The sequence below is a fragment of the Staurois parvus genome, unplaced genomic scaffold (assembly GCF_062004578.1).
Source record: "Staurois parvus isolate SC_StPar_1 unplaced genomic scaffold, SC_StPar_1.0 ptg000011l, whole genome shotgun sequence".
Lineage (NCBI taxonomy): Eukaryota > Metazoa > Chordata > Amphibia > Anura > Ranidae > Staurois > Staurois parvus.
The window spans coordinates 10,005,447-10,293,804 of record NW_028317807.1 but is presented as its reverse complement, the minus strand read 5'-3'; the positions used below and the strand labels follow the sequence as shown (position 1 = coordinate 10,293,804).

Below are 288,358 nucleotides of genomic sequence, written 5' to 3'. Positions count from 1 at the left end.
AGCCTCTACTCGGCCTGATGCCTCTACTCGGCCTGAAGCCTCTACTCGGCCTGAAGCCTCTACTCGGCCTGAAGCCTCTACTCGGCCTGAAGCCTCTACTCAGCCGGACGCCGGCATTCAGCCTGATGCCTCTACCCAGCATGATGAACTGATCCAGCCTGACGAGCCTATTAGGCCAGTTGACTCGGTGCCCGCTGTCGAGCCAAATGACCTGATGCCTGGTGACCCAGTGCCCGCTGTCATACCTGGTGACCCGATGCCCGCTGTCGAGCCAGACAATCCGGTACCTGATGACCCGGTGCTCACTGTCGTGCCTGTTGACTCGGAACCCACTGCCTTGCCAGATGACGCGGTGCCCGCTGTCGAGCCAAATGACCTGATGCCTGGTGACCCAGTGCCCGCTATCCAGCCAGACGATCCAATGTCTGACCCAGTGCCCGCGGTCATACCAGTTGACTCGGAGCCCACTGCCTTGCCAGATGACGCGGTGCCCGCTGTCGAGCCAAATGACCTGATGCCTGGTGACCCGATGCCCGCTGTCCAGCCAGACGATCCAATGTCTGACCCAGTGCCAGCGGTCATCCCAGTTGACTCGGAGCCCACGGTTGTGCCTGGTGACTCGGTGCCCACCGCCCCGCCTGGGGGCCTGAGACCTGTCGTTCCGCCTGGGGGTCCGGCGCCCGCCACTCCGCCTGAGGGTCTGAGACCTGTCGCTCCGCCTGGGGGTCCGGCGCCCGCCGCTCCGCTTGAGGGCCCGAGACCTGTCGCTCCTCCTGGGGGTCCGGCGCCCGCCGCTCCGCCTGAGGGCCCGAGACCTGTCGCTCCGCCTGGGGGTCCGGCGCCCGCCGCTCCGCCTGAGGCCCGAGACCTGTCGCTCCGCCTGGGGGTCCGGCGCCCGCCGCTCCGCCTGAGGGCCCGAGACCTGTCGCTCCACCTGGGGGTCCGGCGCCCGCCGCTCCGCCTGAGGGCCCGAGACCTGTCGCTCCATCTGGGGGTCCGGCGCCCGCTCCACCTGAGGGCCCGAGACCTGTCGCTCCTCCTGGGGGTCCGGCGCCCGCCGCTCCGCCTGAGGGCCCGAGACCTGTCGCTCCGCCTGGGGGTCCGGCGCCCGCCGCTCCGCCTGAGGGCCCGAGACCTGTCGCTCCGCCTGGGGGTCCGGCGCCCGCCGCTCCGCCTGAGGGCCCGAGACCTGTCGCTCCGCCTGGGGGTCCGGCGCCCGCCGCTCCGCCTGAGGGCCCGAGACCTGTCGCTCTGCCTGGGGGTCCGGCGCCCGCTGCTCCGCCTGGGGGCACGATGCCTGTCGCCCCGCCTGGGGGCCCGATGCCTGTCGCCCCGCCTGGGGGCCCGATGCCTGTCGCCCCGCCTGGGGGCCCGATGCCTGTCGCCCCTCCTGGGGGCCCGGCGCCGGTCGCCCCGCCCGGGGGCCCGGTGCCTGCTGCTCCGCCCGGGGGCCCGGTGCCTGCTGCTCCGCCCGGGGGCCCGGTGCCTGCTGCTCCGCCCGGGGGCCCGGTGCCTGCTGCTCCGCCCGGGGGCCCGGTGCCTGCTGCCCCGCCCGGGGGCCCGGTGCCTGCTGCTCCGCCCGGGGGCCCGGTGCCTGCTGCTCCGCCCGGGGCCTGCTGCTCCGCCCGGGGGCCCGGTGCCTGCTGCTCCGCCTGGTGGCCCGCTGCCTGCTGCTTCGCCTGGTAATCCGATGTGCCTCTGCCCGGAGTCCTGCCCGATGTGCCTCTGCCCGATGTGCCTCTGCCCGATGTGCCTCTGCTCGATGTGCCTCTGCCCGGAGTCCAGCCCGGTGTGCCTCTGCCCGGAGTCCAGCCCGGTGTGCCTCTGCCCGGAGTCCAGCCCGGTGTGCCTCTGCCCGGAGTCCAGCCCGGTGTGCCTCTGCCCGGAGTCCAGCCCGGTGTGCCGCTGCCCGGAGTCCTGCCCGGTGTGCCAGTCTTTGATATCCCGCCAGTTACCAGACCCGGGCGGTGGAACATTTTGCCCAGCTAGGACTGTTTGGAGCGTCCTGAGGCCGCTCCTTGGGGGGGGGTGTACTGTTAGGAATGGACTGGCCAGCAATGGTGGGACTCACCTGCCTTTTGATCTGCAGTACCAGGGCTGGCCAGCGGGTGCTCCCAGCAATCAGAGACTCAACCTTTCAGCCAGCTAACACCTGGAACTGATGATGCTGGGGTATTTAAGGGATGGCCAGACCCACAGACTCTGCCTTGGTGTTGTGTTTGTCCTGGGCCCTGTATCTGTCCTGCATCCTGTTTCTGTCCCTCTGCCTGACCCTCTGTACTACGCTGCTTGTTACCTGTTTTGATCTCTGGCTTGTGACCCTGACCATCCCTCTGCCTGATCCTCTGTACTACGCTGCTTGCTACCTGCTGAACCTGGCCTGTGACCCCGACCATTCTCTGCTTGCTCCCCCTGTACCTACCTGCCCAATTGAGATTGACCCGGCCTGCCTGACGACGCTTGCACTGTATGTACTGTTATCTGTGGGTGGTTGGTTTGGTTTGTTTGCACTGTATTATGTTTAGTATTGCACTGCGTTTATGTTTGTATTGTTAGTGTTAATAAATTACATTGTTAATCACATATCTGAAGTCTGCGTTTCCCTGCATCAGTCACACACCTCTGGTCATACCTGGGAGCCCTGACACAGTTGTGTCAGAAACTGGTGGTTTGAAATCCAGACTAATCCACGCCTGATTCATTTTCACAAACGTGAGTCTCTCCACACTTTGGGTGGACAGTCGTGTCCTCCGCGGAGTTACAATACCTCCTGCCGCACTAAACACTAAATTCTGTGTCCCTGAGTAACAATTCTGTGTCCCTGAGTAACGATTCTGTGTCCCTGAGTAACGATTCTGTGTCCCTGAGTAACGATTCTGTGTCCCTGAGTAACAATTCTGTGTCCCTCAGTAACGATTCTGTGTCCCTGAGTAACGATTCTGTGTCTGTCCCTGAGTAACGATTCTGTGTCCCTGAGTAACGATTCTGTGTCCCTAAGTAACGATTCTTTGGCCCTAAAGTCTCTTTGGCCCTAACTCTGTCCCTAATACACAGAGGTCTGTTTCTCTTGAATGACCGGAGGCTAATGGAGAATTCTAAGATGGCCGCGATTTATAGCTCCACCATTACACAGTGCTGGCTGGCTGGCTGCTGATTGGCTAATGCGATCACATGTCATGAATGAATGCATTATGGGTCAGCGCGCCTTGTCTGCGCGCCTTCCCAGAGATCCCCGCTCCGTCGCCACACATGTCGCCGCCATTTTTGGGAAAATTCGATTCGTGCATCCGAAGTTTGCTAATTTTCGGATTCGGCGCGAATCGAATATTTCCTAATCTTTGAAACGAATTCCACTTCGTCATGTTCGATTCGCTCATCTCTATGGGCAACAATGAGACGACCCTCAAAAGAGGAATGGTTTTACAGGTGGAGGCCACTGACATTTTTCCCCTACTCATCTTTTCTGACTGTTTTTTACTAGTTTTACATTTGGCTAGGGTCACTCTCACTACTGGTAGCATGAGGCGAAACCTGGACCCTACAGAGGTTGCACAAACAGTTCAACTACTCCAGGATCACACATCAATACATGCCATTGCAAGAAGGTTTGCTGTGTCTCCCAGCACAGTCTCAAGAGCATGGAGTTGATTCCAGAAGACACGCAGACTTTAGGAGAGCACAAAACAATCAGAAGCAGATTTCATGAGGATGGACTGAGGGCCTTACATCCTCTATTGGGCCCTGTGCTCACTGCCCGGCACCATAGAGCTCAATTGGCATTTGCCATTGCATACCAGAATTGGCAGGTCCACCACTGGTGCCCTGTGCTTTTCACAGGCGAGAGCAGGTCCACCCTGAGCACATGTGACAGATGTGAAAGGGTCTGGAGAAACCGTGGAGAACTTTATGCTGCCTGTAAAATCATTCAGCATGACCATTTTGGTGGTGGGCCAGAGATGGTCTGGGAAGGCATATCCATGGAGGGACACACAGACCTCTACAGGCTAGACAATGGCACCCTGACTGCCATTAGGTATCGGGATGAAATCCTTGGACTCATTGTCAGACCCTACGCAAAGGTGAACTGTAGGTGGGGGACACAGGGTTATGGATGGAGGCTGCAGAAGTGAGCTGTGGACATAAGAACGCAAAGGTTAGTGGTGGATAGAGGGCATAAGGTTGAGTTGTGGACAGGGGGCACAGGGGTAAACAGTGAAAGATGGATGCAGAAGTGGTTAATGAATGGTTACTTTGGGGTAGGGGGATTATTGCTTGTGGAAGAGGAGGCAAATTTACTGTTTGACAGCAAAGTATAAAGAATTCAGTGCTCAAGAGTATGTTATATATGACACTGTATACAGGGTACAGCAGTCAGAATTTTGTTACGTACCTACTGTCATATGTTACAATTTAATAGCCGTTGTATTAAACTGTACTCCTGAATACCTCTCTTACTATGGGTTGTACATTACATATTTGTACATTACATAATAATGAACCCTGCACTCTGTATGCTGGGCTGTATGTCACTCAATCCTGACCAAAGTACTCTGTATGGTAGGGGGGCTATAAATTACATAACCTTGACCACTTTGTATGGCGAAAGTGCAGCAACCAGGAGTGTGCAATGTACACCACAACATGCAGCAATCAGATATATGTAAAGTACAGCACAGTTGAAAGGGTGCTATGCAGGGGTAGTGTTCGGGGGTATGCAACATATGACACAGCATACAGATTGCAGCAGTGTACATTACATACTCCTGACTATAATCTGTAAGCTGTGCTGTGTGGAACCTACCTTTCACTGTTGTATGATACTGTAAGGGAATTCCTGTACGGCAACTGGCTAATAGAAATAAGCATAGGCTCAAGCATGTGTGCAAGAATGCGCACACACGGGTGCACAATTGCGGGAGCGTGCTCACTGTTTCTGGCGCCAGACGGGCTATTTGAAGGAAGCTCTTGCTCTCTGTCAGCGCTGACTGGTCTTCAGCTGACTTCCTGTTTCCTGCTGTATCCTGTGTGTATCAGTTACTGACCCGGCTTGCCATTGACCAGCTCTTGGATCCTGTTTATGCTTCTGCTCATCGGTTTCTGATCCTGGCTTCCTCCTGACCACGTCCCTGTCTGTTGTTTCAGTACTTCATCGCCTGCTCGTTGCAGACCCTGGCTATTACTCTGACTACGCTTCTGGCTCCAGTTTTGGCTCTACAGTCCTGCCGAGTGCCTGTCCTGTCTTTTTTTACATCAGCTCCGGTTGTCACGGTGTGTTCTGGCCTCACGCTTATCAGAAGTTCCAGCAAGCCACGTACACAGATCTTGCAGTTCCAGTGGAGTGCATCTTTAACCCCAGCTGGCCGTCCCGGCATCAACTCTATTCCTGACGGGATGCCCATCACCAGCCGCAAGTTCCACAATCAATATCCACAGGCACTCGTGTTCCTCCTGTCCCTCAGCACCATCTGTTTCACCTTCAGTGGGGCCTGGGTTGGAGATACAAGAGAGGCTGACCTCGTCAATTCAGACTTCTATCAGGTACGTGACAGATACATACTTATAGCCGCTGCACTCTGTACTCTGAACTGTATATTACATATCCATGACCACTCTGTTCCCTGGGCTGTACATGACATATTCCAGACCACTGCACTCTGTACATAATAAACTCCTGACTCCTGCACCCTATATACTATAGTGTAATTGCACACTCTTGACCATAGCGTTCATTGCCTGAACAGTTCCCAATTGCAAAGTAGTCTCCAATATTTCATTGACATGCTTCTTCAAGTCAGGCGCAAATAAATGTTAACTTTAAGATTTATATGTGTCTGTGGGACTCACTGGCACAGTAATTAAAGTATTTTAGTGGGTATAAGGATTATGGGCCATGTGTGCATGTAGGCTCAGGTTCTACTTATATATGACTCTATGACTGTCAGCACAGTAAGTCCACACCAACTATTCACTACATGTACTACATCATTCTTGTCTTCAGGCTGCCTAGAGGTGCCCCAGGTCTATCATAGTCCTGGCAATGCCACAGTTGTGTCCCAGTGAAAAATGTCTTCGGCCACTATGGTCCAATAAGTTGCTTTTGGAAATTCCCCTAAAAAAAGATACTTAGCAACCCATTCGGTCTATATTTTAGAATGCCAGCCAATAACATAAAAATCCAAGATTAACCACCAAAGTGATGGCTACAGTACCTCAGGGTTGACTGTGATTATAAATGCTATCTCTTTTATAATTTTCAGTCTTCAAGAATCAATAAATTACATCACTGGGATCGAAATCAGAATATTATCCCATTGTTCACCATTTTTCTGGAGCATCATTCCAATTTCTTATTCCATCAGACTTTAGGGAGGTGCACCTCAACAGTTGGAACTCTAGAAATCCAGACAACAGGAATTTTAAATCCTTGTTTGCAGTGAATACATACAGTAGATGACCATGTATTTCCAAGAAGATGGTATCCCTATTAATAATTTGCATAATCCAGCATAGATATGGTAATACTGCTAGTCACTGCCTACTGTTAGTAACAAATGTCATCTGATAAAGGCAGTTGCACTACTCACGTATCAGCCTACATTGGGGATCCAGCTAAGCACAATAATTGTTAGCTAGTCATTAGCAATTTTTATAAGCAGCTCAAATAGGCACATAAAAGCAGCATGTTAAGTACAAAAACGTGAGTCTTGCAGATGGTATAAAGGTAGTCCAGCTGGTCATCACAGTATCTGCCTGCACTGGGGAACCACGGGGCACAATAACCAGGATCCATACATTGGTAGCTCATGCAAACAGTCATTAGTAGTTCATGCAAGAAGTTCATGTAGGCAGCATATAGAATGAAAAACCACGTAAGTCTTGCAGATGGGGTACAAGCATAACAGCCTGGGTCACCGGCCACTTCTTACCACCCAGGTGTCAGCTTGCGCCTCATAGAAAGAATCCCCCATATGTGTTCCAACCAGCTCCTGTCATATGTTCTCCACTTTGCTGTATCTACATTCACAATTTACAAGCAGCAACCAATTACTGTGGTAAGCAGAAAGAGAGTGGGGTCGGACCTCCAGGTAGGCTATTGATATGTTTCATCTACATGACATGTGGACTTTGTGGACCTTGTCACTGCAAGGGAGAGCCTATAGCACATGGCTTAACACTACTTTGATTGATCAAAAACAATCCTCTCTGGGTGATCAATGTACGTATATTGCAGGGATTTTACTTAACTTTACTGCATAGACCTACCTGATTGTTCTTCTACAACGTATGTCTTTTAGAAACTGAATCTGAATGGGAGTAATTTTTTTTGTTAATGATCAGAGATTCACTTGCAGGACTCTAATGAGGTAAGTGACATGCTCAGCATTCCTTTAAAAGTGGGAGTGGCTCACAAAAACTGAAATTTTTGTTGCAGAGGATGCCTAAAATCTGATTTAGGGACTCTCATCCCCTCTGAAATTTAGAACAGATTGTTGTAAACTACATGCAGACGTATCTCCTCTCCCCTGTAGAACTGCTCCCAGCTCCACAGCCTGCAGACCATACCAGCCCTCCTGGCTGCTCTGAAGATCTCCCAGGACAAGGATAAAGGATTAAGCACAGCACTATCCTTTGAAAAGCTTGCTACATGAGGCATTCTCTCCCCTTGTAAACCCCTGGGTGTGCTGATGTAGCCACACTGCCCTTGCTCCCGCTGCTCCCAGGCAATGATCTTGTGTACACCGTGATGCTGAAGAGATCCTTCTGAGCTAGCCCGAGTCCAGACCTAAGAGACCCCTCCCAGGCCACCGACAGCCTCCTCAGCACTCCATCTTCCACCTGACTTCCCTGCTAGCATGGCTCTCTTATATTTATGGCTTAGCTTACCACACTACCAGGGCCTCCAAACCTGGGACTGGTCAGACTGCCAAAAACATGCAGATTTAGGTCTCCACCCCTTCTGCCCACTGGCTTCTGAAAGCGTTTATGGTCCTCCAGAACCAGCTGGGAACGACAGTCCCAACCCGCTGAATCACCCAGCCTGACCTGCAGTAACCCAACCAAATTACAGACTCACACTGTTACCATTTGTCATACCATAATACATTTGCCTACACTAACACCAGTAGCACACCAGAGGGTGTTACATTTATATATACTTTTTCCCATGAAAGTGAAGTTACAGTACCCTTTAAATGTTGGTCCACCTTCAATCTATTTGAAGTTACACAAGGGATATTACTTACCTTTAATGTGATGTGTCCCTTCTGCTGCTGCGTTCGGGTTTAATAGAAATCCTCCTCCTCTGATGTCCACTCTCTGCCAATGTGTTGGGGGTTATTAGAGCTAAGGCAGCCGTGACAGGCACTCATCAAGGACATCCAACTATACCTACCCTTTCCGCCAACCTCCTTCATTCATAGAAACCTAGACTACATTTTTCACAATCTGTGAATAGAGGACGGGTTGTTGATTGAAAGGTTTGCCCTCTCCATTCATAGAAAGGATAGTATAGCTTCTATGAATGAAGAAGGGGGGCAGAAAGGGTGAACATAGTCAGGCTCTCTTGATCTGTGCCTGTCACAGCCCCTTAGTTCTATTAACCCCCACCACACTGGAATTGTACAGAGGCAGGGGTGGGGGGGAAGCATCGAAGGAGGAAGATTTCTAAACCAGGACACAGCAGCACAAGTGACATATCACATTGAAGGCAAGTAATATTTTTATTAAGTTAAGGGGCTTTTTTTCTTGATTCTTAATGTCAGATAAATCCTGACCTGTAGTAGTGTTTTGTTTTTCCAATATAAATGTTTTTACATTACATACACTCCAGCCCTTTTCTATGCATCAAGGGGCAGATTTTACACAAACAACAGGGGCACTGTTACCAGGTATCTGGTAAATTCTGAATGACATAATGTACTTTCCAGCCAGGAGCTGTGAGTAAGGACCTACTATTTCTGCAATTTCAGACATACTTGTTAAACATGCCAATGTTTAGCCAGCATATTCTTCAACTTGCTCCAATTGAAGCTAGATTGAGTGATCATAGATACTAGTTCCTTCTCCTTTCAAACATTTTAATGCAGAGATATACTGTAAGCTCCATCCTCCATTTACTGCTGGTCTTGGTGTGACTTTTTTTTTTAATATATTTAATATATTTTTGGGAATGTATCCTTTTCCAAAATCTTGGGAAATGCATTTCCTATATGTAGTCCTCCTCATGTAAGGGCGTACACAATAGTGTATAGTGTCAGGGCTCCCAGGTATGACCAGAGGTGTGTGACTGAAGCAGGGAAACGCAGACCTCAGATATGTTATAAACAATATAATTTATTAACACTAACAGTACAAACATAAACGCAGTGCAATACTAAAACATAATACAGTGCAAACAAACCAAACCAAACCACCCACAGATAACAGTACATACAAGCAAGCGTCGTCAGGCAGGCCGGGTCAATATCAATTGGGCAGGTAGGTACAGGGGGAGCAAGCGGAGAATGGTCCGGGTCACAGGCCAGGTTCAGCAGGTAGCAAGCAGCATAGTACAGAGGGTCAGGCAGAGGGATGGTCCGGGTCACAAGCCAGGGATCAGAACAGGTAGCAAGCAGCGTAGTACAGAGGGTCAGACAGAGGGATGGTCAGGGTCACAAGCCAGGATCAGAGCAGGAGAAGTCAGCAAAGGAACAGAAACAGGATGCAGGACAGATACAGGGCCCAGGACAAACACAACACCAAGGCAGAGTCTGTGGGTCTGGCCATCCCTTAAATACCCCAGCATCATCAGTTACAGGTGTTAGCTGGCTGCAGAGTTGAGTCTCTGATTGCTGGGAGCACCCGCTGGCCAGCCCTGGTACTGCAGATCAAAAGGCAGGTGAGTCCCACCATTGCTGGCCAGTCCATTCCTAACAGTACCCCCCCCTCAAGGAGCGGCCTCAGGACGCTCCAAACAGTCCTAGCTGGGCAAAATGTTCCACCGCCCGGGTCTGGCAACTGGCGGGATATCAAAGACTGGCACACCGGGCAGGACTCCGGGCAGCGGCACACCGGGCTGGACTCCGGGCAGAGGCACATCGAGCAGAGGCACATCGAGCAGGACTCCGGGCAGAGGCACATCGGGCAGAGGCACATCGGGCAGGACTCCAGGCAGAGGCACATCGGGCAGGACTCCGGGCAGAGGCACACCGGGCAGAGGCACATCGGGCAGGACTCCGGGCAGAGGCACATCGGGCAGGACTCCGGGCAGAGGCACATCGGGCAGGACTCCGGGCAGAGGCACATCGGATTACCAGGCGAAGCAGCAGGCAGCGGGCCACCAGGCGGAGCAGCAGGCACCGGGCCCCCGGGCGGGGCTACAGGCACCGGGCCCCCGGGCGGAGCAGCAGGCACCGGGCCCCCGGGCGGGGCAGCAGGCACCGGGCCCCCGGGCGGGGCGACAGGCACCGGGCCCCCGGGCGGGGCGACAGGCACCGCGCCCCCGGGCGGGGCGACAGGCACCGGGCCCCCGGGCGGAGCAGCAGGCACCGGGCCCCCGGGCGGAGCAGCAGGCACCGGGCCCCCGGGCGGGGCGACAGGCATCGTGCCCCCAGGCGGGGCGACAGGCATCGTGCCCCCAGGCGGAGCGGCGGGCGCCGTGCCCCCAGGCGGGGCGACAGGCATCGTGCCCCCAGGCGGAGCGGCGGGCACCGGACCCCCAAATGGAGCGACAGGTCTCGGGCCCTCAGGCGGAGCGGCGGGCGCCGGACCCCCAGGTGGAGCGACAGGTCTCGGGCCCTCAGGCGGAGCGACAGGTCTCGGGCCCTCAGGCGGAGCGACAGGTCTCGGGCCCCCAGGCGGGGCGGCGGGCGCCGGATCCCCAGGCGGAGCGGCGGGCGCTGGACCCCCAAGCGGAGCAACAGGTCTCGGGCCCCCAGGCGGAGCGGCGGGCACCGAGTCACCAGGCACGACAGTGGGCTCCGAGTCAACTGGTATGACCGCAGGCACTGGGTCAGACATTGTATGGTCTGGCTGGACAGCGGGCATCGGGTCACCAGGCATCAGGTCATTTGGCTCGACAGCGGGCACCGCGTCATCTGGCAAGGCAGTGGGCTCCGAGTCAACTGGTATGACCGCGGGCACTGGGTCAGACATTGGATCGTCTGACCGGACAGCGGGCATCGGGTCACCAGGCATCAGGTCATTTGGCTCGACCGCGGGCACCGCGTCATCTGGCAAGGCAGTGGGCTCCGAGTCAACTGGTATGACCACGGGCACTGGGTCAGACATTGGATCGTCTGACTGGACAGCGGGCATCGGGTCACCAGGCTTCAAGTCATTTGGCTCGACAGCGAGCACCGCGTCATCTGGCAAGGCAGTGGGCTCCGAGTCAATTGGCACGACAGCGGGCACCGGATCAGGTACCGGATCATCTGGATCAACAGCGGGCATCGAGTCAACTGGCCTAATAGGATCGTCAGGCTGGATCAGTTCATCATGCTGGGTAGAGGCATTAGGCCGAGTAGAGGCTTCAGGCCGAGTAGAGGCATCAGGCCGAGTAGAGGCATCAGGCCGAGTACAGGCATCAGGCCGAGTACAGGCTTCAGGCCGAGTAGAGGCTTCAGGCCGAGTAGAGGCTTCAGGCCGAGTACAGGCATCAGGCCGAGTACAGGCATCAGGCCGAGTACAGGCATCAGGCCGAGTACAGGCAACAGGCCGAGTAGAGGCAACAGGCCGAGTAGAGGCTTCAGGCTGAGGAGAGGCTTCAGGCCGCGTAGAGGCTTCAGGCCGAGTAGAGGCTTCAGGCTGCGTACAGGCATCAGTCTGAACCACGGAAGGCAGGTTCACCGGTTTGGATACTGGCAGGATGGTACTGGTTGGAAAGAATTTTCGCTTTTTTCTGGTTTTAACTACTGGAGCACTGCAAGTAAACGCAGGTCTGCAAACGAATGGAGCAGCTGGAGACAGAGAAGAACTGGAGGATGGAACAGGAGAGGGAGCAGTTGCTACAGAGGGCTTTTTTACAGGGTTAAAGGCAGGATAGGTGCAGCGAGTGGGAACAGGGTACTGACATGCGGTAGATAGCCAAGTATACTGGGCTGTAACTGGAGGAGCTGGTGGGAATACAGGAGTAGAGTTAGAAGCAGGACTGGGTCTTTGTAAGCTGACTGAGGCTGGGTGCAACAAATCTGTCCATGTCTGCAGTAGGGGTTGAACAAAGCTGCGCTTACACAAAGCCTGTCTGGTCAATGACTGCACTGCGTTTATACAATCTCTTAGTGTCTGTGGTGAACATGTGGAATAACGCTCCAGAAAGTAACCCACATCATCCTCTAATAACCACACCAGGGACTCTACCTGGTCTGCACTAAATGGTGGCAAAAATTCATCCCTGCATTCGGGGGAACCAGATGAAACCAACTCTGCACAAACCTCAATCAATGGCTGCACCTCAGAGAACACTGTGCCCTGATCTACTAGAACATGAGCGAGCCGTATACATTCTAGCAATTCATCCCGGGTATACTCCTTCAGAGTTTGATAAGCATACTCCCTGTCATCAAACACTAGCAGATATAAATACTCAACCTCATCAAGATCCATCCTTCCCATCAACAAGCCAAGATGGCTTCCCTGTGCAGCCACTTCTGGTCAGGATTGGCCTTGGTGTAATGTCAGGGCTCCCAGGTATGACCAGAGGTGTGTGACTGAAGCAGGGAAACGCAGACCTCAGATATGTTATAAACAATATAATTTATTAACACTAACAGTACAAACATAAACGCAGTGCAATACTAAAACATAATACAGTGCAAACAAACCAAACCAAACCACCCACAGATAACAGTACATACAAGCAAGCGTCGTCAGGTAGGCCGGGTCAATATCAATTGGGCAGGTAGGTACAGGGGGAGCAAGCGGAGAATGGTCGGGGTCACAGGCCAGGTTCAGCAGGTAGCAAGCAGCATAGTACAGAGGGTCAGGCAGAGGGATGGTCCGGGTCACAAGCCAGGGATCAGAACAGGTAGCAAGCAGCGTAGTACAGAGGGTCAGACAGAGGGATGGTCAGGGTCACAAGTGAGGATCAGAGCAGGAGAAGTCAGCAAAGGACCAGAAACAGGATGCAGGACAGATACAGGGCCCAGGACAAACACAACACCAAGGCAGAGTCTGTGGGTCTGGCCATCCCTTAAATACCCCAGCATCATCAGTTACAGGTGTTAGCTGGCTGCAGAGTTGAGTCTCTGATTGCTGGGAACACCCGCTGGCCAGCCCTGGTACTGCAGATCAAAAGGCAGGTGAGTCCCACCATTGCTGGCCAGTCCATTCCTAACATATAGTGTGGATGAAGCCTCAAAAACCGTACAGTAGAAACCCCATTTATCAGATGCTGTATTTAGATGCTCCAGAACAAGGTACTGGCTCTTCAGTGGGAAGTATTGTAGAGCCTGATGGATCCATTTACTATTTCACGTCAATGTTGATGATCCATGATCTACCCTGCAAAGCTAATTGAAGGACCATATTTTGTAGATCACTGTTGGAGAGAACCTTTAAAGATGATCTAATCTCCACTTCTGGTTACATTTTAATAGTCATGCAGTAATGCACAGAAATTAATTAAACCTAAAAAAACATGTCCTGGAGTCAGGGTGTATTTACCACAGGGCAAACAAGACATTTGCCTAGGGTGGCATTTTTTAGGGGGGCAGCACTGCAAGGGACATATGCGATATGGGGACCGGGTGGGATCCGAGAGAGGCTGCGGGCTGCTTGATGGTGTATGCAGAGCCCGACTGTCGTTCCTGGGGATGTCCAGAGCTGTGAAGGTGAGTATCTTTGTCTTTGTTGCCCATGGGTATTAGTAGAATGCTCTCTCAGGTGGGGGTGGGTGTGGGGCAGGGGTGTAACTGGTCACTGTCAGGCTCTCTCCATGGGGAGGGGGTCTGGTGTTGGTCACTGTCAGGCTCTTTCCGCCGGAGAGAGGGGGGGGTATGATTTTTGTGTTGCCTAGGGCAGTACACAACCTAAATACACCACTGGCTGCAGTGACATCTACATCACTGACATCAGCAGAGACTTCATTGAAAGTGAAAACTCGGTAGACATTGTCAAACAGACACGGAAAACTGCCACAATTATCTGCTTTTACTAAGTGACAAGAAGGTTTTATGTTTTGAAACCACCACCATAATGCCTCCCTGATAAGTATTTTTCCTGAATTGATCTAAAATTTTATTTAATTTCACTTTAAGAACAAAATGAAGAAATGTATGACTCATCAGTAGTAATACATAACCATTTTTTAAGAATCAGATATGGAAATTTCCATTAGCATGCCTCTAACCTTTCAACATTGACTAAAAATATGAAAGCACACAGTAGAGAAGGCAGGTCTTTGTGAGCCCAGGCTGCACACTCTAGTATAGAGGAGCCTTGTAAAGGAAGGCAGGGTGTGTATTCCTACATAAACAGTGACCTCACCTATCACAGTGCCGCCTAGTGCAGATCTGTAGTTACCACGGAAAAGAAAACAAGCTCAACGTGGATATGGAACTTTATGACTCAGACTTGCAGAAATCAGTGTTACTGTAAATATGATTAACACAACTGTCTGCTCCTGAGCATATTTCTAAGCTTCATTTTATGTTTCCTATGTCAAGCTGGAGAATAAAATTATTTTCTAATTACCTGCAAGAGAGAGCTCTAAGGGCATCCATAAATGTTCTGATGTTTGCAAACAAATCAACAACTGTAATCATAACTTATACTATAACTCATTACATACACACAATATAACTGGATACTAACATTTATAGGTAAAGTTGATCCAGGGAATATCCGATTGCCTCTCGGGGGATCAGGAAGGAGATTTTTTTCCCTGCAGGAGCAAATTGGATCATGCTTTGCTAGGTTTTTTGCCTTCTTCTGGATCAACTATGGGCAGGACTGCTGTTAGAAACCACAGGGCCCCATACAGCCAACCTGACAGCCCCCCCCCCCAAACCACAGGGCCCCATAGAGCAAACCTGACAGCCCCCCCAAAAAAAGAACAGTTTACGGTGTTTCAGTTATGAATGAACACAGTGAGTGATCAGTACAATCACTCATTGTGCATTTAGAAAAGGAAGGGGCTGGTAAATGTAAAATATTCCCCCACTCTCCATCCTGCAGGATCCTATTGTGTGTTTGCAGATGCTGTTGGGAAGGAGAGGAGGAAAGCTGGCAACATTGCGAAGTTGGGGGCACACAGGGGGGTCTGGGTAGCAGAGGGAAATGTATGATGGGGGCAATTATTTGAACTGTTTCTCTGTATGGCTCTGTCTGCAGCAGCTGAAAGCCAGTGGGAGAGAGAGGAGAAGAAGCCAGGTTTCAGCTGCTGCAGAGAGAGCCGTACAGGGGATCAGTACCAGGAATTGCCAAATTGCCCTTCCTGCCCACATCCGATTCATCCTGGGCACCCCCTGCTGGCCTGGGCCCTGTACAGGAGTACTGGCGGTACCCCCTTATCCATGACCCTGACTGGGTATAGGATTATAACTTTTTTTTTAATGGTTGAACTGGATGGACTTTTGTCTTTTTTTCAGCCAGACTAACTATGTAACTATGTAATTTCCAAAAATTATGCTGGGGTTAAAGAGCAGGGTGTACAAGCCTTGACATTTCTTGTTCTTACTTACATTTCCCAGCATGTTAGGAAACCCTATACAACTAACAAAGGATCAGTTCCCTCTTTCTAAAGTTAAAAATTGGTTTCTTAGTACAGGCTTCAAACTAAAATGTCACTTGCATCAAATTAAAATGTAAGGTTGATTTGCTCAGCATTTTGGTACCTCTCTTGGACCATTAGAGGACTCCCCTTGAGCAGCTCCTTAGATGGGTCACCGCTGAAATATTCCCACAATGGGTTTTACCACAACCAGAAATGGATTGCGGCAAAATGAGGTAGCAGCTTTGTCCCAGACATTGATGCTCCCTCTTCTCCCCTGCAGCCAGGGCTAACTGACACAGGAAAGCTGGATCACATGATTGGTCTAGAACAGGCAAGCCAGCATAGAAGGAAAGGGACATTTGTAAGGACAGTAAGGCTTGGTTCACACTGCCGCGACTTGCGATCCGACTTGTGAGACCCCAAGTCACATGACATATGAAATCCCATGTTAGTCAATGAGAGCTGTCTTAATTAGCACTATTGAAGTCACTCCGACTTTAGAAAAGGTTCCTGTACTACTTCGAGTCAACTTGTGCTCATAGACTTTAATGGAAGTCACCTCCAAGTTGGATCCTCATCTATATTGATGTGATTTGGATCCAATATTACAGGAATATAACCCAGGCATTCCCTGAAAGTTGCTTCGGAGTTGCTTCAAAGTCGCTTCAACGTAGTACTCAAGTTGCCGTGTGACTTTCAGGTCACAGTAGTGTAAAACAAGATTTAAGGTTAGGCTGGAATTTTACTTAATTGAGACAATTTGTGTTCCTCTGAATAGTTAAAGCAGTATGTGCTATATCTTGTATGTGCACTGGACACAATGCTACAATGATACAAACTTTAACTTTGCTAGGTAAACATCCTCTAGTCAACAGCAAGTACTCTACTTACCAATGAGATCCGTTGCGCTGTGTTTGTAAATCCAACTTGTTTGTAAATCCAGCAAAGATCAGCGCTTGCAGACAAAGGCTGCGAGTGCTGATCAGTGTATTCTGGCGGGGGAGTCCCTCTGTCAAAACACAAAGGCATAGCTGAGGAGATCTCTGCACCAATATTGTTTGAGTGTGTATACCCATTGTTGAACGTGTGTACCCAGCTTTACAGGATTGGTCATGCGAACACATGTCCGCATCTTTGAATGTTCACAAGTTGAATGTACATATGTAGGGGACTTACTGTGTTCCTTTTGTAAATCAAAGTGTCCACAATGTGAGGCTTCAGTCAGTACACACTAAGGGGTTTATTTACTAAAACTGGAGAGTGCAAATTCTGGTGTAACTCTGCATAGAAACCAATAAGCTGCCAGGTTATATCGCCAAACCTTAACTGAGCAAGCTGAAGTTAGAAGCTGATTGGCTAAGATGCACAGCTACACCAGATTCTAAGTGCTCCAGTTTTTGTAAATCTCCTCCTAAGGCTCCATGCACACAGGCTTAAAAAATTCCACTTCTGCAAGAGTTTTGTGGTTTGCCTGTCGAAGCAGCTCAATATTATCCTATGTGTACATACACATTAGGACATTGAGCCTGGGTTCACATCAGTGCGGTTTGGTCAAACGCATGTGATTCGCACAGGAACCGCATTCCTGTACAAATCACGTGCGATTTGTATGCGGTGCGATTGGAGCCATACATTTTGTATGGCTCTATTCGCACCACACCCGCATCAAAAATGTGCAGGACCCTTTTTGTGTCCACACTAGAATCAGATTGCATAGGCATTCACACATGCAAATCGCACCACGTTTGCTGACCGGGTCACCCAGAAGAAGTCACGAGGTACGTGACGTAACGCGTAGGCAAAACGTAGACGCTACTTCCGGTATCCGGAGTGTCGCACTTCCGGTGTGGGACGCCATTTTCCTGGTTATCAGGAAGTTACTATCAGAGGTTGCAGTTTACCCAGAGAGGGACGCACTAAGACTGAACAACCGTATGTAAGTCACCTTTTGTTGCTATTTATGAATAAACCCTACTGATTGGAAATACTACACAATGGAGGATCTGTTTTTTCACTCACTATCTTTGTGAGAGAGAGCGTGCAGACAACCGTTGGTGAGGAACCTGGGAGGCATAGCAGTGAAGGAGTGGAGGAGGCCTGATAGGAGGAATATCAGGAAGGCGCCAAAACCAGGAATCTTGAGGATCCAGGGTGATCCTAAAGGCTTGTGGGCCCCTTGGGGTCGCAGGAAGGAGGTGAGCAGGCATTGCAGCCGAAGTGGATAGAAGTGTGTTGGTTCATGAGTGGCACTATCTACATACACTATGCATGGTTATAAAGAACACTTTGAATAGATGGATGTCAATAGGAATATTGGACATTGAATGAAGTTGAAGTGGCACCGTCACCCGTTATTTATTTATTTATTTATTGTTTGAAGTGACACTATCACCAAATATTTTTTGATTGATGATCTCATTTCTAATTGAGTGTCATTTAGTGGTATAAGAGAAGATCACAGCACTTGTCACAAATATTATTATTAGTATTATACTATTTAGGGTTTTTGTTTCATTTGTTTTAAGTGCTAATAGTGGTATAAGAGCACTGAGAAGATCACAGCACGAGTCACATTTATTATTATTATATATTTTATTATTAACGGTTTTGTTTTATTTATAATTAAGCGCTACACTAATTCATTTAGAATGTTAGATTTCTAGCATGTGATTATTTCCAGTGGCTACAGACGCTAGCAGTAATCGTGTTCTCCCATGGTTGCAAGAAAGGAAACTGCATCAGCTACGGCCACAATGAGGAATTATTATTAAATATACAATACTCAATCCCTGAAATCCCTGAAGAAGTCACGTGACTCATGGCGCAATGCATATAATGGAAGCATGTGATGTCATTTCTGGTGCGGGCAGACGCCACTATCTTTGTTCACCCAGTTTCCCTAAATGCTTGTATTGGGTTCTGTGAGCCCTGTAGTTATGTGAGTGGCATTTTATATATAATTTTATTATTATGGAATACAATTAATATCAAGCGCATGTTGACCAATATTCTTTATGTGTCAGCTGTTAAGGTGAGCATGCATGCCTGAAGGTAGAAAGTATGATTGATTTGCTTATCTTTTGAAGTCACTGGTGCACTACTTTAAACTTTGGAAGAAAGAGACTGATTTATCACTTTTGGACTGTATTTTGCACTTTACTAGTTTTATTGCTTATCATTCACTTTACATTCCGCTTGCTAGTTGGAATTAATTTATTCAGTATATCTATCCATTATTCCTCATTTGATTCATTAAGCACTTTTTGTTGACTATATAACCCAGTTGGGCATTTACTTTATCACGTATTCATTTTTTACTGAGGGCTGATTGCTCAGCTGGATGTTTACTGCACAACCATTTATCCTTGTTTTTTGTTGGGTTTTACACTTTATTTTTTTTAGCTCAGCCGGGTGTTTACTTTAGCTTGGACACGTGTTTTCTCATGATTATTTATATACACTGCTCAAAAAAATTAAAAGAACACTTTTTAATCAGAGTATAGCAGTAGGGGGTTAATGAGTTTCAGCTGCTTTGGTGTTAATGAAATTAGCAACAGGTGCTCAAGATGGGTAACAATGAGACAACCCCCAAAACAGGAATGGTTTTACAGGTGGAGGCCAATTAAATTTTTTTTCCTACTCATCTTTTCTGACTTTTTTTGCACTCGTTTTGCATTTGGCTAGGGTCATTGACACTACTGGTAACATGAGGCGAAACCTGGACCCTACAGAGGTTGCACAGGCAGTCCAACTCCTCCAGGATGGCACATCAATACGTGCCATTGCCAGATGGTTTGCTGTGTCTCCCAGCACAGTCTCAAGATCATGGAGGAGATTCCAGGAGACAAGCAGTTACTCTAGGAGAGCTGGACAGGGCCATAGAAGGTCCTTAACCCATCAGCAGGACCGGTAACTGCTCCTTTGTGCAAGGAGGAACAGGATGAGCACTGCCAGAGCCCTACACAATGACCTGCAGCAGGCCACTGGTGTGAATGTCTCTGACCAAACATTCAGAAACAAACTTCATGAGGGTGGCCTGAGGGCCCAACGTCCTCTAGTGGGCCCTGTGCTCACTGCTCGGCACCATAGAGCTCAATTGACATTTGCCATTGAACACCAGAATTGTCAGGTCTGCCACTGGCAATTATTTCTCAGTATTTTGTTTTTTGGTTTACTAGGAGGCAGCGCAGCACTACTTGATATAATGAAGAATTAATATGAAAAAAATGACTGGTTAAATTCAACAGTAAGTTTAGTACAGCACAACACTTTTAGTAGTTTACTATAACATTTTTATAGAAGACTATACAGCAGAATAAAAAGATGAACAGCTAAGGAGGAAAGAGGGGCAAAGGGATATGCTTCCAAAAGAGGAATAATTGGGAGCTATTGTTAGAAATTCTGGATATAGAACATATACAGTACAGAACATACAGTGCACAGTCCACCTAAAACCTAAAAGATATAGAGTTTACCATAGATGCAGCTACAAATTTATAAACACTGCCATCTACTGGTTGAAGAATATATCTGATTGAATACTAATGAAGTTGCTGCGCAAAATACATGAACACTGTATTTCCAACATCTATTCACATGTTTTATTAAAGTTAAGCAAAAAAGAAACAGGAAACTTTATTCAGAAAAAAAAAAAGAGTTAACCATAAAAACACTGATATCTACTGGTTAAACAATATATCACTACTGTATACTGATGTAGCTGTTGCACAAAATACACAACCATTGTATGCCAACACCCCCACTCAACAACTACTGCTTATATTAGTCCCATTTTGGATATCAGTTCTATAAATATGTTTTTTGCAAGCAGTTTTGTCAAAGCATCTGCAGTCATGTTATTAGTTTCACAATACATGAACATATTTACATTTTGTTCAACAAGTTCATGAATGTAATGATATCTAATGTCAATATGCTGTGTTCTTGCATTGATCTTCTCATTGGTGGCAAGTTTGATATATCCTTGATTGTCCTCATATAAGATTGTAGGCTGGGACATTGGCTCTCCAAGATCTTCAAACAACTGACATAACAACACGTTTTTTTTGACTGGCATAGGCAGCAGCACTGTATTCTGCCTCTGTAGAAGGCAAAGCTACTGAGATCTGCTTTTTGTTGGTCCAGGTTATAGGACTGTTTCTTAATTTGAACAAGTAACTACTTGTGGATTTGCGAGTGCTTAGGTCACCTGCCTAATCAGTCATGCCCAAAGGTGGACTGACAACTCATGGGGCCCCCTGGGCAATAGGGGATCATGGGGCCCCTGTATCCTCGCCCACACTCAAACCACACCCAAAAAAGCCTATGAAAGGTACCAGGGGCATCTCATGGGGCCCCCTACTGACCCTGGGCCCTTGGGCAGTACCCAAGTTCCCAAATGGTCAGTCTGCCCCTGGTCATGCCAAACTGCTGAAGAACTGTCTCAATTTTAGATTTCTGATTTAACAGGAATCTGCCATCTTCTTTGCATTGTATGTTAATTCCTGAATAATATGTCAAAACCCCAAGATTTTTAGTCTGAAATTACCTTTGCAACTTCTTCATCCTTTTTGTGAGCAACAATCAAGTCATCCACATAGAGTAAAATATACATATATTCAGAATCCATACATTTTGAGCATAGGCATGGGTCAGCTCTGCTTCATATCAATCCTTCCTCTAGCAAGACTTTATTTTTAAATTCCATGTTTGAGTTGATTGTGAGGAAACTAATAATAATGCTCATTTCTGCACAGCTAATGCTTGTGCACATGTACCAACCCACAGACGAGGTCGGGCTAATAACTAGCTTTCACTGACACATGGGCATTTGTCTGTGCTAGTGCGCATAGATGTGCACATCCTCGCACATTGGCGCCAAGCTGTCTATTTAGAGGAGATCCTGTTGTGTGCTAATCACTGGATGTTCCTTGGCTCCCCGTGATCTGTTTTCCTATTTTCCTGTTTTTGCTGACTGATCTTCCATTTCTGACCCGGCTTGTTCCTGACCTTGCTCTGTGGATTCTGACTTTGGCTTGCCTCTGACTATTCTCTGCCTGCTTTCCTGGTGCTGACCTTGGCCTGATACTGGACCTTGCTCTGCCTGATCTCCTGTTGCTGACCTCGGCCTACTACTGGACCTCCCTCTGCCTGATTTCCTGGTGCTGACCTCAGCTTGCTGCTGCACCTTGCTCTGCTCACTTCCCTGGTACTGACCCTGGCCTGCTTCCTGACCACGCTGCTGTCTTACTGTGTATGACCCTAGCTCACCTTGACTACATCACTGACCATGGCAGTCACCTGCTATCAAGCTACTGGCACCTGTGCTTCTTTGAGCCTTGTACCTCTGTCACCACATTCAGTGGTGCACAGACCAGAGCTGCAAGGGAAGCCCTCTCGTCAACTTGGCCTCCATCCAAGGTACGTGACACTGATTGTTTTAGTCCATAAAAACATTTCTGCATCTTTCACACAAGATGCTAATCTCCATTTTTTTTTTATCCTTCTGGCTGTGTCATATATATCTCCTCTTTGATATCACCATTAGGAAAGGCTGTTGTGATACCATGGTACTTCACAACCATTTTCCTTGAAGCCACTACTGTTAACAGTGTTCTGAAAGTACTTTGTTTTGCAACCAGAGAAAAAGTAGCATCATAATGCTCACCAAATTTTTGTGAGTATCCTTTTACCACTCACCATCCTTTGTACCTACAAACCTTGCTTTCAGAGTTATATTTGGCCTTTGGCCTTTACTCATTGATCAACACTTTTCATCCATCAATCAAACTAAAAATGAAATACTCGAACACACATGTCAACTTCCAAGACACCACAGTATACATCAGGGATGACAAGCTTCACACCTCAATATACAGAAAACCCACTGACAGATGCAACTACCTCCACAGTTCTAGCTTTCATCCCCAACACACAAACGGGCCATCATACAAAGTCAGGCCATCAGATACCCCCAAATATGTTCAGACCCAAAAGAAAGAGATAAACACCTCGGGACACTAGCAGACTCCTTCCATAAGAAAGATTACAATGACAAAACTATCAACACCAGCAAAAACACAGCCTTGAAAACCCGAAGAGAAAATCTGCTCCAATATACAGAGAAAAAAACAAACAACCATGTACCTCTAGTAACTATATACAACCCAGCACTAGAAGGAATAAGAAAAATAATCAAACATTTATAACATCATAACAGAGGATGGAACTCTGAAAGAAATATTTCTGCAACCCCCAATGCTGGCTTTTAGACAACCCCGGAACCTCAGAAATAAACTAATCAGTAGGAAACTTCCTTCTGATTATGACGCAGGGGCGGACTGACCATTTGGAAACTCGGGCACTGCTCGAGGGCCCGGGGTCAGTAGGGGGGCCACATGAGATGCCCCGGTACCTTTTTCATAGGCTTTTTTGAGTTTGGGCAAGGTCACAGGGGCCCCATGATCCCCTATTGCCCGAGTTGTCAGTCCGCCCCTGGTTATGACATCACAAATAATGGAAGCAAACCCTGCATTAGAAAACACTGCAAACTGCAACCAAATTAATCCTTCACACACTCAAAAGGGATCTTCAGTATCACCGGATCATACAGTAATGTTGTATTCCTTATCCAGTGCAGAAAATGTAGCAAAGGATCTTACGCTGGCAAAACAAGACAGAAGTTGCGAACAAGGATAAATTTGCACAAACATACCATAAGGGAACATAAAGAAGATGACTTCTGCACACCTGTGGGACACCATTTCGCACAACCGGACCACACTACGGAAGACCAAAATATTTTGGTACTTAAAGGAAATTTCAAAACTATCCAGGAAAGGAAAACTTTTGAACTAAGAATGATATTTCTATTTGATACAAAAGATAATGGCCTTAATTTGGACATGGGATTCCTCAATCATTATCCAACAGTTTTATGACCCTCTCTGTGAGTGTTATCCAAACCCCCCCCCCAGTCTTTGCTTTTGCTCTGTCTTATCTCTAGTATAATCCTAGTTTTATAACCATTGCTGTGTACACTTGTATGTGTGTGTTTTTTTTCTGTTTTTCTTTTTCTCCCCCTCAGAGATTGTTTCTTTAACATTCTGCTAAAACTTTGTGAAGTAGTACTGCTTGGACCTTAAAGAAGGGGACATACCCCGAAAGCTTGTCCTGAAAATTGTATGTTAGTGCAAATAAAAAAAAGTATCATGGCCAGTACAAAATTGTTTCATTTGGCCTTAAAATCCCATTTGCAGCTGATTCTATGCTTACCATGAGGTAGCTCTGAAAGTGTCCATGTCTGCAGTTCACTAAGAAATGTCATCTCTTCATCAGCAGCTCTGATCCACTTTTGTTTTCCTTGAGTTGGAAGCCTTTGCATCTCATCTCATGAATCTGGCTCTGATTTTAATGCTATGCGAGCAACATAGGACAGACCAGGGGCGGACTGACAACTCACGGGGCCCCAGGGCAATAGGGGATCATGGAGCCCCTGTGTCCTTGCCCAAACTCAAAAAAGCCTATGAAAAAGGTACCAGGGGAATCTCATGGGACCCCCTACTGACCCCCGGCCCTTGGGCAGTGCCCGAGTTTCCAAATGGTCAGTCCACCCCTGGGACAGACATTTGGCTTTACGGCTTCTGGTGGATTTCCTGATTGAAGACTCTTGTGATCTGGTTTCTTCTTTACAGAATTTGGATTGTCTGCATTAATTTCTATTTCTGTGTCACTTTGTTGCTTATCTTCATGTGACACTGATTTTCCCTCAGTTTAAAATTTCATGAACTAACACAAATGCTTCAAACACAATGAAGTTTCATCAAGAATTACACTTCTACTGATGGTCACCTTGTTTGTGCCTTGTGTAGAATTCTGTATCTCTTTTGAGATACTTTGTACCCCACAAGTATACCTTCCTTTGCACAATCATCTCATTATGTACCTTCTTCTTTTGGGATGTGCGCATACGCTTTGCTTCCAAAAATGTTTATATGGTTCAAATTTTGGGCCTTTCAATTCCACAGTTCATATGGAGTTTTCTCCATATGATTGGTTGATTTTCCTGGTAGTCGATTTTGGAGGTAGCATGTGGTCATAATTGCCTCTCCCCAGTATGAGTTTATCATATCTGCATCAAACTCCATGGTTCTTCCACTTTCACATAGAGTACGGTTCATTCTTTCTGCACCCCATTTGTTTCTGCGTTGTATGGTACAGTAGTTGGAAATAATATGCCATGCTTTCTGAGAATCGCCTTTGGGCTATCACCTGTATATTTAGTTCCACTGTCTGTGCGCAATACACTCAGCATTTTGCCAAATGTGTTGCTTACTTGAGCCAAATGCTGTTTATGTTTCCCCGGTACTTCACTTTTGTTTTTGTAACAGATTTAGAGTAGTATACCTAGAGTAATCATCTATAAAAATTAGAAAATACCTCTTCTTTCCTGGAGTCACTTTTTCCATTGTACTGCAAAGATCTGAATGAATTAGGTCCAGAGGGGTTTTTTTTAGCTCTGCTGTTACTCTTCCTCTAAAGGCTTTTCTTGTCAATTTTTCTTTAATACAGCTGGTGAATTTCATTGTTTGATCCCATGTACTAATTTTTATTCCATTTGCATAGTTATTCTCAGTTAATTTCTTTATTATGTTAGAACCTCTGTCCCCGAGTCGTCTGTGCCATGTGTGAATGCAGTTTGAACGTTTTTCCTCCTTGGCAGTATTAAACATCCCATTGCAGCTGATACAGTTCATCTGTAATGTTAGCGTTTACAATCAAGATATCCCCATTTGTGATAGCACAACTGTCACCTTGGAAGGTCACTACATTTTGTGAGCTTCTTCACTGAAAAAAGATTTGTTTCAAGAGCAGGGACATACAGGGCATTTTTCACAGGTATCTTTTTGGTGCAGCTTTTGGACTGAAAAGCATATTCATTATCTGAAGAAAAATCAGTTTCTTCCTTTACACTTTTGTAGTTTAGCTTGTTTTTGCATTCTAGCTTTCCAGATTCTGCAATCTGCTTTTAAATGGCCTTGTTTCTTGCATAGAAAGCATTAACATGTTTTTTGCTGCATGTTACTGTTTTTATTCCAATTTTTCATCTTTAAAGCAGGCTCTGTGACATAAGCACCATCACTATTAATGGTTTCTGTTTTATGCTTATATTTGTCCACAAGTTTTCCCTTATATTCCAATGTCATCTCATCATCTGGATGTGCATCAAATGCTGTGACAAGCGATTCATATCCTTTTGGTAAACTACTAAGCAATAGTGCTGCGACATTCTTTTCCCTTTCAATAAATTTTCATTGAGGAATTTTTGGTTTTAGAAGATACAATTACAACCACTATCATGTGTACAGAAAAAGGTACAACATCAAGAGTCAACAAATCAAAAGTAATAATGCACAAAATAACAGAACTGTAACAAGTGACAAAGTAGATGGTGTGTCAAGAAGTACATTGACCATACTGTATCAATGAATCAGTGTGAGGAACAGAGGAGGATCCATACACCTATTGCACAGGATCAGGCATTGGTGAGAGGAATATTAACCCCTTCACGCCTAATGGTAAAACAAATCTTAAAGCCTAAGTAAAATTTTACAACTTTGACATGTGTTAGTAAAACCGTACATATCATCACAACTACTTTGTACATCCAGGTGAATTTTACCTTGTTTTTTGCAGGACAAATTGAGCTTTCATTTGGTGGTAAATGGTAATGGATATTTCCTGATTTTTTTATATTATCAAAGGAAAACTGGTCAAAAATAGTAAAAAAATATATTTTTTAAATTTAGCTGTGTGTTTCTTGTTACTACTATAACCTACCACCAAAAAACAACCCAAAATAAATTTTGCAGCTCTTGACAATCGCAGCGATACCATATATGTGTATGTTATTTGTTGTTTGTACCTGTACTACACCACAGAAACAATAAAAAGGAAGAAGGAAGAACAAGGAGTCAAAGGGAGGACGTCAAAAGCACTCGAACATGGGCTATGGAGCCTCTATAATTATAGCAATGTACAACTTCCTTTTTGTATAGCAGGATGGGCATGTTGGATCCACGGAGTCCATGTTTTAAGAAATCTCTCATGGGTGTCTGAAAGAATGCTGGAAACCTTTTGATTAATAAGAAAAAAATCTACAGTAGGTGGCGGTGAACTTCTGTAAAATGTGTAAACTGTTGTTTCCAAGCCTTCGCTATGGTTTGTTTTGCTGCCAGTAGTACATAAGTAGCCAGCTTAAATTGGTATTTGGTGAGGCCCGGGGGTTTCAAGTGTAGAAGGACATGCCACGGGTCCCTTGGGAAGGGACAGGCTAATCATGAATGTAGGAGTTTAAGGACCTTTGTCCAGAACCAGGAGAGCATAGGGCCTGTCCACCATATATGTAGGATGACTGTTTGGAAGCAGGTACTGGGGCAGATGGGTGAAGGTGTGCTAGGCAACATGGGACTAGTTACCACCTTGTAACAGTTTTAAAGACCGATTGGATAGTAAGAATATTGATGGAGCAGGAAGTCAGGGTTGTCCATATTTATGACCAGCAACCCCTGTCTTTGGTGCTTTTGAGGTCCATTTCCCATCTGGAAACGTAAGTGTGATTGTTGGGATTTTGAAGGTTATTCAACTGTGAGTAAAGAATAGATATAAGTTTGGGGGAGAAGGACGTCCGATGACAAATATGTTCGAACAAGGACAGTTGGGTCGTCGGATCTTTATTGGTGAGCACCGAAGTCATCCAATGTTTGATTTGTAGGAATCAGAAAAGTTCAGTTTGAGGGGCTTGGTATTTGTCCCTTACTTTTGCCCAGGTGTAGATAGAACGACAAGTGAGGAATGAGAGAACACAATTAGACCACTGGAATATTTGGTGGTGTCCCATATTCGTAATGAGTGGGCCATTAAGGGGCTGATGGTTGTGGATCTAGATCTTGGAGGAAGCCATAAAAGTGATCGGGGGGAAACAGGAAAGCAAGAGAGCTCTTCCAAGGTGACCCATGTAGGGTCTTTCTGTGCAGCATATAGGGAGGTCATAGATGCGATTTGAGCTGCCACATAGTACTTGGAAAAGTTGAGAACTCCTAAGCCCCCTAATTTCCTATGTATGAGCATGGTGTGTTTGGTGACCCAAGGTCTCTTGTTAGCTCAGATAAATCTTAAAACATAATTTTGAAATGACTTTACGGCATAAAAAGGGATGGGGACAGGGAGGGTGTGTAATAGGTCTAAAAGCTTTGGAAGAATAGTCATCTTTACCGTGTTGATTCTGCCAATCCACAAGAGGGGTTGGCAAGACCAGGACTTGAGTAAGATTTCAAGGGAATGGAAGGTTGGGGTATAATTGGCTTCATAGAGGGTATGGTAGGAATTGGTAAGATAGATCCCAAGATAATCTGGCGGTGGACCAGGCGAAGTTATAGTTTCGTTTTAATAAGGTGATCTCCACCTCAGGAAGACTGACGTTAAGAGCCGATGATTTGTCCTCATTTACTACAAAACCGGAAATATTGGAGAAGCATGTGAGGACAGAAAAAAGGACAGGCAGTGTGGTGTCAGGTTGAATCAAGGTCAGGAGTAAATTGCGACATGAAAATCTTTTATTTCTTCTACTATACCTCTCAGGCATTCTACCATTTCAAATGTGTGCCTTATGTTATCCTGCATATCCTGGCCTTTCATCAGCTTGGTTTGGTATAGCTTTCTAATCAAACATAGATAATTGCTGAGATTAGCTCTTTCATGTCCCTTTTGCAATCCTTCTAATTATTCTTTAGCAGTTTCACACTTACATATATGTATGATTTGAATAACTATAAAGTGTAGCGCAACAGACTGATATCTCATATAAAAATAAATAATAAACAATAATTAAAGTCCCATGAAAAAGTCTCTTTTTGAGACTACTGTGGAAGCCTGAATCTGGGGCGTAACGAGTATAGGTGGAAGGAGTTGAGCCCTAGATGTTTTGAACTGATGACCATCTGGGAGAGTGGGGTGGTGAGCCTTGTAACAAAATTATACATTATATGCTGGCTTGTTTCTTACATTTTGTAAGTGTTTTTAGTCTGGGCGCTAATAAATTGTTTTATAAATAAAGAGCACTATGGTTCCACTTTTCTGTTTTCAATAATACGTATTATATGAGAGCATCAGCTGGAGGAGTGTATACTGTGGCGATGCCAGGAGAGGAGCTGGAGGAAGACCACAGAGGGGGTACACAAGTCTGTCCACATGTTGAGCGCATAATGACCTATTGATGAGGTCAAAAAGTAAGGTGAGTAGGTTTTTCACCTAATGGTGGTGGCACAGTTGGCACTGAAGAAGAGAGAAAATGTATCTTATATACATTGCACAGTGATGTTATAAGAGACTTTTTCATGGGACTTTAATTATTGCTTATTATTTATTTTTATATGAGATATTAGTCTGTTGCGCTACACTTTATTGTTATTCATTTTGGTACAGGTGTTGTGAAGTCACTAACAGTGTTTTAGCAGCAACTATTTAGAGCACTATCATATTAGGGTGTGTTGTGCTGATTGAATAGGGGTCTAAATATATGTATAATTTGATCATCTTCTACGCTAAGAGAGATTGTGCTCTGAGCTTTCTGATCTTTCTCTATCCACTCATCTGAAGGGTGTTCTGGCCTGACTTCATTTAAAGGCATTCCCCGAGTTATGAACATCCAAGTTATGAACGACTGCTACTTAAAAACAGAGGGAGTGAGGGGAAATTTACCCCTACGAATGAAAATTCACTCCTGTAAGAGTTATCATAGGAAAAAGGTGTCTCCACTGAAGGTTTATCACCAATCCTTGTTTCCACAAGGATTCCCAAAATTTTCAAAATCCAGTTGTCACAGGGACAGAAAGTGAGGTGAAATCTTCTTAACAGAGGCACAGACAGCAAAACAAACATAACCCTTTCCTAAGCTATCCAAAAAAAGGTAAAAATATTTTTTGGGCTGGAGCTACACTTAAAAAATATATCTGTTCCAACGTACATACAAATTCAACTTAAGAACAAACCTACAGACCCTATCGTGTCTGTAGGTTTGTTCTCTTATTAGCAGCATTTTTATCTTGAATTTCCAAGACTAATAGTTCTGGTTTTTCAGATTTGCAAATGAAAACTTTGTTGCAGCTTTGTTACTGACCATTTTCTTTAATTTTGTTGCAGTGTTCTTTCTGTTGCTGTATCATGCAATTATTTGCGGTAGCCAGCTATGACTGGGCCCCTAACCTGTTAGGAATTCTGTTTATAGTCCTACAGAACAGACAGTGCATAGTCCACATGTGTTTTTCTGGCTTCCTTACAACAAGGAAACAGGAAACGTTATTCATAGAAAAGACATAGAGTTTACCATAGATGCAGCTACAAACTTATAAACACTGTTATCTACTACTTGAAGAATATGTCTTTACTGAATATTGATGTAGTTGTTGCACAAAATATATAAACACTGTATTCCAACATCTATGCATGTTTTTGTTATTGTATTTTAAAGCTGAGTGGTGAAAACCTTTTAGTGTGTACTCCTTTCAGAGGTAGGCAGAAACTCAACCTTGATAGGAGTATGTGTTTTATCAATCTCATTAAACACCAAAAAGTGTTGAAAACTGGCAACTACAATTTTTCCATATTTCTCTTAGTAAGGTTTTCTTTTAAACTTAATGTGGAATTCCAGATAAACAGCTAAATACACAGAAAGCTTAGGTATTAAATTTTTTATTTACCAAAGAATTTTTAAAAAGCCATGTTTGTGATACACACAGTGGCGGACTGACCATTCGAGCATTCAGGCACTGCCTGAGGGCCCGGGGGCAGTAGGGGGCCCCATGAAAGGACCCTGGTACCTTTTATAGGCTTTTTTGGGTGTTATTTGAGTGTGAGCAAGGAAACAGGGACCCCATGATTCCCTATTGCCTTGTGGCCCCATGAGTTGTCAGTCCGCCCCTGGATACACATCTCTGCTAGGAAAATTATCACTTTTTATTTCCTGGCTTAGCATTACTGCTCCTTGATAAGCTTTGGGCTACATTTACATGGCCAAACAGCTACCACTGGTGGTGGCCGCTACTGAAAATGAGCAGATTCTCCCCAGCAATTCTGAATGCTGCCTACACATGGATTTCTACTTTGTACAAATCAATGGCTGGAACTGTGGCTGTTCACACGTGACCGCTTGTCTGAGTGGTTATATTTAAATAGAGCCTCTGACCAATGCTGGGCGCAGCCAGCATGCTTCCAGGGTCAGTACTTCTGCAGAGTTTTGGCTGCACACAAACTGGCCCCAGCTAATCAAAATGTGATTTCCTGCTTGTGGGATTGGCTCACTGATTTTCATAGAAGGCTACACTAAAATGCAAGTCCAAATATAGGCACCCCCTGTGATAAGAATTTTAGTTTTGGTGAGATAGTCCCTAAGAGTTAAATACTTCTGAAAGGAAGCAGAGCCTGCAACTTTTCTCAATAGAATACTGAAAGCGCACTAGCTGAAGCAAACATCAGAGCAACAAAAGGTAGATATCTGCTACAAAGTTTGTTAAAATCCCTGCAATGTACATTGATCACCCACAGGGGATTTTTTTTTAACCTCAACAAAGGTGGAGTTACTCTTTAAGATACATGACATGCACTCTCAACTACAGTACCTGTATAAGGAGCCTGAGATGATAACGTGGCCTCTTACACAATTCCAGGGTCTGCAAGGGTTATGGAAGGGCACACATGCCAGGGTTCAAAAATTAGACTGGAAATTGAGAACGGTGATATTAGGCAAGCAGGAGTACATCTAGTACTAGATCAAGGATACATAATTTTCAGTTATAAGCCAAGTTCAGTAACAGCCAAAGTAGTAGGCAGAATGAAGGTCAGGAACAAGCAGAGATTGGCAACACGTAGGCAGCGAAATAGCATGTTGATAAGTAGAGTTTTGTATAGAAAGAAAAGTCAAGGTCAGTAACGAAGACAAGCATAATCATAGGCGGAAAAGGATAATACAAGAGCAGGCCAGGTGAAATAAGTTAAAGGTGATATATTAATCACAGTTGTTTCCTTTCTTCTGACCACAAAGTAAATGTGTTGTATAAGGAATTGAGGCCTATGATTTGAATATCACCCAAGATGCAAAATTGTTTTAATCAGCCTATTCAAATAAGACAGAAATGTATTTATGCATAACATTTGTATCAGGATTTATTTTCAGAGTCAGTAATGCTGCCAGTGTGCATATGTTAAATAATGATTGAAAAGACTACATTCCCCTTAAGGCCTGGTTCACACTACATGCATTTCAGTTGCATTTTTTCTGCATCCAAAACACAAAGAAAGTAGGTTATATGGTTGTCAATGTTATAGTTCACATCAGTGCTTGCAGTTCCAGTGCGTTCCGGGTGCAGAATAAAAAGTAGAACAGACTGCATTTTTTCTGCACAGAACTGTACTGGAACACGGTAAAATGCATCAAAAACGCACCAGAACGCACTGGAACACACCAAAACATACCAAAAACACACTGGAATGCACATGTCCCTATTTAAATTGAAGAAAAAGAGAGAGTAAAAAATGAACTGGAATGCATAAAAAAATGCACTGGAACAAGTCAAAAAGGCATCAAAAATGCACCAAAAACGTGCATGCAAAAACGCATCCAGAACACATTTGGACTGTGTTTCTATAGTGTGAACTGGCCCTGAAGGTCAACTCTAAACTGATATAAAATACATAAACACAGATTTGTAACCATTAATACATCATTTAATGTACTTTCTTTAAATGCAAGCAATACAAGTGCTTGAATTTTACAAATTGATTTTTTAGTCAATTGTACAGCAGAGATGAGTGTGAAATGAAAAAACAGATCAAGGAACCAATCACTTCATGATATGACAATATACAGAGAAAGCAAAATACGCTCCACCCTGTGCTGTTTCCCATTTTGATGTCCAGCTGGGGGTGGGAGCAAGATGACCTGGGCTCACAGAAAGTCCATTGAATATCCACTTGACCTCTGGAAGATTTACCCCCCTTCCTGACCAGGCCATTTTTTGCGATACGGCACTGCATTACTTTAACTAACAATTGTGCGATTATGCAATGCTGCACCCAAATAAAGTTTATATAATTTTTTCCCCACAAATAGAGCTTTCTTTTGGTGGTATTTGATCACCACTGCATATTTTTTTTTCTGCTATAAAACATATCCAACAATATAATTAAAAAAATCAAATCGTCATAAATTTTGGCCAGTATGTATTCTGCTGCATACTTTTGGTAAAAAAAAAATCTCAAGAAGCATTTATTGATTGGTTTTGCAGAGCCAAACTATGGGATATATACTGGAATTTAAATTTTTTTTTTTTTAATACTAGTATCGGCGGCAATCAACGACTTATAGCAGGACTGCGATATTGCAGCGGACAATCTGTCACTAACTGACACTTTGTGGGAACCAGTGACACTAATACAGTGATCAGTGCTAACAATGTACATTGTCACTGTACTAATGACGCTGGCTGGGAAGGGGTTAACATCTAGGGCAATGAAAGAGTTAAATGGTTGCCTAGCCAGTGTTTATGTGTACTGTGTGAGGTGCTTTGCAGGGAAGAACATCCATCACATCCCTGCTACCAGTATGGAGCTCTACCTTGTTTACATAGGCAGAGGTCCATCCTGTGTGTTTCCTTGATTGGCGGGTGCCAGCGGACATACGTTCGGCAGCATCCGCTGATCAGCTTATATTGTGACAAATCACAGTAGAAGTGGTGCGCTGGCAGCACCTGCTCCCACAATGCAGACGTGTAAAATCACATGCAGTATATATACGTGACTTTGCACACAGCGGCTGCCCTGTAGTAGTAAAACGGCTATGGAGCCGTCAGCTAGTGGATATTGCTGGTTACTTTAGTGATGGCATCTAGAGGCAGAAAAAAGGTAGTGCATGTGAAATCTCTAAAGGTAAATATTGAAGCAAAAGCTGTTTTTACTATTTTACCTTTTAATAGGCTATTGATTTTTATCTTTATTTTGGCTAGAGTTCTGCTTTAAAGCTTGTTAGGGAGCTGAGAACTTTGTTATGATTTTCTACATTAACCACCTGCTGACTGCCCGCAGTAAAATTGGGTGGGCGGCTCATACAGGCAAAATCACATACCTGTATGTCGGCAGTGCCCCCCCCCCCTCATGGCAGAAACCTACTGATCTGCTGTTTCCAACCACAGCTCAGAGCCCTGTGTTGACAAACACACAGAGCTCTGTACAGAGGGAACAATCTGTTTCTTCTCCCTGTTCTTCCTGCAAAGGGAAAGGAACAAACAGATATTTAGTAAAAAGCAGCACATATTACACACATTAACACTTGTTAGGCACACACTTAACCCCTTCATTACCTCTAGATATTAACTCCTTCCCAGCCAATGTCATTAGTTCAGTGACAGTGTATAATATTATCACTGATCACAGTATTAGTGTCACTGGTGATGTCAGTGTCAGGTATTCAGTTAGTGTCAGATTGTCCCCGCACTATCACAGTCCCACTATAAGTCGTTGATCACCGCCATTACTAGTATAAAAAATAAATAAATACAAATTCCAGTACATATACTATCATTTGTAGGCACTATAATTTTCACACAAACCAATCAAAATACACTTATTTGATTTTTTTTTCAAATTATTATATATTATATAATATAGAATAAAAAACAGTGGTGATCAAATACCACCAAAAGCAAGCGCTATTTGTATGAAAAAAATGTAAATTTCATTTAGGTACAGAGTTACATGACCGTGTAATTACCAGTTAAAGTAGCGCAGTGCTAAATAGCAAAAAATGCCCTGGTCATGAAGGTGGCAAAACTTTCCAGTGGTCAATTGGTTTTAAATCTACTACAACAAATATTAGAATTATCACAAAAGCAAACATTGACTTTTTGCACTTTAACAGAAAACATTAGTGACATTCTGTATAATATTACAGCATGCTGCTAGTACATATGAACACCATAGATACACCATGTGAAAAAAATATATGGTCCACATAGCGAACTTGATGCAAAGGTGTTTACTGTAAAATGGTATTAAACCCCCCCCCCAAAAAAAATTTTTTTTATATTACAGCATACTATCTCTTAGATGTGATAGTTGCATTTATTTTGTTTTTTAAGCTGTCTTCTATTTTCATCTGGTGATCCAGTCAGTAAGTCTGTTGTTTTTCAAACGGACAATCTCTCTAGCACAATGTATTATATCAGTTACAGAGATGAGACAAACCATTTAACACTGAGAGGGGTGCTTACAATGATCATCTTTTATTTATTTATTTATGTAAACCTTTTATCCTAAAATGAACATAAATCTGCTAGTACATCTAACACTCCTCTTCTCCCAGATGTCCATGGGTGCCCCCCTGTGCTCATTCATGCAGGGTGGAGGGACTATAATACAGGAGGTGTGTTACTGGACAGATCACCAGGTAAAAACAGAGGGGGGAAAACTCTAACAAAAGAGAACTGATGTATCCACCACATCTAAGGATAGGTAAGCTGCAATGTAAAGTATTACATTTTTGGTTTTGGGTTTAATACCTCTTTAAGATCATTGCAAAGGACAAGGGGGATCTACTTATGTCTAGAATGTCTAGAGGAAAATAGGTTTAACCTCCACATGTGGAAAGGTTTCTTAACAGTTGGAACTGTAAAACTGTGGAACAGACTCCCTCAAATGTGGAATAGGCCTCCTTCCTATTTTCTTTGTTTTACTTGAAATGCATTATTGAGGGGAAAATAATAATAGTTAATATTATTATTGTCATTATTGTTGTTGTTTTCATTGTTACATCATTGACAGGATAAAGCCAGTACTAAAGGGTTGTACTGGCTGCAGAGACAAACCAGGCACGTGCCTAGATCAACTCCATTATTGGAAGCAGTAAAAATGAACCTATGACTGTATTATTCTGTCTGAGTTAGTGTCTTTAATTGTGACTGGCAGAAAGTGAATATATGCATTCTTACTGCTCTAATTCATGAAGGCAGTGATGTAGGAAAATGCTCTGTTAACTTGCAAGCTCCATGTAAACAGCTAAATATATAGTAGAAATGCATGGAGCTGTTTACATTCCAAAGCATTTGTTATCTTGTCCACCCAATCCAGAGATTTATACAACCTTGACAGATAGCACAGCCAGCCTGATGACCTCACTTTTTATCTACTGGAGATAACCAATACAGCTTGGTCACCTTCCCACCCTCGGCTACTTAAAGAGGAGCTACAGTGAAAGCTGCGTAAAAATTAAAAGTAAGCAGCTACAAAGACTGTAGCTGCTGACTTTTAATAAACAGCCACAAACCTGTACCACGATCCAGTGCTATGCCCATCCGTTTTCACCTCCCGTCTTCTGTCCCCAGTGCCGACTTCTTAACTATGGGCACCTGGCTGTGACAGCTTGCAGCTTAACAACTGGGTGCCCACTGCGCATGCGAGAGCCGCACTGCACATTGTGAATGGTCCCATAGACCTGTCACGTGTTCCAGAAGACTGTGGGAAGGGAGGGGGGAGAAGAATTTCTGATTCGATTGCCTAGGCGGTCGGACCGGAAGTGGCAATAGGTACCTGTCAAAATCAGGTACCTGCACACCCCCCTCCCAAAAAGTTCCATTTCAATAACACAAGCGGGGTAGGAGGCTTTAACCACTAGCCTACAGGGCACTTATAGCCCCTTCCTGCCCAGGCCAATTTCCAGCTTTCAGCGCTGTCACACTTTGAATGACAATTGCGCGGTCATGCAACACTGTACCCATATGAACTTTTTATCATTTTTTTTGTGACAGATAGAGTTTTATTTTGGTGGTATTTAATCGCCTCTGGGATTTTTATTTTTTTTAAACAAACCAAAAAACACTGAAAATTTTGAAAAAAAAATGTTTTTTTCTTAGTTTTTGTTATAAAATTTTGTAAATAAGTGATTTTTCTCCTTCACTGATGTGCGCTAATGAGGCTGCAGTGATGGACACTGATAGGTGGCACTGATGGGCACTGATGAGGAGGCACTGGTAGGTGGCACTGATGGGCATTGACAGGCATCACCGATGGGCACTGAAAGGCATCACTCATATATGGCACTGATAGGTGGCACTGATAGGTGGCATTGATAGGTGGCACTGACTGGCACTAATAGGCAGCACTGACTGGCACTGATAGGTGGCACTGACTGGCACTGATAGGCGGCACTGACTGGCACTGAGGCGGCACTGATGCGCACTGATAGGCAGCACTGACTGGCACTGATAGCTGGCACTGACTGGCACTGATAGGTGGCACTGACTGGCAGCACTGATAGGTGGCACTGATTGTCATTGATAGGTGGCACTGACTGGCACTGATGGGTGACACTGAAAGACAGCTCAGATGGGCACTGATATGTGGCATTGATGTGCACTGGTAGGCACTGATATGTGGCACTGATGGTCACTGGCACGAGGCACTAATGAGCACTGACATAAGGCACTGATGGACACTGACAGGTGGCACTGCTGAGGCTACACTGATCATCACGGCACACTGATCATCCGTGCCCTGATGATCAGTGTACATGTCCCCTCCACGGAAAGCCGATTACCGGCTGTCCTCTCCTCTCGAGCTGTCAGCGTGACAGCTCAAGAGGAGAGAAATGCCGATAATCGGCATTTCACTGTTTACATGTGATCAGCTGTGATTGGACACAGCTGATCACATGACCGAGCTGACATCTTCGGCTCTTTCCGTGATTGGTGATCCGCTGTGTCCGAGGGACACAGCGCATCACCGATAGCCGCGCTGCACGCTCCCTGAGCCGCGCATGCGCAGTGAGACTGGGAGGATGTCATATGACGTCCTCCCAGAACGAGAGAAACACCATGCGCCGTCATATTACTATATGGCGGGCGGGAGGTGGTTAAAGTATAAGTTCTCCTTTTGGGTGAATCTCCACTTTGAGCTAATTGTTTTTCTAATAAATGTAATGATTATATGATCCAACAAAAGAATCTTTTTTTTTTCGTGCCTTGCTTTTTAGACCTGTTGTTGGGGTTATTTGGGGTGCTAATTCAGAAAATTGTTTTGGCTAGACTGCATCAGCTCTAGTTTCTTAGATATTGTCGAATTTATATAATTGTTTAGTCAGTTTTTCAAAAGATTTTGCTGATCAACTTGTTCTTCTGTTACCTAGTTTGTGTTTTAATGTACAAGTTAGCAAATATAGTGAGAGTATTTACATACTTCCAACTGTGATGTTACATCGGAAACATTGGATTGTAAAGTGTACGTTATTAACTGTATTATAGTTACGATCGTACAGGAGGTGTGTATATTGCCACTCATATTGTATCATTTTTACAAATTGAGCAACTTAGAGGTGTAGGAGACTGGATATAGTAAATGCAGTGTACTGGGTTTAGTAACACTTTAAATAAAATACTACATTAAAATATTTTAATTTTTGACATGCGACCAGTGTGAAAAGTGGTATATGGCATTTATGCTGTATCTCAAACTAGATTTGATAGGAAAAAAATGGTGCCATTTTTGGAATTAGCAGGTCAAATATACCCAGGAGCAGTTCTAACATTCGAGGTACCAACATTTTTGTTGGCCTTTGTTATCAAAGAATTAACTGCATTAAATAATGTTTTTTTTATTTGCCAAGGGTTTCGCTTTAAGTAATTTCTATGAACGGGGAATGGAGGCAGAGGAGGAAATGAGAGATTGTATTGGCTAATTAGAGGGGGAGCAATGTCAAACATTCAACTCTGCATGATCAACTTTCCCTTCAACAGCATGAGGTTGGAACTTCTAGAGGTAAAGGATTGTTGCCTGATTAGCTGAAAACTAATATCTCATGTCATGTCTGAAGTCTCTCTAATGGGGTTCATGCATGGTGTATCAAAGGTACCCTTAGATTGCCTCACCCCAGTACCATAGGGCAGAGACTGTAGCTGGTGAGCAGGGGCGGACTGACAACTCATGGGGCCCCTGTGTCCTTGCCCAAACTCAAAAAAGCCTATGAAAAAGGTACCAGGGGCATCTCATGGGCAGTGCCCGAGTTTCCAAATGGTCAGTCCGCCCCTGCTGGTGAGTTTAGCTTTACTTTTAGCAGCCCCAGGTCCCTTTAGGGGAGTTGGCCTACAGGTTTTTGTTTGTCCCCAGGTCTTAATACACAATGCTATAGTTCTGGCCAGGTGGCATGAATGACTGAGCAAGGATCTAGTAAAGAGTACCTGTGGTCTTCAGGAGTGGACAGTAGAACAGCAGGTGAGTATCCCATAAGGAATTCCAAAGGCAGGTGGTGAGTGAGGCAGGCGATATATGAGAGAGCAGAGATTAGGGCAGACAACAAATGATAAAGTAATCCAGGAACAGGCTAGCTAGAGTCAAGGTAACAATAATCAGAGTGTTCAGTACAGGACCAATTTAGACAGAACTATCACAAGTCCAAAGCCCTGAGCTTGTGATGTTTAGTTAGAGCACCAGAGGCCTGGCAGCCAGTGAGGAGGGAGTGGGAACAGACAGTGCCAAGCTGCTATCTAGCAATAGGGATGCTGTACAATGGGATCACGGCCATCAGTCAATGGGAGCAGAGGTGTATTGTCCCCAGAGCAGAGTCTGTAACCCGACAATGGGCACTTCGACTGGGCAGAATACAGTAGTCGAACAGCAGTCTGAATAGTAGAGGTTTGTCTAGCGCTCTCACAGGGATGTGTAGGTACCATCCTTATAGCAACAAACAAATGCACATTTTAGGATTGAGTTTTAGATTTTTGTAGACAAAATGACTGTCATTTGAAAACAAGTTAGTGGGTGTGTTTGATAGAAACCTGTGTGGATTTAACTGGGTGTAGTGTCTGCAGCAGAGCTTGATAAGAGATAACATACAGTATTTCCAGAGTTTCTGTTTAACAGGATGTGAATAGAGCCATATTTACACATCTGATTGCTAAGCATTATTAACATTATAAAGGGAGCAGCTGCAGTGAAGCTCTACTTCTGATTAGATGTCCACAACTTTTGTTAACTTGTGAGGCACATAATCATGTTAATTGTAAATTATTTCATTGTGTGTTCTTGAAGATAGAGATTTCTCTCCAAACAATCCCCATAGCTGCATGTTCCTGATTTAATGGGACTTTTTTTTTGTCCTTGGATTTTTAGCCCTTGGAAGTGTCTGCTTTTAAGATCTGACCATTATGAATCTTTTATATATAAAGCAATACATTTGTTTGTTTTGGATATAGTAAAGAATTGCTAACACTCCAGGCTTGTTTGTTTTTTGCTGCCTGTGTCCTTTTGGAAAGATTTCCTTCACTTCCTGCCCTTTTCTTCTCACACTGCACTGGAAAAGTGTCCTGTACTTCTGAGTCATATTGAAGAGTGAAGCTGTCTGTGGATACTGCTGAGAGCAAGTATCCATAATGTTTGAATGAATTGAGTTCTAAGTAGGTACCTCATTTCATATAGTGGCAACTGAGAGAGAACACATTCAGTCAAGGTTCACGTGTACTTTAGGTGCAGAACAAAAATTAGAAGTATTATTGTGCCAAAAAATGGCTTCTTGTTAGATGGGAAGATGAGAAACATAGCAGAGTAGTCCAAGCCTAACCTTTTGTTTATGAACAAAGTCATGTGAGCTTTGTCAGCACTAAAATCGGAGATTAGGTTTAGGGTTTGCTTTGTTTGTCAGCAAAGCTATTGATCACCATATCAATGCTGTCATAGTAATCACAGGCCTTTGTTGGAAAACAAAGACATATTTATTTTTCACGCACATTTTGTTTAAGTAATCCATATTTCATAATATGAAGGTTATTTTCACAAAGTTTCTGGAAAGGTGAAATTGGTAAATTTGAAATCACTCCCTCTTCCCACAAAGCGGACCTTTATTCTCTCAATCAATATTACCTAATTCTAATCCTTATGCTACTAGCATTAGTATATAGATTTTAAAACAAGTAAATATAACGTGATTTCCACTTTTTTTTTTACATCTCTTCAGTTGCTTCCTGGTTTCTGACCTAGGCCCATATTATGTCATACGTCCCAGAAGTCACCATGTGCCTTTTTTTCTATCTTCTAGAGGAAGGGCTTTCTCAGCTAAGCACACCCTTTTGTCTGCATGTCTAACATGCTTAGGGCAGGTGCTTCCAAATAGTTATGCAAGAATGGTGCATCTGAGAAGGAAAAATGTATGGTATTGGATGAGTTTTACTGCTCTTTTTTCAAAGCCTATTGCCCCCTGCAGGTCATGCCACACAAAAGGGCCCTGAGAGGCTGGAGAATTCTCTCCTTCAAGATGTAGCCATTACTCTGTCAGACTGAGCCCCCATCTGGGGGGCCTAGTTGGGATTCCCTACGGGGTCTGGAACCTGAGGGCTTACATGGGCCTATAACTGCCAGTTATGGACTTATTGCCTTTTATGGATTATTACCAAATCATGGACTTTAAAGGATTACTTGCTACTTTTTATTTATTTTAAATAAATGGACTATTATATTACCTAAATACACTACTGCAAGGATTGCTTTTATGAACTTGCCATTTGCCTAATGCACAATCACTTTATGGGGCACCAAAGAAAGTGTATGGAAGATGTCACTGAGAACTGTTTGTGTGTTACCTGCAAGTACCTCAGTAAAGGATCTTTGTTTTTCATCTGAATTGCTGGGTCTGAAGTCTCTCTAATGGGGTGCATGCATGGTGTATCAAAGAACAGGGCTTAGATTAGGGGACTAGTTAGAGAAGATACAGTACAGAAAGTCCAGCATGTAGGGTGCCGTCTATAGTAGGTTATATTGTCATTGCTAGGAACTATCGTAATTGTGTCTCTTGCAAAGGCATCCAACCAACCAAGGAACTGGTGACATGGCAATAGTGACAGACAGTCTGGTAATAAAGGGGTGTTGTGTTTGGCACCTTCACTAGCGGTCATCTCTCTGTACACTGGGATTGGATCTGCAGCATAGAGTACCTAGAGACCTAACCTGGAACCATCAGGGAGAGATGTAGCGGGGCCCCAGGAGAGAAAACAATCATGGAGTTGGGAAGAAGCGCGTTTCCTGTATCCAGTAGCAACAGTGTGATATATCACTTCGGTTAGGTGACAAGATTTCTGAGTTGATGGAGACCGGTATCTGCTCCGCAGTACCGACTCAGAAATGCCACACACCTGGGGAAGTGGTGGTCTCTAACAGTAGCTGTGTCCAGAGTGCTTAATGTAAACAGTGTTTGGCCAGGTTACAAAAGAGGTTACTGTGCAAGTTGTTGCTCGCTTCTGAGTTGGGAGACCTGCCTTAATATTGATTGAACATGATCAAAGCTCTCTGCCTTTGGTTTAGTCATTAGCATGTGCAGTTCCACAGTGTCCCCACTAGGGTGCCATAAGCCCCGCCCACAAGCAGATCAAATCGAGAAAGTAAATGCTACATCTGACCTTACTTAAGATGATCATGGCTTGAAATGCTAGGGGGTGTTTTTTAAAGTGATTTCTTGACAAAATAAAAAAAAGCATGGAGACATGGGTGGATGGATGAGTTTACTTTGAATATTAAAAATGAATTAAATAGCATTTTCAGTTCTTGTTGCTCAGATACAGTAAAGTTCTGCTTTAATAGAAGCAGAAATTTCCCAACATGTTGGAAAATGTCCACATGACCAAACCATAACATTTTTATATGGTGGAAAGGAACTGTTCACTCTGTTGGTACCAACATCAGTACTGGAACACCTGTAAGATGGTCTGGCAGAAGCCTAGGGCCCTGCAGGCATTCAAGGGGCCCAATCACTGCTTTCATACATTTTCCAACTACTCCACAGTGTCAGTTGGTGCCATTGTGCAAACACAGGAAGACAGCTCCCCAGGCTAGCGGCGGCACAGTGGCTTAGTGGTTAGCACATCTGCTTTGCAGAAAATGGGTCATGGGTTCAATTCCCAACCATGGTGCCTCCTGCATGGAGTTTGCATGTTCTCCCTGTGCTTGTGTGGGTTTCCCCCAGGTACTCCGATTTCCTCACACACTCCAAAGACATGCTGGTAGGTTAATTGGATCCTTTCTAAATTGGCCCTAATATATGTATGAATATAAGTTAGGGACCTTAGATTGTACACCCCTTGAGGGTTAGGGACTGATGTGAATGTTCAATATATATGTGTAAAGTGCTGTGTTAATTGATGTGCTATATAAGTACCTGAAATAAATAAATAAATCTTGGGGAAAGAGGTTGCTGATGTCATTCATGCAGTGCATATTCCATCTGCTCCAGACTCTAATCAATAGATTGCTCCTTCTTAGGGTGCCTTCCCACATCTTATTGTCTTCCGCTGCATTTTTTTCTTCCAGACGTCTCCCAATAGTGTAGAATAGCAGCAGCCAGGATACTGACAGTACATGTGTGGCAAAGGTATGCACATTATTTCCCCAAAGCTTCCACAGGAACTGCACAAGCAATAAAAAGAAAAATAACATAGCCATGATTGGTAAATTGCTCTTCTTTTACTGATAGGGAGACATTAGACAAGATGGAGGCAGGGCTGTTTGTTTGCACTTGTAGTTGTGCTTTGTGAATGGACAGTCTCTTCTCCTTATCTCAATCACAATCAAATTAGTTACTGAATAGAACACGTAAACAGGCCATATATTTTGCAATTTTCCACCCATGGTGAAATTAAAGAAAATTGCTTGATTCCCTCAACACAGTTAGTACTGATGTGGGAATCTCTCCTGCAACGCTATTGTGTCGAATCGAATATCGAATCTTGGCAGGTTCCTGCTGAACCGGCCAAGATTTGATTCATCTATGGCTGGCTTTATAGCAACAGGATGTTTATTGTTGATCTGTGGTATCAGTGGAGTGTATAATATCAGTCTCTGGTATTGGGGGGAGTGTATTGTCAGTCTCTGGTGTCTTGTATTTTTTTATTTTTTTTACTGGACCCTGGTTTTTAGAGGATGCATATGGAAAGTCTCTAGCATCAGTGAGATGCATATTGTCAGTATCTGATATTGGTATATTGTATATGGTCAGTTTCTGATATTGGTGTATAAAATAAGTGAAGGTAGGCACTAGCCATATATGTGACAATTCCACCTAGTTATAGTGAATAAAAATTATATATATATATATATATATATATATATATATATATATATATATACACAACACATACATGTATAAATAGTAATATAGTGGTATATATTAAAATGTCCGGATAATAAATCAAGAGTCCCCAAACACCACATTTCTGTGAAAGTAGGGTGACCAAATCTTCTTACGAGCACAACCGTGTTCCACCAACGTGTATAGCTAAACCGTGCACTCACCAGATTACATCGGCCAGAGTAGCCAGCAAGCATATAGGACCAGGGCTTGTGTATTTCCAGTTCATTCTGCAGAGTCCATCCACTTAATCACCACTAATACATCTCCTCCATTGCCAAAAGAAGTCTCAGAAAAAGTCCAGAAATATATTCATAGTGTAGTAAATTTTATTTAAAAGGTGAAATTAAAAGGACCAAACTACATGCACTCACATACTGAAGGTGCCACAGGGGGCACCAACACAAACAACTCAATTGGGGGATCCTTCTCCTTACACCGCTGTTATTCCCATGGCTGGCTTGTGTTTCAGCAACCGGATGTGATGCCAGAGGAAGACCGGAAGTGACATGTGCGGCTCAAGTCACCATGCATTTCGAACTGTGCACGTCCTCAGAAAGCTTAATTGAACTGATATTGGTTTCATACATATTATGAGTCTCTGTTATAGGCATCATGTGTGTAGCCCTCTTTTTTTTTGGGGGGGGGGGGGTTATACCAAATGGCCTTCCCCAAACAGGATATTGTGCTAAACGTGTAGGTTCAAAAGAGCACTAGAACCTTCGCTGAGTGGAGGAGTGGGTTTGATAATAATGTTGGCTTTCATACCTGCAAATCATGTACTGTTTCCATTATTTTCCCTAATATATTTATATATACATATATATATATATATATATATATATATATATATATATATATATATATAGTGAGAACTAACATCAAAAGGTAGAGCTTTAAAGCACACAGCCACTCGCTTTCTTCTTTTTGTAAGGGCCTTTTTGTCCAATTGTATTTAAAAGAAAGCTCTATACAATTCCCTCATAGGGGTTTTTAGCATTTCACTCTTCAAAAAAACACAGATATTTAGCCTCCTGGCTTGTACACACAATTCTGCCACTCTGGCCTTCCACTTCAGGCTCACAGCTGTCTCCTGCAGACTCCTTCCTAAATGGCTTTATGCACACAGCTAGCAGCTCCTTGCTGCTCTGGCTTCCACCTCTCCTGACTATCCAGGGCAATGACCTCCTGTCTGCCAGGGTGGAGCCCAGAACCCTAGTCAGGTTATTATTTAAAGCCCTGCACACACCTATACAATTAGTGTGCTGGGGGTTCATAAAACATGGACCCAGGATTGGAGATTTCATCCCTCCCAGATCACTTTGAAATCTCCAGGCTCCAGATCCCAAAACGGACTTTATGAACATATGAGGAAACTGAAAAGCCAGTTTCCTCTGCATTGAGTAAACCCTCTAGTGCCCCTCAACCTGTTTAGTTGAGAATCCTGGGATATATCCTTGATTCTGACAGTGACAGTACCTAGACCTGCCACACTATATATATATATATATATATATATATATACACACAAACACACTATATTGCCAAAATTATTGGGACAACTGCCTTTACACACTCATGAACTTTAAGGGCATCCCAGTCTTAGTCCGTACAGTGCCTTGAAAAAGTATTCATACCCCTTGAAATTTTCTACATTTTGTCATGTTACAACCAAAAGCATAAATGTATTTTATGGAGATTTTATGTGATAGACCAACAAAAAGTGGCAAATAGTTGTGAAGTGGAAGTTTTCAAAATTTTTTTACAAATTAATATCTGAAAAGTGGTGTGTATTTGTAATCAGCCACCTTTACTCTGATACCCCTAACTAAAATCTAGTGGAACCAATTGCCTTCAGAAGTCACCTAATTAGTGAAAAGAATCCACCTGTGTGTAATTTAAACTCAGTGTAAATACAGCTGTTCTGTGAAGCCCTCAGAGGTTTGTTAGAGAACATTAGTGAACAAACATCATGAAGGCCAAGGAACACACCAGACAGTATGGCACAACTGCAAACCTACCAAGACATGGCTGTCCACCTAAACTGACAGGCCGAGCAAGGAGATCATTAATCACAGAAGCAGCCAAGAGGCCCAAGGTAACTCTGGAGGAGCTGCAGAGATCTGGAAGAATCTGTCCACAGAACAACTGTTAGTAGTGCACTCCACAAATCTGGGCTTTATGGAAGAATGGCAAGAAGAAAGCCATTGTTGAAAGAAAGCCATAAGAATTCTCGATTGTGGTTTGTGAGAAGCCATGTTGGAGACACAGCAAACATGTGGAAGAAGGTGTTCTGGTCAAATGAGACCAAAATTTAACTTTTCGGCCTAAAAGCAAAATGCTATAAGTGGCAGAAAACTAACACTGCACATCACCTGGGACACACTATCCCCACCGTAAAACATGGTGGTGGTAGCATCATGTTGTGGGGCTGCTTTTCTTCAGCAGGGAGAGGAAAGCTGGTCAGAGTTGATGGGAAGATGGATGGAGCCAAATACAGGGCAATCTTAAAAGAAACTTGTTAGAGTCTGCAAAAGACTTGAGACTGGGGTGGAGGTTCACCTTCCAGCCGGACAACAACCCTAAACATATAGCCAGAGCTACAATGGAAGGGTTTAGATCAAAGCATATTCATATGTTAGAATGGCCCGGTCAAAGTCCAGACCTAAATCCGATTGAGAATTGTGGCAAGACTTGAAAGTTGCTGTTCACATACGTTCTCCATTCAATCTGACAGAGCTTGAGCTATTATGCAAAGAAGAATGGGCAAACATTTCACTCTCTGGATGTGCAAAGCCGGTAGACATCCCCAAAAAGACTTGCAGCTGTAATTGCAGTGAAAGATGGTTCTACAAAGTATTGACTCAGGGGGGCTGTATACAAATGCACACCACACTTTTTAGATATTTATTTGTAAAAAATTTTGAAAAACATTTATCATTTTCTTTCCACTTCACAATTATGTACCACTTTGTGTTGGTCTATCACATAAAATACCAATTAACTGCATTTACGTTTTTGGTTGTAACATGACAAAATGTGGAAATTTTCCAGGGGTAGGAATACTTTTTTCAAGACACTGTAGGGTTTAATATTGAGTTGGCCCACCCTTTGCAGCTATAACAGCTTCAACTCTTCTGGGAAGGCTGTCCACAAGGTTTAGGAGTGTGTCTATGGGAATGTTTGACCATTCTTCCTGAAGCGTATTTGTGAGGTCAGGCACTGATGTCAGACGAGAAGGCCTGGCTTGCAGTCTCCGCTCTAATTCATCCCAAAGGTGTTCTATCGGGTTGAGGTCAGGACTCTGTGCAGGCCAGTCAAGTTCCTCCACCCCAAACTCGCTCATCTATGTCTTTATGGACCTTGCTTTGTGCACTGGTGTGCAATCATGTTGGGAAAGAAAGGGGCCATTCCCAAACTGTTCCCACAACGTTGGGAGCATGAAATTGTCCAAAATGTCTTGGTATGCTGATGCCTTAAGAGTTCCCTTCACTGGAATTAAGGGGCCAAGCCCAACCCCAGAAAAGCAACTCCACACCATAACCCCTCCTCCACCAAACTTTACACTTGGCACAATGTAGTCAGGCAAGTACCGTTCTCCTGGCAACTGTGAAATCCAGACACATCCATTGGATTGCCAGACAGAGAAGCGTGATTCATCACTCCAGAGAACACGTCTCCACTGCTCTAGAGTCCAGTGGTGGCATGCTTTACACCACTGCATCCAATCCTTTGCATTGCACTTGGTGATGTAAGGCTTGGATGCAGCTGCTCGGCCATGGAAACCCATTCCATGAAGCTCTCTATGCACTGTTGTTGTGCTAATCTGAAGAGTTTGGAGGTCTTTAGCTACTGACTCTGTGGACAGCGACTTCTGTGCACTTCAGCATGTGCTGAACCCTCTGTTATTTTTAGTTGTCTATCACTTCATGGCTGAGTTGCTGTTGTTCCCAGTTGCTTCCACTTTGTTATAATACCACTAACAGTTGACAGTGGAACAGGGGCGGACTGACAACTCATGGGGCCCCCAGGCAATAGGGGATCATGGGGCCCCTGTGTCCTTGCCCAAACTCAAAAAAGCCTATGAAAAAGGTACCAGGGGCATCTCATGGGGCCCCCTACTGACCCAGGCCAGTGCCCAAGTTTCCAAATGGTCAGTCCGCCCCTGCCGTGGAATATTTAGTAGCAAGGAAATGTCACGGATGGACTTATTGCACACGTGGCAACCTATCATGGTACCACGCTTGAATTGACTGAGCTCCTGAGAGCGACCCATTCTTTCACAAATGTATGTAGAAGCAGTCTGCATGCCTAGGTGCTTGATTTTATACACCTGTGGCCTTGGTGGTGATTGGAACACCTGAATCCAATGATTTGGAGGGCTGGCCCAATACTTTTGGCAATATAGTGTGTATATATATATATATATATATATATATATATATATATCTGTGATAAATAACTGCTAGTCTTCCATTGGCAGCCTGTAGATCCAGTGTAAGTGTGCCAGTGAGCAGTAGGGGGCAGTGAAGGGGACAGCACCACCTACTGGCCGGACAGGGAGACACCGGAGCACACGGAATGGATGGCTGGTCGGTCCGGTGATGAGGAGAGAGCTCCTCGCCGTCATATATGTGGAGGAGGAAGCGGACCGGTGTGTGCAGCCACGGAGAACGTACAGCGCTCGTTATTCTAGCCGGAGCTGAGATACACGCGTCCATTCCTGGCAGGAGAAGTGGGAATTGTGGAAGCAGCCGGGAGGCAGGAAGGGCCTCCCCCTCCACTCCTCCCATCCTCTTCCCTCCTCCTCCTCCCCTGACTGCCATCACTCTGAAGCCGGGAGCTGAGAGGAGGTGAGAGGCCGCCGGCTGTCCGTGGTGTGGCCGGGCCCAGCACTGACTGGGAATAGAGCGGAACCGGGAGCACCGACAGGACACCGCCGCTGAGGTGAGAGAGGGCTGTGTGTGGGGGAGGGGCGGACAATGCCGGCCTGACAGGGGGCCTGCGATGGTGAGGAGGATTGTTGTACAGGACAGGGTGTGGGATCAGCACATGGACATCGGAGGGAACAAGATCGGCCGATTAATGAGGGAGCTGTGTGCCGTCAGTGAGTTGTGTGCTCAATCCTGTCCATGGGGTGAGCAGAGGAGCCACCATCATCCTCCTCCTCATTGTAGGGTGTGGGTTGTCAGTGCTGACATCCTTCCCAGCATGTGCTACTGATAATACAGTGTATGGGTAGGTGAGGAGATCTGACAGGGCAGTGTGGACAGGAGGGGGTCCCCAGTGCAGCATTGTCTGTATATATTATATATATATGGAGATCTGTGCTGGCTCTGATCTCAATTATTACAATGTGTATTATTATGATCTATATGGAGATCTGTGCAGAGTCTGATCTTTGTTACAGTGTGTATTGTTATATGTAAGGGGTCTATGCAGAGTCTGATCTTTGTTATTACAATCTGTATTATTATATATGGGAAGATCTGTGCCAGGTCTGATCTCTGTTACAGTGTGTATTATCATGATTATATATGGGAAGATCTGTGCCAGGTCTGATCTCTGTTACAGTGTGTCTTATGATTATATATGGGAAGATCTGTGCCGGGTCTGATCTCTGTTACAATGTGTATTATCATGATTATATATGGGGAGATCTGTGTTGGGTCTGATCTTTGCTACAATGTGTATTATCATGATTATATATGGGGAGATCTGTGCCGGGCTGATCCCTGTTACATGGTGTCAGAGACTTCTTCCATATGCTTCCCACAAGTTCAGCCTCCAGCCTGGCCTGTTCACCACAATCCTGAGGAGGTGATCAGTGAGAGGACATGAACACTACATGACAACTTGGACTGGTTGAAGTAACCCCAGACATTGAACTCTCATACTCCTTCATGTCAGTGGGCATTTTACTTCTTTTTAAATCTGCAGATTTTATAAAAAGAATACCTGATGATTCCGCCACAAAGATGTTTCCTGTGATGAGCTCCCTCTCTATTGCAGTTCTGTGTTGTCACTAGAGATGATCTCAGGTGTGTTTTGAGTTCATGTCTAGCCAGACATGCACCCTTTTTTTTTTTTTTCCTATACTACTGGCCAGGCCATTCCCACCTCACCACTTACCTACACTGAAGGCTGGGAATGATCCGGCCTGCAGCTCATTGAAGTAAAAAATGAAATGGCTGAGATGAGCTCAGAGGATGCCCAAGCTCATCTCCAGATGTCACATGCACCCCTGATGATTAGGCTTGATCTCCGAACCTAATTGTCAAAGCAGTCAACCAATCATAGGCAGCAGAGGCATGTATACACACCCACTGCATACATACAGCTGTTTGGTCAGAAATGTCTCCGCTGCCTGTGATTGGCTCTCAGCTTTGACAGCATCTCAGTGGGATAGCCCAAGCAGGTTCCGATTCGTGTCCGAACACTCCTGGGCTCATTCCTACTGATGCATTGACCCACATTACTCAGACTCAGTCACCCATTGATGCAGGAATCTGATACAGATCATCTCCCTCTCTGGAGTGTATGCACGCAGGAAGTGGCTGAAAAATGCTTGAGGAGATCAGGTTCACTGATATACAAGAATGGATGTGGGAAGCGGTATGTGATAAAAAATGAAATTTGTGGTGATGATTTGCTTTAGTAACTCAATATCATCCAGTAAGGCCAATTTTATCTTGTGATCGTGTCACTGGCCAGCAAGGCGATTGCTCTGCAGGGCACACAGATACCTGTTTGCATAGGTCAATCCCTTTCTGGCTGCTGAGTGAGACATCGCTGGATAGTCACATTCAGGGACATCTATACCAGTGAGGGAGCAACACTTCACTCAATGAGTCAGTGATGGAGCTACCTGTGGAAACAGGTCAGTATTTGTACATCACTTTTTTAGCAGTCCCAACACTGGTGAGTTGTCCCTGGGGTCAGGATTGCAAGTGTAGTGTTGGATTTGAAGTTTCGATCAGTGGTGGTCAACCTACTTAATTTTGGAGGCCTCAAGGGTGGCCCCTGACATCACCCGAAGGTCGCTCTTAATATTCAGTGACTGTAATGCTGCAGAAAGCTGACAAAAGACAGCAGACAGGCATAAGATACCACAGGCATGCTACAAGAGATGGTCAGAGATTGCAGGCATGCTGCAGGTGATAGTCATGTATTTGTAAAGGTTGCTGGAGATCACCACTATCACTGACCCTTGAATAAGCACACAAATACAGGCTGCTGTCTGCAGGGGCCATCAGGGCCACACAATTAGCGCCAAAGGGCCCTAGGTCTGGCACCAGGGTTTAGATCTAATTTAAATGTATAAACTGTACTGTGTAGCTGATTCACAGAACATTTCATGATTGTTACAAATTCAGCCACCAGTTTTCCAGTTGATTTCCAGTCAGGCCCGCCTGTCAGCTTTTCAGTTGGAATTGACTGGAAATTCCATGCAAATCTATGGGCAGGGGGATGTGTAAAGACATGCATCCGCTTGCCTCTGAGTCTGTCCAGCCCCAGAAAAAACAATTGAAAAGAACTGCATCCTTTTCTGGTTTTCTGGACCCAATCATGATGGACCAGAAGTAGCCTAATGAAATGGACACAAATCACCTTACATCCAAACGCCAACATGTGCTGTCAAAGTTAGAACACAAAAAAAAGAACAGGTATGGGTGTGACAAAAGTGGCATCTATTGCATTCAGCTGCAATTCAGTAATCTGTTCACGGATACCCTGCTGAATGGATATGGCCAAGAACAGGTATGGGTGTGACAAAAGTGGCATCTATTGCATTCAGCTGCAATTCAGTAATCTGTTCACGGATACCCTGCTGAATGGATATGGCCATGTGAAAGGACTCTAAGGTGGATATTTGCTTAAATGAACATCAGCATTACATTGTGATTTGGTTTTGTTGAAAAGTGTTTCAGTTTTTTATTTTTATTTTTTTTTTGGGGGGGGGGCTTTAACCTGTGATGACATAGGGGTTAGAATATCTGAATTATATTCATTCCATTATGGCATTGCATGCTATCTCCCCAAGTTTAGCATTCTGGATTTTAAAGAGAACTTGAGAGGATAGAGTAACAAGAACTGACTTGATTTGCCTTCACTACCAAGCTAGTCACTGACCTAGAGCAAGTATGCAAAATGGGAGTTCAGACTTTCATTGGAAAAACCTCTATACTCTTCAAATTGTATATTTCAGGAAGGTAATTGTCAGAGTTTAAATCATTGTTCTAACAAAAAAGATAGTCTTTGCTATAGGTGACCACATATGGGTAGAGATCTTGGAACAAAATAGGTCTGCTTGTCCCACTGGGACTTGATGTCTAATGAAGTTGCTAAGGGACAATACAGCACACGTGCAGAGAAATAGCGATTCCCTTTTCTGCATAGAATAGGTAATACAAATCAGTGAATGTGCTAACTAGTATTATGATATGAAGCTGAGATGCTCTGGGCTAAATTAAACAGAAAGTTCTTGACAGGAAACCGCTTCCTCCTCCATGGAGAAATGTTCCTTTATTCCTATCACTGTCTGTTATATGATCTGTGAATGGGGGAGGTAATCCTGTGACTTGTCATACTCTCACCCATTCACAGATTGTGTTACAGGCAAGGAAATCAGTAAAAGAACATTTCTCAATGGAGGATGAGGGGGCGGGTCTCCATCTGACATTTTCCTATTGAATTCAATGCGGAGACCAGAAGCTATGGACCCCTGTGCACTGGAGGTTCAGGGACAGGAAAAGAACTGGCATCCCTGCATTGAAGATTTCCAAAAGATCCAGTTTGCTTGCATAATGTGTGGTGTGTTTGTGCTATGTGCCCCTGTGCTGCACTCCCTTGAACCTCTGGTATGGGAGTGCTCTCTGCCATTCAGAGCATAGCTTTCTCTAGGCAAATCCCCTTGTAGGAGGAGCTAGGACCTAACTTTGAATGGATTGCTTACGTGCTGCCTGTGTGGAGAGGCTGAGAGCGGGCACACAACAAAGTGGCTCCAGGGAACGCTGCAAACCGGCGTAGTCACTCTAGAGGAGGAAATGATATATCATGAACTTTTAAAGCCTATTTTGTTGTAAAGATATGTTTAACATTAAAATGGTACAAGAGACCAGTGATGATTTAAGGTATCTATTCCATTTATTTTGTATGACCGAAGGTTTAGTAATTCTTTACGAAGAACTTATCTCTGATGTTGGCACCTACTTGACCTGATATTCTCCAGTGAATGTGTCCTTGTTTACTTTTAGTGGAGTGTGTGTAGTCCCTCAAGTGTTACAATGACTACATCTTCTTTGAAGTATGTTTCTTTATAGGTGTGATGAATATATTACATAGGTGTACTGGGAACTATAAATATCCTTTCAATCTCTTGTTCTAGCTGGTATGAAGGTACATATTAAGAAAATGGAATTAGGACGTGTGCTATGTTGCTATGTGGTTTCTAAGCAGCTTTGTTATATTCTTTATGGTGGTGTGTTAAATGTTTTAATGTGTCATTGTTTTGGTGATCATCTTGGTCTTCAGCTTTCTTTCTACATTTTTAACTATTGACATTCCACACTATTATCCCTCCTGCTGGTCATGTGTTGGGTGTGGATGACTGATTAGATTAATAAATAGCTTTTCCCTTTGTAGGAGACTTGCTATTGAAAACTGGCATTGAATTGGAAACTGTTTGAGGGCTTATATAAATCACTTTTGGTAACCCCCAGTAGTAAAAAAGAAGGAATACTCCAGTCCTGCTGATTGATATTTATGTGTTGGCCCCCTTTTCTTTTTTTTTTTTTTTTTCTTCACGCCACTTGTGGCAACACGAAACAATCATTGCATATTTCCTTGATTTACAGTCAGGTCCATAAATTTTGGGACATCAACACAATTCTAACATTTTTGGCTCTATACACCACCACAATGGATTTAAAATGAAACAAACAAGATGTGCTTTAACTGCAGACTGTCAGCTTTAATTTGAGGGTATTTACATCCAAATTAGGTGAATGGTGTAGGAATTACAACAGTTTGTATATGTGCCTCCCACTTGTTAAGGGACCAAAAGTAATGGGACAATTGGCTTCTCAGCTGTTCCATGGCCAGGTGTGTTATGCCCTCATTATCCCAATTACAATGAGCAGATAAAAGGTCCAGAGTTCATTTCAAGTGTGCTATTTGCATTTGGATCTGTTGCTGTCAACTCTCAAGATGAGATCCAAAGAGCTGTCACTATCAGTGAAGTAAGCCATCATTAGGCTGAAAAAACAAAACAAACCCATCAGAGAGATAGCAAAAACATTAGGCGTGGCCAAAACAACTGTTTGGAACATTCTTAAAAAGAAGGAACGCACCGGTGAGCTCAGCAACACCAAAAGACCCAGAAGACCACGGAAAACAACTGTGGTGGATGACCAAAGAATTCTTTCCCTGGTAAAGAAAACACCCTTCACAACAGTTGGCCAGATCAAGAACACTCTCCAAGAGGTAGGTGTATGTGTGTCAAAGTCAACAATCAAGAGAAGACTTCACCAGAGTGAATACAGAGGGTTCACCACAAGATGTAAACCATTGGTGAGCCTCAAAAACAGATTAGAGTTTGCCAAACAACATCTAAAAAAGCCTTCACAGTTCTGGAACAACATCCTATGGACAGATGAGACCAAGATCAACTTGTACCAGAGTGATGGGAAGAGAAGAGTATGGAGAAGGAAAGAAACTGCTCATGATCCTAAGCATACCACCTCATCAGTGAAGCATGGTGGTGGTAGTGTCATGGCGTGGGCATGTATGGCTGCCAATGGAACTGGTTCTCTTGTATTTATTGATGTGACTGCTGACAAAAGCAGCAGGATGAATTCTGAAGTGTTTCGGGCAATATTATCTGCTCATTTTCAGCCAAATGCTTCAGAACTCATTGGACGCCGCTTCACAGTGCAGATGGACAGTGACCCAAAGCATACTGCAAAAGCAACCAAAGAGTTTTTTAAGGAAAAGAAGTGGGATGTTATGCAATGGCCAAGTCAATCACCTGACCTGAATCCGATTGAGCATGCATTTCACTTGCTGAAGACAAAACTGAAGGGAAAATGCCCCAAGAACAAGCAGGAACTGAAGACAGTTGCAGTAGAGGCCTGACAGAGCATCACCAGGGATGAAACCCAGCGTCTGGTGATGTCTATGCGTTCCAGACCTCAGGCTGTAATTGACTGCAAAGGATTTGCAACCAAGTATTAAAAAGTGAAAGTTTGATTTATGATTATTATTCTGTCCCATTACTTTTGGTCCCTTAACAAGTGGGAGGCAGATATGCAAACTGTTATAATTCCTACACCGTTCACCTAATTTGGATGTAATACCCTCAAATTAAAGCTGACAGTCTGCAGTTAAAGCACATCTTGTTTGTTTCATTTCAAATCCATTGTGGTGGTGTATAGAGCCAAAAATGTTAGAATTGTGCCGATGTCCCAATATTTATGGACCTGACTGTATGTCTCGCCTATCCAAATTAGGTCCATCCAGGGGCGGACTGACCATTTGGAAACTCGGGCACTGCCTGAGGGCCCGGGGTCATTAGGGGGCCCCATGAGATGCCCCTGGTGCCTTTTTCATAGGCTTTTTTTTTAGTTTGGGCAAGGGCGTAGGGGCCCCATGATCCCCTATTGCCCGGGGGCCCCATGAGTTGTCAGTCCGCCCCTGCTTACATACCTAAAGAATGTATTTTGAAGTGTGTGTGTATATATACATACATACACACACTGCATCATAAAGATGTAAGTTTTTGTATATTTTTACCATGGATTATAGTGTCCCTCCTAAGCACAGGTCAGTGGACAGCACTTTTCAGAAACAGGTCTCCACGGACATGTGTTTTAGGGTCAACTGAGATGTGCTGTTCAAAATGTGTCTGCTCTTGTTGTCCTGTTCTGGTGTCACTTCTGTATCTGTAAGTGTATCGTGGTGTTTTTTTTTTTTTTGCCAGTATACCAGGGGCCTATGTGGCACAAGATGACCGTGTTAGCTCAGTATACCATTTCTGTTCTGGTTGTCAAGGAATGCACTTTAATGTGAACCTGACCTCCTCATAAATATCTATATAGTATATTTAGGCACCAAAAAGTGCCTTGACATGTTTTTACCTGTAAACAAATGTGTGGATTGCAGCAACTCCTAACCATAGACCCGTAATGTATGAATTTCTTGGCTTGAATTGTAAGTTGCAGTTGTTGGATGCAGATTAAAGAAGGCAGGACCAATTCAAGGCCAACATACAGGGTAAACCTGAGTATGGGAGCTCTTTGGACTCGGAATGATGTATTTTACCTTTTAGGTGCCTGGTGTATGCAGCTGTAAAGTTGCACAATAACCTAGGGTATGCAAGGTCAGGTGTAATAGTCTTACACAAGGTCAGGTGTAATAGTTTTCCCCCATTTAGCTAAAGGTCGGTTGCACATTGGGTAGGTTATGCCTCGCAGTAGGTTCTCCCTACCTTGGACCTGATCCCTTCATTGAGTGAAGTGGAATCTTTCATTCTGCTTTCTACTGCATGTGCCTGAACAAAGCTTTGCATACTTGCTTTGGGACTGTAAAAGCCAAAAGAGGATTCCCAGAAGACTGCTTGCTCCCTATAAAGCATTTGTACTTATTAGCAGAGGGTTAAAACCCCCATTGAACATACTTGAAGGGAAATATTGCATCGTGTTCACACTATAAATGTATAAAACATGTTTTCAGAGCCACATTTTAGAACCGTGGTAAAATCAGCTTGCTGACTACAAGTGCCCTATCTTTCCTAGTCAGCAGGAGACCAGTTGTGGTATGCAGCTGAGCTATGAGTCAAATAAAAAGCAACTGGTAACAGAACCTTATCTCCTAGATTCTATCAATATGTCTCTGTTCCTCAGGTATTTGTGGTCTGTAGTCCAGACTCAGGCAATGCCAGGATGTACAGTTTAGGTATTTAGGCTCCATGCACATTGGGCATAATTTTTATTTTTTTTGGTCAAAAAAAGACCAAAAATGCTGATTTGCCGTGATTTACCGCATTTTTCAGTGTTAGAGCGTTTTTACAGCTAAAAAACTCCTCTAGAAACCCACTAGTTCTAGGTTTTTTTTTCCAGCCAAAAAACGCCTCTGCCAAAAAACATTGATTACAATCTATGTGTGCATGGACACATAGGAAAACATGCTGGGGAGTTTACTGGCTGTAGAAAAAAATGTCAAAAGCCAAAACTGTAAAAATGTCCAGTGTGCATGAGGACTAAGTTTGATCTTTGCTGCGTCATATTACCTTAGCCTCTCGTACAACTACATGGTTCACATTTGAAATATTGTATAGTGGACTTGGCAACATGTTTTGATTGTTTTTCAATCAGAGAATAAATAGCAGTTCATACAGTCAGTTACAACAGAATTACAAGTCCTCTGGTAAAATTTAAACATTATATGTAACTGTGTACTGTAACTAGAGAGAGAGACACCTCCCTCTGTCAAGGCACCTCTGATATATGTGGTCTCTAGCTCTGAACTATTTGAGTTTTCCAAACAAGGGAACATATGTACAGAGAGTGGCCTTACCTAGATATGGGTAAAGAAATTGGAAATTTAAAACGCACGCACGTCCAGTGAAATCCAGGACTGTGCTTTTTGATTCAACTCTTAAATTATTATAAATTACAGAAGAGACAATTGGACTTGGCATCTCTAGCAACCAACATGTCCCAACAGTGCCAAATGTAGAATACCAACCGAATTATTAATAATGAATGCAAACCCAGTGCTAGACATTGGACTGGCAGTGTTTGTCATATAAACTGTTTTACAGAGATAGTAGCGTAGAGGAAATACTAACATTTTTTCAGTTTTTTATCTAAAATTCTTCAGAATGAAAATATACCAGACCTGATGTGTGGTTCTCTAGTTAATCGGGGACAATTTGAAGCTTAGCTAGTCAACCTCGGCCAGTCATGCATGATACTGTATGGAGATCCAACAACTACTACATTCCCTATTACATAAGGTCTACTGAATTGATTTATGAAAATGATTTTCCTTTTAAATACTGGTGTTCAGTGAGTACTTGCAAAGCCACCAGAAAATGAAAGAATGGTAGGTTACAAACCCAACATACAGTAAGTTATGAATTTTTTATGATTGTTTGGAAACAAAGTACATCTCCAAGGACATTTCCGGGATAGTATTCATACACAAAGACTGTTCCTGGAAATCTGATTATTGAATTGATACCCATATAAATGGTGTAGATATTTTGGAGTAATATTTGAATAGATCCAAATGTTGTGAAATAGACAGGCCATGCATGGGTGTGATTGACAGTGATTATCCTTTTGTCCTTTCTTCAGGGCTGGTATACACCAGGAATCGCACAGAAACGCACAGTGCAATTCACATGTGGTATGGTGCACTGTGATTTGAACCTGTTCATTTTGATTGGGCTGAATCTCACTGCACCGCACCAAAGCAGTGCATGCACTACTTTAAAAAATGCACTGCCACCGGATTGCATGGTCCTTCTGTACCGTTTGATCTGGTGCAGGAAAACGCACTGTACTTGTGACCTGTGCTTGGGGTGTCGTTAACTTAACATTGACACCCACTGCAGAGCACAACTGCAGTGCTTTTTGAATGTGGAGCTTTAAATGCACATGGAATGCAGTTTCTTGCACCACGTTCTGATGTGAACGGGCACTTAATTAATTTTGTGAATTGTTCCCTGTGTTTGTAAATATCCAGTTATGATTTGCCACTTTGAAATGTTGTTATAACTGCCTGGGTCCCCTCACTTCTTCCCAGAATATCCCCAGTGGGGATGCAGACAAAGGTAAAAACCTGACAGAAGTTCTAACACTTTGCCCCCGATTTACTGTAAGAAGTGTCTGTAATGCTGTGGGTTTCCGTGTTAGAGAACTTTTTTTCCTCACTTTCTATATTGTAGACTACCATAACCTAGTAGAGAACTGAGAGAACAGCTCCCTAACCCACAGACAGGAAAATGTAAGAAAAAAAAAACACTTTGCAGAGGCTATAAGTCTGCTTTACTCAAAACAAAAACATCAATACTTTTCACACAAACCATTGCAGGTGTGTATTTTAAGTTAATGACACCCCGAAATCAGTTTGCAAAATGCGGTGCGATGTGCAGAATCGGATCGCATGGGTGTGAACACCCATGCGGTACGATTCTAATTTTTTTTTTAGGATACGTGAAGATAGGTTATGTCAAACGCTGCAGGTCTTTCCATTTATGTTGCTTCACCAAAGTGCCCAGTTTTTTGTACAGCCGAGAAAAAGGCATCCCAGACCCACAAAGGCTTTGTGTATCCAATTCCTGTGTGCATGAATCCTTATGGTTATCATACATGAGTGTTTTAGTAACACATTAAAGGAAATGAAACACCACAAGGGTACATGTATAAATGCCTGATTCCATTCATCAGTGTGCCCTGCTTTCTAAAATAGCCCAAGCTTCCCATCTTGTTGCAGTCTTCAACCTTCCCAAGACTGTAAAGTATAATGGATAAACAGCCTGAGCACACTAAAACATTTATGTTCTTCTCCATTTAGCTGAATAGAAAATGTCTCCATTGATTTTAAGGACTTCCTGTCTGTCTTTAAAGATCCAATAATGCAAGCTTAATATGCATATCTCCTAATATTTGTTATTTGAAGTAAAGTATACTGTGTGTGCAGATTGCTGACATTTCTGCAAAATACTTTGTGTGGTAAGTTAAATTAACAATAAAGAAGATTGTTCATATCAGTAATCAGTGTATAAAATTAAAAATGTGCATGATAATATGGACTAGCCACTTACACCACACTGTAAATATCCAGTTATAAAACATAATCTTTGCGCCCATTTTTATGTCTGAAGTTGACACCATCTGTGTAGGTAAAAAAATACTTTATAATGTAAGTTGCTGATGTGTGAATTTAAAATTACATGCCCAAACAATGCAACAAGCAGCATCTTAGATCTTCTGCAACAAGCTCCATGCTCCTGCTTAAGCAAAAGTAACCATTTATTCAGATGTGACAGTTCTATATTGACATTAAAGGGTAAGTTCACCTTTTCGTAACATGTTAATGTATCTCTGGCCCCTGATTGCCCGCTGTGACAGTGAGCGGGGGATCTTCTCTTTAAAAAAAAAAAAATGGCCGTGTGGGGCTCCCCCTACCCTGCTTTGTCATTCATTTAGATTTCTGTGAAACTAAAAGTACAGACTGTCAGCTTGTAGTTCTCAAGGAACTACGATGGCGCTGTTGACCGCTCTAGTAATTAATTGATTCTAATGTATGAGCATTCAGCTTAGACTGACAGTCTGTAGGAGTCCTGCATTGCACCAGCGATATCCTGATCGCAGGTGCAATGCTTTCCAGGCTCCTACAAAAGAAAAATAGTAAATGCGTTTTTTTTTTTTTTTTTTTTACCTGCAAAAATGTGCAATTGTTGTTTTTATTTATTTATTTTAAGTGAGCTTATCCTTTAATTTATGCTCATTGAAAGGCCAAAGGTGCTCCTTGCATTTTGGGCTCAGCTCCTCTATGCATCTAGACCAGCAATGGGCAAACTACGGCCCGGCGGACCTTTTAATCTGGCCCGCGGAGCTAGGCTCCCGCTAGGCTCCCGCTAGGCTCCTCTCACAGTCCGCCCTGAAGACCGGTGTAGCATGAAAATCTGTCTCCTATGAGGATCTGTCCCCCTCGACGTATCTGCGCATGTGCCGGAGATCGCCGATCGGCTGCTAATGCCTGAAACTGGCACATGCGCAGATACGTAGAGGGGGACAGATCCTCATAGGAGACAGATTTTCATGCTACACCAGAACGGCGCGCGAACACGGCGAGAGGAACGCGCGGAGCAAAGGTAAGTGAATTGACACAGGGGGGACTTGGGGACTTAATATGGGGGATGAATTAATATGGGGGATGAATTACTATATGGGGGATGAATTACTATATGGGGGATGAATTACTATGGGGAATGAATTACTATAAGGGGGACGAATTACTATAAGGGGGACGAATTACTATAAGGGGGATGAATTACTATATGGGGGATGAATTACTATGGGGGACAGTGAATTGACACAGGGGGGACTTTGGGACTTAATATTGGGGATGAATTACTATATGGGGGATGAATTACTATGGGGGATGAATTACTATATGGGGGATGAATTACTATGGGGGAGGAATTACTATATGGGGGATTAATTACTATGCTTACTATGGGGGAATATTACTATACTTACTATGGATGATACATACACCTCATTCATCTACTCTTGGTCCGGCCCCCGGGTCCAATATATGAACCCATTGTGGCACTCAAGTCAAAAAGTTTGCCCACCCCTGATCTAGACTGAAAATTTTCACACATGTGATATCCCCATACTCAGGAGACATAGCAGCATGTGTTTTGGGGTTTAACTATGTAAGTATGCTGTGTGTGAGAAATAACTTTAAATTGATAGTAAAGTCTGTTTTTTTTTTTTTTTTTTTTTTTTAAACTTTTACCTACAGGTAAGCCTATAATAAGACTTGCCTGTAAATACCTCCAAAATGTGCTCTGAATGAACAGCATGCTGGTCCTTTAGAGCTGTATAGTGTAAAAAGTGACTCCCCTGTGCATGCGCGTAAAATTACATCATGGTAGCTCGGCCATTCAAGCTGCCGGAGCTCGCGAACCTGGAAGAAGGACCGATTGAAGATGGAAGCTCTGTCAGCGATGATAGCACGCGGCTGGAGGACTTAGTTTTAAGGTAAGTTTCACATAATGTGCTACTATGCAATACTAGCACATTAAGCCTTTGTCTTGGAGGGGAAAACTTTTTTTTTTTCTTCCCTAGCATTTACTACAGCTTTAAGAGCCAGTTCACATATATACAGATTGGATGTGGGTTGAACTGCATCCAATTCGCATGACATGTGAAATAACATCTGATGAACTGACAGTGCGGATTCAGTGTGGATTGAAAGAGTCCTGTCGAATTTCTGAGCAGTGTGATCCAGTTCTGGTGTGGATTACAGACTCATTGATTTCTGTGGAAACTACTTCTGAATCGCACGTCATGAGTTTGTGAACACGATTTCAGGCCGGTTTTCTCTCTTGATCTTGATGTAAACCTGACCTGAACCAATGAACAACTACTGTGATAATGATCAATTAGCTGTGAAAATGGAGCTTCAATTCGCTCTGCACATGTGTTAATCCATTTTAAAGAGTTGACAGTTTTTGTTTTTTTGAGGTTTTTTTGTCATATGCATCACCTTTGCACCAGATCAGTCCCAACGAAATGATTGGGCACTTTTTTGTTTGCTTATGTTATGTAGCCATGGAGGTTACCACTGACATACTTGGTACAACAGTTCTTACAGCAATAATCAGGTAATGTATTAGTGTTATGCAACCTGCCAGCATGTATGTAGAATACAGCAGACATAACAAAGACCTCGGGTCATACAACTTAAAATGTTATCATATTTCCCCACCCTGGAGCTTTTACTTCTGCTATACAACCACGCATAGAAATCACTTGCTGTATGAAATTTAAGTACTTGTGGAAACATACACACGAATGAAAGCACAAACCTGGATGCAGAATGTTAATTTTATGATGTATGGCCCCAAATGCCCATGTGCATGAGGGTCGAGGAAAGAAAACACCCTATGTTTCCTTTCAAGTCTTGCATGGATTTAAATGTAACCATGTAATGTTGGCTTCAAGTTGGTAGATTTCCTTCTGATTTATCAGCATGTATGTAGTATGAGGGTGTACCTGATTTGATAAAATAGATTGTTTAGGCAGGCTTTTGAACTACATAGTCCTTGGTAAAATTTCCAGTATATGTCAAGCCAAATTGTTTAATTCTTAGTTTTGGATAGAGTTGGCAAAGACTGTAACCCCTGCTGGCTTTTTCTGCTATTCTGGGGCTCCTTTATACCTGGTACACACTATCAGATTTTTATTTTGGTTCAACCCAGCGAGATGAATGAACAATAACTGAAGAGCTCTATAGGAGCTTGCTTTACTGTCTGATGTTAGTACAGCGATCTCCCTGCTGAGCTATTGTGTTCTGAAAGGGGGACTGCCCCTTCCCTGCCAGAACACCAGTCAGTGCTCACAACCATTGGCTGCCAACACTGATCAGATGCCGATTGGATGATGGTCTTCCAGCATGGCCACTCAGCCAGCTTCTTTTGGACAGGCTGGTGTGCACATGGGCTGAATTTCTTCTGGTTGTTATTGAACAGGCTGATGTTCAGCTGGTGTGTACAGTGCTTTAGAGAGATTTACCCTCACTTTCTGTCCTGTTGACAACCAGAGGAGAAGTAAGGGAAGCTCTTAAGAGCTACACAGACAAATAAAAAAACACGTTTTAAATAGTGTTGTGTCCCTGTTGGAGGTTTTCCTCCTCCTTTCTGTCATGTAAAACTGTCATCATCAGAACTAGAAATGAGGGAAAATCTCTTCAAAGGAATCTTGGATAGTAGCTGTCCAATTAAGCACACTGACTTTTTTTTACTATGAAGCCATGCTGTCATAGATACAGTATGTGGTTTAGCATTGTCCTGAGATATGCAAGGCCTACCCTAAAAATAACGGATGGGACCATATGTTGCTCTAAGATTTGGACATATCTTTCAGCTTTGATGGTGTCTTTCCAGATGTGCAAGCTGCCTACTCCACATGCACTAAATGCACTCCCTTGTAATGAGAGATAAGTTTTGAACTGAGCTCTGATAACAAGGTGGAAGGTCCCTCTGGGGGATGCGGAGTCTATGGTTGCCACAGAGAATGTCAGCTTTCGATTTGTCTGACCACAGAAAAGTTTTCCAGATTTGTAACAGATCATTTAAAATCAGATTTGGCTCAAAGAAGATGGCGTTTCTGGATCACGTTTAGATATCTTTTTCTTTCCATGATAGATCTTTAACTTGCATCTTTGGATGGCACAGCAAATTGTATTCACAGACCGTTATTTTTGGAAGAATTTCTGAGCCCATGCAGTTATGTCCAACGCAGACTCATGCCTGTTTTTTATGCAGTGCCGTCTGAGGGCCAGAAGCTCACAGACATCTAATATTGCCTTTCCTCTTGAGATTTCTCTAGGTTTTCAGAATCTATTGATATGTACTGTAAATGATGATATATTTAAAGTCTTTTCAAATTTACGCAGAAGAACATTATTCTGAAATTATAATGCAGCTTTTCACAGATTGGTGAACCTCGGCCCATCTTTACTCTTGAGACACTGACTCTCTAGGATGCTCTTTTTTTTTTTTTTAAATACCTAATCATATTACTGACCTGTTACCAATTAACCTAATTGGTTACAAAATGTTCTTCCAGCTCTTCCTTGTTAATACCACTTATTTTGTCTCCTTTTTGTTGCCTGTCCCAACCTTTTTGAGATATGTTGCCATCAATTTTAGAATACCTTATATTGTTTTTAAAATTGTAAATGTTTTCAGATTTATACATTTGATATGTTTTCTACTGTGAATAAAATATGGGTTTATGAGGTTTGCAAATCATTACATTCTGTTTTTAAGTAAATTTAACACCGCATCCCAACTTTTTTTTGAATTGATGTATGATGTGTGGCCTGCTTTAGAGCAACAACAATGTGTGGATAGCGGTGGAGGTAGAGCTCATACACTGCAGGCTGTCGGTGGCTGCAACTGTTTCTGCAAACTGCATCTAGACTTGATCACGAATAGCTGCTATCCGCACACAGCTGTGACAAAATACCATAGAGATGGTGCCTTATAAGCATCACCATGCGACTGTCTTGTAGTTGCAAATTGCAAAATCTCACTAGAAAATGCTTCCACTGTGGCCTGATGTTATCAGAAGTAGATAGCGTGGGGGTTGAATGACCTCAAGAGTTGCTTGGCATTGCTTGTAAATGGTAGTCAGTTTCCAGTGCACGAATAGATGTCAAACATGGTCTTATACATTCATCAGGGTACATGTGTTGTATGGCTGCTTAATGTTCACAGAGTAATCTAGTGTGAACTCCCATTTTTATGCAATTTTTGCGCTCTTTTGGAGGTGCTGGATCCTGAGTGCACATTTCTGCCTGACTTGGAGCTAAACCCTGCATCATCTTAAGGCTAATCCCTGTTTTCTCCTTTTAATGGTCTAAACTAAAGTCTTGAATAAATGTGAATTGACATGGCACCCATGGATTCAACTAAAGTTTTATAGAATAGGGCCCTATCACAGAGATTTGATCTCATTTCCCTTTCCTTTTTTTCCTTTGCCTCTTTTGCCCTTGTCTATATAGTATTTCTCAGTTATTTAATTTTTGTTAAACTTCATGTATTAGGCTCCATGCATGCTAGCTTTTTTTTTTATATAAGTTTTATAAAAAAAAAGCTGCATGAGAAACGCTGATAATAGCGGTTTTTGTGCCGGCTTGTAGTGTTTAGAAACGCTCCCAAAAACTCTACAAAAACCATTTTTTTTCTGCTTCTAAACACTGAAGCTTGAAAAACACTGCTAGTATAAAATAGTGTGCATGGACACATGGGATAACCCTATTAATGCAGGCCATCCGCCAATATTCACGCCATTAGTGGGGCCAGCCCGTCGGCCGTTTTTGCGGATCTTCACATTTATTTTTATCGGTCATGCTGGAAAATCCACGAAAAACGGCCGTTTTTTGTGGACATCGGTGGCAGCATCAGCAACGGGGCCGACCGATTTTTCGTTTATTGGCCGAAAATTCGGCCGATAAACGGCCTGTCTATGGCCTGCCTTAGGTTCTAGGACCAGAAAAACATGCTGATAACAGCTTCTAGGAGCTTAAAAAAATACTAATGTGCATGGAGTTTTAAAGGCCAGTCTAGTTGTTGCATATTCCTGAATCCTTTGGGATGATTCTGATCCTGGTTGTGGGACAGGGTAAAGCCTAGTACACACGGGCCGAATGTCGGGCGGGATCAGTTCAGTAAAAACTGCCGACGCTCAGCTCGTGTGTACGGCTGCCAGTCCAGCTTCTGTCGAAGGGGCATGACCGAAAAAGGTCTCCCTATCGGCTCCCGAACTGCTTGCAGGGGTGTCAAACTACGGCTCTCCAGCTGTTGTGGAACTATAAATCCCATAAGGCATTGCAGGGCTGACAGTTTCTCAGCAGCTGGAGGGCTGCAGTTTGACACCTTTGTGCTAGTGTGTACCAGGCTTTTTTTTTTTTTTTTTTTTTTTTTTGCGAGTCTTCATGGTAAATGGGCTTTTGGGTTACTATGTGACCATTTAGGACAATATATGAATAGAACCACCTTTTTATCTTACCCATTATGGCTGCCCTTATTTCTTTATCAAAGATTTAGGTAAAATGCATGCTTTCTACTATTTTGTCTGTTCTTATTTTTGTATGATCTTGTCAGAGCTGTTTTGGGTAGCCCATATATGCTTTGCTATACCCATATGGCTATTTCATCCTGTTTAAAGTACTGATCCATATGTAACGCTGTGATTTACATTACCCAGTTTTCTTTATGTTGGAATATTGCATTCCTTATCTGAAAACAGAGAAATTGAAAAAAAACAAAACAAGAGTGGCTGTTAAATTCTTACTGGGCTGCCCAAATGTGCAGTGAGGCTTAGCTCTTAGTCAAGCAGAGGTCTGAGTGCAAAGTAGACCCTGCATATAGATTAGGGATTTATGGTTGCTAATTCCAGTCATCACAAGGTGTTCGTTTTGATACACTGATATAGATTACAGGCTCAATTGAAATTTGGCAAGCCATTCAGTTTTCTAGAAGTGCTATTAAGTGGGCTCAAGTCTATATGTTTACTGTTTATTCCTTCAGTAAACAAATTAAACCAATAGCGAGAGTATAAGACAGCTGTTTCCTATTTTTACCCATCTTCTATAAAAATCCAAGGTACTAGTGTTTGTCATGGAACATGATCTTACTGCTGCCTGTCTGTTCCTGAACCCTCTACACACTGTAATGAGACAGCAGTCTCTGAGATGCCTTAGGGAAAAGCATGAACACCATTATTTTTATTATTACACATTACCCACGTACAAGAGAGGAAAAACTGTTCTGTGATGCTGGTTTCAGCAAATGTAGCACCAGTGTCACCAAACCATTCCTGGGACAGTGTGTTTTATTTATTACATGCTTTTATATAGCACCAACAATTTTTGCAGTGCTTTACAAACTCTGCATTCGGATTGATCCCTACCCTTTAAGTAATTTACAATCTAGGTTCCCTATCTCGCATGCATGCATGCATATACATACATACACGTGATTTAGCCTACTAACATGTCTATGGCCAGTGTGGGAAAACCCACACAAACACAGGAAGAACATGCAAACTCCATGTAGATAGTGTCCGGACTAGGATTTGACTTGAGGACCCCAGTGCTGATAGGCAGAAGTGCTAATCACTAAGTTATACAGATGTTATAAATACATGTTAAGGGAAAAGTTGTATGCAGAAGCAATTGAGTAGGTTGTTAATACTGGTGTTTCTTGCTTTTGAATGGTTGAACCCTCAATGCAGTGTGCAGAATTAGATTATGTCTCTATGAAAGCTTCCTATTGTGGTATTTTTCTGTCACTTAACACGATTATTTTATTTTCGGCTCAGCCTTGGAAAGGAGGGGGTGTTTTGCCCAAATGGTTCTGGACCCTTGCTTGGGGCCTCTAGTTTGTGCTTTCTGTTTTCTACAAAGAATACTAATAAGTCCATCTATTGTATGACTGTGTTATAGTACTTCCTGGCTTTGCAGCCTTTGATGTGTTTCTGAGAGATCTTTGTCCTCTATCTGTTAAGAACTTTCACTACTAGTGCAGATAACCACAGACCATCTGTTAGAAATACTTTCTATAAGAGTGCAGGTCATAGACCCAACTGCAATTGACTTTTTTTTAAACAGATGCAAAAACAATGTTGTACACTAGTGATTGTAAATATATAATGTGTGTATGTATGTGTGTTCCTGTGCGATTCACATGCAGTTCTGTGCAGTGCGATTTCAGCCCCTTTAATTTTGAATGGGCTGAAATTGCACTGCATTGTACCAAAAGTAGTGCATGCACTACTTTTTGAAACGCACAGCAACTGGTTTGCATGGTATCTTTGTACCATGTGACCCGGTGCAGGAAAATTGCCTTTGCGATAGTATATGACTGGAAATATAAGCAATCATCGTGTACCAACTTTAAAAGCTCTTATTTTATTAATAAAAAAGCGCTTACATATGCAGAGTAAACATCCGTGTTTGTGTCTTTCCTTAAACCGAATCTCCTTCCAATGTGTATCCTTAGACCGGACCTCATCCAAAATGGGCACCGCAACACTTTCGGCAATGTCTGATGTCACTTCTGATGCGTTTTGTCCCCACAACTTTACCAAAGGATTCCTTTGATAAAGTCGTGATGATGAAACATGTCAGTAAAGGAAAGACACAAACGCTGATGTTTACTCTGCATATGTAAGCGCTTTTTTATTATTAAAGTAAAGCTTTTAAATTTGGTACTTGATGATTTCTTCTTTTTCCGGGCATATACTATCATTGTCCTTTGAGCATTGAAAGCCACAGTGTTTGACGCAAGAGTCTATTTGACCAAAGCCTCTGTTCCATCATCATGGTAAGGTGCATGGATTGACAGGTGTTGGATCACTTGGCTGTTTCACTGTTTTGTGATCACTGGTGTGGAGTGTTAAAGCACTGATTCACATGATATGATGATTATGTGTAGACAATATTATAGTATATTTGATTTACATCTCTTGGAGGGTTTGGTTTTATTGGGAAGAATCTTTGAAGAAGGATCTCACTAGTCAACAATTTATACAAAGCAACTTATTCATCTTATGAGGGTAAGAGTAGGAATTGCGGTTGCTGAATGGACACTTGATTATTTGGGGCACATTTTGAACACTATGATGTGAGCGCACTATTATAATTTTATTGCGTTATGTTTTGAGGATAATGCACTATGTGTAGTATATCTCCTTGAGGTAAAAAGAGGAAGAGAAGGAATTTTCTTTGAAGAATACTGAAAGTTGCTAAGAAGCATGAAGATGTCATTAGTTTACATGGGAATATATTGAGACTTTGTTGGACGTTATTGAACACGTTTTGACTCTTAGCAGATTGCAAGGGCAGTGCGACTGGAATGTGGTGCAGGAAGCCTCATGGGAAGGTGGCGTTCCCACACTGCATTCTAGTGTGAAAGGACCCTCTGCTGTTTGGCAGAGATTCTGAAAGTAGCTGGACTAAATTACAAATCCTTTGCTGTTTAAGGCAGTAGAATTCAGATTTGTAGAGCTGGAGTCAGTACCCTGAGACAGCCAGGCTCTGATGCATTTAGAAGTGCCCACAATAACCATGCTGAGAGAAGGAGTGAGGAGAAAGATGACCCTACCAATTTCCTGCTGCTCCTTCATTGTCTGATGACAGATTGGTGCAGGAAGGTGTTCAAATTGAATTGCTTAAAGGAGAAGTTGGGTTTTTTCCCAATTATACTTTCCTAGGTGGATTGATGCTGCATCTGTCCTCCGCCGGCTCTGAGTGTGAACTCCGCGATCACATGACTGCTGATCGCTGAGAGTTCTCACAGCTGCTCTGAGCGGAGCGGACCACTGTCTGCTCTACACCCCCCCCCCCCCCCCCTTACACTCACTGGTCCACTGGGCTGTGGTGTAGGGGGTGGGAATAGCTGGCCCAGGCTCTCAGCAGATCGCTGAGAGGCTCAGCCAGATGCTGCTTCACACTCTGGGGGGATCTTTCCCCAGCCTGGACCAGCTGAGTGACATCAGCTGACAGAGTGCTCTAGTCCACTCTCAATGGAAAATGGGTGACAGGAGTGCAGAATGAACTACGCTCCTGTGAGCCACAGGAGAACTACAGCTAAAAGAGCTTTGGCTGTACTTCTTTATGCTAACACTCCTGCTTTTGTTTGAACTTCTCAGTCTAACCTATTATTTTGACCTGAAGCAATGAATACATGTTTCTACTCATTTTGATGGCAACACCCTTGACCTTCTATTTCCCTACCTATGCACACTGTGCCACGTCTCCTTTAAATGCAGTGAAGAAAAGTGAGGACACAATTCATTCTGACTGAATTCAGATCCTTTGACTTTTAAAACCGCTCCCATATTCTTATTTCAGGAGATGTTTGAGATGATTGCCTGATGTTTAGCTTTAATCTATGGGGAAAAGTTTGCAACCTGTTTGTGCATGCTATTACATCATGTTGTTGTGTACTAAAAAAATAAAATAAAAAATTTTTCATTTCTTAACTATTATTTTAATTTATTACATGGGAATGATTGTTTATCAGATATTGATATCAGTTACAAAGCTCTCTCTTTCTGTAGTAATTTGGAGGCTGTTATAAGTTTCCTTTGTTGCTGGCTAAGATAGCGGTCTTCGCAGCTACAGATTGCTTGTGTGACAAGAGTATCAGCATCTCCGCCTGACATCAAATGCAGCTGCTGATGCTATAAACAGTGTAGTTAGTTCCAAATGCTGCAAAAGGGAACAGAGCTACAGAATCACTGGAATAGCTATGACCTAGATCTTCCATTGACTGTATCTCATATTTCACAGCAACAGAAATGCTCAGGAGAGATGCTTTGTAGTAGCAATTTGTAGGTGCTACAAACTTGCTCAGGTGGAGTCATTCTATCAAAGGGCATGTCCATTAAAAAGGATCTGTTATTTGTGTTCAGGTCATTTTGATTTTTGCATGAAAAAATCCTTGTAGGTTAGTAAATATTCTGAACTGTTAAGTACAATTTAACGAAAAGGAGGAAAAAAAAGTTTTGGCTAAAGTTAGGCTATAAGCTCCCATTCATAGCAATATAATGCATAAAGTATACAACTTGTCAATACACCTGCATGAAAATCGGTATCAACCATACTTGTTCCTATACTTGTGCTGCATTGGTTTGTGTATAAAAAAAAACAAAAAAAAAAACGGTTTTCACTTTTTTTCAACACATTACGTGCCCATTGCAATCAAACAATGAAATCCCATATATAATGCATAAAAACACAAAAGCACAAAGTGTGGAAGGGTTAGAATGTGTGTCAGGGTTTTACTGTTGGCTGTGCACTAGCAGGGCAGGAATTTATGGGAAATCTCTCCAATGGGGACACAGACATAATTACATTTTCAGCAGAGCAGGGAAACCGGGAAGGTTTGGAACTTCTGACTGTGATTTTTTTAATGCTGCACAGAGACAAGAAGTTTCACAAATTTCCTCAGTACTCACAGACATATATAAAATCCTGACAGAAAATTAAACTCTTCCCCACTCAATCCAAGACCTAAAATGTTTTTTTGTTTCGTTTTATTTTTAGCGTCTGTAAGCTTCTGACACTTTTTGGGTATGATACATTCATTTGCCAGACATTTCAGTTCATGCATCACAATTCATTTATGCCCCAAATTTCTTCTGTTGAAATTTCATTCACAGCACGAACTAAGCTAGTTTTCAGAAGCTCAAAATAAACGTAACATTTTTTTCTTGGTCTTATGTTTGGATGTTTAGAGATGACAGATCTGTCTGCATACATGGGTACAGTATATATGAATTTGGCTTTGAGATTTTTGTATAACATAAAGGGGAGCTGAGCTTTACTGCTACTTGAAGATTTATTTTGTAAAGTTGTCATCAAGCTTTCTCTTGCTATCTCTTACTTTGCTTTTGGGAACTGGTGCTGGAATTTCATTTAATGATTATTTGTGATCTTTCCAAGGGTGTGTACTCTAAAATATTAAAATGTACTATGCCATACCCTTATGTTATAAGACTGCATTCAGATTTCTTATTGTAAGTTAATTCCGTATGCATGTTGTCCTGTTTCTTACAGAGTAAGCCTGATACTGGCTTGAAATGTAAGGCAGTTGCTGCAGGTCTAATCTCTTAGGGCTCGTTCACACTTGGCTGTTTTACCAACGCTTGCCAAACGCCCCTATAGCGTTTGGCAAGCGTTGGTCCGGCGTTTGTGGAGCGTTTTTTAACGCTCCGCAAATGCCGCATGCGCGGTTTAGCAGAGGTTGCTAGGCATTTGCCAAGCGTTACAAACGCCCCACAAACGCCTATAATGAAGTTTGAATGGTGTTACCGCTCCGCAATCGCCCCGCAACCGCGTCGCAAACGCCGGCCAGTGGTTTGCGGAGTGGCACCATAGGCTAGAATAGGAGGCTTCAACGCCTCCTGACTCAACCAGAGGCATCCGTTTTGCCACGCCACACCGCTACCGCTCCCATTAGAACAGCACAATGTGCTGCACTGTGCAGAATTGGCAGAGGCATTTGGGAAGCGGTAAAAATGTTTCCCAAACGCCTTTCTGCCGCCTGCACACAACGCTAGTGTGAACGTAGCCTTACAGTGGGAGAGTTTGTTGGGCAGCTATAGGATACAGGAAGCTGTTGTGATGACATAGCTGCAGGCAGATTCTTAAATACATCTTATACATTTCAGAGATGGAGTGCAGCACTGGTTTAATGATGGCTTTTGAGATATGTGATAAATTACCTTTTTTTTTCCTACCTTTCAGCTCTGCTGTGGGCAAACAGCGGGCTCACCTGCCAGGTGGAAGCATTCGGGGGGCAGCGCTGCCACCCGATTGCTTTCACACAGTGCCAGCATCTCTCCTGGGCTTCGCTTGCCCATCTATGGGCCTGGGGCCTGCCCACTGCCGTTGGCTAGTGGGGAGGGAGGAGAGCGGAAATGTCTGCTCTCCTCCCCTTCTTGTCCTGACCCGGAAGTGATGTTATGGTGTCACTTCTGGGTCCCCGTTCAGAGATTCCCGGCCATGGAAGCTGGGAAAGTATGTAATGTGGTGCGATGTGCACCGCATTACGTTCAGTGGAGCACAGGGGAGACATGCAGGATCTTTTAGACCCTGGATGCTTCAATAAAGAGAACTTGTGACCAAAAAATCATCTCATAGGTCTCCTATGTGATGAAAAAAAAAAAGTAAAAAAAGTTTGTTTTTTTTTTAATTGTAAAAATGTAGTTACACCCAAGCACATACCATTCCCCCCCAAAAACAAATTGAGGCCTCCCCCACCCCCACATGCGCCTACGCATGAAAACGTTGATTGCAATACACATGTCACATATCGCCGCGCACACCAGAGTGAGAGCAATAATTCTAGCACCAGACCTCCTCCGTAACGCAAAACCGATGACCTCTAAGGAGCTTTAAAAGTGTCGACCTATAGAAAATATAGGGTACTGCAGTTTGTCGCCATTTCACAAGCATACACAAATTTAAGGTTTGACATGTTTGATATATATTTACTTGCTGCAACCTCATCTTTTATATTTTACAAAAAAATAGAATAATTTATTGCTTTTTTGTGCCGTAAAATTAACTTGTATTTTTTTCCGGGAATATCATGCGACGTAAAAAATTGGAACTGCCACTATTTGGATCTCTAGGGTCTCTGCTTTCAAAAAATATATAATGTTAGGGGGTTTTATGTAATCTTCAGGCCTAAAAGGATTTTTTAAACTTGTGCAAAAAATGCAAAAACGGCTCTGGTAGCAAAAGGGATAAAGGATAAGCCCTGACCCACCCTATCCTGAGAAGCAGCCAAGCGGTGCTCATTACACTGCAAGGTCTCTCCCTTCCCTGCTAGTCCCTGGGTGCAGAGCTGGAGAGAGAGGCAGGGAGATAAACAGTGCAATGTTAAAAATATTAAATGTTTAAGTCGCCATAAAGCACCTTTTTGTTTTAAAAGCCCCAGACATTCCTAAAAGCACCTCACATTTAAATACGGTTTTGGTACTTTTTTTTTCTTTTTATCCGGACAAGTAGATTGTCATGAGTGACAAGTAGATTGGGGCACCGATTTAGTCCCTGGGCAAGTAGTTTTATTAAAAATTTCTACACCCCTGATATTACCTCCCCACAAGTCCCTGCATATCATGACTTTGACTGAGAAAAGGACATCTAAAAGTATGCAAGCCAGTTGCAGTGCACATTATAAATGATCATTTTAATCTGGATATTTACAGATGAAGCTGAAACATGTTTAAAGAAAAAACATAGTTTCATGGCCTACCTGGACCATATTTTGGGCCTCGTGCACACAAACTCTTTTAGGCTTTATGCACACTAGCTTTTTTTTTTAAGCTACTAGAAGCTATTATCAGTGTATTTTTTTCTGCTTCTAGAAGCTAGTTATTGTTATCCTATGTGTCCATGTGTACTACTTTAGGCTGTTAACATGTTAGAGTTTTTTGGAGTATTTTTCCAGCAGAAAAAAAACATTTAACACTCCTAAATGCTGCTGAACACTACTAAAATGCATCTAACAGCTTTTTTTTCTAGCTTTTTTTTTTCCCTCTACATGTACTGTAAAAACACTAATATAATGCTAACACTCCAAAACGCTTCTGAACACTACCAAAATGCTACTATAAACTACTAACACCAGTGTTTTCTATACAGCGGTTTTCCCAGCGGTTTTTTTTTTTCTTTTAAGCATGGAGCCTTAGGCATCTGTTGTAAATTGCAGGTGTATTTCTAATGTCTGGGAGCCACAGTTACAGCGTACAACAGCCCATAGTATAAAATGGCTGTACATGGCTATATGCTGTGCTTGCATAAACATGTGCTTGGGAGTTAATTCCTGAACACAGATTTTCTGCATCCAGGGATTTACAGTGGATATAAAAAGTTTACACACCCCTGTTAAAATGTCAGGTTTCTGTGATGTAAAAAATGAGACAAAGATAAATTATTTCAGACCTTTTCCACCTTTTAATGTGACCTATGAACTGTACAACTGAAAAACAAACTGAAATCTTTTTGGGGGGGAGGTAAACCTCCCCCCCCCAAACACTAAAATAATGTGGTTACATAATTGTGCACACCCGCTTATAACTGGGGATGTAGCTGTGTTCAGAATTAAGCAATCACATTCAAAATCATGTTAAATAGGAGTCAGTACACACCTGCCATCATTTAAAGTGCCCGATTAACGCCAAATAAAGTTCAACTGTTCTTGTAGGTCTTTCTTGACATTTTATTAGTTGCATACTACAGCAAAAGCCATGGTCTGCAGAGAACTTCCAAAGCATCAAAGGGATCTCATTGTTAAAAGGTATCAGTCAGGAGAAGGGTACAAAATAATTTTCAAGGATATATATATATATATATATATATATATATATATATATATATATATACATACACACCATGGAACACAGTGACATTACCAAGATTTGGACATCCCTCCAAAATTGATGAAAAGAGTAAAACTGGTCTGGGAGGCTGCCAAGAAACCTACAGCAACATTAAAGGAACTGCAGAAATATCTGGAAAGTACTGGCTGTGTGGTACACGTGACAACAATATCCTGTTTTCTTCATTTGTCTGAGCTATGGGGAGGAGTGGCAAGATGGAAGCCTTTTCTTACAAAGCAACCCATCCAAGCCCAGCTAAATTTTGCAAAAACATATCTGAAGTCTCCCAAAAGCATGTGGGAAAATGTGTTATGGTCTGATGAAACCAAGGTTGAACTTTTTGGCCACAATTCCAAAAGATATGTTTGCCGCAAAAACAACACTGCACATCACCAAAAGAACACCATACCCACAGTGAAGCATGGTGGTGGCAGTGTCATGCTTTGGGGCTGTTTTTCTTCAGCTGGAACTGGGGTCTTAGTCAAGGTAGAGGGAATTATGAACAGTTCCAAATATCAGTCAATATTGACACAAAACCTTCAGGCTTCTGCTAGAAAGCTGAACTTGAAGAGGAACTTCATCTCCCAGCATGACGACCCAAAGCATACATCCAAATCAACAAGGGAATGGCTTCACCAGAAGAAGATTAAAGTTTTGGAATGGCCCAGGCAGAGCCCAGACCTGAATCCAATGGAAAATCTGCGGGGTGATCTGAAGAGGGCTGTGCACAGGATATGCCCTCGCAATCTGACAGATTTGGAGTGTTCTTGCAAGGCAGAGTGGACAAATATTGCCAAGTCAAGATGTGCCATGCTGATAGACTCATACCCAAAAAGACTGAGTGCTGGAGTCAAATCAAAAGGTGCTTCAACAAAGGATTACCGTATTTTCCGGCGTATAAGACGACATTTTAACCCCTGGAAATCTTCTACAAAGTTGGGGGTCGTCTTATACGCCGGGTGCTGTGCTGAAACCTTACCGTACTTCCGAGCTGACGCTACTGCGCATGTCTTCGGCAGCAGTAGACGATCACTGATCACCAAAGCTCGCAGAACTGCATGAGACGTCGGATGCAGCAGTGCTCGATTGAGCTTGACTGAAACTGTGATATGCAGAGAAGGGATACACATCGGGTAGCGGCAAGAAGACGCTTCTGCGCATGTCACAGTTTCAGTCACGATCAATCGAGCACTGAACGGCTGCATCCGACGTCTCATGCAGTTCTGCGAGGAATGGTGATCAGTGATCGTCTACTGCTGCCCTAGACATGTGCAGAAGTGTCAGCTCGGAAGTACCGGTATGGTACTGCTGCATCCGACCTTGTCCCCTTAACTTCTATGAGATACGGTAATTAATTATTAATATTATAATGTCTGTGGCAGTTCTGTGCAATTTATGGTATCTTGGAGACAGGCAGGGCTGGGCAGGCAGGGAGAGCTGACCCACCCAATCCAAGCAGGCTTTGTATGCAGTGTGCACAGTGTGCACAGAAAATACCGTACATCGTTGCCGTGATGTTTTTTCATTTTTATTTGGTGTGCGTTGGAAGAGGGGTAGTCTTATACGGCGAGTATAGCCCAAACCCTATATTTTAACAGGAAAAGTAGGGGGGTCGTCTTATACGCCCAGTCGTCTTATACGCCGGAAAATACGGTAGCTTAAGGGTGTGCACACTTATGCAACCATATTATTTTAATTTTTTATTTTTACTTTCCTCCACCTAAAAGATTTCAGATTGTTGTTCAACTGAGTTGTACAGTTTATAGGTTACATTAAAGGTGGAAATAGTTTTGAAACTATTTATCTTTGTTTCCTTTTTTTTTTTTCATCACAGAAACCTGGGGTGTGGAGACTTTTTACATCCACTGTATGCCTATGCATGTACACAGGCAGCAAACACTGACTCATGACCTAACGGCAAGTTAGCATCACAAAAACATCCTCCAGATATCTTCCAGATGCATTTCTGTGTGCGCTTTTTTGATGCATTCCAGTGCATTTTTGATAAGTTTCCAGATGCTTTTTTTTATCCTTTTTTTGGGTCATTTCAATTGGAAAATCTTTATTTTCATAAAGACAATTCTTTTCCTTTGCTCGTACTGGGGTCTGGTGCTCTTGATGCGTTGTGATGCTTTTTACTGTGTTCCCATACAATTTTGTGCATTGAAAAAGCATTGTTGTACTGTTTTTTTCGGGAACTGAAAAGTACTGGAATGCACTGCACTGGTGTGAACTATGTCTTTGGAACCCATATAACCTACTTTCCATGCTTGTTTGATGCAGAAAAAAAACACTGCATTGCATGTGGTGTGAACCAGTCCTAAATATCAGCTGAGAGAACTGAATTAAAGTAGACATGAACTTTTCAATTTTTTCACTTTTTTTTTTTCCCCTTTTCTCTGAAAAGAGAAGATTTACTATTTTATAGGTAACGGTTTAAAAATGTCAATTATACCCAAGTAGTACCCTAAAAATGTACTTTTTTTTTTTTGGAATTGCTTCTCAGAAATAGCAGTGTATTTCCTGCGATGCAGTGGTGCCTAGGCACTCCTGTGCCACCAGCCACACCGTTGTATAGCTTCTGTGTTCAATCTAAAGCACTGCAGTTCATTGATTCTTTATGCAACCCAGTAACTACCTGCCTGTATGAGGTATGGGCAGATAGCTACACTTGCAGCCTGCAGGAGGCACTTTTTTTTTTTTCACCAGAAAAAAAATCTGCATTTATTATTTTTTTAAATGGTGAACTTGGCCTTTAAAGCATGGGTGCCCAACCTGTGGCGCTCCAGTTGTTACAGAACTACAAATCCCACCAAGCCTCTGTTTTTGGGTGTCATGCTTGTAACTGCCAACTGCTTGCAGTGCCTTATGGGACTTGTAGTTCCACAACAGCTAGAGGGCCACAGGTTGAGCACCCATGCTTTTAAAGCCTAAGTCCACCTTTTGGGAAATAATAAATGCGCATTTTTCTGCAGGAAAAAAAAAATCTTTTTGCTTGTTGGAGCCTGGAAAGCATTGTACACATGATCAGTAGATCACGGATGCAAAGTAAGGCTGCTGCAGACTCCCTTGGTATAGTTGCCTGCTAGTACCTCCCATACATTATTGAACAGCAGGAAGATCAATGAACTAGGAGAGCGCTCACTAGCACCCTCACAGTTCATTGAGAACTACAAGCCATCTGCTGCAGTAGGAGGCAGGACTTGCAGTCCATTCATTCACAGATCACTGGAGCCTGTTACATGTTACACACTAAATATATGTAACATACTTCCAAAGCTGAACTTATCCTGTAAGCTAGCCAAACTTTACTAATAGAATTTTGTTCAAAATTTTCATTTTAAGAATTCGATTTTTTTTTTTTTTTAATCCCTAGTGGGATCAAATCGAGGAGGATGGAAAGTTTTGAATGTGGTTTTCCTTCAGGTTAGTCTGCACCTGCTTTTCGTTTTCTCCAATTTTTGTAGTGGGCCCCAGTATCCATGTGCCCGGCATACCGGTCCGATTTGGCTGTGTTCGTGAATCCACGCAGCCACTGCGTCTCTATTCACATAAATGGGTTGCATTGACGCAACTACGAACTACTTTAAAGAAAAAGAAAGTAAGCAAACAGCTGTTCATGCTGCATGGGACTGAGGAACCATGTGTATGAGTCCTTAGGGTTCATGTACTATTACATAATGCTTAAGACCACATACTTGGATATCTTTTTTCCTCCCTTTTTGTTTTATCGTTTTTGATTTCTCACAATCATTTCCTGTGCCTCTCCTGGTAATGGCTTTTTAAATGTGTTCAATTTCACATTAATTAGCAGTGCTCATAATGCAGCTTTGATACTGTGATGTGAATTCATGTAACAGCCGCTAATTTATGTTCATTTCCAAATGAACACCTTTTGAGTGAGCATTTGTGGAGAAGGACAGCCAGATAGGTGGTGCAGACAGTGGAAAGAGAAGGGCAATGATATGTTTATTGAAAATTAACAACTCATTACATTACCTTTTGGCCAGGCAGCCGTAGTGAAATTAAATTCTCAGTGGGAGAGTCGGCAGGTCTGAGACCAACTTGTATGCAAGCCAGATTGTGAAATCATTCTCTCTTGGATGAGATGCTCCCTTGTCTTTTCCCTTTTGGATACACTAGCATCATACAAGCTTTGCATTTGAAGCTATTATATATTTGTGTTTTTATATGTTAATATATAATGAGCAAAAATGTATGTGTGGTTAACAGAAACAGGTAAAAGTACAGGTACAACATAATAGTTGTGGGAAGCTTATTTACAAATATTAATAAGGGGAAAATGTTACCTGCTGCATCTTCATCATAGCTACCAGCTTTAGGCTGGGACAATCTTGATGTCAATTTTTATATTTTTAGATTGAAATGAAAACATACAAAAATGTTGAACTCCCCTGCATTCGCCGATATGGAAAACAATGAACATTCTTTTGTAAATTAATGCATTAGACTAATCTGGATTATAAACTCTACGCAGAGAGTATGTGGAGGACAATTGAAGTTTAAAGTGGTTGTAAAGGCTCAAGGTTTTTTACCTTCGTGCATTCTATGCATGAAGGTACAAAAACCTTCTGTGTGCAGCAACCGCCCCTAATACCTGAGCCCCATCGCTATCCAGCGATGTGCACGATGGTCTCAGCTCTCTGGGGACTCTCCCTCCTCATTGATCGAAACAGCAGCGGGAGCCATTGGCAAATACAGCCAGTAAACCAATGAGGAGAGAGGGGACAGCTCTGTGTGTGAATGGGCACGCAGTGCAGTGGCTTGGGAGCGAGCCTGTTTGGGTGCCCCCATAGCAAGCTGCTTGCTCTGGGGGCACTCAGCATGAGGGAGTGGTCAGGAGTGCTGGCGGGGAACCCGAGAAAAGGAGGATCGAGGCTGCTCTGTGCAAAACTGTTGCACAGAGCAGGTAATTACAACATGTTTGTTGTTTTTGTTTTTTTTTAATATCACTTTATTTTGTAAATGCAGTCTATACACACACACTATATTGCCAAAAGTATTGGGACACCCCTCCAAATCATTGGATTCAGGTGTTCCAATCACCTCCATGGCCACAGGTGTATAGAATCAAGCACCTAGGCATGCAGACTGCTTCTACAAACATTTGTGAAAGAATGGGTCGCTCTCAGGATCTCAGTGAATTCAAGCGTGGTACTGTGATAGGTTGTCACTTGTGCACTAACTCCATTTGTGAAATTTCCTTGCTACTAAATATTCCACGCTCAACTATTATTGGTACTATAACAAAGTGGAAGCAACTGGGAACAACAGTAACTCAGCCACAAAGTGGTAAGCCACATAAAATGACAAAGCGGGGTCAGCTCATGCTGAAGTGCATAGTGCACAGAAATCGCCAATTATTTGCAGAGTCAATAGCTAAAGACTTCCAAACTTCGTGTGGCCTTCAGATTAGTAAAACAACCGTGCATAGGGAGCTTCATGGAATGGGTTTTCATGGCCGAGCAGCTTCATCCAAACCTCACATCACCAAGTGCAATTCAAAGTGTCGGATGCAGTGGTGTAAAGCACGCTACCACTGGACTCTAGAGCAGTGGAAACATGTTCTCTGGAGTGACTAATCCCTCTTCTCTGTCTGGCAATCTGATGGAAGTGTCTGGGTTTGACGGTTGCCAGGAGAACGGTACTTGCCTGACTGCATTGAGCCATGTGTTTGTGAAGGGGGGATTATGTTGCGGGGTTGTTTTTCAGGAGTTGGGCCTGGCCCCTTCGCTCTTAACGTGTCAGCATACAAAGACATTTTGGACAATTTCATGCTCCCAACTGTAATAATGGTTTGGAGATGGCTTCTTCCTGTTCCAACATGACTACGCACCAGTGCACAAAGCAAGGTCCATAAAGATATGGATGAGTGAGTTTGGGGTGGAGGAACTTGACCTCAACCCAATAGAACACCTTTGGGATGAATTAGAGCAGAGACTGTGAGCCAGGCCTTCTCATCTGACATCAGTGCCTGACCTCACAAATGCTCTTCTAGAAGAATGGTCAACTCAATATTGAACCCTACAGACTAAGGTTTGGATGCCATTAAAGTTCATGTAAAGACAAACGTCCCAATACTTTTGGCGTGTGTGTGTGTGTATTTCTGTAGTGCTGTTATAATTTTGTGGAATCTTACGGTGTGAAAAACAGTAACAGGGCCCACTCTATAATTTGGAGGTTGCAGTCGTGAGGAAGTAGAGGAAATTATCTGTGAGGAGCAAATGCTTTTTTGTAAATTTTAGCATAGCACTGAAATTTTATTTTTCTACCACATAAACCATTCACTCAGCTTGATTCTAGTTAGAATTGGGATAGGACAGGCGGGTTAATGGATGAATATTGAAAAGCAAGAAAATGTGGTCACTTAATATGTTATAGTTTTCATATAATTTTTTTAAAAAATGATGGCCATCTTTAAAGTGAAGCCATGGTGTAGGGCCTGAGCTCCTTAAAGAATGACTTGGACAACCTCTGTGCTTCTGCTGAAAACTGTGAGGATGAATTTCTCAACAGTTAATGCAGCTACAGAGGTTGGTTATGTTTTAAATTTCGTTTTTTTGTTTTAAGAATATTTTTTATTCAGTCTTTATTCATAGACTGAATTCTTGTTCATAGTCTGGCTAAAGATGAACTTTAAAGTGTTACTAAACCCAGGACCCTGCATTCATTATATCCGGTCTCCCACTGTACACATAACATGGAAATGCAATTATTTTAGTAGCTATAAACTGTCAAATACCTTTTTTCTTTTTCTTCATTTTTTTTTTCTTTATCAGCAGCATATAGCAATCTTGTGACTTTGTGACTGTCCCATGAGGCTGCATGACCCCTGACCCTCTGTCTGGACAGCACTGATTGGCTCTAACCCGATCACATGCACTCTCCCAAAAAGAAAGAAAAACCCTCACCAACAATACATACCAAAGTGAACATGTGCAGAGGGCCTCCTAGGACTCTGTACTATCAGCAGATGGATTGAGAACAGTAGAAGAAGGGGAGAATTAGAGAAGACAGGGATCGAACCACTTTTTTTTACACTATTTAGGAATAACCACTTAGGTTCCACAGTGAGTATAACAAGCAATGCTTTACTGCATATACAGACTGGTTTTACTGTTGTGGGTTTAGTAACACTTTAAAACAGGCCTAAACTCAGAATATTGGTCTGCTTCAGAATAATACTTTGCTATAATGAAGGTAGGGCTGGAGGCCCCTAATTGGGGAGAAACTTGGTTGTCAATTGAAAAAGTTAGGTCTCACAGTGATTTGTTTTCAGGTCATGTCTCCTAAGAACACAGCAACAATGCACTGGGGACCTGACAGAATATTAAGTGGAAATGAATAAATACAGCTAACATGGCAGCCATGGTGCAGAGCCAGCTCTGGTCATATGCCCAAACTGGAGAACCATGGGCATAATTCCAAGTGACAGGTAAGTGTACAATGTGAGATCCCTCTCCCCCTGCATTTGGAAGGCCTAAGACTAGGACTACACATTCAATTTAATCTCTTTGCTACTGTGAGATGTGACAAAGCGGTATGGCCAAAACATTTTTGGCCATACCTCTCTTGTGGGTCTCAGGAGTATTATTACTTTTGTTCTCCTGTGAACCAGAGTCAGCTGATAGCAAGCTATTGCCCGTCGCAGGAAGCATCCTGACAATATTGGGATCCACCCCACTACCTGATTGACAGCTGTCTCCGCCTTTCATTGTGCAGCTGAGAGCCAGAACCAGCCGCCTCCACCCTCTCCCCAGCCTGGTGCTCTAGTGACCGCTGGAGGGGCAGAGCATAGTCCCTTCTCTTCTCTCAGAGCAGACTGAGTGATCAGTGGTCATGTGATCATTCAGCTCTCAGTCTTGGAGCTGACATGGGACCTGTTCCAACATCAATCAGATCCTGCAGTATAGAGGAGAGTTTGTGTTTTTATGTATTTTGAAATCCCATACGTCAACTGCTTGTTGGCAGTAACATCATTTGTAGACATTAAAGTCAATGTGGTGCTAATGATATAACTGTCAATAAGCTGGTAAATCTCTTGGTAGTGGAGAGGTTTAATGGCTGGTGTTGCCCAAGGCTTAGTATTTCTCAGAAACACACTTTAAAAAAAAAAAATCTCCTGATTGTATAATTATCATATACAAATGCGTGTATGTATGAACACACAAAGTGTTTATTCAATTTGAAATCCATGTGATCTAAATTGAGCTACTTTGCTTTTCCTTATGTCAATATAAAATCTGTAAACCAGTGTTACAGTCAGTGGTGTAATTAGGTTTTGTGTTGCCCTAGGCAACACAAAAATCTGCCGCCACCCACCACGGCCTCCGCGAACCCCCACACATATCCTCTGCCCCCCTTTCCGAGAGAGGAGAGACTCGCCATCACAACTCTCTGGAATCCCGACTCCCTTCTCAGAGTCTCATGTCTGCTCTGCCGCCCTGCCATGGTGCCCCTCAGAGCCTCCTCGATGCGACACAGAACAGTCCGTGGCCCTTCTTCCGGAATTATGCTGCTCAAGGCAAACGTCTTTTTTGCCTTGCGGCAGATATGCCCCTGGTTACAGTTAAGATTTTTGGGGCTATTGGTGGTAATATAAATTAAGCAGCTCAAGACAACCATTTATTCTGGCATCTGGTGGCATCTTTATCTTATGAATGTCTGCTGTCCTTTACCCAGACATGCAGCTGGCAGCCTCTGTACGATCAGACTTCCAGGGCATAGTACAAGATTGTTTTTCACTAGCAAAGATAAGGTGTGGCAGGAATGCTGTTTTTCATGTTCTTTGCCCTCATGCACACTGGACATTTTATACAGCTACTGTTTTTGGATTTTGGCATTTTTTTTTTTTCTACAGCCAAAAAACTCCCCAGCATGTTATCCTATGTGTCCATGCACACATAGACTGTAATCAGTGATTTTTGGCTGGAAAAAAACCCCCAGAACTAGTGTATTTCTAGAGCAGTTTTTTAGCTGTAAAATCGCTCTAACACTGTAAAACACAGCGTACGCTAATGCAAAAACATTAAAAACTGCTGAAAAATTCAAGTTTTTAACGTGACTTTACACAGCTAACGTTACCAGTATTATTAAACCGCCCCGTGTGCATGAAGCCTTAATCTTAACTCTGCTGGATGCTACTGTGTTTACAAGGTAGCATTACGGTTCTGTTGTTTTAATACATTTTCATGTTTAGTCCATACTCTACATTAGTGATCGGAGTTGCTGTGACTCATGCTTTCGTTGTGTGCTACCTACTGGTTATGGAAGCCTGTAAAGACTTAAAAGTGTTACTAAACCCACAAAAAGGCCATTTGATCCTTTCTTCTCTGCCCCTCCTCTTGTTCAAATGTTCCTCATTTCTCCTGATAAGACAGACTGAACCTATAGCCCTTTTGCACATGCTCAGTTTAGTATGTATTTCTAGAGAAGGTTTTTTTTTTCCTTTTGAGGGTGCATGTAATCAGCACAGGGCCAATCAGCACTGTCCAGGCAGAGATCAGGGGTTTTGCATCCTCCTAGAGCAAAAAGAAAACTCATACAAGCTTCAACCAGTGCTCAGCTGAAGTCACAAGACTGTTCTAACTGCTGATGAGAAAATGTATTTATCGGTTTATATTTACTAAAATAATTGCACTTCCATTTTCTGTGTACTGTGGGAGCCCAGATATAGTGAATGCAGGGTCCTGTGTTTATTGACACTTTAAATGGCTAGACTTGCTGACTTGGTTTAAAGGTACAGATTCAGGTTTTTTTTTTATCTTGTTCTTGGCTTTACTGACTTGTAACATGCATGCTGGGCCGCAAATTCAGTCTTCAGTTGTGTACTTGTTCCCAGTCAGTGACGTAGGCCCATTTTCATATGGGTGTCATTCTTCCAGTCACGTTTTTGCTATGAAAAACTGGATTCAGTTTACATCAGTTAACATTCATCTTCTGTTTTGTTCTGTTGCATTTACATCTGTTTATCATCAAATTATATCAGTTTTCATCTGTTTACATCAGTATTTTTTTCCACTTCCATTTTTTTTTAAACGACACAATAATGCAGTCTTGTTACATTTAAAAAAAATGACCTCAATGGAAGCAGACATAAAAACTCAAAGGGACAATGTGTGGTTACATCCATTGACCCATAGGGATGCATTGCTGTCCTGTTTTCATCCTTTAACAGGGGATGAAAAACAAATGGATGGGACACCTATGTGAAAGGGGCTTTACTCGGTAGTAAAGCCAGGATGAGATTTACAGATTTAGAATCTACACCTTTTCTTGACATCTTCTGTCGACTCTGTCCTCCATAACGGCCTGCACTGGAGAATATTTCTTGCCTATTTTTGAGGCAGAGAATCCAACATTTTAAAAGACCTTAGTCTACTATATCACTTCTTAGGGGGAGAAATAGTTGGTATCAGTGGTAGGAATAGTACTCCATTTTTGGTGTCTGTGGGAGAAAAAATGCCCTATTGTTGGTGTCTTTGTGAGAAAAAATGCCCTATTGTTGGTGTCTTTCGGAGAAAAAATGCCCTATTGTTGGTGTCAGTGGGAGAATAATGCCCCATTGTTGATGTGTGTGGAAGGAATTGTGTCCCATTGTTGGTGTCAAGGGCAGGAATAATGCCTCAAAGGCTGGATAAAGGCAAGGAAACTGCCGCAACTGGACCCTGGGCTGCAGTTTGGTGACCACTGCTCTAAAGGATTTGTTACAAGCAAAATAAGTTACTTCTTTATCCTACTGCACAGACTGCTGTGTCCGAAGAAAACACATTGGGCACTGCTCTCCCTCGAGGCTACCCCTCCTGCACTTTACTTTATGTTCAATTCACTTCACAGCCCATTTGTAAGGCCAGAACGTCCAGCCTTTTGCTGCACAGTAGACTGTTCCTGCACCTTCCATGGATCCAACCGCACACTTCTAGAACTCCTCTACACAACAAAGTGTTCTTGACCTCTGATGCACGTCCCACTGGCCTCCCACAATCTCTCCTGCTGGCTGTTCTCTTCAAATTCACATTCTTCTTCCACTGGCTGTTTTGTCCCCTCTCAAGTGTTGATATCCTCCTTTATGACTGGGTTTAAAACATATTTAACACCTGGACACAGTTTTGCAACTTTGGCATTTGTTAGTAAGACTTTACATCATCACACATCATTATACCTTGTTTGTTTTTTTCTCAACAAATTGGGCTTTCATTTCATGGTAAAAAGTAATGAATATCTCCCTGAAATGGAAGAATATCTATATTTGCTCCATTATGGCCCAAGGTAATCACCTCCCTAAAATGTTTAGTTGTCTTTACCTTATTTCTGGAATATACTCTGAAGGTGTGGTGGGGCAGGACCTTGCAAAAATGCTCCCAGTAGATAGGTGGGCAATCTTAGGATGGCAGGGAAGAGAAATGCACAGCCTAATGCCAAGTTCACATGTGTGGCTGTGCGGGCAGCGATTTGCGCGGGCACAAGAACCCATACATGTGAATGGACTCCCGTGCCCCGGGACACGCAGGAAATAGCTCTCTGCAGTTCTTCTGAAAACGCAGCCCACATGGGAACTCAGGTTCCCAGTACGGTTGCGATTTCCACTGTGGGTGGCGTGCCATTAGAATTAATGGTCCCGCATTGTTCTGTGTATTTGTACAGGTCCCACAGCGGTACCACCTGCACAGATGTCAACCAAGCCTTAAGGCTGGTGGAAATTGGTTGACATTCGACCCATGTGTACAGAAGTCGTTCTAACCACTGGCTTTTATTGAACAGACATGCTGGAGAACCAGCATCCGATCAGCGCTTGCAGCCAATGGCTGTGAGCGCTGATCAGTGTGTTCAGGTGAGGGAGATGGAGCTATCGTGTTCAAACACAATAGCTCAGTGGAGGATTTTGCCACACTAACATCGCTTAGTACAGCAACCTCTCAGGTTTTTTCCCCTACCGTCTTTCAGGCCAGCACTCTGAGAGACCTCGGCTCCTCCCCATCTGAGGAAACACCTCCACCTACAATAAAAAAAGCTCCACTCCCCTCTGACCTCAGTTCAGGTGTTTCCTCCGGTGGGGAGACACGAGGAGGCGCAGGAGGACGATAGGGGAGCCGAGGGCCGGATAGCCGGCTGTGAGGCCCGACGCAGCCGGGAGTGAAGGCCGGAGTGTCCGGCTGCATATCCTCCCAGGGCAGGCTGCCAGCAGTGAGAGTGCATCCCGGGGGACGGGACAGGGCACTTACCTGCTCTTCGCCCCCCGACCCCCTCCGGCGAGGGGGGGTGTCGGGGTGGCCGTGGTGAGGTCTGGGGAGGATCGGGGGGAGTTCCGCTCCTTCCCATGCTGGCGGTCTGAGGGCTTTGCCGGGCCGGACGTCGGGAGACGGCGGTTTCCGGCGGAAGGGGCGGGGCTTCGCCCAGGGCCGCGACTTCCGCTTCCGGTCGCGGCCTTCACACCACGGCGGCGCGAAATTCGAATGTGGCGGTGCGGTGCACAGCGGTCTGGGGGACAGACCTGCACCAGGCGACCACCCTCCGGTACGGGATGTCGGAGGCACCGGGACCAGGAGATGCCAGCACCAGCCAGTCACAGGTAAGGTGCCTCAGTGGAGGCCTCCCCTACCTGTGGGCCCCTAGCAGGAGGTAGGGCAAGGGGTCTGCGGTTTTTCAGGCCCTTGCTGCTCTGCCGGGAAGCAGGGGGGGGGGGGGGTGTTTAGTGTCGGACTGATTGGGTTTCCCTCCTCCCCCCTTTTTCTTTTGTGTCTTGCTAAACTTAGGAGCTAAACTTAGGCACCAGGAGCCCAAGCGGAGATGCCCTTCCTGTAAGGAAGTTTTAAAAGAATCTTGGCGAAAGGTTCTTTGTGGCCCATGTATACAGGGGTTGGTGAGGGAGGAGAAGCCGGAACAGGGGGACCTAGCTAGGTCAGTGAAGGAGTTGGCTACCACCTTCGACTCCTTCAAGTCCCTCATGGAGAGGTTTGCCCTCCCATTACCTACACTTCCCCCCCCCCCCCCAGGTGGCTTCGGTGAGTCGTCGGGAACCCCTTATGACTGGGGAGGAACCAGTGGGGGACTCCCAGTCTGAGGAGGAATCAGCGGGTGAGGGTCCCTCGGAGGAAGGGAGGGGCCCCTCACGGTATAAGTTGACCCTAGAGGAGGTTGATGAGCTCCTGGGGGCTATATACGAAACCCTGGACATTAAGGAGGAGGTTAAGGCCTTATCTCTCCACGACCAAATGTATCAGGGATTGGAGGAGCACCAGCACAGAATGTTTCCTGTGCATGACATTTTGGTAGGACCCGGAGGCGGTCTGGAACAAGAGCCCCAGGCTAGACGCGGCCTTTTCCCAAACAACCAGGAGAACTGACCTAGCGTTTGAGGACATGGGGGTCTTACCGGACTTATTGGACAGAAGGGCAGAGTCTCTCCTTAGGAAGGCCTGGGACTCGACCCTGTACAACCTGAAACCGGCCATGGCTACGACAGTGGTAGCCAGGAACTTAGAGTATTGGCTTACGCAATTACAGGCCCATATTGTGGCAGACTCTCCCAAGGAAAAAATCTTGGCCTCTTTTGAGACCCTTTTGCAAGGAGTGGGGTATATTGCGGATGCTTCCGCAGAGTCGGTGAGATTGGGGGCCAGGTCTGCTGCCCTGACCAATTCAGCCAGAAGGGCGCTGTGGCTAAAGACATGGCAGGGGGACATCACTTCAAAAGTTAGGTTATGCGGCATCCCCCTCACAGGAGACTGTCTGTTCGGCCCGGGGTTGGAGGAATTATTGGACCGGACGGCTGATAGGAAAAAGTCCTTCCCCCTCAAGAGGAAAATGCAGGAGGGGGGGACACGGAAGGCCCGCCCGGCAAAGAGGCTGAGCCTGCGACCGCCTGGTCAGGGTAGGTCGGCTGGACAGAGAGGTAGGGGAAGAGGGGGGGCGATTTTTCGCCCTCCTGAGCAGCCCCAAAAACCAAGGTGACTTGGTTCCTCCTGTGGGGGGAAGATTGGCGGCATTCCTCCCACAGTGGGAAGCCGTGGTCACCAGCCCCTTCATTTTGGATGTCATCCGAAGGGGTTACCGGTTAGAATTTCTGAGACCGCCACCCGAGACTTTTCTAGTGACGACCCGTCCAAGGGATCCGACGAAGGACGCGGCTCTGGTGGGCGCTTTGGAGATTCTGGAGTCCCAGGGGGTCATCTCCAGGGTTCCGGTAGCGGAGCGAGGGAAGGGAGTTTATTCCCATGTGTTTGTGGTTCAAAAGCCGTCTGGGGCGTTCAGACTGATTTTGAACCTGAAACCCTTGAACAAGTCAGTACGTTACCGGAGGTTCCGCATGGATTCCATTTTTACAATCAGGTCCCTAATCCCACCAGGTGCATTCATGGCATCCATAGACTTGAAGGACGCCTACCTACACGTGCCCGTGGCGGAAGCCTCTCAGAGGTTCCTCAGGTTGGCAGTGGGGGGGGAGGAAGGAATTCGACACTGGCAGTTCAGGGCTCTTCCATTCGGCCTTTCCTCCTCGCCAAGAGTATTCACCAAGGTTCTGTCGGAGGCACTGATTTCTATCCGCTTGAGGGGGATTTCAGTGGTGGCCTATCTGGACGATTTGCTGCTCTTCGCAGATTCAGAGGCTCACTTACGGCAAGACCTGGTTATAGTGAGGAACCATCTGGAAAGCTTGGGGTGGGTTTTGAATCTGGAGAAGTCCTGCCTGGTGCCTTCTCAGAAGGTGATTTACTTGGGCTACACTCTAGACTCGGTAGACCAAAAGACCAGCCTGACTTTGGAAAAGGTCACCAAGTTGGAGGCCGGAGTCAGATTGCTGCAGGGGAGCAGGTCGATGTCCGTAAGACAGGCCATGTCGGTACTTGGATTGCTGACAGCGTCCATTCCGGCGGTTCAGTGGGCAGGTCTGCATATGCGTCCCCTCCAGTTGTGGATCCTGAGGGTTTGGGACAGGAAGTGTCACTCCCTAGAACGCAGGGTCTTGGTGCCCCCCAGTGTGAAGAGGTCTCTATGGTGGTGGAGGAGATCGTCCAGCATAACTCAGGGGCTGTTGTGGTGCTTTCCGATTTCCGCGGAGGTCACTACGGATGCCAGCGCCAGGGGCTGGGGAGCCCACCTGGGAAATTTGGTGACTCAGGGGGAATGGTCCTTAGGGCAGAAGGACAAATCCTCGAATTGGAAGGAATTGAGGGCAGTGTGGGAGGCTCTGCACTCCTTCCAGGCGGGGGTCACGGGCCAGCACGTGCGTGTCCTGACGGACAATGCCACGGCAGTGGCTTATATAAACAGGCAGGGAGGGACGCGGAGCAAGGCCCTCGGGGCCTTAGCGGCGACACTGTTGTCCTGGGCAGAGCTGAATTTGGCGTCCCTGTCTGCGATACACTTAAAGGGGGAGCTGAACCAGAAGGCAGACTTCCTGAGCAGGACTCGGCTCAGGGAGTCGGAATGGGCCTTGAACCCCGATGTCTTTCAGGAGATTGTGCGAAGGTGGGGATCCCCGGATGTGGACCTTTTTGCCTCCGGAAGGAACAACAAGGTCCCAAATTTCTTCTCTCTATCCCGCTGGGACGGGTCCAGAGCGGTGGACGCATTAGGTCAGAGGTGGGACTACCGGCTTTGTTACGCCTTTCCCCCGCTTCCTTTGCTCCCCCTGGTCCTGAGGAAATTCAGGACAGAGGGGACCTCGTTAATCCTGATAGCTCCCTTCTGGCCGCGGCGGGCGTGGTTTGCGACCCTGAAGAGTTTGGCCTCTCGTCCACCCTGGGAGCTGCCACCAAGAGTGGATTTGTTAACACAGGGGCCGGTTCTTTGCCCCAGCGTAGGAAGATTGCGGTTAACGGCCTGGTTTCTGAGCAGCAGCTCCTCTTAGAGAAGGGGTTCTCGCCTAGGGTGGTGGCGACATTACTGGCCAGTAGGAAGGAGGAGACCCAGGCCATTTATGGTAGGGTCTGGGGTTGCTTTACAGCCTGGTGTGACCGGACAGCTGTGGCAACCCATAGTTTGGTTTCTGTGTTGGAATTCCTGCAGGCGGGAGCGGACAAGGGATTGTCTGTCAGCACGCTCAAGGGCCAGGTCTCGGCCCTCAGTGTGTTCTTGGAGACGCCCCTGGCCAGGGAGGCGTTGGTGAGTAGGTTTTTCAAAGCTCTGGTGAGGCAGAGGCCTCCGAGGTCCAGACCATTTCCAGTGTGGGATTTGGCCAAGGTGCTCGGGGGGATGACTAGGGCTCCGTTCGAGCCCTTGGAGTCCTGTCCGATAGGTGAGCTCACCATTAAGACTGCTTTTCTGGTGGCGATTACCACGGCGAGGAGGGTGTGTGAGATGGAGGCCCTCTCGATCAGAACACCCTATCTCCGTATTTTTTCAGACAGGATCGTTTTCAGACCAGACCCGTCCTTCATTCCGAAGGTAGCTCGGAGTTTCCAGAGGGAACAGGACATTGTCCTTCCCTCATTTTTTCCTGACCCGGTGGGGGTAGATCAGGAGAGGTATCATTGTTTAGATGTCAGAAGGTGCGTTCTCCAGTATCTAGAGAAATCTAGGGAGTTCAGAAGCACCGAATCCCTTTTTGTTTTTTTTAAGGGGGCTAGAAGAGGCAAGAAGGCGTCTAGAAGGACGCTGGCCAGCTGGCTGCGGCTGGCGATTACAGGAGCATATCAGGCAGAAGGCCTGGAGGTCCCGGAGGGTATCAAGGCACATTCCACCCGAGCTGTGGCGGCTACCCAGGCAGAGTTAGCAGGGGTTTCCCCAGGGCAGATTTGCAGAGCGGCAACATGGTCCAGCTATGACACATTTGCCAAGCATTACAGACTGGACCTGGTCTCGGTGCAGGAGCAGGACTTTGGTCGTAAGGTCTTACAAGCAGTTAGCCCGCCCGAAGGGTGAGTACTCGCTTATCCTCTCAGAGTGCTGGCCTGAAAGACGGTAGGGGAAAAACCAAGTTACACTTACGGTAACGTCTTTTCCAGGAGTCTTTCAGGCCAGCACCGGTTTCCCACCCACTGTTGATATTGGTTATGTGAAGATGGCTTATTATGATTATGTTGTCTCGCATTGTGTCTCCCCAGATGACCGGAGGATGCTTGGAGAACTGAGGTCAGAGGGGAGTGGAGCTTTTTTATTGTAGGTGGAGGTGTTTCCTCAGATGGGGAGGAGCCGAGGTCTCTCAGAGTGCTGGCCTGAAAGACTCCTGGAAAAGACGTTACCGTAAGTGTAACTTGGTTTTTTTTTTAACAACCTGCTGGGTTGAACAAAATAAAAAAACTCCCTGTGAGTACCCCACAGGAGGTTGGCTAAGGAGGGGCTGATTTCTCTCCTTGAGCAATTGGCTGGAATGAGCACTGAGACCTTTGTCCGATTATTGGTGGCAATACAGAGTAAGGATTGGGTCTTGCTCACCATTAATCTAAATAGTATGTGCCTGTTCTGTCAGAGGCTGCCATTATCACTCTTTTTGTGGGTCAGAAGCTTTTATGATTACCCTCTCTCATGTTGGAAACAACCAAATTGTCTCAGTTGGAATTCTGAAGCACAGTTTGCTTTTATAGGGCTGTTTATGGTGAAACGCAAATACTTTACAGTAGGAGTAAAAGAAAAATATTTATTGTACAATATATTATACAAATCTATAAGCAAACTGCATAGCTGCATCTACAGATTGCCTCTGTTTTTTTCTTGTTTTTTTTTTTTGTTTTTTTTTGTGTGTGGATACTACTCTTTTCTGGGCACACCACTTTCTAAGGAGAGAAGAATTTCAGAGACTGTTTTGACAGTAGGTTGTGGTGTGATTTTCAAAAAAAAGTAGGTTAAAACAGGCGGTGAGGAGGCTTCACATCACTTCCTCACTGCCTGTCAGTAGCCTCTGGAGCTCTATCCGAAGTTGGATCTGGCATCAGAGGCAGGGGAGATTTAGATGCATGTAAGCTCCCAGGATCAGGGCCCTCTTTTCCCTCTTGTATTGAACTGTATTGTTGCTGTATTGTCTCCCGTTATATTGTAAAGCGCTGAGCAAACTGTTGGCGCTATATAAATCCTGTATAATAATAATGTCTAAATCTACTCTTACATTGGTGAAATAAATACACACATGAACCCAGTTCATTAAAATATGTTCCAGCCTTAACTTAATAAGTCAGTTTACTGACTGTTGTCAGTGATGCAACCTTTGCATCTTTTTTTCTGCCATGTTTTCCTACACTGGGCACAGTGTGTTACAACACTCTTATGAAAATATCCGTTTATAAAGCATATATTTTGATTTGCTGCATGCTTCTACTCCAGTGGATGTGTAGTATCCTTCAGTATCAGCTGGCTCGAGGCACCTCTTTGTGACATTATTTTCTAAGTGATTACAACTGAAGATATTGAGGTTGATTTATTAAAGGCAAACATAATGTGCACTGCAAGTGCAGTTGCTCCAGAGCTTAGTAAATGAGGTAAAGCCTCATTTTGCCAAGAATACCCAGTCACATGCAAGGAAAATAAAAAAAAAACTTCATTTTTGCTTGTTCATGATTGGCTGATAGTCAACAGAGCTTCCCCTCAGATCTAGAGCCACTGCACTTGCAGTGCACAGAATATTTGCCTTTAGTAAATCAACCCCATTGGCTATTGCTGCTTGTTAGCTAGTTTGTCCGTAGACTTTGATCCTAAGTGCAGTAGCAAATAAAAGAGCCTGGCAACCAGCATGATATGAACAAAACGTTACCTACACAATCAAAGGATTTGAACTATACGCATGCACATAATGGTGAAGAAGTATGTATGTGTGTGTGTATGTATGTATGTATATATGTGTATATGTATATATGTGTGTGCGTGTGTGTGTGTGTGTGTGTGTGTGTGTGTGTGTGTGTGTGTGTATATATACTGGCCGACTTTTGGTTTGTGTGCCTATGTCTGTTCAGCAGAAGCCGGTCTAATGACTGGCTTCTGTGGAATAGTTATGCTGGAAGACCAGCATCCGATCATCACTATAATGGCATACATTTTAGATAATTTTGTAACTTATAAATGTAGCGCAAATGCATGATTATTCTAGAGCGCACTATTGGACAGAAATAGAAACTGTTACATAGCACTTTATGTGATTTGACTTGGCTGGTGCAAAACCATATAAAACTTGTCTTATAACATCAATAACTCAGCGTATGGAAAATGCTTCAATATTCGTAGCACAAAACTGACATATTTTCCTGTATTCTCCCCAATGAGTGGAACTATGCAGTGATAATTATTTTCTGAACGTCCATATATCTAGATTTGTAGCTTATACTTAGGCTGCATTCACACTTAAACTCAAAAACACTTGAGGAGAAAAAAAAAATCAATATTCTCAACGGATTCCACTCCACGTTGCCTGGAGCTCAATCAAGTTCAGGAGCTTTTTTTGTCGCTTAAATCGGGCAGATTTATAATTCCATAGAAATTAATGGAAACGAGCATTTTTGCGTGATTTTCTGCTCAAATTAAAAAATTTTTTTAAACTTTAGTAATATATGCATAAATAAATGTAAAATAAATACACAAATTAAAATCATCATAAATAAACAAAAAATAATTATATGTAATAATAAATAGTAACCCCGAAACCTAACCCCCTAACACTAAAAAAAAAAAATTAATAAATGAAGAATAATAATATATTAATAAGCACTCAAACCTAAACAAAAAAATAAATCAATAATAATTTTTAATACATTTTTATTATTGTTTATATTTATTTATCTTGTATTAGGGTGATTAATATTATTATTATTATTATTATTATTATCATCATCATTGTCCTCACTATTACTATCATTTATTTATAGTATTTTTTTTTAAGGGTTAGGGGGTTAAGAATAGAGGTTAATATTTCTTATTACATATTTTTCATTTATTTTATTTATGATTTTTATTTATTTGTGTATTTATTGTACAATTATTTATTTATTAGTATTATCATTAACACCTTAACCCTAAAAATATTAACCCCATTTTACCCCACCCTAACAAAAAACATGAATAATAATAATGAAATTAAATAAGAACAATTGAAATAAATGCTACAAAATGCTGAGAAACATAGCAACAAATGATGCGACAAATGATATTTTTCCTCTATTGGCTAATAAAAAAAAAATGCCAAAGCTCAAAAACTCCTGAAAACGATGTATGAAAACGTGTAAAAAAAAAAAACCCCCCCAAAAAAACCCTGCAAAACACCTATTAGACTACGCTCAAATGTGAATCCAGCCTAAGGGTTTACATACACAGGCCAAACCTTTAGTTCTCCTCTCATTTCTGTTTAAAATGGACCTTGCAGAACTAGGGGGAGGTGGAGGGTTTTCATGCATGGTCAACTTAAAGTGGTTGTAAAGGCTCAAAGCATGAAGGTAACAAACCCTCTCTGTGTAATAGCCCCTCCTAACTCTTACATGAGCCCCATCCCAATCCAACAATATCCATTCTTCGGGGACTCTCACTCCTGATTGGTTGAGGCCAATGGTTCCTGCTACTGTCAATCACAGCCAGTGAGCCAAACAGGAGAGGGAGGGGGTGGGTGGGGCAGAGCAACGGCTCTGTGTGTGAATGGACACACAGAGCCGTGGCTCAGGAGCGTGCCTGCTACGGTGCTCCCATAACAAGCTGCCAGGAGTGCCAACAGGGGACCCAAGAAGAGGAGGATTGAGGCTGCTCTGTGCAAAATCACTGCACAGAGCGGGTAAGTATAACATATTTGTTGTGGTTTTTTCTTTTTTTTTTTTTCCCCTTTTTTCCTTTTTTCCTTTTTTTTATCAAAGCCAAAACTTTAGTACTACTTTAATATCCTTTTGGTAGCTTCTCACCTTTGCGTATACATAGCAGAGGCAAATGCAGGAGAGGCATTATTGAGATCAATTCAACATGCTCTTTATGTAGTCCTGTGATAGAAGAATATTACAATCAAAAGCACCCAATGGGTTCGGACTTACTTCTAGAGATTGTTTCAAATTTGTCATGTGTATATTTTACTAATTGTTTAATAGGAAATCTCTCAGATTACTTTTTTGCTGCTAAATAATCCGTGTACACTGTAACCTAGTGGTTATTTTGTGTGAGCAGAAAGGAGTCGTGTCCTCTCTGCATGACAGCAATGTGTATTTAGTGATTAAACACTCACTCGCTAGGATGGCAGACTAGTTAGCACAGCATTGCAGTCTTTGTAGTGACATGTAAGTGCTGTGAGTGATAAGGAGACCTGCCAACATTTTATTGCTGTTGAGACCTGCAAGGTATGACTTGCTTTGCCTGAGCAATGTGTAGGAGTCATGTGAACTGTGTAAAACATTCTGATGGGCTGTATTTTAACATCACACACCTAGAATAGCACGAGTCATGTAGTTTAGTCATCCATTTATCATTCTCATTCCACTGTAGTATAAACTGTAGTATAAGTCCTCATGCACACTGGACATTTTTCGTTCCTAACCCCAGACACTACTAAACAACTCATTCACTCCCTTATTATCTCACGACTAGACTACTGCAACTCCCTCATCACAGACTATCCCCACTTCAGTCTATCCTGAACTCAGAGGCCAGACTCATCCACCTTACCAACCGCTCCGTATCCGCCACCCCCCTCTGTCATTCCCTCCACTGGCTTCCGATTGCCCAACGCATAAAATTTAAACTACTAACATTGACGTACAAAGCTATTTATAATACTGCCCCAAACTACCTCACCGACCTGATATCCAAATACCACCCAACCCGTACTCTTCGCTCATCACAAGACCTCCTACTCTCCAGTTCCCTGGTCTCCTCCTCCCATGCCTGACTCCAGGACTTCTCCAGGTCTTCCCCCATCCTCTGAAACTCACTACCCCAATGCATCAGACTGTCATCTACCCTCCTCACCTTTAGGCGCACCCTGAAAACCCATCTCTTCAGGGAAGCCTACCCCGCCCTCACCTAACAGCCGATCTCCTCCACTCCTCCTACCACTCCATCCCCCACAGCAATTTCCTCCTGTACCACTATCCCCTCCCTCCTAGATTGTAAGCTCCAAGGAGCAGGGCCCTCCAACCCCTCGTGTATTGTTACTGTATTGTCTCATGTACTGTCCCCCACTATATTGTACAGTGCTGAGCAAACTTTTTGGTGCTATATAAATACTGTATAATAATAATAATTTTTACAGCTGCTGTTTTTGGCTTTTGGCATTTTTTTTTTTCTTACAGCCAGTAAACTCCCCAGAATGTTATCCTATGTGTCCGTGCGCACATAGACTGTAATCAACGTTTTTTGGCAGGGGCGTTTTTGGGCTGGCAAAACCTCCCAGAACTAGTGGGTTTCTAGAGAAATTTTTTTTGCATTAAAAACACAGTAAAACGCGGCAAACCGGTGTGTTTTGACTTTTTGAGCAAAAAAAATTATTTTTTTCATGGTAAAAAAACAACCGCAAAAAAACGCTGAGAAACTCACGTCTGTAACGTGACTTCACACCACTAACGTTACCAGTGTTATTAAAACGCCCAGTATGCATGGAGCCTTAAACCAGCGGTTCTCAACCTGGGGGTCGCGACCCCTTTGGGGGTCGAACGACGCTTCCACAGGGGTCGCCTAAGACCATCGGAAAACACATATTTCCGATGGTCTTAGGAACCGAGACACCGCTCCTCGCCGCCGTCTCCAGGTGTGGGCGGGATGACATGCCGCCCCTGTCATCTGGACACACCTCGAGATCAATCCTCGCCTGTGATTGGCCGCCGGCACTGTAGCTCAGGAGAGGCACACAGGCGGCCAATCACCGGCAAGGAGGTGGAGCTTGGAGAGGAGGAGCCGAGCGGCACCGCGAAGATCGAGCGAGTGAAGAGGAGGAGAGCGGCCGGAGAAGGAAGACATCTGACAGGTAAGTGTTGGTACCATGGGAGGGGGAGGGAGCGAGCGAGCCCAGGCTGGAGCAGGGGTCTGCAAGGTAAGTATCATTGGTGTCAGTGGGAATAGTGCCCCATCATTGGTGTCACTAATACCAATGATGGGGCACTATTCCTCCCACTGACACCAACGATGGGGCACTATTCCTCCCCCAAATGACACCAAGGATGGGGCACTATTCCTCCCCCACTGACACCAAGGATGGGGCACTATTCCTTCCCCCACTGACACCAACGATGGGGCACAATTCCTCCCCCCACTGACACCAAGGATGGGGCACTATTCCTCCCCCCACTGACACCAAGGATGGGGCACTATTCCTCCCCCCACTGACACCAAGGATGGGGCACTATTCCTCCCCCCACTGACACCAAGGATGGGGCACTATTCCTCCCCCCACTGACACCAAGGATGGGGCACTATTCCTCCCCCCACTGACACCAAGGATGGGGCACTATTCCTCCCCCCACTGACACCAAGGATGGGGCACTATTCCTCCCCCCACTGACACCAAGGATGGGGCACTATTCCTCCCCCCACTGACACCAAGGATGGGGCACTATTCCTCCCCCCACTGACACCAAGGATGGGGCACTATTCCTCCCCCCACTGACACCAAGGATGGGGCACTATTCCTCCCCCCACTGACACCAAGGATGGGGCACTATTCCTCCCCCCACTGACACCAAGGATGGGGCACTATTCCTCCCCCCACTGACACCAAGGATGGGGCACTATTCCTCCCCCCACTGACACCAAGGATGGGGCACTATTCCTCCCCCCACTGACACCAAGGATGGGGCACTATTCCTCCCCCCACTGACACCAAGGATGGGGCACTATTCCTCCCCCCACTGACACCAAGGATGGGGCACTATTCCTCCCCCCACTGACACCTGTGATGGGGCACTATTCCTCCCCCCACTGACACCTGTGATGGGGCACTATTCCTCCCCCCACTGACACCAATGATGGGGCACTATTCCTCCTCCCACTGACACCAATGATGGGGCACTATTCCTCCTCCCACTGACACCAATGATGGGGCACTATTCCTCCTCCCACTGACACCAATGATGGGGCACTATTCCTCCTCCCACTGACAGCGATGATGGGGCACTATTCCTCCCACTGACACCGATGATGGGGCACTATTCCTCCCACTGACACCGATGATGGGGCACTATTCCTCCCACTGACACCGATGATGGGGCACTATTCCTCCCACTGACACCGATGATGGGGCACTATTCCTCCCACTGATACCGATGATGAGGCACTATTCCTCCCACTGATACCGATGATGGGGCACTATTCCTCCCACTGATACCGATGATGGGGCACTATTCCTCCCACTGATACCGATGATGGAGCACTATTCCTCCCACTGACACCGATGACGGGGCACTATTCCTCCCACTGATACCGATGACGAGGCACTATTCCTCCCACTGACACCGATGACGGGGCACTATTCCTCCCACTGACACCGATGACGGGGCACTATTCCTCCCACTGATACCAATGACGGGGCACTATTCCTCCCACTGACACCAATGACGGGGCACTATTCCTCCCACTGATACCAATGACGGGGCACTATTCCTCCTCCCACTGATACCAATGACGGGGCACTATTCCTCCTCCCACTGATACCAATGACGGGGCACTATTCCTCCTCCCACTGATACCAATGACGGGGCACTATTCCTCCTCCCACTGATACCAATGACGGGGCACTATTCCTCCTCCCACTGATACCAATGACGGGGCACTATTCCTCCTCCCACTGACACCAATGACGGGGCACTATTCCTCCCACTGACACCAATGACGGGGCACTATTCCTCCCACTGACACCAATGACGGGGCACTATTCCTCCCACTGACACCAATGACGGGGCACTATTCCTCCCACTGATACCAATGACGGGGCACTATTCCTCCCACTGATACCAATGACGGGGCACTATTCCTCCCACTGACACCTATGACGGGGCACTATTCCCCCCACTGACACCAATGACGGGGCACTATTCCTCCCCCCACTGACACCTATGATGGGGCACTATTCCTCCCCCCACTGACACCTATGATGGGGCACTATTCCTTCTCCCACTGACACCTATGATGGGGCACTATTCCTCCTCCCACTGACACCTATGATGGGGCACTATTCCTCCTCCCACTGACACCGATGATGGGACACTATTCCTCCCACTGATACCGATGATGGGACACTATTCCTCCCACTGATACCGATGATGAGGCACTATTCCTCCCACTGATACCGATGATGAGGCACTATTCCTCCCACTGACACCGATGATGGGGCACGATTCCTCCCACTGACACCAATGAAGGGGGCACTATTCCTCCCACTGATACCAATGACGGGGCACTATTCCTCCCACTGATACCAATGACGGGGCACTATTCCTCCCACTGACACCTATGACGGGGCACTATTCCCCCCACTGACACCAATGACGGGGCACTATTCCTCCCCCCACTGACACCTATGACGGGGCACTATTCCTTCTCCCACTGACACCTATGATGGGGCACTATTCCTCCTCCCACTGACACCTATGATGGGGCACTATTCCTCCTCCCACTGACACCTATGATGGGGCACTATTCCTCCTCCCACTGACACCGATGATGGGACACTATTCCTCCCACTGATACCGATGATGGGACACTATTCCTCCCACTGATACCGATGATGAGGCACTATTCCTCCCACTGACACCGATGATGGGGCACGATTCCTCCCACTGACACCAATGAAGGGGGCACTATTCCTCCCACTGATACCAATGACGGGGCACTATTCCTCCCACTGATACCAATGATGGGGCACTATTCCTCCCAATGACACCAATGACGTGGCACTATTCCTCCTACTGCAAAATTACAGTTATGAAGTAGCATCGAAAATAATTTTATGGTTGGGGGTCACCACAACATGAGGAACTGTATTAAGGGGTCGCGGCGCTAGAAAGGTTGAGAACCACTGCCTTAAACTATAGATGTTTGCACCAAGTTCTGTTTACACATAAAAATGTTTTTCCTCCATAGACCTGGATTTGCCTCTGTATGTTTACACAATAGCGTGTAAGTTGCACACATTGTCTGGCTGGCTTTTATGGGTGTTAATGTCTCAGCAACAAAGGAGTATACAGAGGAATTGCTGGCAATGGCGTGCTTGTTGACACCAAGGTGTCTGATATCTGAAGATTACAATCTACGCATAAGAACATATGCACATATTTATACTAGCATATGTGAGTGTTTATTGCTGGGCTGCCCTCTGTGTCTGGCATGTGTTCAGTTTGGAGAAGAGAGCAGTTCAAGCTGATTGCTTCTGGATAGTAATATTGTACATGAGCAACAGTATTTGATAGTGTGTGCAAAATGTAGTTGTGTTATATTGCGTGTTCCTGTGATCTATTCATGAGACTTGATTTATAACCGCTATAAAAGTATAGTAAAACTCAAAAATGAAAGCCGAGTCTGTTCACATAACTAGTTTATATTTATTTGTGCATTCATGCTGTCTTTGTACCATCGGATGATTTTTCAGCTCCCTGTTCTGGAGAGAAGGCAGCATTTTTAAATTTTTCTCACTTTTATTCCTCCATGACAGTGGTCACCAGGACAAATAGAGAGAATGTGCCCAGTGGGGATAGAAACCAAGAGCAATAAAACCTGGCCAAGGTTCCTAATGCAGACCATTCAGTCTCAAACTAAAAAAAAGGTTTCTTACTTTTATTGTAGCTGGGTTGGATTTGTTTTTACTTGAGAATTACACCATGTTCACAGCCCATGGATACTTTTACAGCATACTAATTAGTTCTGGCCAAACAATTTTGTTGAAAAAAACATGTGATCTATCTACATCGCAGTTTTAACAAGCTTTGTTGCAGATTCCTACCTTTTGTTGTTCTGAGAAAATAGCTGTTTGTCTGTGTCCGTGTGTAGACTAATGCAGGCCATAGATGGGTCGAAAATCGGCCGATTTGTCGGCCGAAAATAAAATCGGCCGATTTTCGGATCGTTAGTGGGCGATTTGGTCGGCTGTTTTTCGGGATTTTGGCCGGTTTTTTTTTTGGTAAAGTTGGAAAAAAATCGGCCGATCGGCCCGATTTTCGCGGCATTAATGGGCCAATCGGCCGATTTTTTTACCGATAAAAAATCTGCGCATGAGCAGTGACCTGCAAGAGGAAGACAAAAAGAAGAAAAAGAGGAAGAGGATGAAGAAGAGGATGAAGAAGAGGATGAAGAAGAGGATGAAGAAGAGGATGAAGAAGAGGAGGATGAGGATGAAGAAGAATAAGAAGAGGATGAAGAAGAGGATGAGGATGATGAAGAAGAATGAGGATGAGGATGAAGAAGAAGAGGATGAGGATGAAGAAGAAGAAGAGGATGAGGATGAAGAAGAAGAAGAGGATGAGGATGAAGAAGAAGAAGAAGAAGTAGGATGAAAATAAGAAGAATTCCAGTCCAGCAAAAAGTATCTCTGCAGAGAGCTCCGCTATTTCTGACAGTTCTCTGACAGTTCTTTGACATTTACAGCGGTTGAAACATTGTATCTATTTGTTTCCGAATAAAAACATCTGTATCCTAAATGGAAACAAATAGATACAATGTTTCAACCGCTGTAAATGTGAAGGAACTGTCAGAGAACTGTCAGAAATAGCTGAGCTCTCTGCAGGGACACTTTTTGCCAGCTGTAGAAGGGATGAAAATCGGCCGATTTTTTTTTACCATTGATGGTAACGTCGGCCGCTTGAACGACCGAATTTTCGTTTTTTAAAAGAAAAATCTGCCGTTTTTTCTCCCCATCTATGGCCTGCATAAGGCTCCATACACACGGGGTGTTTTAATAACGATAGCTGTGTAAAGTCACATGATAGCGGTGTAAAGTGTAAACGTGAGTTTTTCAGCAGTTTTAGCGTTTTTGCATTCGCGTTTAGCGCCGTTTTGCTGTGTTTTTTCGCGTTTGCTATTTTGCATTTTTTTAGGCCAAAAAACATTATTTTTTTTGGTCACAAAAAGTCCATAAATGCTGGTTTGCCATGATTTACAGCATTTTACTGCATTTTGCCACGTTTTTCAGCGTTAGAGCATTTTTACAACTAAAAAACTCCTCTAGAAACCCACTAGTTGTGTGTTTTTTCCAGCCAAAAAAAGTCCCTGCCAAAAAACGCTGATTACAGTCTGTGTGCATGGACACATCAGATAACACGCTGGGGAGTTTACTGGCTGTAGAAAAAACGTCAAAAGCCAAAAACAGCTTCTGTAAAAACATCCAGTGTGCAGGAGGACTTAATCTATGGGAGTGGATTTATATTTATCAAGCACCTGCAGGGCTCTAATGAGGAAAGTGGCAGGGTCTGCTTCCCTTTTTAGAGGTGATTTCCCTTTGAGAGTATCACACCAAAATTAAATCTTTGTTGCAGGGGATGCTCAAAATCTGACTTGCATCTTAGTGCAAACTTCTAGGAAAATCAGTCATTTCTAGGGGCATTCTATACAATATCTTTGTACTGCATGCCTCCAGGTAACCATATTTCATAGCATTTTACAGAAAATGACAGCGCTGCAGATTGAAAAGGAAAGGTAATTTTTAATGACATTTTAATTACAATTTGACTTTTGTCGGAGATATATATATATTTGCTTTTTTTTTTTTTTACAAGAGTGGAGTTGCCCTTTAAGTTCAATTCCTTTCAAACGGAATAAATAGAGATGAATACATATGACGACTTGTGTCTGTTGGTAGTTGTGGAACATGGAACACTTATTGGTAGACATTATGTCATGAGTTCATTGCTGCAGGCATTATTTGTTCACAGGTTTTAAGGCTGGCTACAGTATATTATGACAGAAAAGAGAGTTGTTTAGGCTTCTTGAGGATATCCTTAATTTTGTTTATTTAATAATGCTTGACATGAAGTATAATTACATCTGAGCATATGTTTACTTTTCTGCCTTACAGTACTACACTATGTTGTAGCAGATAGATACCAAAGTTCATCAAAAGCATTGTGATTAGTTTGTTATAATTTAGCAATTTCACTGGAGAATACAGGTTTTTATCTCCTTCAGATATGCTGCTTTGTCCTGCTTCACCTAGTGATACGGCCTGTAACACACTTCCTGCTTAAAGCTGGCCACACAAATCAAATTGTCTTCTTCTGCAGGGAATTTTGATCAGTCTCAATCTACTTCTTTCAAAGGGACGTGGTAAAATTTTCCTCAATCAGTAACTTCAGCCAATTCGCTTTATCTGCTGATCAGTGTATTCTGAAATCAGCAGGTGCTGTTGTCAGAATACAATATCCTGTGATGGTGGAGGTGAACAGGATCAGCCAGGCCTTGCTGGGCAATGTCCTGCAATATCCTTGGAGTTTTCAGGTCTGGCTTCATGAGGTATGTAAAAGGCTTACACCTATAGCAAGGGCAATTATTCAACTTTAGTTAAAACTGCACAGTTTGTTTTTATCTACAGATGCCCCTTATCTGCACAGGCAGTTTTTTGGTAACGATAAATGAACCCTTTAAGGAACCATTCCTCAATATCTAGAGACCCATAGGCTGCATAGCTATGTGTATAACGTTCTTGTAAAAATGTGTCTGGTGCTGGCTTCTGTACAGCCTACATTTCAAATGTTCATTAATACAGTGACTGTTGTGACATGCTAGAGATTGGAAAAGGGAGTTGCCTCTTGCTATACAAGTGGCAGCTGTTGTTTTTATCTCCCCCTTCCTTAACAGCTGTGTGCATTTATGAAGAACAGTTCAAACAGTCTGTGACTAGTGAAGCATGGCTTTGCAGGCTAACTTTGGCCACTTTTAAAGGTGACATCCTATGTGAATATTTGAAAGTATGGCTTTGGTTACCCAGTTATTTTTGTATTGCCTTCATGGTAGCTTGTGTTTATGCATTCAAATCTGCAGTATGCTTTTCAGTTTCTCTTTTTTACCTATTGAACATTACACCTGAAATGCTAGTCCCACAATTCTGGGTAAATGTATGTTGATGCTGGGTACCTGCAAATTGGCACACTCAAGAATTTTATATGGCTTTGATAGGGTTGTGTCTAGCCATGTATGTTAATACATATAATGTATGTCAAGCAAAAACAGCGAATGCAACATGCAGTACTTTTTTTCCTTGGTTTAGTCCCTTTTAAAGTCCCTGCAAGTACACAGAATACCTGTTTATCTGCCAGAAACTCACTTGCCTCTTTAAGCCCTGTTATGAACTTACAATACACAGCAATGAGTGGTGCCAGCCCTGCCCATTGTTCTTTGCTAAATGACCACCACCTCCACTCTGTTCAACATAAAGGCTAATTTTTCTGTAGTCCAAGTTAACTAGGTGGGGTTGTTAAGACAACACAGAAAGTAGACAGATGACATAGGCTCTAAATTTCTTTAAAGATCAACTGGGGTTTTTTTGGGGGGGTTTTCGCACTCATCAAACAGATATGACAATTTATTGATCAGATTGAAAGGGACTGACTAAGATAACTTTATTATTAGGGTTTACATACACTTTAACGGTTTCCCACCATTGCAGCCAGTGGACCACACTGGCAACTCCATCAACAGCATTGCTTTGCCAGAATCTCTGAAATAATTATTATTCAGGATTATTATTACACAGGCTTTATATAATGTCAAGTGACACAAAAGGTAATAACTGTGGGGGAAGAGCTGATGGAGCAAATAACAGTACATTTGTTAGCTGAAGGCAGGGTAGGCTTCTCTATACCGTGTTCCAAATTATTATGCAAATTCTATTTAAGTGTCACAAAGATGAAATATTTTGTTTTTCAGTTTAACTCATGGATGGCATTGTGTGTCAGGGCTCTTTTGATCACTGAAAAAAATCTCGGTCACCTGTGATAATTAGATTGGCCGGTGAGCCCAATTTAAGGAAAAACTACTAAAGGAGGGTGTTCCACATTATTAAGCAGAGCACCATTTTCAAGCAATATGGGGAAGAAAAAGGATCTCTCTGCTGCCGAAAAGAGTGAAATAGTTCAATGCCTTGGACGAGGCATGAAAACATTAGATATTTCACGAAAACTTAAGCGTGATCATCGCACTATTAAGAGATTTTCGGCTGATTCAGAGCACAGATGGGTTCGTGCAGATAAAGGCACATTGAGGAAGATTTCTGCCAGATCCATGCATCGGATCAAGAGAGCAGCTGCTAAAATACCATTACATAGCAGCAAACAGATATTTGAAGCTGCTGGTGCCTCTGGAGTCCCACGGACATCAAGATGTAGAGTCCTCCAGAGTCTTGCAACTGTGCATAAACCTTCTATTCGGCCACCAATAACCAATGCTCAAAAGCAGAAACGGCTGCATTGGGCAGAAAAATACATGAAGACTAATTTTCAAACAGTCCTGTTCACTGATGAGTGCCGTGCAACCCTGGATGGTCCAGATGGATGGAGTAGTGGATGGTTGGTGGACGGCCACCCTGTTCCAACAAGGCTGCGACGTCAGCAAGGCGGTGGTGGAGTCATGTTGTGGGCCGGAATCATGGGAACAGAGCTGGTAAGCCCCTTTAGGGGCCCCAAAGGTGTAAAGATGACCTCTGCAAAGTATGTGGAGTTTATGGGGAAAGAACAAAGAGAGGGCGCACAGGCCTAGTGCATTACCATAAAAAATGTTTAATAAAAAATAAAGTAGGTGTTGTACTCACAAACGACAATATAGTCAAGGCACATCATAAAAGAACAGCTGGGCCAACACCGCGCTGAGTAACAGTCCGCAATAGGGAGTTTAGACATCCAAAAGGCTGACGCGTTTCGAGGACTTGCCTCTTCCTCAGAGCCACAGTGGCCTTGACTATATTGTCGTTTGTGAGTACAACACCTACTTTATTTTTTATTAAACATTTTTTATGGTAATGCACTAGGCCTGTGCGCCCTCTCTTTGTTCTTTCCCCATTCAGTATATTTGGATTCCCCCGGTCCATTTGAGGGCAGCAAGGTGTGTATGTTCCAGGACATTCTTAATGTGGTTGTAGCCTGCATCGAGTCCATCCCCAAGCGCAGGAGCATTTGTGTTTGCTGGTTCTATGTGGAGTTTATGACTGACCACTTTCTTCCCTGGTACAGAAGGAAGAACTATGCTTTCCGTAATAAAATCATCTTCATGCATGACAATGCACCATCTCATGCTGCAAATAATACCTCTGCATCAATGGCTGCTATGGGGATAAAAGGAGAGAAAGTCATGGTGTGGCCTCCATCCTCCCCTGACCTCAATCCTATTGAGAAGCTTTGGAGCATACTCAAGCAAAAGATCTATGAGAGTGGGAGGCAGTTTACATCCAAACAGCAGCTCTGGGAGGCTATTCTGACATCTTGCAAATAAATTCAAGCAGAAACTGTCCAAAAACTCACAAGTTAAATGAATGCAAGACTTGTGAAGCTGCTATCAAATAAGGGGTCCTATGTTAAAATGTAACGTGACCTGTTAAAATGTTTAAAAAGTTAAAATATTAAAATTTTGATTGAAATAGCTTTTCAGTAAATATGCTGCAAACACAACAAATGACAATTTTCAGTTCTTTACAACCTATAAAGTGTTTTGAAACTTACTGTGCGTAATAATTTGGAACAGTGCATTGTAAGTTTTTTATGTTTAACAAAAATACTGTTATTAGGAGGTTTGTTCAATAAAATGTGAATTGTACTCTTAATAGTTGATAACATGAGAATTATGCTGACTGTTATTTACATCAATTATTTAGGTAAATGAGAAAAATATCATTTGCATAATAATTTGGAACAGGGTGTAAAGAGAAGGGTTTCAGGGATTGTCTAAAAGTGGACAGAGTTAGAGATGTTCAAGACATATTGGAGCAGGGAGTTCCAGAGCATGGGAGGGGCTCAGGAGAAGTCCTGGAGCAACCATGGGAGGAGGTGTGGAACATGTAACATGTTCCCAAAGGTGAACTTATCCTTTAAGTGGGGAGATAATAACACATGGAACCTGTGGGTCCAATATTTCTCTGTGCCTCTCTGTATGACTTAATTTGTGTCCACCAAAGAGTTTTAGGCTGCATGTATGCTGGAACTGTTTTCTACTGGCAGCAGAAAAATGCTAAATTGTGCAAAAACCCGTGTGAACGTACTGAGTTTACCAGCGTTTAGAGTTGGAACTTTTATTATTTTCATTGAAATGAATAAATGCCCTAGCGCTAAACGCAGTTAGCGCTTAGGTGCATTTATACATGTTTTTGCCGCATTTAGCGTTTTTTTGGCTAAAACGTTCCTCTCCTAAACATGATTCTTCTGGGTTCAGAAGAGGGACATTTAACTTACCTTAAACTCTGATAAATGTCTGTGTGCATGGACGCATAGGTTTTTATTGAGTTGAGTTCAGGGGCTTTGGCAAAAAAACACCAAAAGCTCTTGAACTCACGTTTATGACGTTTATGAGCAGCAGTGTGCATGAGGCCTTAATAGTGTAGTATTGTTTAACCTCACTTGCTGCTCCAAGGCAAATGCAATTCATGCTGCAAGTTTAGCACAGAAAGAGGTGGCATGTGCATACATTTATGTTGTTGTTTCTCTCAGAATGAATGCATGTGCATGTAGAAGTGTTTTTTGTTTTTTTCCATTGGATAGACAGCATTGCCATGCTGAAAAAGATTGATGCAAAGGAAAGCATCAGCTGAAAGATTTGATGTCTGCTGCTAGGTTAACCCCCACAGAGGGTTTAATTCATTTTATAATGATAGTTTATGCTGAAAGAGTCAGAGATATGCAATCCAAAACATTTCACAAGTACCCACTAACATTCCTGGCTTAGGGCCAACAATAATGACTAGACACTTACATTCTGTTTTTAAGTTGACAGCCTTTTAGAATACATCAGCCTTCATTTACTCTTTCATTTTATACTGTGTTTTGGCTGGTTGTTAAATAAGTACTTTTTTGTTTTTTTTTAAAGGGCCCACTATTTGCCTGGAAGAAGCTAAGTGGGTCTGGGGTGGGGAGCATACAAATAATTCTACTGAGAATGGCCATACTTCAAGAACATGAAAGGCAGCATCTACCAAGCCTAAAGCCAATATGATCCCCTGCAGTATACTTTGTAACTCAACAGTGGCTTGGGGGGAGGGCATACATGGTTCTGTACTTCCTTTTCTTTTTTTCTTTTTTCTTTTCTCTATAGAAAAGGGAAGGATTGGTGCCCTTTTTCAGAGATTTTCACGATCTGCTTGAAAACACTCACTCAGCCATTTATTTTTGCTCTTTCGAAAAGTCATACATATCCGTGTCTTATTTGACTTTTACATGATTGTTGAGCATTTTTGCTTCAATTTTCTTTCACCCTTAGTACATCAACCCTTCAAAGCACACAAAAAATCTAGCTGCACTCTAGATTAAGATTGTCAAAGGGGCATTTGCAGATGCCAAATCTGTGTGACGAACGGGTTGACTGAGAAGGGGAGCTAAGAGGTATATATAGTTTTCATTGTTTGTCTATGTGAAAGGAGTTGTCAGGAACACTAGCAAACACCAGTGGAAATAACTTATGACATCCATAAACCGTTTTATCTTTAATGATCAATAATAGACATATTCTTTTCATTTTATTTAGACGATGACAGTGATATTGACTTTAACTTCAGGTTTACTGGTCCTCCATAGGTTATATCTGGTAATAAACAATGGTAAGCTTCTAGTTGTTATTTCTGCAGCCTGTGTTCAAAATTAAATTCATAATTCTGTTACTGTATGTGGGCTCTCCATGTGTCAAGTCAAGCATATGGTTGAATATATAAAAATCTAAAGCTGCTGCTTCCTGTTACAAGGAAAGGGTTTCAAAAAAAGATAATTTTTCTTAACTTTTTCAGCTGCTCCAGATTTTGAAGCAATATCCCAAATTTTCATTAGAATAGATATAATTCTTTTAAGGGCCTGTTAATATAGGCAGTGTTGGAGTTGAAGTTTGACTGCCCCCACCATTAAGCTGCAATAATAGATGTATAAAGTTGTACACATGCTGTATCTGTGGCAAAAATTATCCCATATTGCGCTTGGCTGGCTGTACGGACATCAGACATGACTCATTCAAGTGAATGGGGCCATGTCACAACTACGAGCCAAACACTAGACACCCAGTTGCTGCACAATATTCCCATTCACATTCCTGTTTGACTGCACAAAAAGAAAAAAGACATATTCAGAAAGTGGCAGTATCCTCTCCTGAATGACTAGAGCCACTCCTATACTGCTCTCTGAAATTAGATTTACAGCAGATTACTTTTAGGGTTTTATTTAAAGGAACATTTTACTAGTTTGCTTTTTGAAGCCATTATATTTCATATACTCCATCTATATGGTAGACTAGGCAACCATAAATATGTAATTCTGTTCAGGTATTCTGGGATAATCATACCTTGCTTTACAATCTCCAATTACAACTATGCAGCCTCCTATGCCACCGTCCTGCTCATTGGAGTGTGAAAAGTATCCTCTCAGACAAGGTTTTGTTTTTTTTGGGGGGGGGGGGGGGGGGGTGGTTTTGACTCAGTACATCGCAATACCTTTAAGTGTATGTGAATTTTTAGGAGATATTCATTTTACCTACAGGCAAATTTTATTATAAGCTTACCTGTAGGAAAACAATCAAGATTGAGAAATGACTTCCACTTTAAAGAGTTATGGAAAACTTCCAAAGAGATACAATCAGAATGCCAAAGTCAAGGTACAGCATTGTCTGATCGCATTATTCGTCACTTTTAGTGACAGTGGGTTCAAAGAAAGAAGACACACTATGACTCTGCCGTCGAATGAAAGACATAAAAAAGCCAATTTTGCTAAAATGCATATTGACAAGGCACAGACCTTCTGGGAGAATATTCTTTGGACTGATGAGACAAAACTTGAGCTTTTTGAAAAGTTACATCTGCTCTGTGTTCACAGACCAAAAAAATAAGCAATCAAAGAATAGATTACCTACTGTAAAACATAGAGTAGGCATGGTTATGTTTTTGGACTGCTTCGCTGTGTATGGTATGGGATGCCTTAAATCTCTATAGGACACAATGAAATCTCAAGACTACCAAGGAATTCTGGAGCGAAATATACTGTGTAGTGTTAGAAAGCTCTGTCTCAGTCACATGCCATGGGTCCTCTCAACATGATAATGACCTATAACAAAACCTTGGACTAATTTTAAGTGACCTTCTATGTGCCTGATCTGAATCTTATTGAACATCTATGGAAAGAGCTGAAACATGTAGTGTGGAGAAGGCACCCTTCAAACCTGAGACCACTAGAGCAGTATCTGTTAAATCAAAAATCAAAACCAAAGATACAAGTTACTTAGATCTATTGCATGTGTTTGGGGAAAATTGTGTCATTTCCTTGATCTGCCATCCTTCTAGGCTTGGCTCACCTCTGATGGCTCCTGTTAGTTGCGGAGACCAGGCTGCGGCCCTCAGGGTGGACAGGCATCCTCCCAGCACTACATCGCTTCCCTCTCATACACATTGAGCCCTGATCATCCTACTCACATAGGGTTATCCCTGCAACTAGAGCACACACCCACCTACTGATTGGCTCCAGCTGTGTAGAAGAAGGCGAGGCCAGCACTGGGCATGCCCCATTCAGTCACTAGCTGGCTCCTTGTTACAGCTGAAGGATTGTGCACATCGGGGAGGTGTACAGACTGATCCTCAGACCAGAGAGTGCTAAGGAGGACTGACTGCTGACCACCCGGGGTCCTGGACCTAATATCCCTTCCCATCATAGGGGGAGCCAACATTTTACTGCTACATGGAATACTGTTGTTTGATACAGATAGATATAGTGCTTAAAATAAATGAGTACACCCCTTTTGAAAAGTAAGATTTTAATCAATATCTCAATGGACATGAGCAATTTCCAAAATTTTGACAAAACTGAGTTCCATAGAACATTTGTTTAGCTCATTACACGAAAATAAGGTTAATAATATAGCTTAGATTACAAAATCTTCAGTTTTATTCAAATTAGTTGATGTAAAAATGAATACACCCCACAACAAAAACTACTCCATCTAGTATATTGTATTCCATGATTTGTAAGTACAGCACAAAGTCTTTTTAGGCATGGTATGAACAGGTTGGCGATATATTGCAACATCTATCTTTTTCCATTCTTCGAGATCAACCTCTTTTAGAGCCTGGATGCTGAATGGAGAATGATGCTCAACTTGTCTCTTCAGAATTCCCCATAGGTGTTCGATTGGGTTCAGAGCAGGGGACATACTTGGCCACTGAATCACTTTCACCCTGTTCTTCTTCAGATGCAACAGTGGCCTTAGATGTGTAGTTTGGATCATTGTTCATTGGAAAAGTGCAAGACGACCAAGGACATGGAGTGACGGTAGCATCTTCTCTTTCAATCTAGAGCGGTACATCTGTGAATTCATGATACCATCAATGAAATGCAGCTCCACGACACCAGCATCACTCATGCAGCCCCACAGAAGGACACTGTCATCACCATGTTTCACTGTAGGCACCATGCATTTCTCTTTGTACTCCTCACCTTTGTGACGCCATACAGTTTTGAAGCCATCAGTTCCAAAAACATTTATCTTGGTCCAGAGTACAGAGTCCCAGTAGTTGTCTTCTTTTTCAGCATGGGCCCTGGCAAATTCTAGGTGGGCTTTTTTGTGCATGGGCTTTAGGAGAGGCTTCCTTCATGGATGACACCCATGCATGCTATTCCTCTGCAGTGCACGTCGTATTGTGTCATTGGAAACCAGCACCCCAGTTTGGATTTCTACTTCTTTAGCTAACTGCTGTGAACTTGCATGGTGATTTTCTTCAACCCTTCTCAGAAGACGCCCATGTCAAGGTGTTAACGTCCGTGGATGGCCTGGACGTCTTTGTGACATGGTTGCAGTTCCATCTTTGTTAAATTTTTGTATCACTTTTGCTACAGAATTCTGACTGATAAAGCTTTGCTGATCTTCTTGTAGCCTTCACCTTTCTTGTGTAAATAAATTATTTTCTTTCTCAGGCCTTGTCACTTTTCTCTTCCATGTAGTGCCATTGCTGACAGCATGAAACTATCTGCTGGACACCTGTTTAATGAATAATTAGACTCACCTGTAGTTGAATTCTTGTTAATTATTTTGTTGTCTAAAATTATGCTTTGTTCCTAATGCTGGCCATACACTATACAATTTTCTTGTACAACTTTCCTTAGATTTACCAAAAACCATATCATATGAGGTCAAACATAAACAACATTTTCAGTTGTATCCAATTAGGTAGGCCCTTGCACTACATAGTTGAAGGTAAATCTAAAGGAAATTGCACAGAAAATTGTAACAAAATTGTATAATCTATGGTCAGTCTTTGACTTTCATTGGGGTATATTCATTTTTGCAACAAGGTCCTAAAAGTTTGTTAGGAAAAATACTTTTTTGTGTGTGCACATTGGCAAAGCTTGTTTGCAATCAATGGCCCACATTTGTGGGAGTATTTTGTAATATAGTGACCCACAGAAAATGTTGATAAGGAAAGGAAAGGTTTTCTAACAAATCTGTTGGGGTGTACTCATTTATGCTGAGTACTTTATGTACTAAATGGTCATTTGTTTGGACAGACTGTAAGGCAACTGAGCAGAGAAAGTATACCATCATTCCCTGTGTGTGACTAGAGGGGAGCTAAGAGATCCACAGAATACAGTACAGTATGTGTCCTATGGAATATACTACAGGTGTTCTCAAACGATACAGTACAGGTCTCCCATAGAATACAGTACAGCTGTGACATAGAATACAGTACAGATGTTTTACAGAATATAGTACAGAGGTCCGATGGAATGCAGTACAGGTCTCCCATAGAATACAGTACAGTTGTCTTACAGAATGTAGTACAGGTGCCCCAAGGGGACACCTAGGGGACATCTGCACTATATTCAATGGGACACATGTACTTCATTCTATGGGACTCTTGTTAGCGCCATATGTAGCAAGAGGCAAAAAAAGGCGTTTGCCTTTGGCGGTAATTTTCAGGGGGGGTTGTGGTACAGCAGGGGGAAGATGGGCGGTGGTGGCAGACTTGGGCAGCACAAGATTTAAATAAACCGCTGAGAAGGGTTCCAACAGATTTGTCCACGTTTTGTATATATTTATCCTCAGCCATAAAACTTGAGATTCTAACTAGAAATCTTTGCAGACGTTACTGGAAAGCAGAAATAGGCATTATTATTTGGCCTGTCACGGGCTTCCGTCTTCACCTGGACTTCCTTCCGGGTTCACAGGCTTCAGCCCTATGAATGGCTGGCTGAGTTACAATGACGTCACTCCCGCAGCACAGAGCTCTAAAGGAACGGCACTGGTATGCCAGGTATTCTAGGCTTACCTATAGGTAAAAAAAATCAAAGAAGTGGCTTTACTACCACTTTAAATATAGTGGGCAGCACAGGGGCTAAATGGTTAGCATTTCCGCCTGGCAGTACTAGGGTCGTTGGTTCGAATCCCAGCCACGGCATCTCCTGCCTGGAGTTCCCCCTGTGCCTGCGTGGGTTTTCTCCGGGTAATCCGGTTTCCTCCCACACTCCAAAGACATGCTGGTAGGTTAATTGGATCCTGTCTAAATTGGCCCTTGTATATGAATGTGAGTTAGGGACCTTAGATTGTACGCCCCTTGAGGGTTAGGGACTGATGTGAATGTTTTGCATTGTATTGGTATTGTTCTGTCACATGTTCTGTCCCCCTTTGTAATGTACAGCGCTGAGTGAACCATTGTCGCTTTATAAATACTGTATAATAATAATGTACAATATATATGTAAGCACTGTGTAAATTGACGGCGCTATATAAGTACCTGAAATAAATATTCGTATGACTGTCTGGCTTACTGGGGTTAGTGGAATACATTGCCTTAATTTTGATGCAGTTAATGCATGTAGGAAGGTGCTGTCAGATAAAAGTATGTTGCCAGCAGAAGATGGGAGACAAATCTGTGAAGATCACTGGACTTGCACTGTCATTTGACACTTCTCAAGAGATCACAAGCTTCCCTTTCATCGTGGCTGTGTGTGCCTGTGAAGGACTAAATACAGTTTACAAGACAGAAAGCAGCACAGACTGTATGGACATTACATTTACTCAGGTGGTAAACCTTAGTGTGATTTGGAAAGAACAGTGTCTGCATTTTTTGTTTATATTTCACTTGTATAGATCACTTGTTTCCTTAGTAAACACCATATCACTTTAAAGTGTTTACAATCTCCATGCATTTAGACATCTCAAAGCTCTGGCAGAAGATTTGTTGTGCAGTACATTGCATTTGATTGGATAAGTCCATATGGCCTGTTTACACAAATTGATAAAGTAATTGCTTTATCTCACCATACCATGGCTTATTTTACTGCTTATCCAGTAATTAACAACCCTTTTGTGATGTTGAAATTTAGTAGGGTAATAAGAAAAAATAAAAAAAAAGGTGGGACATTCCTTAAAATTAAATGATAACTTTTAATTAAACTATGCAACATTAAAAATAATGGGTTACACTTGTTCTAAGGTTGGATAAATTATCTGTACAGTGTCCATAGTTTATTTCAGGTACTTATATAGCGCTGTCCATTTACGCAGCGCTTTACACAAATATATCTCCTAGATTGTAAGCTCCAAGACTGTACTGTCTCCCTCCATAATGTAAAGTACTGAGGAAACTGTCGGCACTCTATAAGTCCTGTATAATAATAATAATATATATTGTACATTCGCATCAGTCCCTAACCCTCAAGGGGCGTTCGATCTAAGGTCCCTAACTCACATTCATACATATATATACTAGGGCCAATTTAGACAGGAGTCAATTAACCTACTAGCATGTCTTTAGCAAAGTCATCAATGTGACCGATTCTGTTCAGTGGCTTTCACCTTTAGATGATATATGGAATAAATGTGAAGAAGATCCTGTATTATCAAGTAGGCTAAACTGTCAGAAACTGTTTATCCTGTATTTGTGACAATTTACTGCTCAGTTTGAGTTGCAGGAGAAAAAGCTTGGCAGGATTGGAGACAGAGCAACCTACTCAGGCAGCATTTCGGCAAATCCTGATGTGATGGTGTCCACTCTTTCTTCAACTTATGATAAGCCATAGTTACATGTTGTATGTTCATGACACTTATCATACAATCCAGCGTTTATATTCTCTGTCAGAACAGGCAATAACCCAGGAAACTGGTGAAGATTACAGCAAATGGTTTTTTGTTTTTTTTTGTCTGGAACAAACAGAATTTTTAGCATACTCTTATTCTTGTATGTTAAAATGGAACATGACAAATAGCACAGCAGACCAATGGAGAGTATACTGTGTTTACTAACTTTGGCAAGGCAAGGACACCTCTGCCAAACCCAACTGGAAAAGACCCTTTTTCAAACCGTTTTGTTAAAGGAAATGATATATAATATACACCTGGTAATTCATTTAAAGCAGAACCTAACTTTATCTGAGCACTACAAACTGAAAATACTATTTTCCTTTTTTTTTTTTTTTTACTATTCCAAGCATACTCACCCTTCCATTCATGTCTCCGTGCGTTACTCTGTTGAGAAATCACTCCCCCCTCATTTCTGACTGCAGTCAACTTGAGTAAGGGCAGATGATTCATGTAGCATTTACCTTCTAAAATCGATGTGCCCTTTGCACAGGCATGCAGGCAGGAGGGTGTGCTTAGCTGTGAAAGTCCCACTGTATGAGGATTAAAAATAGTTAATATTGATTGAGAGAGTTTGGTTGGCTTTAACCCCTTTCTGGCTGCCCTACAGCAGAACTACTGCTACAGGGCGGCAGGGCTGTGCAAAATCACTTGTGTGTGTATATATATGATTTTGCATTCCCAGGTAGGGGGCGCGCTTGGCAATACCCGCACCACTATTGGCAGCTATAGATGTCGATCACCGGTTCCCGGCCGGAGATTCCCAGCTGGCACCCGGCGTTCGCCGAGTATTACTAACAGGGGAGAGACCTGTGTGTACACAACACAGGCCTCTCCCCTGCCAGCAGTAACATTCCTGGCCAGTGTCATTAGTACATTGTCAGTGTTTTTTATTAGTACTGATCACTGTATTAGTGTTATTGGGATGTCAGTGGCAGTCAGTTCCTCCCAGTGTCAGAATGCCCACCACAGTCTCGCTGATTGCTGCAATTACTAGTATTAAAGAAAAAAAAAATCCAATATATATATATATATCGCCATTTGTGGACGCTATAAATTTCACATAAACCAATTAATTTACATGTATTGGGAATTATTTTAGCAAAGATGTAACAGAATAAATTTTGACCTAAATGTATGAGGAAATTTAATTTTTATTTCATTTTTTACTGGATTTGTTTTTTATAGCAAAAAGTAAAATTTTTTTTTTTTTCGTTGATAGCGCAAAAAAAAAAAAATGTACAGGTGATCAAATACCACCAAAAGAAAGCCCTATTTGTGTGGGGGGACAAAAGGACATACATTTCATTTATGTACAGCGTTGCATGCCTGCGCAATTGCCAATTAAAGTAACGCAGCGCCGTATAGCAAAAATTTGCCTGATCAGGAAGGAGGTTAAATCCTCTGGAGGGCAAGTGGTTAAGTCTGATCAATGTCCTAGCTAGTGTTTTTTTTCCTTCCTCCTTTCCCTAATTTTAAAGAGTGGCAGCTTGCTTACAGGGTATTTGGAAGTGGTTAGGGTGCCCCCAGAGTCTACAGCTTCAGTTATCTTTCTTTACACTAGTTTCAGCTGGAAGAATAGGTCTGCAAGGGTGGACTCCAGTGGCTAATTTGTCAGTGTGGATCATTTTGTAAGTACTTTCATTGATATGCTACAAATGTTAACAGGGATTTGAATGTCAGCAAGCAACATATAACCTGTGTTGCTGCAAGTTTCACAGTTTGGGAATGTATGCCTTAATTCCTACATATTCAAAGGAAATTATGTATGCAATTTTAAAAGTAATTATTCCTAATATAGACTCTCAAGTTTTCTTCAGTAAGGCCTCATGCACACAGGGCATTTGCCCAGCTCTCCTAAACTCCTTTCCTCCTAGCAGCAGCATTTTGGCAGAAAACTGCTTGACGCTTCTAGACATGTCACGTGCTTGGGTGTTAATTAATTTCATTGGCCAGAATAATAATTCAGTTGTTCATAAGATCTTTATCTCACCCAGTGACCCTAGTAAGCAGATCCTCTATCCTTCATGCAGGCATAACCAAAGATTAGGGTTGTTGTTATCCTTGCAGAGTGGATTCTTCTTATCTTGCGATAGAGAATCTAAGAGTGTGACTGAGAAATTCTGAAACATTCTTGGAGTGTACCAATGGCACCTGCCCCCAAGTGGACACAAATTTATCTTATAATTAGCAGGGCAGATACTGGAATAAAAAAAGAACCGAGAAGATCTGCAGAAGAGCGCAGATCTGTCTGCCAAGAGTTGGGGAAAGCAGTGAATACCTACTAAGGATAGCAAGCTTTTATTAATGTCAAACAAAACTTTAAAAAGTTTAGTAAATTTTTTTTTCTTTGTAACCTCAAAATAGCAGTATTTTGTGCACCCCTTCAAAGTTTCATTAAAAATCATCTCCTGGAAAATATTTACCCCTTTCCACAGATCCCTTCACCCCCTGTCTCATCCTGCACATTTTTTGTTCTTATCTTTTTTTTTTTCTAAAATCAGTGGTCAGTTGGAGAGGAGTAGGGGTGTGTATATCTGGGATCCCAGAGATCAATTTTAGCCATACAGGGTGGATACCCTTAGTTATATATTAGTAGGATAAAATTGACAAATATGCACTTGACAACTTCTTTAGGTTCATGGGTTAGTAAATTAAATTAAGAATAGTTGACTTCATTATTCTCAAGTGATCAATGCAGGATTGAGTTATTGCCAATTGGAAAATGCTCATTGGCTGACCCTTGTTGTGTTAACTCTTGGAAAATATTTCAAGGACATTGTTGCTATGCATGTGTACTGCTTCTGATTTTTCTGTCTATTGTTGGATCTTTGCCGGTAATACATTTGCTCTCTGCATGAGACATATGGATAGAGCGTTATTTGGCTGAAAATATGCTTCCATTAATGTCTTGGCTTCTACAATATCCACTAGGGAATTTAAAAAAGAAAAAAAAGTCATAACAGTCTGCAGATACAACTTTGTGACTTGTGCGGAATTATTTGCAATGACCACAAGCCAAACAACTACACATTCAATAGCTGTATACATGTTTATTGCAATGATTGTTTGTCACTAAAATTAAATGGCTGTTTTTACAATTTTAATAGATATGTAACCGTTTTGAACTTCGTTTTTTTTTTTTTCTCTGTGAAAGCAAAGATCCAGTATGTCTCACTTCGGATTGAGTGAAGTTCACTTTTCTCACACACCTGCAAAACGTAGCTCAGTTTGTCAGTAAAATCTTATTAGCTGCTACGTTCTCATCCATTGCCGGATTTACCTAATATTAGCCCAAATCTTTCAGCCTCTGCCTCCCATGTGACATAGCCTCACAACAACACTGCCATTAGAAATCGTGGGGCCCCATACAGCTTACCTAACAGGCCCTCCGCCAATACCCTGGCTGCAAGGGAGAAAAACACAAGGGGGCGCCACTAAGTGTGGTGTTAAAACAATATTCTGTGTATACCAATGCTATATAGCCACTTTAGACAAGTGAAGCACCCTGATAGAAAATATAATTGTTTATATATGAGCTCTGTGTATTTCTAGTGACCACCGTAGCACTGTCCATCATGTTTAGACCGCCCCTGTCCTGTCTACAAAGGATATTTTACCAATATATAAAGAGATTGTCCCCTCAGCCTGTCAAGGTTGATGAAAGAGCTGATTGGTGCTCCGAAAAATGTTACAAAGGCTACGGATCCTCCCTCCATCGACGTCACTTCCGGTCGTGAGCTTCAAAGTGGTCTTTGATGTCACTTCCAGTTCCACATCCCAGGACGATTCTGGAAGTTGGTGCCTCTTGTAAGGCACAGAAGCTTGGCTGGTTCTCTGGCTGTGGTTTTTTTTTCTTTCCCCCATGCTGCCATGAATACATCAGTACTGGAGCGGTTGTGATCCTTTATGCCGGAGCTATGTCTATACGTGAGATTCACTTCTGGTATTATCTGAGTGCAATACTTATGGCTTATTAAATATTATTTTAATACTGCACTTAGTGGCGCACCCTTGTTTTTTTCTCCGCTTCCTACAGGGATACATTCCAGTCTCTTGGTTGAGCTGCCTACTGTGTGCTTTCTGTTGATTATTGATTATGAACTTTTTAAATGATATGGACCTTATGGACTGATAACTGTTTGCTCCATTACTAGTTCTAGATATATTGTTATTCACATCTTAGGCTTGCGCCATATGATTTGTGTATTTTGAAAGGGAGAACATACAACAGTTAACCGTAACTTTATGACCACCCACCTAATATTGAGTAGGTCCTCTTTTGCCACCAAAACAGCCCTGACCCATTAAGGTGTGGATGCCATTAGACCTCTGAAGGTATGCTGTCCTATCTGGCACCAAACAGTAGCTTGGATTTAGGATTTAATGGGGAATAGTTTTCTTGTGCTTTTGTTGCCCTGGAATAGCATGGCATAAGTGCAACACTCACACTATATTGCCAAAAGTATTGGGACACCCTTCTAAATGATTAGATTCATGAGTTCTAATCACCTGCATGGCCAAAGGTGTATAAAATCAAGCACCTAGGCATGCAGACTGCTTCTCCACACATTTGTGAAAGAATGAGTTGCTCTCAGGAGGTCAGTGAATTCAAGCGTGGTACCATGATAGGTTGCCACTTGTGCAATACGTTAATTCATGAAATTTTCTTGCTACTAAATATTCCACGGTCAACTGTTAGTGGTGTTACAACAAAGTGGAAGCAACTGGGAACAGCAACTCACCAAGTAGTAGGCCATGTAAAATGACAGAGCGGGGTCAGCGCATGCTTAAGCTCACAGTGCACAGAAGTCCCAAACTGTCTGCAGAATCAATAACTAAAGACATCCAAACTTCACGTGGTCTTCAGATTAGCACAACAGTGTGTAGAGAGCTTCATGGAATGTGTTTCCAAGGCCGAGCAGCTGCATCCAAGCGTTACATCACCAAGTGCAGTGCAAAGCATTGGCAGGTAGGCTGTTCTAAACATCTTGCAGAACTAATCATGGATCTTCAGTGGATGTAGGCTGGATCAACGCCTTCTGTGCCTTTATGTAATTCCAGACAGACTCGATGTTGAGATCAGGGCTCTGTGGGGGCCAAACCACCACTTCCAGGACCCCTTGTTCTTCTTTACACTAAATATTGTTCCTAATGACATTGGCTGTATGTTTGGGGTCGTTGTGCTGCTGCAGAATACATTTGGGGCCAATCACGTTTCCCTGATGTTATGGCATGATAGAGAAGTATCTGCCTGTATCTCTCAGCATTGAGGACACAGTTGATCCTGACCAAATCTCCAACTCCATTTGCAGAAATGCAACCCTAAACTTGCAAGAAACCTCCACCATGCTTCGCTGCGCCTGCAAGACACTCCGTATTGTACTGCTCTCCAGCCCCTTGCAAAGAAACTGCCTCCTGTTACAGCCAAATATTTCAGATTTTTGACTCCTCAGTTCAGAGAACCTGCTGTCATTTTTTTCTGCACCCCAGTGCCTATGTTTTGTGCATAGTTGATTCACTGAGCCTTGTCTTATGCATGAAAACACAGAAAAATATAAATTTGCCATGGGGAAGTGTCTAAATTCTAAGATGGTCAGCCTCTCAATGACCCAAGATTTGTCCAGAAGAATTATGTATGTGTGCAGGTCTGTGTATGTGTATACTCACAAAGTATATAGGCTGCCATTGGTGACCTTCTCTTATGTACTAATGCTAGTTTGCAGCTGATGGCAAAGACAGGTGTTGTATTTCTCTCAGTATGTTTCCTTTAAAACTTACTTATAATTATGTTAAAGCGGAGATATATTAAAAAAACAAAGATGTACTATCTTTTAGGGAATACTGTATATAGAAAGGCTAATTTTGAAGCAGTATAAACCGTGTGAGAACAGCTAAGGCACCATTGTTTCTGGCTGCTAGTCTCTTAAGATTTGATGATGTCATTACTGTTCTGCCCACTGTTTTTCTTGCTGGAACAAGCTCTACCTGATGACCTGCAGTGCAAGGATTTCCCTGCTTCATTTATTCTGTTGACCTGTGCTACTGCTTCTTGATCATTATCACACCAGACGCCAGTAATCGGGGAAGGGGTGGAGAGTGGTCATTTCTAATGCAATATAGTAAGACTTTGCTCCTCTACCATGACAGCACCACAGAGACAGGCAACATACACACACAATAATGACCAGTCATTTGCCAGTTTGAGTTCTCTTTAAGTGGTATTTGGGATTTTACATATACAGTGAAGCATGTCATTGCCCTTTCTTGTAACCCATTGTAATTGATAAACCCTATCCAGTTGGAAGGGACTAGTTGCATCCCTAAGGAAGCAGCCTGAAACTAGTCACTTCACTGGTCCCTATCCTGGATAGTAAATTTGTACTGCATAAAGAAAAACCTTTGTTTGCTGGCAAACAATTTATTACCAAAATGTGCTTAATCTGAACTACTGTGGTGCTGATTAACACAACCAGGTGTCCAGTGATTCAGGGGAGAGCAGATGTGTATGAGCAGTGTAGCAGAATTATTTTACATGCAGAGCTGGCCTCCCTTAAAGGCTTCTGTAATGGTTTCCTCCAAAAATGTCAGCACTTATCGCATGGTAAGCACTTTGCTTCATGTTACCGAGGATTTTATCTGTAACTGTTATTGAGGCACTCGATTTTAAGTTTATTTAGTAACATGTTGACCATCCTGCTTGAGCAATCTAGCTAATAAAACAATTACAGTAATTTTATTTTCTGTGTAGCTAATCATATTCATTTTATCTTCTACCTTAGGTAATCCTTGAGTAATCAGAGATAATTGGTCTGTCCTCAGTCAGGTAACAGAGCATTAGTTCTGTCAATGAAGATGTATAGTAGTTCCGCTGTAAAGGGAATTCTCCCATAGTGCTTTGTTTTATCATAGATCATGATAAAGAAATCTTTCTGTAGACATAAACTGCAGTGACTGAACTTGCTGTATTTTATGTGAAAGTTGATGTCCTAACTAAATGTGCCCTTTGTTTAACTGTGGCTGATAGAAGTTACACTTTATGTGCACCTTCAGTTAAAAATTGCAAAATGCACCATTCCATTCCTTCCCCACCCACAGCATATTTTTAAAAATTATTTTTACCTTTTATTTTTCTTTTACTTTTACCAGGTCAGGTGTGTGTGTGTGTCCATTTTTATTTAGCCAATCAGAGATAATGGCCATTTTTCCCATTTTAATGTCAAATGACACAACTAAAATTATGGATGACCCCTAAGCCAGGAAATTCCTGTTTAAAGCACCTGACTACGTCCTGGCAAAAACCAAACATAGAGTTGTTGAGCCCATCTTCATGTTCTCTGACCAGAGTTCAGAGCCCAAAATAGTCAGGATCTCAGAACCTGGCTATTGCATGAACACCCGTATGAGCATTTTCTTAAAGCTGAACTCCAGCCGTATTTTTCATCTTGAACGGTTGTACAGGCTTCTCCTGGACTGAAATTGCTTACTCTGATTTCACTGTACACTGTGAACTTCCCCCAGTATGTGTTAGCAGCTGCCCAAAATGAGTTTGCTTTTCAGCCTTCTTTCCTGGCCAAATAACAGCCAGCATCATCTAGCTTTTTTCTCCTCTGCCCGACTTCCCCATCCTACTTGCCCTGATCCATCCCTTTCATTCACTGGATCTCCGTTCTTTCAAGCATGGAGACATGGTATCACAACCGAGCATTACCTAGTTCAGTCCGTCTAGGAACACCCACTGCCCCAGACTTGACATCCACTCATCTATGCATTTTGGTATTGCATAACTTCTCCCAAGATCTAGCTCACTGCTTACATCAGTCTTGATATCTTTTCAGAGTACTTAGGGTGCTGTGATGTTTTTTGGTAAGCATTGTACAGCATCCTGACAGTCCCAACCACCAGTAATGATATTTCTGCATAGAGACGAATGGAGACCCAGTGACTGTCACTAGGTCTAAAAAAAGGATATGTAATAAAAAGGGAAAGATTTTAATTAAAAATATCATTAGCAAGTTGATACGGGGGGATTGGGGAACCAGGGAAGGCAATATACAGTATGGGTAGATTAAAGTCCTTCCCAGTCAATTCTCTGGGCCACCTAGGGCTCTTTGTCACAATAGATAGTATGATAAATGGGTGAACTGTTCTGCCTCTATGCCAGGAGATGGGCTGTAAAATCCTGGAGTACACGACATATCTGTAGCCAACTTTAGAAAGACAGGTAAAGATGAGTGTATTCAGTTTCACTTCCAATGATGTTACGGTCTTGGAACCAGCATTCATTTTCCTTCTCCACCTCAGACAAGGTTAGGTTTCTCTGGAAAAAAAAATTGCTACCTAGCTGTTTGTACTTAACCTGTTTACAATAAAAAATGGTTTTCTTTATACTAACTAAATTATTTTGACATTGGAAAGGTTTGGTTAGGTTTTGAATCCATTTTTAGTTTATCTTTCCAGATGTATGACGAGTTCATTTAAAGAATTTCTTTTTTAACCACTTGCCCTCCTGAGGATTTGCCCCCTTCCTGACCAGGATTTTTTTTTTTGCGTTACAGCGCTGCAGTGCTTTTATTGACAATTGCGCGGTCATGCAACCCTGCACCCAAATGAAATTTACGTCCTTTTTTTCCCATGAACTGAGCTTTCTTTTGGTGGTATTTGCCTGTGCGTTTTTTTTTGTTTGTTTTTTGCGCTATAAAAACAAAAAGACCAACAATTTTGAGAAACAAAAAACAACATTTTTGCTATTAAATATAGGTAAAAAAATATTTTTAAAAACACATTTTGTCAATAATTTAGGTCAAAATGTATTCTGCTGCATGTCTTTGCTAAAAAACAAAAAACAAAATCCCAATACTTGTAAATTAATTGGTTTACACCAGGACCCGGTGATTGACCGCCGCAGCTGCGAATGGTGGCGTGGGTAGGGCTCGCGCATGTCCCCTACCCGGAAATATATATATACTTGAATTTGCATACCTGTGCCGCTCTGTAGCAGTATATCTGCTTTAGTGCAGTCAGGAAGCGGTTAAATAACAAACATGTTATACTTGCTTGCTCTGTGAAATGGTATTGCACAGAGCAGCCGCCTTCTCTTCTCCGTGTTGCCACTATAGAATGCAGATTCCTATGCACACAGTGCTGCTTTGCCCACCCCCACTCCTTTGTAACTTGATTTGATTGACAGCAGCAGGAGCCAATGGCTCCCTCTGCTCTCACTTAGTCAAGTGAGGAGGGAGATCGAGTAGTGCGCCACAGTTCATGGGCACCGTGTTGGATTGAGACTGGGTTTAGGTAAGTATTTATGAGAGGTCTGAGGGGGAGCTGCACATAAAAGGTTTTTTTTACCTTAATGCAGAGAATGCATTGTGGTATTAAAAAAAAAAAAAACCAAACAAAAACCTTTGCAACCACTTTAAAATGTAGATGGACGCATAAAATGACAAGCTAACTGGTTTTCCCTGAACTGTACCAAATACCTGTAGCATACTAAATAGATAATTATGAGGTTTTCTTAGAGTACAATTACGTTTGTGTTTATACAGTTTCTTAATTATAGCAGGTATTGAAGAAGGAAGGTCAAGTACAGAAAACAAACACATCTCTATACAGAATTGGCAACAGACATTGTTACATTGACTAGTGAGGCTGATTATGTAACTGAAGTCACAAGCTGTGTATTTTTGTGCTTCTTTCTTTTTTTTTTGTTAATTAAATACGGTTTGCCAAAAGTATCAGATCAAGAATACTATAATTGCTGACTGGGTTTGATCTTGTCTTTTATGACTGCTCGTGCATCAGTACAAGAGCCCTGGTGCCCAACTTGTGGCCCAAGGGTCACACAAGGCCCTTCGATACTTTATGTTCAGCCTTTGGACCCCGCCAATCTGAGAATTGACTTGTGAAATGGTAATAGCAGTACAGTACTAGCCTCAGTCTCTCACTGTCTAATGCAGAATACCTTTAGTCTCCAGCAAAACCTTTAGTATTATAAACAGAGACCCCCACACTGTAGCATGTCCGCAATTGGCGGATAATTTCCTTTAGTATGTCTGCAGTTTGAAGGTGGTCGCTAGCATTACATATGCTGGATCTCTTTTGCTGCCCTTTGATGATGTCAGGGGCCGCAGTAATGGCCTCTAATACCTCTTGAGCAATTTTTATGCCCTTTTCCTACCTTTTGTAGACAGTTATTTCTATGTCCGACTTCAGCATTTGCTGCAAGTGATCTGTTGTACACAGCAAGTTTCAGCTCTACTTTAGTCAGGACCTTGAAGGAAATATGACAGCTAACCAGCAGAGTATTTTTAGTTTGGGCTTGGTTTTTCCATAACTCCAGTTTTTATGAATCAATGAGTAGATCTTTCCAGAGAGTTTTCCAATCACTGTTTTATGTCACTTAATGTATTCCAAGTTTTCAGAACGTAAAGAGTAACTTCAGTCATCAGACAGAATCAACCAGAAAAATGCTTGTCCCATGCATGTATGTAAGAAAATTCACTTTAAATACTAGGTTCATCTAAAAGTGTGTGTGTGTGTGTGTGTGTGTGAGAGATAAAGGCACATATTTTTGCTGGAATAAAGTGCATTTATTTACTATTTTTTACCCAGCATCAGTTGATTGCAGGTGCAATGCCAGGCTTCTGCAGACTCTTCTTTCGCAGTGGCAGATGGGACATGATACAGCTGTTTGGGGCTGTACTCTAAATATGGAGGTAACATGTTGAAATGACAGAATTGGCCTTTAAATATATACAGCTATTAGAAGTGAAATGAAGGCTACAAATGTAGGAATGAATACAGGAAGCACAGTCTACTTGTTGAATACTTCAGTTTTTCATTGAGGCATTTCTGTAGTTATCCAGCAAACATCTCTGTTTTTAGTGTTTTGAGAAAAAGAGAGAATTATTCCCAAACACAAGTGAAGAATTCTCAAACACACCCACTTCAGGCACATTAAAGGGCTAGTTTGCCTTTTTCAAAAAAAAAAAAAAAAAACGTGAGCTATCACCCTACACCCTCCCTATCTCCACCACTCCCATTGTATTTAATTTCTAGATGAGCTGTCAGTGCCCACATAGCCAGTGTGGTGGGCTGGTGATTTGAAATCCCCTTCTTTCTGTAGGGCTTAAGGGAAGGATCAGACCAGCTGGGTGGGTAGTGACAGCTCATCACCCACAGAGCGAAGTACATTAGGAACTGGCAGTGGGGAGGGTGTAGGGTGTTCACATTTTTTATTTTTTCTGAAAAGGTGAACTAACCCATTAAGAAAAATGTCAGTACTAATATCAATAAAGATTGTTATTGGAGGTACAAGGAGTAGAGAGCAAGCAGAAGTTAAATAGTCCAGAATTAAGGAAGTACACTAGCAGTAACCCTGTGAGGTGTTCTCTGACTTCTTGTTGTTTCTTTAGATTACAGAAAACTAAGATAAATGTAAGTTCACATTATTCTGTGCTATTGCACCTCTCTGGTACTTCTCTGTGTGAGGGGAGACTGCAGTGTGTTTGCAGGGGTTACTTCAAGAAGAATTTGGCATATGTATCTACATGCAAGGTTCCAGGTCTAGGCTACAGGAGCAGCTTTTCAATAGTGCAGTCAGGCAGTAGAAATCACCTGAATCTGACTGTGGTTCCTCATGATTGATCACTGCTAACGTCACACATTGGCTACTTTAGCTGTGTTCGTGTGTTTGCAGCATTGCATAATTGTGTGCAATCATGCACCAATGACTAGAAGGTGCAATTGGTTTTCTAGTGATCCCCTTTGATATCAGTGGGTGTCTTTAGAAGGCTTTTAGATTGGGTTGGAGGATTGGCCTATTTATGGCCAACTCAAAGTAAACGAGACTTAAGAGATTCATGGAGACCACATTTGCAATTACCATTCCTGCTTAAAATTCTAGATACCTGGATGTCATTATTACGCATTCGTTTCAGCCCTTCTTAAAATCACTCGCCTTAAGCAAGTATAGAGATAAGGAATGTGGACAATTTTGTGACGTTTTTAAAATGCATATTGTAAGTCTGTGACTCAACATGTTGATGTCAAACGCGGTCAAGCTGCAAGTAGTGGCATCCCCTGTTCTTCTCTCATGACAAGGTCTCCTTAATTGAATGGTGTATGCCTGTAATCTAAACAAATATTGTTCAACTTTTAAAGTGTTACTAAACCCACAACAGTAAAATCAGTCTGTATTTGCAGTAAAGCATGCCTTGTTATACTCACTGAGGAACCTGAGGGGTTATCCTCCACATTGTGTAAAAGAGGTTTGATCCTGTTTTCTCTGATCCTCCCCTTCTTCTACTGTTCCCATTCTATCTGCTGATAGAACAGAGCCTTGGGGGTAAGCTACACATGCTCAGTTTGGTATGTATTGCTAGAGAGTTTTTCCTTTTCTTGGGAGAGTGCATGTGATCAGCATAGGGCCTATCAGCGCTGCCCGGACAGAGGGTCAGGGGTTATGCAGCATCATGGGATCAAGGTAGAGTGAAAACTCCTACAAGCTTTAACTAGTGTTCAGCTGGACATTGCTAGAAGTCATAGAACTGCTATATGCTGCTGATGAGAAAAGGTATTTAGCAGTTTATAGTTACTAAAATAATTGTATTTCCATGTTCTGTGTACTGTGAGAGACCAGATATAGTGAATGCACGGCCATGGGTTTAGTATCACTTTAACATCTGCAGTGCTTTTTTTCTTTTGCTGGAGTAATGTATCACTAGCTTGAGTGTGAACTTCTGCATAACTCAATGAACAGGGATCTATAGTAGGCCATATACGATTCATTTTCTGCATTCAACCAGTGAGTGAACAAAAGAAAATAATTTGATTCCCCCATCCCCACATTCGAGGTGGTTGGGGGAATCCCTTCCTTGGAGCTATTGTATTCTGACAACAGGGGGGCTTCCCCACCATCAGAATGCACTGATTGAGCGAGAGATTGACTTCTGTACAACCAGCCTGTCCATAGATGTATCAGAATTTGCCCGGTAGATAAAGAATAAACAGGTGGCGCACACACCTAGTGCATTATCCGAGGTTTATTCAAAGGTATAAAGGATAAAAAACATACTCACAGACGAAGCATGTATCTAAAAAGCATTTGCATTATGAAAATGGCCACAACGGCAAGCCTGAGGCATCAGCAGCAAGGCCCCTACCATCGGTCCACAATATTCACTACACATCTGGACCAGTCCTAGAGGCTGGTCAGCAGCTCTGAGGAAAGGGACTAGTCCCCGAAACGTGTCAGCATTTTACCGCATTTGGAACCCCTTGCTTGCCGTTGTGGCCATTTTCATAATTCAAATGCTTTTTAGATACATACTTCATCTGTGAGAGTGTTTTGTATCCTTTATACCTTTGAATAAACCTTGGATAATGCACTAAGTGTGTGCACCACCTGTTTATTCTTTATCTAGTGGCTGATCTCGCCATCTGAGGAGGGCTGCACCCCTGAAGCATCTCCTTTGGTTGTTGCTGTCCTGGTTCCCTTGGCTTTCCTTTTGACTGTGCATTTCCTGAGGCGCTGGAGAGTACATACGTTATCCAGAATTTGCCTGATCCCTGCTGAAGTAGCTGAATTTCGGTACATCTATGGCTGGCTTAAGTGAGGCCTATAGGAAACGCCACAGGGATGATATCTGTGCCAGTACTCTAATTTTTCAGAGAACTGGGAAGAAGGTTTTGGAAACAATCTTTTTCTCCTTTCTTATTTTACAGCAAGTAAGATAAGAGAGAGTGCTGCCATTATGTTGTACAGCTGTTGCAGTATGACATAATTGGTGTGTTTTAACCAAGGAGTAATTATGTGCTTCCTGTGTTTCCCAGTCTCTCCCTAACCCCCCCCCCCCCATATCTCCAGTCATGATTAGTCAGTGTACAGTCAGGAGATATATCCTTCATAATCAACACCACTCCTCCTCCCCTGCAGAATGAAGTATATGGCTAAAAATATGTGCAGTCCTATAAGGACTCCTGAAATGTGGCCCATTCTAAAATTTCTGCTGAAACATAGAATCATTTTGTACTGCTTTTCAATGATTACAAGGGAACTTATTATGATTCGCTACCCATGGATAGATCCTTGTTCTCTTTTTAAAGCCTAAATAGCAGAAAAAGTGCACCTCAATAAAATAAACAAATGATACATGCAAAATTAGACTACAAAGTCCCTATATGGAAATGGACCACCAGTAGAGATGTCCTTATATGAAAATGGACCACCAACACGGATGAACAGAAATGGTGTATCATGCATGTGACAACATGCTCATTTCGGTGAAGAACGTGCTTGTTCCCATCACCAACAAACCAATCTTGGCTGCTCCCCTTATAAATATGACCCCTGAATTAACAGGATGGTCATATAGCGCTTTTCCCATTAAGGGTAAAAACTCCCAAGGGTGACAGCACTGGTCCAGACAAGTGGTTCTTCAGATGTATCAAAGTGTACCTAATAAAATCAAAAACAAAACAAATAGTACTCTCTGCTGCAAATATATACACTATATTGCCAAAAGTATTGAGACACCCCTCCAAATCATTGGATTTAGATGTTCCAATCACTTCCATGGTCACAGGTGTATAAAATCAAGCACCTAGGCATGCAGACTGCTTCTACAAACATTTTGTGAAAGAATGGGTTTCTCTCAGGAGCTCAGTGGATCCAAGTGTGGTACCTTGATAGGTTGCCACCTGTGCAATTAGTCCATCCTTGAAATTTTCTTTCTACTAAATATTCCACAGTCAACTGTTAGTTGTATTATAAAAAAAGTGGTAGCAACTGGGAACAGCAGCAACTCAGCCACAAAGTGATAGGCCACATAAAATGACGGTGGAGACCGCGCACGCTGAAGCGCACATTGCACAGAAGTTGACAACTGTCTGCACAGTCAATAGCTAAAGACCTCCAAACATCGTGTGACCTTCAGATTAGCACAATAACAGTGCATAGAGAGCTTCATGGGATGGGTTTCCGTGACCGAGCAGCTGCATCCAAGCCTTACATCACCAAGTGCAATGCAAAGGGTCGAATGCAGTGGTGTAAAGCACGCCACCACTGGACTCTAGAGCAGTGGAGATGTGTTCTCTGGAGTGACAAATCACACTTCTCTATCTGGTATTCCATTGAATGTGTCTGGGTTTGGCAGTTGACAGGAGAACTGTACTTGCCAAGTGTAAAGTTTGGTGGAGGGGGGATTACAGTGTGGAGTTGTTTTTCAGGGGTTGGGCTTGGCTCTTTAGTTCCAGTGAAGGGAACTCTTAAGGTGTCAGCATGCCCAGACATTTTGGACAATTTCATGCTCCCAACTTTGTGGAAACAGTTTAGGGATGGCCCCTTCCTGTGCCAACATGACTGGGCACCAGTGCACAAAGCAAGGTCGATAAAGACATGGATGTGCAAGTTTGGGGTGTAGGAACTTGACTGGCCTGCACAGAGTCCTGACCTGAACCCGATAGAACACCTTTGGGATGAAGTAGAGCGGAGACTGTGAGCCAGGCCTTCTCATCTCACATCAGTACCTGACCTCACAAATGCCCTTCTGGAAGAATGGTCAAACATTCCCATAGACACACTCCTAAACCTTGTGGACAGCCTTCCCAGAAGAGTTGAAGCTGTTATAGCTTCAAAGGGTGGGCCAACTCAATATTGAACCCTACGGACTAAGACTGGGATGCCATTAAAGTTCATGTGCGTGTAAAGTCAGGCATCCCAATACTTTTGGCAATATAGTGTAGCTTTACTGTGGTATAAAATCACACTCACAATTCTGGACCTTATGTCCCAGTGCAAAAAACAACTCTTAAAGACAGACCACCGGTTATCCCCGCTGACAAAGTCCCGTCCAGGGTGTAACTCTTACGGGAGGAGTCACGTTCGCTGACGTCACCCGTGGCCATCTTGTTCCCTTGATACTGCGGTGGTCTGTCTTTTAAAACGCTGTTTTTTTGCACTTAGATGTAAGTGTCACAATTGTGAGTTGTGATTTTATACCACAGGAGACATATATTTGCAGCAGAAAGCACTATTTTTCTTGTTTTTGATTTTATTCTATACACTTTGATACATCTGAGGAACCACTTGTCCAGATCAGTGTTGGCGCCCTTGGGAGTTTTTACCCTTAATGGGAAAAGCGCTATATGACCATCCTATTAGTTCAGGGGTCATATTTATAAGGTGAGCAGCCAAGATTGTTTTTTGGTGATAGGAACAAGTATCTTCACCAGAATGCGCATTTTGTCACATGTATGATACACCATTTCTGTTCATCCGTGTTGGTGGTCCATTTTCAAATGACATCTCTATTGGGGTCCATTTCCATATAAGGACTTTATGAACTTAATAGTCTAATTTTGCATGTATCATTTGTTTATTTTATTGTACTGCACTTTTTCTGATATTTATGTGTAATTCTTAGGTATTGCGAATTTTACCTTTCAGTGTTCAGCTTGCAATTTGCAATTTTAGCTATTCTACCTAGATTGCGCTGATTTGTTTTATATATTTTTTTTTTTTAAAGCCTGCCTGCTATAGGGAGGTTTGGAAAGGCATATTAACTACTCGCAATGAGTTAATGCACTGTTCACTTTGCTCTTTGGCACATTGAGTAAAATTGCCTATAGACATGAGTGATTGATTGAACATGCATTTGAATGTTCCTGTTTACAGTATTGGATGAGGGGGGGCAGATGCAGACAAGGCTGGCATATCTTGGTGCAAATGATTGTGTTTGAGGGGTACTATATACTCACTTTATACTTCAGAAACGCTTGTTCAGGACCATCTGCTGCTCCCCCAAAGACTTGTGATCATTGGCTGATTGCATTCTAATGTCTGTTGGTATTTGTGTAAGGATTTGCATTTATTTTGTTCAGCATTTCTTTTAGTATAAATTGTATTACATGATATTGTATTGTAACAAACACTGTAATCACAATGTACAAAGAAAATGCCACCATTGTGTGTAAGTCCCCTCTTGTACTAATCTTAGCTGAGCATTCTTCTTATGTTCTGTGGGTTTTAATTCTGCTCCAGCCCCCTAGGCTATTTTTACATTGCTGTGAAAACAGCTATATGCTGCTATATAAATATTAAGAGCCCTCAAATCTCTTTCATGTAGATAACCAATATGAATATTGCAGATGCTTGTTGTATTTGATGACGTGGCAAGGTTAGAAAGTTATAAATGTTTGATAATTCTTAATACTTGCCTTTGTCTCCCTCAATTTTCAATGAAGTCATCTGAAGCAATTCTTTCCATATTTCATCTGTGCATCGGAATAGGAGTTTTCTCTCTTCTGTGCATGCCTAGAAACTAGAGCATCTGCAGAGTTCTCCAGGGAGCCTGAAAGAGAACATTATTTAAAATAAGGTAGATCTCTTCCTGCATGTTCACATATAATAGGGTCAGCGGTGAGTGTGGGGATGAAGAATAATGGAGAGTATACCTCTCACTGTTCAGTGTTAAGATACTTCAGAGATAAAGCACAAATCCATGAAGGTAATTGTGTAGTGAAGATCGCAGATAAATGGACATTGTGCTTTGCAACATTTCAAAAATCCTTGCAGCTTCATGAATCATTGCTGTTATGATGGGTCAATATTTTGAATGATACAAAGAACTAAAGTTTTTATATAGTGATCATTTTATAAAGAGATGGTCATTGTGGACTTATATACAGGTGGATTGTTGAGAACAGGTTTATTTTATAGGTGTGTAAAGCACTGATTCATGTATATATTTTTTTGTATGTCAACCTGTTGGGATTTTTTAAATACCAGATTATTCGAGTGATTTTTAAGCTTGCGTTGAAAGCATGATTTATTATTTTTGTAACCTTTGTATTTAAACAGATGGGAACGCTGTCTCTGCATGGGTTGTTCCTATTGTGTTTGCATTAATTTTCTCTAGCTGTTCAGGTTTCTTCCCACAAACCCCAAAAATTTTAATAAGGTAGTTATCAGTTACCAGTTGTGGAACTGCACATCCCAGCATGCTCTGCCTGCCTTGGGTTGTATAAGGTCTGATAGAGCTTGCAGGGACAGGTAGATCTATAGCATTTACAGAACTACTAGATTCCTTCCACTATAATAGTGTATTAAGCTTCTACTTTATTTTGTGCATGTGTCCATATAGCTGAAAAGGGACATTTCCATCTATGCTTGTGTAGGATTAGACACTGACACGAATGGCTATATGCATTTTGTTATGTACTGCAGTATGTCTGTACTAATATAAGAATCTAAAATAAAGTACTTTCTCTTAAAAGTGGTGTTTTAATTTGGAAGTTGGGTAGTTGCTTATAGGCTAAAAGCAAGAACTCTGTCAGATATTTCTCTCCTGGAGCTTCCAGCTTTACCTCTCATCACTGTAAAGTATTCATGCTGCATCTCCAATCCTTTATTTATGTTATTGAGAATGCAGTTTGGGGTTCTTGACATCCTTTGTCACCTTTTAAAATAGCCTTAGCTGTGGGATGAAGCTGGAAATAAAGTGCGGGAATCTTACCTCCAGAGTGTCTAAGAAACATAACAAGCCAATGGCTGATTCAACCTACTATCATTCACCCAAAACTAAATGAACAATTTAGGTAGACTTGGCCTTTAATCTAATGAGATTATAAGTAAGTGTTTCTGAGCAATGAAAACCTATTAAATTGGCTTAGATTCAGTCTTCCAGAATACTGGAAAGCTGAAAGGTCATTGAAACTCTCAGTAGAAGGCAGTTGGCAGAAAAACATAAGCAGGTGTTCGCTGGTTTAAATAAGAGATCTGGACCCCAGAAACCAAGTGATAAAATGAAAGAATTGTTAGCAAAAAAAAAAAAACAAGGTCTATGCTACTCTGATTATTCACAGAATGGTCACATATTGGTTCTGTATGTTGTACTGCAGAATCTACCAGGTCTTGCCATTCTTTTTAGACAGATGTTCTCAAAATGTTGGTCATATGCATAAAGTTGTCTTTAGAATCTAAAAATACCAATTTGCTATTTATTGTACAGTAGATTTTAAAAGATTGCGTGCCTGTTAGCATCTAAATTTTACCAGCTCTCTGCATGTTCCAGAGTTTTGTAAAGTTATAAATATTTTTAATAAAATAATAAACATGTTATAATTACCTGTTCTGTGCAATGATATTGCACAGAGCAGCCCCAAACCTCCTCTTCTGGGATCCCCCATAGGTGCTCCCGACTCCTTCTCCCTTACGCTTTCTAGGGGGGGCACTCCTGCAGGCTTGATCACAAGCCAGGCATTGTGTGTCTATAGACACAGCAAGACTTTACCCCATCCCGCACTCCCTCCTCACAGGATTTGATTGACAGCAGCAGCACAGCTCATGCATGGGCAGTGGGGAACATTGGCACTTCGAGGAATCTACCACCTCATTGGCTGAGACCGCATTGGCTCCCATTGCTGTCAATCACAGAGAGTGAGCCAACGAGGAGACAGAGAGGGGGCGGGGCTGAGCTGAGGCTGTGTATGTGAACGGACACGCAGAGCAGTGTCTCGGGAGCTAGCCTGCTTGGGTAACCCCATAGAAAGCTGCTTGCTCTGGGGGACACTTGACAGGAAGGAGGGGCCAGAAGCTCCAGCGGAGGGGTACCCAAGAAGAGGTGGCTCAGGGCTGCTTTGTGCAAAACCACTTATTTATTTTTGCCTTTAATATGACTTTTATGGACACTGCAGTATTGGGACACACAAGCTGATACCTGATACATTTTCAACTACATTTTATATAACTCGCATCTGAAATGTAAAACCCAGTGGTCCCAAGATCTAATAGACACCCTTGGCGATATGCTGGTAGTGACAAGTTGAGGGAGTGGACCTCCCAGGCTCAAGGTTGAGGTGAAGTGGATGGGGTTCCAGGCACCAATAGACCCAACAATGTCCTCAGTGTAACTTTCTTTGACCCATGAATAGAATATCTGCCAAGGTTTGGGATTTCCATTAGTTGCCATCCTCTAAATCATTTGTTACTATATTTTACTGTTCAGTAAGGCCTCATGTGCACTTGTTTATTGTAAATACTTTTTCTTCTGACAGGAGAAAATCTGCTTTAAAACTCACTAAGCTGAATTTTTTTCAAACTAGTTTAGGTGAGTTTAGCCGTATGTGGTGTTTGGGAGTTTATTTCATTGGCCAGAATTTTAATTTATTATGGGCAATAAAATGAATAAATGCTGAAGTGCTAAACATGCGTTTATGAGTGTTTGATGGTTTAAAGTGTTACTAAACCCAAGACCCTGCATTCACTATATCTGGTATCCCACAATACAGAGAACATGGAAATGCAATTATGTTAGTAAATATAAACTGCTAAATACCCTTTCTCATCAGCAGTTGGAGCAGTCTTGTGACTTCTTGTGCTTGTGTCCAGCCAAGCACTGCTTAAAGCTTGTAGGAGAAGTTTTCATTTTGCTCTAGGAGGATGCAGGGCCCTTGACCTCTGTCTGGACAGTACTGATTGGCCCTGTGCTGATCACATGCACTCTTTCAAGGAAAAATACACACCAAACTGAGCATATGCAGAGTGTCTCCACACGATAAGTCTTATCAGGAGATAAAAGGGTAGACACTGGAAGGGGGGGGATCAGAGAAGTCAGGATCAAACCACATTTTTATACAATGCAGAGGATTAACCCCTTAGGTTCCATAGTGAGTATAACAAACATGCTCTATTGCATATACAGACTGATTTTACTGTTGTGAGTTTAGTAACACTGTAAATGCCAATAAACTCTTGTCCTGAACGCAGTTTCAAAGAAACTCCAGCACACTCACACATAGGATAACATAGAGAAGAGTTGAGGAGCTTCAGAAAAATACGCAGAACTGCTCCTAAACGTCGGTTTAGCAGTTGCAGTGTACATGAGGCTTAATACATTTCATAGTGTAAACAGTTTAACAATTACATCACATTAGACCCCGGTCATTCAGGTGCGACTTGTCATGAGATTTGATCGTTTCAAATTGCATAACAAGTTGCACCCTAGTCTGCATAACTGAAGTAGTCATATCGGTGTCATTCCAACTTTCAGAGTCACACCAATTTTGAAAGTAATACATACACTACTTTTTGCATGTTCAGGTGCGACTTGCATAGACATCTGTCTATGATGTTCCACAGATGTATTGCAAGTCGCACCTGAAGTTGCATTGACATACCGACTTTGAAATCACACAACTTCAAGAAAAGTCACATGATTTAAAGTCAGATTTGTTGTGTGACCGAAGACTGAAAGTTTGTACATGAAATCTGCCAAGGAATTGCAACGGATATGTTGATTCTAATTGTTTCTATCTGGTGAAGTATTTTCATTATAAATCTCACAGCAATGATAAACATGCAGCAACTTCTTAGTCCATTATGCACTCAGTAGAGGCCCCTATGTGGAGTGCATGGTTTCCATTTTTATTGTATGTAAATACAAAGTGAACTGTGGTAATAGGAAATTATATATTCACTGAGTTGTTCCAATTTCAGTGGTGCTGCATGAAACCTACCTTTTGAAGATACGATGTCTGGGTAATAGTAAAAACTAGCCTGGCCATATGTCAATGTTTTACCATCTTTCTCACATCACCATACTGCTTGGGTCAACCTTGATGACTTTACCACTGCTGATATGGATGGATAACATGCAAAATCCAAAGTTCGTTTAATTCTTTTGTGTAGAAAAAGAGATGCTTATCAACTGCTTGCACATGTTTTCTGATTTGTTGGAAAAATCTCTGTATGTGATAATTAGTGCCTCTGACACTCAAAAGTGCTCAAAATTACTAACTGTTTAACCCCTACCTGCCTCATCGTCACCAAGTAGTTATAAGTGATGCTTGAATTTGTTGCATTGCTTGCAATTATTGGGCTATGCTTAGCCACACTTGATGTTAGCAATAGTAATTATTACATCAAAACATTTTTGCAAGTAGTCAGACTGCTTGTGTCTGGATTGGAATTCCTTCCTGAAAAGTTGTCTTTTTTATGTAGACTTTTTAATAGGCATTATTTTAAACTAAGTAAATATCATTATTTTGGGTACTAATGTTGTATTTGTTTTATTACCTCTAGGGATCAATTGCCAAAGAATAAAAAAAAAGAGGTCCACTGTTTTATTTCTCCATGAAAAGACAGCTGCGGGCTTAAAGTCAACATCACACGAAGGTAATCTTTACATTTAGACCTCAAAGCCTATCTCCATGTTTACTTTCATATTACATAATTTGTTCTGGCCAAGCTGGCCCAAACAAAGTATTTCTGCTCTTGCTGCCAGTGCTGCATAACTTGCATATTGCATAAACTACATACAGTATACAATAGTGGCACACTGCAAAATCCTGTCCCATTGACTAAAATTTAATTTTATATATATTTCATTTTATTTTCTGTCCAATTTTTGTGTATTACTCTCAATAAAAGTTTTGGTTTTTTTTATGTTTCTGGATTGTTTTTTTTTTAATTCATATTCATTTAAATTCATGATATTTAAAAAGTCTAATATAATACTTTAAAAAATATATTTTTATGTTCTTTTTGGTTCTGATTTTTGGCCAAGGGCATGCTGAATTTTCGGTTTCGGTCCAGAATTTTAATTTCGGTGCACCACTAGTCTGCAACACTGTGTTCTTACTTCCCATCTGCTGCTGGAACAAAATTGAGGCAGTCTCAGCGCTGCTCAACCATTCATGGGAAGCCTTGTATTTATATGAATGAATATAAAGCTTCCTCTGATTGAGGTGGAGAGGTGGGCAGATAAAAAATTTACAATTTCTACCTCAGTCAATCGGAGGAAGCCTTGTATTCATTGAAAAAACACAAGGCCTCCTTTGAATGTCTGAGCAGCACCAGCTTGGTTCCCACAAGCTATTTAGACTAAATATGGAGTTAGGCTTTAAATTCTGAAACAGAAATTGGTTGGACTACTCACCAAGGTTGGAAATATTTGTCAAATTCCACTCTGTTGACTTTTGTAAATGCAATGCATGTAGTTGTCTGTCAGTTGACTCGTAGACAAATAATTTTGTAAGGGAAAACAAATATTTAAAAAAAAGTTTCATTTCCCAAATCGTCGTCCAAGACAGCTAATTGAGAGATGATTGGCTACACCTTCAACAGGAAACACAAATCGGAAAGCTTAAAATGCCCCTCCCTCTTCTTCATCCTCAGTTGTTTTGTGTTTCTGACCATCCAGGAGTAGCTGTCCAGGTGTTGTTGTGTAACCCTCAGGTGACTAGGTCCTGGTGTGCCTGTGTTCCTGGCCAGGTTGCTTACCTATGGGTTTTTTTCCATGAAGACGTGCTGGACCTTGCCGCTTGACTGATTTGGGCAACTCCAGCAACCCATAGCTTTTTTTGGTCTGTTCTTCGGATGCGTGGTGACGCTGGTGGTCATCAGCCCCCCTGGGGGTATCTTCCCTCATTTTTCTAGCAGCACCTCTGGGCAGGTCTCCTGTATGGTAGGCTGAAGAGGCACCGGATAATTACATACTTTCCTATGAACAGGATGTGCACTTCCACCCAGCAACTTAAAAGCATAGGTGTCCACACTGGCATCATTCTGTTTTGGACTCTGATTGCTGAAAGGGACTGACATCATGGTGGCACTGGGCCAGTGAATACTACAGCCTGCAGGAGTGGAGGACATAGAGTGGGGAAAATAATTATTTGATCATCTGCAGTTTTTGTAAGTTTGCCCACTTACAAAGAAATGAAGGGTCTATAATTTTTATCATATGTGTATTTTAAATGCTAGAGACAGTATATCAACCAAACATCTAGAAAAAACATGATACAAATGTTATAAATTGGGTTGCAGTTCAGTGAGTAAAATAAGTATTTGATCCCCCACCAACCAACAATAATTCTGGCTTCCACAGACTGGCTATGTGCTCATGTGGTACACAGATTAGTCCTGTCAATTTAAGAAGGTGCTCCTACAACTTGTTATCTGTATAAAAGACACCTGTCCACAGAATCTTTCTTCAATTCAAACCTCACAACCATGTGCAAGACCAAAGAGCTCTCAAAGGACTTCAGGGACAAGATTGTAGACCTTCACAAGGCTGGATTGGGCTACAAGACCATCAGTAAGAAGCTTGATGTGAAGGAGACAACTGTTTGGAGTGATTATTCACAAATAGAAGAAATACAAAATAACCATCAATTTTCCTTCCAGCATGACAGTGACCCAAAACATACCACCAAGGCAACAAAGGAGTGAATCAAGAAGCACATTAAGGGCGTGGAGTGGCCTAGCCAGTCTCCAGACCTTAATCCTATAGAAAATGTATGAAGGGAGCTGAAACTTCGAGTAGCCAAGAAACCTTAAGGATTTAAAGAAGATCTGTAAAGAAGAGTGGACCACAATTCCTCCTGAGATGTGTGCAAACCTGGTAACCAACTGCAAGAAACATCTTACTTGCCAACAAGGGTTTCTCCACCAAGTACTAAGTCATGTTTTGCTTGGGTATCAAATATTTATTTTACTCACTGAACTGCAACTCAATTTATAACATTTGTATCGTGTTTTTTTTTTTTTCTGGATTTTTGGTTGATATTCTGTCTCCTATCATTTAAAATACACCTATGATAAAAAATTATAGACCCTTCATTTCTTTGTAAGTGGCAAACTTACAAAATCTGCAGGGGATCAAATAATTATTTTCCCCACTATACTGTTGTGGGTCCTAGGCTGTGTGCAGAGCCCAGACAGCAAGCCTTTTAATGAATCCCCCCTCTATAGAGCAAGGTGGGGAGCCGTCAGGAACCAATGAATTCTCCTGCGCAAGCTGAATTGGGGTCCACATCTTCTTTCAGAGCTTCACTTCCTAAGAGAGGCCCCAAGTACGTTGTGATTATTGCTTTAGGTTACTGGGCTCTTAGCAATGCTTTTCTACCTTTTTATATTTTTAAGGTAGTATAGCCTGTTAGGAATGTGGAAGCTGTAAATGTGAGCTTTCTGGTTCATATAGCAAGCTTTGTATGAGAAGCCTATGCTGCATATAACAGGATTGGAATCTGCTGTTTACATAAGGGTTTTATGTAACTTTATTCAGGCCATTAGCATGCCTTGCCATTTCTCTATGTGCATCACATATGTTTTTTGAAACAAATACATCTCTTCCAGTATGTTCATACACTCTCCACACAGGTGAGGTGCTGCAACCCAATTTACTCTCTCCCATGCTGTGGTATGGTGCTTCACCGTGCCAAACTAGCAGTCTCTACATCTGCTTCCCAATAGAAACTTGTAAATGAATGTCAACAACAAGGTGACAAGTAAATTAATTCTTTTTTATTGAAAACGAAGAGTAAAATGTTCCATAGCACCGACCCACTCTAACTCCTTTCAGTCCAGAAAATACCTTATTCATAGCTATTAAGTTAAGCTGTGTTAATTGCTTTCACCTGCACCTAATTTCATCTAATTACCATTTAGCTTTCACCTGCATCAGAACTAGACTGGAAATCCCACGGATGGTGGGATATGTAGTTTCTTTACAGGTGGGGTCAGTCTTCAGCCTACAGAGGGCATGCAATAATCTGTGCAGTGCCATGCGATATGCATTGTTTTATAGAAACAGAAATATCTGACACCGCTCTGTGTATACAAAGGCGCATGGGCAAGCTCTTGTCCACAATGGGCATAGTATTGACACGGCCCCAGATGACCCACATTGTCTCACAACTGATATGATCCAGAAATATTTAGACAGAATAAAGGTGAATAAAGCACCTGGACCGGATGGCATAAACCCACGAGTCCTTGAAGAATTGAACTCTGTCATTTCAAAGCCATTGTTTTTAATTTTTAGGGACTCTTTAATGACTGGCATAGTACCACTGGATTGGCGTAAGGCCAATGTGGTGCCAGTATTTAAAAAGGGATCAAAATATTTACCAAGCAATTATACCTGTTAGTTTGACTTCTATAGTTGGGAAGATACTGGAGAGCTTAATAAAAGGCCACATAGATGAGTTATTGCTTGAAAATAATATTTTAAACAGACAGCATGGATTCATAAAAGACAGAAGTTGTCAAACAAATCTGATTTCTTTTTATGAGGAGGTGAGCAAAACCTTGGACAGAGGGGTGGCTATGGACATGGTATACTTGGATTTTGCAAAAGCGTTTGACACAGTTCCCTCCTGCGCTATATGTATGTATGTATGTATACATACATACATACATACATACATACATACATACATACACCGTTTAAGAAGAAGTTGTATTGTAAATACTGAAGAGCTAAAAATATTGTAAGCCTTTAATAACAGTTTGGGAGCAGATCCCTTTTATGAAGCACTAAAGCCCCTCCCCAGTTGTTTAGCTTGCGTGTTTTAATGCACTAGTCTTCACTGAATAGATTAATACTGGTTTTTTACACTTGGGATTATCTGGGAAAAGTCTGATTATTTTAAACACCCTTTGTATATTTTGGTATTTTCCATTCTTACACTGAAACCACAGTTGGATTATAATTGCAACCAGAAATTACACAATATGCCACAGAAGCCAGAGAGAAATGCTATTAATATCCAAAGATAAACATTACTCTTGGCAGAATGCTGGTCAGGGACGTGGATGGAATAGTTAAGAGTATTAATAATAATCAGAGGTGCAAGTGAAAAGTTACATTCAAAGTGCATACCATCAACTCATTTTCTGGCTTTAAGAGACTGAATAAACTAAGACCAATTGATCAAACATTGTGTGTATTTCCATGATTTTTTTTTTTTCCTGCGGAATAAAATGACTCAATGTGGAACTTGTAAATCCTCAAAGCTGTTTTTTTCCAGACGTGTTTTTTTTTTTTTTACCACTGCCATGACCATTTTTTGCACAGAGCAACTCTGTAATGTAGTAAACACAAACCCTTGGTGTTGAACTGACACTCAAAGGTTAACGTAGGCCGTGCCCAGTTTTTTTACTGACATGTCGATGAGTGAGTTCTTTATAAGTTTGGGTAGTATTAGCTTCTTTTGAAAGGAATGTTTCTACATCTGCTGAAAAGTGTCATTTACAGAGACCAGACAGGTGTGCAATAGTTAGACTTATACCTGACTACTTATTAGTTGTGGTAAGACTTTTCTTAGTCATCCTAAGTAGTTTTTTTCAGTTATAAACCGAGAAGTGGATTTTATGGCTAATGGATAAACATGGATCTTACAGAAACACTGTTTTGTCACCCATAGCAATTGATCCAATTCCTGCTTTTTTTTTCCTCTTATGTAGCAAGAATTGAATGGAGAACTAGATTGCTATAAACAACAAGAAGAGTAGCTCCTTTAGACTCTCTGTCCTATACATTCTGTTAAAGGTCCTTCTTTTATCCCAATAGGTACAGTAGCATATCATATTGTACTATAGAAGAGCAGTAGTCTCTGTATTACAAAAGTGCATTAAAATCATCTCCTGAAGCCTTTCCACATTTGTGGGAAACCTAAATTTGCTCTATTAGAGAATATGTCTGTCCCCAAGCTGACAAATACAGTGAATTGCAAGGACTAACCAGTGTATTGAGGAATGTTTACAGATATAGAAGCTTGTAGGGAAGTGTGTTTCCTTGTAGTTCAAATGCTCATGATTTTTGTGCAATGTATTTATTGTTTTTTCTGCTAAGGCACACAATTAGCATGCTATAGTCTTGCTTGTTGAATGTTTATAATGCCCTGGTATTCAAGGAGTTAAAACAAGTTCAGTGCAGCTGCTGCAGCTCTGAGTTTGGTTGCCATTTTAGCACCCTTGTAAAAGCAGTAAAGTTAAAAGATAAGTTCACCTTTGGTAACATGTTACATGTTCCGCCCATTCTTAGGGTGGAACATGTTGCATGTTCCTATTACTGCTGCCGCTGCCTGTCCTCTCTCCCTGTGACAGCAGTACGGGGAAAAGTTCCCCATTTTAGCGGTCCGTTCTTCAAAACAGTGCTGTGAATGAACTACAAGTCCCGATACCCTTTGCGGTTTTTGACTTGTAGTTCTCAATGAACTACCATGGCGCTCATGAGCACTGTGGTAGTTCATTGATTCTTCCTGTCACAGTGTATCTGCTTGCCTGTTTGAGGTACGAGCACACAGATACACTGACAGGTTTGCAGGAGTACCTCATGGCAACAGCAATCTACTGAACATTGGTGGAATGCACTTCTTTTTTTTTTACTTCCAAAAAATTTACTTTTTATTTTTTTCTAACAGAGCTGGTTCGATAGCAAGCACGCATGAGTGCCCCCATAGGAAGCTGCTTGCTATGGGGGCACTCGGCAGGGGGGAGGGGCCAGGAGCACAGGTGGGAGACTCCAGAAGAGGAGGATCGGGGCTGCTCTGTGCAAAACCACTGCACAGAGCAGGTAAGTATGACTTATTTGTTATTTGTAAAAAAAAAATTGTGCCTTTTTTAGAATCACTTTAAATAAAAAAAAAATAAAAAAAAATTGTTAACTATAATACAACCCCAATTCCAAAAAAGTTTCAACACTGTGTAAAATCTACATAAAAAGAGAATGCAATGATTTGCACATCTCATAAACCCATATTTTATTTACAATAGAAAATAGAAAGCAAATCAAATGTTTAAACCAAGAAAATGTAGCATTTTAAGAAAAATATAAGTTCATTTTGAATTGATGGCAGCAACATGCCTCAAAAAAGTTGGGACAGGGCATCAAAAAGCTAAACATTTTGCAACTAATTAGGTTAATTAGCAACAGGTCAGTAGCATGATTGGGTATAAAAAAGGGCATCTTAGAGAGTCAGAGGTTCACCAATCTGTGAAAAGATGCATCTAAAAATTGTGGAACAATGTCAGAATAATGTTCCTCAATGTAAAATTGCAAAGACTTTTAATATATCATCATCTACAGTGCATAAAATCATCAAAGGATTCCACAAATCTTTAGAAATCGTTGAGTGCAAGGGAGATTCCAAAACGCAATACTGGATGCCCATGATCTTCTGGCCCTGGGACGGCACTGCATTAAAAACAGATGTGATTGCTATAACTGCATGGGCTCAGCAAGTTTGAATGCAGTTCGCCTTGCCATCAAAAAATACATATTAAAGCTCTGTCATGTAAAGAAGCAGCCATATCTGAACATGATCCAGAAACGCTGCCGTCTTCTCTGGACCAAAGCTCATTTCAATATGCTCTGTTGCAATGTGGAAATTGTTGTGTGATCAGACAAATCAAAATTTTACATGGTTGTTGGCAACCATGGGTGCTGTGTCCTCCGGACTAAAGAGGAGCTTCTAGCTTGTTATTAGCACTCAGTTCAAAAGCCTGCATCTCTGATGGTATGGGAGTGCATTAGTGCATATGGAATGGGTGGCTTGCACATCTATAAAGGCACCATCAATGCTGAAGGATATATCCAAGTTTTAAAGCAGCATATGCTTCCATCCAGATGATGTCTTTTTCAGGGAAGGCCTTGCATGTTTTAGCAGGACAATGCTAAATAGCGTACTGCATTTTTGACAACAGCATGGCTTTATAGTAGAAGAGTCCAGGTGCTTAAATGATGTGCTTGCAGTCTAGACCTTTCACCAATTGAAAGTATTTGGTGCATCACAAAATGAAAAATATGACCAAGACGACCCAGGAGAGTGGAACAGTTAGAATCCTATATCACGCAAGAATATGACAACATCCCTATCCCAAAACTCCCACAACTGGTCTCATTTCCCAGATGTTCACAGAGTGTTGGTAAAAGAAGTGGGGATGCTACAGTGTGGTAAACATGACCCTGTCCCAACTTTTTTGAGACTTACATCTACCATCAATTTCAAAATTACCTTTTCTTAAAATGGTACAATGCCTAGTGAATCAGTAATGAGAAAAATATCAGCTTCAGGGAGACTATATACAATACCTGTGACTCCCTGAGCCATTTGCCCCCTGCCTGCACTTTTTAGGCACAGCTTTCAGTTACACTTCAAAACTGAATTGCTTATATTTGCATTCCCTGCTCCCCCTCTTTCTCCATTACAAACCTGCTAATGAAATGTTTAAATAAACCTGTGAATCTCTATGCAATGCAGGCAGTTCCTGAATGGTGGAAGGGGTGCTGTACATAGCTTTCTGAAAGCATTACAGCACTCTCCCTCAATATTCCTCTCAAGAGTTGTGGACTGGCTCTTGGAAAGAGTATTTCAAACATCAAAATACATTGATGGGTGGGGTGGATGTCAGTCTGGAACAGTGGGCATTCTTGGGCAGGCTCTATTTAAATGCAGACCACCCTAACTAACGTCCACATGATTGAAAGAATAATTGAAATACTGATAAAAGAATTGAAATCCAGTTCATTGAAAGGGGCAAGCCAGGGACAGTTTCCGAGGAGGAAAGTGCTGGATGATATAGGCCTTCCTTCAGCCAGGAAATTACCTGGTTCCATCTGACCAAATGCAGCTTCTAATGCACATTGTGAGAAGTTCAATGTGCAGTGAAATCAGTAATCAATTTCGGTACAGGAAAGGAGCCTGATGTCACAACAACTTGTTTATAATGTGGAATTCTTCATTCTATCCATACATCATATCCATTTTTGTGGGACTAACATCATGAGGCTGTTTAGTCGGTGTTGTTTTTATTCTATCAGTCTGGTGCTATGTGTCTATATTGGAGTGTATACATTGTATTGTATTTCACAGATATTTCTGGAACAGCCCGGCCCCCTTGATAAGGCTGGGTGGGACAGTGATTCAGACATGTGAATAAAGACTGGACTTTTGAGGAGGACTCCCCTCAAAACGTGTAGGCGTTAGCAGGGGCAGACTGACAACTCATGGGGCCCCCGGGCAATAGGGGATCATGGGGCCCCTGTGTTCTTGCCCAAACTCAAAAAATCCTATGAAAAAGGTACCAGGGGCATCTCATGGGGCCCCCTACTGACCCCGGGCTCTCGGGCAGTGCCCGAGTTTCCAAATGGTCAGTCCACCCCTGGGCGTTAGCAGACCTGCCTGTCACCTTTCCAACATATCAGAAGCTTGCATAGTGGTTCTGGAGGTTTTTCTTGTGGATATTTATGATGAGCTTGTCATTTTTATTGGTTTGTGAGTATTATAACCTTTTTTTCTTTTTAATAAAGAGTGTTTAATGGTAATGCACTAGGCTGGTGCACTGACCTCTCTTTGTTTTTGTATACACTTTAATGTGCAGTTACACCTATTTTGTTAACTCCAGCCCTGTTCCATCAGTCTTATACTCGTGTGTCAATTCAGTAAGGTCCTGGCTATGTGGCTTCCATGTGCATATATCCTAATATTCACTGTTGTGCCTGCACATTCGCTCTGCATTCTCTATTCAGTCCTATGGAGAGAGAGCCTGCAGCTTCTCCCAAATTGTCTCCCTTTCACTCAGGCCAATCTCATATTTAGGTTACAAGGATATGTCTGCCAGACAACCATTCTGCAAGTGAAATGAGGTAACGACCGATTTGCGATAGTTTCAAAATGTTGCTATTTGAGATGGCATTATTTGGGGCTCAAACTAAATATTTTCTCAGCATAATGGATCATTAAAAATTCTGTCACTAGAGAACAGTCAGTTTGTACCAGCAGCTGAGCTGTGTGAATGAGGAACATGTGAGGACAGGTAGAGAATGTGGCTCTCCCTGTATAACTGCTATCTTTCATTCACCATGCCCTAGGGCTGCGTAACTTTGTGTTTTAGATTATCATTGCCTTTGGCTGTATTTCACTTGTGCTTGCAGTGCTGTAAAGACTCTTCTGTTAACAGTTTCATTGCTGACAGACATCCAGAACAAATCAGTTACCACCTTTTCATTTTGTTCATTGCTGCAGTTGTATTTTTTTATTTACTTATTTTTTGATCATGTAAAGCAAAACACAAAATTGTTTATTTTAATAAGAAAGTGTTGAAATCACTAAAGAAATCCAATTACTGCTTTTTATTATTATTATAATACAGGATTTATATAGCGCCAACAGTTTGATCAACGCTTTACAATATAAAGGGGACAATACAGTTCAATAGAAGAGGGTTAGGAGGGCCCTTACAATCTAAGGGGGAGGGGCTGGTGATACAAAAGGTAATAACTGTGGGGGTTAAACTGATAGAAGGAATAGAAAATTCTGTTATTAGCTGAAGGCAGGATAGGCTTCCCTGAAGAGATAGGTTTTCAGAGATCGCCTAAAAGTGCACAGAGTAGGCGATAGTCTGATAGATTGGGGTAGAGCGTTCCAGAGGAAGTCTTGGAGATGAGCATGGGAGGAGGAGATAAGGGAGCTAGATAGCGAGAGGAGTGGAGAGGATGGTTTGGGTGATATTTGGAGACAAGATTGGTGATGTAATTTGGGGCAGAGTTATAAATGGCTTTATATGTTATTGTTAATGTTTTCAATTTTATTAGTGGGGCAAAGCCAGTGGAGGGATTGGCAGAGAGGGGTGGCAGATATGAAACAGTTAATAAGGTGGATGAGTCTGGCAGCAGCATTCATGATAGATTGAAGAGGGGATAGCCTGCAATTAGGTAGGCCAATGAGGAGGGAGTTACAATAGTCAAGGCGAGAGATGCAAGAAGGCATTTTGCTATGCCAGCACTTCTGGGGTTAATTCTAGTGGTTCCTGTCTTACTTTGTGCCATGTAGCCCATGTCCACTTTATAATGTGTATTCTTTTCTGAATGTCTCTGTTACCAAGTCAAACAGGGATAGTCCAGGCTGGCTTTGTTCTTTTGTGTTCTCACTTCACTGTCTGCTCATACATTGCTTTAGGTCAGTCATTTCTTTGTGTTTTCTTGACTGATCTCGATGACAGTCAAAGATACCTTTCTGGAGGGCTTGGCAAATGGACAGATTTTTGTTGCTTAACACCACAATATCTACCCAGTGAATTTTATTTTAATGCTGCTGATATTCTTGTAACTTTACAAGGGTCCTGTGTAACCCACACTGCATATCAGCAAGTTCTTAAGTAGAATCTCCCCCACCCCTGCCCCCCATGCTGAGATTGCTTTGAGATGAAGTATATGTATACAATAACTAGTTAAGAACTACTAGACACAATGTTTATATAGCTCTGTACTTATGAATGTGCTGCACAACATTACACAACCCTATAAGGAGCGGTACAGTAAATTCTTTAACAACCTGAGGTAGTGCAATGCAAAGCTTTTGATATGTAGGTACATCCACGATCCCTTTACCTTCTTCCAGCCCTTTTGTTTGTTGCGCTCTGTATTTGTTACCAGTTTCCAATAACATTGAAGTTTTAAAGTGTGACGACATAAGCAAACAAAATTTGATGGTTTATGTATCTGAGCTGAGCAAAAACTTTACTTTGCAAGATGTGCAGTTAAAATGGCCACCTAATATAAGCAGCGACATTTCAGAAAAAATAACTTCTTCTATGGTATACAAAATGCTTGCTGTTCATGAGTCTGCGATCTAAGAGAGATATAGAAAAACAATTGGAGCTGTGTATGGCCCTCCTCTTCAGGATGTCATAAAAAAACATTCCCATACAGATTCCCTGAGACCACAGACACAGACAAACAGCTATTTCTTCAAAATAACAAAAGGTAGGAATCTGCAACAAAGTTTGTTAAAATTTTTGCAATGTTTATAGATCACCCAGAAGGGAATGTTTGTTTCTCAGCAGAAGTGGAATTACTGTTTAAGTGCCCCCCACCCCAAACTGCTGCCAAAGCCCCTGTAAACTCCCATGTAAGTTTTAATTCCTGAGAAAATCAACATGTAGGATGTGTTTGCACTGAGATGACCGTGCTCGAGCCTAGTGATTTCCTGTACTGAGTAAAACAAGGCGTAGCATTATGTGTTCTCCATACCTTGAAGTACCAGGTATTTAGTGGAACCTTGACATGGGGGGAACCCAAGGAAGGCAAGATAGAATATTAAAGTATGCCTGTAATATTGCCATAGCAGGGCACCTCCCTTCAGTTACAACTGTAAAAAATGTCTTCCATAATAAATCTATTTCTAATGTCAACTTTTGTGGGTTCTGTTTCCATGTAAAAGGCATAATCATGTATGGAACATTTTCATTATTATTTGCATCTCGGTAATTAGTATTTTCAAGCAGACAGATGTAAAACCTGTATAATTCTGTGTTGTATAGCTATAAGTAAAACTAGTCTGCTCCCGTTAGTACAAATTTTAAAATCTAGAGAAATACTTGCTCAGAGAGATTGATGTAATTATAGGTTTTTGTACCAGTCTGACATTGCTACATCTCTGAGTCAGCGCTTTCCCTCTAATCATATGTTCACCGACACTTGGAGAATATGCTCCAGATTATTATGTTTAGCTAAAAAAGATTCTTGCTGCGGTTGTGAAATAAAACCCGGGTTTTAGGGTTTTTTGTCTTCAGTAACTCTTTGTGTGGATGTAGCTTTCAGGATTTGAAGTACAGCCACAGGTTGACACATGTTTTTAGAAGAAATGTCCACTTAAAGTGGAACTACACTGCATCTGAGCACCACAAACCAAAATGCTATTTAATTCATTTTAATATTCAAAGCAAACTCCTCCGTGCATGTCTTCATGGTTTTTTTTTTTTTTTTTGCTGAGAAATCATTTTGAAAAACATCCCCTGGCATTTCTGGCCATTGCCATCTTGAACAAGGACACTTGATTCATGTAGTATGTACTTGCTGGAGTCCATCTGCCCTTAGCTCAGATACAGGCTGATCTTAGAACCCTCTCTCCTCTCCTGAAGACCACTTGGATGTATGATATCATTTGCCTAGGTATATAAACCAGGAAGTAATTGAAGAAATGTTAAAAAAGGTTTAAAACAAGTAAATATGATATACTTCCCTATCTATTTACTAATACTAGCAGCGTAAGGATTAAAAATAGTCCATGTTGATTGAGAGAGTGAAGCTCCACTTTAAGATTTACTTCTCTGCTCCTTAAGGTAAAATCTTTTCTTATCTTCTGAACAGGAGAGTAGGAGGGGACTAACAAATAGATGTTCTTGTTTCCTTAGTTATAAACCAAAGATAGCTATAACCATGTGATGATGGTCGTCCAGTTTGCTTACTTTTGGTCAGACCTGGCAAAAGTCACATATGTCTGTTAGTAGCCACCGATGCTGCTAGTTTCAGAATCAGTGATCTGTCAGGCAGGTCAGATCACCGACTCTGATGAGTATAATATTCTCCCTTCTTCACCCATGCCTCACCTTTATAGGAAATCTGTAATAAGGAAGTATGGAGGCTGTTATTACTGCCTTCTGCTACTGAAAATACAAATTCCCTTGCTGTCACACAGAAGTATCTTGAACTATTAAGTTGGGTGGATAATTAACCATTTAAGCCCCGGGAGGTTTTTCCCCCTTCATGACCAGGCAATATTTTCCTATTTAGCACTGCGCTACTTTAACTGACGATTGCACGGTCATGCAAATCTGTACCCAAATGAAATTTAGATCCTTTTTTTTTCCACAAAAATAGAACTTTCTTTGGTGGTAATTGATCACCACTGGCATTTATATTTTTTGCTATTTAAATGAAGAAATACCAAACATTGAAAAAAACAATGTTTTTTACTTTCTGCTATAAAATATATTCAATAAAATATAAAAAAAATTTAATACACTTTGGCCAAAATCTATTCTGCTACATGTCTTTGGTTAAAAAAAAAATCTCAATAGGAAATCACATATTGATGTGCGTGAAAGTTATAGCGTCTACAAATTATGGGTTATATATTGTAAATTTTATTTATTTTATACTGCTGATCAGCAGCTTATAATGGGGCTGTGACAGTGCGGTGGGCAATCTGACACTGACGCTAAGGGGAGCTGACTGACTGCCACTGACATCTCCAGTGACACTAATACAGTGATCAGTGATAATGCTATACACTGTCACTGTACTAATGACATTAGCTGGGAAAGGGGTTAACATCTACAGCAATCAAGGTGTTAAATGTGTGCCTAGCAATGTGTAATGTTGTGTGTATTATGTGCTGCTTTTACTAAAAGATCTTTTTGTTTCTCATCCCTGCTTTATGCAGAACATGGAAGTGCAATTATTTTAGTAAATATAAACTGCTAAATACCTTTTCTCATTAACAGTTAGAGAAGTCTTGAGGCTTCAGCTGAGCACTGGTTAAAGCTTGTAGGAAGAGTTTTCTTTCTGCTCTAGGAGTCCCCTGACCTCTGTCTGGACAGTGCTGATTGGCCCTGTGCTTATCACATGCACTCTCTCAAGAAAAAAAAAAATCCTCTCTAGCAATACACACTAAACTGAGAATGTGCAGCATGGTTATGTTCAGTCTGTCTTATCAGCATGGACATTTGAACAAGAGGAGGGGCAGAGAAATCAGGATCAACCCTCATTTTTACACAGTGCAGAGGATTAACCCCTTAGGATCCACAGTGAGTATAACAAGCATGCTTTACTGCATATACAGACTGATTTTACTGTTGTGGGTTTAGTAACACTTTAAAGGAAAAGTCATTAACCTGTAATAAGTATGCAGATTAAAATTCCACACTATAGTATGCTCCAAAGGTACCACAAACCTGTTTTTTTTTTTTTGCACTCTGTACACATTACAAAATGCATGTATTCATACCATTCATTCCTTATGTGTACAGTATTTGTCAGTACATGCTGGCATATTCACTGTGTGGCAAAAGCACTGCTGCACAAATGCATAAATAGTCTGAAATCCTCAGCATCAAGGAAGATATGCTGTAGGTCTACTTTGTATCTGTGTGACAGAAGAAAAAAATCATAGTAAGTTGTTTAGTGAACCATGAGAACTGCTTGTGGTACAGCTACTGATATAAACAGGAAAGGGCAGCAGTAACAAATGATCTCATGCAGTGTGTTCATTTACACTCTGTAAAGATTCTTACAGACTTCCTGTTTGCTGTTTCTTCTGATGGGTTATTAGATATTTCTTTGCCCCAGGGATGGAATATAAGCTGTTGGAATGATAGTTACCCCTTAGAGATTTGCCTGTAAAAGACTGCAGTAATAGTTTTATCTCAAGGCTTCCATTTGCTTTCAGCTTAATGTGTATTTCATTTACATTTTTGTGGACTTGCGTATAATATTTATACAGGATTTATATAGAGCCAGCAGATTGTGCAATGCTTTACAAAATGGAGGGAGACAGTACAATTACAATACAGTTCAATACAAGAGGGCTCAGTGGGAATAGTTGAAACCTCTGTCAGGTTTTTGTTGCCCATTGAAATTTTCCTTCACTGCCTGTCCTGTAGACACAATGGGAAGTTACAGGAAATCTCTTCAAAGTGCAGGAAATCCCCTCTTAGACAGATATCTGTGAAACAAATGTTCCTACCAAAAAAATAATAAAGAAGAATCTTTTTGTAAAGCTGGTTTCACAAAAAACAAAAAAAATCAAATCAAAAACCTAAATCCTTAGTAAATCTCACTTGCAACACCACCTGCTAGTGAAATCTGATATAGTGCAACATAGGCACAAAATTATAATTTATTTTGGTGGTCGAACTTCAGTCTACCAAGCACAGGCTTTCCCCCAGAGGTTGTTAAAGTGTTACTAAACCCAGGACCCTGTATTCACTAGATCTGGTCTTCCACAGTACACAGAACATGGAAATGCAATTATTTTAGTAAATATAAACTACTAAATACCTTTTCTCATCAGCAGTTAAAGCAGTCATGTGACTTCTACCAGTGTCCAGCAGAGCACTTGTTAAACCTTGTAGGAGGAGTTTTTATTGTCCCCTGATTGTCCTAGGAGGCTGCATAACCCCTCACCTTCTGTCTGAACAGCTCTGATTGGCCCTATGCTGATCACATTAGCTCTCCCAAGAAAAAAAAATACCTCTCTAGCAATGCACACCAAACTGAGCATGTTCAACTTGCCCCCAAGGCTCTGTTCTATCAGCAGATGAATTGGGGACAGTAGAAGAAGGGGAGGATAAGAGAAAACTGGATCAAACCACCTTTTTACATAATGCGGATGATTAACCCCTTAGGTTCCACAGTGAGTATAACAAGCATGCTTTACTGCATATACAGACTGATTTTACTGTTGTAGGTTTAGTAACACCTTAAGGGTTTCTTATGAACAATGACAAATTGATCTTCCAGATACAGTGACGGCTAATGTAAGAAGCACATTTTCCACTAACACACGTAAGAAGTCATTTCTACACTAATCACCAGTGCAAGAGGCTTTTTTCCCACTAATCACCAATGTAAAGCGGCATTTATCCACTGACCAAAAATGTAGTCAGGGACACTACAGTTTGTACAGTCTGTGTTTCTCTTCTTGCATTTATTATTCATTTTCATGAGTATTATTGACTTGGAGAGCAAGGGAGTGTTTGAAAAATAATCACCTCTGGGGGACAAATATTCTAGGTATGCCATATTCTTTCTTTTATTTAAAACTTTCAACAGCTTAATGATCATGCTATTTTACCATACAATATCAGTATATTTAGAAGGGTTTCCCTGAGACATAAAAGTTATTTTGAGGGTTCCTCCAGGGTAAAAAGGCTGAGAGTCTGACCTGGAATGTCTCACAACTGCAGGGCTTCCTGAGGACGCCAATCGGCGAAACATGTAGAGGCAGTTGTTACATCCGCCATATAATACTGACGTCACTACCAGGTCCAGGGATTGGAATGCACACTGAGCTCCCGGAAGCAGACTGGCAGTGCACACATGCTGAGTGTATTGGTGCCCGAATACTGGGTACCTTAATATGCAAGTACATTACTTCCTTTTATGTCTGGCATTTAGACTTTTAATATACTATACTATGAGTGATTATTTTTTATGATCCATATCTCAAAACTGGATTAAAGACTATGGGATATCGGGGCGCATTTTACCTTCCTTTTGTTTAAGGTGGTCATGGATCTGTGGTGAAGGCATTGGAGTGGTACGATTGGTGAAGCACTATTGAGATTTTTTTGGCACAGTAAAGAGTGAATTCACCTACTGTTTGTTGTGGGACTTATTTATCCGCATATTTATGTTATAGGATTTTATTCATAGAGACATTATTTATGGTAAAATGTGAGTGCCATACTTTTTGATATTTTTCAACTGCAGGACTGTGTTCACTCTGTCCTTTTCTAGGGGCAGTTAGTTGGGACCTCTCCTTGTTACTATATAAGGTAGTCCCAGATGAGCAGAGGACTTCCTTAGAACACGTAGAACCAGGGGCGGACTGACAACTCATGGGGCCCCCGGGCAATAGGGGATCATGGGGCCCCTGTGTTCTTGCCCAAACTCAAAAAACCTATGAAAAAGGTACCAGGGGCATCTTATGGGGCCCCCTACTGACCTCGGGCATTGCCCGAGTTTCCAAATGGTCAGTCCGCCCCTGCGTAAAACAAATGTTTATGCAAATGCAAGTAGAGCCGATGCTGTACTCATCAAGAGTCAAACATTCTTATCATAGAATATTTTTCCATCAAGTAACCCAAATCATTCAATAATAAACTCAAATATTTAGGGTACAGAAACTTCAACTCTTAAGCCAACTTCATGTTTATTATAGAGCAGATTAATGAGTTACTGGAAGCCTCCAGAGTAATGCAGAACAGATGCTAAGGTCAGAGTCCACACTTTACGAAAAATGCAGAGCTCAGTCTTAGCCAGCATATTTAAATTTCCATATTTTTTTTCAGTTTGATTCCCCCCCACCCTCTGCATTTTTAAACTTTTTTTCAGTTATGTAATTCGTTGCTAGGAAAAAATACTGTAAATACTAAACCCATTTCTTATTGAGGAAACAGTGTATGATTATTTTTTGTTTGACAACGAAAGCAGTTGCATCAGTTTGTTTTTCCACTTCCAAATATCATATGTTACTGTGCCTATAGTTTAGACCACTTCCTCCTTGTGCTATATAAATAGCCTAGGCTTACTTGCAAATGTGCGCTGTCAAACAGATTCACATTTCCTGCTGCTCTTGTGGATAGATAGAAGATTGAAATGCCTGCTCCTAAAATGATTACTCCACGGGGCGCTGATCCTTAGGACAGTAATAGGAAGCACATCCTGTTATAAATTTCTCTCTGTTTCTTCTCTCTCCTGAAGCAAGGATCTTTTCCCAAACAGGCTTTAGGAAAAAAAAAAGTATATCCTGTCTAATTTAGAAAGACACATGAACATACATTTCCTGCTGTACTCTAGAAAATCAGTGCAAAACCTTTACTATTGGTTTGTATTGACTGCTGCATGTCAGTTTACAGAGATAACATTTAACTCGGCAATAATTCTCATTTATTTCATCAGGAAAGACCAGTCCTTTTGATCTTGGAATCTGGGTTCCACGAGAGGTTGCTAGTGTTCATGAGAGATCCTTATAGTTGGCATGACCTGTTCAAGTGGATTGATCTCTTATCAGAAGGTGCCTGCCTAGTTCTATTACCTACATCACTTGGCAGAGCCAGCAACGTAGGACCAGTAGAGGATCCATAAGGTAAGTAACCATTAATACTAATGTATTTTTTTTTTTTTCCTTTCTGTAGGGGGAATTCTTCCTATTGACCACTGATGAAACCAGGAATTAATTCCCCTTAAGGTTAGGTTCACATCTATGCAGGTTGCGGTTGATGCATTTTTCAGTGCGTTTTGCATTTTTGAACATGTGTTTTTGCTGCGTTTTCCTTTTTTTTTTAATAGAAAGGTATGACGGCTCTGTTCATGTAGTGCAACTTTGCATTCTCTGGCACTCAAGTAGCATCAAAGTAGTGCAGGAACCTTGTGACCAAAGTCACATGTTAGGGCTAAGGGTTAGGGTTCCAAACAAATACCGCTAACTCTAACTCTGTCTCTAACCCTAGCCCTGAACCCTAGCCATTAACCCTAACATGCGACTTTGATGCTACTTGAGTGCACGAGAGTGTAAATTCATATCAAAGTCTCACTACATACATGGAAATGTCATACTTTTCTATTAGCAAAAACACAACACTTGCGCTTTTGTTGTTGGTTCATTGAAGCTTATTACATACAAAATGCAGTCTGCTGCAGGAAAAAGTCCCTGACCCTTTCCAAAAAAAACGCACCAGTTCAAAATGCACAGATGTGAACTAGATCCATAGGAAATCATGTTAAATGGGCTGTAGTGCATTTCTGCAAACTGGAAAACACACTGAAATTCTCATAAGTGTGAACCTAGGGTTACACCAGTGTTAGAATCAGCTTTTGCAGTGATCACTGAAATAAGGGGAATTCTGCCTTCCATTTACTAATGTAAGGAACATTCTTCCTCTTCTTGAACACCAAAGTAAAGGGCATATTTTGTTCCATTGACACATAAAATAAAGGAATATAACTGTTTTAGGGACTATGCTTGTTATCCATTCTTGTTGATCCCTATAGCCCTACACCATGGATGCCATTGTTTCCATGCACTGCACTGAAGATTGCCAACAACTCTGAAACAGCTGTATGTCATTTGGAATATATTGCTCTTCTAAATTAGGCTGTGCTACACGTCAGTAGTTGTAGATGTGCAGTTACCCATTCAAAAATATACTGTGGGAATTATTTGCATGGCTTTGCCTACTGTCCTACAATGAGGAATAATCCTCATGTATTTGGGATATTTGATATGAGACATGCAGAAATACACTTTTTACCGTAACTATCAAGGCTAGTCTTTTGAAAAAAAAATTTTTTAGCCTGACATGAGCCATTTATTGGACCTGCATTGCATGCTATTGTGGTATATCCCCATTTCAGTGAATAGGCCCTGTTTATTGAGGGTACTGCCCGATGAACGTGACAGCGAGGCTATATCCTGAAACACTGATCTTTGTATTCTGACAGCAAGGAAGTATCCCCGTTGTTAAAATACAGTGACACAGTGGGGAGGAGTTCCCCATCCACCTGAGGTGTGTAGATGGGAAAATTGGGTCAGTTTTTTTCTTTAACCTGTTGTGGGGTCCCTAAGCAATATAAGACAACATTTTTTACACTCTTCTGTATCCTTTTGTGCTGATAGGTATATCTTCTGATGAATGCAATTTTTTTAGCACTTTCCAGGGTTCCCTTCTTGTACCCTTTTTAACAAATCTGTTCACCAGTATATCTGTTTTTGTTTCATATTCAGAATCTAAATCAGTTTCTCCTAATTCTCATCAGTTGCCCATTGTATAAATAAAAAATACACTTTAATTTTAATGTAAAAAACACAATATATAACCCATTTTTTTTTAAAAATATAACAGATGATGTTGTAAATAGATACCTAACGTCATTCTTTAAAATTGCGCATGCTTGTTGAATGGTGCCAAACTACGGTATTTAAAAATCTCCATGGGCAACTCTTTAAACATTTTTACAGGTTACCCATTTAAAGTTACAGAGGTGGTCTAGTGCTAGAAATATTTATCTTGCTAGAAGGTTTGCAGCTATTCCTCACATGTGTGGTGCGAACACAGTGTACATATACGAGTACGACCCACGTATGTGTTCGCCACTATGCGGGTACAGGGGCTCTTTTAAAAACTTTTCTGTTTTTACACGGTTCCTTTTATATTTTTTAAACATCCCTTGTGATAGAAATAAGGCATGGTAGGTTATGGAGAGATTTGGGGTCTTTAAGATCCTAGTTCTCTCCTCTATGCTGGAAAGCATGAGATAATTTTTTTTTATCTCGGGCTTTCCAGCACAATAAAAAAGAAGACAACAGTGTTTACATCTGCCAGAGCCGGAAGTGACGTCATGACATTACTTCCAGCCTCCCAGAGCCATAGAGATGGCCAGGGACGATCTGGTCCTCAGACAGCTCTGTGATAACCTGGCAGCAGCGCCAGATCGAATTCTGGACTTCCTGATTGCACGGTAAGCCGGGTAACAGCGCTCCCGCCACCTGTAAAAGTAATCCACCTGCTGTTAAGCTGCTCGGATTACTTTACTTCAAAGAGAATCATGTGCTGTGAAAAATTATATTGGCATCATGGTTGTGGCCTCAACAATGATCCCACTATAACCGCTTCCCTTCCAGGACATGTCTGTGGAGGTCTGCAGTGATGGTTGTCCTTCTGGAGCTTTGTCCCATCTCCACGCAGGATCTCTGGAGCTCAGTTAGAGTGACCATCATCGGGTAATCTTGGTCACCTCTCCTACTAAGGCCCTTCTCCCCTGATTTCTCAGTTTGACTAGGTGACTGGTTCTTTGAAGAGTTTTGGTTGTGCCATAGTTCCTAAATTGGAGGCCACTGTGCTCTTGTGATCTTTTTGTAGCTTTCTCCAGTTCTGTGCCTTGCAATAATTCTATCTCTGAGCTCTGTAGGCAGTTCTTTTGACCTCATGGTTTTTGCTCTGATACAGTATGCTTTGTCAGCTGTGAGGCATTTTATAGAGGTGTGTGCCTTTCCAAATCCTGTCCAATCAATTTAATTTAGCACAGGTGGACTCCAATCAAGATGTAGAAATCTATCAGAAGCGATCAAAATAAACGGGAGACACCTGAGCTAAATTTGTTGCAAAGGGTCTGAATACTTATGCCAATGTGATGAAGGTGGCTATGTTCCTACATAGAGTGAAATCTAGCCACCCTCTAACAAAAAGTTGGATCACAGCAGCAAAAAAAAAAAGAAGAAAGAATCTGGAGGGGACTGAGAGCAATAGAAGGTACTTCTATGAGTTAAAAACATATACTTGAATAGATATTTGTTTTCATTAAAGTTTAGTGTCACTGTAACTGATTATCCATGGGGGCATATATACTCCTGTGCATGGGTCATTTTGAGAACCTCCTGCTCCTTTTCTTTTTATGTTTTCCTTATTTGTTATAGGGGGCAGACTTTATACCTTGTCATTTTTGATAATTGTTATTTATGCTCCCATGCAAGGTGTGCAAAGAATGAGACTTTATATGAACAGTAGAATGTGGTTATTCAAACAGCTGCAGTCCGTTATTTTTTTTTTCCCTTTTTATATGCTTTGTGCCAAAGTGAATTCTTTTGAGGTCCATAACCCTGCACTTGGCTACAAAGCTCAGAGAATGATGCTATTCAGCAACAGTTACTAGTTATTCTAAAAATGTAGCTATGTGGGTAGCCAAGGTCATTGAACGTGAATACTGCTGTTTAAAGTCCTGTTATTTTCCCTAAGTCCCAAATCACTTACTATGGAGTAGCACTCCGGTTTTTATACCTCAATTTTTATAAGCAATGCTCCAAAAGATATTGGTAAAATGACAAAATATAGCGTTCATGGTACTTGGAAAGAAATAAAGAAAATCAGTTGACTTTTAAAAGCTTTTAATGTAATAATAATAAAACCTCTTTTCTCTGTTAGATTTGAAAAGCCTTGCATCTGCTTTTGGTAACCTCTCTTAGGTTATTATGGGGTTAATTCATAACACATCAGTAGACAGACCTTGCAGTTACTATAACAACAGACATTATAGCACCCCATTGTGATTCTTAAGATCTGCAGTATAAGAATTACTAAGCTTTTTTTGTATGTCTGAGCAGATTTTAAGTGCAAGATCATTTTAATCAAAACACAAAGGTGTAAGGATTTGGATTATCGAAAAAGTCGTATTTAAGAGCTTGTTGCATGGTATTCTCAGCATGTAATTTTTTTTTTGTTTTTGTTATTCTGCACTGGTACCTGGTGAAGAAATACTTGCAGAACACTGCACATCTAAAGGCATGCATGGGGTACAATGAATGCAGACCTGGAACTAATCCTGTAATTATGGTAAATGCAGACCCACTCACTTTTTTATAGTCATTTTTTGAAAGACATCTCATATGTACGGACATAGCATGGCTCAATAGATATATAACAAAGCAGATAAGAACATATTTACTAAAAGGCTTACAGCATACAGTATAGTTGCCTTGGGACAGGACACAAAGGAAATCTTTCCAGCAGAGACATGGAGAGTAAGGCTAGGTTCACATATGTGCGGGTGGTGCCGCTGCGGATCCACACAAAAAACCACCCACACAGATGAACGCAGACTCGCGGACGGGTGCCATTAATTCTAATGGCACGCCGCCTGCACTGGAAATCGCAACTGTACTGGGAACCAAGGTTCCCGTGAGGGGCTGCATTTTCAGAATAAATGCAGGGACTTCTTCCCTGCGTGTCCTGGGGCACGGGAGTCCATTCAAATGAATGGGCTCTTGTGCCCACGCAAAACGCGGACCGCAGGAACGCGGCTATGTGAACCAGGGATAATACAATTCTGACAGAGGTTCTGATCCTTGCCCGCTCAATTCAAAATGAAAAGAAATATCATAATGTATAACATTCACACCAGTGGCCTGCTGGAGGTCATTTTGTAGGGCTCTGGTAGTGCTCATCCTGTTCCTCCTTGCACAAAGGAGCAGATACTGGTCCTGCTGATGGGTTAAGGACCTTCTTCGGCCCTGTCCAGCTCTCCTGAAGTACCTGCCTGTCTCCTGGAATCATCTCCAAACTCTTGAGACTGTGCTGGGAGACACAGCAAACCTTCTGGCAATGGTACGTATTGATGTGCCATCCTGGAGGAGTTGGACTGCCTTTACAACCTCTGTAGGTTCCAGGTATCTCCTCATGCTACCAGTAGTGACACTGACCCTAGCCAAATGCAAAACTAGTGAAAAACTGTCAGAAAAGAGGAGTAGGGAAACAAATGGCAGTGGCCTCCACTTGTAAAACAATCCTGTTTTGGCGGTCATCTCATTGTTGCCCATTTAGTGCACTTGTTAATTTCGTTAACACTAAAATGCAGTTCAGTTTTGGGCACCAATTCACAAAAAGAAAATTGGGGAACTGTAGAAAATGCAAAGAAGGGCAACCAAAGAGGCATGGAGGAGCTCAGCAATGAGGAATGATCAGAGGAACTGAATTTATTCTCTGTTGAGAAGAGATTAAGGGGGGATATGATCAACATGTATAAATACATCAGTGGTTCATATAGTGAACTCTGTGTAGAGTTATTCACCCTGAGGTCATCACAGAGGACAAGGGGGCACTCTTTACGTATGGAGGAAAAGAGATTTAATCTCCAAATACGAAAAGGTTTCTTCTTAGTAAGAGCTGTGAACATGTGGAATAGACTTCCTCAAGAGTTGGTTTGGCTTGGATTGCTTTAAAAAAGGCCTGGATCCTTTCCTAGATACACAGAATATAACTGGAATCTAACTGGATTATGCTTTGCTGGGTTTTTTTTGCCTTCCTCTGGATCAACTGTGGATATAGGATTATAACTTTTGTTGTTGTTGAACTAGATGGACTTTTTGTCTTTTTTTTTTTCAGCCAGACTAACTAACTATGATATAGTATTGGAATCAAGAACTGGTTATCTCCCAGTTTTTCCACAGGGCCTCAGACCTCTTAAACTAATACTAACTAGTCTTACAAATGTTCCCTTCCCCTCTTCCTACCTATCCTGCCATTTCCTGTATAAAAATATCTGTAAACTTACCTTTGTTTAAGTCCTCTCTGGTCCGGTGACATGATCCTGCAGCTCCGGCTTCCCTAAGTTATGGAGCACTTGACAACAGCTGGGAATTACTGGGGACTTGACATCACCTATAGACTGCCATGGACAGCTATTGTCAGTGCTTTCTCCTTTCCCCTGCAGCCACCACTCACTGACACAAGAGAGCCAGAGCTGCAGGATTACGTAACCAGACCAGAGCAGACTATTAAAAGTAAGTATATAGATCTTTTTTACACATTGTAGGTAGGAGAAGGGGTGTAAGCATTTAGGAATATTTAGAGTTAGGCTGAGGGTGGATAGAATTCGATGATTTAAAAAAAAAAAAAATTGATTTTTAAAGTTTAAATAGGATTTTTTTTTTAATCTAAATCAGGTTTTTTTATTTTTATCAAAATTATTTTAATAAAATGCTTTTGGAATAAAAATATCTAAAGATAGTTTTCTATTTAAGATATATTAATAATTTAGTTTATTCAGCATGAAATGGAGCTTAGTTATGTAGCATGAGGCTGTATATTCTGCAATATTTACATTTTTGGTAAACTCATTCAATGAATCCAAGCTCTGTAAGGTGAGATAACATGCACTGCATTGATGCTTTCATACAATTTCACAGTAACCAAGAGAAAAAACATGAAATAAAAGAATGAGTAGATCTCCAACTATGTGTTCTTAACCTAAAACCATTTCTGAAATCGCTGTTTTACTAACCTGACAGCTTATTATTCTAAAAAGGAAACCTTCATTTGGTTTGCAAATATTCAAGATTCTAACTACCAGCAAGAATGAGTCGAATACCTTACATTTAAAGAGCACCTTTCATTTTAGATCCATCATGGCAGCACATGTTATGTAGGAATACTTAAATTTTTTTCTCAAAGCCCGAAACCAGCCATTCTTAATTTTTGTTTTTTTTTATTTTTTTATTTTTTTTTGAATGAGAAAAAGCCTCTGTGAGCCTGCATTCACACCTCAGCATAGTGTATTCCTAGTGATTCTGAAGCTTTTTTTTTTTTTTTTTTTGCTGATGTTCTAGAAGCTTTGCGCAACTGTTTGCACATGTATCAAGCATCAGGCATTTTTTCCCCTAGGGTGGACAAGGGGAAGAAAGGAGTTCTAACAGAAGAAAAGAGTTTTTGAGCTGCAAACATGCACGTAAATGTGTATGTCATGCATATACAGTCATGACACATGCCTATATAGGGATGTGTGTTTGTGAGAACAAAAAGGCCCGAATGCATACAAAAAAAGTGTACGACAAATAAACATACACATGTGAACAGGGACATTTAGAAACAATGGGATTCGGCATGTTAATTGTACTCAGGCGTAGGGCAACAAGCTAAAAATGCTTGTGTGAGGAGTGAGGCTTAGGCCTTACTAGCTCAAAATAATAACTATTATATGAGCAGTATAGACTGAGAAAAATAGATTGTACAAAGTAATTACATATTTATTGTCCTTAATTGTACAAGGCACATTCTTTGCATTTCCTTTCTTTTTCCACACACATGTCTTTGGATGGGGTGTCACAGGGGACTGCAGCTGGCAACATCTTTTTCAACAAGTCTGGGAACTGGAAACATTATAGTCTTGAATAGCTTGATCCTCTTAATACATAGGGAATAATTTCACTTAATTGCAGCATCTGATTTTTAGCAATAACTTCTTGGCTTTAATCTGTAGTGACTTTTTTTGCATTTAACATTATTGTTCAAGTAATGTACTACATTTTGCAAATTATTTTATCCATCTAAGTGTATAGATTGCTACAAAGCAACTGATCTGATGTTTTTAGGGCCAATTCACAGTGACTTGCGATAAAATATATAGAAAATGTTGCACGCTGACATCCATTAACATACATTTTGGCATCTGTTGACATATATTTTTGTTGTGCGTTGACTTACATTTTAGTGTGCGTTTTAAAGTGTACTGCATTTTCACAAGATATCCTGTGCATTGAGTTGACATACACTTACATCCGCAGCTTTGCAGTGAAATGCATACATGTTGCATTTTAGCGCAACGCAGGTCTTTATGGTGTGAATAGGACACATTGGAAATTGTCTTTCAGATGTCTTCCCGTTGATGTGCGTTTTTTACAGCTGTGCTAAAAGATCAATGCACTGGTTTGAATTGACCCTAAAGGTAACTGATTTAATCCCAGCTGTAGTTCAGCAAGGAAGATTGTTTCAGCAGCTGGTATAAGGCTGCAGTAAATAACAGTTGCTCTTGCGCAATTCCACTTAATGTGCATGTATGGCATTAGCAAGATTGTGTCAAAAGCCTGCTTTCACTAGCAGTTTAGAATTTTGTCACAGCAAGAAATAAAAATGTGAAAACCAAAACTAATTTCTAGTAAATTAATATCTGTTCATTAAAAACACATTGTCATTTCCCCTTTTACTATAACAAATGCAATCTTTGATGTCTGTACTGCATATGTACACTGCCTTTTTCAACTACAATTTTTGCCTGTCTTTTTCCTTAGGGTATTCTGCTGACAGCAGTTTTGACTTGTGTAAAAAAAGGCATCAAAATGCACCTGTTGGCTCTTGTCTTTGAATGGAGCTCTGCAGACTTGTCAGGAATAGTAATTTGAAAACAGAAAAAGACAGTTGAATTGTGGTCACATAATGAATCCACCTCAGAGCTTCAGGGCTTTAGAACTGTAAATTCAATGTTTAAACTTTTGTAGATTTATATGGACCAAATTAGCTAATGCTTTATTTGTGTTACAAGAAGTGATGTGTTGAATATTGACATAAGTAAATTAAAAGTGGAACTGAACTCAGTGCTTTTTCTGCTAAATATGAGTGATGCTGCTGAAAACGAATCACTCCTCAGTGCCAGCAGCTAAAATGATCAGTGAAAGCTTGTTTTAAAGTTTTACTGCCCACAGATTCATTTTAAGGAGCCTTCACATACATATAAGGGGCTGTTTTCGGGCCGGAATAGGCAATGATCTTATTTATGAATGCTTTTCTTAAAGCTGATCTCCAGCCTCCCCTTCAGTCTTGCACGGTTGCACAGGCTCCTCTTCTTTACTGAAAATACTTTCACTGCACACAACGTGCATAAGAAGCTGCAGCACATCAGATAGGGTCTGCATCCTTTCCTGGCCATAGGGCATCTAGCATCTTCTAGCCTTTTCCTTCCCAGCCTCACTGTTCCTGGCTTACTGCTTTCATAGATTGGGCTTCAGTACGTTCAATTGTAGATGCTCAGGATCACACGTGAGCATTACCTAGGCCAGTCTGGACGCTCGCTCCTCCAGACTGACATCAACCCATTATGGCAATTTTATATTTGCATAATGTCTCCCAAGAGCCATTCCAATGCGTAAGTACACCCCCACAAGCCAGACATGCACATTCTCCCAATGTGAATGTGCAGGGTTATAAAAACCTTTTTGCCATCTCATCAGTTTGCTTTTCATGCATCCAGGTCTGTAGGTACATTTACAAAGCTGTAATAATATGCATAGATAATAGTTGTACTAGCATTACAAACCTCTGCAATTTTACTATGCAGTTGATCAGTTTGTAGATTTGGGAATGTCTGCAGGGACAAATCTATGTGTGCTACACCATAGGTGTATGACACAAAACAATCGGCAAACAATAAAAGAATTTGTCTAAAAAAAAACAAAAAAAGAAATGACTTTTGTATGGCTGCCCAATAGTCAATAAATCTCAGAGCAGGACACAGGGATCTATATATAGAAATATACTGTATGTCTCCCTAAAATATTATTCATAATTAATACATGCAATGCTTTGGAACCAGACATGATGTCCAGTAGAGCAACTGAAAGCATAAGTGCTCTTTGAGTTTATTGGTGCACAAGTGAAAGGTTTGCTTTAATCATATATGTAAATATGGCAGCCCATCTGCCACAATAATAATGATTTATACTGCTCTGCCTTTCTGAAAAGTGTAGCATACGAATTGTCAACCATAAATGACATTAATCTAAAGAACTTTTGTCCACTGTCTGCTATATGACAACAAAAATCAATATGACACTGACACCAGAGTAATGGTTTGTTAAAAGCTAACATTCAGGAATCACCCAGTGTCCCTAATAGCCTTTCTAAATCCCCCAGACACCCTGTGCTTTTGGTGGTGTTCGTAAATGGTAGACTTTGATTTAACCTGTTTGGGACCTTTGTGCCACAGTGCATATCATGTTGCAATGCATGATGGGGCTTTTGTTGCAAAATGGCAATGATTTATATTAACATTAGAATAATTTTATTAGTTATGTATAAACACAAACCACCATCCTTAACATTTTACTATTGTGCATTACACTGTACTAGGCTTCAGTTAATAAAGAAAAATAGGCGCTATAATTCTTTTGGCATTGCTTACTTAGAATATCGGCTTTAATAGATATGGTTTAGAAATCTGGAACATCCAAAAGAGATTGTTATGAAAACACACTACGGCAGTTTCATTGCCCCTGTGTTGTGAGACAACAAAGGGGGAAGCTCAATAATATAATTATATTGCTTAAACATAGGATGCCTTGAAACATTGCAATTTGCATAAGCTCCAGAAAGACTGCAGTGGGTTTGTATCCACAGTAGACTTTCAATCTTCTTTAATTGCCCTTTCTGTTAGCCAGCTAATTCAGGCGGGAGTGATTTTATTGCATTTTGCTATGCATGTTCTGAGGTTTTTGGAAGCAAGGGATGAAACTCTTATTGCATTTTGTCCTATATAAATAAAGCTTTGGAACCAAAGTGTACTTGAAAAGTATGACACCAGTCACTCTGGTATGAAAGTAGTGTTAAAGGTTGTACTTCTAGAGCTTCAATACTAGAAAATAATCTGTGATTGTTCAAATGGCATGTTCAGTTTGCACTCTGATGCCTTTTGGGTGTGTTTTAAAAGCAACTGATTTAATCATGTGTTGTGTAGACTTGGGCCTCTTGTATTTTACTTTCTGTCCATATTTGGTGTGCTCTTGCCTCTAACTGCAGCATTTAAAATTCCTTTAGCCCTGCAAAAAATCGTATTCCCGTTCTGCCCAGCTGTTAGGTTATCAAACTGTTGCATCACCTACAGCCTTCTACATCACACAAGTTAAAAAAACTATAGAAAAGAATAGAGACCTATAGGAAATAAGTAAATGAAATGTAACCGTATAGAACCCGACTTGAACTATTACAGTGAAGGAAATAAGTATTTGATCCCCTGCTGATTTTGAATGTTTGCCCACTCACAAAGACATGATCAGTCAAAAAATCGAATGCTAGGTGTATTGTAACAATGAGAGACAGAATAGCAACAAATTTAAAAGAAATGCATGTCTAACAAATTATGCACTGATTTGCATGTTCATAAGGGAAATAAGTATTTGATCCCCTTCACAAAACATGACTTAGTACTTGGTGGCAAATCCCTTGTTGGCAATCACAGAGGTCAGACGTTTCCTGTAGTTGGCCACGAGGGTTGCACACATTTCAGGAGGGATTTTGGCCCACTCCTCTTGGCAGATCCTCTTCTTCTTGAGCCACTCCTTTGTTGCCTTGGCCGTGTGTTTTGGGTCATTGTCATGCTGGAACACCCATCCACGAACCATTTTCAATGCCCTGGCTGAGGGAAGAAGGTTCTCACCTGAGATTTGATGGTACATTGCCCTGTCCATGGTCCCTTTGATGTGGTGCAGTTGTCCTGTCCCCTTAGCAGAACCCCCCCCAAAGCAGAATGTTTCCACCACCATGTTTAGCAGTTAGGATGGTGTTCTTGGGGTCATAGGCAGCATTCTTCCTCCAAACACGGTGAGTTGAGTTGATGCCAAAGAGCTCGATTTTGGTCTCATCTGACCACAACACTTTCAGCCAGTGCTCCTCTGCATCATTCAAATGTTTTGTGGCAAACTTCAGGCGGGCCTGGACATGTGCTTTCCTGAGCAGAGGGACCTTGCTGGCACTGCAGGATTTCAATCCTTGTCGGCCTAGTGTATTACCAATTGCTTTCTTGGTGACTGTGATCCCAGCTGCCTGGAGATCATTGACAAGATCCTCACGTGTAGTTCTGGGATGATTCCTCACTGTTCTCATGATCATTGACACTCCACGAGGTGAGATCTTGCATGGTGCACCAGACCTAGGGAGACTGACAGTTGTTTTGTGTTTCTTCCATTTGCTCATTATTGCACCAACTGTTGTCACCTTCTCATCAAGCTGTTTGGCGATAGTTTGGTAGCCCAGTCCAGCCTTGTGTAGATCTACAATCTTGTCCATGACATCCTTGGACAGCTCTTTGGTCTTTGCCATGGTGGAGAGTTTGGAATCTGATTGATTTCTCCTGTGGACAGGTGTCTTTTATACAGGTAACAAAATGAGATTAGCAGCACTCCCTTTTGAGAGACTGCTTCTAATCTCAGCTTGTTACCTGTATGAAAGACACCTGGTAGCCAGAAATCCTGCTGAATGATAGGGAATCAAATACTTCTTTCCATCATAAACATGCAAATCAGTGCATAATTTGTTAGACATGCATTTCTTTTGAATTTTTTGTTGCTATTCTGTCTCTGTGTTACAATACACCTACCATTTGATTTTTAAACTAATCATTTCTTTGTGTGTGGGCAAACATTCAAAATCAGCAGGGGATCAAATACTTCTTTCCTTCACTGTAGTCATTTACAGTAGTTTACAGACAGTTGAGTTTACAGGCATTTTCTTGAGAGCATAAAAATCGCATTCAGGAGTAGAGTGTACCGGCGTTTCAAACCCCAAACGCGTGTAAAGGCGTTTATGCGCATTTGCGTTTAGATGCATTTTTTTGTCTGGTCCATCTCCAGATGCTGTCCAGTGCCTTTTTTTCTTCATCAAAAATGCATGCACAGCGTTTTCCATGTATTCAAAGGGACCTAGTACACCAGTGCAGTCAGTTCCGAGTTTCGCGTGCAGGAAGAAAGTGGTACAGCATGCAGCATTTTGCTTATGATGGGGTCCATAGTGAATACAACCAGAAAAGACAGGCAATCTCAAAACATACTGCTCTCTCTGCTTCTGCTTTCTCTATTTCTGCTTTCTCTATTTCTCACAAAATGTCTGAAATAGTTAATTATTCACTATTTATCAGTGCATTCTGGGCATTTGGGAGGGTCTCCTGTGGTTCTCTTTAAAAACTCACATAAAAGCAAATGTGCATAAACGCGGTTGGTAAACGTGGCTAAACTGATGTTTTTGGCTTACGTTTTCTAGCAGTCGGTTTCCAGCAGTGAGGAGAGTTTTTCAAACGCCCTTTATACATGAGCCCCAACACTTCACTGAGGGTATAAAGCAGTTGCTGAACCAATCATCAAATAAAGTTTGCATCAACCAGGCCTCGTTATTAGCTCTATAGTAAACGGGAAGTGTACGCTTACTAATATGCTTTAATGCATGAGGGTTCTCAGAGCAATAGATGAGGAAAGGCTTTAATTTGAACCCACTAACATTTCCTCCCAACAACAATGTTACTCCTTAACAGCTTCCCAGCTGCCCTATAGCAGATATACTGCTGCAGGGGTGCGCAAAATCACGTGTGTGTGTGTGTATGTATGTATATATATGTGTGTGTGTGTGTGTGTGTGTATATATGTATATATGTGTGTGTATATGTATATGTGTATATATATATATATATATATATATATATATATGACATTTTGTATTTCTGGGTAGGGGGCGCGCCTTACCCGCACCGCCATTCATGGCCACGACTGTCAATCACCAGGTCCTGGCTGGTGATACCCCGCCGGCACTCGGTGATTACCGAGCATCTCTGTCAGGGAGGAGGACTGCTTTGTTTACCAGAGCAGTGGGGCTTACAGTGAAGCACCAACAAACTGCCCCCCAGTAAAACACACCCAGCACACAGTTAACCCTTTGATCCCCCCTCATGTTAACCCCTTCCTACCCAGTGCCATTGGTACAGTGTCAGTACTTTTTGTTTAGCACTGATCACTGTATTGGTGTCACTGGGGATGTCAGTGACACCAAGTCAGTTCCCCCCAGTGTCAGAATACCCGCCGCAGTCCCACTATAAGTTGCAGATCGCCGCCATTACTCGTAAAAAAACCAATTAGTTCCAGTATCTATACCGCCATTTGTAAATGCTATAACTCACGTAAACCAAATAATTTACACGTATTGGGATTTTATTTTAGCAAAGGCATGGAGCAGAATACATTTTGGTGTAAATTTTATAATGAAATTTGATTTTTTTTTATTTTTCTTGCTGGACATGTTTAATAGCAAAAAGCCAAAAATAATGTTTTTTTTCTCAAAATTGTTGGACATTTTTCTTTAATAAACCAAAAAATAAAAACCACACTGGCGATCAAATACCATTGAAAGAAAGCTCAATTTGTGAGGAAAAAAGGATGCAAATTTCATTTGGGTGCAGCGTTGCATGACCGCGCAATTGTCAGTTAAAGTAACAGCGCCGTAACGCAAAAAATGGCCTGGTCAGGAGGGGGGGGGGGTGGTAAATCCTCAGGAGGGCAAGTGGTTAAAAGCGTTAAAGCCGGGCCTTGTTTTAGCTTCTTTGTGTATGTAGGACCTTTCAGGCATTTTCTTCCAAAAAAGCCCGGTTTCATCCACATAGAAGATTTGTTCTGGACAGTAGCCATCTTCCTCTATGATTTTATCAAATTGGTCAAGAAAAAGTTGTGCTGCCTCTACATATCTGCACTTGCCGCCTCACCGCTGAACCTGTGACAAAACCGCTACAACCATCCATGACTTGCTGTAAAGGTTTCCATTGATGCTTCACCTTCATGTGCCTTCAGAGTCTTGAACATACTGAGTACCTTGGCTTGAATGATTACAAAACTCATTGGCATTCTTTTTTTATATCTGGTGATGAAACCACATTGCCAATAATTTCCATTTCATGAATGAGGCCTTTCTGATGCCTAGTTATTATGGTTTTCAAACTTGTACATGTTTTCACTGCATCTTTCATTTTGTATGCTTCAGGATTGTTAAAATGGTTGAATGCGCCAGATTTAAGTCCTCTGCTATGGCTTTAAATTTTTTGCCAGCTTCATAGTTGTTTGTGATCTTCATTTTTAGTTCAAGATCAATAGACTTTTTTTCTTGCTGCTTTCTCCTGCAGAATTCCCACTTTTGTGTTTGGATGACATCTCGTGCTAAGTGGTACATAATAATGTACATACAGAATATGGTACCTAGATCTCACAACACTACTGCACTGTTCAAGAAAAAAAAAGTATAAGTACTGTACATTGTCGCACTACTGTACAGGTACCACATAGTTGCCAACATTTAAAAAACATTTTAGGGACATTTTTTTCTGCTCTGCGTCCAGCAAGCCATTGTAGGCAGAGAATGTATGTTAATTAGGGGTTGGAGTTAATTTAAATGGGTGTGGTTCTACAAGATGTATATTGTCAAAGAATGTAAGGGGGAATATTACACTGACTACCATTGGAAGGGGGATTTCTACACTGACCATCAATGGAAGCAGAAATTTGCATATAAATTCAAATCTTAATGCACTACCTGAATTACTTATGAATGGACTTGCATACTGTACTCTTAACAGATCATGGCTGGGTAGAGGTGACAGTTTCAAGCAGTTTCAGGGACACTCAGCCTGCCAGGGACAGATGAGTAAAAAGTGGGACTGTCCCTGAAAATCAGGGACAGTTGGCAAGTATGGTACCACCTGGGCTGAACATCAGAGAAATTGCAATGCCTAGGGTGGCTAAGAATGGCAGGTAACACCATGCACATACTGTACAGTACTGTCCATACAGTACATACTGAAGACATTACAGTACTCACCGAGAAATGTGGGAGTAGAAAAAGCAACTAAAGACGCCACCATAGACTGCACAGAAGGCACCAGAGGCCGAAAAAGACACCCTAGACCACAAACAAGCCACCATAGGCTGCGCTGCCACTTCACAAGAAGATCCACCATAGGCCACACTTCAGATCAGTTTCTCCCCCAGCAGAGTGCAAGTCCGAACAGCGGGTCGTAAGTCCGAGAAAAGGAAATTTAATCGGGTTGTAAGTCCGAGGGCAGGTCAATAGTCCAAGCCAAAAAAAAAAAACGGTCGTAAGTGCGAAAATTATTTAACCAGGTAATTCGTTAAGCAAGTGATACCTGTATTTAAAAAAGAAAAATGTGGCCGTGTTGGTTTTCAACCCGCCTGGCCACATCATTCATTCACAGTTCTGTGAATAGAAAACTACAAGTACTGACTGTACCAGCTGTCAGCTTGTAGTTCTCAATGAACTACCATGGCACTGTTGATTGTCTCTTCCTGTCGGTGCGTAACTGCCTGCCTGTACAAGGTACAAACAGACAGATACAAGGACAGGTCTGCAGGGAGTCCTGCATGGCACCAGCGATCTGCTTATCGTGGGTGCAATGCTTTTTAGGCTCCGAATAAAATAAATAAAATAAAAATGCACATTTTTTTTAACCTGCAAAAAAATGGTCATTTATTATTTTTTTAAAAAGGTGAATACTTTAAACAGAATTTTCTGCCAGGATCTTTTTGAAAGAAATTATTAATCAGTCCTCCTGCTTACTGCAGGTAATTTTAGAGGTGTGATTCATCGATCCATATTGCTTTCATAGGAACCCTTCATTATACTCAAAGGTTGGATTATCACATGAATATGTCTTCATTAATGCTGACAGCCTAGAAGCATATTAAGAGCACTGTTTCCGTTTTCTCAGGTAAATTTGACATTTTACATATGAGTATTTTTAGATTTTCAGGCAGTAGATGCTGCACCAGGGTCACTTCCCATGTTTATCACTTTGTCTTTACGTGCTATACAGAAAAAAAACTCATTTGACAAATCTCAGTAGCTTGAGCTCCACGTACACAGACACAACTGAGTCATAGTGACTTGCCTCCCTTCTGCCTTCTCTCTCTGCCTGCGTTGTTCAGACAGGCCCATACATAGTTTCAATTAGAAAGAGACAGTGTAAAAGCAGAAGGCTTAGGAAATCAATAAATCTTTGTTTTGTTTTGTTTTGTTTTTCCGGGGGGGGGGGGGGGGGTGGTCGCACCTTTTATTTAGCATTTATTTGTACAATACAGATTTTATTTACATTAACAAAACAGTATAAATTAAAAGACATACAAGCTAATAGAAATTACAATAAAAATGGCCCCTAAAGCATTTGTTTCCCTTTTAAATTGTTAATTTTATTTAATGTTACAATGTAAAGACTCTGCTGGTAAAATACGTTCAACTAGCGCTCATCTGGGACACAAATATCATCATCTGATCGTTTTCTATTGTTGGCTTAAGAAAAAATTCTTGAAGAGGGCAAGTTGTGCTTTTGAAGCATCACACATATATTGCATTATATTACTTTAATTTGGTATGCACTCAACAGAATGCCATAAAATACACTTGGTTTCTCTCCTGAAGCTTAAGATTGATGGAGTTGGGCTACAGATGAATATTTGATTTATGACTAACAGCTTTTTCAGAGTAAATGTTATTCCTCAAGGGTGCTGAACTTCAAAATATTATAGAGACTAATACAGTAGAGAGCTATACAACTATAAATGCCACATAGTTTACGTCTATATATTGTGTATGCTCAGACATGGGCTTCACTGCTGAGTTATGTGAAAGAAAAGGCCTGCTGCAATCAAATTGGCTCCACCCTAGTGCTGTGCACGTGAAGACGCCTGCAATCTTGCAAATTTACCACTACTACTGTTTATTATAGTTTTTTTTGCTAAATAAACATCAGGATATAATCAAATTAATTTTGCTGTGTTATTTTTCAGCGTATAACCATTGCAGGACTGTAGGCCTTTTGACACTAATTTTTCTGTAGCTCTAACCAAGATAAAAATGTAGATGTACCCTCTGTTTAGGTTTCCGTCAGGACTCATTTATGATACCAGGAACATTGCTTAATAGCAAAAGTAAGCAAAGAGGCAATTTGGGAAGTAGCTGTAGGGTGGAACGCAAAAAGCGATCTAAAAGCTGCAACAAGCCACAGATCATCATGAATAGGATTATTTGGAAAAAATTCCTTTGAATTTCTGTTCCTGGATTCTTTAGTAAAAAAGGAAAAGGATGTGGTTATTGTACATATCTGCTGCTGAGCAGGACGGTCGTCTCTGTAATATAACATCATGTGTGTGCCCCGCCCCTTTCAGCTCACTGTCTCTCTGGCTCCCGCTCCCTGCCTGTAAACAGGTATCCAGCAAGCATCCCGGCAAGCTCCTGTCTGTCTTCAAGGTAGGGTGTAGCCTTAAAGGGGCACTCTGATGGGCACATTGAATGTTATGGGACACTCTGATCCTCACAACATAGAATGTGCCCATCAGAGTGTCCCTTAACATAACATGGCCATCAGAGTGCCCCTTAATATAAATGTTCCCAATGTTCCCTTATTTTATGTTAAGGGGCACTCTGAAGGGCACATATTATGTTAAGGGGCACTCTGATAAGCACATTGTATGTTAAGGGGCACTCTGACGGGCCCATTTTATGTGAAGGGGCACAAATTGGCACATACTGTGGAAAGGGGCACTCTGATGGGCACATGTGATGAAAAGGCGCACTTTGATGGGGAATATGATGTAAAGCGGCACTCTGATGGGAAAAAAAATTATAGAAAGGGGTACTTTGAGTGTAAGGGGGCACTCTGACAGGAATACCTGATGTAAGGTGGCAGTGTGATTGGGATATCTGATGTAAAGAGGCGGTCTAATGGGCACACCTGATGTGATGGGAATACATGATGTAAAGTTGCACTCTGATGGAGACACCTAATGTAAGGAGGCACACTGATGGGCACACCCTATTCGGACCTCGGCCAGAAGAAAATTTTAGTGACCGGACCTTGAATTTTAATTCACTACCCCCGACATTGAGGAAAACCATGTGGGGAAGGGTTAGAACATCTGGCAATACTCTTATTGCATACTGTTCCTTTCTATCCCAGTGACAACTGCTGCCTCTCATTTCTTGCTTCCCAGTGTGGTCACACAGGCAATAAATCTCTGACCTGTTCATTTTTTTGGGATTTTATTTGCATTGCATCAGAGAGCAATTTCTACAATCGATTAAAAAAACAAATAAGAAAATGTAATTATGTGGAGTCATTCCTGAAAAATGAATTCTGAACTTTTTTTTTTTCTTTTACTGATTTCAGTTTAGTGGGTTTTTTTCCCTATTCATTTAGAAACTGTCCATGACTTCCATGTTCAAGAGGCATGGTTGGAAGGGGATTTGCGCCAGAGGCAGACTGATTGATCAGGGGACATGAGGGGACATGTTGGCTGAACAAACTACCCAATATAGACATGCCATGTGTCTGCACAGTGTCCTATACCTCTGAATGACCAGCCAAAGGATGAAAACTGACCATGCAAGCACAGATCAGCTTCTGTGCTTTGTGTGGTCAGCTTAGAACAAGGAAGAAAGGTGACTGGCAGAGTCAATCAGGTACTTTAGATGGAAGAAGTATATGAAAATGATAGACACTGTGATTTATAAAATACATATATGTAAGCAGACACATAGAAAAAAAAATTGGGGGGTAATCTGTACTTTAAATAATAGAAAATAGAAAGTTTTATAAAACTGTGCATGATTGGTCAGTGACTGGAGGCTTGTAGATCTAGTCTAGGGGTTTCCAAGGTTTCTAAACAAAGGGCCAGTTTACTGTCCTTAAAACTTTGAAGGAGCTAGACTGTGGCCAGTGACAGTAAAAAATGGTGTCAACGGGAGTAAACAATGACCCATCATTGATATTCGTGGGAGGAATATTGCCCCATTGTTAGCATCAGGGGAACTAATAGTGTCTCATTTTTGGTGTTGATGGGAAGAATAGTGCCCTGCTATTGGTGTCAGTAAGAGGAATAGTCCTTGGTAGGAATTAGGGATGCACTGGTATCGGTTCCAATTCTGAGTATTTTCATGAGTACTCGTACTTTTGAAAATACTCCCAATAGCTTAACGATACTTTGTGGAGTGATTTGCATTAATGGATGCAAAGATTAGTATGTGATTCCTGTCCAAATTGCATGCGGTTTCCCCACTTCTCCTGTGTGAACCCAGGCTTGTCATAACCTGAGTTCACACAGGAACCGTGTGGGAAACGTCCATGCAGACATCCCATGCTGAGTTCAGTGGTAGGAGAGGAGAGAAAGAGGTGGGTTTTTTAAATCCCCTCCACTTACTTTCCTCTCCTTGAAGCAATGTCAGTTTGGGGCTAGATGGCATCTGATTGGTCAGCTGATGTGTCCATTAATGCAAAATGCATTGCAAAGTATTGATACTCTGTATCGGCGAGTACATGACCGAAAGTATTGATTTTCGTGCTCGCTGACTAAAAAAATGGTATCCGTGCATCCCTAAAAGGAATAGTGTCTTAATGTTAGTATCAGTGACAGGAATTATGCCCCCCTTGTTGATGTCAGTGGGAGGAATAGTGCCCCCAAGGGCCGGATAGAAGCAGGTAAAGGAGCACATCCGGCCCCTGAGCCGCAGTTTGCGACCACTTATCTGGACCTTAATTTGGTTGTCTCTGGAGAATAGTGTACTGTTATCTGATTTACTTATTTAAACAAAATTAATTGTCCAGGTATTGAACAAGTGTTTTTGTAATTGGGTACCTTTTTATAGAAAAGTTTTAAACCCTTTTTTCTCAGGTCATGCAAATGGCTATCTGATTGTTTAGGGTGGTTGCTTGTTCTTCCTTGCTTGTACTTCAAAATAAAATAGATGTGCATTTATTCAAGCAAGTGTCCATATCTTAGTTTGCTGGGTCAGCATTCTGCTTGTTAAAAATACCAAGTTATTGCAGGCCTCTGCCTTTTCTTGAAGTTAACAGTCCTGACTACACAGCAGAAGGAAACATTATGCAAGGATGCTTACACTGTGCTTGGCTCTTGCCAGTGTAGTCTGTTTTAACTTGCTGGAATAGGATTTAAATTATTTCTAGCAGTTTTTATTCTACATATATATATAAATAATGTTGGGCAAGTCTATCCATACACATATAACTTCTTTCAAGCCCATGACCTGAGCAAGAGAAATAGAATAGCTTCCTCCATCCACACTAAACAGCGTAGATGGAGAAATCTCCACCGAGGGCTATTGTATTCTGACAGATAGCATTCGTGGCTGTCAGAATATCTAAACAGTGACTGGATGCCTTCAACAAAAAATTGATTTAAAAATCAATTGTTGCTGAGCCTGGTGATGTTTACAGGGCCACCTGCAGATTGATTCAGCAGGAAGTGACAGAAATGTAAGCCATGTATGGCAGGTTTAAAGGCAAACTCCACCTTTTACAAAAAATAATAAATGCACATATATTTGCAGGAAAAGAATGAGCATTTATTATTTATTTGCCAATGAGTCTACAAAGCTTTGCAAACACGGACAATTCAGGGCTGCAGCAGATTCTTCATTATATAGTGTGCAGACCCAACTACTAATGTTAAAGTGGTTGTAAAGACGGAAGGTTTTTTTTACCGTCATGCATTCTATGAATGAAGATAAAAAACCTTATGTGTGCTCTTTTTCTTTAAAGTGTTAGTAACACTTTAATGGTGTTGCTGTTATGTAGATCTGAGGGCAAAAGAATAATTTTGATAGTTATATAGTAAACTGCCTCCCCGTATCGTGTCTTCAGGAAATACTGTGTTAAAATTTGTCAGCAACTTCTATGAATGTCAAATGTAATGAAAGTGCATGCATAAAGTTTGCTTTACATTCCAGTCCAATTGTACAGAATTGGAAAATGTCTCCAAAATACTGGATTATTGTCCATTTCTGGAAGCTTTTAGGAATGTTAAGTTTAAGGACAATAGCTACAGGACACTATTCTCTATTAAGAAAAATTAGCAAAAAGGGGAAAAAAGCACAATGCAAATTTAATTTTTTTCTTTGGTGACACAATGTAGTTAGAAGAAAATTCTGCTACATCATTTTATAATAGGTTAGACAAAAACATTAATTATTCCTTTCTCTAGCCTCAATTTGGGTTGCGGTTCAGTGATCTTTCATGTGACATAGTTTGCTGAAATAGATATGTTGGTCACAAAACGTCTGTGTTATCTGTGGTGTTTGAGTAGCCTGTAGCGGAAACCTCAGAAAAAGGAAATGGTTTGGTTTAATGTAAAGGTTTGACACTTCAGCACATTTCATTAGATTTACAGTTTGTCTTAATGCTACTAGTAAACTGTATGTATTGAAATGTTCACTATTTATGCTTATGCCATATCATTGTAACTAATTTAAAGGCTTGTTTCTAGAGTGGAAGCCATGTATCATTTTGTTAATTTCATTAGTTTATTTTTAAACATTTAGGCCAGTTGCACACGAATGTAAGAATTTATTGATGGTTTACACTCAGGATCTTGGTGATGAGACGATCCTGAGTAAAATGTTCAATAAAGACCTGGCTTATATGTTTGTAAGCGTAAGGCCCCATTCACACACCTGTAACACAGCCTTTAAAAATTTACTGATCATTAAGGCAAGGAACAAAGGTTTTTGAGTTAATGATCAGTAAATAGGTCTATTTTTTATTATGCATTCTTTTTTTTTTTTTTCTTTTAATAGTATATGTGTATACACTTAGATGCAGATTTTTAGTTTTGTGTCACGGATCTGAAGGCAGTGCATTTTTACACACCTGTGTGAATGTGTCCATTGAAAACAATGCAGCCGCATTCAGATCTGTAAATGAACAGTTGTCAATGCACTTTTTTTAATTTTTTTTTTTTTTAAACCATGTGAATGGAACTTTAAATTCTTCTTTGCCAGTATTGCAACTTAAATGTATATACGCCTGTAGTCTGCTACACTCAAGCGTAAAATTTTCAGTTTTTGTTTTATGACTGTACTCCTCGATCTATTGCTTATCTTTATGCAGTTCTATGTACGGTTCCATAGACAATGCATCTATATCAGTAAAAAAAAAAGTCCCTTTTTTTTTTTTTTTTTTTTTTAAACTCCCGTGTGCAAAAGGTCCTATGGTGAGATGGACTTAAATGATCCAAAAAACCCTCCAGTAATTCACTGCAAAGTATAATGAATTAGAGTAAAGCTTTCTGATCCATTATAATGATGTGTGGCTGCGGGCTCTGATTACGTCAAAAGGTTTTTTTATCCCCTTACAAGACTATGGAAATGCAAAACCCACTTAATGCAGGTCAATTGCAGGTCATATGGACCAATCGGTGAATGATCTCAAACACTAAAAATAAATTGACACAGCAGCCCAAAGCCTATCAACTTGTTTTTCTCCACATTTGCTTGCAGCTGTATCAGTCTGGTTTGCCATTATGAGTGCAGTTTATGCTAACCATCATTTCTATGGAATGGAAGCCACTGAGAAAGTATAACCAGACAGAAGTGAAATAAATGTTTCTATTACATGCTTGCATATATCCTAGAAACCAAATTTCTGGAAGAACTATTGGTCCAGGGGTATATAAGATTAATTTGCATGGCCCAACTGACTATCTGTAAATGGGGAATAGAAAGGGTTTGTGATGGAATTCCATTTAAATACCTTCTGTTGTAAGAAAGCATAACTGTGAATTACATGTATTCAATTTATTTGGTGTTTCATCTTGATTAACATTTTGTTAAGATTGTATGATGCATATATTGAATTTTTCCTTTTTACCCTGGTTGTAGATGGAGCAGCTATCAGATGAGGAACTTGACCATGGGGCAGAGGAAGACAGCGATAAGGAAGACCAGGACCTGGACAAGATGTTTGGAGCCTGGCTGGGAGAACTGGACAAACTTACACAGGTGAGAACTTTTACTGCTGGGAAATGTCTTATATTGCCTGTCTTATTTGAAAAGGTAGAACAGCTCATTAGAAAACGACTCCATTTCTACCTGAATGCAGAAGATGCTAAAGTTATTTTGTTTCCAGTTACATTATAGATATCTTTGAAAATATTTATTAAGAGCCAGTTCACACCATGCTCTCTCCGGAGCACGATGTGCATTCCTGTGTGATTCAGACTGCATGCAAAACGCACTCCATTTGCGATCTGCAGCAGGTGTCAGTAAAAAGCTAACAACACCTCAAATGCAGGTTGCAAGTGCAGTGCTTTTGTTTGCATCGGATTGCATAGTACTTTTGTACCATGCAATATGGTCGCAGTGTGTTTGAAAAAGTAGTGCATGCACTACTTTTGGTGAGGTGTGATTTTAGCCCATTCAGCATTAATGGGCTGAAATTGCATCGCACAGAACTGCATGTGCATTGCACAGGAATTCAAGTGTGGGAGTATCAGGCAGGCAGATATACAAATAATTTTTACTTGATTACAATCCTTTCCCAGCTGGCTGATATAGGTATTATTTGGTAAAATATTCCCAAAAGTGAACTTACTAGCATCCAGTGCATGCATACATTGTTTACAGTAGTCTCCCTAGCGGTCTGATTATGTCAGTATTTCTGTGCTCAAAGCGGTACATTTTTTTGCATGGAATATGTATTTTTTTTTTTTTTGTAGGCCTGTAATTTTTAGGAATAACTTACTGAAATCTGTCCGAACAAGAGTCTAGTAAACATCCCGGGTATGTTAAAATTTGAAACACGAAATCATAAATTATAATTTAATAAATAATCATAAAAAATAATATAAATTTAATTCAATAATATAATCAAACCAAAAACACTGAAATGTGAAATATAGCGCCAAGTTCACACATACTGAGCAAAGTCGCAAAATCGTTTTCAGTGTCTGAGGACGAATTTCCCCACAAATCATCACTCAATTCTGCAAGTAGTTCTAATTTACTATCGCTGTTTTCTAGCTGGTCTAAAACCACTTTTGACATAAAGGGACGCTTTTTGGACGCCATGGACGTTTCTCAGTTTCCAGGTAGAAAGCACAGTCAAAATGCAGGCAGGGCACAGGACAAAGCAGTAGGGACAACATGTATGTGAAATGGTTTGATACAGGAATGTTTTACTATGTGATTTTAGTGAATGTCACTTTTTGACATTTTTAAATTTCCCGCCAGTTCCGTCCCCCGTACGTCCCGACGTCGCAGGGAACGGAACCCGGAAGACAGATGCCGGCATCGGCCGGAGGACATTTCCAGGGACACTGCAGGAGGGACATCGAGGGAGCGAAGGACAATGTAAGTGCAGAAGAGATCCCGGAGCAATGCTGCAAGGTATTCCCGAGTGTAGCTCTTGGTTACCGCTTGTGCTGCTGAAACTTTACCCCAAGCTACACTCGGGAATACCTCCAGGGAAGTTAAGGCTGCACTCCAACCAAATGTTTGGTTTTATAGGTTTTTCAATTGGCTTTTTTTTTTTTTTTCAGTCTGTTTTCCAAGTATGGATTCATCCACCTACATTCAACAAGAATATGTGTCAACATGGCAAGAAGTAGGGAGAAATCTACCTGATAAGTCCACAGCAGTAAAAACATTGATGTTTTATACTTTCTAAAAAAATTGTGGCTGAATTTGGACTTTACAAGTAACCTCCCTTTTTTGTAAAACTAGCAGTCAGTCTTCAGTGCTCAAAGTACTGTCACAATAAGAGATTGTATTATAAAATATGATTTGGACTAAACAAAAACAACCTAAAGTGTACTCACCCTCTTATCAAGCTTAAGCTGGGTATATACCTTGAGTGACAGATCCAGCAATGTGGATGCAGGAATCTTCCCCCGCTGGGATATTGTATTCCAACATAAGAGACAGTAGGTAGTCTTCCAGGGACATGTTTTTTTGGTTTTTTTTTTAAATAAGTTGTTGACCGTCTCCATCATATGGTTACTTTTTTAATTTGTCTATAGTTCACTTTAAAAAATGAAGATTACACATTGCATAAATGTAAAATATGGACATTATTACTAGATAAGAGTTATACTTTTAATTGTTTCAGGTGTTGCCTTAGTATGTCTGTGTTTTAGGATTGTGCTTTTTGTTTTTTTTTAATAACTAGAGCTTGGATACAGAGAAGCCAGAAGAACCAGTTAAAAGATCCCCACTGCGCCAAGAGACTAATCTTGCAAATTTTTCATACCGGTTCTCTATGTACAACCTAAATGGTAAGTGATTACTTGTTAATTATTATTGATTATTATATGATCAGTTTTTATTTAAATATTTGTTTTTAGGGTTATAATCCTTTTTTTTTATGTGTTCTATATTATTGTTGTATATAGGTCTTTATTTGACAAATCACGAGTTCAAATTATAACCTTTTTTTCATCATGGTAGTAAAATGACGAACTATCAAAAATGCATTGCTTGCTGGCTTCAAGTGGTAAATGTTAGATATTTTATATGCATTTTCACATTTTCTGGTTTAAAAAAATTCAAATTTTTAGTCTTAAATATAATAAAAAAGAAAATATTTTTTTGAACACTATACATTCCCTTGAAAAACTATTTGAGACAACCAATAATATTTAGTGAACTGGTTATGCATGCAATCCAGGAAACATTGCAATTCTGTTGAGCTAGGCTAAAGTAGGCTCAAAGAAGAGGCAGTACGTAAATCAGGGAACACATGACTGCATATTTACAGGATCATTTTCAGGGCCAGTCAGTAGATAAAAAATACTGGAAGCAATTGAATTTTTGTTAGCAGGGCAGATGAAAGAGATAAGTCAAGAAAATGAATATGGATGCTAGAGGCATTAAACAAATTCACAGTGTACACTGGGACAATTAAAATGCTATTTTCAATCTTTGACTGGTCCTAGAGTATACCTGTAAATTCAAAATGAGGAAATTTTGATATACTTGTGTCTGTAGTTGTAGGCTACATTTTATGCTGAATTGTTTGCTCTTTATAGCACCTGGGAAAGTCATTCACAAACTTTGTGTGTCAAGGTCACAATGACGGAAGGATGATTAAAAATATGTTACAAATATGTTAGCAGGAAGTAATCTGTGTTATACAAACAATACTCATTGATGTAAAAGGAGATGAGACAACTCACATCCTGTAATGACTCAATGTGACTGTATTTGGTAATATTAGACCACTGGTCACACTTTGCTGCCTCCAAGTACATTTAGCTGTGTACTGGATGCCTAGGATAACAATGAATATAAATATTACTCCCAACCATTCTTGTTTTGTTGCTTTTTTTTTTTTTTTTTCTTCCCAGCAGATTACTGAGAGGCTAAGCCAGGTGCTGGTCAAGGCTTCTGGGTGGATCCCAACCATATAGTCAGGATCTTTTCAGTGTGTTACATCAGCCGACAGCAGACTTTAGCCCACTGTCAGCCGAAAGTGGATCACAGGATTGCAGAACAAACTGAACTCCTGTGACCTACATGAGAAGGGTAACCAAAACCGCTTTGGCTATACTCCTATTAAGATGTTGTCTGGTCTGTTTTCTAGTTTGTTCATTGCTCTGTCCATTGCATTTGCTATGGGGTACAATGAATACTTAAAGTACATGTGCAATCATAGGGGAACAAAGATAGTAAATACAGTTTAGGAAGCTGAATGTTTCCCTACCCTGCCTTACCATGTCAGACTTGTCAGGTACTGGAGTTAGACTGTGCACATGTTTGTTCCGCTACAGTTTCATGGTTGCTATGTGGTCATATTATGGAAATAAAAATTGTAAAGGAAGAACCATGAATATATTTCTGTTTTGCTCTTAACACGCGTTACTTTGGTAATGTAACCTTTTTTAACCTTAAACACTTTTTAGGAGCATGATATGCTTAATTATTGTTACCAGTTAATATATAGAACACTTTTGTCTTTGTAGAAGCTCTAAATCAGGGGGATTCCGTGGATTTAGATGCTCTCATGGCTGATCTCTGCTCTATTGAGCAGGAACTTAGTAGCATTGGGTCACAGTCCTCCAAGAATACCCTAAAATCTCATGAACGTAAAGCTTCCCAGAAGCCACCTGCTGGTCGTACAAGCACCAAACAGAGCAGCTTACGGGGATTGCCTTCCTCATCTGGAAAAATATCCAAGCCCTCTCATGCCAACTACTCCTTGGATGACATCACTGCTCAGTTGGAACAAGCCTCTTTAAGCATGGATGAGGCAGCACGGCAAACAGTTGTGGAAGATACTAAACCAGTTGTAACCATTCATCACAGGCGAACAGCTTCGGCAGGCACAGTCAGCGATAGTGATCTTCGTTCTGTTAGCAATTCTTCCCGTTCTAGCATCACCTCAGCAGCCTCCAGCATGGATTCTCTGGATATTGACAAAATGACTAGACCTCAAGAACTAGACCTGGTACAACAAAGCCAGCCAATTTCTGAGGTAAGATAAATTAAAAAAGTGCAATTGAAACGTTTTCTACAATGTTTTTAAGTTAAAAGTTTTTTTTTGTATTTTGGTTTATACCCTAGATATGATATGATTTTTGCACTAACTGAAACTTGAGCCATGTTTTACATTGCTAAAATAGATCTATGTATGTTCAACATGAACAAAGTTAAAAAAAATGCCACCTTGAGGTATGAGTGAATAATTTTCACAGATGTCGAGCTGCCAATGTGTATCACCAGTGTATTTCATGGCCAGCACCTCTAGTGGAGTACTATGAAATTATCTAATGGTAACTAAAAAATGATAGATCGATAGATAGATATAGATATATATATATAGAGAGAGAGAGATATACACACAGACCTATTGCTTAACACAGAGCTTCAGGGATAATCGCTAAATACACGTTTGAAATACGTGGACATTTACAGTTTTACTTTCTATAGGATCTTCAATTGTGCATAGCCAAACAGGTGACACATGTAGTTGGTAGTGAATTACCATTGTCGCTGTTGTATATTCAGTAAGGAGGTAACTCAGAAGACAGTAATGCTAAACCTGGGAATAGCTGAGTTATCTTACTGACAGAGACGTGTATATCACATGAGCTGCTTACCAAAATTAGAAATCCTTTTGCAGATAAAAGAGTAAGCTTGGATTTCACACTTATTTGTCAGTTTGTCTAGAGTTCCACTTTAAAATTACTGGAACATGTCTATTCTTTGCTTATGCATATCCTTTTCATTTCTGATAATCACCATCCACTCAGTTGTATGCTTTGTTTAGAATGCATATTTACCTTGTGTTTTTCAAATGAATGTTATTGTAGTTTTATGTATAGGTAATTTACTTGTAAATCTTCAAATATACTGTGCTTCCCTGCTAACCAGGCATAAGTCTGCTAATCCTTGCAAGTTTGGTATATATTGCAAGGCCAGATAACTGATTATGTGAAACAAGAGCAGAGCGTATTGGATCGTGCTGATCAAACTTCTTTAATACAAATATGATTAGAAGAAAGATGCATTTAAAAAGGGGGTTGAATGCAATAACAAAAATTGATGCATCACCATACCAACACAAGCAATCTCCCCTGCTGTTCTATTGAATTTGCCCAGCAAGAATTCACAGATCAGATGCTGGTTTTCCAGCATGTCCCTTCGATAAAAGTTGGTCATTAGATGAGCTTCTATCAGAGAGACATCTGTACACAGACTGACTGAAAGTAAGCTTGTTCCTGCTGAACCCTCCGATTTTTGGCCAGTGTGTCCCCCAGCTGCATAAATACAGTTCACAACAACCGTTGCTACATCAGTCTCACCTGGCAGCTGGGTGTGGGAGAAGGATGAAGAGTATCTTGAAGAAACACTGGCTAAATCCCTAGGGAAAGGCCTGGTAAATTGACCATAAGAGTAGAATGGTTCAGGGGGCTAAAATAATAACCTGAAAGAAGAGCACCTCTACTAACATGTTTCAGGGCCATGTATCTTCATCAGAAACTGGTCCCATCCATTGTTTGTACTTAAATCTGTTCTGCCCTTGTGTCTCTTTTACTTGTATGCTTTACATATGCTTAGGCTCAATCAACAGTTTCACTGCGTACAAAGTTGTCTTGTATATACAGTACTTAGTGCAGACTTGAGCTGTATTCTGTAAATCATGGTTATGAAAATACAGTATTTCTTTATTTTAGCTTTTTTCATGTAAGTTGGCTGTTAGTAATATTAAAAGTACAAGTTGTCCTGTTAGTAAGTGTGTTATTTTTTTTATATAAGTTGAGTTTTGGCTCACGCTGTTTGAGCCATGAGTATGAAAAGTCCCAATTAGCATTTCTAAACCCAATGACATTGCTTCTGCCAGGTTTCCAGTGTTTGTAACATTTTCATACCACTGTGTTTTTGTGGCAAGGCTACTTGCATTTTGGGCAGCTACAAATGTTTTTAGACAATAATGTTCTTTTAATTTCCTTGTATGAAGCATTATGTTTTCCTGCCTCTCTGGAAGTGACAGTGTGCTCCTTTTGCAAATGTATTGTCAAAGGACTTTTAAAAGGATACTTTTCTTTAGCTGTCTTGTACATAGCCTTACTACTATGAGATTCTAAAGTCTTAAACGAATAGCTAGTTGTCCACCAATATGGACAAGGACAAGTTTTCAATATGGCCCCTCAACAGAAGTCAAACAATCAAATTCCTTCAATCAGGGCAGTACCGAATGAAATTTGGCTGGTTCCTGCTGGACTCTGTGAATTTTGATCAGTGTATGGCCAGCTTAAGGCGTGTGGATGGGCTTCGCACCAACTCCCTGCTTCAGTGGGACATCTACTGATTTTATGACCAGCCATAGATATTTGCAAATGTAACATACTATATATAAGATCTTATGGTATCTGATGTTATGTGAATAAAATCTAGTGATAAAGCCTACATTGTCACTAGTATTGCAACATAGCTGGAATTAGTTTTAGCTATATGATAAATCTTGATCACCTGTAACACCATTTTTGATCCATCATTATGTATAAAATGTCATTACCAAAGCTACGGTTTTACATTATACAAAATAGGCAAGAATTATTCATTAGTGTTTAATGTTTTTCATATATATATATATATATATATATATATATATATAAAATTTTTAAAGCTTATATTTTCAGTAAGTCTTTTCATAACAGTTAGTAAACTAAAGGCAGTACATTGTACTTAAGGAATATGACATTTCAGCATGCTGAAAAATGTCCAGTAAAAATATGGCTACTTTTGATCAGTAATAGTTTTTATTGGCTTTAAAATGTCTTAAGATGCACTTTAATGTAATATAATAATTAATAGTGTCTACATATTAAAAGGTGAAACCATCATATCTGCTTATCATCTTTAGTGGAATAAGATACTATGAATTGTATTGCTGATTACATTTGAAGTGGTGGTACTGTAGACATTGCTTGATGCAGTGCCATGTTGTGTGACTTTTCATTTGGGAAGTTTGGATATACATCATTCTGTTACTGGATTTTATGAATACATGCTGGCAGATGAAAGTAATAGAATATACAGATATTGCGGAAACTGAGACCACTGAAAAAAAATAAAATAAAATGCAACTGTAGTCCGTACTTTATAAAAATATAGTTTAATACATTTCACAGGAAGGTAGAGTAGGGAATACCTTTTAAGCAGTATGGTATAACTTCTAGATATAGTCCAGATACATTAAGACATTATGATAACTCTTTCCAGAGTGAGAAATTCACTGTAACCCATCTTGGACATGGTGAAATAAATGAGATGTCTTTCAAATTACTGTTTCTTCTATGTACTTTGTGCATCCCTCTGTCACCTACGGGCTCCTCCTAATTAAGAAATGGAGCAGTGACAGAATAGTGGAAAACTCCTGCCAAAACAAAATAAACAAGACCAAACTAACTGTTTAGTAATTGTGTTTAGCTGCAGATCATAAAAAGAAAAAACCTCCAAATGCAGACCTTCCAAAACCAAGAATGTCAGTGAGGATTAGTATCAGCGTCTATCACTTGACTCCTATAAAATGTAAAAATCAATAGGACACTGGCTCTGCCTTTAGTGTCATGATCACAAATGCATGATTGATTTAAATTTAAGAAACTGACTTTTGGTGTTGACCGGTTTTTAAAGTTTTGTCAACATAAAGCACATTTGGCACATAAAGTTGTAATAAACACTCGGTGTTTTTGGCACACATTGAGCACAATAAAATAAACATCCCCCAGGAAGCTATTTGTTAAAATTCTAACCCAAGCTCGTGAAGTTTACAACTGCTGCTGGCTCCTGCTCTCTCAGTGCTGCTTCCTTGAAATTCACAGAAAAGAGTTAAGAGTGGACAATTCAATCTGGAGTCAGTCTGTTCGCTTAGAGAAAAGAGCAGGGGGGTAGCCTTGCCATCCTATGCTATGGGGCTGTGTGTCTATTAATGCACAGAGTGTACGGAGACAGCTCTAGTCCCTGCATGTAAGGGGTTGCTGCAAAGAATGCTGAAAGAGAAACAGACCACCTTGAAACAGAAGTCATGGCACCAGCCTAAATTGTAACATAGACAGGGCTTAAAGATAAAGAAGCGGCATACTCACAAATGATTAACCCATCTGCTGAAAGTGCTTAGAAAACTGAGGGGTTGATATCATCATGGTTAGAAACCCTTACTTCTACCCAGTGAAGTGATTAGCCTCAGGTGGTACACAGAGATGAAACAAACCAATAAGTTGTTCCTGTCTGTTGTCATCTCTTCTCTACAGTCTCCTCAAGCAGATTTTATATAGCATCTCTGATCTCCAGCTGGGGGGCAGAGAGCAGCTGAAGAATCTGAAGTCACACGCTGCAGAGCACCTAACAGGGAGGTGGCTGAGACCCAAGTGGAGGAAATGGACAGCCCCTCAACACAAAACTCATAGGGAAACATGCACAGCTGAGGTTGTCAGTCACAGGCTATGTGCTAAGTGCTCCATCCCTTGGAATCGGTATTCGCTGTCAGAAATGACTCGTGCAGATAGCTGAACAAGCAGGCAGGCAGCAGACATAAATGACACCAAGTGCTTTGAATTGAGGCAAGTTTACAACAACTTTAATATACATTTTAGTGCAGTCTCAAAGTACAACTAAAGGCAGCTTATACTTGCCTTTCCTCCCAATGATACCATCCTGCTCCAGCGTCTTCCTCTGTGCACCAGTTTTTGATCATCTTCTTTGACAAGAGCAGGATGACATCACTCCTGCACATGTGCAGGGAACTATTATTCCAGCACACTGGGATCGGGCTGGCCACGTGCACAGCTCAGTTTAAATGCAGGGGAATGCTGCGAACAGCCAGAGAAGTGTATTTTTTTGCAGAAAAGACATTGTATATCTCTTCTGCATTAAAAAAAAAAATCTGCTTGCAGTGAACAACTGAGGAACTTTAGTTCCACTTTATCTATAAGGAAGCTGGCACACATCTACAGTGGATTCAAGTGTTACTAGACCCAGCACCCTGCATTCACTATATCTGGTCTTCCACAGTACACAGAACATGGAAATGCAGTTATTGTAGTGAATATAAACTGCTAAATACCTTTTCTCATCAGCAGTTAGAGCAGTTCTGTGACATCTTTCAGTGTCCAGCAGAGCACTGGTTAACGCTTTATAGGAGGAGTTTTCATTCTCCTCTATGAGACTGCAGGGCCCATGACCCTCTGTCTGGACAGTGCTGATTGGCCCTGTGCTGATTACATGCACTCTCCCAAGAAAGAAAAAAAAAATATCTTTAGCAATACACACCAAACTGAGCATGTGCACTCTGCTCCAAAGGTTCTGTTCTATCAGGAGATGGTTTGCGGACAGTAGAAGAAGAGAGAGGATCAGAGAAGACAGGATCAAGTATCTTTTTTTACACAGCATGGAGGATTAACCCCTTAGGTTCCTCAGTGAGTATAATAAGCTTTACTGCATATACAGACTGAGTATACTGTTGTGGGTTTAGCAACACTTTAAGGCAAATTAAATGAAGTCTATTTCCATGATAACAGAAAGATGGTTATCAATAGGAACTGTGGTCTTTTTAGCAAACTTGCTTAGGTTCTGGAAAGTCTCTATAAACTTTATAAACTTGTAACTTGTGACAGTAAAGATTATGGTTTCAGAAAAAAAACATACTTTTTCCATCTGTGGTAAAAATAAGAAAAAACAGGTATTTCATTTGACAGTGTAAGAAGGTAACAATGAAGAAAGAACTTTAGAGAAGTGGCCTTTTCTTATGGTTTTGTTTTAGCACAGCTTTGCTGAAAAGATAGCAGATCAGTGGGTAAGAGACTGTTGGCGAAGAGACCATAGATCTGTATAAACAAACCACAGCTGCTGTGTGCGCATGTGAATATTGCTGGTAAGAAAAAAAACAAAAAAAAACAAATGGTTCATCCATCCAGTTTATATTTACTAAAATAATTGCACTTCCATGTTCTGTGTACTGTGGGAGACCAGATATAGTGAATGCAGGGTCCTGGGTTTAGTAAAGTCGGTAAATAGGTTTTGGATTTGTTAGACGGTATTCAATGATTTGTTTTACGTAGAGGGCAATACCAACATATGACAAGCAAATGTAATGTATTTGTGCCTTGGCAGTATAATTTATTGGCAATAAATGCCTATTTTAAAGATGACTTTTTAAACTATACTTATTAGTTGATGAAATGGTATGAATGGTAAATGGTAGTACTAAACTTTTTATCCATTCTCTATATTACTGCATATCTCATGTTGAAAAGCCAATAAAAGTCAAAAAGCACTTATGTGGTTTAGCCAATCAGTTTTGAGTGTTATTTTTTTGTGGTTTGTGTAGCCAGGGCCGTGGTTGGGAAGTGTCCTTTAAAAACATATTGTGTGCTTGAAAATGTGCCACTTTATGATTTCAGAAAGTTGGCAGGTGTGCCTGCTAACAGTGCTAAAAAATTAAACTGATTTTGTGTTCAGCCCTGAACATTTATTCACAAGACTTCTTTTCTTCCTTTCTTGGGTTATATAAAAGGATAGTTTCTTTTCTTCCTCTGTGTGAAAAACAGAGAGATCTTGAAAGATACAAAAATGGATATTCGCTTAAATGCAGTTGTTCCAATCCCAGGATATTTTCAATTGCCAGGCCAAATAGTTTATAAAGAGTAGTATAATTGAACTGAAATGTCTTTGGAATCATCCAGGGTATTTTAGTACACATAGTTTTAAATGGGAATATACTAAAAGTTATATATTGTAACAGTCCAATGTAAAGAAGCTCTTGGAGAGTCAATCAGATATTCCACCAGTCTTTCAAAATCAGTGACAATTAGTCCACTTGCAGATTTTTTTAATAGCGCAAGGTAAGCTTCTTAGTGGCCAACTGCTGCACCCAGGATTATTTACAGACAGTTGAAATCAATTTAAAAGAAAGGGGAGCACTTCTAAGAGTAGTCATATCATCACAGGATACAAAGAATAGATTTATTCTTCTCACCTGATGTACAAGTATAGTGCACCTTTATTAGGACATGTTACTGGATGTCCTCATTTCTGTTAAACTCAAACAATACAAGTAATGCAGTGATTGGACAAAGGGCGTATGCACGTCACAATCACCTCTTGTCCATTCATAAAACGCCTGCAGAACAGTCTGGCAATTTAATCCGTTCTATCCCTCAGTAGAATTCTTAGGCTGACCATACATTATATAATTGTACAATTTTCCTTTAGATTTACCAAAAAATATATAATATGAAGTGAGCCTTAAACTACACTTTCAGTGGAATCCAGTTAAGCAGGCCCTTACACTACATAGTTGAAGGAAATTGTACAGGAAATTGTAAGAAAATTGTATAATGTATGGCCAGCCTTAGTATTTACTTAGGTTTTGCTTTTTACAGCTAATACCCAGTCGCTGCAAGAAGCTATAGAGAAAAGTGGGTGAGTTGCAGCAGGGCATGCATGGGACTTTCTTATTCTTTAGGACAACTGAGAAAATTTCCAAAGTTTATAGAATGTAAAAAGCCAATTGATGAGGGTGGATGAGCAGAATAACTGATTGGTGAACTTTTTTTGGAAATACTTGCTAATTCATGGTTAAAGAAGTCTTGTTCTTAAAGTCAGTTTAAAAGGGTAGCCAAAAAAAAGGGGATAGGAATTTGGGGACATGTATACTCATCTTGAACAACAGTGAAAGTATGATCATTTATCAAGGAAGAAAGGTGTGGGTCAGGATGCAAGATTATTTTTTTTTCTTTTGGAGCCTTGACATGGAGGAAAATACCTTGGCAGAAGTTTCCTAGGGGAATTACAAGAATGAATTATCCAATTAGTGATTTACTAACAGAAGTCCCTTCCCAAAACGAAGCCTTGACTGCAGTTAATATTTTTAAGCTCCAAATAGTATAGAAGTTTCTAAGGTATTTGTAGTGATCGTCTTGGATATCATCAACCAAAACATTGTATTTTGCCTCCAGGTTGCTAATGTAGCTAAATCCCTGGATCTTTGTGGTAAGATACCCACCAAGATTTCAATGCAGAAGATCTTTTCATGTGCAAAACTATGGGACTTGTTTCTGTGGGAGAATCTCTTGTCTCTGGCAGTCTGTCAGAGTTTGGGTCTTGCAGTTCACACAGTAAGGATGAAATGCTACCCTGTACATACTAGTTCTGGTCCCTGTAGCTAGATTCTTTGGTCCTGAACAATTTTGGGTTCATGTTATAATGGACATGCTCTTCAGCTGTGTATCACTTGGGTTCAGAAGCCATAATAAGAGTGTGCAGTGCTCAGTGTTAATGTTTAACTCCCTAGGTTCATAGCTGTCATCTAAATAACAAAACAGATTGTAGGTATATTTCTGAAAGCCAAGAAAGAAAGCTGGAAACCAACATGTTTTTTTTTTAAAAAAAAGATCCTTTGATACAGGACCATGCCTAAGAATGAAGTCCTGTGAAGTTGCACATGTGTTCTCTCTCATTCTAAAGCTGTTTGCAAACAATTCATGAATGTGCAGCAGAAATGACAGGAATGTCACAGGGGAGATGCTGATAGTACATGTGAAGAATTAACTGGATTGGAGTTAACCAAGATCAGACACACATTTCTTATCTTTAGCATCTGTAATTTTGATTTACTTCCTTCTGCATATAAGCTGGGAAACCTTGCATAATAAAGGATTATTAACCTCACTAAAACAGTATGTGCCTGTTTTATGAACTTGTGCGTAACTGGGTTTTGGAACTACTGAGTCATATTTCATAATTCCACAATCACTCGCTGAGCATTGATGTCTCTTGTCAATAAGAAGGTTGTTATCAGATTTTGCTATCACTGGATAGAGTGGACTCGAAGATTAAAAAAAAACCCAAAAAATCAAAATCTAGCTCCAGCAATTGGACAAGAATGTCTGACATTTGATTTGTGGGCACCACAAAGGGTATCAGCGGACATAAAGTCAGTTTCTGCTTCACTAGCACATGTTCAGTCCCTGTGATATTAGATTTCTCTAAAGATCATCTGTAACACTTTTGTATAGGAACACATTAGCGGCACACACTAAACCGTGCTAAGGACCATATCACAAGCATTTTTTTTTGGTAGTGATTTGTAGCCACTACAGAATTGCTCTACTTAGGGCTCGTTCACACTGGACTTTATTTCTAACTCTTGCCAAACGCCCCTATAGCATTTGACAAGTGTTAGGTGTTTGTGAAGCGTTTTTAACGCTCCCAAAACGCCCTATGCGTGGTTTTGAGGCGGTTGATAGGTGTTTGCCAAGCGTTAAAACCGTTGGTATTAACGCTCTGCAAATGCCTCGCAACTGCGCCGCAAACGCCAGCCAGGCATTTGCGGAGCGGCACCATAGACTTGAATGTGAGGCTTCAACTCCTCCTGACTGGACCAGAGGCGTCAGTTTTGCCGTGACGCGACTCTAATGCTTCCCTGTAAACAGCACTGTGTGCTGCCATGTGCAGAATTTTCAGATGCGTTTGGGAAGCGTTAAAAATGCTTCCCAAATGCCTGTCTGACACCTGCTGACAGAGCTAGGGTAAACGTAGCCTTGTGTTTTATTTTTTACTAGGAAGAAAACAACTGCAGACAATAAAAGGTCACTGTTGCAGTGACTCCTTTTTTTTTTTTTTTCTTATTTGAATATAACTACAGAATCTCCTGGTTCAGAAGCTAATCATCTTATCCAAGACAGCTGCTTGCTGGTGAGCATGGTACACCAGTGATTTGCACTGACCGGCATTACAGCCATACACCACCTAGTTGCATGCTACTAATTGCCATAGAAAATAAACAAAGATTTGTACAAATATCTGTAACAAAGTAGTTAGTGGTAAATGTCCCTGTTTCCCAGCTGACTCAAACAAGGGTTGCATTTATAGACCATCCAGAAACCTAAATACAAATGGCATAACGTTTATGTAGTCACCAGCTCTGGCTGCCTTGTTCATCTTTCTACTGGCTCTTCTGATAGCTGACCTCACTAACTCATTTTTTTACTATTTGTCTGCTTTGCTTTTGGGTAGATTTTTTTTTTTATAGGTCTGTGAAAAGGTTGTCCCTAGAACAGCGACTAAGGTCACACATTCCAAATGGATTCCCAGACAACAATAAAACCTGTTGATGGTTCTAATCCTTCCCCACTCTTTGCAGAAGTGCAGTAAGTAGGAGTGGGTGGGCAAAGCTGTGGGTTATCTTATTAAAGAGTTGAACGCTCTGTGAACACAGTGTCAAGGGAACACTCTAAAGAAATAGTTTTTATAAAATGAAGTTCATTCAAGTAGTGACAATGTGAATTACAACATGAGTTTATAAATGTGTAAGCATTCAAAAACGCATTCTAGTCTGCCTTTTGATTATTTCCCCCTATTGACCACCACTTGACATTAAAATAATGAATGGATAAAGCTGAAGGGTGGGCAAGAACTTGGAGCATTAGCTGTAGGTACCAATAAGGTAGTTCTATTGATGTGTGCCCCCTGCTGGCTGTGCGTTCTTTCTTGAAAAATGTTTCTTACTAGCAACTTCTGACAGTGATGTCACCTCTGAAATTCTAGTGTGGAAACAGTCAGGACTGGAGCACATCTATCTCAGTGGGTTGATTGCTCTGCAGCTTTGCCATTCAGGAAACGTCTTGCACTCTTCTCAACGATAGAAAGCGTTTAGTAATTGGACAAGGGTGTGTTTGCAATTTATGATCTCACCTTGTCCAATCACAGAACACCTTCTGAAAATTCTGCTCCTCATACCCAGTAATGTGACTGAATTTCTAGACACTGGGCATGTGATTTCAGAAGGCATAGCCTGACAATCAGGCCAAGCTGTTAGCAGTTCTGTCTAAAATGAAAATTTCCTTCAGCTGGGATGACAAGACTAGTGTTTTAGTCATCTGCCCAGTCACCCTAGGACTACAGACTAAGTTTTTTTTTTTTCTTTTCTTTTTTTCTTTTTTCTCTTCTGCCTTCCATTTGTAATACCAGAAGTCCGTTTTTATTAGTACAATCCCATTCATGTAGAGTCTATCCTTAGAATGCATTTACACCCCAGTTTATAAAAATAGAAAACTGTAATCATAGTCTATTTTGTAGTGTGCCTTTATTAGGTTTTCTAATAATTTTACTATGGTCTACTATGAAGAATGCCTGCACATGCCAGAATCACTAAACAGCTGTAAGTGCAAAGATCTGCTTCTTAAATAAGTTACTTGCTGGGTTCACGCCATGTGCTGCAGTTTGGGTGCAGTGTGATTGTATCCGCATTTCACATGCAGTTTTAGGTGCACTTCCTTTGACTTCTATTGGACTGTGCATTTTCTGAAAGCACATGGAGGATTCGCTTTCACTGACTTCTAAAAGACGTCAATGGTAGCGTACCTAAAATCAAGTGTAAAATGCAGGTAAATCACACTGCATCCAAACTGCAGTGCACCGTTGTGAACTCAGCCTTAGAGACAATGGCTTGAGCTAGCCAAAAATCAAAGTTATAGGAATATGTACTGCATGATTCCCTATGTAATACTATGCTGCGTATGTTGGAGCGGAGGTATACTTTTATCAGAAATATTCCAGTACAACTGTGCAACTAATAAAATCCATTATAATTTTTCTGTTGGATGAGATATTCAGATGTTTTGATTTCATTAAATTAAAACTCTGTTCAGGATAAAAATGACCAGAAAGCATACATCCTCTCAATCTGGGATCTGGTAGTGTTGGTGAGTTGCAGAAGTACATCAGCTGCAAATTCCTCATATCTGAGTAATTGGATTGCTGTCAGTCACAACTAGCTAATAAGGAGAGAACAATGCTTTATTTATGTATGCTTTGTTATAGGCTAATTGGTGGCATGGTCACAAACGTCCAGCTCCATGTTGTAGACAGGACCAAGGAGCAAAAGTGGTGCACCTGCAACCAAAATAAGCTACATCTTGATAGTCGCAACTTTGTCTTCTCAGTTCTTATTTAATTCAGATTTTACCTCTTTACATACACCTTGGAAGCAGATGTTTTAATTGGCTAAAAATAAATTACATAATTTTGTAACCTTACCACATGAAGGTGATGATTCCTCTAGATGTTTTGGAATGTTTTGCATTTTATTCCTCTTTGCTGGACTCTGGAAAGTTTCTTTTCTTTCATGCTTTGTAACTTGATATTGATAGGTTTTTCTAGGGCTAGAGCAGTGGTCTCTACTGACTGATTACATCATCTTTGTAAGGGGTAATTCGTGGAAAAGATGTTTCTTAGAATCCCACGCAGGGAACTGTGGTAGAGGTCTGAAGTTTCCTTTATTTTCTTAATGAGCTTCCTGTCAGTGTTGTAAAACCCTTCGATAATTAAAGTAATGCAAACCATATGAATGTTTCAAGGGTAAAGAGAAATCAATTATAGCTAATCGTATTAGGTTGGGTGAGCCTGCTTTTTGTTGAGATGAGTTTGTTATATATATATGTACAAAACATATATGACCGTCTTGTCAACACTGACACATAACATAAATTGATGTGATTTCATTTATTGCATTCCAGCCATGCACATACAGATTGGTTGCGTTCAGCCTGTAAACTGATTGTAAAAAAGGCTACCAGATTTTTTCATCCATGCTACACAACGCAGATGGACAAATCTCTCCCTGTAGATATTGTATTTTGACAGCCGACACCGCTAGCTGTCAAAATAACTTAACAGTAGCTGCATCTGATTGGATGCAGGCACTGTTCGGCTGACCTGGCTCTTTTAGTTTTTCAGTCGAAGGATGAAAGGCAGGAGATGGCAGGCAGGGTTACCCACTGAGCGTGTTTCAGATGATTCATCAGGAACTAGCCAAAATTTGAACAGTGTATGGCCGCTCTACTCTATCTGCCCTACCAAACAAAAGCACACACAGGCACTACTGCAACGTGAGATCCCTGCCTATGTTTCCATTGTACGTAGTCTGTAATGAATGAGACACAGTGAGTAATCAAGAATGATACTGTCTTTATTTTCTTACTACCCTACACAGGATTAATATAATACAGTACTATGTTATCACATTTTTCCCATTTCAGATTTAATTGCCTGTGGGTCAGTAAATTTTCCAAGGATTTTAGCCATTTCATACCACAAATCACACATTCACATGCAGTATGATTTCTGCAAATTGTGCTTTCATTTGCATAGCCTGAAATCATGTCCAATTGCACCAGCAGTAGTGCACTACTTTAAGGCTCCTTGCACACGGGGTGTTTTGATAACGCTGGTAACTTTAGCTGTGTAAAGTCACATTAAAAATGTGAGTTTTTCAGCTTTTTTTTAAGCGTTATTGCATTAGCGTTTAGCGGCGTTCTGATGCGTTTTTCCGCATCAGTGGTTTAACAAAAAAATAAAAAATGTTTGTCAGAAAACATCCAAAAACGCCGGCTTGCGGGGTTTTACTGCATTTTTCTGCGTTAGAGTGTTTTTACAGCTACAAAACTCCTTTAGAAACTCACTAGTCTTGGGTTTTTTTCCAGCCAAAAAGCATCCCTGCCAAAAAATGTTCATTTCAGTCTATGTATGCATGGACACATAGGATAACATGCTGGGGGGTTTACTAGCTATAGAAAGACATCAAAAGCCAAAAACAGCAACTTTAAAAACGTCCAGTGTACATGAGAACTAAAAAATGCAAACACACTGGATTTCAACCTGCTTTTGGGGTGTCATTAATTTAACACTGCCACCTGCTGCAGATCGCAAGTACAGTGCGTTTTGAATTCAGTGTGGGAAATGTGCACAGAATACAGGTTTCCCACACAGTGTTCTCGTGGGCTAGTTCACACCATGCCCAGATCTAAATCGCACAGAAACATTCTGTGCATTCATGTGCAACGCATGGTCCTCCTAAGAGGTAGAGAATGTTGGTAGCTATCATGTTATTCACTGATTATAATTTGTACTGCTCATTTTTACTGTACATTGGTAGCCTTGTTCATTTCTTGGTATGGAGAGGAGTTTTTTTTTCACTTGAAGTGCATATTCTATAAAGGGTAACTTTCATGAGGGAAAATAAGCATATTAAGAAAAAATATATATAAAGCACATACAGTTGCTACACAAGTCCATTTTGTAATTTATAGTTGTTAAACATAACCTTTACTTTTCAATCTGCAGCACCGTAATTTTATGTAACATGCAGAATGGCAGTCTGGAGGCCTTACATACAAAAATGGTGTACGGATGACCCTCAGAAATTTAATTTCCTGCTTGTGCGATTGGCTTACTGATTTCCCCAGAAGTCTGCACTAAGATACAAGTCAGATTTTAGGCATCCTCTGTGACAAAAATGTCATGTTTGGTGAGAAACTGTCAAAGGGAAATCACATCTAAAGTGATTCAGATCCTGACACTTTTCTCATTCAAACCCTGCAAGTGAAGCAGCTGATTGATAATTATAAAGTCACTACCATTCACACTCGCTTTGCACATGGGCACAGACAAGGAAACAGCTATTCCGAATCTGCAACATAGTTTGTTAAAATCCTTGCAATGTACATCGATCACCTAGAGAGGGAATTTTTTTTTACCTTAACAAAAGTTGAGTTACTCTTTAAATTGCTTTAGGTACAAGAAGAGGTTTAGGTAAAAGAACAAGGTCACATGTGCTGGTAGGTGAATTGGATCCTGTCGAAATTGGCCCTAGTGTGTGTATGTATGAATGTGAGTTAGGGACCTTAGATTGTACGCCCCTTGAGGGTTAGGGACTGATGTGAAAGTACAATATATATGTAAAGCGCTGCGTAAATCGATGGCGCTATATAAGTACCTGAAATAAATAAAATGTGCCAGAGATGTATGTAATTTTCCTCTTCTGGATTGCTCTGGGTAATCTTCCTGATGAGGTAGAGGAGCATTATTGGTCCATAAGTGCCTCAGAGTAAAGTTGAAGCAAAGAAATGAGTTGCAGTTCAGTGAGTAAAGTAAGTATTTGATCCAAAAAGCAAAACATGACTTAGTATTTGGTGGCAAATCCCTTGTTGGCAATCACAGAGGTCAGATGTTTCCTGTAGTTGGCCACCAGGGTTGCACACATCTCAGGAGGGATCTTGGTCCACTCTTCTTTACAGATCTTCTCTAAATCCTTAAGGTTTCTTGGCTGTCGCTTGGAAACTCGAAGTTTCAGCTCCCTCCATAAATTTTCTATAGGATTAAAGTCTGGAGACTGGGTAGGCCACTCCATGACCTTAATGTGCTTCTTCTTGAGCCACTTCTTTGTTGCCTTGGTGGTATGTTTTGAGTCATTGTCATGCAGAGAAAAAGCCCCAAATCATAATGTTTCCACCTCCATGCTTTACTGTAGGGGTGGTGTTCTTAGGGTCATAGTCAGCTATTTTCTTCCTAAAAACACGGAGAGGAGCACCTTCTTAAATTGACAGGACTAACCTGTGTACCACATGAGCACATAGCCAGAATTATTGTTGGTTGGTAGGGGATCAAATACGTATTTTACTCACTGAACTGCAACTCAATTTATAACGTTTGTATCGTGTTTTTCTGGATTTTTGGTTACTATTCTGTCTCTATCATTTAAAATACACCTATGATAAAAATTATAGACCCTTCATTTCTTTGTAAGTGGGCAAACTTACAAAATCTGCAGGGGATCAAATAATTATTTTCCTCACTGTATTGCACAATCCCTGGGAAGCTTTCCCATGTGCTATACTGGGCACATTCATTTTAGGCCAGACCCGAAGTGTGCTAACCGGGTTCATTTTCTATTTCCCTTTTGCCTAGCTATTGTATTCTGACTGTCGCTAGCACTGGTTGTCAGAATACCCCAGCAGTGCCTGTAGCTGTTTGGCTGCAAGTATTATTGGCTGACAATTTTCAGCTTGGCTTCTCCAGAAAAAGTCGGCCAAAATTCTAACAGGGTATGTCCAGCTTGAGTCTATTTAAGAAGGAAAGCTTTTCCGAGGTCCACTTTGACCATAATTACTAAACAAGTGAATCCTAAATTGTTATACAAATAAAGTAAATCTCCAATCTTCCAGCATGGTAGATTGGAGTGTGAGGGTGTATCTTAAATTGTTCTCATGCAGAGCACATTTCCCTTCATGCTGCCTTGCATTTACCAGGACAACGCACTGTAGCACCCTGGTATCTGTAGACACTAGACATCATTGATTATGCAAGAACTGCTCTTAATGTGGAAACATTTAAATAAAATTACAATTTGCAGCATAAAATTGGAACTACAATAAAATTCTTTCACTGATTAACGGGGGTAGGAGGCAGTTACACCAGCACACATTATTATGGCCTAAGACCGAAACATGGATGTCATTTAATTAACATACTGAGTCTGCTAACTTAAAGTGAATATTCCCCCTGTTCCCAGAGCAGTTACTAGTAACCATGGCAACAGATGATTTTTAACACTTAAACATTTATTAAAACAATCAAGAGATCCTTTTGGGATGATGTAATTATACCACTCCTGGAGGCCTGATTCTTTGAGTTAGATATAAATCGTAACCTCAGTGGGGCTTATAGAATCTGGTTGCGATCGATTATGTAAGAGAAATGCGTCTTATCTTTTTTCATGTTGCTTTAAGCTGGTAGATTATTTGGTAAGCACTTCTAGGATATACCATGCTAAAATTCAGCTCCATCCAAAGCTGATAGTTCAGTTGTGTTTATTTGTATTTGCTGGCATGTTGCCTTTTTGCCACCAAAATTTTCATTTCTGCCCAGTAGCCATTTCTAGCTAGATTATAGCATTGGATATCTTCAACAGATTCCTCAAGAAGTGAAACAAATAATATGGAAGGCCCTAGATTCAGGAGAGCAGCCCCTACATTATGACTACATAGGAGGGTTAGAGACACAAAACATTGAAATAGTTTATGAAGCTGGGTGGTCATTTAGCCCAGCTATGCCCTTCCAGATCTGAAATATGAGGCCTAGTCACACAGCAACACTTGAAATTGTCTTGCAATAATGCATGTTAATTCATTATGTTGCATTTTTCAGTTTTTTAAGAAATTTTATTTGCCATTTCCTGAGCTTGTAACAAGTATTTCTGTATTAGCATTGCCATAGACTTTAAAGTGCCAAAACATTATTGGTTTTTATTTTGGAGAGAGTACAGAAAGGATAAAACCCATATCAGGTTATGTCCCATTGAGGAGATTTCTTCTTGCTTGTCCCAACGACAGAACTGGAAGTGAGAGGAAATCTCTGCTATGAAAGTGGAATTCCCCTCATAGACAGTTGTCATCAGAACTGGTGTTCTCATTAAATAAATAACTGTAAGATCCCTTTTACACTGTCCACTGATCCTTGTAAGGAGACAGATGACAGGTCCATGTCTGCTCTGCTCTGCTCTGCCGCAGAGAGAACAGTGGGCCATGTCCTTACATATTTAAGAACGGTCAAACCAGTTCAGAGGCAGACGGCTGGAGGCCAGCTTCGGAAGCGGGGCCTTTTTTTTTTTCCGAGCGGAATGACGGCGGGCATCATAATTGATGTTGGATCTACTTCGGGGGACATTCTTTTATTTTCCTTATATTAATAAAGGACTTGTTAAAGAATTGTGTTTTTTTCACACTACAGCTTTTTTTTGTGAATGAGTAGCGGTACCATACAGATTCTGATAATCCCCCACCCGCAGACCCCCACAACCACAGCCCAGAGTTGTGGGGAAGAAGCCCTTGTCCGCATCAACATGAGGACAAGGTGCTTTGGGGGGGGGACCCCCTCCGCCCCAAAGCACCCCCCATCCCATGTTGAAGGCATGTGGTCTGGTATGGTTCAGGAGGGGGGGTGCTCTTGCTCGCCCCCCCGTTTTCTGACCTGCCGGGCTGCATGCTAGGATAAGGGTCTGGTATGGATTTTGAGGGGGGGGGGGAACCCCACGCCATTTTTTTTTTTTTTTAATTTTGGCATGGGACTTTCCCTCAAAATCCATACCAGACCCAAAGGGCTTGGTATGGATGGGAGGGGGGGACCCAACTCCGTTTTTTTTATTTAATTTTCAGCAATTCTTTATTTTACATTTAGCTGTAAGTGGGGAATCCTGCTGACAGCTGAAACATTACCACATGGTTTTCACTACTAAAATACCACATGACGTGATAAAATAACTCATGAGATATTTTAGTAGCCTTTTTTAGTGAATTTACTATTTTTCAGTCCATTCTGGGCATTTGGGAGGTTCTCCTGAAGTTATCTTTTAAAAATGCTTCTAAACGCAAACGTGCATAAACGCTGTAGGTAAACGCAGCTAAACGGCTTTTTTAACCTACGTTTTCTAGCAGTCAGTTTCCAGCGGTCAGAAGAGTTTTTCAAACGCCCCATGTACATGAGCCCTTAATCCCATTTATCTTGTCTCCAGGAATGGTGTTGTACATTTTTGAATTTATTATATTGTGATAAAGAAAAAACATTTGTTTTGATAAACAGGAAATATTGTATAATAATAGCATGCAGTATTCTTATTTAGCAAGCCAATTAAAGTGGACCTCCAATAAAACCGACAAAAGCAATGTCATCGGAATATCAATAAAGTTGAAGGAGTATTGAAACCAAAAATTAAACACATTGCAGTTTGCTAATCCTTAGACTTGGTGGCTGCATTAGTTTCATTTTCAGGCTTTTCCCCCTCAGTTTTCACTTGTTGATTTGGCCAGTAACACACCACCTGTATTAGAGTGCCCTCACTCTCGATGAAGGAGCAACAGAGACACCTTTGGACAGCAGCATTGCCAGTCTGGGGAGAGGGTAGTCTTAAATGCATTAGCAAATTTAAATACATTAACAAATTGAAGCCAAACTCCAGCTCACACTTTTTAAACAATTACAGTAACGGATTTTTCCTTTTGGGATAAAGGTTTCACATAAAAGCTGGTCGTTATACGCACCGCTGTTTGTCTCATCCCTGCAATTGATATACCTGCAAGAGAGCTTGTTGTTTTGAAAAACAACAGATTTACTACATCTAGCCACTACATCTATGAATTGGTAAGCAGCAACATAATGTTTGCCTTTGAGTTTAATGCCATCTTAAAAATAGTGATTTACCTCTTTCTTTCAGGTTATTGATAGTCTCTGGTCTTTCTCCCTTTGTTGCTAGGAAACCTGCCCTGCTATTTAAAAAATAAGTCACTGGCAGCTGGTGTCTTCCATATTTTGTACTGGCCTGCCAATGACACTGCATTTTATATCATGCTTGTACCATAGGAGATCTAGCATGGTTTGTTATCAAACTAGCATATAGCTCCAGATCTCCGTCAATACATGTTCTTTTTGAGATCGGGTGCAGTTTGTTGTAGAATACAGTAATACTTTGGTTTACAAGTGCCTCGGTTAACGTAATTTTCGGTTTATGAATGAAAATAATGCCTCGGTTTATTACTTTTTTTCGCAATACAAAGTGTATGCCGGTGCTGATTTTTTAAATGCAATTGCCGGCTTTTTTTTTTTTTTTTTCTCTTCACTATAGCTCACAGAATTAGCTGTCACTTTCGCCAGAGTTAACGGAAACTTTGTTTCTTATAAGAAACTAAAAGGAAGCATTGTTTCTCTTAACTCAGGGAAATAAACTAAAAGAAATGTTCTTTTAGCTGTGGGGAAAGTGACAGCTGTGAATTTCTGAGCTATAGTGAAGAAAAAAAAAGCGGTAATTACATTTAAAAACCGCCACCACAATAAATTAAAAAAAAATGGCGTGGGGCCCCCCCCCCCCCCCCCATCCATGCCAAGCCCTTTGTCTGGTATGGATTTTGAGGGGAACTCACACAGCAAAATTGGCCTGCTGGGCTGCATGCTCGGATAAGGGCCTGGTATGGATTTTTTTTTTTTTATAAATTTTGGCATGGGAGTTCCCCTCAAAATCCATACCAGACCCAAAGGGCTTGGTATGGATGGGAGGAGGGACCCCACACCATTTTTTTGTTTTTTTTTTGTTTTTTTTAATTTAATTTTTTAATTCTTTTACATTCAGCTGTCAGTGGGGAACCCTGCTGACAGCTGAAACATTAACACATGGTTGTCACTACTAAAATACTGCATAACTTGATAAAATAACTCGTGGTATTTTAGTAGCGTTTACTTTTTTCTGATCTCCGGAACGGATTAATTGGTTTTCAATGCATTCCTATGGGAAATGTCGTTTCGGTTTACAAATTTTTCGCTATACAAAAAGTCCTGCAGAACAAATTTAATTCGTAAACCGAGGTATTACTGTAATGGGAAAGCATGCCAGCTATCTTACGACGCATGCTCAAGATCAGGTGTGATTCCTCTGATAAGCTCTTGTGACACAGCCTTCTCAGGAAGCAACTGTGAGGCCTTTGCTACATCTCCAGTGTCTCTTAAAAGTCAGGAAGTGCAGGGAAACAAAACATAAGTTTACAAAACACTTTTACTGTACAAATTAATAATGTTTCAGGATGTGCATGCAAAACTGAATGCAATATGAAATTTTGTTTTTGGGTGAGGGGTAAAGATCCCTTCCAAACACACCTGCTTTGTGCAATGATATTGCACAGAACAATCCCCAAACCTCCTCTTCTGGTGTCCCCTGCCGGCGCTGTCTGCTCAACCAAGTTCCACTTTAGCAAGCTGCTTGCTTTGGGGGGGGGTACTCATGCAGGCATATTTCCAAAGGGAGGGACATTTTCAGTACACTAAATGAGAGTTATTCCATTTTAGTATGTCTTCTAGACTTTAGTGTGTTTTAGTGTCTCTTGTTTCTTTTGTCCGCTACCCTTACTAAAACTTTATCTGTTTTTTGTGATTTAGGATTGGTCGGTTTTCTGTCTTTTTTGTGTACAACACATTGTTAACTTTATTCTCTGCATGACAATCTAATAAAAGTGTTTGTATTTATATTGTCCTTATTTTCTTTTTTTCTGGTTTTTATTTTCATTCTTGCATGATTCCTCTTTGTTCACTCCCCCGCCATTCTATGTCAGTGCACCCATCTATCCCCTACATGCCATGTCTCAATTTCACAGCATGTTACCCTGGGAAGACCTTTCCAAGCCAGACGTCATCTTGACTTCACAAAAGAGGAGTCGGAAGCAGGCTCTGTAAGTTGAAGGATTTATCTGCATGGCTCCTTTAGCTTAGTGTAGACTGCAAACAGTTTACAGCCTTTTTGTTTCAAACCTAGTGAGGCAACTGTGAATGGCATATCACCAAGGGAGAATCTGCTGTTCTTGCTGTAACTATATCTGCTATGAAGTTTCACACGTATTTTTTGTTCTTCCCCACAGTATTATATTACTTCTGTCCACAGGCTTAGTTTGGGTAATATCAACAGTAGTTGCCATTATGAACATTTAACTTTTTTTGTGCAGACTAATAGCTGAATATTCAGATTGAGCCATGTGCAGCAGATTTAGCCATAAAAGTTGATGGCCAAATCTTACAGATTTTTGTGTTCCAGACAGGTGTTAATGGACATCCCCGTCTGATAAAGTAATGGCTTAAATACTTACAAATAGAATTGTAATCAGGCTATTGAAATTCAAATATCTACTTGAACTTATAAAGCAATAACCATGCTTTAAAGCAACCACTTACCCTCTGTAGCTGCAGGCACTGTAGATTAATCATCAACGCTTGCAGCAAGTACTTTGTTTAATTTCAGCAGGTTGGGCCCTTCCCCCCAACCCCAAGAATTGACTTGGCAGCCTTCCAGTCATTGTACCTCTAAATTAAAGCTAAGGTTTGCTTTTTGGCACTGAAATTTTTTTTTCTCCCAGTACTGAAAGTGTTAGCTGCAGTCATTGCTACTTAAAAAAGCTGTATCTTTCGCCCACCCCCTCTGCCCTCTCCATCATTCATATAACTCATATTGCTACACTCCAAGAGTGCATCACTTGCTGTGAATGGGAGGTGGAGATACTGTCATTCTCAGGAGAGGTGGCTGCAGTTAACACTTACAGCACCAGAAGACATGTTACTAGTAGAGTATCTGGTGGGGACCAAGGGTGGACTGACCATTTGGAAACTCGGGCGCTGCCCGAGGGCCGGGATCAGTAGGGGGCCCCAAGAGATGCCCTTGGTACCTTTTTCGAGTTTGGGAAAGGACACAGGGGCCCCATGATCCCCTATTGCCCGGGGGCCCCATGAGTTGTCAGTCTTCTCCTGGTGGTGACTGTGAGAAAGCACAGCTGGAAAGATTTTTAGAAGACATAGCAGCCTTTAGGTAATGGGATACAAAGCATTACATATAACTGATGTGTTTGGTGCTGTATCCCCAAAAATATATATAGTGAACTTCAGCTTTAAAGGATAAGTTCAACTTTGTAACCTGTTACATATTCTTCACATTTTTAGGTTGGAACATATAACATGTTCCAGCATCTGCAGCCTCTCTTTCCCTTCCTGCGACAACCAGCAGGGGATCTTCTCCCCACATCTGCTGTCACTATTTGAAAATATTACGGCCATGTGGGGCTCTGCCCACATGACCGTGTCATTCATTCACAGTTTCCTGTGAAAAATATATGCAAGTACTATTAGCCGTTGCGGCTGACGGCCTGCAGTTCTCAATGAACTACGAGGACGCTGGTGAGCGCTCTGGTAGTTCATTGATCTTTCTGTTCTCAGGTAACTGGCTGCCCGTATGAGGTACGGACAGACAGCTGTGCTGAGAGTCCGCAGGAGCCTGAGATTGCACCTGTGATCTGTTGGTCACGGGTGCAATGCCCTGCAGGCTCCTTGGAAAACAAATAAATGCAATTTTTTTTACCTGCAAAAATAGTGCACTTATTTATTTCAAAAGGTGAACTTCTCTAAATACAAAGCAGGAGAACAGGAAACCAGGGAGAGCAGAGTACTGAATGAATTCCTCACCAATGCCTGCAGCTACAGAGATTGTTGGTAGCCTGTTTTAAAGCTTATTTAGTACATCTTTGGAATAGCTTGACCACTATTCTATTTGAAGTTCTGACTTTGGTTGGACTTCCAGCTGTTGCATACTTGTGCTAGAGTTTAGCGACATAGAGAGTATTAAATCAGACAATACCAAGCAACTACAATATTTAAATAAAGGCATGTTATGGCTGCATATTTCTTTCAGTAGAGGATGTAAGATAGCTATCCATTATAATTATATTTTCTAATATATCTACACAAAATAAATGTTCACATTGTACCATAGTTCATATTAACTTGAGCAGAACTTCTATGGTACTATAGAATGATTACTCTACCATCTTGAAATTTTTTGCAAATGTTATTTTTGTCTGTATGTTAATGTAGCCATCTTTAATATCCCCAAAGGTTGTTGATCTTCTAGTAGCAACAATTAGGCACTCACAGCTAACTACGACACTTTCCTCTCTACTACCCCTGCTTATAGATTTATTGTTAGGGAACAGGCAGCCTGATGAATTCTTTGGAATCTGTTTATATTTTTAAGACGAAGCATACTTTGTGAATACTGTTGTGAAAGCTTTGCTAATAAGCACATCTTCCACAGTGTGCTGTTTAAAAGGTCATGCATAATGGGGTTTACTGTTAAAGTTTGGCACGTTTTCATTAAACTAATTTTGCAAACACAGCAGCAAATCTACTATCTGAAATGATATTCATTATTTTGCCTAATGAATCTTGTTATGGTTTGTCCTTTTTGTATGTTATCGTTTTTGATGCAATGATTAAACAAATTCCAACCCATTTTGGGACAGATGAAAGCATTGTAAATAATAATTTTATATTTAGCGATGGTTTATGTATATGTAGAATTTTGAATACAGTCAATGCTTGCATAACTCAGAAGTTCAACTGATTATTTATGATCATTGCAGTTGTTTGAGTCTAGAGGATGGCAATAGGCCTCCAGTAACAGTAGTTGTACAAGTTAAGTAAAATATATGTGATGTGATGTTTCAGCTGGCTTCAGCAACCCATAAGTACAAGGTGACCATCACAAGCAGATACTCACCGCTAGGTGCTCTGGGGGCATTTTGATTAGACCAGGGGTCTCCAAACTGCGCCCACATGCCAGATATATCCTCCCCTTGCAGAACTGTTCCGTCCACTGGCACTAAAGATAGGACACTGTTCCTCCCACTGACACCAACAATGGGGTACTATTCCTGCCACTGACACCAGAGATGAGGCTACTAATTCACTGACACCAGAGATGGGCCACTATTCAATGATGGGGCACTATTCCTCACACTGACATCAACGATGAGTTATTATTCCTGCCACTGACACCAATTATGAGGCACTATTCCTTCCACCAATTATGTAATTCCTTTGCTCCCACTGAATAACAAGCCTATGGCATTGTGTACTCCCACTGATGCCAGGGCATTTTCTACTCCCAGTGGCCACAGTCCAGCCCCCCTAAAGTTTGAAGGGCTGTAAACTGGCCTTTTTGTTTCAGAAGTTTAGATACCCCAGGATTAGACCAATAGAAAATCTGCCAAAACCACTATTGTGACATGCGTTTCCCACAAATTAGAGGCACTGGCAGGGTCTTCATGTGCTACTTAGCCCCTACTGCCCCAAGTCCACCCCAATCACATAATTTTGCTTGGTCAGAAGAGTCAACAATGCAAGTTTATGGAGTGCTTTGAAGATTTACTGCCCTTAAGACCAACCAGATTATGTGTACAGCTGCAATTTAATGCCCATGCAAAACCATATTCTGATGCATACAGCCTAAAATTGACCAGATTTGGGAATAGACCAGCATGACCAAGCATGACAGCTTTCTGTGTCAAGTGGGGAACAATAAAACCAATTATAAAATGACCACATTCACAAGAGCCTTTATGTTACATCACTTGAATCGTGATCTGTGGGAATTGCTCATCTCATTGACTAGAAAGATGGTAAAATCTGGATGTTGTGTCAACACAGACTGGTCTTCTGACACATTCAAAGTTTGTATAGCACTATCTGCAGAAGCGGTTTGAAATTAGCATTTTCATCTCAATTTGTAAATCAGCAATGTGCACAGTTTTGAATATTAGAACTACCTTTTGTTATAGGGCTTAGATGGGACTTTTTTAGAGAGTGGCAGTACTGCAGTTTTGGTGGTGTAAACTGTGTTTTGTCATTCAAGTTAGATAAAATGTGGTCCTTCATTTGTTACGTATTGTAACAAATCTGAAAATGCATGTGATGTGAACGAGCTTTTAGCAGTCCTTGTGCATAACTATTTTTTAGAACCATTCATTTCAAATATGTGTTACTTTTCAGCAAAAAAGTAATATCATTACATGTATGTAATAGCTCCTAACTTTACATAAAGTTAAGAATAGTTTTTTTTCTCTGACTGTTGCTGTCTAACGTTTTGTACTGTTGTTAGTCCTGTTAGTGTGGGGTGTTTGGGAATCAGTTTTGTATAGGAAAATCTGTCCCGAAACACTATATACTTACTGTATATAAAAATAAGTATAATTAATATAAAAGTGTTAGATACAGTATTTGTTCTTGAATTACATAATGGGGTTTGTATTTTCCTTTTAATGATGGACTCTAGTCAAAACCTTTGTTCTTTTTGGAATAGGGTGAGGTGGTGTTAATAATCCTGCCAGTATTCCCATTGGGGTTTATATACTCCCTTCCTGTCCCAGTTTCAGCATTGTTACCACAATAGGATGTATGAAATATTGCCCCCACGGGAACACAATAGCAGGGGCATCAGAATGTTTTATGAATATAAGGAAAGCTATTTTTTGTTAATGCTACTGTATTTTTCTCCCAATATCCTTATTGTTAAATATGGTGCAAAGTTATTATATTATCATTTTATGGATATTCCAGTTAAATAAAAGTGAAATGTAATGTTCTGTTATTATATGTTTAAATTCATCTCTGGGACCTCTTTAAATGCTTGTTTAGATATATACCATTTCATGCATTATTGATCTTATCTTTTCCTTTGCACGATGGCTCTATTAATCAACACACGCATATGATTATGACTTGCAGAAATTTTTCTTGTAATTGTATTTTCCACTTTCTCTCTCCATGTTTGTTTCTGTGCAAGCATTCCTATCTGGACAGGGAGACCTCCCTTCTGCTCAGAAACATTGCAGGAAAGCCCTCTCACTTGCTGACTAAGGTGATGAAGCTTGCTCTTTCCATCTGCATGATCTCCTTCTCCCCTGCAGCTAAGCTTTACCAACTGTGAAATGGATAAATGGGCACTTGAAGCTGTATAACATTCACAAGCATGTGCTCATTATCTTTTTACATTCACAAAGACAGACATTCTTTATCAGTTTCATACATGCTGACAAAAAACAATCATCTCATCGGTCATTGATGGCAAGAGGTTTATATTTCTGACATTACTTCATAACATGACATGTTGATATAAATTTCTTCTTGTATAATAATAAATACATGGAGCAGGCTATAGTTAATCCGTCAGTATGCTGTGCTTTATACGTTGAGGCAATTTTATAAAACCTGGAGGAGAGAAGAATGTGTGTGTTTCTCACGGTAACTAGTGAGTTTGCGGCTGTCATTTTCTAACCTGTGCTAACAGAATGACAGCTACTAATAGTTGATTGATTACATCAGGGAACACAAATGCATTTTTACCTGTATCTTTTCTGTATGTCTTTTTGTATCAAAATTCTTTTGAGACACTCAGGCAGCTTGCTGTGCACATAGTGCCATAGTGCATCAATAGATACACTAATGCACTAAATTTTGCTCCTTTTCTGTTGTGATAGTAGCCTTTATGATGCTATCACAGTATTATTGCTCCTGTTTGTGTGAGTGCTGGAATAATAGAGGTATGTGCAGTTGTACAAATCTTTTCACATAATTAGTTTGTGTCACCTGGACACATCTAGTGAATAACTTAGACAAAGATATCTAGGTTGTTAGGGGAAAATTAAGAAAATGGTGTATGAAACTCATAAAGTTATTTCCCTTGTGTTTTCCCCATTCCTTTAAACGTGGCTTCTTATGTGATAGTGTTTTATAATAAGAATATGTATTCCACTGCATATTCCAACTCTTTCCAGTGTTTCCCCAGTTGTGTGCATCAATTACGCTACCCTCTAAATAATGGATGGAAATGGCTCTGCGCAGTCTTTTAATTGCATGACTTATGTTCTAACATGTAGTGCTACCTCCTCCCCCTTGTGTTGCTAGTTGTATATTATTCCCCTAAATATTTTTTTGTACTTTTATCTACTTACTGTTATCTACTTTTTATTCTCGAGTGCTTTTTAGGATAACTAATGGAGATTGTGGTAACCAGCGCATTAAAGGGGTTTGATCTGATTTAATGATTTCATATCTTCCTTTTTACCAATACAGAGCACAAAGTTTTACTTGTCAGATGTTGGATAATTTTTACTTGCTTAATAATGATGATAGTGTAAAACGGTGATGTGCTTAGAAGGAACCTTTAGGATAGAACTGTGGAAACTAAAAAAGACAAGCCCCCGAGGCTGTCCTCTTTCTATAGCAAGTCACTCCTTCAGAATGAGTATGTGAGTCCGGAGTTCTGATTTCAGTGATTATATTCTTGTTCTGGGATAGTAACGTAGTAATTATTAAAGCAAAAATGAGAATATCTACCCATTTAAAGGAGAAGTACAGCCAAAGCTCTTTTGGCTGTACTTCTGTGGATCACAGGAGTACAGTTCGTTTTGCACTTCTGTGACCCATTCTCGATTGACAGCGAGCTGAAACCTGCCGTCGGCTGATGTCACTCAGCTAGTCCAGGCTGGGGAAAGATCCTGACTTTAAAGTCAGGATCCACACCAGAGTCTGGAGCAGCACATGGCTCAGTTTCCCAGCGACTGACAGTCACTGCTCTCTTAGAGCGGCTGTGAGAACTCAGGGATCAATGGTCACGTAACTGCTGAGTTCTCACACTTAGAGCCATCAGAGGACAAATGCAGCATCGGACCGATGCTGCATCCACCTAGGTAAGTATGATTTTTTTAAAAAACGAAATCCCATACTTCTCTTTTAAAGCTGGTTGAGAATAGCAAAGCCCAAAATTATAACCAGGAGGCTTTCCTTGAAATGGGCAGTGATGATAAATTTCTCAAAATTAAGGATTGTTGAGTGGTGCTGTTTTCTTAAAATACAAATGACTATTATTCCCTTGTTTAATTAGTTACATCATGGCTAGCTCTAAAATGCATGTCCTGTGTAGTTTGTATAATGCTTAGCAAGCAACTAAAACAATATATTTGTAGTTTTCTATTGCTGCTTAAAAAAAAAAAAAAAAGAGTAAGAAAGTGTACAGATTGCAGCTGTTCACCATGTTTTGAACTACACTTTCCAATGTGTATTTGGCCATTTTGAATAATCAAATGGTGGTAAATAGGGAGGGAATTGGCCTTAGCATATTCTTCCTTTTATAGCTGCTGAGCCACTGACAAGCAAACATCAAGCACCAAGCAAAAATCAAGCACCTAGGCATGCAGAGTGCTTCTAAAAACATTTGTCAAGGAATGGGTCACTCTCAAGAGCTCAGTGAATTCAAGCGTGGTACTGTGATAGGTTGCCACTTGTGCAGTAAGTCCGTTCGTGAAATGTTCTTGCTACTAAATATTCCATGGTCAACTGTTAGTGGTATTATAACAAAGTGAAAACAACTGGGAACAACAGCAACTCAGCAATGAAGAGGAGGGCCACATAAAACGACGGAGCGGGGTCAGCGCCTGCTGAAGCGCACCGTGTGCAGAAATCGCCAACTATCTGCAGGGTCGATAGCTAAAGACCTCCAAACTTCATGTGGCCTTCAGATTAGCACAACAATGCATAGAGAGCTTCATGGAATAGGTTTCCATGGCCAAGCATCTGTATCCAAGCCTTACATCACCAGTGGAGACATGTTCTCTTGAGTGATAAATCATTCTTCTCTGTGTGGCAATCTGATGGACGTGTCTGGGTTTGGCGGTTGCTAGAACAAGGGTACATGCCTGACTGCATTGCGTAAAGTTTGCTGGCGGGGATATTATGCTGTGGGGCTGTTTTTTCTGGGTTGGGATTGGCATCCTTGTTCCAGTGAAGGGAACTCTTAAGGCATCGGCATACCAAGACATTTTGGACAAATTCATGCTCCCAATTTTGTGGGAACAGTTTGGGGATGGCCCCATCCTATTCCAACATGACTGCGCACCAGTGCACAAAGCAAGGTTCATAAAGACATGAATGAGCGAGTCTGGGGTGGAGGAACTTGACTGGCCTGAAAAGAGCCCTGACCTCAACCCGATAGAACACCTTTGGGATGAATTAGAGTAGAGACTGCGAGCCAGGCTTTCTTGTCTGACATCAGTGTCTGACCTCCCAAATGCGCTTCTGGAAGAATGGTCAAACGTTCCCATAGACCAGGGGTCTCCAAACTATGATCCTCTAGGTGTTGAGGAACTGCAAGTCCAATGCGGCCTTGCAAGACTCTGACAGCCACAGGCAAGAGTCGCAGAGGCATGATGGGACTTGTAGTACTTCAACAGCTGGAGGGCCATAGTTTGGAGACCCCTGCCATAGACACACTCCTAAACCTTGTGGACAGCTTTTCCAGAAGAGTTGAAGCTGTTATAGCTGTAAAGGGGTGGGCCAACTCAATATTGAACCCTACAGATTTATACTGGGATGCCATCAAAGTTCTTGTGCGTGTAAAGGCAGGCATCCCAGTACTTTTGGCAATACAGTGAAGGAAATAAGTATTTGATTCCCTGCTGATTTTAAATGTTTGCCCATTCACAAAGAAATGATCAGTCTAAAAATCGAATGGTAGGTGTATTATAACACTGAGAGACAGAATAGCAACAAAAAATTCAAAAGAAATGCACGTCTAACAAATTATGCACTGATTTGCATGTTCATGAGGGAAGTAAGCATTTCATCCCCTTCACAAAACATGACTTAGTACTTGGTGGCAAATCCCTTGTTGGCAATCACAGAGGTCAGACGTTTCCTGTAGTTGACCACCAGGGTTGCACACATCTCAGGAGGGATTTTGACCTCTCCTCTTGTCAGATCCTCTCCAAGTCATTAAGGTTTGGTGGCTGATGTTTGGAAACTCAAACTTTCAGCTCCCTCCACAGATTTTCAGTCGAATTAAGGTCTGGAGACTAGCTAGGCCACTCCAGAACCTTACTGTGCTTCTTCTTGAGCCACTCCTTTGTTGCCTTGGCCATTTGTTTTGGGTCATCCCATCCATGACCAATTTTCAATGCCCTGGCTGAGGGAAGAAGGTTCTCACCCAAGATTTGACGGTACATTGCCCCGTCCATCGTTCCCTTTGATGCGGTGCAGTTGTCCTGTCCCCTTAGCAGAAAAACACCCCCAAAGCAGAATGTTTCCACCACCATGTTTGACAGTTGGGATGGTGTTCTTGGGGTCATAGGCAGCATTCCTCATCCTCCAAGCACAGCAAGTTGAGTCGATGCCAAAGAGCTCGATTCTGTCTCTCAGTGTTACAATACACCTACCATTCGATTTTTAGACTGATCATTTTGTTGTGAGTCGGCAAACATTCAAAATCAGAAGGGGATCAAATACTTATTTCCTTCACTGTATAGTGTGAGTATATATATGTATGTGTGTGTGCGTGCACACACACACACACACCAGCATAAATGAGTACTCCCCAACGGTTTTATTTGAAAACCTTTACTTTCCTTTCAGATTAAACATTTTCTATGGGACATTATGCTACAAAATACTCTCACATATGCGGGTCATTGATTGCAAACAAGATTTGTTAATTTCCACATACAAAAAAGTATTTTTCCTTACAAATTCATTCAAGACCATGTTGCAAAAATGAATACACCCAAATGAAAGTCTTAGGAGAAAAGCTAAATTTTAGACTATAAAATCCTAATGAGTAGGGATTCAACTACAGGGGAGTCTAATTATTCATTAAACAGGTGTCCAGCTGACAGTTGATTATAAAAGGGGGGTACAAAGAAAACCCCTTCCCATTTCATGCTTTCAGCAATGGCACCACATGGAAGAGAAATGTCACAAGGCCTGAGAAAGAGAAAATAATTTCTTTACACAAGAAAGGTGAAGGCTACAAGATCAGCAAAGCTTTATTTATCGGTCAGAATACTGTAGCAAAAGTGATACAAAAATTTAACAAAGATGGGACTGCAACCATCTCAAAGAGACATCCAGGCTGTCCAAGGAAATTAACACCTCAACAGGAACGTCTTCTGATGAGAAGGTTTGAAGAATTTTGCCATGCAAGTTCACTGAAGTTAGCTAAAGAAATAGAAAGCCAAACTGGGGTGATTGCCATTGTTGCATTTCTGAAGAACAGGGTGAAAGTGATTCAGTGACTAAGTATATCTCCTGATATGAACCGAAGTGAACACCTATGGAGAATTCTGAAGAGACAAGTTGAGCATCATTCTCCATCCAGCATCCAGGCTCTAAAAGAGGTCATTCTTGAAGAATGGAAAAAGATAGATGTTGCAATATGTCGCCAGCTTGTTCATTCCATGCCTAGAAGACTTGGCACTGTCCTTACAAATCATGGAGGTCATACAAAATACTAGATGTAGTAGTTTTTGTTGTGGGGTGTATTCATTTTTGCATCAACTAATTTGAGTAAAACTGAGGATTTTGTAATCTAAGTTATATTTATTAGCCTTACATTCATGTAATGAGCTAAACAAATGTTTTATGGAAGTTAGTTTTGTCAAAATTTTGGAAATTGTTCTTGTGCTGATTGAAATATTGATTAAAATCTTACTTTTCAAAAGGGGTGTACTCATTTATGCTGAGTACAGTGTATATAATATTTGTGTGTCTTGTGTATATACGCCAATCAGCCATAACATTATGACCACTGATGGGTAACAAGAATAACTTGAGCTCTGGCAAAGTTTTACCCCTTTCATGGCCAGGGCATTTTTTTGCTATTCAGCTCTTCGCTACTTTAACTGACAATTGCGTGGCCATGCATCACTGTACTCAAATGAAATTTATTTCATCTTTTTATCACTCTTTTGATGGTATTTAATCACCACTGGCTTTTTCTTTTTTTATTGTATAAATTAAATATAACCAAAAATTGGGGGGGGGGGGGAGAATATTTTCTACTTTTCTGTTATAAAACATATCCAATAAAAAAAAATTGTTCATAAATTTAGGCCAAAATTTATTCTGCTACATATCTTTGGGAAAAAAAAAATCCCAATAAGTGTATATTGATTGGTTTGCGTGAACTCTATAGAATCTACAAACTATGGTGTGTATATATACTGAAATGTGTATTCCATGTATTATTTTATACTAGTAATGGTGGTGATCAGCGACTTATAGTGGACTGTGATAGTGCTGTGGGAAATCTGACACAGGGTGGGAACTAACTGGCCGTGACATCACCAGTGATACTAAAGCAGTGATAGTACTATTAGGGGTGCACCGAAACTTCGGCGAACGAAACGTCTCGGCCGAATACACCCCTATCGGCTGATATGAAAATAAGCACCGATACAGGTGCCGAAAATAACCTTGCGGCTGCCGCCTCCTGCTGCTGCTCGGTAGTTCTCAGCCTTACCTGAGAAACCACCGAACGATTCTGGCGCTGGGCGTAGAGATAAGTGAAGGAAAGTTGGCCTCCACTTATCTCTATGCCCTTGGAGAACTAGAGCAGTATAACTTCCGGTTCTAGTGCCCTGTAAATAAAGCCTTTTTTATTTTTTAATCTAATGCTTTACATTGTAGAGGAGAGATGTTATTGACCCCATATCTCTCCATAAAGAGGACCTGTCACTAATTATTTCTATCACAAGGGATGCATGCATTTCTTGTGATAGGAATAAAAGTGATTTAAAACCTTTTTTTATAGGGACAGTGTAAAAAACAAAACAAAAACCGAAATTAAATAAATTAAGAAAAAAAAAGGCTCCTTGTGCTCACACGTAGTGTTGAACACATACGTAGGTCACGCCCACATATGTGAGGTATCCCCACGAACGTCCGAGCAAGAGCAATAATTTTAGCACTAGAACTCCTCTATAACTTTACACTGGTAACCTGTAGAAATTTTTAAAGAGTCACTTATGGAGATTTTTACCATAGTTTGACGCCATTCCACGAGCATGCGCAATTTTAAAGCATGACATGTTGGGTATCTATTTACTCGACTTAACATCATCTTTCATATTTTACAAAAAATTGAGGTACATATTATGTTTCCAAAAAATATATATTAATTTTTAAAAAAACGTCCATTTCGGTTTTCGGCCAAGTGCATCCTGAGTTTTCGATTTCAGCACCAGAATTTTCATTTCGGTGCATCACTAAATACTATACACTGTCACTGTATGAATGACACTGGCTGGGAAGGGGTTCTCGGGGTAATCAAGGGGTTAAGTGTGTACCTAACAAGTGTAATTTGTGTATTATGTGCTACTCCTTACTAAAAATGTTTGTTGCCTCTGTATAGAGTCCTGTACAGAGGCTCTGGGCTGTGATTGGAAACAGTCAATTAGCAGGTCTTTGCCTTAAATCATTGGCTGGAACCTGCTGAAAAAATCCCGCTGTGTCTAATCTCAGCGGAGTGGGTGGGGGTGGGGGTCACACGACTGGTGACATGGGATATAAATTGGTCTATTTCAGCATTAGACTTTGAAAGTTTGTTGAAAAGTTTACCTTTTTGGATTAAGTAAGTGCACAAGAAATCTGCATATTTTTAAAATAATAGTTAGCAGTAAAGCCATCCGGGCCGGTTTTATTCTGTATTTTTAAAGATTTGATTACTTGAGGAATTTGAGGGAGGTGATCAGTCATGCTTATATTAAACCCATGTTAATTATGAATGTAACCTTCCTGTGTATCCATCTATTCATAAAAGATCTGTCCTATCGGTGACTGCAGTGCAATGATAGAGGACAAATAAGCCTGGAACCTCACATGATTTTTTGATCCTTAGAGTGCTGAAAAGAAAAAATAAATTAGATAACCTAATACATGTTGAGTGCTCTGGATTTTTGTTAAGGGAGTACTTAGGAAAACTTTGGATATCACTGAATGGGCTTCACCAGATGGCTTGCTATATTTTATGTCATGTTAATATTGCTGCTGACTCGCTGAAGCCTATTTTCATCAAACACTCTCCTGTCTGGTCTAATTCCTGTTAAATCAGTAAAACAATCTACCTTTCCATAACAACCACCTCTAAGATAGATAATGGTTTTATTACTATAAAGAAAAATAATTTGCCATGTCCTTGTTATCTTCAAAACTGACGCTCTATGTTCACGTTACAAGTGCCCACAGCACTCTCCTGTTAAGTAATAGAAGAAATATGTATTTCTGAATACATACATTCTTATTCCCCCTAGATAAAGCAGCATGAGTTCTGGCCTAATACAGAAATGGTTTTCTCTCCAACACTTTTTTTTTTTTATTATTATTATTATGATGATCCATGCCAACAGAATAATGAGAACATGAAACCAGCGGCTATTTCATCATGCATTGTGTTGAAATGGTTTTACAGCATTTTGTTAGCCAGCTTTAACACATCAACTCTGCCCAATATAACTTTTGTTCGTCAGCACCTCTTAGCTGCTGTACATCCTGTTATAAACACTGAAAGGGAGAGTATTATTCCATTTATATTTCATTCATTGTTAAATTAAAATGTTTATTTAGTCAGATAAATGTGCATTGCATATTATTATTCCTATTTTTAGCTAGCAGGTTATGTTTTGGTCTCCTCTTTGCATATTTTACTCCATGTTGTAAAAAGTCTTTTGATTACAAAGATCAATGGCTCCAGCTGAAATTTGCACACATTAGATAGAGGAGTGGCTCATGCCTTATTGGTTGGCTCAAGCTATACACAACTTGATTTCTCTTGTTCAGTTCTGTGAGCTGAACTAGAGAAATTAAATGATTCCCTCATTCATGTAAGAGCGTAGATAGAGGAATCTCCACTGCCAGGTATTATGTTTAGGTAGTCAAATCTGTTGGAAAACAGGAACAGTGACTGCATCTGATAGAATGCAATCACTTTTCAGCCAATAATTTTTCACCTGGCTTTAGTCGATTTTTCTTTGTTTTTAATTAAAATTTGTTGAGCTGAGTGCTGCTTGCAGGGCTATCCATGGCTCAAATTTTGGCAGATTCAGAAGGAATAGGCTGAAATTCAAGCTGGCTATGGCCAGATTTAGGTTCAAAACCTTGCAGGAGAGCCCAGTCATATGACCTTCAGAGTCATATGCCGGCCTCTTCTCCAGTCATAGAGTGCTTTCTGCAGTGTAGTGCACAGTACATGCTTCGGAACACTGCAGGCTGCATACTACATCCTGAATTTTGTGAATCAAGTTTAAAATGCAGATGATGTATGAAGTGAACACTGCGATGCATAGAGGTATCCTCTCTCCATTATTAAAGGACACCTAAATAATGATGGCAAGTAAAGAGAATACGGTGCAGCTCTTGCGATACAACAACATAGTAACTCTCTTAAACAATAATATAAATAAATTCCCTTCAGTGACACCATACATATGGAACTGTACTACAATGCACCTTCCCCAGTAGTGTCCTTAACTAAATAACGTGCATGTATCTGTAAAGTGCATAAATTGAATATTTCAAATAAAACAATCCCTGTGCAATATAGTGTATAAATATTGTAAACAATATAAATTATGTACAGTAGTCAGTAACATGAACCTCTGTATGAGGTACATATATCCAATAAACAATGTTAAGATTCAGTGTTCATAAAGTGCTCTTTAAAAAGTGTCTTGTTCCCAGAGGTAAAAAATCCATTATCTTCATTTTTTGTGACTGTGCTCTGCTTGTAAACACCGCACTCACCAGATCTCTATGACCCCTATGTGACAGAGGTATGGGTGAAACAGAAAACATGCGCAGATCAAGAGGGAATTGAGGGTTCCTGACCAAAGCGTTCTTTATTTTGGGGGGGGGGGCGAACAACAGGGTTTCAGATAAGGGAAAGGCAACAGGGCAGTAATTCCAACACTGAGGGACATGCAGAAATACAACGTGCAATAGGGCACATCAAGGGCAATAGGGCACAGCAGGGAATTGGTACAGAATTGCAGGGCACAATTTGGGCACAGTGAGTAGCAGGCCACAATCCTGTACAGCAAAGTCCAGGGGCACAGTGCAGCAATTTACTACAGCAGGGTATGACAAAGCAAGGGTAACATCCAGCACACAGGGCAGGGATCCTGGCCCAGAAAGCATTTAATTCCAGCGCCCAAGGCAGTAATCCAGCACAGCAGGATATGATACAGTATGGGTACAGTCCAGCACACAAGGCAGGGATCCTGGCACAGCGGGAGTTTAGGTCCAGCAGCACAGGGCAGGGATCCTGGCACAGCAAGAGTTTAGATGACTCACCAGCTGACAACAACCTCAGTCAAAGGGGCCCAGGTAGGGTGTCAGGGGAAGGATGATCAAAGGGCGGAGGGCACAGATCCTTCCCAGGCCAATCTCAGGCCGTCGGAGGGCAGTGTGTCCTAGCCACAGCTTCAGGACCACACAGACAGCCGTTGTGGGAGAAGTAGAAGCATGGCAAGGAGAAGTAGTCCACGGGGGATAGCACTGTGGAACTTCAGGGTGAAGTAGTCTGCAGGCCAGTAGGAGCAGAAAATATGGACCTGCAAGTCACAGCAGTCCCACTATCCAGAAAATAGCACACAGTCCATGCGGGCACCAGTCTTCAACCTGCTCGGATTGGCTGACGTTGTGACATCAACAGCCCACCTCTCTGACTCAGCCAATCCGAGCAGGCTTTGTATTCATTAGTAGAATACATCACTCGCCGTGATTGGCCCAGTGTATACTGTATATAGCCGCAGCTACCATACATACACGCATCTAGCGGGCTGATTACATTAGGGACGTACCGGTACGTTTTGAAACCGCTTGGCTTAGCACAGTATACTGTATATATCGCACATCCAGCGGGCTCACAGATTAATCTGTCATAGGGACATTTGTTTTGAACCAGCTTGGCTCAGCAAGGTTCACATTTTATACCCCGCGTATAAGACGACCCCCAATTTTTGGGTTATATTTTTAAGTATAAAAAGTAGTCTTATACGTCAGAAAATACTATACTTACTCCATAACAGTGCTTTTATATACACAAGCTGCAGCACATATAAACCACTACCTGCTCTCCACAGACCAAAAATATGAAAGCAGAAGTGATGTGGTAAACCCCATTCAACTAGTTTTGTCACACTGACGTCTTGCCTAAATAACAAAGTAACTTTTAATGACTTTAATGTGTTTTAATCACATAATGTTTTAGATGCTCTGCATTAGTTTAACAGGGATAAAAGTGTTTTGCTGCTGATTTTTCATTTAAACTCAGTGTCCAGTGCATTTTGCTGCAGTGTCCAACAATAGTCAGCCAGCATGAAAGGATCCCAGTTGCCCTGATATTGTTTTTCCATTGTGGCAATGTCCAAATTAAACCTTTCAACGTGTTCTTCACAGACTGCACCTAGATTTCCAGGAAGGAAGGTCAAGTGTGAATGTAGAAAATTAATCTTCAGTGACATGTTGCACTTCTTGGTCTTGTACGCTGTAAGAAGTTTGTCAAAAACAAACAAAAATTCCCAGCTCACTTACCATCCAGCCTGCAACAAAATCAAATTTACTCTTTCTGAGTAGTTTGTCAACCAAGCCAAGAAAATTCTCCACGACATCCTTGATTGCTTTCTAGGAGATTTCCTCCAACCCCAATAGATCTTTTGAACAGTTTTTACCTGATCTGTGGACCAACAAAATTGCCTTCCTTAATCTTGACATCAGTTACTCTTGGAAACATCTGTCTCAGATAACTAAAACCTTTACCTTTGTTGTTAACCACCTTTACACAATTTTTGATTAGTCCAAGTTTTATGTGAAATGGAGGCATTATTATTACATCGAGTTTATATAGCGCCAAAGGGTTTGCTCAGCGCTGTACAGTAGGGGGGGGGGGACAATACATGGCACAGTACAACAATAACAAACAACGTACGAGGGGTAAGAGGGCCCTACTCTTTCAAGCTTACAATCTAGGAATGATATTCAGTATTTCATCTTCAGGTAATTGGAAGAACATTCTTTAGAAAGAATTCATAAATTCTTCCTACTAGAAAGACAACATATGGGCAGCACAGTGGCTAAATGGTTAGCACTTCCTCCTGGCAGTGCTAGGGTCGTTGGTTCCATTCCCAACCATGGCACCACCTGCCTGGAGTGTGCATGTTCTCCCTGTGACTGTGGGTTTCCTCCTGGTACTCCGGTTTCCTCCAACACTCCAAAGACATAGTTAGGTTAATTGGATCCTGTCTAAATTGGCCCTAGTATGTGTATGTATGAATGTGAGTTAGGGACCTTAGATTGTACACCCCTTGAGGGTTAGGGACGGATGTGAATGTACAATATATATGTAAAGAGCTGCATAAATTGACAGCTCTATATAAGTATCTGTAATCAATAAAAAAAATAAAATAAGACATATACTTTGAACATGTACCACAGGGGAACAACTGTGGATAGAAGGATCAGCTGCAATAAAAGTTATAAGTTTATGAGAACATAAAGTATAATCAAAAAGTTATATTTGTTGTGTTTTTAAATGCACAGGAGACCGTGAAGGCAGTTAGGTCAGTGTGCTAGCTGTGCTTCTATCCCTCGCTGTTTTGGCTGTTCCCTAGGAAAAAAAAAGGAGCTGGAAGCAGAGGAACATTACGTTTCTATTTTGGATGAGCTGTTTTTGCAATTCGGTAAAATATAAAGTGCACAGTAATAGTAACGTGATAAGAGATGGAACAAGGATTACACAAAAATGATTAGGTTGTGCGCATTATCACAGCCCTGGGCACTGTACAAATTTTGAATTAAGTTGTCAAGTATTTAACCATTTTTTGTCCAGGTGTGAAAAAAAGCTTGGACTAGTAATTGCACAGTTAGGCTCGGTTCACATTGCTGAGGTTTGGGATCCGGCTTGTGAGACCCCCCAGTTGCATGACATGTGAAATCCCATGTTAGTCAATGAGAGCTGTCTTATTGGCACTACTGAAGGCGCTCCAACTTTAAAAAAGGTTCCTGTACTACTGCAAGGCGATTTCTATCTGACTTGTGCCCATAAACTTTAATGGAAGTTGCCTCCAAGTCCCATCCTCATCTATGTTGTGATTTGGATCCGACATAACAGGAAGATTCTCTGAAAGTTGCTTCAAAGTTGTATTCACATCGCCTTGCAAAATCGCACAATTTTTAGGTCATAGTAGTGTGAACCGAGACTTAGTCTGTTTTGGGCTCATTATAACTAAAGTAGTCATTCATTTCAACTAATACGATGAGTCTGATAATGTGCAGGTGTATTAAATTTAGTCAGAGTAGGATGTCCACTGGGATTTTAGTAGGAGATCAGCATGTACTTCTGCTCTTTTCATGGTCTCTAAAGACCTCTAAATGTGTTTTTATCATAGAAATTTGAAATGCCCAGCCTAAAAAAAAAAACAATTATGGTGCGGAGCCTTCTTAATAAAATAATGTTTGTGTTTCAGATTCAGGGAATCTGTTGTAAAGAAAACAAAGGCCATATAACACAAGTACCTGGTGAACCAAATACCAATCTCTTGCTTGTTCAGTTGGCTGGTTTTCCTTCCATTCAGCTCTGATGGATCACAACCTATCCTTATCACTGGCTAGGAAAATCATCCAAATCCACGAAGAGCAGGGGTCACCGGTCACGTGTTTTGTGAACCTACTGAATGTGATGGGCATCATTTGGCTGATGTTTCTACCAAAGAACATTGTATCCGAATCAAGCTGAAAAGTAGGAAGCCATGCCCCCTGATACTACCATAACAATGTAGTACAGCTTTTGTAGGATGTCAATGGAAGTTAAGACTTAGTTTGGTCTACAATTTCTGGAAACTACCATTTCCAAGAGTGGCTACAATTGTATGATCTTGGTAGTCGTCAGGTTTAGGAGGGCTACATATTATCAATGTCCGTATCACTTTCTGCTCTGTATATTTTTAATCTCAACTAAATGCATTAATAAACATATTTGTTGCAACTTTATATATCAACTTTCTGAATAACTTTATCAGAGTGTGTTCTATTTCTGGTGATTTTGTGTTTCTCTTGCCTTTTCTCTAACCCCTGCTTCAGGTGACAATGTACTGACCAATGCTTGAAAGCCTGGAGCATTTGGAAGGGTCTAGTTTGAGACTGCTATCAAATATTTATTTTCATCAATTTATTAATATATAAGTATTCTGACAGTTTGTGTGTATTTTTAATTCAATCAACAGGAGGAACAAGCTGCCAAAATTAAGGCAGAGAAGATTCGAATAGCTCTCGAAAAAATAAAAGAAGCTCAAGTGAAAAAGGTGAATACAATGGAAAGTAGACTGGAGTATGTTGGCAGTTCAGATTTATACACAATATATTTAAATAACTACTAGACTGTCAGAGGTTTTTTTCTTTAAACTATCACAAAGGTTGGCTGTAGTGCAGTGTTTATTTATTTTTTTTTTGGGGGGGGGGGGGGGTTGATCTGAACACAAACCAAACTCCTGGACAATTACCATGTATATAGGGTAAAGCAAGAATATGGCGGCATTAACTATCTTAAATGACTGGGCGTTCACTATTAGTCCTTCAGTTCTTAGCTGCTTGTGTAAAGGCTGCCATAGCAACCTTTACCATTTTAATGTGGAGCTTGCCATTTGCATTTTCTCTTACACATCAAGGATGGGTAACCTTGTATACCTTTCTATTACTGTGTATGAATCCTTTTGTATGATTTATTTAATACTGTGCATTGAAATTCAAGGTCTATAACGCAGGGCATTTTCAGTGCACAATAAGCAGGAGAGTTTCCCAGCTCAAAATATAGAATCCGGGTATTACATTTTAGGTATAACCTCTATAAATCTGTCTGATTCTCTGCATGTACAGTATGTATGTACAGTTGTGTTCAAAATAATAGCAGTCAGACATCACTAACCTGATCAATCACTGTTTTTGGTAGAAATTATTATACTTATTATAGAAATTATATTTCTTCATGGAAAATAATTTACTAGCAGGTGTAGTGGAGTAATAGAAATCCAACAGACCCAACAGTCATGACATGCATGCTGCTGATTCTGTGTAATTGAATCACTAATTGAAAGGGGCATGTTCAAAATGTTCAAAATAATAGCAGTGTGGAGTTCTATTAGTGAGGTCATTCATTCTTTGAAAAACAGGTGGCAATTATTGCCCTTATTTAAGGAAGGAAGGCAGCAAATGTTGTACATGCTGGTTACAGTGCATTTCTCTCTGAAATTCTGAGGAAAATGGGTCGTTCCAGACATTGTTCAGAAGAACAGCGTACCTTGATTAAAAAGTTGATTGGAGAGGGGAAAACATACAAAGAAGTGCAGAAAATGATAGGCTGCTCAGCTAAAATGATCGCAAATGCTTTAAAATGGCAACCAAAACCTGAAAGACGTGGAAGAAAGCAAAAAACTACCATTCGAATGGATAGAAGAATAGCCAAAATGGTAAGGACTCAGCCAACAATCAGCTCCAGGAAGATAAAAGAAGGTCTAAAGTTACCTGTGCGTACTGTTACAATTAGAAGACGTCTATGTGAAGCCAAGCTACCTGCAAGAAGCCCCCGCAAAGTCCCACTGTTGAAAAAGACGTGCTGAAGAGGTTACAATTTACCAAAGAGCACATTGACTGGCCTAAAGAGAAATGGAGCAACATTTTGTGGACTGATGAAAGTAAGATTGTTCTTTTTGGGTCTAGTGGCCGGAGACAGTATGTCAGACGACCCCCAAACACTGAATTCAAGCCACAGTACACTGTGAAGACAGTGAAGCATGGTTGTGCAAGCATCATGATATGGGGATGTTTCTCATACTACGGTGTTGGGCCTATTTATCGCATACCAGGGATCGTGAATCAGTTTGAATACATCAGAATACTTGAAGAGGTCATGCTGCCTTATGCTGAAGAGGAAATGCCCTTGAAATGGGAGTTCCAACAAGAGAACAACCCCAAACACACCAGTACACGTGCAACATCTTGGTTCCAGACCAACAAGATTGACGTTATGGAGTGGCCAGCCCAATCCCCGGATCTTAATCTTTATGTTTTGATTTGGAATAGAAAGTATAGTGTTCCCAATGCATTTGTGTGTATGGAAATAAAAGCTATTAGAAGGATTTTGAGCTTTATTCACTTTTTTCAACACACTGCTATTATTTTGAACGTAACTGTAGGTATGTTTGTGCTTCTTTAAAGTTAAAAGCTATTTTCCTTTTAGGGCTCTTTCTTTAAGGTGTTGAAATCTACAGCAAACTTTGTATTAAATGTCAGCACATATCTTAACATAGTGTACATTTACACGCATTGATGCACATCATGATGCTCATACATTATCATGCATTATAATGTGTCTCCATTGATACCAAAATCTTAAATGTGTAAATTCAGCCTATTACTTATTAATCATTGGTAACTGTTTTTAACAATTTGCTAGGTGTAACTTGTTTTCTTCACTTGTTTCTCTTCTTCCCAGCTGGTAATCAGAGTGCACATGTCAGATGACAGCTCAAAGACAATGATGGTGGATGAGAGGCAAACCGTACGGCAGGTGCTGGACAATTTGATGGATAAATCCCACTGTGGATACAGCCTGGATTGGTCACTGGTGGAAACCATTTCTGAGCTGCAGATGGGTGAGTCTCTTTATAGCTGTGAAGCATGTTAAAAGAATTTGTAAGGCTTCCCGAGTAGATACGTTATTAACAAATGTATAATGTTTTGATTTAAATGTGGCAATTTTGTGTAAAAGTTTTAATAACTTATAGTGATATTAAAGGTAAATTAAAAAAAAAATTATACTTACCTGCTCTGTGCAGTGGTTTTGCTTAGAGCAGCCCCGATCCTCCTCTTCTTAAGTCCCCCGCTGGTGCTCCTGGCTCCTCCCTCCTGGTGAGTGCCCCAGAGCAAGCAGATTGCTATGGGGGCACCCGAGCAAGCTCGCTCCCAAGCTGCTGCTCTGCATGTGCATTCACACATAGAGACGCAGCACAGCCCAACTCCCTCTCTCCTCATTAGCTCACTGGCTGTGATTGACAGCAGCGGGAGCCAATGGCTCCCACTGCTGTCTCAATCAATGAGGAGGGAGAATTCCTGGAGAGCTGAGGCTCTCATGCACATTGCTGGATCAATATGGGGCTTAGGTAAGTATTGGGGGGCTTCTGCACACAGGTTTTTTTTTTTTTTTTTACTTGACTGCATGAATTTAAAAAGCCTTGAACTTTTACAACCACTTTTAGGCTCATGAATGCCTTTTTTGGTTGTGCTAGGATTTAGAAATGAGTATTAATATCATTCCAGCTCTAGATTTTATTTACAGATATACATTGAATTTTCAATGAGCACATACTGTGAATTATCTGTTTTTCACCTTAAAGCATTTTTTGATGCATGTTTCACATTCTGAAAATTTGCCTTTCTATGTTATTACATATAAATCGTTAGACCATTCAATAGAGGGAGCACTGTATGTCAGTGCAATCTCTCTAACTTTGTTCATAACATCTGTTAATATAAGATTTTATTTACAAAGGAAGGGAAATTGGTTTTATTGAATGATCAACTCCAGCATATATTCCAGTATATGCAGTTTGTGGTGGAAGACCAGTAAGGCCAGTTCGTTCCACAGCTCCTTTAGTTTTTACCAAGGTGCCTCCCTCCACTTGAGGGGTTCACGTTATGGAGTACCTGGACAATTTTTTAATGAAGGACCAATCATCCCTGTGCCTATTGGATAAACATCTGCTAGTGTTTTGGGTGTATCTTCAATCTGAGGAAATCATCGCTGGGCCCGTCTCACAGGTTGGAGTATTTGGGACTGTTTCTAGACAAGGCCCTGTCCAGGATTTTTCTGCTCCAGTACCAACTTCTGTTCCTTTCCTCTAATTCCTCCAAGCTCAGAGTAAATCCTTGGTTCATGCCTACATGAGAGTTCTGGGTGTCGTGGTTGACTCCCTTAAGGCTGTACTGTATGCCATGATCCTCAGGTCCAGGCTCTCTTTATCATGGAGGATTTAAAAGCCAACCCTGGAGTTAGGGAGTGACCCTTTCATTCTTAATCATAGGAAGCTTTGCAACAAATGCCAGCCTGTCGGGCTTGGGTACATCCCTAGACACCCTGTCAGTGCAGGGGGTGTGGTCATTGGATGATGCTTGCATCCCTATTGGCATTCTGGACATTGGAGTGATTTGGTTGCCCTTTGAATGCTGGACTTCTCTCCTAAGAGGACACCCAACAAGAATCAGTCAGTAAGTACCACAGCCAAGGCCTACACGAGGAGGCACTAGGAGCTGTACTGTTCAAAGAGATGTAGACTTTATCCTTACCTTGGGTTCTTCTGGATCATTTGAACCTCCTGTCCCAAAGACCAGTGTTCCATCCATCCTTGCCCAGTTGTTAGCTTTAATGGCATGGCTGTTGAAGGCTAGGAAGTCGACTTCTCATAGTTTATCATTGCACCTGGAATTCCTACCCTGGAAAGTCAAAAATCCTATTTGACTGCCATTTCACTTAAGAGAATAATTGGCTTATTTAGGAATGCAGGGAAAAGATGTACAAAATAACATAACCAGTTTCACCCAGTTGACGTAGTCGTATTAATTAAAGCTGAACTCTGTCATAAACAAATATTGTCTAATTACCATATTTTTCGCTCCATAAGACGAACCTGACCATAAGACGCGCCTAGGTTTTAGAGGTGAAAAACCAGAAAAAAAATATTCTGAACCAATGGACTGCAGACATAGTACAGAAAATGACCAGAGACTGCAGGCACAGTACAGAAAATGACCAGAGACTGCAGGCACAGTACAGGAGATGACCAGAGACTGCGGACACAGTATATGAGATGACCAGAGACTGCGGACACCATACAGGAGATGACCAGAGACTGCAGACAGTACAGGAGATGACCAAGAGACTGCGGACCTTTGGGGAGGGAGGGGGAGTAGGTACCTGAATTTGACAGGTACCCGCTCCCACTTCTGCGGAGTTGTCCTCCCTTTAGTGCGGACACCCGTATGACAGCTGGGTGCCCACTGCACATGCGCAAGAAGTGCTGCGCTTTGCGAATGGCCCAGCATCTTCTGGGACCTGTCATGTGTCCCAGAAGACGCCGGGGGCCATTCACAAAGCGCAGCGCTTCTCGCGCATGCGCAGTGGGCACTCGGCTGTCACAGCCGAGTACCCACACTAAAGATGCTGGTGCGGGAAGACTGTACAGCGCTGGACCGAGGAACAGGTAAGGTCCTGCTGCAGAGAAGAGCTGAGCGGCCGGCCCGGTATTCTGACACGGTGGTGGCGGCGAAAATACCGGACCAGCCGCTCCATATTTTCTCCATAAGACGCACTGACATTTTCCCCCCTTTTTTTGGGGGGGGAAAAAGTGTGTCTTATGGAGCGAAAAATACAGTACATTCGTCGTGTTTTCATACTTGAATTTTGGTGTGCTCTGTGTATTTCTTCCAAATCTGTGCAGTATTCCAGCGTGAAACTTTGCCTCTGTGCAAGAGCTTCCTATAACAAAGACCAGTCACTGCTGCTTGCTCTACTTGTGCAGTGACTGATCTTGCCTCAGCCCCAGTGCAGGAAGCACTTCAGCTCTGCTAACTGTACAGGCTATTTACAGCGCAGTGATGATATCATCACTACTTTTACAAGATAGTATCTGGAATGGCAAAAACATGGCTCTCACACAGTGGATTTAGATCCTTTCTGGCTATTTAGAAATGTTTAAATTAAAGTTTTTGCTCCCGGATTTCAGCTGTTTCCAAGTTGTGTGTATAGTTATCTGCACTGTGCTCATCTGTGCTCATCTCCAGAGTTTATATTAAACCCAAAGCCAAAAATATAATATATTGCAGCTTACCAAATGCGTTCGTTACATTAGGTTTTATTTTTAGGCTTTTTCCCCTCTGTATTCACCTAGTGATCTGGCCAGTAATACATCTACTGTATTAGAGTGCCCCCACTCTAGGTAAATGAGCACAGGGGGCACATTTGGAAAGCAGCATTGTCATTCTGATGGGAGGGTACTGTTAAATGTACTAGCAGTTTTTAATATACTAACAAATTGAAGCTAAACTTCAGCTCACACTTTATAATCAACTACAGCAAACAGATTTTTTCTTTTGGGATAAAGGTTTTACATGAAATATATAGAAGCTGACCTTTGTAAGCACCCCTGTGGTAAATGGTTTGTCTCAAAACCAAATATTTTTTAAAAAGCAAATAAACAAATACAGGATTAGCCACGGTAGTAGCAGACAGTTTCAGTCTTCCAAGATTCAGATTATTGCATTATTTTTCAATACAATTACTGGCAGGAATTGAAGAAAGTCCCTGAAATATTTGCATATGTATCTATAGCTGTTAAAGAATTGTTTATTGTTGTTGTTAAGATCATACAAACAATGAAACTATTTCTGCTCTCCAAATACATTTTCTCAATTATTCTCACAGTCCTTAAAATATGTAATTAGCAAAAAAACAGGAAAATGGTGCCAAGTAATTCTCTGTTCATTATATCAGCCTAATGCAGCTCTACAGATTCACTGTTAATCCACTTCCCCTGCAGAATATATTGCAGTTGGAATGATCTATACCTTGTTAATCTGTCTTTTTCGTCACACAAGCACAAAGGATATTTATAATAGCAAGCCTCAAAAAATATTACTCATGCGAGAGATTGTCATCACATGTGCACATTATTTCATACGAACCGCCTTCTTATTTCATTGATTGCTATAATGGTGAGACTAAGAAAAGATTGTCATCATTGAACACAACGTTGATTCATTGCCTGACCAATTAAAGAAACCTAACTGGCTCACATTGAAATAGTTTTAGGACTGCAGCTATTTTCTTAAATGATAATATAGAGTGTGTAGAAACTTTTAAATTCTTGCATGTTTCCAGCCTCCAAAACCAGCAAAACTAATATATTTTGAAATTGTGCTGTACACTTATAGCTGAATGACCCAACACGGATCCTTTGATCTTTCTACAGAGCGTATTTTTGAAGACCATGAAAATCTAGTTGAGAACTTGTTGAACTGGACCCGGGATAGCCAAAACAAGCTGATGTTTGTGGAACGCATTGAGAAATACGCATTGTTCAAAAATCCACAAGTGAGAATATCTTTAATTTATTGCTAAAAGGCTTGTATCTTTTAGAGATGGGTATGGTAACTGTACGGCAAACTCAATTGTTTGATCAAATACTCTGCTTTGGTAACATATTTTTGAAAAAGCTTGTTTATTTCACAACTTTTTTGTTTTCCTAATAATTGCCAAGCTCTCATGCTGATACTCTGGATTCAAAGCTCTGTGAGCCACTGACCAGAGCAGGTATGCAGATCAGATAAAATGTCTGCATGCTTTGTTCAGGCCAGTCACTATGACAGTATTGACCCTTATAATTCAACCTTTAAATGGTGTCTGAATTCTTCCAAAACCACCATCCAGATTAAATCATTGCACCTATGTATATAAATGTTGATATTTAAATTCAGATACAGTGGGGCAAAAAAGTATTTAGTCAGCCACCAATTGTGCAAGTTCTCCCACTTAAAAAGATGAGAGAGGCCTGTAATTGGCATCATAGGTAGACCTCAACTATGAGAGACAAAATGAGAAAAAAAATCCAGACAATCTCATTGGCTGATTTGGAAAGAATTTATTTGCAAATTATGCAGGAAAATAAGTATTTGGTCAATATCAAAAGTTCATCTCAATACTTTGTTATATATCCTTTATTGGCAATGACAGAGGTCAAACGTTTCCTGTAAGTCTTCACAAGGTTGGCACAGACTGTTGCTGGTATGTTGGCCCATTCCTCCATGCAGATCTCCTCTAGAGCAGTGATGTTTTGGGGCTGTCGCTGGGCAACCTCCCTCCAAAGGTTTTCTATGGGGTTGAGATCTGGAGACTGGCTAGGCCACTCCAGGACCTTGAAATTATTCTTACGAAGCCACTCCTTTGTTGCCCGGGCGGTATGTTTGAGATCATTGTCATGTGGGAAGACCCAGCCACGTTTCATCTTCAATGCCCTTGCTGATGGAAGGAGGTTTGCACTCAAAATCTCACGATACATGGCCCCATTCATTCTGTCCTGTACATGGATCAGTTGTCCTGGTCCCTTTTGTGGAGAAACAGCCCCAAAGCATGATGTTGCCACCCCCATGCTTCACAGTAGGTATGGTGTTCTTTGGATGCAACTCAGCATTCTCTCTCCTCCAAACACGACGAGTTGTGTTTCTACCAAACAGTTGTATTTTGGTTTCATCTGACCATATGACATTCTCCCAATCCTGTTCTGGATCATCCAAATGCTCTCTAGCAAACTTCAGATGGGCCCGGACATGTACTGGCTTAAGCAGGGGGACACGTCTGGCACTGCAGGATCTGAGTCCCTGGCGGCATAGTGTGTTACTGATGATAGCCTTTGTTATGTTGGTCCCAGCTCTCTGCAGGTCATTCACTAGGTCCCCCGTGTGGTCCTGGGATTTTTGTTCACTGTTCTTGTGATCATTTTGACCCCACGGGGTGAGATCTTGCGTGGAGACCCAGATCGAGGGAGATTATCAGTGGTCTTGTATGTCTTCCATTTTCTAATTATTGCTCCCACAGTTGATTTGTTCACACCAAGCTGTTTGCCTATTGCAGATTCAGTCTTCCCAGCCTGGTGCAGGTCTACAATTTTGTTTCTGGTGTCCTTCGACAGCTCTTTGGTCTTCACCATAGTGAAGTTTGGAGTGTGGCTGTTTGAGGTTGTGGACAGGTGTCTTTTATACTGATAACAAGTTTAAACAGGTGCCATTGATACAGGTAATGAGTGCAGGACAGAGGAGTCTCTTAAAGAAGAAGGTACAGGTCTGTGAGAGCCAGAAATCTTGCTTGTTTGTAGGTGACCAAATACTTATTTTCCACCATAATTTGCAAATAAATTCTTTCCAAATCAGCCAATGTGATTGTCTGTCTGTTTTTTTTTCTCATTTTGTCTCTCATAGTTGAGGTCTACCTATGATGCCAATTACAGGCCTCTCTCATCTTTTTAAGTGGGAGAACTTGCACAATTGGTGGCTGACTAAATACTTTTTTGCCCCACTGTAGGTGCTGTTATTATATATCCACTAAATTAATATCCACACTTTGTGATAAATAAATAACTCCCTCAGAAGAAGTCATATGACGAAACGTGTTAGGGTGTGGCTATCCGGTGATGTCACAACGCGCACCAACTCTCAGCTCCGGACCACGTGATCGCAACAACGCCATCTTGGTTGCATGCAGGCTGGTTACTGTGGAGTATTACGGATATCCATAAGCTGGAACTCAGTGGTGGAGTGCTGGTTATATACAGATATGCTGGTTTTCACCAGTATCTGGCGAGTGTGTATTTTGATGGGGTGTTAAAGCACTGGATGTCACATTGGTGAAGGAAGATCTCATAACTTCATTTATTGAGGATCATATTGGAATATATATGGACTTTTGTGAATAGACTTTATGAGGGTTTACTTATTTATTTAAGTAATGGTATAATATTTGTGCACTTGCACGGTGGTGGATTAATTTAATCAATGTTATTTATTTATTTAATTTATTAATTAATTTAATTAATTATTGAGGTGTAGGGGTTGCGCTATTATTTGTGGTTTTTATTTATTTATCACAAAGTGTGGATATTAACTATGACAGTATTGATGCCATAGAGCAGGGGTGAGCAACTGTGGCCCTCCAGCTGTTGGTGAACTACAAGTCCCATCATGTCTCTGCCTTTGGGAGTCATGCTTGTAACTGTCAGTTTTGCAATTTCTCACGGGACTTGTAGTTCTACAACAGCTGGAGGGCCACAGTTGCCCACCCCTGCCATAGTGTGATTAATACAGAGCTGGTCACCAAAGGTAGCCTTTGTATTTTCTCTCTTGCCATAATAAAGTGCATCCACTTAAGTCTCCATATTAGGAACTATTCACTGGTAGTGCTTTATATCGAATAGTGACAGTCATTCTTTTGTTTTTTTTATTATATAATTTATTACGTTTTTCCATTACAAAAATTAATCTTATACCCACACAATTCATATATACACAAATTCCAGTTAAATTGTCCTATTCCCTACCCCCCATCCAAATACCCTTGTCCATATCCCAATTCCTTCCTTCTAATTCCTCCCTTATTTTTCTGTCTATAGCTATGTTTCTTTCCTCCTACCTCCAATCTCTCTCCTTCACCCCCCCCCCCCCCACACACACAGATACTCAATCATATATTCTCCAAACATTCCTCCATATACTCCAACAACGTACAGGTATATTTTGGATATTTTAAAGTCTAACCATCTACTTCAAAGTGTCCTACATTTTTTACATTTTATTCTCCTCCATATGGTATAGCTCCTCCATCCTGTTTATATATTCAACTCTATTTAACCAATCTTTTATTTTTGGGGGCTCTGGGGATACCAGAACTTGATAATAAGGCCCTTAGCTGCACTAATTAGATGGTATAATAACCTGTTTTTTATATACTTTTGCTGAGAACTCAGATTTGTAAAATAAACAAACCCACGGGTCCTTCTGAATGGTGATCCCAAGTATCTCCTGAATATACTGGATTATTTCCTGCCAATACTCTTGTATTTTAAGACATTCCCACCATATATGTGCCATTGTTCCCTTTTTTCCACAACCTCTCCAACATAAAAGTGAATCATTTACTTGTTTATGTGCAACACTTGGTGTAATATACCATCTAGCCAAACATTTGTAATTCATTTCAACAGTGCTCATATACATTACCTCATGTGTTAATTTAAATATCTTATTCTTTTGTTACTTATTCAATTCGGTTCCCAGCTCCTTTTCCCATTTCTGTAAGAACGTGGGAGGATCCGGTCCCTCAAAATCAATAAGGATCTTATAAATCCTAGACGTAGCGTGTTTTGCTCTGTATTTACATTCAACAATTTAATTTTTCAAATGGATGCAGATCCTCCAGCATCCTCAGTGGTTGTGGGAGCATTGAAACAAAATGACCTAATTGATAGGTACCGCCACTCGTCCAATATGAAAATTAAATCTTTTTTCTTCTTTAAATCTAGAAAAGTGCACCCTTTTCCATTATATCCTTCAAACATGCATTTTTATCTTTAATCCATTTCCCAGAAATATTATCCTTCCCTGGAGGAAAATACTCTGTTCCCACAAACAGAAGTAATATTGAATTATATTTCCATCCCTTTTGCTTGTGTATAGTGTCCCACACTCTTAAAACTTTTCTTGTCAAAAAACTAGTATTCACATCCAATATACAAAAATTATGTCTGATCTAGATAATCTTCTCCAATTGTGCCTTACTCATAGTCTCTTCCATATTTTCCCAACATTTCCCTTGTGAATTATATGTCCATTCTACAATTAATGATAATATCACCGATCAATAATATTTCCTAAAATTAGGCAGGTTCAGTCCCTAGTTCCCTTTTGCCCGAACACTGTAGCTCATATTTAATTCTTTCTTATTTACCCATATAAACTTAAGTATCATCCTCTTTATTATCTCAAAGAAAGATCCTGTTAAATGTACTGGGAGCATGTGAAACTTAAGCAGAATTGTTGGCACTATCACCATCTTTACCAGATTTATGTGACCTATCCAAGAGGCCCCTCCCTTTAAAAGTCTCCCTAACTTGTCCTTTATTACGTTTATTAGTGGGATATAATTAGCCTGGTATATGCCTTTTATTGAAGGCGTTAACTCTATTTCCAGATAACCTAATTCCTTTTCCCTCCATGTAAATGGAAAATCTTTTTGTAGAGTTTGCTTCTCTGTCTTTGAGACATTGATGTTGAATATCTCTGACTTTGATGGGTTTTCAGGTTTGATAGCTCTCTATACTGTTTTAATAGTCTCATTAATTTAGGCAACATTATTCTAGGATTCACAATATTGAATAACATATCGTCTGCATACACTGTCACCTTATGTTCTACTTCACCTATCGTTATTCCTGTTATATCCACACTTTCTTACCATCACGGGTTCCAGGGATATTACAAATAACAAAGGAGAGAGTGGGCATCCCTGTCTAGTGCCGTTATACATTTTAAAGAACTGTGAAAGGGAACCATTGACCTTCACCGCTGCTGACGGACCATTATAACGCACTTTTATCCACTTTAACATTTTAGGCCCTAATCCTACGGCCTCTAGTGTGCCTAACATAAATCCCCAATCAACCCTGTCAAAAGCTTTTTCAGGGTCGATCAACAGGATTATTGTCGGCAGCTTCTCTTTCTTTGCTCTTTGTAAAAGGAACAATGTTCTCAAGCCATTGTCCCTCCCTTATCTGCCAGGAATGAATCCCACCTGATCCATGTGTACCCACTCCGGCATCAGCTCCTTCAGTCTAGTTGCCAATACCTTAGCGTAAAATTTTGTGTCTATATTTAATAATGATATGGGCCTATAACTGGCACACTGTGAATTGTCCTTCCCTTCTTTTAGTATAATAGTTACGAATGCTTGCAATGATTCTACCCTCATTCCCAACTCCTCTCCTATTGCATTCATATATGAACACATTTTAGGGACTAGAAGATCTTTACATTTCTTGTAGTAACCTACAGTATATCCGTCGGGGCCTGGGCTCTTTCCTGCTGCCATACTCTTCAGGGCCAAGGTAATTTCCTCAGGGTTGATAGTTTTCTATAGGGCCTCTAATTTTTTTCTGATATTCTTGGCATTCCCGCCTCATTTAAATATTTCTGCCTTTTTCTCCTCTTTTCGTCCTCTGTTTTTTTTTTTTTTGGTTTCTACAACCTGCTGTAATATTTTTGAAACGTACTAGCGATATCGGTGGTGGAATACAGAATTTCTCCTTTTTTTCTATATAATTCTTAGATTTCTTTTCCTTTAGTCTCCTCATTAGATGTTTTTCTGGCCTGTTCCCCACCGATATCTTTCCTTTGAAACCCTATTAAATATCCTTTTTGATTCCTGTTCCATTAGGTCTTTTCGTTCTTCTCTTTTGAGAATTATCCTCTGATGTATATCCACACCCATCTTCTTTTCATGTGACTGTTCTAATTTATAAAGCTCCTCCGTCACCCTCCTTATTTTTTTTCTCCTGGTCTTTCTTTTTTTCTGACCCTCTCGAAATCCGTGTTCTCCTAATACATGCTTTATGAGCCTCCCATATTGTGGCCACCGAAACCTCCTCAGTCTCAGTAAACTAAAAAAAATTGCTCTGTTTCCCTTCTTTTCTCTGTTTCAGGGTCTTGTATAAGCATCTCATTTAATCTCCACCCAGTTATTCTATTCCACTCCCCTCCTACCCGTAGTCTCATTGTGGCAGGAGCATGATCAGAAATAGATATTACCTCTATACTGGAGCTGACCAACGACTCCAGTTGTCTGTTCGATCATTATGTGCACTGAGAAGAAGGTGTAGTCTTTCTCTTGGATGTTTCACTCTCCAAGTGTCAATTAATTGATATTGATATAGCATCCTCCTCAGCACTTTTAATTTCCTACCGCCCTCTCTCTGTGTACCTGATGATGCATCCATCTGTGGATCCAAACATAGGTTAAAATCTCCTGCCACAACCAGACTACCCCTTTTGAATTCAGTAAGGGTTCTTAAGACGCCCACCACAAATGTTACTGGGTTTTTATTCGGACAATAAATATTAACTAGTGTACATTCAGATCCTTGTAGTTTTCCCCTCAGGAATAGAAACCGACCCTCTGGGTCCACCAGTCTCTCTTCCAGGGTGAAACTTACATTATTTAAGAACTTGATTGCTACTCCTTTGGCCCTTTTTATTGGGGAGTCAGCATAATACCAACTCGGATAATACTTCGAATATAACTTAACATTTGTGTCATGGGTTATGTGTGTCTCTTGTAAAAACACTACATCTATGGAGTATTGATGAATTTCCCTAAGTATCTTATGTCTTTTAGTCGGGGTGTTTAATCTTTTCACGTTATACATTATGAACTTAATCAGGCTCATTTCTAATGTTGTTTCACTTCCCCTCCAAATTTTCAATCAAGGGCACTAAGGTATAGACAACTTAGGACATGGATATATCCTACTGAAACATCCCCCCTCCTCTTTCTAGATACCCGCTGCCATATTTCTGTCCCCAGCACTACGCTCTCTTTAGACCCCTCTGACCACCCCTCTAGGTCCATTTTCTGTAAATTTATTTTTCACAAAAGTCACTTAAGTCTTCTGGGAATCTCAGTCTTGCCAATCTCCCGTCTTACCATCCAATCATACATGCTGGAAATCCCCAGTTATATCGAACTCTTTTCTCCCTCATCTGATCCAAAAATGGTTTCATAGATCTTTTTCTAGCTAGTATCTCAAATGCAATGTCAGCAAAGATTTGCAACTTTGTTTCCTAACACTTTATTTCGTTGGCATCACGCAAACTTTTCCATATTCTTTCTTTGTCTTCATAATGATGAAATCAGACTATCACATCTCTGGGACGTTCTACTGTTACTCCTTGTGGTCGTCCAATCCTATGAACTCTCTCAATTTTTAGGTGTTCTGTCACTGATCTTCCCATTATTGGATTAAACACTCTCTTTATTTTATCTTATAAATCCTCTCCATGCACTTCCTTTGGTGGACCCAGTATCCTTAGATTATTTCTTCTGTCACGATTCTCTTGGTCTTCCAGTTTAAATGAGAGCTTTCTGTGTTTTCTTCGCATCTCCTCCACCTGTGTTTCTAATTTATTAATCATTTGAGCGTGTGCCTCCAATTTCCCCTCCACTTCTTCCATTTGAGTTCATATTCAGCCCAGATCATTGCGTAATACCGCAATCTCATTTTTCATGAACTTCTCCAGTTTCCGCCATCTAATTTTTTTGTAGGTATTTGTGACATGGCTCCCTGTTGTTTCATGATACTTTGTTCCATTACACTATCCCCGCTTATCGATTCATTAATATGGGTCCCACATAACAAACTGGATTGATCTCCATCATACTTTCTGGGTCATTCTTGTTTTTCCAAAGTTCGCTTCTCCAGGCTTTTCTCCTTTAGGGGCATATATTTTCTAATTGTACTTGTTTTTGCATTTGATTGGGGGGTATTTGATCCCCCTCCTTTAGCTGATCCTTCCTTCATACCTGTCAGCTCTCCCGCTCCTTTTCTATTAATACACAGGTATAGTAGTTGCCACTAGGTAGGATCCTTTTTACTGTTCTTCCGTGGACTTTTGTAGATTTTTGTGATTCCTGCTATGTTACTTTGGGGCAGGGAAAGATTTAACAGCTCCAACCCTCTGAAAACACCCAATTTGTAAGGTTTCTTACCCCCCCCCCCCCCCACTACTCAGATATTCAATATATTAGGACCGAGACTTTCAATATTGACAAAGATTTTAAATGTCCTGGAAACTCACCATCCCTGACCATGCCCGGATACAGAGACATCCATCTCAATGTGCTCTCCTGTCCTCACCTGGGTCTCCAGTCCAGCTTCACCATAGTTCCTGTGAGGGAGCCATTGATTAACAAGTCTTTATGGGTGTTTTTCAGGGTATTCTCTGAGTCCTTCAACCTCCTAATGGTGCTGCCCTGGAGTAGAGGGGGAACTCTCCTCCAGTGCCCACTCCCCTCCTTGTCCACGGAACCCCACCACTCTCCCGGCTCTCCCAAGCTTCCGGCGCCCTCAAGTGGGAGTCACCTGGGCATCCCAGCATTCTCCTCGAACCCCGGCTCATCCTACTCCAGGGTCTCAGGGTTCCACTACCCTCCTCTGTCTGCCGCCGGCCCACCGACACTCCACCAGCTCAGCTCTGGTCCCTGGCAAGGCTCCAGAACCAGCCACCTGGTGACTAACCCCTCCAGCCAAGGTCTCCAGCCACCACCACTCGCGGTGTGGGTTTGCAGCTCCGGAAGGAACTGCGCCGGAAGCCATGGACGCCCACCACCACACAGTTTAGGGGCCTTTGGTAATGGTCCAGTGTTCTTAGTCCATATGGGACCTAGGCTGCATTCACTCTTTCCATAGGCAGGGCACCTGGAGCTCCTGCTACACTCTCCCTCACAGCGCCATTGTCAGTCCCCTCCCCCTAGTGGCAGTCATTCTGAAAGCATAAAGACTTCCTATTTACTGCCATTAATGTTCTGCAGGTGCCTGTCAGTTAAACAAATCTTAAAACAGGAAAAATAAATCAGTGCTGTACAATGAAGCAAATTTTAGTAAAATACATAAATGCTCGCCATTTTAGTTTTCCAAATGCTGTTTAGAGATCTGGCATGTTTAAAAATACTTTTGTCCATTTATATCAAACTCCCTACACTGCATTGACTCCAGGCAGACACCTCCCACCTTATACCAAGATATCTGTGTAAATGAGGACTATCTTGTTTTAAGCCCAACTGAACCTTCAATATACATCAGCTAAATACATTCCAAGTATATTAGAACAAAAAATGTTCAATGCTTTACAGTCTGTTTTCGTTCTGAAGCATTCACTGCTTGAGTAGGAAAGAATGTTCCCTTGCAGCAGATGCAGGTTTTGACCTTGCCCTCTGTGGAGAAGCAGCAGTCTCTCTTCTAAGGTGCAACATATCCCCTGTTGAGTCAGAGCTAGAGTCTCAAATCATTAGAGACCATGAGCTTTGCTGATTGCAGAGTATAGGTCTGCCTGTACAGCCTTTACCTCATGACAATACAGCACTTGAGAGGTCAGTCATCATGCCCAAGTGCTTAACAGGGTGACTACACACACCCCTCTGTAAGTTTCTACTTGCTCAGCAAGTTAAATTTTACACAGAAAATGGGGATGTCTGCAGAAGATAAGAAGAAAGTACAGGATGCCATTGATGGAAAATTTGTCTCCCTCCTAATTTAAATACTCATTCTAGCCTTCCCATAAACCAGTCCTCTAGCACAGAAAACCCCATGCCAAACATAACTCCTCCACTCTTACACCAGGCATTTATCCATGCTTCTGTTGCCTTTTCTGTGTTGCACATGGAACAGACTATAGCATGAGAATATAACCTTGGAGGTCACTTCCATCGGCTTTCAGCCTAGTTTTTTAAGTTAATTATTAAGGATCCCCCATCTTCCATGTATCTTTGGTCCCAACATGAATCAAGGCAACTGGATCATACCCAGCCCCGGCATTAATTTGTCTACCCAGTCCACCACATGCCTAACTCTGGCAACAGGTAGACAGCAAATCATTTGGTTGAGGCGATCCTGGTGGCAAATTATTCTGTCAGTCTTCCTGATTATAGAATCCACAATTACCACCAAAGGTTTAGGTTTTCCTGCATTACCCTCACCCTACTAGGTGTGCTGCTTTCCCAGCTATTATGGGTAGCAGTGCCATCTACAGCTGCCACCTGCCAACTTAAGCAATTGTATTTGGGTTCTTAAACATAGGATTGGCCCTAAAAGAACAGCATATAAAGAAAGCGCACCAGCCTTGTGCATTACCATAGGACTCTTTATTGAAGAAAAACATATGCAAATATAATCACAAAGATACACAATAAAGTGCATATATCAATACCCATCAAGCTCCTGCAAATGGATCCATCAAAAAGGGTGCAGCTTACACGTTTCAAGGGCGATGCGCTCTTCCTCAAAGCTAACCTGAGCACCTTTGCTGCAATCTATATATAGAGGTACACCATTGTCCAAGATGTAAAAGCCCACCTCTAAAAATGGGGAGAGGTCAGTGTTTAACACAGCACTCAATACTATTTAACCTTGCATGGGAACAATCCTGGACCAAACAGTAATGTCAATCTCCATATCAATGCGAAAACGTCATCATATATGTGTACGCTATCATATATATTAATATTTATATACAACCTTCAAGACCATCCAGGCTGTTTGTCAAGGCTCACTTCAATTTATTCTAAGTGACCATCAAGGAGCAATGCCCCCAAAAATAACCTACTGAGCTACTCAAATAAAAATATGAAAGTGTATCAATATACATCTGTATATGACAAAGTCTCACCCCTCTGACAGGTCCAAAAAAAATAGTAATCTACCAAGCCAGGGAAACTGACAGGGGGATCCGGAAGTGTCATTTTACACGTCGCTTTCAGGTCAGTAACAAGAAGAAAAGGAGAACGGACGTGTATCCACTCAGCTCCCTCCCCTCTACCCGTCATGCCGGTCCTGGGCCCGCATATGAGCAAGTGGAGCCTGCTGATACATGACCGGGGACACACATGTTACCAGGGGTGGTGTAAGCAATCGGATGGCTCACAGCCCCCAGGATGCTTCCATCTGACGTCCACAAGTCGGTTTGTCAGAATATACACACTGTATTGTGTGTAAAACCACCTAACCCCCTACTGTGAAGCCCATATGACATACAGTCCTGGCAGCGAAAGGATTAAACCACCGTTTTAGAAATTAGGTTAAAGTATATGTGAACCCTTACCTTGTAAAACCAATTCAGTTTAAAAGAAATGAAAGGCAAAACATTTGTATGTATGTGTATATAACATAGCAAAGAAATTACTAGAGCTCTTGGTCCATAACTGCATATGGAAATTCAGAGAAACTCCGTAAATGTCTGTGGTATATAGTTCATACACAGATCCTTCTAACTTGTGAGGATGAGTCTTTTGTTTTTTTGTTTTTTTGTTGCTGAATCCAGAATGCTTTTATGCAGCATCTCCTGAGACTGAAGAGATCTCTCTCTATAATGACAGATAAAACACAGCAGGGTGCGTAATCTAAAGCCAGCTATACATGGATAGAAATTCTCTGGCCGAGATTTGATCTATGTGTGGGCAGCACTGCGGGGAGGCATTCCCCATCAACACTGACTGTGTTGATGGGGGAATCAAGCGACTTTCCTTTTATAGGTGGAAGGAAAGAAAATCAAATTATCTATGGGCTGCTTTAGTGTAGTGGATATCTTATAATTAAAAAACAAAATACAAATAGCAACTCGTCTAAATCAGTAAAAATATTCTTCTCGACATGCGCTTTCCATATAGTTCAGGGGTCTCCAAACTGCGGCCCGTGGGCCAGATGTAGCTGTTTGCTTGCTTTTATCTAGCCCTTGGGGCATTCCAGTGATACGAGGCACTATTCCTCCCACTGACACCAACGATTGGGGCACAATTCCACCCATTGACACCAATGATTGGGGCACAATTTCTCCCACTGACACCAACGAATGGACAGTATTCTTTCCACTGATGCCAATGATTGGGTACTATTCCTCCCGTTGACACCAACAATGGGGCACTATTCCTCCCACTGACACCAATGATGGGACACTATTCCTCCCACTGACACCAATTATGTAAACATTTTTTACCCCCATTTAGTAAACCAAGCCCATGGCATTCTCTATTCCCACTGGCCACAGTCCGGTCCCCCGAAAGATTGAAGGGCAGTAAACTGGCCCTCTGTTTCAAAAGTTTGGAGTCCCCTGATCTAGTTCTAAAGTGAGCTGCCAATTGTCTTGTGCTATATCCATTACCTATTAACCGCTTGCCTACCGCCCTATAGCAGATATACTGCTACAGGGCGGCTCGGGTGCGCAAAATCACGTATATATGTGTGATTTTTTTAATGTTGTGCCCGCGGCTGGCAATCACCGGGTCCCGGCCGGTGATTGCTCGCTGCCGCCCGGTGATTGACAAGGATCTCTGACGGGGAGGAGAGCTGTATGTAAAGAATATAGTTCTGCTACCTGTCAGCACAGCCATCCAAAGCAATGTGATTACAGTGAAGCGCACACACAGCCCCCTATGTAAAACAGCACACAGTTAACCCTTTGATCACCCCTCATGTTAACCCCTTCCTGCCCAGTGCCATTAGTACAGTATAAGTTTTTTGTTTTTTTTATTATCATCACTGTATTGGTGTCATTGGGGATGTGAGTGACATAAAGTCAGTTCCCCCCAGTGTCAGAATGCACAATTGTCAGTTAAAGTAACACAGCACCGTAATGCAAAAAATGGCCTGGTCAGGAAGTGGGGTAAATCCTCAGGAGGGCAAGTGATTAAGGTGCACTTAGATTGGCGCCCCTGGTGTTCTCCTCAGGTGTTAAAGGTTCTACATTTGTCAATCCTGTGTATATGCCCTGATGCCTTGCCTTTGCTGAGACCTGCACTTAATCAATGATAAGCATATTTTTACTGATTTTAATTGAGTTGTCAGTTGTCATTTTTTCAGTAAACGTGCCATATCCACTAAACTCTGATTGTGCACTGTTTTATCTGCTATATAAAAAAACAATTTTTTTTGGGGGGGGGGGGCTTTAGGGGAGTTTCAGGTCTTTTGCTTATTTTCAGTGGGCACTCCATGGCCTGAACCATCAGTGCTGAGAGCAATGGGCACTAAAACTAGTTTACTGCTATTTGATGCATCTCCTGTGTAAATAATTAATTTCATGTCTCATGACATGTTTGTTAAAAACCAGAAGCCTCATTAGGGCCTTGCAGACTGCTGACATCAAAAACTGTCTTGTGTCACAGAGATGCCTCGTTATTGAAGTGTTAAAATAAATGAAGCCTAAAAGACAGGACAGAGTACATATTCTAGCAGACCAATTACAGCATTTTCACTACAAATCAGTCTGAGATGCTCATGGGCCTGAGTTTACTAATTGCATTGACAGCTACATTGTCTGCAGCTACACGGCTCAATATTGAAGAGGTTGCGCACATATATCTTTGTGATACAGCAGTTTTTATGGCACTTTGTGATTTCTGTTGTGCTAGAACAATAACTCCACTTACAGGAAGGAGAGACATCTTGTGAAAGGGTTTTACCCTGGGCAATAAAACTGCTACAATGCATCATAAAGTAGAGGTCAAACCTTTTCATAGCTGTTACTTTGGGTTTCACGTTAATTTTAGATATGCATTAAAATTAATTGGTTATTATAGTGACCCACCTCTAGACTCCTTCATCATTGGAGCTTCATCATATTGTTTTGGCCCGTGTAGCACTCTGTCACATTCTCCTATGTAACTGTAAGGGGCAGAAAAATATCAACAAATTAGTTTTTAGGCTACATGGTTTAATTGGTTGATCGCATTATAATTGCTTTTCTAAATAAGATTTCATATGTATTCTAGTCTAAGGAAGTACAGAAATGGTCTTTGGTCCCCCATCAAGATATACCTTCAGCTTGGCTAAAATTTAGAAAAATTGACAAAATTAAAATCTAACTTGCAAGAGCTACATGAATCATCCTTACCTTTTAGCCTAATGGCTTGGCTTATCTTTTGTTTCAGAACTACCTTTTAGGAAGGAGAGAAACCTCCGAAATGGCAGACCGAAATAAGGAAGTCTTGCTAGAGGTAAGCTCTACCATTCATTAAAATTACACTCTAACATAAAAATGTGACTTCTTTTCTTTTTTGTTTTACATGAAAAAAAAAAGACTGTATTTTTTTTTTTTATTATTATTGTATGATGTTAATAAATATAGTACAATGTTTACTCTGGGAATTCATTTTTACTTCACATGCCATTATTGATATTGTTCCCTAGGTTACATACCATAAAAGCTGACCAGCAATAGTGATGATAGGGAATAGCACAAACTATGACACTAAGTATTGGTAAACCAGCACGTCATTATTAACTCAGTAATACAGTCTCGTATCCTCAATCCTATTCTTCCTTTTAAAAATTATTTTAAATTCTCACAGAATCTTGTGACCCTTAAAGTAGAACTAAAGGCAGTTTAATTTTTTTTTCATTTTGGATAGAGTAAGGGAGGGTTTTAACCCATCAGTTTATTTTTGCCACTTGTGTCCCATTGAGGAGAATTACATTCACTTCCTGTCCCATAACCAAAAGAGGAAGTGAGAGATAATCCCTGCAAATTAGGGGAATTCCTTGGGGACCACATAATGTCCCCTTTTTAAAATCACCTCTATTACTTTTCTGGGAACAACCCAAAATTTGGGGTTTCTTTTACTTTCACTTTCAGTGATAATGGTAAACATGACAACTAGAGAGAGTGAATCTCCCAAACATGGGCACAGACTGCAATAAAAACCTGACAGGTGTTCTAGTCCATCTCCACTCTATCCAAAACTAAAAAATAATCTTTTGCCTTCAATTCTACTACATGAATGCGAGGGCCAAATAAAGCTTTTTATTGCAGTCCAGGTGTGCATGTATTCTTCCTTTCACACTATGCTCTTCCCCTCCAGAAGTTGTATTTAAAAAAAAAAAAAAAAGAAGAAAAAACAGAACCATTAAGTGTGTGTGTGTGTGTGTGTGTGTATTATGGTATGACTTATTGCACTTAGTCTATATATATTATTTGTACACTGAATTTATGTTAAAGTCCATAAACTCCAAGTGTTCCATGCTCCTTCCTTAATAAAGTACTAAAAGAAGAAAAAACACCAGAAGTTTTTGATCTTCCTTTCTTCCCAAAGGAGAGACATACACTGCAACTCTTTTTGCAAAGAAGGTCAACTGCGCTTTAACATCTCCAGTGATTCTTGTTAAACTGCAGTTGACCTATTTGTACATTGGATTTTTGTTGGATGTTTGTTTAGTTGGTATGATTTATTGCACTTGGTGTATGTGGGAGGTAGGCATTTGTGCAATAATTTAGTTATATTGATTTCTTATATTGATTTTTTTATTGTGTATTCATTATGTATTCACATTTATGCAAAAACTGTTGTGGATATTACACGTTTATTTATGATAGGGTGTAGGGAGCGCGGTTTATTTTTATTTTTTTGGGCTTTTTAAGTCTATTGACGGGCAGCTCCTAAAAAGTGTATGTGTGTATATATAATGTGTGTGTGTGTGTGTGTATATATATATATATGTATATGTGTGTGTGTATTTTTTTAAAGAAAATTTAGAATGTTTGCAGGTTTTGCTATTTGCACGAGTATGAGCACCGATACCTTTGCGGTGTGATTTGAGCCTATACAAAATGAATGAGGTCAAACCCCACAATCAAAGCAAGGTGCACACATGTATAAGGCAATGAATCCAAGATGGGCAATAGATGCTTCCAGTTCCAGTCTGATGTCACTTACTGACGCTTTTCGACATGAGACTTTATAAATGGATCGAATTGGAAGAAAGCGCATATGGTATATTTTTGTCAATGAACATAGAATGTTTGCCTGACTGGCTATTATTCAAAATCTTTTAATAAGCACCATTAACATTGAGTACATAATTAAACACTGGTGTGGGTGGGCAACTCGGTATGCACAAGCAGGACAATCATAACTGAAGAAGAAAACAGGCTGGAGTAGAAGACAGAGGGAAGCAGAGAATAAGCATGCAGAGAGAGAGAGAAAGGGATAGAGAGAGAAGGATCAGTGGGAAAGATCAGTGGGAAAAGAGTCTTTTTTGGCTCAGGTGAACAATGAAGCTTTTCTCAGAGATCCAAACCAATAGCAGGTGAGAGTCGAAATATTGACCAAGAGGCCTAAGTTTTCCCACCCAGCCTATTGCAAATGATGGCCACACGGGACTTTCATTGTTCCAGGTGGACATCATATATGACGTCTTCCTGGAACGCACCTCGCATTCTGCTGTGTGGCTGCGCTGCGTTCACAATCTGTCACCAGTTGTGTCCACTGGACACACAACCAATAACAGATACCTGTACCGGCCCACTGCAGGTACCGTGTGAACGCTGTGACCAATTACAGCAGATCACATGATGATTGTAAACCATGAATGGCTTTGATTCATGACAGTCCATGTGATTAGCTGTACACCAGTTATATGTTGACGCTGTACTGCACTAGTGACAGTCTGTTAAAAAAATATATATATATTTTTCCAAAAAATCATGATAAAAAAATTACAACTTCAAAAAACCCACCATGTCTCTTACTAAATACCTTGAACTGTCTACTTTTTACAAATGGATCATTTGGAGAATATCTGTACTGTCCTGACATTTTTGGGCCTCAAGAAATTAGACTGTCCGTACATCAGGATTGAAAAATTTTAAAATATATACCATAGTTTGTGAACTCTATCACTTTCCTACAGACTAAATAGTAAACACTGTTTTGGGTTATTTTCATCAAAGAAATGTAGCAGAATACATTTTGGCCTACATTTATAAAAAAAACAATTATTTATTTGCTAAATTTTATAACAGAAACGAAGAAAAACATTTTTTTTTTTCTTCAAAATTGTCGGTCTTTTTTTTTTTTTGTTTAGCAAAAAAATTAAAAACCCAGTGGTGATGCATGACTGCACAATTGTCTTTCAAAATGCGGCAGCGCTGACAGCTGAAGCTTGGCCTTAACAAGAAGGTGTAAAAGTATATGGGATTGAAGTGGTTAAATTGCTCTATTCTATCATTTTCCTGGGATTTGCCGCAGAATTTTTTACTTTACATTGATTTACTAAAGAAGCAGGCAGTGTATGTTTGCTTTTTGAAGCTATGTTCACCATGAATACCATGAATACCCATTTTAGTCAATTCTGCACTAGAAATAATCCTTTTTATTTAAAAACAAAAGTCCCCTGCACATCATTGAAAGTTCAAAGGTTAACCTTATTCACAGTGCTTTAGTAAATCCACCCCCATGTGTCTAGCTTAATCATTATACCAAATATGAATTTGCTGTCCAAATGAATGATAAAGAAAAAAAGGAAAAACTATTTTAGCTGCCTCTTTAACATTTTAATGGCACATGTGGACAGCAGGGGTAAGATGGTGCTTTTTTCTTTCCGTAATGTTCTATTTTTCTTGTTCAGTTTGGAACTGTTCCTTGTCTGGCAAACAGACGTTTATTACATTCTCACAACTAAAATGTGAAGAAAAGAAATGTAAAAGAACAACAGCTGGTTTTTGAAAGACTGCTGTGTAATCTGCCTGTGAAAAATATGGACTGTTTGCGCACCAAAAGAAAATTGGCTCCCATAGCAAAAAGAAGATGAGCTGATCATGGCAACCAGTCAGATACAAACTGATAAAGTGGAACACAAGCCAAAATGTTCTTTTTAACTTTGGACAGAACATAAAAAGGTTAGAACTGATGTCAGGTTTTTGTTTTCTGGGGAGGTTTCTTTCTGCCTTGACAGTGGGGAAGGAAGTGAGGGGAGATCACTAGAATGGGGACACAGATGGCTAAAAAAGTAGCATGCATAAGGGTTGCTGTCTTATTCAAAAAATGTGCAGCGTGTAAATAAATATGTACAGTGGGGATCGAAAGTTTGGGCACCCCAGCTAAAAATTTGTATTAATGTGCATAAAGAAGCCAAGGAAAGATGGAAAAATCTCCAAAAGGCATCAAATTACAGATTAGACATTCTTATAATATGTCAACAAAAGTTAGATTTTATTTCCATCATTTACACTTTCAAAATAGCAGAAAACAAAAAAATGGCATCTGCAAAAGTTTGGGCACCCTGCAGAGTTAATATCTTGTACTGCCCCCTTTGGCAAGTATCACAGCTTGTAAACACTTTTTGTAGCCAGCCAAGAGTCTTTCAATTCTTGTTTGAGGTATCTTTGCCCATTCTTCCTTACAAAAGTCTTCCAGTTCTTTGAGATTTCTGGGCTGTCTGTCACGCACTGCTCTTTTAAGGTCTATCCATAGATTTTCAATTATGTTGAGGTCAGGAGATTGTGAAGGCCATGGCAAAACCTTCAGTTTACGCCTCTTGATGTAATCCCCCGTGGATTTCGAGGTGTGTTTAGGATCATTATCCATTTGTAGAAGCCATCCTCTCTTTAACTTCAGCTTTTTCACAGATGGCATCAAGTTACCATCCAAAAGTTGCATAAATTTTATGGAATCCATTTTTCCTTCTACTCGTGAGATGTTCCCTGTGCCACTGGCTGCAACACAACCCCAAAGCATGATTGATCCAACCCCATGCTTAACAGTTGGACAGAGGTTCTTTTCATTAAATTCTGTGCCCCTTCTTCTCCAAACGTACCTTTGCTCATTCCGGCCAAAAAGTTCAATTTTAACCTCATCGGTCCACAGAACTTGTTTCCAAAATGCATCAGGCTTGTCTATATGTTCATTTGCAAAGTTCAAACGATGATTTTTGTGGTGAGGACGTAGAAGAGGTTTTCTTCTGATGACTCTTCCATGAAGACCATATTTGTACAAGTATCTCTTTATAGTGGAATAGTGTACCACAACTCCAGTGTCTGCCAGATCTTTCTGGAGGGATCGTGCAGTCAAACGTGGGTTTTGAATTGTTTTTCTCACAATCCTGCGAGCTGTTCTGTCTGATATTTTTCTTGGTCTCCAGATCTTGCTTTAACTTCCACTGTTCCTGATGACTGCCATTTCTTAATTACATTCCGAACAGAGGATATTGACATCTGAAAACGCTTTGCTATCTTCTTATAGCCTTCTCCAGCTTTGTGAGCGTCAACTATTTTCAGTTTTCTAGACAACTGCTTAGAAGAACCCATGGTGCTGATTGTTGGGGCAAGGTCAGATGAGTCTGGGCACTTAAAACCTTTGAGATTGACATCATCTGGTCTTCCCAGACGATGATTGAGAACAATCCATGACACTGGCAGGTCTCAGCTTTGCAAAGGGGGCAGTACAAGATATTAACTCTGCAGGGTGCCCAAACTTTTGCAGACGCCATTTTTTTGTTTTCTGTTTTTTTGAAAGTGTAAATGATGGAAATAAAATCTAACTTTTGTTGACATATTATAAGAATGTCTAATCTGTAATTTGATGCCTTTTGGAGATTTTTCCATCTTTCCTTGGCTTCTTTATGCACATGAATACATATTTTTAGCTGGGGTGCCCAAACTTTCGATCCCCACTGTACTGTGATTAAAAATATCTATAAAATGTGCAATCCTAGATGATATCTTCACAGAATGTGTTACATATATTCAATAGGACAACGTGTAAAACATAGAACATAGACTTCTCTTCATCTCCATAGCCCCTCTTTATGTGCAGGCAATTATAAACATAATCTTCATGTTTTTTATCAAATCAAAAGGTATTTTTTGCATAGATTTCTTACAGTGAAGTAGAAATGTTTAAGATTAAAATTATTGCCAACCTGGTAAAAGCACGGATAACTTCTTTCCTCACGTTATTCTAAACCCAGGGGTCTCCAAACTTTCTATACAAAGGGCCGGTTTACTGTCCTTCAGCCTGTAGGAGGGCCCAGCGTCAGTAGTAAAAAAAAAAAAAAAGACATAATGCTTATAGTCAGTGGAAGGAGGAATAGTGTCCAGCCATTGGTATTAGTGGGTGGAATAGTGCCCCATCATTGGTATTAGTGGGAGGAATAGTGCCCCATCATTGGTGTCAGTGGGATGAATAGTGCCCCATCATTGGTATCAGTGGGATGAATAGTGCCCCATCATTGGTATTAGTGGGAAGAATAGTGTCCCATCATTGGTGTCAGTGGGATGAATAGTGCCCCATCATTGGTGTCAGTGGGATGAATAGTGCCCCATCATTGTTATCAGTGGGAAGAATAGTGTCCCATCATTGGTGTCAGTGGGATGAATAGTGCCCCATCATTGGTGTCAGTGGGATGAATAGTGCCCCATCATTGGTGTCAGTGGGATGAATAGTGCCCCATCATTGGTATCCGTGGGAGGAACAGTGCCCCATCATTGGTATTATTTGGAGGAACAGTTCCCCGTCCTTGGTATTAGTTGGAGGAATAGTGCCCCATCATTGGTGTCAGTGAGATGAATAGTGCCCCATCATTGGTATTCGTGGGAGAAATGGTGCCCCATCATTGGTGTCGGTGGGAGGAACAGTGCCCCATCATTGGTATCGGTGGGAAGAACAGTGCCCAATCATTGGTGTCGGTGGGAGGAATAGTGCCCCATCATTGGTGTCGGTGGGAGGAATAGTGCCCCATCATTGGTGTCGGTGGGAGGAATAGTGCCCCATCATTGGTGTCGGTGGGAGGAATAGTGCCCCATCATTGGTATCAGTGGGAGGAACAGTGCCCCATCATTGGTATCGGTGGGAAGAGCAGTGCCCCATCATTGTTGTCAGTGGGAGGAATAGTGCCCCATCATTGGTGTCGGTGGGAGGAATAGTGCCCCATCATTGGTGTCGGTGGGAGGAATAGTGCCCCATCATTGGTGTCGGTGGGAGGAATAGTGCCCCATCATTGGTGTCGGTGGGAGGAATAGTGCCCCATCATTGGTGTCGGTGGGAGGAATAGTGCCCCATCATTGGTGTCGGTGGGAGGAATAGTGCCCCATCATTGGTGTCGGTGGGAAGAACAGTGCCCCATCATTGGTGTCGGTGGGAGGAATAATGCCCCATCATTGGTGTCGGTGGGAGGAATAGTGCCCCATCATTGGTGTCGGTGGGATGAATAGTGCCCCATCATTTGTGTCGGTGGGAGGAATAGTACACTGAGGGCTGGATAGAGGCAAACAATGGGCTGCAGTTTGGAGACCACTGTTTTTTTCTTATTATATCTTTATTGATTTTAATCAAACCATTCCATACCAAACCAACATCTTACAATACAAAATTCTATACTTAAATACCCCCATTACTCCCATATTTACCCCTCCCCCACCTCTTGTCCACTTCATCCTTCCATTTAATTTTTGATCTTCTTATGTTAATCTATTTTACTAATCCCTCTCCTTATCTTTTCCCTTTCAGTTTTCCCCAACCCCTATTTTCTTTACTTCCCTACACTCCGACTACTTCTAAATATCTTTTTACTGTTTTAAAAGTATGCCATCCTTCCCAAACCTTCTTAAATTTTTCCATTTTGTCCTCATCTATATGGTATAATTCTTCCATCCTACATATATACTCAACTCTTTCCATCCAATCCTTTACTTTTGGGGCTTCTGTTTTTTGCCAATATTTAGGAATAAGGCTTTTGGCAGCATTTAAAAGCTGGAACAATATCATGTTTTTATATTGCTTGATCAAAAGCTCTGTTTTATAAAATAGGCAAACCCACGAGTCCATCTGTAAACTAGTTTTCTGTATCTCTTGTGTATATTGTACTATCCCCCTCCAAAACTCCTGTATTTTAGGGGCAGTCCCACCAGATATGTGCCATTGTACCTTTACTCCCACAACCTCTCCAACATTGGGATGAAACCTCTGGCCTTAATTTATACATTACATTAGGAGTAATATATCATCTAACCAAACATTATAATTAATTTCCACAATATTCACATTCACCGCTCCGTGTATTAAACTAAACATTTTTCTCTTTTGTTGCTCATTCAATTTTGCTCCAAGCTCTATTTCCCACTTTTCCAAAAAATGTTGGGGTGCTGAGCCCTCTGTTTCAGTAAGGAGTCTATAAATCCTAGAGGTAGTGTGTTTTTGTATTCTATGTATCCTCAACAGTTGTTCTAGAGGATACATTTCTTCCTTGGTCCTTAGTGGTTGTGGGAACTTTGCAACAAAATGTCTTATTTGACCATACCGCCACTCATCCAGTGTAGCAAATATCTCCTTATTCCTCAAATCAACTAAAGAACACACTATCCCTTTGTCCACTATATATTTTAAACCTGCATTTCTATCAATAATCCATTTCCGTGAAATAATATCAATCCCTGGCGGGAAAAAAAATCAGTTCCCGCCAACGGGATTAACAGTAAATTAAACTTCCACTCCTCCCGCTTGTGTAATTCATCCCAAATCTTAAATACATTCCATGTCAAAGTGCTTGTACCCACATCCCACTTCCGAAATTCTTGTGGTATCCAAATATACTTATCTAATGGTGCCTTGCTAAGTGAACTCTCCATTTTTACCCAAATTCTCCCCTGTGCATTATGTATCCACTCTACAATTTGTGATAATAACACTGAGTTAGAATATCTCTTGAAATCTGACATGTTTAAATTTTTTTTTTTTTTTTGTTACTGCATAATACTTCGTATTTAACTCTTGGTTTTCTGTTAACCCACACGAGTGTAAATTTTTTTAGAAGCCTAAAAAAAAAGACCCCAGGAGAGGTATTGGGTGCATATTAAACTTATACAAAACGTTTGGTACTATTATCATCTTAATTATATTTATCTGCCCTATCCAGGACTGCCTTCCTGTAAGAACTTTCCTCAGCTCATCCTTTATCTCGTTTATTAACGGGATATAATTTTCTTGATATAAATTTTTTATAGACAATGTTAACTTTATCCCTAGATACTATTAGTTCTTTCTCCCTCCATTTAAAAGGGAATTCTTTTTGTAAAATTTGTTTCTCGTCCTTATAAACATTTATATTTAAGATCTCTCTTTTATAAGGTTAGATAGCTCTCCATATTCTTTCAGCTTTCTCATTGTATTTGGTAATGTTAATCTGGGGTTTGCAATGTAAAACAACATATCATCCGCATATGCTGAAACTTTGTGTTCAGTATCTCCTATCCACATTCCCTTGACATCTACCCTATTTTTAATAGTTAATAATGGTTCTTAGGAGATCACGAATAGCAACAGGGATAGGGGACATCCCTGCCTGGTTCCATTGTACATCTTAAAAAATTTGGATAATGAGCTATTCACTTTTACTGCTGCTGAGGGATCTTTATATAACTCTTTTATCCACTGCATCATTCTAGGCTCAATTCCTAATATTCTCAGTGTATCGAACATAAAACCCCAATCAACTCTATCAAAGACCTTTTTAGCGCCCACCAACAGAAGGATTCCGGGAACCTCTCTTTAATTTTTTTTGCATTATAAGCAGTGTTCTTAAACTATTATCTTTTCCCTCTCTACCCGGGATGAATCCCACCTGGTCTAAGTGTATCCAATCAGACATCAGTTCCTTCAGCCTTGTCACTAATATCTTTGCATCCAGTTTGTTATCTGTATTCAACAAAAATATAGGTCTATAGCTGGTACACTGAGTCCAATCTTTCCCTTCCTTGGATATAACTGTAATATATGCCTGCAGCGACTCCTCCCTCATCTTAGTTCCCTCTCCCAGTGCATTCATATAAATTCTCAGTTTAGGGGCTAATTGTTCTTTAATCTTTTAATATCCCACTGTGAACCCAACCGGTCCTGGACTTTTCCCTATAAATGTGCCCTTTAATGCTAAGGTGACTTCTTCATTTGGGCTATCTGGTTCCCTCTGATGTTTACCTCCTGACCCATATAGCCCACTATAAAATCTCTAAAATGTGTTGGCAATATCAGTGGTTGAATATACCATCTCTCCTTTTCCGTCTTTAATTTTATCTATAAAGTTCCTAGATTTCTTTTCCTTCAGCTTCCTCAGTAAATCTTTTCCTGGTTTATTCCCCCACCGATATATTTCTTTCAATACATCATTGAAAATTTTCCTTGGTTCTTTCTTGTTCCATGCAGTCCTTTAACTTCTCCCTTTTTACTACTATCTTTTGTTGTAAATCTGTTCTTATATTCTTTTTATGTAATTGTTCTAATTGATATTGTTCTTCCATTAATATCCTAATTCTTTTTCCCCATTCTTTCTTTATTTCCGCCCCTATTGTTATCAGTATATTCCTAATGAATGCCTTATGTGCTTCCCAAACCATGGAAGTAGACTTCCTCGACTCGTTCGCCTTGAAATATTGATCTATTTCCTGTTTTACTCTTTTCTTCTGCTTCTGGGTTTTGTAAGATGGTCTCATTTAATCTCCACATATTTATCTTACCCTGCTCCCCTCCAAACCGTAGTTTCATTGTGACAGGCGTATGATCCGATATGGAGATTACTTCTATATTAGTTTTTACCAGTGACTCCAAGAGTCTATGTGAAATCAGCATATAATCCAATCTTGAATACATCCTGTGCACCGCAGATAAGAAGGTGTTTCCTTTGGGTGACCGACCCTCCATGCATCCATCAACTGACACTGATGTAGTGTTTTTTGTTTTTTTGTTTTTTTTAATATTCTTTAGACTCCTATCTCTCTCTCTCCTGACACACGAAGAGGCATCTATCTCTGGACCAAAACAAAAGTTTAAATCACCTGTCACAATCACACTACCCCTTTCAAAATCTGTATGTTTTGCCAATATTCCTTCCAAATATAGCATCAGATTTTTATTAGGGCAGTATATATTTGCTAATGTACATTATCTTCCTTGCAGGTTTCCTCATAAAAATAAATAACGACCTGCTGGGTCTACTAGCATTTTATCTAAAATAAAATTTATATTTTTTCCAAAACCAATCACCACTCCCTTTGCCCACCTTATTGGAGAGTCAGCATAATACCAGGTTGGAAAGAATATTGAGTATAACTTGATGTTTGAATCCTGGGATATATGCGTCTGTTGCAGAAACGCCACTCCTATAGATCGCTTGTGTAATTCCTTTAAAACCTTATATCTTTTTATTGGGGTATTTAATCCTTTCACATTTTATGTCATAAAATTAACTATATCCCTTCCTCCTATTTTAACAATTTTTCTTCGTGTGTCCTTTCTAAGGATAAAAGTAAAAAGAATTTTGGTCTATGTCGACCTTCCATTTTTCTTCCCCACCCCCCTCTCCTGAGCCCCCCCTCCCCCAACATAATTTTTGGTCCTTGAATTGACTGTGGTCCACAGCCACAGTTGATTCCTTCGTCTGGAAAAGACTAAACACGCACGTTCACTCAAACCTTGATCTCCCATATTAGGGCTGATAGCTAGCATCATGATAGGCCTCCCTACTACCCGCCGTGGTGCTCCACCTTCTACCCATACCTGTCCAATCCTCTTCCTAACCATTCTCTTACCTAACGCCAGTCTTCCTTTCCCTTAGGGCACCATATAGCCTGTCTTCTGACAAGGGTTTTACTTCCATGGCAATTACCAGACATATGTGAGGGGCATGGCGGTGAGAGGACCCGTGAGAGAGAGAGAGAAAAAAAAAGAGGGAACGGTTAAGGAGACACCCCGTTTGGATTCTCTGCCTCTCACTTCTCTCTCACTTCCCCACTACTGCACCATCCCCCCACATGCCTATCTATTTTTAGAGACTCTCTTCCAGTTCTCCTCAGTTAATTTTATATTTTCTTTCTCTCCTAGAGACCACCCATTAATTTTTAAAGTCTGTAATTCTAATTTTTCACAAAAGTCTCTTAGATCTTCTGGGAATCTCAGAACTTCTGATTTCCCATCTTTCCGGGAATCCCCAATTATAGTGGATGTTTTTGTTCTGCATCTGATCTAACAATAGTCTCATAATCTTCTTGCTGGAATCTCCTGCGGTATATCTGCAAAGATTTGCACTTTCATCTCCTCAAACCTTATTTCTGACATCCCACGTAGATTTTTCAAAATAATTTCTCTCTCTTCATAGTGGTAGAATCTTACTATCAGGTCTCTAGGGGTATCTGGTGAAACTCTTTGAGATCTTCTTATCTGATGCACTCTTTCCATCTTCAATTGCTCTGTTTATCTTCTCCCCTTTATGGGGTTAAACAATCTTCTCATAGTGTCCCTTAAGTTTTCGCCTTCAACCATTTCTGGTAGACCTCTGATTCTTAAATAGTTCCTTCTGTCTCTGTTTTCCTGATCCTCCAGTTTATAGGCCAACAGTCTCTGCTGTCTTTTCAATTCTTCCATTTGTTCTTCTACCTAATTGATTTCTTGTGCATAAGTATCCAGCTTCCCTTCCATCTCCTCTACCTGTGACAAGATTTGTCCCATAACACTGTGTAACACTACCATTTCACTTTTTATAGAGGTTTCTAGTTTTGAAAACATCACAGATATTTCTGTTTTTGTGGGCATTTGTGACTTTACTTCTTGCTCCTCCATGTTTCTTTTTCTCCTCTCTCTCTCTCTCCAATTTTGAAATTTCTTTCTGCTGATCTCCCTTGACCTCCAAAATTGCTCCTCTCTCCTTGAATTTCTATAGTTGAGCTCCTCTGAACTTTTCTCTTGTAGAGGCATGTATTTTTTTTATCGTACTTGTATTTCAATTTGACTGGGGGGTTTTCCCTCCCCCTCCTTTAACAGATCTACTCTTCATTTTCTCAGGCTTACAGGAAATTATGCTGTTAGATGCAGATTTATATTTCAATCTGAGTCCTTGGTACACTGTCCCATCCACCTCTGGGCCTCTAAGACACCTCCCAAGATACTGATATTATTTTTTGCCATGCAGCCTGAACAATACCATACAAGGGCTCAGTTTTGGGGGTTTAACGCCTCCCCCGGCCACTCACCCTCTCCTGTGTGCTGTACCTGCTGCTGCCATCAAAAGTTTCTTTACTTCCCGAATTACGTTAGCTGCCTTTTAGCGTTTAGCATTAGGGAGGTCCCAGGCCTGGTGGTCCTTCTCCCAGGGACACTGCTTTACAGCTCTTAGCCGGCTCCATGGTGCTTTCCCCTCGCTTCTCGCATCGCAAACAATTCCCGCTCACACTCTGATCCTAGCAGAGCCTCCACCACAATAGTGGAAAGGTACGAGCTTGGGGCCCATTGGGGAAGGTGTAGCGGAGCTCCGTCCACCTGGTTCCAGCTCTCGGCTCCCATGCTTTGCTGTCCGGTCACCTGACCTATCATTCGGGTCCTTCCGGTCTTTTCCGCTGTCCTCCCAGGTCCTTCCTCTGATAACAGGTGGCGGCACCGGCACTATGCACCTGAACGGCTCTCTCCACTCACTTGGACCACCGACCACAGTGGACCTTACACACCCAGGACACCCAGCAGCCACACGGTAAACAGCACACACAGGCAGGCACATAACGGGGTCAGGTGAGCACCATCTTCGGCAGGTGCAGGAGTTCCTAAGCAACGCCGCTAGTGAGCACCATGTTCACACCCCTCCCCCTTGGACTATATGAGGTTCCCACATTTTCTGTGCTGAGTTCCCACATTCCCATTCTTTATTTTAAAAAATGAGCAGTCGTGTTTACAGACACACACTGGTTCCACAGTATACCGAGGTGTATACAGAGAGAGCCAGGTTATACCCAAACAAAACTTGCAATTGAAATTCACTAAATATTTTCTAGTTGAACCAACACAAAATGTGGAAAGTCTCACTGTTTGCTTTCTTTAGATAGCATCCACAGCCTTACTAGAAAAGTCTGTCCCCTGACAGCAAGCTGTAGAAGGACCCTTGTTATTGGCACTGAAGCAATGGTCTCTCTGTAGAGGTCTAAAACACCTTTGCTAAAGCTTCTTACTCAGCACAGAGCATGGACTTTGCTGATTGTAGAGCTATTTTATCTGTATTGTTTTGATATGCCTGGAATGTATTTTGAGGATTTAAACTTTAATCACTTGCCAATTGCCTTAGATTTATGTAGGCACTTTCAGTGGTTATACCAGGATGATGCCTGCAGCTTCAGGCATCATCCCAGTATTTTGTTTTTTTAGGGCTGGTGATTCTACTTTATGTAAAAGCCATCCTAGTGACTAAAGAATTTGAAATAATCCTCCCTCCGCCCTGTGGTGTCTCTCTGGGCTATACTGTCCCAATGCTTACCATAGAGCAGATCGGAAATGGGAATGTCCCCGATCATCTCTATGGTATACGAAACCAGAAACGACGAGTATGCTGTCACTTCCGGTTTCAGACGGTTGTTTACTGGCCATTGCGAACAAGGGAAAGCTTCGCATCGAACCATTCCGAGTTTGATCCGAAGCTTCCAAGGGTAGATGAGAAAGTTGGGGTCTACTAGACCCCAGATTTCTCAGTAAAGAGTACCTGTCCCTTCTTTTTGTTACCACAAGGGATGTTTGCATTCCTTGTGATAACAATAAGTGATAAAAATAAAAAAAATGAAAGGGACATTCTGCTTGCATGCAAAGGTGAACACTTTCATAGGTAGCGCACGCACATGTAAACGGCGTTCGCACCACAAACGTAAGATATCGTCACAAACATTATAGCGAGAGTAATAATTCTAGCACCAGATCTCCTGTGTAACTCTAAACTGGTAACCTATAAAGGCTTTTAAAGCATCACCTATGGAGATTTGTAAGTACCATAGTTTGTTGCTATTCCACAAGTGTGCACAATTTTAAAGTGTGACATGTTGGGTATATATTTACTTGTTGTTACAACATATATTATTTAATACTAAACAATTGGGTGTTTTTGTTTTTTTTTTTTAAAGAGTAGAGTGGGAAGGATTATATGTCTTTAAGTTTTTAATCTTCTGACAACACACTGTAAAATTGAAAACGGATAGCAATAAGGTAAAAAGGAAAGGAAATATGCGCTAGTTTTAAAGGAAAAAAGCCCCAATATAGCAGCTAGCACAATATCCTGATACCAGACATTCAAAACGTATTTCAAAAATATGCAGTGCATAAATAAAAATGTACTGTGAGAAAATATATATATATATATATATATATTGTGTAATGCCAGATTATATCTTCACAGAATATGTCACATATATTCAACAGAACAACATGTATAAAATTCCCTGTAAAGGAAGCAATTTTTTCTTACAAGTGCAATTCCAGATATTACCTCTTCAAAGTATGCTTTATGGATTCTCAACCCCGTTTGGGATTTTTAAGGTGTTAATAAAAAACAATATATCAAGGATAAAATACCATTTATTTTATTACAAAAAGTCAGAAAAATAAAACATTTTAAATATGTGTATCACTTCAAGCACATGACCACAGACTAAGATAAAATTGCTTGCTGTTACAAAATTACAAGCTACAATAAAATGCAGACATTCATAGTAAAAGTAACATGTTTCATATAACATACAACGACAACAGAGAATTGTACATCCATTTAAATTTGATGAAAGGTATCTTACCAACAACAAGTTTGTATTATTGAATAGACACCTGCATAGGTGTGATGAATAAACCCACCCCACATGCACCTGTTCACAGTCCTGGGCAGTAATTAGTAAACCACAGGAGGAATATAAGGGACACAGAAGACAAAGTGAAACTGAAACAAATTAAAAAGAAAGATGCGTATAAATTATCGATCACCAAAAATAGTTTGTTATGGGTGATTTTGTTACCTATTATTAGGGGTTAATACATACCCTATAAATAAGGACTCAGATAATAAATGATTTCATAACACCACGTGGGTTGTAAAAGTAGGAGATTATCTCATGTATCCAGAAAGGCATAATTGGAATCTCATCCCAAAGATTTAAATACTTCAGACCCCCCAGAGTTTCACAGAACTGTCCAGAGGACCCACCTATGTGTGAGCTACAAAAATGAACTCGTAAATGCCCATTAAAACTCAAAAACAAAGTTACTTTGTGGCCAATATAGGTTAGGATCACTTGCATAAAGCATGATGGAAAATTGTCTAATGCAGTGCTTCAGGTCCATGTGTGAACATTGCCATCAGACGCACATCCTTTTATACCCCTTCCGCATGTGACGTCACTGGAGGGACGTGGATGCAAATGACATCACCGTGCATGTGCAGCTCTCCCCCCACCGCTCCTACGTTACATGCATGCATGTATTGCACTCGTCATCTTGCTCCTGAATTACACCCAACCACACATTAGAGCCAGAAAGGCAGGGACCCAAGAACGTGGTCGCAAACCCATGCTTCCCCTACTGGACAGATGGAATACAAAATAGTTCTATATGGGTGAAAATGGGGAAAATCATTTTCTCACCACATACCCATATATTACTCACCTCCAACAAGAAATCGATGGACTGGGCACCATAGGCCACATCGGCAAAGGCAGCAGCATAGCACAAAGTACCAGAATACTTTATCCTGTGTCTCCTAATTAACTCCACCTTCACAGCAGGAGAAAAGGGGAGCATCTGTCACCTTGACAGTAGGACACATACAGTAATAACCTTACAGAAGTTCTTACCTTTCCCTCTTTCACTAAAAAGGTGTTTTATTTCAGTGTGTCCCCACTGGAGAGACCTAGTTTTGTATTTAGTGGCTTTAATGTGTTCCTGAAGTAGAATTCTAGGCACAACCTAGCTAGTCTTAAACCCACCCCCCCCCCACTGCCACCCTAACACCCATTCTGACTAAACTGTGTGAAAAAGATCTGTATACTTATTTTCAGGACGGTCTGGTCATGTGATCTCCACTGTGCCAGCCAGCACCAGCTGCAGAGGAGAGGAGAGAGCACTTGACAACTGCTGGTAATGAGAGCTGTAACATCACCCATTGGCTCATATAGCCAATTCATTGTCGGTGCTCCCTCCTCTCTCCTGAAATGGCTGCTAGCTGACACAGGGGAGCCAGATCATAACTGTACAGGGCTTTTTATACAGGTTTGTCAGAATAAGTTTTGGATGGGGGAGGGAGCATTTTTAGGAGTAGTTAGGTTGTCCCTGGAATTCTACTTTAACCTTCTCCTCTGTTCTTACATTGAATAGTTCTTTTATCAATTACAAAATGAGTTAATGTAATCTAGTTTGCTTGTTTAACACCAAAATGTAAGATTAAAAGCTATGCCTTGAGTTGTTGAAGTAGAAATGTACTCTATAGTAAATACTTGTGAACTGGAAATTTTTAACTTTTGGAATGTTAAGCAGTAGAATTTCTGTCTGAAAGCACTGGAGTTCATGTAAATTACTGACTTTAAGGACATGGACTGTGAGAGTATACAAGACCTCTACACTTTTAAAACTTAAATATATTCTAGCTCTTTGTGTTCGGGTGTTTCCTTATTCTTCTCATGGGAAGGTACATAAAACACAAAGAATGAGAATATGGATTCTTTTTGATGTGTCCATAGCAGCTTCTTCTGCGTAATAGCTGTATTGTAGCACATGGTGAACACATGGTGTAAGGTGATGCAGATCTTAAGGTTCTTCAGTTCTGAATATAAATATAATCACATTAATAGTAAAGTAATTTGGTTATGGTTATATGTTACTGTGAGGCATGCAAAACAGCTGGATTTTTTTAACTTTTGTGTCTTCAGGAATGCTTCTGTGGTAGTTCAGTATCTGTCCCAGAAATTGAAGGGGTCCTTTGGTTAAAGGATGATGGAAAAAAATCCTGGAAAAAGCGCTATTTCCTACTTCGAGCATCTGGTATCTACTATGTACCTAAAGGAAAGGCGAAGGTAATGTAGTATTTAACAGTATGCTCACAAGATTGAAAACAACCCCTATGTACAGTTATAAGAAAACTTTGGCACCCCTAGTCAAATTATATATTGTGTTAATTTCCTGTCCTGTTCCTGTGTGTGGTAGGAAAAGTAGGCCTTAACGCACAGACGTCACACCTATGCATACAGCTCTTAGTTTCGGCTTCTGATCAGGGGGCAGCAAGGAAGGCTTCTGATCTTGTGACCACTGTGAGAGCCAATCACAGAGTTCAGGTAATTGGGAAGCCACTCTACCACCTGACATTAAAGCCCAGTTAAATGGCTGCAGGGAGGCAGCATGAAGGGATTAAAAGGCATGTCTAGCAATTTGCTTTTATTTTCTTTACTGTTTTAGGAGCTCACCTGCAGAAGCTTAAATGACTTTGCTGAATAACACAGAAGAGGGGCATACCTCCTCCCTCTGCTCTGCCAATATACCCCATATAAAGTGTCAGTTTTGCAAATGTAAAATGAGCAGTCCATGCTTATTTCTCCCATGTCAAAGCAGCAGCAAGTTTAGTGAGCTGTTATTATTGTCCAGGTAAAACTAGTGATAAAACAAAATGATGGTTGTAGTGTCTAAGTCCACCGGTGTTTCTTGCCTCACTTGTGACAGATTCACTTTAATTTATGCTCATAAAATGTTTCCATTGCTAGGCTGAACAGGACCTCCAGAATATCATTGGGTGACAGCCTATTGTTTTGCTGTGCATGTTAGTAAGTGTTGGTAGTAGTTTTCAGCATGTGAAGTGATATCACTGGGATACCAAGTACACGTAAAAGATTTTAGCAAATGTGATATACATGCAGATAAATTCTTCAGACCATCCAGTACCATGGTAAGTGTTATTTATACATGACATGCCTGCAAATAAAAAAATCCTTCTCATTTAGATTTGAAAACATCTATCTTAATTGTACAATGCAGAACACAGGCAGAATATTCATACAATATGAGTTATAGGCATGTACTTTCAGGTGATTGGACACTGGCAAAACTTTAAGATATATGCCCCTGCGTGCATCCCCTATAATCCTACCCCATTCCATGAGTCCTCAGTTTTGTGCTAGTGTCTGAAGGTGATGGATCTTTTCTCCTTCACAGAGAAAATCATCCATGGTTTATCTAGTTTATTATTTTTGATTGTTATTTTATTTTCCAATTCTTCAATCAATCAAATCCTCACTGTCTTAAACTGGCATCATAGAAACAGTATATATGGATCAGCACAACCTTGATAAAACCTTGGGAGCCATACTCAGACCCCACGCTGTGGGGATGGTCTGTATTGTTGCTTTGGGCACTGTATCCTGCTTTGACACTCACTTTGGCACTAGGTGCAAAGTGTTGAGTTAGCCAAAGGTGGTAAAGACCTATCGTTCTGGAACCCAGTCCCTAAAAACCCCTTTTGAGAGTATGCCCATTGCGATGGACGAGCCTGGACTTTATTTATAGCACCACGGGCCGGTAAGACTGACCGTTTCTGTAAAAAAACAGGACTATGTTTGGACTGTCTTCACCTACAGGATGAACACCTATAAACTTGCCACTAGAATTTAACCGCTCAGTCTCAGTTGGATGACCAGGTGTTACCACTGGTAGCACTCTTTTAATGTCACTTCCACCTAGAGCCCATGTAATGTATTCAGGCACTTTCACCATGAGGATTTGTTACAAAACGGTGTACACCTGGGTTACTGCATACTCCTTTCAGTCAAACTTTACCCTATTCTCTTCACCCTATTCCATGAGTAAACCATATGGGAATACCCTCACTTGTAGCTATGGGAATCAATGTAAAATCAGAGGTGAACATTCACTTTGCCCAAGACCCACACAGCACTCAACCTCAAAGTGACAATGTGCCTTTCACCGGAGCAAGAACCGGCTCTAATACCAGTTTTCACATTCAATTCTACCTTTATTTCAGGCACATAAGCAACCTAAAAGCAGTTTTTTCTGCATCTGTGTCCCATTTCCTTGGACAGATTATGGCTTTAATACAGCTATTTCCGTCCAGAACCCAAAAACGCCAAACTCATCTCATCTTACATCTCCTAATGAATTGAAGTGGATATTGAGGCAGTATTGAAAGAAGCTGCGGAAGATTTTTCTCCCTCAGATGGTCATTTTATTGAATAAGGAGCTTCCCCCCCCTAACAAGCTTGCCAACGTTGAAAAGCTCATTGCCTCTGTTCACAAAAGCTTTAGCATTGTGTAAACTGAGTCTCCTCTGTTTTGCCATGTCCCTTTGGGTACAAAGAGACCTACAAAACACTTTGCAACATTCCTTGTTCATGAACAGATAAAATGTGTACTCTGTGACAACTACGTTACCACCTTCCCTAGCATCACATAGGTTGTTTTCTTGAATAACGGGTAAGGTATATTATTTCCCACACTTTCTAATACCATTTGACAAGTGATAGTACAAAAGCAAGTATAATCATTTTTTGAATAATAAGAAAAGACACACTATTAGCATAGTTCAAAACGTTCTATTAAATAGCAGGTCACATAACAATTTCAAGGTAAAACATAACTGTTTTGGTATGCAGGTTCTGACAAGCTTTACAAACCTATTGATTGGTACATGGAATAAGTATCAGTATTAATGTTTTGAAAGGATGTGGTAAAGTAGTAAGATAACTGCAGAACCTGAACTGTAAGCAATCTCTGTTTTGCTTTGAATGTAATGATTGCAAAAAGTTGTAAAATTACAATGAAAAAAGTCCACCATTGCACGATGGATACAAAATCTGATTGCAGAAGCCTACATTCTCAAAGTGAAATCTCTTGAAATCTCTTTGAGAATGTTGTTGGGTCTATTAGCACAGTTCTGTTTGCCTCATTGTTGCCCACTCTTCCTGTCCATTACTTGGAAATGTTCCCGATGTATTAATATTCTTTCTGTGTCCTGTACTGCCCAAAAAATATATAAGGCATTTTGAATTGCCAATAAATGCCATATCTTGGAGCACAGTACAGGACACAAGGCACCCTCCCTTCCATTCCCTGGCTTACTCTCCATTGCTATCTACAAACCTCAGAGTGGTTTGTAGTTATAGGGGAGGTGCCAGTGTCCAAACACGCCTATAAGTGGTGTATGAATATTCATGCCTGTATCAAAATTCCTCTTTTTGCCTTTACTGACTCAGAACGCGCTCCCATAGACGGCAGAGCGTTGCCTTTCTGAACATTATTAGTAGTAAATAACATGAAGAAACGGATAAAAGAATGACAGATTACATTGTTAATACTAAACTAGAAATATCTGAATCCTTCTTATTTTCAGGCATCTAGAGACCTTGTCTGTTTTCTTCAACTGGATCATGTTAATGTTTACTATGGTCAGGAGTATCGCAGCAAATACAAGGCACCCACTGACTACTGCCTGGTGTTAAAGGTAAGCCTTTAGTTATAATGACTTGGTAAACTGAAGTGTTTTTAAGGAAGGTTTACAATGCACACCAGCCAGCTTGCAACAAACCAAATTAATCTGTCCAACAGTTCATGGTAAAACAAAGGGTTTAGTGTGCACACATTTGCAAGTATATACGTAAGCTGCAGGTACCACATCACTACACCCCAGCATACTTCAGTTCTAAATCTATAAATATTGAGAGTCTCCAAAGTTGTAGCACATATATGATAATTGATAGATTAAGGTCAGGTATGCCTAGAGGCAGCCCACACCTCCTTAAAGGTATAGGGATGCACTGGACACCCAGCAATAGCACAAGGGCAGAAAAGGTATCCAGTGCATCCCCTCACCAATTCACCAACAGTACAAACCAATGGTGTCTCCCTTCCATGTGCTCCTTACTGCAAAGGCCAGTTATAGTTTGGGGTAGTTGCCAATTGTTTGTACTGTCGGTGATTTGTGACGCATAAAACCTAGAGTTTTATGCAGGGATCAGAATATTCTCTTTACAGCCTATGGAAATGTATTTGGTCACTTTTGTGTTGGAGTGATGATGACAAGGCTTGGCTCTGGAACTCAGACCTGGCTTCATGACTTGGAGCTGTAGAGGAGAGCAATCAGATTTTTGTGGGGTTAAACTCCGGAGCTAGAGCTAAGTTGTAAGAGATGAACTCCAAAGATTGGAGCTTACATATTGCAGGTCCTCCCATCAGTGCTACTCCCTTGACTTTTATACATTTAAAATAGCTTAGGGTAGTGTGCAGATCATTTTGAAGTAGCAGATAAACTGTATTTCAATAAAATATTTGAATAACTGGAATAAAAAACTGTTTTAATACTGTTCTCAAAATTACAGTCTATTATGAACTCTTAATGCATGTCTTTTTATTTTTATCTGCTTACCTTGTCAATTCTATGGTGTATCTGCTTACTTTCATAACCCCACCATTTCTACAGTTTATTTACTTTCATAACTCTACCATTTTCACTGCTTACTTAACGTTATAACTCCATCATTTCTACTTTTCATCTGCTTAACCTGCATAACCTTACCATTTGTACTGTTATCTAAATACTTTTAGGGTTCCTATACACAGCGCTTTTACTGGCATTTTATGCATCTAGTATATCCCAGTCCTTTCCTGCATATCGAGAGCCACACATGCCGTGTACAGCCTACCATACAATTAAGAGCTGTACATGGCCATGCTTTTGTTTTCACATGTATGACAGATTGTATGCTGCACATAGGACTTCCTGGGTGCAGGTAAATACCTGAAAATCATGCTAGGTATAAAATACATGTAAAAGCCGTGTGTGCATGAACTCTTAAAACTCCTCCTCTACTGTTTATATACCGTGCATCCAGAAAGTATTCGCAGTGCTTAACTTTTGACACATTTTGTTATGTTACATCCTTATTCCAAAATGGATTAAATTAATGTTTTTCCTCAACATTCTACAAACAATACCCCATAATGACAACATGAAAGAAGTTTGTTTTGAAATCTTTGCAATTTATTAAAAATTAAAAAAAAAACACATCTACATAAGTATTCACAGCCTTTGCCATGACACTCAAAATTGAGCAGTTAACAGTCCATGTTAGAGCACAAACCAAGCCATGAAATCCAAGGAATTGTCCGTAGACCTCCGAGGCAGGATTGTATCAAGGCACAGATCTAGGAAAGGGTATAGAAAGATTTCTGCAGCATTGATGGGTCACAGTGAGCACAGTGGCCTCCATCATCCATAAATGGAAGAAGTTTGGAACCACCAGGAATCTTCCTAGAGCGGGCCGCCCAGCCAAAATGAGCGATTGAGAGAGTAGGGCCTTATCCAGGGAGGTAACCAAGCACCCGATGGTCACTCTGAAAGAGCTCCAGCGTTTCCCTGTGGAGAGAGAAGAACCTTCCAGAAGAACAACCATCTCTGCAGTACTCCACCAATCAGGCCTGTATGGTAGAGTGGCCAGACGGAAGCCACTCCTCAGTAAAAGCCAAATGGCAGCCTGCCTGGAGTTTGCCAAACGGTACCTCTCAGACCACAAGAAACTAAACTCTCTGGTCTGATGAAACAAAGATTGAACTCTTTGGCCTGATTGCCAAGCATCATGTCTGGAGGAAACCAGGCACCGCTCACCACCTGGCCAATACCATCCCTACAGTGAAGCATGGTGGTGGCAGCATTATGCTGTGGCGATGTTTTTCAGCGGCAGGAACTGGGAGACTAGTCAGGATCAAAGGAAAGATGAATGCAGCAATGCACATCTAGATAAAACCTGTTCCAGAGCGCTCTGGACCTTAGACTGGGGTGACGATTCATCTTTCAACAGGACAACGACCCTAAGCACACGGCCCACATAACAAAGGAGTGGCTGCGGGCTAACTCTGTGAATGTCCTGGAGTAGCCCAGACTTGAACCCTTTTGAACATCTCTTGAGAGATCTGAAAATGGCTGTGCATCGACGCTCCCCATCCAACCTGATGGAGCTTGAGAGGTACTGCAAAGAAGAATGGGAGAAATTGCCCAAAAAAAGGTGTGCCAAGCTTGTAGCATCATACTCAAAACAACTTGAGGCTGTAATTGGTGCTAAAGGTGCTTCAACAAATAATTGAGCAAAGGCTGTGAATACTTGTGTACATGTGTTTTTTTTTTGTTTTTTTTTAGTTATTAACAAATTGAAACAATTTCAAAACGAACTTCTTTCACGTTGTCATTATGGGGTATTGTTTGTAGAATGTTGAGGGAAAAAATTAATTTAATCCATTTTGAAATAAAATGTGGCAAAAGTTAAGCACTGTGAATACTTTCTGGATGAACTGTACTGTCATGTGTGCAATGTCTGAAAATGGAAATGGAAATGGACAATGAAGTTTTGTTATGCTTGTCTAATATTTCTGATGATTCAAATATATCCCATTCTTTCAGTAAAAGAGAAAAATGGTCAAGAACGTTTTTATTAACCACTTGCCCTCCAGAGGATTTACCCTCCTTCCTGACCAGGCCATTTTTTGTGTTACGGCGCCACGTTACTTTAGTCATGCAGTGCTGTACATAAATTAAATTTAAATACTTTTTTACCCCACAAATAGAGCTTTCTTTTGGTGGTATTTGATCACCTCTGCCGTTTTTATTTTTTGCGCTATCAACAAACAAAAAAGACCATTTGGAAAAAACAATGTATATTTTTTACTTTTTTCTATAAAACATATCCAGTAAAAAATGTAAAAGCTCTAATTTTTTCATAAATGTAGGCCAAAATGTATTCTGCTACGTCTTTGATAAAAAAAAAAAAATAGATGTACATTATTTAGTTTACGTGAAAGTTATAGCGTCTGCAAATGGAGATATATATATATATATATATATATATACTGCAATTTTTATTTAAAAATTTTTTATACTAGTAATGGCGGCAATAAGCGACTTATAGCGGGACTGCAGCGGGCATTCTGACACTGGGTGGGAACTAACTGCCACTGACATCCCAATTACACTAATACAGTGATCAGTGCTAATAAAAAGCACTGACACTGTACTTATGACACTGGGCAGGAAGGGGTTAACATCTGGGGTGATCAAAGGCTTAACTGTCTGCTGTTTTACATAATGTGCTGTGTGTTTTACTAGGGAAACATGCTGCTGTGTATTTCTCTGCTGTGCTAGAAAGATGACACTAGAAAACTTTACTGTGCTAGGCCAGACCTGTTCTGGAGCTTAAGTAGTCATTTCTGGAGGCAGCTGGGGTTAGAGTTGAAGGTTTGTTCAGGCTCTGGACTGCGAGTGAGAGTCTTGCTGAGTGGGATTTTAAGACATCTTTTGGCTTTTACTGACTCTTCCCATGGACAGTATAGTGTTGGCCTTCTGAGCCTCATCAGCATGGTACTGGAAAGTAGCTAATGACAGTGCCAATCCTACTTCAGAATCTTATGAAATGGGAATATTTATTAATCGTGTAAACTTAAACCATTGTTGGTTTGTTTTTTGTTTTTTTTGCGCCTGCTTCTATTCCTGCACTGCCATCCAGTGGCCTGCTGCTAAAGTGTAACTCTTAACAGATTCCCTGGCATAAAGCAGTCTGTGGGAGTTTTAGAGCAATTAGTTTATTGTAAATATTATAAATGTAAAAATATTAAACACATCCACATTCTAGAAAAGGATTTTATATATATATATATATATATATATATATATATATATTTATTTATTTATATATCTCTCTCTTGCTAATGAAAATACATTTCAGATATAGCATTAGACTGTACTTCAAAAATACTTTACACTTGCAGTTGGGATAGTCCTTATCTTTGATTCATCCTTTTTCACCTATGATTTCATCTGCAGCCTGTTTGCTGCAAATACACACCTATTTCTGGTATGTCTTACTCTTTGCGTCCAGTAATCCAGATTGTACAGACTAAACAAGGATGGTTTAAAAATTAACTTTCTTATGTTTGAAACATTGATATTTTTAAGGCTTCATTCTGAGCTGTTGCTAGATTAACCGTATATATCCAAAACAAATGGTGAATACATTTTGAACATATAGACCATTGATGCTTTTTTGCTTTACAACTGTGCATCTAGTATTAAATATTGATATGTCTGTTCATTGTTTTACAGCATCCTCAAATTCAGAAAAAGTCCCAGTATATCAAGTATCTGTGCTGTGATGATGTCCGAACTTTACACCAGTGGGTTAACGGAATACGCATAGCAAAGGTAATCTCTCTCACATTCCTTTTTTTGCCTATACAATAGGAACACATTCATCTTACATGAGGCCAGGGGCCTTTGTGTTCAACACATTGTCTACATCTGGTTACTCAGCCTTGGTCTGTTTTACTGTCAAAGAAAGGAAGAGTGATCAGATTCCTTACTGCACATTCATTAGATGTCTTGTCAACTGCCAGATCTAAGGATAAAAACAGACAAAACTAACATCAAAAGGAGCAGTAAAGGTCATAATGGTGATCTGTCCAAGTCTGGACAAGTTACTGAGTAAATGAGAATGTAGTGATCCTATGAACAATACCAGAAGGTTTTGACATTGATCCAGTGATGCTGTAATTAGTTGTTTCTTCCAGCAAAAAAAAACAACACACCCTGTAAAAACCATTAGAGGCATCTGATCTCTGAAACTGCCCGAAGTCTGGTATACAAAAAGAAAAAAAAAAAAAAAAGACCGCGTAGGGAGTTACTGTCTGTCTTTTAGAGTGTTTCACTTCCAATGCAGTAGGTGTTTATTGACTTCTGGAACATGTACATGTACAGATGCTGCTGTTGTGGGATTTAGTCAGCCATACAAGTGTCATCTCTGTGCTGTACGCTATAATTAAAAACCTGACTTGCGCACATACTAGGCACCCGTATACAAGCTAAGCACAGAGTAGCACATGTTCTAACCATGTTAGGAGCGTATTTAATAACAAAATAATAAATCTTTTATACAGTGCTTAAAAAATATTAGATTATATATTTCATGATCTCACAGTACAGGACATGTGCTTTTTTAGGTCATTACAGCTGAGTTATAAGCAGTTTCTTTTAGGTGTTTGGACACTTGCAGAAAATGAAAGGCTACAGAGATATCTTCTTGTATAACACACACTCCCATGCAGCCTTGTTTTTTTGCAAGTGCTTTCTCTCTCACAGGATGATTTTCACCAAGACGATTATTTCATCAAACTGCTTAGCCACTGTGCCTTGAGGCCAGGACCTTGAAGCCAGGATGGGGTTAACTTCCCCTAATAAAAAATGTTGGCGAGATCTTAGTATTGGTTAGGCACTCAAAAAGTGTGTAGGACATGACAAATAAAATGCATTTGTCTCTTCTAGTATGGGAAGCAGCTCTACATTAATTATCAAGAGGCTTTGAAGAGGACAGAGGCAGCTTATGATTGGACATCCCTATCTAGTTCCAGCATGAAATCTGGATCCAGCTCTTCCAGTTTACCAGGTAAGTCTGACGATTTTGAATTAAGCCAGGATCTTAACACAGCACTGGAGCTCTGAACCACATTATTTAGGTAAAATGGAAAATGTTCTACTTTTAACTTATGGGGTATGCTGAATTCTTCCCTTTATTTCTTCCATTTAATAATTAGTACCTTCAAGAAATATAAAGACTGATGTGAAAGAAATATTTTTCAACTTCATGGTAACTGAAGATTTGTCATATATTTATGATTGTTTCATTAAAAGTAAAAATTACTCAGAACTAAGATTCAGTTTTGGGTGGATGGAAAGAATAATATGCTTGAAAAGGAGCTTCATCTACTTTCTAAACCTTGTGGTTCTGCTTTCTGTAGCAGCCATTATAAAACCATATAAAGGAGTTTTACTGCTCCTACTGTTTTCTGTGTGACTAGCCTTAAACCACATAACTGGGCATAGATAAATTTATATACCGTACGTCTCTGTATTACTTGCTCATTTCTACGTTTTATCAGTTTAAAAATGCTGCAAGTACAAATAAAATGCCTGTTGATCTTCATGTAGTGAGCTGACAAAGCACTCTTTATGTTATGGAGACAAGGTGTTCTGAAGCCCAAAAGGTAGAAACAATGCCTAAAGTATACGTTCACCTTTGGGAACATGTTACATGTTCCACCCATTTCTAGGGTGGAACATGTAACATGTTCCCATAGCTGCAGCCACGCTGTGGAGTGCCGTGGTAATTCATTCATTGAATCTTCCTGTCAGAATATCTGCTTGCTCGTACCTCCCGTTCAGCAAGCAGATATTCTGACAGGTCTGCAGGAGACCTGCATGGCATCAGTGATCTACTAATCACTGGTACAATGCTTTCTAGGCTTCTTTGGACAAAAATAATAAATGCACATTTTTTTACCTGCAAAAAAAAGTGCATTTATTATTTTTGTCCAAAAGGTCAACTTATCCTTTAATTGGGATTTCAATGCAATACAGACATTAGAAGCTCACTGCATTTCTGGCACTATCAGTTACCAGACTCAATCACTGTCAGGTATAGGAGGGGAGAAGATGAATAACCCTATATAAAGTCTGATACTGACCAACATAGAGCTAACATAGGGTTTACACCCACTACTCTAACAGGGAAGCAGAGCTGGGGGGGACCACAAGGTAAGCCACAAGTGAGTTTTAGTGTGTGAGGGAGGGGATGTTGAGTTTTCAAAATAATTTGTTACTTTGCCCATCCAGGGCAACATGACTGATCTTCTTAAATGCAAGGTGGATTCAAGGTGGATTTTGAGCTGTACTAAAGCACCACTAGGACAGAGGGAGTATGAGTCAGTCAACAGCATGTGTAGCTATATCTCCTCAGCATTTCTCTATCCAACAAGATGAAAACTGTTGATCTTGCTTGACACTTGTCACCTTCTGTGTTTGCAGGTAGTAAATCTAAATAATTTTACACTGTTTGCACAATTATTAGGCAAATTAGTATTTTGACCAAATTGTCTAACTCCAAGCTGTATAAACTTGAATGCTTATTTGATTAAGCATATCAATCAGGTGATGTGTATTTGTGTAATGAGGGAGGGTGTGGCCTAAGGATATCAACACCCTCAATAAAGGTGTGCATAATTATTAGGCAGGTTCTTTTGCCTCAGGCAAAATGGGACAAAAAAGAGATTTAACTGACTTTGAAAAGTCAAAAATTGTAAAAAGTCTTTCAGAGGGATGCAGCACGCTTGAAATTGCTAAGATATTGGAGCGCGATCACAGAACCATCAAACTTTTTTTTTTTTGCAAATAATGAAAAGGGTCGCAAGAAACATGTTGAGAAAAAAAAAGACGCAAATTAACTGCCAAGGATTTGAGAAGAATCAAACAGGAAGCTATCAGGAACCCATTATCCTCCAGTGCTGTCATATTCCAAAACTAAAGGAAAAAAGGGGGGTGCCACCTAAGTGCAGTAATTAAAAGCAGTGGGTTTATTCTTACAGATTAAAAACACTCACAAGACAGATGATAGTGTAAAGCTCATCTGATTTTGCAGTAGAAGTCACTCTCTCCTTCTTGCAGGGAACCGCCAGCCAGGATTCCTAGGTGTAATCAATAGAATGTCTTGCAGAGTCAAAGTCCACGCCAACCAGCATTTTTGTTGCAAATAGTCAACAGGGTCGCAAGAAACGCATTGAGAAAAAAGGCACAAATTAACTGTCAAAGATTTAAAGAGGAGCTCCACCCAAAAGGGGAAGTTCCGCTTTAAGGACTGCTTCCCCGCTCCCCATTAAGGATTGTCACCCGAATTTGACAGGTACCCACTTCCAGTCTGATCACCTGATGGGCAGTGAAACGGGCTGCGGGGGACACAACAAGGGACAGGTAAGCGGCTGTTTTTTAATAGTCAGCAGCTACAGTTTTGTAGCTGCTGACTTTTATTTTTTGACAGTGTGAGTGGAACTCTGCTTTAAGAAGAATAAAACATGAAGCTACCAGAAACTTGTTATCCTCCAGTGCTGTCATATTCCAAAACAGCAACCTACCTGGAGTGCCTAGAAGTACAAGGTGTTCATTGCTCAGAGACATAGCCATGGTAAGGTAGGCTGAAACCCGACCACCACTGAACAAGACACATAAGTTGAAACGTCAAGACTGGGCCAAGAAATATCTGAAGACAGATTTTTCAAAGGTATTATGGACTGATGAGATGAGAAATGACTAGTGACGGACAAGATGGGGTCATGGCAGGATCTGTAACGGACACAGAGCTCTGCTTTGACTCACACACCAGCAAGTTGAGGTATTGGTATGGACTGGTATTATTAAAGATGAGCTAGTTGGATCTTTTTGGGTTGAAGATGGACTCAAAATCAACTCCCAATTCTACTGCCAGTTTTTAGAAGACACTTTCTTCAAGCTGTGGTACAGGAAAAAGACTGCATCTTTCAAGAAGACCATTATATTTATGCAGGACAATGCTCGCATGCATCAAAAAACTCCACTGCATGGCTAGCCAGTAAAGGCCTTAAAGATGAAAGAATAATGACATGGCCCCCTTCTCTCACCTGACCTAAACCCTATTGAGAACTTGTGGGCCCTTCTTAAATGGGAGATTTATGGTGAAGGAAAACAGTACACCCCTCTGAACAGTGTCTGGGAGGCTGTGGTTGCTGCTGCACTAAAAGTTGATTGTCAACATATCAAGAAACTAACAGACTCCATGAATGGAAGGCTTATGACTGTTGTTGAAAAGAAGGGTGGCTATATTTGTCCCTGTTTTTTTTTTTTTTTTTTTTTTTTTTAAATGTCACAAATGTTTATTTGGAGTTTATTATTCTCACTTTAACAGATGAAAATAAACAAGTGAGATGGGAAATTTTTCATTTTAATATTTAGTTGCATAATAATTCTGCACACTAATAGTTGCCCAATAATTGTGCACACATAGGTATTCTCCTAAGAAAGCTAAAACCTCACTTTTACTTTCTTAAATAATCCGGTTTGAGGTTTATTAACATTTTGGATGGACTGATAGCACTGTAGTTCAATAATGAAATTAATCCTCAAAAATACAACTTGCCTAATGTGCACACAGTGTATATAACATAACTTTTATATTTACCTGACTATATAAAATACAATTGTATGTTTTCTTTATGAGATATATATATATATATATATATATATATATATATATATATATATATATATATATATATATATATATATATATTATCAGAGACCTTAGAGTTTAAAATGGCTGTCATTGCAATTTTTTCATGTCACACTGTATTTGTGCAGTAATTTTTCAAACGCAATTTTTTGGGGAAAAATAAACTTTAAAGAATTTTAATGTGAAAAAACACAATATATAACCCAATTTTTTGGCAAAATCTAAAAGATGGTGTTACACCGAGTAAATAGATAACATATGTCACGTTTTCAAATTGCACACACTCGTGGAATGGCGCCAAACTACGGTATTTTTAAGATTTTTAAATCTCCGTAGGTGACACTTTAAACATTTTTACAGGTTACCAGTTTACATGTGTGGTTCAAACGCCATTTACATATGCAGGCACGAACTACTTATGTGTTTGCTTCTGCACACGAGCACGAGATCATGGGGCACTTTAAAGAAATCTTTTTTGTTTTGTTTTTTTTTTGTTTTTTTTTACATTTCCCCTTTATTTTTTTTATCACGTGTATTCCTATTACAAGGAATGTAAACATCCCTTGTAATAGGAATAAGGCATGACAGGTCCTCCTTATAGAGAGATCTAGGGTTTATAAGACCACAATTCTCTCCTTTATACTGGAAAGCATGAAATAAAAAAAAAAAAAATGATCTCTGCTTTCCAGCAAAAAAATGGCAGTGTTTACATCTGCCTGAGCCAGAAGTGACGTCTGGACATCGCTTCTGGCCTCCCAGGATCATAGAGACAGCCTGAGACAATCTGGTCCTTGGCAGGCTCTATGGTAAACCACCGGCCGGAACACTTCTCTGGCTCCCCAATCACATAGGAGAGCATGGAGAAGCCCCTTTGGGCAGCGGGGCATCCCTTCCTGCCACCTGTAAAAGCACACAGGAGGGAATCGCCGGCTTAAAAAAAAAGATATCTGGATGATATTGTAGCTGCAAGCATCATCCAGACATCTCCACTGAAACCTGAGGGCATCATAAAACGTCCGACTGGCGGAAAGTGGTTAATCCAAATGAAACAAACAGCAGTGCTCTAATCTTCATTCTCCACATATAAAACGGTAACTGTCACTTTGTGGGATGCAGCCCTCTAAAGATGGGAGAGTCTTGATGCTAGCAAAAGAAAAACACAAAAGGGCGACTCTCCTTGTGCATTACCATAGTTGCAAATGAATTTATTAAAACCGTAACAATTGGATACTCACAAAACTAATGTAAAAAACAAACATGAAGCCAAATGGGTCAATGTCACACAACTGAAGCCCTGTGATGATGGTGCCTGTTGGGAAAACTGACGTGTTTCGAGAGTCAAACTCCTTTTTTCAAATCTGATAGAGAATGCCCATGCCACATATATAGGGAGAATAACCACACCCCCTCCATAGAAAATAGCCCCAATACTGGGTCCTAAAGCTATTTTCTGCATGTGTCACTTCCATGAATTAAATTAATGGAAATAAATGATTCATTTAATTCATGGAAGTGACACATGTAGCAAACAGCTTTAGGACCCAGCAGTGGGGCTATTTTCCATGGAGGGGGTGTGGTGATGATTTCAATTAGTTATTCTGCCTATATATGTGGCATGGACATTCTCTATCATCTTAGCTTTGAAAAAGGGAGTTCAACTCCCGAAATGCGTCAGCTTTCCAACCGGGCACCATCATCACAGGACTTCAGTTGTGTGACATTGACCCATTTGGCTTCATGTTCGTTTTTTTTACATTAGTTTTGTGAGTATCCATTTGTCACGTTTTTAATAAATTCATTTGCAACTACGGTACTGCACAAGGAGAGTGTGCCCTTTCGTGGTTTTTTTTCTTTTGGAAAGTGGTTAGTAACTGCAGAATATACAGTATATCTAATAAAACAACAATACTAATTGAGGCGGTAGTAAATTCCGTTTTGTGACTTTCACCTACAGGTAAGATTATAATGAATATCTCCTAAACATGCACAGTTTAGGAGATATTCCCTTGTTTGACATCTGGTGCGGTCACCAGTGCATGCACTCTGAAAGACTGGCATACTCATGTTGTCCCTTCAGAGCTCTATGCCACTGCTGTGACACGCAGGAATGACATCATGGCGGCTACGCCATTCAAACAGCCAGGGCCCACAAACCCAGAAGGAAGACTGGGTGAAGGTGGAAGCCCTGTCAGCGGTGACAGCACACCGCTGGAGGGCTTCACTTCAAGGTAAGTCTTTCATAATGTGCTAGTATGCGATGCATACACATTACTATATTACCTTGTTGGGGGACTGGACTTTTTTTTCTTTTTTTTTTTAATAATTACTTTACTACCGCTTTAATTCCAATTAATGGCTGTGGCAGGCAGAAGGAACCGTGGTTCTGAAATCTGTTAAGGTTTGTGAAATGTGAAAAGCCAGTGGAAGTTTCAAGTGATATTTATCCAAAATTGAAATAATTTTAATTGAATGATTTCTAGATTAATGTATTGATTCTTCCATATTTTAAAGTAGTATACATTTATGGGTTACACACACTTTTAAACAGACCTGTCTAACTTAGTAGATGTTCTGAGACACATTGTTGAGACTACTATGACAAAGGTTTTGGTTAAAATGCTTTGGGATATACTTGCAGTGTTTGTATTCTTTGTACAGAATCACAATCTAACCATTCCAACCAATCAGACAGCGGACTTTCTGACTCCCTCGCCTCCTGCCACGTCCGTTCCCAGAGTATTGTGAGCTCCATCTTCTCGGAAGCCTGGAAGAGAGGGACCCAGCTGGAGGAGTCCAGCAAGGTAGCAGCACCTGCACAGTACTTGCCTATGTAAAGAATGTAGGCATGAGCAGCTGGGCTGCATGAATAGCAGGCTGCTGGTTTCTTCACTTATTTCCTGTACCCCATACCTGATTTCCCATCCCATTATACAGACCAATGTGTAGCATTCCTCATTTCTGAACAAAGCCATCTCCATGATGTTTTCACAAGACCATTCCATTGGGCAAGTTTTGAGTCCATAGCTAAGAGACATGTGTAACAAAAAAAAAGAATTTGACCCTTTTATATATTTGCTACATTTCCTTTATTGCATGGGAAATCATAATGAATGGGGTCGGAATATACACTTTTGCATCATTTTGCTTTTCTGTCGCCACGCATTTATTTCACTGCTCGTGTTTCTCCTGTTGCCTCATTGTCCCAGGTACCAAATGCGAAGCCCACCACTGCTAAGGCCATCAAGCCCACAGCGATTTGTACGGGGCAGTATTAAGGTCAGGGGTCATATGAAAAGCACCTTTTAACCTGGATGTTGTTAACTGGAATCCTCCAGACTAACTTTCTACAGAACCCTTAATCTTTTCTTAAAAACATGAACGTATCTTAACATAAACACCCTATGGCTTCTGTTTGGTTAACTTTTTCCATATACAAAAAACATTGGGCCTTTTTTGTGTGAAAATTATATACAGTGGAGGTATGCTAAAATCGTAACTGAAAGATATCTTAATGTGGTCATGAAGCCTAATGTCTTCCCAAACTATTCTTCATCTCCTCACTGTCTGTTCTACACTGTGCTGATACATACATATCAGCTATTCTCTACTCCCTTCTGAAATCAATCCGCATGGGACACTCTTTTCAGAGGTAGTAGAGCAGTGGCTGCCAGACATTCAGGAGGCAGTGGAAAATTAGGAAAATAGCATTTTCAGGAGGTTAGCTGGCAGACATCATTTAAAGTGTCAAAAAAAGTATGGGCACCTCGACCCCTGAAAATGCAAGTTGGCTGATTGCATTACTTTTGAGTCACAAACCTGGAAAAAGCAAGCTGTAAGGAGTGTCGCAATTCCTTAACTTTATTATCCCTAAACTAGTGCCAGGTCAATGACTCAGAAGGCATTGAAGCCATAGCATCAGCATGACACCCAGCATTCTCAAAACAGAATTCAGCAATGGCAGCCTCTATGCTTTTTTTAATGACAGGGTCAGCAGCCATACTTTGTCACTTTAAAAGGCAATTCCACTTTGTATAAATGTCAGCGGGTTGAATCACACCCTGGCTACTTCGGATTACAAGCAGTGAAATTTGCCCATGCATTGGGGTTGATTTACCAAGGGTCCATTCACACCAGCCAGTGTGTTACAATGCAGTGGCTGGTGGGAAGTGGTGTAATTATAGCAGTGATTTTTTCCTATAATTAACTTTATTAAAATGTCACACAGTTCCATTGACATTCCATTGTGCTAATGGTGGATTGCCTTGCATCCTGCTGACCCCCATCCCCCCTTCCCCCCCCCCCCCGCCAGGGTAACACAATAACTCCGCGGGAGGGATTGCCCTATCAACACTGACTTTGTTGATGGGGGAATCAAGTGATTCTCTTTCCTTCAACTAGTGGTTGCAGGAAAGAAAATTGCATCCTCTGTGGCCACATTTAGTATGTAATACATATGAATTTTGGAAGTGATTATTTTACACCCATATTGAAGCACCACTAGACAGAAAAAGGGCACCGTTCCAGCATCCAGGCAGGTAATAAAATATCAAGTGCAAGCTATTCATTTACAAAGGACTTTGTCAATAGAAGTGAAATCTATTTATTTCATAAGGATTTCCTTATGTATTAAATAAGGAAATAATGGGTCCAGAGAGGTAGTTGGGTTATACTGGGACACAAGGGGCAGTCTCATCTTTGTAACAGATTGATGAAATACTGCATCTTTTCTTGGGAACTTCTGTTGCAGTATAGGGAAATAAGCTATGTTCTGCCTAACTTGCCCGCTCTACTTTGACTCTACTGCATTATCACTTTTGTCCCTGTGTTGCTATCCTTTCTCAGAAACTGCCTTTTTTGTCATACCCTTATGCTACATCATATGTTTTGAAAGTCATTCATGTTTCTTTTTTGTAATCTGTCTTACCCTGGACATTGGGATTCATGACTGAAAATGGGAACTGTTAATTGTTGCATCTATGTAAAACAATTACCCGCAGCTTTTTATTTTTTTTTTTTTTTTATGAAGGTGGACTTTGTGTGTAAATGTGTATTTCAAGGTTTTCCTCAGTGTTCTGTGTTTTTGTCTGACTGCTTCCTGTCCTTCGAGCACCAGTTTTTTATGTTGTGATTTTCACTTGTGTTTATAGAATTATTATATTATATGGTTATATTCATGTTTTTTCTGTTTGTGTTTTTTTTTTATATTTATTTGTAGGCTCGGATTGAGACTCTAAATCGACCCCTAACATCACTGACTCCACAATCGCACATCCAGATTAAAGCCATTTCTCCTCAAGCTGCATCTCAGCCATCACCACTGGCACCACCTCCGCCTCCACCCCCTCCACCTCCACCGCCGCCTCCACCCCCTCCTCCCCCACTTCCCACCCAGTCTAAGTCTGCTCCTATATTGTTTGCAAAGTATAGTACCATTACAAGGTTGCAAAATGCTGCTCAGTACCCTGGGCCAACCTTCAAAGCACCTTCAGCAAGCCAAACTAGTCAACACAGCACAGTTGCTGCAAAACCACATGTGTTAGTAACTCCAAATGGAGCAATCCCTCCACCACCACCACCACCTCCTCCTCCTCCACCCCCCCCTCCTGGATCTGCCATGGCAATGCTAAAACCAAACCCATGTGCACCATCCATGCCCCAATTTACACCACCTCCACCTCCTCTCAAAATTCATCAGGTCCAACAAAATAACACAGTCCAGTCTGCACAGCCTCCTCCACCTCCCCCATCGCCGCCACCACCTCCTCCACCACCACCCCCACCTCCTCCACCACCATTCCAAGCTCCAAACAAGCAGTTTGTCCCTGTTGCTAAAACTGCAGTACTTGCTGCTAGTCCAACAAGCACTGTTGCCACAGGACCACCTACAGTACCAAAAAAGCAGCTACACTTCACACTTTCCCAGACTCAACAGCCTGTTTCAGCCCCAACAGTTCCATCTGGCCCAACACCACCTCCAACGTTACCTAAACAACAAAGCTTTTCTGCCAAGCTTCCTTCTTCTCCACAGTCAGCCATGCCCTCTGTTAAGCAAATTGCCAGTCAATTCCCACAAATATCTCTTTCAGATTCCCAGGCACCTAAGCCAGCAACTCCAAGTACTGCTCCCCAGTCTCCCCCAGCTGTTAAAGCAAAACCAAAATGGCAGCCATTTTCGGTTCCATCACCTGAATTCCCTCCTCCTCCCCCTGAGAGTAGCTTAGATTTGTTGCCTCCACCTCCACCACCACCACCACCACCACCTTCAACATCACCTGTGCCGCCACCTTCTCCAACACCAGACAAAACAGGCTCTCCTGCTAAAAAATCTAGCAAGACATCAAGTCCTGGTGGCAAAAAGCCACCTCCTACTCCACAGCGAAACTCTAGCATTAAATCTAATAGTTCTGCGGAATACTATGAATCAAAGAAGTCCTCTGTGGACAGCCTTGTTAGCAAATTTGAGGAATCACCTGGATCTCCATCTAAGGAATCGACACAACCACCTGCAGCTCCACCAAAGCCAGTTAAACTTAACCTCTCTGGAGTAAACTTGCCTATGGCCTTTCAGCAAGGAAACCTTTCTGCTCAGATGTTGCCTTCAGCAAAAGAAACCACTATGGAGTTTCCATCTCCGCCATCCGATTCAGAATCTGATTTTCCACCTCCACCAGCAGATCTTGAGCTTCTTCCACCTCCACCTCCACCCCCAGATGGCCCTCCTGCTCTGTTTTCTGGCAGCACCTCTCCAAAAGTCGCTGTGGTGAACCCACAACCTCAGACATGGTCAAAATCATCTGTCAAGAAGGCCCCACCCCCTACAAGACCAAAACGAAATGACAGCATGAGGCTAATGCAAGCTGAAGTAACAGAACCTTCTCCCATCAGTCCTCAAGTACCAACTTCACCGAAGCCTAGCCTAAGTGTACAGCCAGAGTTTCTTGCTGACCTTAATAAGACTCTGCAGCGAAAGTCTATTACAAGACATAGTTCATTGTCCTCAGCACGTTTATCCAGACCAGAACCCACTGCCACAATGGATGATATGGTACTGCCTCCACCACCACCAGAACTATTAGGAGACCATAAAAAACCAAACTGCTATGGTGGCAGCCATTTATCAGGCTATGCAACGTTACGAAGGGGACCACCACCTGCCCCACCTAAAAGAGACCAGAATACCAAACTTTCTAGAGATTGGTAATCAATTAACAACTTTTTGTCTAGTTACAAACTTTGAAAACTAATGTACTATGAATTTAGGATCCTTGTGTCATAATATTCACTCAAGAAATGCAGCTTGGGATAAGGGTCATTGTGCACTTCATACGCCTCCTGTTCAGCAGAAACAATTTCTGGAGATCCATCACTAGTTCCCAGTGTGGACAGGACCAAAAGTTCATATTCTACATATAAAGAAACCTTTTTGTAGTGTATGTTGGTGTGCAGTGTGTCTGCATGTATTCCTACAATAGGCATATAATTCTGTAATTAATAATATAGCAGATGTACAATAAAAGATAACAAGAATGTTTTATCTCACTCTGTCTGGATTGACTTAGAAAAGTTTCTAAAACTTGATAAAGTAGATGTTCTACTATTTAAGTCACCCACATCAATATGACTTGAAGTGAATCTATGAGCTGTTTTAAACAGGCCTAAACAAGTCTATTTATAAATGTTTTCACACAACTTCCACCCAAGATCCACAAAGTTTTCCACTTGAATCCAGTTAGAAAATGTGTGAATCTTCTGTGAATACGTTAATAAATAAAGCCTAAAGGGTGTTTGCTATTACCGTTATAGCCAGTAAACTTGTGCACGTCTTGATTTTGTTTCCCCTTTTATAAACACCTTTGATTTCCTAATGTTTTCTCTGCCCTACCCATCTGCATGCTATCCCATAAGAATGTTCTTGATGGCACCTGAAATGCATTAATTAGACAAGTGGAGTACAGCTGGACACAGCTTCGTCCAGATGTCCGGAAGCTTCTAGTATCAAACTGAAGCTAAATCAGAGGTCTGTACGGTGGAGGGGTTTCTGGCTATTAGAGGAAATGGCAAATGCCTTGTGGTATATACGTTTAAGTAAAACTTTTAAAGTCAAATGTGTAAGATACAGTGCCTTGCAAAAGTACCCCTTGAAATTTTCCAAATTTTGTCATATTACAACCAAAAAATATAAATGTATTTTATGTGATAGATCAACACAAAGTGGCACATAATTGTGAAGTTTAAGGAAAATGATAAATGGTTTTCAAAATTTTTGACAAATATGTGAAAAGTGTGGTGTGCATTTGTATTCAGCTCCCCTGAGCCAATACTTTTGTAGAACCACCTTTTGCTGCAATTACAGCTGCAAATCTTTTTGTCTCTACCATTTTGTCTCTACCCATTCTTCTTTGCAGATAGCTCAAGCTCTGGCAGATTGGATGGAGAGCATCTGTGAACAGCAATTTTCAAGTCTTGCCACAGATTTTCAATTGGATTTAGGTCTAGACTGGACCATTCTGACACATGAATATGCTTTGATCTAAACCAGGGGTGGGCAACTGTGGCCCTCCAGCTGTTGGTGAACTACAAGTCCCATTATGCCTCTGCCTTTGGGAGTCATGCTTGTAGCTGTCAGTTTTGAAATGCCTCATGGGAAATATGGTTCTACAACAGCTGGAGGGCCACAGTTGCCCACCCCTGATCTAAACCATTCCATTGTAGCTGTTTGTATCTGAAACGTGTTGTGTGCATATGTATTCAGCCCCCTTTACTCTGATACCCTTAACTAAAATCTAGTGGAACCAATTGCCTTCAGAAGTCACCTAATTAGTACCGTATTTGCCGGCGTATAAGACGACTTTTTGAACCTTGAAAATCTTCTCAAAAGTCGGGGGTCGTCTTATACGCCGGTACACGTCAGGGGGCACTTTTTAGGGGGGCGGCGCGGTGCCGCCCCCCCCCCCCCCCTTCCGACGGAAGGGACACCAAGTACAGGGGTGGGCAGAGGGCTGCAGTCTCTTACCTGGCTCCCACGACGATCCATCCAGGAAGCGCTGCTCCTTCAATCACTCCGGCCACTCCTGCCGCTCGGCTCCGCCTCCTCGCCGGTGATTGCCCGCCAGAACTGTAGCTCAGGAAAGGCACACAGGTGGCCAATCACGGGCGAGGAGGCGGAGCCGAGCGGACCCGCAAAAATCGAGTGAGGGTAAGTGTGCAGTGCAGAGGTGCTGCTGCAACCACATATGCTGGCTGCAGCAGTACCATACTAGAACAGGAGTCAGCAAGTGTCATTGGTGTCAGTGGGAGGAATAGTGCCCCATCATTGGTGTCACTGATACTAATGATGGGGCATTATTCCTCCCACTGACACCAATGATGGGACACTATTCCTAATACTGACACCAATGATGGGGCACTATTCCTCCCCCCACTGACACCAACGATGGGGCACTATTCCTCCCCCCACTGACGGAGTACTATTCCTCCCACTGACACCAATGTTGGGACACTATTCCTCCCACTGACACCAATGATGGTGCACTATTACTCCCACTGACACCAATGATGGTGCACTATTACTCCCACTGACACCAATGTTGGGGCACTATTCCTCCCACTGACACCAATGTTGGGGCACTATTCCTCCCACTGACACCAATGTTGGGACGCTATTCCTCCCACGGACACCAATGATGGGGTGCTATTCCTGCCACTGACACCAATGATGGGGCACGATTCGTTGCTCTGACACCAATGATGGGGCACTATTCCTCCCACTGACACCAATGATGGGGCACTATTCCTCCCACGGACACCAATGATGGGGCACTATTCCTCCTACTGACACTAATGATGGGACACTATTCCTCACACACTGACACTAATGATGGGGCACCATCATTGGTGTCAATGGGAGGAATAGTGCCCCATCATTGGTGTCAGAGCGAGGAAGCGTGCCCCATCATTGGAATACCATGCCATATTGAAATCAAATCTGATGTTTTTTAATTTTTGGTGTGCGTTGGAAGAGGGGTAGTCTTATACGGCGAGTATAGCCCAAACCCTATATTTTAACAGGAAAAGTAGGGGGTCGTCTTATACGCCCAGTCGTCTTATACGCCGGAAAATACAGTAAATAGAGTGTGTAATTTAATCTCCGTATAAATACAGCTGTTTTGTGAAGCCCTCAGAGGTTTGACAGAGAACAATAGTGAAAAGCATCATGAAGGCCAAGGAACACACCAGACAGGTCAGGTATAAAGTTGTGGAGAAGTTTAAAGCAGGGTTAGGTTATAAAAAAAAAAATCCCAAGGTTTAAACATCTCACGTAGCACTGTTCACTCCACCATCTGAAAATAGAGTATTGCACAACTGCAAACCTACCAAGACATGGCCATGCACAGCTCAGGTGGGAGAATCTCTAGTTTGGGAGTAGCCATGCGGGGAGACAGCAAACATGTGGAAGAAGGTGCTCTGGTTAGATGAGACCAAAATTGAACTTTTTGGCCTAAAAGCAAAACGCTATGGGGGGGGGGGGGGGGTAACACTGCCCATCATCCTGAACACACCATCCCCACTGTGAAACGTGATGGCAGCATCATGTTGTTGGGATGCTTTTCTTCAGCAGGGACAGGAAAGCTTGTCAGAGTTGATTGGAATATGGATGGAGCCAAATACAGGGCAATCTTATAGGAAAACCTGTTAAAGTCTGCAAAAGACTTGAGACTGGGGCACGAAGGTTCACCTTTCAACAGGGCATCGACCCTAAACATACGGCCAGAGCTACAATGGAATGGTTTAGATCAAAGCATATTCATGTGTTAGAATGGCCTAGTCAAAGTTCAGACCTAAATCCAATTGAGAATCTGTGGCAAGACTTGAAAATTGCTGTTCACAGATGCTCTGATCCGGGCCCATATGAAGATTGTGCTAATCCCAAACAACTAGTTACATGTGTTTTGAAATGACAATAATGTTATACTCTTGTATGGTTGTAAATATCACAACTTTAAGTGTTTGACCAGTTAGAATCTGATCCCGGTTTATTGTAGGCTGTAAGTATTGGGAAAAATAACAAAAAATACCACAGATACTTTGAATGAAATTATGACTGCCTGTTGTAAAACGGGAATCCTCCTGCCTTTCTGGAATATCAGGTTGTTCAGATGTATGTTTTTTTTTTCTGTTTTGTTTCTTATTTAATCAGTCCAGTTTAATTTACTAGTCTTTGTGGGATTCCAGGCTAAGACTAAAATGGCCACTGTAATGTCTGTCCTTTTATGGAATCAGAGGTTTGTCACCTATGCTTCTTTCATTAGTGAATCGGTTCTGTGAGCTTTATAAAATGCCATGGA

The 288,358-nt window shown here is 41.2% G+C and overlaps 1 protein-coding gene across 9 annotated transcripts; it reads left to right on the top strand.

Annotated features, from left to right (window-relative positions):
- The first annotated feature begins 48,470 nt into the window (after positions 1-48,470).
- Positions 48,471-284,552, top strand: RAPH1 (Ras association (RalGDS/AF-6) and pleckstrin homology domains 1). Of its 9 annotated transcripts, none has more exons than XM_089670643.1 (19): positions 48,471-48,845; positions 138,324-138,416; positions 156,493-156,679; positions 180,342-180,461; positions 181,692-181,811; positions 182,629-182,734; positions 184,421-184,932; positions 205,892-206,008; positions 210,940-211,014; positions 225,203-225,280; positions 227,467-227,626; positions 231,998-232,119; positions 246,262-246,327; positions 263,811-263,954; positions 267,275-267,385; positions 272,030-272,128; positions 273,245-273,365; positions 279,702-279,814; positions 282,229-284,552. In XM_089670643.1, the coding sequence occupies exons 4-19, from the start codon at positions 180,342-180,344 to the stop codon at positions 284,212-284,214; spliced, it is 4,050 nt and encodes a 1,349-aa protein (XP_089526769.1). In that variant the 5' UTR covers positions 48,471-48,845; positions 138,324-138,416; positions 156,493-156,679; the 3' UTR covers positions 284,215-284,552. The 9 variants fall into 9 exon arrangements, with proteins under 9 accessions (XP_089526769.1, XP_089526747.1, XP_089526754.1 ...); XM_089670621.1 differs by having other exon boundaries at positions 48,472-48,845; positions 279,672-279,814; XM_089670628.1 differs by lacking the exon at positions 156,493-156,679 and having other exon boundaries at positions 48,472-48,845; positions 279,672-279,814.
- The last annotated feature ends 3,806 nt before the right edge of the window (positions 284,553-288,358 follow it).

Bases quoted from the DNA above. Each gene is read 5' to 3' on its own strand.
- RAPH1 (XM_089670628.1), top strand. From the start codon at position 180,342: ATGGAGCAGCTATCAGATGAGGAACTTGACCATGGGGCAGAGGAAGAC. The intron at 267,386-272,029 runs GTAAGCCTTTAG...ATTGTTTTACAG, and splicing joins ACTACTGCCTGGTGTTAAAG to CATCCTCAAATTCAGAAAAA. The intron at 273,366-279,671 runs GTAAGTCTGACG...TTCTTTGTACAG, and splicing joins CAGCTCTTCCAGTTTACCAG to AATCACAATCTAACCATTCC.